The 288,358-nt window shown below is 43.7% G+C and overlaps 2 protein-coding genes and 1 long non-coding RNA gene across 4 annotated transcripts; 1 reads left to right on the top strand and 2 right to left on the bottom strand.

The window, feature by feature from the left end:
* Positions 1-1,984: 1,984 nt before the first annotated feature.
* On the bottom strand, positions 1,985-11,554 carry LOC125706619 (annexin A2-B-like). The gene is made up of 13 exons (XM_048973369.1): positions 11,452-11,554; positions 10,238-10,298; positions 9,371-9,464; positions 8,706-8,800; positions 8,289-8,402; positions 7,764-7,854; positions 7,578-7,657; positions 7,429-7,488; positions 7,198-7,291; positions 6,906-7,001; positions 4,800-4,858; positions 3,444-3,566; positions 1,985-2,426 (listed from the first exon to the last, which is right to left on the bottom strand). The coding sequence occupies exons 2-13, from the start codon at positions 10,286-10,288 to the stop codon at positions 2,367-2,369; spliced, it is 1,017 nt and encodes a 338-aa protein (XP_048829326.1). The 5' UTR covers positions 10,289-10,298; positions 11,452-11,554; the 3' UTR covers positions 1,985-2,366.
* An 11,318-nt stretch (positions 11,555-22,872) lies between these two features.
* Positions 22,873-227,468, bottom strand: LOC125706111 (nuclear receptor ROR-alpha A-like). 2 transcript variants are annotated; one of them, XM_048972650.1, is made up of 11 exons: positions 227,160-227,468; positions 96,689-96,718; positions 40,208-40,293; positions 35,879-36,020; positions 34,759-35,160; positions 33,797-33,918; positions 33,554-33,686; positions 32,267-32,374; positions 31,126-31,236; positions 30,791-30,903; positions 22,873-30,053 (listed from the first exon to the last, which is right to left on the bottom strand). In XM_048972650.1, exons 1-11 carry the CDS (start codon positions 227,311-227,313, stop codon positions 29,889-29,891), a joined length of 1,566 nt encoding a protein of 521 aa, XP_048828607.1. In that variant the 5' UTR covers positions 227,314-227,468; the 3' UTR covers positions 22,873-29,888. The 2 variants fall into 2 exon arrangements, with proteins under 2 accessions (XP_048828607.1, XP_048828608.1); XM_048972651.1 differs by lacking the exons at positions 96,689-96,718; positions 227,160-227,468 and adding an exon at positions 78,919-79,059.
* On the top strand, positions 79,740-85,830 carry LOC125706112 (uncharacterized). The gene is made up of 3 exons (XR_007381897.1): positions 79,740-80,111; positions 85,634-85,727; positions 85,817-85,830. It is a non-coding gene; the product is annotated as an uncharacterized LOC125706112 (long non-coding RNA).
* Positions 227,469-288,358: the final 60,890 nt, after the last annotated feature.

Consider the following 288,358-nt stretch of genomic DNA (forward strand, 5'->3'; position numbering starts at 1 on the left):
CTCAAATTCATATGGATGACATTCCTCAGGTAGTTTCATATCGAGCTTTTTACGTTATATTAATTCAAGTTTTCACTAGTCCGTTAAATAATTACTGTAATATAATGAACGGTCAAATGCCGTGGTTTTGTGGGATGCCATCAAGGTCTATTTTCAAATGTGACCTGATCCAATTTTAGAAATAATCATTTTTAAAATTCTTTGTATTGAAACATATGTTTTTTTTACGTCTGTTTGATCTGCTCACGACAGGATGCATCCTTAATTTGTAAATGTTAAACTTGTAGAAGGGAGTATACGACTTGCTGGTGCTCTACAGACCAAATGCTACAGTGGCACACGCTGTACCCCCCAATAAAACCAGGAAGGCGTGAGCTGCTCTCATCTTTATGGCCCAGATATTAAGCTGTTGCTGGATCCTGGATAAATCTCGGCTCTGCCTCGCAAAACAATTTTTTTATTCCGTTATGGTACATTTTACCTTAATAGGCAATAAGCGTATCACCAGCACAAGGCTAGAGGTGATGTTCTTATCAGGATTATCACTTATCAGATGATAAATCTACAGGAATTTGCCTGTGAAGCTGACAGAATTTCACCTGAACAGCAAAAACAAACTTTAATCCTTTACTTACATGTTTAAGGATTCCAAATGATTCATTGGCATCTTTTTGCATGCTTATTTGAAAATTTGAGAATAGCGATATTATATACAACGCTCCCGACGCCGTAATTGTTATTCCATTTATAAGGATAATGTCGCCACCTGCTGGTTATTCCGAGGTCCGTAACTTGTGTAGTGTGGCAAAATATTTTGCGTGGTGTAATACTGCTGTAGCATGGAGAGATTTCATATCCAGGGGCCTTTCATTTGCCGATGAAACAGCCTGAATCCACGCAGGTGAAGAATGAACTACAAACGTAATAGCATTTATTTCCTGACCACTATGCAAATTATATTAAGCATAGTGATAAGAAAAACGGCAACAGGATAAAATAAAAATTTAGGTCTGAGGGCGACTCCTGTGGTCCTTGGGGGCATCCTGGTGTCCGCGGGCACCATGTTGGTGACCCCTGCCTTAGAACATATGCAAATTTGCAGTAACACAATGAAAAATAAACAAGAATTTCTTCTGCTATCCAAAAAGTTACTGATATCTAGTTGGATGGCTAGATGAACACAGCTTCAGTTCCCAAACCTCTCTGCAGGGGCACCTCCGTATTTGTTAAATTTCACCATCAGCTCACTTAATTAATTAACTTAATTAGTTAAATAAAACTTGATGAGGTATTTATTATGCAAACGAGGTGGGGTAGTGGTCGAGTAATAAAATGCTTTGGTCTTTTGAATGGTTGTTGCAAATACTTGGGTGGTTTTAGCAGAGGAGAGGTTTTGAAATGTCTAAGCTGACACACTTTGATATAAAATCATTATAGTTTTACATCAACATGAAGATGATTTAAACATTTTTTGACTGCCTAAAACATTGGCACAGTACTGTACATCACCTGAACCTTATATTTACCCATTTATTAACTTTTGTGTTGTGTAGTGTCTTGGCAGTTTGTCGAGATAGTTGAATAAAAACATGTTATGTGTTTGAAATAAGAAGGTTTACAGAACTGAAGTCAGAGTGGCAGTCATAGAAGTTTCCATAGAAGTTAAGGCTAATTGGTATTTCTTAGTTTCCTGTAGAATGAGTGTGTGTGTGTCTGTCTGTGTCTGTCTATCTATGTGTGTGTCTGTCTATCTATGTGTGTGTCTGTCTGTGTGTGTCTGTGTGTGTGTGCTTGCATATGTGTGTCTCTGTCTGTGTCTGTGTGCTTGCATATGTGTGTGTGTGTGTCTGTGTGTGTGTGCCCATCTGTCCTGCTAAAGACTGGCATCTTGTCTTGTGTGCACTTGTGAGCTGTTTAGCATAAGTTTCAGGTCTGGTAGCATAATTACATATTATGCAGTAAGTGGTTATGAAAAATCATTAGATAAATGTGTATATTTTTTTATTTCTGACTTGTAAAAAGGATAATGCTTCACATATTAACTGTTTTTGTAGTGCATAAAAATAAACATGCCAGCTCTTCACCCTAATTTGGGTTGTATCACTGCCTCCTTGTGGACAATTAAGTCAATACATTTATGCTTTGTATTTTCATCATTATAGCAAAATTGTCTAATAAGTATTATATTACCAATAAAACTGGTTATATAAGGTGCATACTACTTTATCTTACAGATTATTTCATTTCCATGAAGCATAGTCCTGTAACTGTCCTTAGAGCAGTAACACTGCTGTGTCTGGAATGATTATAACTGTAGCCCTTTGTAAGGCTGTGGCCCGTGATGGATCTCTGACATGGTGAAGGACTCAGTCATCTCCTCCACACAGGCTCAGGAGGGCCTTCTGGTAATCGCCTTTGGTGTGGTCCTGGAAGGACAGGGAAACACAAGGCACAGGTCGAAGGTACAGTCACACTAGCGCTTCCCATTTACTTCCATTCGAGCTGCTTAACGCAGCAAGTAGAACATCCACTTCCGGTAGCTAAGCGAATTTGCACACCGTTTTCGCTCCATCTTCATTTCAGTAAACTTTGACCTGTAAATTAATACCGCTTAACCCATCCAGTTTCATAGCAGCAGAACGGAGAAGAACATCTTTGTGCTGTTATGACAAGAAATTACTCGTGCATTTTACCACTGATGGTTTGCATACCAATTAAGACAGAACTATTAATAACACATCACTAGCTAGCATGCTAGTGATGTGTTTTACCATAAAATCAACGTTTATGAAAAATCAACAATTTAAAAAATTCACTACATGAAAATACTGCAGTCCACCTTATTACCCAGTCACGCTCATTTTCATTCAATTCTACAAAGACACCTGATAATTTTTGCTCTAGGCTTGACCTTAAAATATGACCTTCTAATTTTGTTACCAACTCTATAAAGGGCATTCCCATTGATTTAAGATGTATACATTACAGCAACCTGTGGCCTTCCCATCCATCCATCCATTTTCCAAACCACTTATCCTACTGGGTCACGGGGGGTCCGGAGCCTATCCCGGAAGCAATGGGCATGAGGCAGGGAACAACCGAGGATGGGGGGCCAGCCCATCGCAGGGCACACTCACACACCATTCACTCACACACGCACACCTACGGGCAATTTAGCAAGTCCAATTAGCCTCAGCATGTTTTTGGACTGTGGGGGGGAAACCGGAGTACTCGGAGGAAACCCCACGACGACATGGGGAGAACATGCAAATTACGCACACATGTAACCCAGGCGGAGACTCGAACCCGGGTCCCAGAGGTGTGAGGCAACAGTGCTAACTACTGCACCACCATGCCCCTGTGGCCTTCCCATTGGGGAGAATTTAAGCCTAGCCATGCCAGTGTTACAGCTGGCATGACCTGCTCTGGAACATGACACTTACAGTGATGGTCTGGTACAGCGACTTGCTCTGCTGCTTCTTGAACTCTGTGCGAATCTTCATGAGGTCTACTTCACAACGTGACACCATGATGCGAGTCACCACCTTCTCCTTAGCTCCTTTGCTCTGTAGCAAGATAGACATCTGGTCTAGGATATTTGCAATGTGAAACCTGTGAGCTGAAGGCCATGAGTGGGACAGAGACTGCCAGCAATCAGCTAGTGCTTCCAAAGATATGAAATTGACCAGACCCCAGACCTAACACCAAACAACAAGAAAATAAACATACCACATACACTATATTGCCAAAAGTATTGGGACAGATCATTGAATTGTTATAATTACTTCCATGGATGCAGGTCTATAAAATCAAGCACCTAGGCATGTAGACTGCTTCTACAAACATTTGTGAAAGAATGGGTCGCTCTTAGGAGCTCAGTCAATTCAAGCATAGTGCTGTGATAGAATGTCACCTGTTTGTGAAATTTCCTCACTGTTAAATATTTCACAGTTAAGTGTTAGTGGAATTATAACAAAGTGGAAGCAATTGGGAACAACAGCAACTCAGTCATGAAGGGGTGACACAGAGTGGGGACAACGCATGCTGAGGCGCACAGTGTGCAGAAGTCAATAGCTACAGACCTCCAGCCGTCAAATGTGGCCTTCAGATTAGATCAAGAACAGTGCATAGAGAACTTCATAGAATGGGTTTCTATGACTGAGCAGCTGCATCCAAACCTTATGTCACCAAGTGCAATGCAAAGCGTCGGATGCAGTGGTGTAAACCATTCCACCACTGGACTGAATCACGCTTCTCTGTCTGGCAATGCGATTGACAAGTCTGGGTTTGGCAGTTGCCATGAGAACGGTTCTTGCCTGATTGCATTGTGCCAAGTGTAAAGTTTGGTGGGGGGGGGGGGGATTTTGGTGTGGGGTTATTGTTCAGGGGCTGGGATTGGCCCCTTAGTTCCAGTGAAAGGAACTCTTAATGCTGCAGCATTCAAAGCCATTTTTGACAATTTCATGCTCCCAACTTTATGAGAAGTTTGAGGACGGTCCCTTCCTGTTCCCACATCACTGCGCACCAGTGCATGTCTGTGTAAAGACAGATGTCCCAATATTTTTGGCAATACAGTGTATATTAAAAGTACCAATCAATTATTTAAATAGCCTTAAAACTCCTTAAAGATCCAAAAGTAATTTTTGCAGGAAATGTTTTTGGGATAAACAAGAACATAGAATTAAGTAAAGACCAGTTTCACCATTTCGTTTAGCTGAAAGTCTTCTGACACATACAGAAGAAGGTTGTCCATTAGCATTTTTTAAAAATGAATATTGAGCTATTAAGTTGACACTCACCTTCATGGCTTCAGCAAGTCTGTTGGCGAAGTACAACTGTTTGTTTTCGAAACAGGCAACTGTAATGAGATACAGAGGGAACCTTTAGTCCTTGGATACACTAATCGGTGTGGTTATTGTCCTAAGGCTATTTCTGTGTCTTTGTGCTCACAGAAGTACTTTGGGAGTCTTTGAAATTAAACATTTAATTTTTATTTCATATGCCACTACCCTTAACAGGAGATGGTGATGTATTAGTTACTACTAGCTACAGTGGAGCTTACAGCTTCATTCAACACTACTGAATGTGACTTTTGTTTGATAATAGTTTGCAGGGGTCGGCACAGCTAACTGAAAACTTAGCTTTGGTAACCACTATAATCTGCTAACGCCAATGTTTAGCTCGATAACGCTAAACCAATAAACAACTAAAATATATAGCGGAAGCTAATGATAACAGCCAACTTTTATTAAATGAATTTTTGCCTCTAAAATCCTTAAAAACACACCTAGAGAGCTATAATTTTATCGTGTTTAACACTGCAGTACTTCAGTCCCATCTGTTGGACTAGAGTTAACACCCAACTAGAGATTTCAGCCAACAGTGTGCTTAGTTGACTGTTGCAGATGCACTCACAACAGACTAGGAACAAGTCTGTATAGTTTTTGGGTTTTCAAACGTTTTTCATCATTAAACTTCACTCACTTTACCTGTGAAAAAATGTTAGTGGATTTACAGCTTAGAGGAGCTAATTGGTCTAATAATGGTTTTCAAATTTACACAAATCCATTAATGTAAAAGTTTGCTTCGCTAATTAGCAGAACCCTGTCCAGCTATTTTGGGATCCATCCCAGAGTAAAGGAAATTTAGGTTGAGAACTCAGTTCAATTTTTAAATTAAAACTACTACAACCAGAATGATTACTTTAGCACTATCAATGGACCCAAAATAGACCTTTTGAGGCTAAGGAAGGCTGACTTCAACTCTTTAAATGAAGTGATCATGCTTTACTGATGCCCTTGGGGAAATTCTCTTTTTGCGTATCCCATCCTGCTCCCCAGAGATGAGAGAAAGCTTGACAGCGAAGGGCAGCTGCCCGTAGCAGCCCCCAGGAGTTAAGGCCCTCGCGTATGAGCCCACACATGCCAAAGCCCGGCTTGAACCTGATCTCTCTCTTTGCTCTTCAGCACAGAGGCTTAACCAACTGATCCACAAAGAAGGGCAACCAACAAGCTATCTATGCTCTTTAAGCACCTCATAACACATTCACATGAGATAACTACAGGATGACCGCTTCTTATCCCGATTCCTTGATTTATTTCACGGTAAATTCTAAAGCTGTCTCTCATGTAACCGATTATCTGTTTTTAGTCTATTTATAATTTTTTTCTGTTGATTTTTCTTCTAACAATTTCACAGTTAGTAACTCAGTTAGTTCTCAAGTACAAGTCATGAACTGCAGGAAATACATGAACCCTGATTGATTAATGATGATTGATTAATGATGAACAAATATGGGATCAATATGTAACTAAGACTTAGTTAATGGTTAATTAATACATTAAGTAAGAGTTTACATGATTGGTGCCCCCCTCATGTAAATTGTTACTTAGATAGTTCACCTGGAAAGTGAAAACATGATTCCATAGAATCAAAATTTCATGTTGACATCCACAGGAAAATGGCACCTGTCCAGGGCAACCACCCATCTATTTTCTATACCCGCTTGTCCTATACAGGATTGTGGGGGTCTAGAGCCTATCCTGCAAGCTACGGGCACAAGGCAGGGAATAACCCAGGATGAGGTGCCAGGCCATCGCAGGGCACACCAACACATAACAATTAATCTCAGCATGTTTTTGGACTGTGAGGGGAAGCTGGACAACAAGGAGGAAATCCCATGACAATGTGTGGAGAACATGCAAACTCCACATAGACTGAGGCTGGAACCTCAGCCCCAGTGGTACGAGGTGACAGTGCTAACCACTGCACCGCCACAGTGCTCCCCAGTATAACCAAGACCAGGAATTCTTTGCGGCATTCACTGCATATAATTGTGGATTTTCCAGAGGAAGGGGTGTTAAAATCACCAGCTTTGCAAAATGTAAATGTAAAGATGGCCATACCCAGTGTCAGGAAAGACTTTTCCAGATCCCCTTTGACCTCCTTACAGATGCTTTCCTGCATGTCATAAGGGCTGTAGCTCTTGTACCTGTCAAACACTAGGTGGGGGAGAGAAATAGTTATATTTTAATCAGCCGGCCAATCACAGGAGCTTCCCCTCTGAAAACAGGGTATTTTTAGATGGTATATTACATGGTATGTGGCACTAGGTCAAAGGTCTTCATAAGACGGACGACAGCTACACTCTCTGCATAACAAGTGTTTCTTCACTGGGGAGTAAGCCATTTGAGATACCTTTGCAAAGGTGTGGGACACTTCTCTGAGACATGATGGTGATCCACGTAGCAACGTCGGTTCCCTTCCTCTTAACACCTGCCTCATACAGCGCCTGGTCACAATAGAGCCCAGTGAGATCAAAAATAACTAGATACTGAGATGTTAGTCCAAAGACACACTGTGATTTGCACTATTGTCTTCTACTATAAGGGCTCAAGCTGACATCATTCACTCAGGCCGCTAACTTACTCTGGCATCCTGGTCAATCTTCGCATAGTCCACAATATTGCTAGGCTCCTCCCTATTAGCCTGTTGGCACATGGAAGAAGCACAATGACAATACAATCAAGGGAGCCAGTTTATCTTATCTGCATTGATGTCGTCGTGTCTGAACTTACTTGCACTAAAGCCAGCAGCAGTTTAGAAAAGTCCCCTGAGGTATCTCCAGCAATGTCCTTCTCTAGATCTTTCTTGAACACTGTAGAGACAGGGGTCGTTCAGATAATTTCTCAGCTTTGCCTTGTTCCTTTGAACGCACAAGGGCACTGTCAGGCACAGAGTATAAAACGGGCTCCCTCACTTACTTTCTTTGTAGACACGTTTAATTTCCACCAGCTCCTTATTACTGCGGGAACACACCATCTCGATTAAGGTTTCTTCATCGGTTCCCAGTCCCTACCAAGGAATAAAACTTAATAAGCTATGTGGTTTGCACAAATGCACAGCATTTAATAACGAGTGCATAAAATAGCATGCACCGCCTCCATATTTCTGAGCAGGATAAAAGTATGCTGAGGAAATTCATAACAGGAAGCTGTAAATTTTTACACATTCATAAAAAAAAAGCTAACAGAGCTGGCTGATAAATCTTTGTGATGTCTTCATGGATGAGAGTGATTTTTTTTCCATCCTTTTTATGTCAGTTGATAAATGAGTTTATTGTATAACCAAGTTGGGTTGTTGCTTGTATCTGCCCTTCAGTCTGTTTGTCAGGATATTTTAAGCAAAGTCCGACACGAATCCCAGGACAGCTGCTGAGCCCAAGTCTATTGAGTGTGAGATTGTGCTGCCAATGTTTCAAGCAGAGACAGAAGAAATGCTCTACTGACCTTCATGGAGGCTTTGATTTCAGAGGCGTCGTACTGCGCCGTGCTTTTCATCAGACCCAGGATGAGGGTCTCCAGAGAGCCCTTCAGAGAGCCCTTCAGGGCTGTGATCATGTCCTGGGGAACAAGCCCATGTGTTTATGCACTGCCCATAGTGACCATGTGCATTTTCCACAGCATGTGTAATCAATCCAAGGCATTAAACAAGCCTTCGGATGGCTTCTGTTTCAATATTCCGTATTTTAACTTCTGTGGCATTTTATTTATTTCATTTTACGGTTCAGCGCTTTGTGACGTCCCAGTGAAAAGCGCTTTATAAATAAACTTTACCTACTTACTACTTGACAAATGCAATCAACTGAGTCTTGGCGCTAGCCCATAAAATTGCATATTTATTGATCTGGTTTGAAGTATCCTGACCTTCTTTGCCCTCCTTTCGTACGAGAAAGCAATGTCTCGCCTCTGGGAGTAACTGCGCTTGGTGAGGATATTAATGATGGTCTGCTCATCCACACCTGAGAACGATGCAGGAGGTCAGATTTCCAAAATGGGAATGCAGAATCACAAACTAACAAGTAAATACACACACCACAATAACAATACATACAAGTCTATTATACATTTCCTTTTTGGGAATAATGTGTAGTTTAGACACGCACAAATTTTCGTTCCTTGGCTATAGCCTGTGACTGGGTCTGTCATTAGGCATATATTGACACAATTTGTCTATTTTAATTTGTAAATTGTGGTGCTTTGTTCCCTAATTAATGCATAAAAACGCATTCCCTAATTTGGAGAACTTTAGATGGATTAAATGTGTTAGCCGCATGGTACTTTGGAAACACAGAGGTCAGTATTTCTAGGCAGAAATGACACAGATTAGCTCTGTCCTTATCATCATTACCGCCTGTGGAACAGCAGGCTTCTCATCACCCTATGATGATAATTCACAGAACTGAACAGTTTCCAGGTAGACAGTAGAGTAAGTTTTGTGTTTGGGTTTGATGGAAGCCTTTTTCTTGGCAAGCGGCACTCATGCTCAAGCAGTCGTGGATGCATTTACCGTCCTCACCCATTTTACTTACCCTTGGTTTGGATGGCAGTCTCTATCCTAGCAGCATCCTTCTCAGGATCGAAGTCAGGTACAGGTACCACCGTGGGGTGTTTGGGGTCGTTATCCTGCCGTTTTCAAGACAGGAGGGAAAAAAAGCACGTCAAGGTCACGTGACGCACACTTGATGTTTTCGTGGTTCTGCTGCTTTACAAAACGTTACTTTTGTCTGTTTACCTGAAGAAATTGTGAAATTTCCATGTTTGTAACTGCAGATTTGCATGTGCTTGTCTATTTCATTGCTTATTTATTTATTCATTTATTTACGATTGCTTTTATCCAAAGTAACATACAATTGAGAACATAGGGTCAACCAATCCATAGGCCAACAGGGGACCTCACTCAAGGGCTGAACCATAACATCAGTCTGCTTACCCTGGGATTTGAACCCACGATCTTCTGATTATGGGCACAGTATTACAGCATGCAAGCAGTATTTAAGTCCCATTTAGAATGAGGGATACAGTGTTTTGCTGGTCAGATAAAACGGTAATGAGTAGGTTTTTCTCCCGTAACCCCATAAGGAACTTCAAACTGCACAGGGCCTGCTGCTACTATCTCATGATTTTAAGCCTTAAAATGAGTGTTAAGCTCACAAATAATTGCTTAATGTATTACTATGAATTTACTTAAATATTACATATCACAAGAATATGTCATATTTGACACCTCAACGTACAATCAGTTTCACAATAAATTTATAGTAGCTACATGAAAATAAATCAAGTATATAATGCCCACACAAGTAGATAATGAATTAAACATTTAATATATGTCAAAAAATAACTGCAATAATCTTGTCTTTGCAGTCTATATGCTGTTAGATAAGTATGTGACTTACCCCGAACACATCAAGGGTCAACTGTCCCAAGAACTCAGCTACGAGTGCCATGTTGAATGTCCTGTTAAAGACACAAATATATATTTCTAGTCTAAGTCTCTTGAGATAAACCATAAGCTCTGCAGCGTCCTGTAAAAATATGACAATATGGGCGTTCACACCGTTTAAACATCAGCTGTCTTTACTAGTGTATGCAGGGAAGGCCCCTCAATTTCAAGTATTCCCTGGCAATGTGTAATTTTTATTACCTAGCAACTGCAAGATAAAGACAGACAGCCACAATACACAGAAAACTCTCCCCCGAGTGTTACTGTAGCTGCTTCACATACCATCAGTTACTTAATACTGGTCATGGCTTTTGCCACAGACTAACAAATTGTTTCTAACATCTTCCGACCTTGTCCGCCCTCTTCTTAAAATTGTTTCCAAGCCTTTCATTCCTTAGTAACGGTTGTGGTGATAAAGCCACTATTTCATTTGTTTAGGAATGACTCAATTTCCGTGGCATTTACCCAACTGGCACTAATGCTCAGCTAATTTGGTAATGAAACATGGAAAATTCCACAGACCGACAAAGCATTACGCAGTAAAAAGTTCTAGGGAAAGCTCTGCGTGAAAAAGAATTATGTTTTTGCAGAGTACAGAAGACTTCTTTTAACACTTAAAATTGTTGTTTCACTATTTCTTTTTAATTGATGTTTGATGATTGATCAGTTTGACATATTTTTTCATAAGCAGCTTATGATCAACAAAAGAACATATAACTTCTAAGAACATATAAGAACATATCACATGACTTTTCTGTGAAATGATGTAGCATGATCACAGGCGAAACATAAGGAAAGCTGGAACTAGTGGACAATAGTATTGTGCTACGAATAAAATCATAACTGAAGTGAACTGCAGTCTCTTAACAGAAACACTGTTTTAGACACATTCATGTTACTTATAAATGCCTGACTGCAAGTAAAAAGAATCTCTGCACATATAAGAATTAGCATATAACATGTTTATGAAATATTGCTGAACCCACATCCTCTATTAATTGCAATTAAAAATTGCATTAAAAATATTTTCAGATAAACACTTTAAAAAGTTGTTGTGATAAATAGCCATGATCCATATTGTATGTGATAACAGACTAAAGCTAATTCTGCTCTTACTTTATTGCCAAAGCACTGTGTGAGGGCTGAAATACACGGAGCAGAACTTACCTTAGTGATCTGGGCTGGTGAGGTTTCACACAGTGTCTGTAGCTATGTCGTGCCGCTGGGTGTGGTGTTTAAATACCGTATCACTCAGTGCGCTGAGCCTCAGGCCCTGCCCCCGACATCTGCCCACTCTCACCGCGCTCTCTGATCCCCGCCTAAGCAGAACCTCTTCTCCAACACTGGTCATTAGCGAAGTCATCAATCCTTATAAGAAATCCACATTGGTCAAAAAGAGCTGAGTGGAAGTCTCTGAAATCAAGGGGGACTATTTCTCCAGGCTTAATAGATTGACTGGATTTTTATTAACGTTTTTAGACTGAAAGGCAGCAAATACATGATGCGTGAGACCTCTGTATGTACGTAGTGCGAAAGTGCCTCTTAATGGTTGGGAATAACTGATTCTTTAGCTGGATTTGCTAGCATTTTCTCTGTAATATTATCATTTATTGTTTCATGGATGGTAAGGTCGCATTTCTTTCCTCATGCCTCTGTGATTTAGCTTCTTACCTAAAATTTTTATACAAAGATATTTACATTAGTTGTATACATAGATATTTTGCATAGCCATGCATCTTGTATCTGCTTATCCTGCTCAGGGTCTGGAGCCTATGCCAGACACAAGGGCACAAGGCTGGGGTATCCCCGGGGCACGATGCCAGTCTATCACAGAGAACATACACAAAGGCACAGTATTAGATCTCTAAGGGAGGCTTTTACAGAATCTGAGACTCAAGGTTTATGGGGTAAGATGAGGGACATAAAAACCTGCCAGTCTTTGAATTCCGAGTCCTGGCCTCCATATCCACTACCAGCTGCTTTATGGGATTATGCGGATGACACTTTTCACCTTGTGTGTTGTTCGTTGAAGAGGTGAGCCAAGAAGGTGTCGAAGAAACGTCTCCCTTTATTGCTGTGGCAGCACTGTTGAATAATCACTGACACTGTGAAAGTGTGCGAAAGGCAGTGTTGACGAAGGATTCAAGAGGAGTCGGTGTAAGCGACACTCGATTAAACGCAAGGATAACCTACAGACCTCCAATCATCTTCTACAGTGGGAGGCATTTCTCATTTCTTGCTGGATTTTAATGATTTTTGATGGTGCTTTCTCTGTTAATTATTGCATAATGCATGTGTACTTTGGGTATAATATTCTGAATGTGCTTTGAAGAGGAACAGCATGACCATCTTATTGGAGGGTAGCTGGTCTTTGTAGGAATTTATAGATTGAAACCCTGAGGTCAGATAGAAAGGTATAACAAAGAGAAGCATAACTATGTAATTTAACTCATTATACTATGTACAGATTGAAACTGTGGCCATTTTGTACTGAGTGTATAGTTTATATTATAATTAATCATAAACATATTTCCTGAAGAAAGAGACTTTGAAATAATAATGAGTTTTGAAATAAAGAGTTTTGTGTTTCATTTTAATCAATGAATTACTGTTAGCTGGCTAATTTAGGTGGATCACTTGAGCTTAAAAAGGCTCCACAACAGAACACGAGTCATCTAATTATTCACCTGCTTTCTCTTGAAAGACTGTAGTGCTGGTATCCTCTCCTACGTCTGTACTGCCAAGCCCTTTCCTGTACTTGAGAACAGGATATGGGAAAAACGATCACAAAGATCCCAAAGGCATCTTTAACACTCAAAACATAGGTTTAGGCCTATTGGTTTGAAGCAGTGAATTTGGCTGGTTGCCTACCCTACTTGAATAAAACAGCAAAAACATCAAACAAGATCAGCAGCAAGCCGCATAATATGATAAACACAGCAGGGGTGGCACAGGGTTCGAGTCTCTGCCATGGCTCCGTGTGTGGAGTTTGTATGGTATGTGAATGGTGTGTTTGCCCTGCAATAGGTTGGCGCCCCATCCTGGGTTATTCCCTGCCTTGTACCCTTAGGCTCCAGACTCCCTGTGACTCTGAATAGGACAAGTGGTTTTAAGAAAATGGAAGGATGGATGAAAGTAGTAGCACTTGGGACTGCTAATGGGAATGGAGTGGCTAGGGATCAGGAAGGAGGTCTTTGTAACCTTCCTGGAAGTGATGTGACATCATTATTCTACTTCATAATGCAGAGTGTCTGATATAATGTATAATACAGGGCAGTACAGAGTAGGCTATACAAACCAAAGAATGGGCTGCAGGCTGGTAAATCAGATAATTCTGAAAAATAATGGATTTTCTATATGATATACAAATATCTGATGGCAGCCAAGCAGTTGTATTACAATAATTTGGTTTCTCCAATGTATATCACATTTGCAGTCATGGTAACCCAGTTTGACTCAAACATTGCTCAATCCTGATTCCAGTTTTTCTCACAGTGACTCACAGGATGACTTTATCACGGTTAAGTGCTGTTTCACAAAGTCTGGCCCTACCCAAAGGTCAACTTTGACCTTTCTTTCATCACGGGAGCATACAATCACTCACTGGGCAACAATTAACATCCTTGGTTACTATGCTTAGAATCTGGTCTATCAGTCTTAGATAACCTGAAGTAAGTTTACCTCCATAGCTTACAAAACCGATCATATCATCATCTCCAAGTCCTGTTGCTAAAAACAATTTCACAATCACCTGAGCAGAAGACTTAAGCTCCTAGAGCCAGTGGCTCCATCTCGAATATTTTATGCTGTCCTGCTTTTGAGAAACTCATTCTTAATATCCATCCATCCATTTTCCAATCCACTTATCCTACTGGGTCATGGGGGGTCTGGAGCCTATCCTGGAAACAATGGGCACAAGGCAGGGAACAACCCAGGACGGGGGGCCAGCCCATCGCAGAGCACACTCACACACCATTCACTCACACATGCACACCTATGGGCAATTTAGTAACTCCAATTAGCTTCAGCATGTTTTTGGACTGTGGGGGGAAACCGGAGTACCCGGAGGAAACCCCACGACGACATGGGGAGAACATGCAAACTACACACACATGTGACCCAGGCAGAGACTCGAACCCGGGTCCCAGAGGTGTGAGGCAACAGTGCTAACCACTGCACCATCATGCCGCCCCACATTCCTAATATGACATGACCATAGGTATGACTTGAATAAAATGAAAAAAATATATATAATTTTTAATGTAATGTATAGGAATGATGGAATAACAATGCAAAGGAGGGCAATGAGAGCTAAAGGAGGCTGAACTGAAGATCTGGGACTTGTACACATCCAGGACAACTCAGGTCGTATTTATCTGGCGCTGCATGTGAAACGATAATGTAGGTCATCAAGATGAAACACTGAAACTGCCCAGATACACTTGCAAGGGAACGGTGGTATTTTCTTAGGAAATTAAATCCTCCTGAAAGTGTTGAAATAGCATAAATCCTTGCAGCACCTGAATGTCATAAATATAACTGCTGAGCCAGAGCTATTAGTTTGGTTCCTGGTGCAACAAACTACAAATAACTATGTTGAGGCAGCCAATAAATGGGCTGTAGCTAGTATTATTCATATCACGGCTACTTTTTTGGGAAATAAACGGGGCAGAAACAGACACTGTTCACCCTCTTCTCTGGGTTTTTGTTATTTTATTTTGATATTTGTAAAAATCTTATGATTAAATAAGTAACTGAAGCAACAGCTGAATAAAGTTCTGCACTCTAAAAGTTGGAAGCGTTTCCACAGTTTTCACCACTAGTGTTCTAAATTACTTTAAGATTTTAAAAGAGGAATACAAACTTAAAATAAATAAAATTTAGACAAAAAAAGCATCTTTTATTGCCACCCTACAAGCCTCCGCTGCTTTTATTCATTAACTTCTGCTCACTTGGTCTATAGCGGTTCCTACAGACCATGAAGCAACCATTGTAACACCAAGCCCATTGTTTTCTGAAAATAAATGATATAATCACTGATAAAGGCTCACATCATTCTACAACACGGGTGTCAAACTCCAGTCCTGGGGGGCCGGAACCCTGCACATTTTTGGGTTTACCCTCATTTAACACACCTGATTCAACTCCTTGATCCAATTATCACACAGCTCTTGAACTGAATCATTTGTGGTGGGACAGGGAAAGAACTAAGCTACACAGGGTTTCGGCCCCCCAGGACTACAGTTTGACGTCCCTGTTCTACAACTCATCCTGTCTGCCTTCCAGCTGGTCTTCTAAACAACACTTCGCAAAGTGCAGGTTTGTCTTTGTTAATGATCTCACCACATCTTCATTCCTGGTTGTGCCTCCCAAACTACAGTGTCGCCTCCCTGTGGCTCATTGCCCATTTTTCCTGCAGGCTTGACCTACAGTTACCCCATTTCACTATTTGCAATCTCCCATTAAGATAAAGGGAGATGGTCAGCCAGAGCTCACATGTGATACCAAACTATGCTATAGCGAACAGGAGTTGAAGGAGATCAATGGCGTCATTTGCCCATGAAGAAATAAATAAACGAGGGTGCGACCAATCACACACCATTCACCATGCAAACTCCACACATGTAGATATTGTGGCCATGTTATTAAAAAAGCCATGTTGAGGGGATTTGACCAGACCAAACCTCTTGAGAAATTGCTCTTTAGCAGTCCTTCAAATTTTGTACAAACAACGCTCAAGCCTGGAATATGTCAAAGGGCGGGCAGAACTACTTTGAAATCGTGCAGATCAGTGTTTCTCAAACTAGTCCTTGGGAGCCACCAAACAGTCCAGTTTTGCTCTCTCCCAATTCCCAGGGATTTGAGAGAGACTAAAAACGTGGGCCGGTGGTGCAGATAATGGACAAAGGTCACTCAGTAGAGGGGCTACAGCCATCCTGTCACTGAGTCTCCTTAAACGGGCCTTAATTTGTCTGACACAGAATTCAGTGGCAGGGTGAAAGGAGAGTTTTCCTTTAACTGTCTCAGTATTGGGGCTGGTACGATTAATACCCTCCCATACTGATGCAATCTGCAGGCTGAAGGCTTTGCATTCCTTTTGCATAGCTCTACTGCCGATCCTCCCTCTCTGTCCTTCTCATCACCTCTCGATTTTTTTACTGCCTTATACCATTGTCCAGGATCCCTGGCCTTAAGCTGCTCTACATCATTGAAATAGTATTGCTGTTTGGCACAGTTTACAGTTTTCTCAACCACCTTATGCAGTTTCTTGAATTCCACCGCAGCGTTGTTACAAAAAGGTAGTTTTTTTTCTATGCTATACTACAAGTAGTGACTCTACTTCTCTTATATAGATTTATTTTATCCATCATAGTCTGAAGAGTTGCACCATGGTCTCTAAAACTGAAATCCACAGCTGAAAACTCCTCCTGGACTCACTGCTGCAGTGCCATCTACTAATGTACTAATGTACTATGTACCACTGTTTCTCAGCCTGGTCTGCAGTGACCCCCGGATTGTTCACGTTCTTTCTGGGAGGCAGTAAAAACTGTATGGGGGGGGGGGGGGGGGTCCGTGAGGACTGGTTTGAGAAACATTGCTATACACACTTGTTAGGTGATTGAGCTGGTCAAAGAATTGACTAATGCTCAAAATCAACAATTGGAGGTAAAGCTGTAGAAGTGACTGGTTGAAGTGACAGAGCCAGTGTGATTGGTCTCTTTGTGCCCTGTGTCCCCACCCACTGAAGGCCAAACCAGGACTCACTTGTGGTACTCCTGCAACCTCTAGGCTTCCTTAAGACACCATGTGGTAAAAGTGGACCACTTCCTTTAGGTCAGTGTTTCCCAATCCGGTGCTCTGGGACCCACAGACAGTGCACGTTTTTGCTCCCTCCCAGCTCCCAGTGAATGTGGACTATCTGGCAGGGAGATGGGTGGAAGCAAAAACATGGACTGTGTGGGTCCCCAAAGACTGCGTTGGGAAACACTGCTTTACATGATTCCATATGTCTTGACAGACCGTAAGGATGTAATTAAATCCAGTAGCATCAAAAATGAAAGTGAACAAAAAAACGACAAAACACTGACAAACCACATGAACATAAATTAAAAGAAAGAAGACCAAAATGCAGCTGATAAAACGATAAAATTATAGCGATAAAGGCTACAAAGGAATAACAGTTATGAGCTTAGCTGTGCATATAATTGGTACAATCCCAGAAAGCAGTACTAATACATAAGGTGCCTTGATTCAGTGCTATATCCCATCACTATGTATTAGTATGTAGCTCATCTAAAAACACAGTCTATAATAAGAACTAGGAGTCAGCAAGACGGCTTCCTCCACTCAAGTACAGTTAAAATGTAGAATTTTGAAGCAATAAAACAGATGGATTGTTCAGGTCCAGAAATAATCCAGTCCAATATTTTTTGGACCCCGCTGTCTGAATTGTGTGTCGCTTGGATGAAAGCATCTGCTAAATAAATAAATGATAATGCAATGTAAGCCTTCATGAAGTCACCGCTGTCTGGAAATGCAGTTTATTATTATGTTTGCTCAGTGAGTCAGCTGTGAGGAGTCGCAGTATGACTTGTGAAATCACTCACTCATTGGCACGATGAAGGTCAGGTGCCAACATGAAAATAATTTGATGCAACTAAAGAACAAAAGAGTCACCGGGGGGGGGGGGGGGGGGGGGGGCATGATCTGTGCTCTCTGACGCAAAAGGCAGAACCAGAAATATTGTGCAAATACTCACACAGTCTATGTGCTAAAGTCTTCAGATTCATTGTCACAGTGAGGTCACATGGCCCCATCATGACTCCACCTTCCTTGCTCTCCCGGTGATTCTCACACCAAGATGCCAGTTCTGCTGTCCAGCTCCTTTAAAGGAACAGCTTTCATTAAGGAACAGTGATACGCAGTGCAAAATGGTCCTAGGGATACCATTTGATTGGATGCAATGTCTTAACAAGTCTCTTCCACAGTCTCAGTACCATGTCTCACTCAGTATCATGTTCCTGGGTGTGTGTGGTATGAAAACAGAGAATTGAATCACTATAAAACAGTAAATACTACCTTTTATCTGGGGAGGGTCCGTTTGACTAGAGATAAACACCCTTCCTCTGACACACCTATCTATATCTGAGCATTCAGCAGGTCTGAGCCTAATGCCTTATATTACATCACTTCCTTTGAAATACTCTGTCTCTCAGTCCAGAGTTCAGTAGACAGGATGCACCACTTTGTGACTAGTATCAGAGATACAAACATCTAAGACAATGTTTTTCCTTTTATATATCTTTAGGAATTCATGCTGACAATGATCTGTAGGAATTTATACTGACAACAAGGCAAACCACAAGTTTATGTTTCCATTGTTACCCTGTGGTGATCCGCAGTGTATCATTTCAGCTCCAGTTAAAAGCAGAATGATATCATAGGATCTTACAAGCATTTCAGAAAATGACCACAAGCATTACCAATGGAAAATATTACTGAATAAAATTTAGATTTTGGACAAACAGTGAAATTCTGGATGGAGAACGGGTAGGGCTGATTGAAGTCTGAATCAGGAAACTTTGATGAATAAACAAATTTTGCAGTGTCTAAAATGATGAACCGTAGCACATTGAAACAAATTATCACAGGTGAGAGCCAAAGGAGAGACACTCATAGCTGAGATTTTTGCATCCCCTTTTTATGAAGGAGAGATGTTCTTCTCTCTCGGAGTGGGTTTATCTGAGAAGACAGACTCACTCATCTCACTGGAGTCAATCTCCCACATGGTGGAACATCTGCAGCTTTTCCAGAACATTCCTTAGTCCTGAGCTGCACTATGTTAAGGGCGGGGGGGGGGGGGGGGGGGGACACTACCGCAGTTGAGGGGGGCACACTGCCGCAGTTGAGGTTGCATCAAGGGCCATTAGAGTTAAAGTTACAGTGATGTCAGTGCTGGTGAATTTCAGCATGACTGGTTTCCTAAGCATCACATGGTAGTTCGGACTGGAAGGATAAAGCACAAATTTTGTCAGTATGGACGAGTATAATTCACCTCACCAGCGAGGTTTTCCACTAAAATTTTGTGAAGTACAGTTTGCACTCCTGTTGGACAATTAACCCCCTTAAAACCAATAATATTTACCTCTTTGGCAACTGGAACATCTTCAGTCAGCAAACGGCTGATGGTGTTACGAACAATACAAATATCTTAGCAAAGCTTACTGATGCTTTTTAATTAAACATGCATGAACTACATACAGACTGAATGGGCATTATTTTGTGTGTCTTTGCTTTATATACGAAACACGCAGTTGGCCTCAACTGTGTAGGAAAAATAGATAAAGTTGTAGACAAAAACGATTGCACACAATAATATATACAATTTTCTGTATATATAACAATATACAGCTTTTTCAAAATTTGCATTCATATCCAGATTTAGATCTTATTCCGCTTCTTCCAGCGTATATTAAAAGACTGGTCTGACAGAAACGGTTACTGCCCTGTACACATTAGCTTAAGTAAACCTAGAAACTATACAATTTGTATTTTGTACATTTAGTATGTTTACTTAATGAATTTATATTGACAGGGCTTTAGAAGCCCTAGAGAAACGTATAAATGACTAAATTATGTTCAAACACGTTATGTTAGATGAATAAGGAAATTTGCATAAGAATAATTAAAATAAATAGGCCATGATTTCAGTGTGATTTAATTAATCAAGAATTTTATGAGAGTGTAGCAGGAAGAATTAATAAATAAGCCCTGTGTTAAATTAAATTAATTAAGAGCTTTCTTCACACTCAGATTTCCAGCTGCTGCTGGTTACCTACCTGCCATTTCTCACTGGGCCAGTAATTAAAGGTCATTAACCAAATTACACGTGTAAAAGGCACACAGAAGGCCTCTGCTGGGGGAGGGGCTGTGACTAGCCATTCTATAATGCAGGGCTGTTCAAATCACGGTCCTCAAAGTTGGAGCACTGCTGATTTTCCAACCTTCATTTACCTGTGAGCCATGTGTGAAGCCTCTGGCCAATCAGAACCAGTAATTATTAAACTAACTACCTGGGAGAACTGAAAACAAGGCCTGGATTTGGAATGATGGTCCAAATTTGAAAAGCCCTGCTATAGAGTCATGGATGCATATTATGCCCATTTACTGTATCAGGGAAGACTCTCTGAAATGGCAGTTTAACATTTGAGATTGATTAATGTCTCAGTATCCTAACATTCAGTATAATGTCTCACTCAGTGTCCTCACGCTCTCCTGGAGCCGACACCTAATCGTGGTGGAGGGGTTTGCGTGTTCCAATGATCCCAGGAGTTAAGTTGCCTGGGGCTTTATGCCCCTGGTAGGGTCACCCAAGGCAAAGAGGTCCTGGGTGAGGAACCAGACTAAGACCCCCTATGATGACAAACAACATGGATTCATGGTTTCCCTTGCCTGGATGCGGGTCACTGGGGTTCCTCCCTGGAGCCAGACCTGGGGCTGGGGCTCAATGGCGAGTGCCTGGTGGCCAGGCCTGCACCCATGGGGCCTGGTCGGGCACAGCCTGAAGAAGGCACATGAGTCCCCCCCTCCAATGGGCTCACTGCCTGTAGGAGGGGCCAAAGGGGTCGGGTGCAGTATGAGTTGGGCAGTGGCCGAAGGCGGGGACCTTGGCGGATCCTCGGTTGCAGAACCTAAGCTCTAGGGACATGGAATGTAACCTCTCTGGTGGGGAAGGAGCCTGAGCTAGATCTGGAACCAGTCTCCTCGAAGGGGGCTGGACTCTCTTCCACTCTGGAGTTGCTCGTGGGGAGAGGCCCAGAGAAGGTGTGGGCATACTTAGTGAGGGATGTTGTCAAGCTGAAGAAGGAGTCTTATCTGGCCTTTTTAGCCTGTGGGCCTCCGGAGGCAGCTGATGAGTACCGGCGGGCCAATCGGGATGCGGCTTCGGCAGTCACTGAGGGAAAAACTCAGGTGTGGGAGGAGTTTGGTGAGGCCATGAAGAACGACTTCCGGATGGCTTCGAGGAGATTCTGGTCCACCATCCGGCGGCTCAGAGCGGGAAAGTAGTGCAGCATCAACACTGTTTATGATGGAGATGGGGCACTGCTGACCTCGGCTCGGGACGTTGTGGGTCGGTGGAAGGAATACTTCGAAGACCTCCTCAATCCCACCGACACGCCTTCCACTCAGGAAGCGTCTGGGGACTGGGGGTGGAACTCCCCTATCTCTGGGGCGGAGTTTGCTGAGGTGGTTAAATGTTGCAGGGCTGTCCTGGTTGACACACATCTGCAGTATCGCGTGGACATTGAGAGCAGTGCCTCTGGATTGGCAGACCAAGGTGGTGGTCCCCCTCTTCAAGAAAGGGGACCGGAGGGTGTGTTCCAACTATAGGAACACACGGGATTGAGTGTGCCATCATAATCATTCCTGAGTAGCGTTACTCTGTCCTGTCCCTGTTGGACAGTTAAAAATTTTATGTTGCAGTACAGATCAGCATACCAATTGCTAGACCGGCTTTAGACGTCTGATCTTATTGAAGCTTATTAGCCCCTGTTGTCACCCAGCACAGTCGTGCTCATTAAGAACCCAGCGATTGATTGCCTGGGTGTCTCCAATAGTAGTTTCATGTGCTAGCACACTACTCTCCTTCATCTCACTGCTAAGTCCAGCCCTAGGCAAGAAGTAGAACCTGCTAGATTACTAGCTGGCATGCTGATAACACAGCAGAAAGACTCACAGAGATGCCTCAGCCCCTCTAGCTATTATATCTTTCTTATTGGCTGGTATTTATTTGGCACCATGATCTAATAGACGCACACAATAAGATGCTGTCAGATGTTCAACTCTAAATCCCACTGCTGTGTAGGAATAACTAGGAAAATATGCGATTGTATTAAATCAATGAGACCCCAATGACACGACGAGCACCAAGATCGTCTGTATCTCATTCTGTTAATTATCTTATATCATTGGAGCTGTCATTCATCTAGGATTCCTCCTGGACTCCATCCTAGGGGGGTGTTTTGGGCTTGTCCAACTGGGAGGAGGCCCTGGGGCAGATCCACCACATGCTGGAGGGATTATATCTCTCGGCTGGTCTGGGAATACCTTGGTAGGCACCACCAGAGGAGCTGGAGGAGGGAGATCTGGGCATCCCTGCTCAGACTGCTGCCCCCACGATCCGCCCCTGGATAAGTGGCAGAAAGTGGATGGATGTATACATGCATGCATTAGGCCTGACAGTTGAGATTCCAGGCTGAAGTCAAGGAGCTTCCTCTTCAGCTTACAGTATGAGAGGATTCAGCGCCTGTGATCAGAAGGTTGCTGGCTCAAATCCTGCGGCAGACACAGCAATAATGTCACTTAACCCCAATTACTCCAGGGACACAGACTGCTGTCTAATCCACAAAAATCCTCAATTTTGATGAAAACATCTGTGAAGTATCAAAAAAAAAGAAAAATACACAAATTTCCATGATAATACTTACACAGAAGTGCTGGTCAGTTTACATGTGAACAGATACTAGTGGATTCCATTATGTTTAAATGGGTGTAAGACAACAGTAACATGAAGAAATAAGTCAAGAACCAGGTTGCATTTTTTATTATGGGATTTTCAGCACATGAAACACATCTAAAATCGATGTGTTAGATGCACTTTTAATAAAGGTAATATTAAAGGTACAGTTTCTAAGTACAATATAACAACATTCATATTAGAATGAAAAGTATTTAAAAGACAACATTAAATTTCTTATTTTCTTTACAGCTTTATTTACAAAATGAATCAAAATACTTATTTTTTTGTTTGTTTTTTTAAGAATCTGACAAGAGGTGAACAAGCATTGTGTAGCGATCACTCAGAAGAGCCAGATTAAAAATGTCCACGTTCATTTGTCCCCATTTCAACATCAGTAGCAAAGGTGACATAAAAACGGAGTCTGGCCCCCATTTTCACAATTTGTGCTGCTCTAGTTTGAAATGCACCGACTTGATCGTACATTTAACAAAAAAAAAAGGTGTGTCTGGGAAAACGGCATGCACACACATTGGAATTGCAATGCATCCCATGATTTCCTGAATTAAAACAAAAAAACACATTTGACAACAGAAACAGAAAATGGATTGTCGATTGATTTCCAGGTGAAAATGGACAAGAACTTAATATACAATCTGTAATGCAATACGAAATATAATTGAGTTAAGATGTTTATATTCCTGGTCTGGTTAATAATGTGTTTTTGTATTTTATTAATGTTGGATTATCGTTAATGTCCAGTCACCTACACAGCACATTGTTTGAGAGAACAGTTTGTTTTCAATGGTCTTTTATGGTTATCTGCAGTTATACAAACATGGAAAACATATACGACAAATTGTGAAAAAATACATTTTTCTTAAAGATTTGACCAGTGTGCGCAAATGATTTAACAATTTTCCAGAGAAGCTGAAAAACAACTTAAATATAATTTATGAATCATACATCACAGAGTCAGGTACTCAGTGTTATGTACATTATTGCAAGCAAATTTTGTCTGAAATTGGCAAAAAAAAAAAAAAAAAAAGTTTTATATGTGTATATTACAATACTCAAGAATCAGTATGTCCTTTAAGAATCAGTGGTCGCAGGACGACCACTGACAGGGCCTTAAGAAGAGTGAACTTTTTAGCCACAAAAATCAATGCATATCTTTTTGCCTAAAACTGTAGACACACATAATTGTGATTCTGCCTTTTCATAGAATGATACTGCTTTTGCTAATAATCTTAAAGTAAGAAGAGAAAAAAGTGTATTGTCCCAAACCTAGTACTCTGATACAGGTACTTGCTGGGTATTATAGTAATTGTACTTTCATTACCATTAATCATGTTTATTATCATTATCATTATCATTATTTAGCCCTAATATAAACAACGCATCAATACTCAATAAAATAAATGGACGAATGGGTGGCCTAGTCTAGGACTTAAGGATTTGTTCACAAAAGTAACTCAGCTAGCACCACACATTAGATTAACACAAAGGAAAAGCCACCGTACCCTAACCCTATCAAACTCACTCTAAACAAGAGTAGTATATTAAAATGGATATTGTACAGCATGAAGTATTTAATAAACAGATAAACATTCATACTGAGTAGGGTTTTATAGCCATTTCTTCTCCTTACCTATACAGAAAGAAGTTATAAAGTTACCTCTATACACGTGATCAATAATAACATTAAATATTGTGAAATAAATTCAGAAAAGGGATATATAGAGAAAAAAAACAATGACATATACAGGCCTTCTGAAGTTCTTCGTTCTCAAAAAAGGAACAGAACTGGTCAAATATACAGATGATAAAGAACATAACCACAAAATAAGGGTGATAAATAACAGATTGTATTTACATGCTGATGTCTACAAACTGCACAAATTAATAGTAATAAAACATTTACATTATTGCTTGACATTCCGTTATGGCTAATTATTTTTTTTTCCTTGTCATTTTTCAAAAATTAAATTTATTTTTCTCGTGACTTGGCTTGCTGTACTTTGGAGGAAAAAAAAACAACAGAGATTGAAATGAGAAATGCTGTGGGACAGGCGGACATTTCTTTTTAAATGAAATAAAATGCAAAACTCGGCACACAACCCTGCCTTCCATCAATCATTAAAGCCTCGTCTGAGCCTGCCCTATGTTCGCCTTGTACGCACACACACACACACACACACACACACACACACACACACACACGCAGACGAACCAGTGACCCCAGAGAAGAGTCTTTACCAAAGGTAATTCTAGCGTGTGACTCTTATGGGGCTCAGCCCCCGTAGGGTTCTCACTTTCAATCTGAAGAAATATGGAACGGCAAGTTTTCAGGGGGGCAAAAAATGGGTTTGCTGAAGCCCAACGGAACCGGGTCTAGAATGGCCTGTGGTCCTTACGCTAAAAAAAAAAAAAAAGAGAATGTGAGGCGTGCCGGACTAGAGAGCGTCTGCGGCCTGTGATCAGTGTCTGCTCCATAAGCTGGAGTTTCTCTGTCACACGACACGAACCACACCAGCGGCGGCTCGCTCACCTGTCACTGCTGTCCAGTTAGTCATTCCTAATCATTCAATGATGACATTGTCCTGTGACATCAATATTCATCCATGGCAGTACAAAACACAGAAAGATATATTAATCCTACAATATTCTATTTTAAAAACCCTGACTGCCTATATTTTAATAGCTGAGCCTCTTCTACCACAGAAAAAGAGCCAAAGTGGAAGTAACATACACAGTTAGAAACGCAGGCGGAGGAGATGCTATGCCAGGAAGGGTCATGAACTGAAGCAAGGTCCTACATTTGGTCATACCAGGGGAAATTCCCACTTCCACTGTTATCATTAAAAGACCTCTTTAGGCTATTAAAAATAATATTGCTTATAATTCTGCCACAGTCATATCTCAAATGAACACGACAGGCGCCACCTACTGGGAATGGTAGGAAGCGACCGCATAAATATTGAGTTGGAGATTCTCTCCCTTATAATCAATTAACAAGGTACCACTGGTTGGCTGAGGCCATGTGATGGGCAGAGGTGTGTAAAGCAAGACTTCACTGCAGCAACTACATTACCCATCTTAAAACACTGCACTGGGCTAAACATGTCAGTTGATTAAGTGTAGCGAAAATATTTATTTGGCACAAAGTTTTAACTCACCAAGCGGATTGCTGTGGTTCATTTAGGAAACCAGGAAAAAGCTTTATTTCTCTGTAAGACACAAATTAAATTTAGCTTCAAGCCTTATCTGAAAATAATATTTACAACATTGCAAAACCCTCAGATAGAAGATCATCCTAATCACCTTCCTAAGTCGTGTGACACGACGCTCAGAATGCAGTCAGTAAAAAGGGATTATATAATTCAGTTTCAGAGTATTGTTGTACTTTTAAAGTTGTAACAATAATTATTAAAAATATTTCAAAATAATTATTAAAATTAATACTATACAGCAATTTGGCTTTAATTATATATCGAATCAGGACTTCACTGACTAACGACTGACAAATTGAGTTTAGAATTTGCATTAAATTATAGTGATGTACAATACTTTCAACGTATACTTTCAACAGCAGCAAATAACATAGTGCAGTGATGTCTGACATAAAACACTATTGTAACAATCGTGTTTTCTAGACGGAATGCATTCTTCACTACAGGTTAAAAAAAGATTGTACAATGGGGAAAAAAAAGTCAATTCTCGAATTTCCAGTTCTAATTCCCGAGATTCATCTGAACCTTATACAAGCAATATTAAAATGAGATTGGGCTGCATGTAGGAAATCATGCAATCAATGCGATAACTCACGCTGAAATCGCATATCGGGGCAGACGTTCATTATGCTCGACGTTACCTGTCTATGGGTCCTTCACTGGTTTCTCCCTGAGCTCTCACTTCACATCATCTCAGACTAAACAGCATGACTGGCTTCAGGCTCACATCTGCTTTAAGGATGAGTCTCCTCTCTAAATCCTGCAACTGGCTTTATTTAACATACATGCAACTCTACGTGTCTTGGGTTGTAGCCGGCAAATGAATTAAACAGAATTATTATAAAAACATATAGATTCTGAGCATAGTTTAGTATTGCTTCTTATCCCAGCCCAAGTAAACATTTTTATGTTCAACATATTTAAAAAAAAAATGATTTGGTTTTCTCGGCAAATATGTTGGAGTAAAATGTAGTGAATGTCTGGGTTTATATTTGTCACAGAGACGAATTGTATTGCAAAGTACAAGTAAAGTGATGGAAACTGTATGTTGACTTTATGTTCACTGTAGGTCTAGGCGTCTGTTGCCCATATAAGGAGATAGATAATCCACATCTTGCTCTTAATACAAGTGTGCTGAGAACTGCAATTTTCTTTCGCACCCTTCTGTTTGAGTTAAAAAAAAAATTACGTAAGTATGACTCTATGCCTCAGACTGTACTACATTTAGCAAATGAAGGCAAGATTTGAAAAGACTTCCTCTTGTTGGAAATCTGACTAGACTGTTAGCCGACATCCTTAAATGAAATAAGAACAAAACAAACGAAAAAAGAATTTCACACAAAAAAGGAAAGACTAAGCTAAACCATGCAGGCCCTGAGGGATACCGGTGCACAACAAACTGTGTCCTGCCACATACATATTGCACTGTTGCAGAGGAATAGAGAAGAGCAAAGCCTGCCTTTCTAATGCTCAAATAAAACCACGCCCTAATTCCTGCTCCGCAGAAACACCGCTGAAGAGGCCTGCCATATTTCTACAACTCCAGACTCCATAGACTTCTTGGAATGTCAAAACACCAGAATTTTCTAGACAGAGGAAAAAATGCAGAATAAAAAAAAGACAACGATGGTATGTGGAGGTACGAACAGCGACGCAGTTCTCAACACGGCCCGAGAGACTTCCAAATAAAACAAGAAATGGTAATTAGAAAGGTAGTTTTGTCTATCATTGTCTTGCAATATAATTGCATTGTTTCTTTTTTTCACAGATAACGCACAGGAATTATTGCAGGAATTTTCTAAGTGCCACTTGTTGTCTCTAACATGCAATTCGTTATGGGTTAGAAAAATAGAAGTTTCACTTCCAGATGAGGCGTCGAATATGTACGTTTTTTTTTTCTAATATCCTGTCCAAAATGAAATGTAATCAACAATTCAGAACTTACTGTACAGAAGCAGTTACATATACACAGCTGTACACACACACAGTGAATGGACAGGGGGGGAATACCTGTAAGGATCAGCTGACGGTCGGAAATAGTTAGGGACAGCTGGCTGTCACAAGGGTCACCACTGCAAATCCCCTCTTCCTTTGATCTTAGGGCTTAGCAGCCTGTGGAAAATGCGTTCAAGGAGACCTCCCATTCTTAGCCACTAGATGGCGATTTTGAGCTGCATATGACATTCACAGGCAGCGTTTAGCTGAAATAACCACTTCCTTCTATAGACCTCAGTTAATACCCTAGTATTGCAATAAATAATAAAAAAAAAAATTCTGCAAAAAAAAAATACAAAAATCACTCTTCTTTCTGGTAAGACAGATTCGCCATGACATCCTGGCGCGATCTCTGGTCTCTTGATTGCGTGATACAGATCTTACTAATGACCACGTATGAACGTATGTCCGTGTGCAGTGATTGTGGGATCGTTTTCTCATAATGATTCCCATGTTGGTTAAAGTGTGTATTTGTGTGTCCATTACCGGCTCTCCTCTATAAACAAGTGCTATATTTATGGATGGACAAAGCTTGTAAATGATAGACCGAGGTTTCCCTTCGATAAACCCTTAACCAGGCCTTGGTCGGTTGTGGGATTCCACCCTGATGAAGTGTCAATTCCCTACAGACGCTTCAACAGTCATCCTCAGAAAGAGGAATCAACGACAGGTGACTTCGAGAGTAAGAACAATGAGTGAGTGGTGAAATTCGTTTCTGGCAGTGCCAGTGGTAGCTATCCTTAGCCACCCCCCCCACACGCAGACCTCTGACAGCCCCTGTACCTCCAACAGCTGATGTCCATGGACGTGCTTAAGACTGTATCTCTTGTGCACATGCAACACACTACAAGGTTTTACACAAGTCTTAAATAAAATAAAGGTGCAAAAAGTGCCTTATCAATTCAACAATTAAGAATATTCTACCTACTAATATCTTATTTAAAATAGATTCTATAAATATTACCTTTTTGTATTTAAGTAAGTACTTAAGACCGTATACCCTGTAGTACATTATGAAAGAGGTGGAACTGCACTGTTACGTCAGTATGCTGAATTTCTGCAGGATGCTTCTTCATGGAGGAACTTACAGCCTATGAACTTACATGGGTTCACCGTGTCACAATGAAGGATGGACTCTTTGACATCTTAAAGTCTTTGCATTTGACCAGAACGGACAGAATTTCATGATTGTCCACGTAAAGGTGCCTTTCGCGTCTGTGCCGGTGAAAGATCCTTTTCCTGCATTTTGCCCCCTTTTCGTGTGACGATGAGTCAGCCTTCCAGACACTTACCAAATAAGAGTATCAGTGGCTAGGGGTTCCCCAGGATATACGTGGAGTTCAACAAACCCTCGAGTTCCCACTGGGTCCACAGTTTGGCTTTGAAGAACCCCCTCTGTCTTTTGGGAATGGTACAAACCGAAGGATTCACAATGGACTCGTCAATCCGCATAGCCGGGTTCGTTTTTGTAAGGGCTGTTGGAGAAAAGATGGGCCGGCTGGGATCGCAGTTGCTCCAGACGTTTCGGGGGATTCTTCTACGTTCTGAAGATGGTAAAATGGGTAAAAAAAAAGAAGAAAAAAAATTGCCCCAGAAGTATATGCATGGGAGGTTTGAGTTCACCCTGAACACGTTTTAAAAAGACACCTCCCAAAAGTGCGCAGGATAAGGACCCCACACCGGTTTATAACCGAAGAAGAAAAAAAAGAAAAATGACAATAAGACAAACCAAAAGAGAAGCCCCCCCCCACCCCCCCGAGTGTGCAGCGAGTGGACTGTCCCGAAATCCACGGCTACGGTGACGCGTCTCAGATTGCTCCGGCTCTGGCCCGCTCACATTCCTCGGCGCAGCAGGACGGCTACCCATCCACCGGTGCCGCCTGCTCGAAGTCCGAGCCAAACAGCTCCTTATACAGGGGAGGGAAGTGTGTGCGCACAATGTCTGGGTATATTGCTTTGAAAGCCATCAGCTTCTCTGTATGCCGGCTGCACAGCGCTCGCAGAGTGGACACTTTGCATATCAACTGTGAAGAGAAGCAGAAGAGAGTCAGTTCTGGACAGAATGGGGCTCACAGACTCACATTCATGACTCCAACACAGAGCCAGTTCCGGACTTCAGAATCTAGGCGTGATGCTTAGTCTGCATATGTTTGAACTGCCTCTCCGAAGAACTGTCGCTCCCATTCATTGCAGAAAAATGTATCTGGCCTCTGTAGCTGACCTGTATTCTGCCAAGTTCCTAGAGGCGTTACTAGTGCAGTCAATGTCACAGTATGTCACATCAAGTGTGATGATTTCATAACCTTCCCAACATTATCAACGGTGCTGTGACGTGACTGCATGAAGAGCTGAACTCCCTGTTGAATATCTGCATATCTGCATGTATGCACACATGCTGCATCTACGCTGCAATCCTTTAATATGCATGTGCACATGTATGTCAGAGGCTGTAATAATAGTGGAACATTTATCTCCTACTGGTTTTCTATCACTAATTATCAGTTTGAGTGGCTTACACAAACATGATCAGCAAAGAAAAGCCATCGGGATGTCATACCTGCTGAAGAGTTGTGATTGAATAGTTACTGTGGTATGTTAGCTTCAAAGTCACATATCCATCTAAAATCGCCGTAATGGACAGCTGTCTTTGAATATTGATCTTAGGATATAGATTATGAAACTAAACCACCATACACAGCTGACTTAAATCCAGTTGGACATTAACTTCTGAAGGATCAGGTTTCTGGCTGTAGGTTTCTACCTTTGTGAGAATGCCATCCTCTCGCTGGTTTTTCTGCAGGACGTGCTGAAGTGCCAGTTGGATCTTCTGCTGGAGTTTCTCCACCTTGACCTTCTCCTGAAGCCAGGATCGATCTATGGAAAGCCAGAGGGTCACACAGTGCAGCCCGCAAGACGGACAACAAAAGGAGGTAATCTCTGTACTTCCCAGCGCAGTCTGGTCTAAGCAACAGATCACAAAGACACGGATATACATTTGACAAAGACACGCAGGTTGGGTGAAGGTTCCTCAAAGGACTTTGAAGACCACAGATTAACCCAAAACTCCGGCCCACTGATGGAAGAGCACAGACGCACCTGCAGACATCAGCACAAATGCTGAGAACAAGGCGATCTCATCCTCGGACAGATGCACAGCGCACAAGTTCTTCCCGAACTCAAAGACACAGCCAATCAGGTCGTCGCAGCCTGGTGGGGGTGGATGCAGAGAAGCGAGGTCAGGCGGGATGCTGCATTTCTGCTCGATTTCACCCCAGAGCCCCAGCTGACGGCCTATGATGGTCTACTACCAAATTCTTCTAATCTAATCGGATTTAAGCTAATGCGGGAAGGTCCTGGCCTCGTTAGACCTAATGATGAGCTACTGGGAGAAAGGCGCAGGGTCCCCTTAGGAAACTGCTTTAGCTCAGTGAAGCTCTCACCAAAGAAACCTCCAGCTCAGGAAAGACAGCAAATGCATACATGCACGGTGCAACAGCAGATGCACAATGACACACATCTTGGTGTGGGCAACAGAAACCTACAGGGTTACCTAAATACGTTTTTCGTGCCTATGATTTTGACTTGAACACGAGGATTCTTTCTTAGCTAATTGAAATATTTCCATATGTATGTTTACACTGTATATATGGCATAAAATGAACGATATCTTATAATAAACCCCTTACGTGGTTGTGAAACTTCAAAATACCCAATTTTTGTTTATTCCTGCAATTCCAGTGTATTTAAGAGTCTTTTAATGTTTTATCTATCCCACATGCAGCGATGCAAGGGCAAATACGACAGCATCTGCATGCTGAAAACACATTTGGGGCTGTCTCTGTGCTCATCTGGAAATCTAATGATGCTGATTAGTCACGCTCCATACATAAACATAAACACACACACGCACACACGCACACGTCGCGTAAACATATCTTTATGGGGGCCGCTCATTCATTTCTATGAAAAATGCTAACGCTAACTATGACGACCTTAACCCTTGCCCATCCCTAATCATAACCATAAGTAACCAAGCAAAATACAAGAGTTTTTGCATTTTTAGTTTTTTTCATTGCAGTCACAGACTTTTATTAAATTGAGTTTTCCCCTTATGGGGACCACAAAACTGGTCCCCATAAGTTACACACACACACACCTGTACTCATAACTCTGTGAGGCCCATCCATTCATTTCCCGAGTTATAGGAAATTTTCCCCACCCCATCAATTTCACTCACCTAATGATTTAAAGACATCAGGTCCTGCGTACTTCCCGTCAAAGTAAACTGCGTTGTTCTGAGAGTCGAAGGCACGGCACATCCTGACGAACACAACCTCCAGAGATCCTGCCGGAAAAGGACAGGGCACCCTTCGTCAGGTCTCTCCCTGCTGCATACCCCCCTCCTCCCCCCCCCCGACCCGCTTGGACAGAACACAGTGCCTGCTGTGTCAGCTTCTCCAAACTGCCCCATCTCCCCACTCCACTCTGGATGGAAATCATTAACACTGATGTCACGGAACCAGCTATTACCCAATGCAACACATGTGACCCAATATTAACACAAGCTTTCATTTGTTAAATAAACACGGCTTCGGTATGTCCTGTCTTCATTTAAAAGTGTGTCTAATGCACATGATAAAACTGAGCTCAACTGCACGAACCCAGTTGCTATTGCTGTATGCGGTATCAGGATGTGCCTGGCTAGAACCAAAATGAAGTCCAGGAAGGAGCTCTTTGAGGGAGGTAGCTAGTCTGAGGTTCGTTAATCATTTCTGCCATGTGGATATGCATGAAAAGCACAGCTGAGATTTACTGTAGATATGTAATATTGACACAAAGAATATAATAACTTTGCCGGTCTTGCCAACATGGCGTAAGAGCAGTGTAGCGTATGGCAGTACTATGCATTACAGTAGTTATAGCAGTTAATTCCCCTTAATACTGGTGCTGGCAACACAAATGAAATGGAGGCAAACAGAGAGTTTGAATCCCACTGGGAGACGCGAGTCTGTTTGCCTGCCCGTGCCGCGGGGAGCAATTTGTCTGTTTGAAAAGACCCCAGCTGGTGTAGAAAATAGTGATGGAGACATGAAACTGTACAGGGAGCAGCTCTTGGCTCTCCTGTTCCCACTGTTGCTGATCTGGAATAATGCCGAGCTTGTAATTTCCAGCAACGGCAAAAGAAATCATAATGGAAACTTAATCAACGTTTCAAAGGACAGTACAGAGTGTCAATTCTATTTAATTCCACTGTACAGGTATAGAGGTTTAAACTAATCAGTCAGCCCCAAACTGACCAATTAGACAGATCTAACACTCTGATGGGAAACTAACTTGCTGAGGTGGAAGATCTAACCTTCTGATGGGGAAACCTGAAGCAGTGGTGAGGAATGTCTGAAAGTGTGATCTAATGCTTGGGATGACTTGAACCCTGATGTAATGATGAGAAACGCTGACCATCTGGTCAGGAAGGCCTGTTTTCACATTTCCCTGCACCTGAGGCTACAGAAAGAGACCAACATACCTGCTTTTAGAAGTACGATTTGATCATTCTGACACAACTCCATGAAGCCATCAATGCGCTTGGCGAACTCCACCACATACTGGATGGCCTCAGTTATTTTGATGGCACACAGCTGCCACATGACCTCCCGGGGCTGGTGAGGAACACAGAGGTCACCGTAAGAGTCCTGCCAACGAGTGAGCAGGTACAGGTGGTGTACAGGTATGCCTCGCTCTAACAGGATGATGACCGTGTGCCCCATACCTTGTTCTGGTAGCTCTCCACCTCTTCCTGGAGAAAGGCCTGCCAGCTCATCTGTTGGAGCTCCTCCCGCAGGTACTGGCACGTCTCCACGTGGGACTTGCCAATGTTCTGGGCCAGGTGCTCTGCAGTGACAGTGGTCGTAAAAGTCAGCGCTGCAAAGCGTGCGTGAGGAAGGCCGATCGCAGTCTGCCGGAATCTCTCTCCCTACTGGCAGTTTAACCAGAAGGTGGTCTCTGACATTCCCTTTAACCGCATCCGCAAAGCTCACGGCAGACGAGGCTGTCAGAATTGAAGGAAGTGATGACAAAGGGGAGGCGGAGGCAGAGAAGATGACAATGGTGCTGAAAGGATGAAAGGTCATTCAATGCCAACCCAGAAATACATGCAGATTTTATGACTGTCTGACTTAATTTTCATATTAAACTAACGTTCGAGTTTTTTATCCGAAAAAATATATATATTATGACTTTAATATTTGTGCATTTATACAGTATGCAGACTGCAACTATTTTTATTGCATAAGAATTTATAAGGAGGGTTGCACAGCGGCTCAGCTGGTAGCATGGTGGCCTCACACCTCCAGGATTGCTGTGAATCATATGGCTTTCCTCTGGCTACTCCAGTTTGCTCCCTCACTCCACAAATATGTGCTTTGTTGAATTTGTCTCTCTGGATCCATTCTGTGTGTGCATGTGACTGTTTGCTCTGCGATGGATCGGAGGAATCATGCTCTGGGAATCTACTGCTTCACATCCCATGCTTCCTGGGATACCTGTACTGGATAAGTAGGATTCATAGGTAGATTCGCATATATTTTTTCCTGATGTCTGCTGTATTCTGATTGGCCTGATTGGTAATTCTGAAAAAATGGAGCTGTAATGAGCCTCAGAGATGGGACCACACTCCCATCTCCTGCCCTTTAAAGCAAATCTTTCACTCCCAGGTTAGGTCCACCTCCTCACCGAGCTCTGCCATGGACACTGTGGGGGAGGAGTCCCCGTTGGTGAAGGAGCAGTACGGGAAGAATCCGGAACCCTGGGCGTAGTCGCAGATGGGTTCGGGCTTGATGCCGTTGATGTCCAGGCCAGACTGGTCCGGCGAGGGCTGGATGTCCAGGTAGAATGTGCCGACAGCAGAGTCCGGCTTGCCGCCATCGGACGTGTGACCGTCCATGTAGCCTCCGAGGTCGTCCTGCAGCTCGGTGAGACCGCTGGCGGACAGGCCGTAGGCGGGAGGCGGCGAGAGCGGCTCGGCCTCACCAGGCTGCTGCTGGTGGTCCCGCTGCTGTTGCTGCAGCCGGTGTTTCTGCACCTCCGCATACAGGCTGTCACGCTGCTTCTTGGACATGCGGCCAAATTTCACGGCTATGCAGGGGAGGCACACGGGTGAGGAGATTTATATCATCCAGGGACAAAAGTATTACCGCAAGCCAATGAAATGCTACAAAAAAAATGCAACAAATATTCTCTACAAGTTATTTGAAGGTCACAGGAGGCTTGGGCTATTTTCAGATACAGTTAGACATTAAAAACTGTGCTAATCTTGCCCTCATAAACTAAGTTCAATGGAAACTCATCCATCCATCCATCCATCCATCCATCCTCCAAACCGCTTATCCTACTGGGTCGCAGGGGGTCCGGAGCCTATCCTGGAATCAATGGGCACGAGGCAGGGAACAACCCAGGATGGGGGGCCAGCCCATCACAGGGCACCCTCACATACCATTCACTCACACATGCACTCCTATGGGCAATTTAGCAAGTCCAATTAGCATCAGCATGTTTTTGGACTGTGGGGGGAAACAGGAGTACCCGGAGGAAACCCCACGATGACATGGGGAGAACATGCAAACTCCACACACATGTGACCCAGGCGGAGACTCGAACCTGGGTCCCATAGGTGTGAGGCCACAGTGCTAACCACTGCAACACCATGCCGCCCCCTGGCGACTCATCATTACATTGAAACCTTTATAAATTGTAACTGAGGCTAAATACTCATTTCGTTTCGGGTACATTCAGATTCAAGTAACTCCAACCCCAACCCCTACCCGCCCACACTCACTAACACAGCCATACATACCATCCCGTGACATGCCCACTGCCAGGCACTTCTGCAAGCGGCAGTGCTGGCACCGGTTGCGGCTGGTTCGGTCAATCAGACAGTTCTTCTGCCGGGGGCAGGAATATGCAGCATTACTCTGCTGACTTCTCCTGAAGAAGCCCTACAGGGGTGAGGAGAGCAGATGACACATGTAAACATATGAAGAAACAGAGAGACCAACTGCCTCAGACACCAAGAAGACTGGGAACCTCAGCAACCACGTTTATAGGGAAAATGGGAAGCTCAAGAACCACATCCTCATACAGACCATGAACCTCATGCTGCGACCGAAAACCTCAAAAGACACATTCAAACAGACAGGGAACCTCAAAACCCACATTCACAGAGAAACAGTGAACCTCAAAAACCACATTCAAACTGGCTGGAACCTTCAGACACCACATTCACAAAGGGACTGGGGACCTCAAACATCATGTTCACACAGAGACTGAAACCCTCAAAACCCACATTCACATAGAGACTGGGAACCTCAAACATCACAAAGATGCAGAGAATGTAGGGCTGTCATGTTCCACATATTCGGTGTATAAAGTTCAGCACATCATTTTCGGTTCAGTACACAGAATGAAACAAATGAATACATTTCTTGGCATGAGCAGAACCGAAATTCACAAGTGGCTGTTCCACACGGAAAATATTATGCTAATTGTGGCTATGAGTTGGTTACAGCTAATGCTGGTTACAGTCAGTCATAGTTGTGAAGCCAAAGACGGTCTCACCAGGGGTGCCAACGTGTGGGGGGGGGGGGGGGGGGGGGGGGGGGGGGTGATAGGGCCCTAGAGTGACAGGGGCAATTACAATTCAAATTACAATTTTGAGAATACATCACTTACTATATACAAATAAAAATTAATATTTGAATTTGTTTAATTGTTTTTCGGGAAACAGAAGCCAACTGGACATCATCTGTACTTCTCTCTCTTTTAGCAGAAATTATTCAGCCCTGCCTTTGTCCTCATCATACATTAATTAGCTAATATCGGTACCAAAATTAAAATCTGGTTATCAGAAAAAAACATAATCAACATAAGTTTGAAAGAGAAAAGGGGAGGGCGACAATTACTCAGCTTTTCAGCAAAAGGTCCATTTATTTATGTTAGTGTTTATCCAAATTGTCTCCATGTGATGCAAATGAGTCAGTTATTTATAATTCTGTAGCTATTCTTATAATTCTTTAAGTAATGTAGCTAAGCTATGCTTTGTTATGGTTTGCAAAATTAGCTTGCGCGTCCAACAAATAACTGTATATTAAAATCTCCTTACTAACTTATCATCATCTCCTCATAAAAATAAATAAAATAAAATAGAAAATCTGCTGGTTTATTACAAATTTAACTTGAACTTGAGGAAGCTAACGTAATCCCTGGTCGCTATTTTAATCAGTTCTGCTCTCTCAGATTCGGCAAGTCTGACATGGGCTGCCATATTCAGGGGGGCCCTGAATACCAAAGATAATAATGTACATGTTCAGGAAACATTATGAATCGCCATTTCTACAGTAGGAATGCAGGTTTGGGGGACCCAAGGTGACATTTTGTCAGGGAGTCCAGAATTAGTAGCTGTGCCCCTGCCTTTCACATCACTTAAAACAGCAGTTTGGGAACATTTTGGTTTCCAAATAAATTACACCAGCACTGCAGAGAGAGTAGCTGATAAGGCCAAGACTGTCTGTCGGCTCCGTTAAACTGAACTCGGATATGTTGCTAGAAGCACATCCAACATGCTATCTCATTGGAGATGACATCTTGTGTACGACAGGAGCAAGGAGACACAGTCTCAGTGGTGACATTCAAGGTGCATTTGCCAGGAAATTCAGACCAGGCTAAAAAAGAAACCTGCGGCTCTAGGGTGCTTAAGGCTCCGGAAAATATCAACCTTGCATAGGACAAATGGGAAATAGTTGGTTGGATGGATGGATGGATGGGGAGTTTAGGGATGAGTGATACCGCTGATTGTCTTTTCGATCTGATACCAAGTGAAAAGTCAGGTGTGTAGTGAACCGTGAATTTTGTGTACTGTTACATCCCTAAGAGAATGGGCCCTTAAACCGAACTAAAATAACACATCTTTGAAAAAAATTTTTTTTTAGACGGGTAATAACTAATAGCATCCAATAAAATAACATAATGACTGCACACAGGTCTCCAAGATCCAGTATCTCAAGGGACACAGTTGGGTAAGCCTCCTACTTCTGGGGTGGGGGCAGAACGTGGGCCTCGTGTCAGCTGATCCGGTCACGGCAGTACTGATCATCTACAAAGTGACGTAGCGCCTCATCTTGACTTAGCAAATTAACTGCGGCACATCATTAGGAGACCCCATATCCAGTACTCAATATGCATGTGCCTTAATTAGTTGCCCATTGGCTGTTTAATTACACGAAAACAGTTGACAGCTGCCAAGTTGCTTTCTGATGAAAACCATTAGAAATCTGGGCTGCGGCAGCCAGTGACAAACACGATTCTCTCGTAGAGCCATGATTTATGGTTTTGTATATTTGTGCATATCATTACATAGTCTTATGCCTGAAGTAATTAGGAGCTATTCAGCATAAATTTTGCTGGTTAACTGAAAAGCTTCAGGTCGGTCCAATCCCGGGCCTGTGAGCCCAATGCCAGAAGCGCCGGTTTTCTCGCTGCCTCCACCCATCTCCTTCACGGGATCCCTGTCCGACGATTTTCCTGACGTCAGGAGAAAGTACAGGCGAAAGGTAGATCTCCATGAACGGCTACACGCTCGCTCAGTCTGCCATCGGCTGGTGTAGGAGAAGCGCTTGTTAAGGTTAGAGGTGAGTCACTCTCTGCTCACTTATCCCACGACATACACATTGAGCTCACATAAAAACACTATGTCATATATACTGTGGAAGAATGATTGCAGTAGGCCTGGGGAGAGGTGCAGAGTGTGGTTGTTGTTAATGTCTTAGGACTTGGGCAAGAATAATGTGTATATGTGTGTCTTGTGCATTGCCACCGATCCATTTTTTCACATCACTTTTCTGGATACATTCTTCTGCACTTGATACTTTTTACGTTTCATTTGCACATCCTCTTAAAAAACCTTCAACATGGGAAAAAAATTTAGGGCCGTGAAAAAAACAAATTCATTAAACCTAAAAAAATATATATTTATTAGATATATGCCTCACTGTGACAACCTCCTGGACAACTAGCTGCCCCACGAAGTTACACAAAATGGTTTAAATACACCAGCCAGCGCTGGGACTCATGGATGGGTGGAGTGTTCAAAGCGAGCTCTGAAGGGTGGGGGGTAGCTTTTAAGAAAAGCTCAGGGCTAAATGAAAATGTAGGCGCTAGAAAGGCGATCAAGTGGTGGTGAAAAATATGCATAATCATTTTGCAGCCCAAAAAATGAGCAGCGGAATAAAGAGAGAATTAGCGAGAGAAGCTCTGGATCAGCAGTAGGTCAACCAGTCTACAAATCTGGGCAAAAGGCGATAGGGAAAACATCCATCTTCCAAGTGCTAATCCTGGTCAGGGTCACGGGGGACCTAGAATCGATCCAAGGGAGCAGAAGGTGTAAGGCTGGGGTATTATGCCAGTGCATCGCAGGGCACATACAAGCACACACTTGGGCAATCAGGAGATGGCGATTAGCCTAACTGCATGTCTTTGGACTGCAAGCAGAACCCAGGTTGCTGGAAAAGAGAACATGCACACACACAGAGCAGACGCAGGGTTCAAACCCTAGCCCTGTGTTTCCCACTGAGCCACTGCAGCATTCAAAAGAGTAGCCACTTTAAAATAGATAATAATTGGGAGATTCCAGAAAGACTAAGCAAAATATTCTGCGGCAATAAGAGGTGAAACGAAAGAGACACTCAAGTGGCTCCAGGAAATATTCTGAAATGGCTCTTCAAAAAGGGGAATGCGTCACGACTGGAGTGTTACAGTACTAAACCAACTTGTCTGCCAAGAATAGTGGCTGAATACTGTACCCTCCAGATGTGCGAAGCTGAGGCTGTGAAAAGCCTCACAGCTGTCCAAGTGCCTTTGGCACGCTGAGCGTCATTGTAGGGCAGCGAGAGTTATCTAATTAGTCAGAAAACATTCCAGTATCTCTAAATGCGTAATTATCTGTGCTTTTTACACAAAAACATTGAGTTGATGATATGAATAACGAAATATAATGAATACAATTAAGTATTATGTTTAACAAAAGGTAAATACTTCATATAAGTGCTGCGGATGGACAGAAGGAGATGAAGTGAGTCGCAAGAGAAAAGATCAACAGCACTGGCATGAAGAGGGAAGCGTTGAGACCTACCTTGCAACCCTCGCACGTTATCACGCCATAATGGATTCCCGATGATTTATCGCCACAGATCTTGCAAGGAATTATTTCGATTTGAGCTGTGGAAAGAGAAGGGAAATCTCTCGTCACACCTCACACATGAAAGACCTCTAGCACAAAAAAAGTCAACACACGAAGAAGCGATGATTCCCGTCCTTACAGGGACACCTTGGATGATGTTGTCTTATCTACTAGTTAAACATCCAAAACTTGGCTTCCAGCGATAGACGATATCTCAAACATGTCGTAATGACGCACCCATCATACCGACTAACAGTATTTGTCTATACAAAAAGATTTTCTACTGTATATCATTAAAGTCTGTGACATTCTATGTAGAGGTTCCATCGAGAAATAATCTGTGATACAAATCTGAATCACAACGTGTAAGACGTAGAATGAGAGGTTTAATAATGACACGGTTCCCGGTTCAGGCATCACAGCAACTGAGCTGGGCTGGGATTCGGAGAATACAGAGGAAAACCGTGAAAAATGAAAGGGCTGTTTCAAAGAGAAGCGAGTACAGCGTGGACTCAGCATCTGGCCAAGTTTGCTGGAGGTGAGGAAGAAACAGAGCATGATGAATTTGTGCCCGGACAGGGGGACGGATGAAGGGAATTAAGAGAAATGACCCCAGTCATCTGACTTTCCCTTTTGAGATGGTGCCCCCCCATGACACTCAACATCAGATCGCCTGTTAATAAGGGCGACGAGGCTAATCTGCTACTGTGTGGCGGGGGCACAAAAGGGTGTAGCATGGCAAAAACATCCGGGGGGGGGGCTGAGGAGATGTTCCCTGGGAGCCTGTGGAGCAGAGCTTAAATCCAGCAGTGAGAGAGGGAGCCGGTGGCCAGCTTCAGCAGGCCAGGGCTCTGGGAGGCACATAGCGCCCAGCATTAGGCTCAGAGAGATAATCTTCTATCTAGAACCACAGCACTACTCAGACCGAGGCTCACCCAGACATAACAATACTACCGACACCCAATCAAATGAGAGCTTAATGGGAATTTAATCCTGCCCTATTGGCCAAGTAAGCTGCTCTTGATAAGAACAGCGGACAGTACGTAATAAAGCAAGTAATAAAGTATCACTATGCCTATCAGTAAGACGGGGCATGGACATCCTAGGCTGGGCCAAATTCAGATAACAAGTGTGCTCCTTCACCAGTGGCACATTATTTCCTGATAATAGGAAATGGACACACAAGAGGCTGTTTTGTCTTTCTGTACGTCTGCCTTGTCCGGACGCTGAAATGGCTGTCTGTTTCCTTAAGGCCGTCTCCAGTGCCCTCCCCAGATGAAGTGCCCATTCTGCCCCCACCCCTGTGTGACGTAGGCCTGTCCCAGCTGGAGCAGCTCTTATAATATCACTTCCAAACGTCAGACAAAGAAAACACAAGGAAGTCTGTGTATTTTTCTTTGTTTTCATACTTCAGACTCTAATAACTGCAATATTATGTTTGCAGGGCTTAATCAGATACTCTCTTCTTTAGAAACTCTGTTAATGAAATACAGAAACTTGGAGGCAGCATCAAAAGGACCTCCTGGGTTGTTCTGCTCGTGGTCAGGGAATCGCAGCTGGGAGCAGTGAGGAGTCACAGGGCACTGAGGTCGTCACGCATTGCGCAGACATGGGAGCGTCTGCATCACTCAAATTTCTTTCAGAGGGACTTTTAGTGAATTAAAACGCTAACGTCACAGGGGGGGATGTAAGGGTCAGCAGCACATGACAACTGGCTGGACCCTAAGTGTGGGTCTTACTGTATGTAAGTAGTGATTGGTATGACTTTGAAACCCAGGTTGGGCGGGAATATAAAGTGCTGTCAATCTAAAATGTAAGCTAAAATGTAAATGTAAGCTAAAATCTGTGATGGTTTCCATTGAAGCTTCATTTCCTCAGAGAAGTAGCGGCCATTTTTTTTTTATTGCCGCTTATACATTCGTATCCACGGTAGCAAAGGCTCCTCCCATATTTCACAGCTAGTCAGTTCTTTTTGGAAAAACTACTTTGCTTTCTGAAGGGTGGGGGGAAAAAAATATAGTTGAAGCCAAACACCATGATTTCCTGGGCTCACTTAAATCATCCTTCTGGTCTTGACTGAGGGGCTACAGCAGAAAGATTCCTGGGTCAATAGTCAAATATGAACATAAAATTATGCTTCATAAATTATTTTCCAGCCCAATCAGCTGGCAGCTTGGTACAGTGATGTCAGTATCGTCACCCCAGAAGTGCTTTTGTGGAACGGCTTTTCTCTCAGTACCTTAACAAGTGCTGTTATATTCCTATGGAACCACTGCCTATCGAACGAGGACCGAAGGTTTAAATGCAATGTAAAGCATGAGGGAATATTAGCTGGTATCTCATCACGAACAACAAGGGTGCCGCAGAATGGTCAGTAGGCAAAGTGTCAGAGATGGTGCCAAGACCGATACCAACTGTCTGCCAAATGTCAGCAAAAAGCAGAACGTATGCGTGTTCTGGGGCGTTTAATTTTTACAAACAGGAATATTACCTGGTACACTGCATTTCGACTCCTTCAGCATTTGCAGCCTCATCACTCACATAATTTCTTATGACGTGGACTAATTAAGGGTGGCACGGTGCAAGGGGAGTGCACACGCAGAGCCTGGCCAGTAGGTGGCAGTGTGAAGTCATGGACAGCTCCTACCGATACCACGCATGGATGGAGCTCTTGGCTCCAAAACATTTATGAAGAGTAGTGCACAAATACAATAAAATGCAACAAAAATGAATAATAAATTCTTTTTTATTTATCCCTTTCTGGTGGCACAGCTCTGAGATGCCTTAATTTCCCCTACAAAGCAAGACTGGCTGAACGTGTGCAGGAGCCTGACAATGACTGTGTCACATCAGGTGAAGGGTAGAGGAGTAGATGTGACGTGGGGGGCGATTCTCATGCAGCCCTGAGCAGTCTGCCAGGAGCGGGGTGGGGGGGGGGGGGGGGGGGAGTTAAACCCGCAAGCTAACGACAGTCGCACACATTAACTACGCGTTTATGTTAACAGCCTTTATTTTTGGCCTTGCTCCACTGCTAACGCTGACTTTGTTCTGCCACTTTGAATCAGCAGAAACGGCTAAGCTGAGCCGTGGTATTCGTAAAGTAAATTCATAAGGAGCCAACCTCGGCAAAATGAAACAAAAGCGCCTGTGTGACAGTAGAAAAATGCTCAGCCTTAAATCATTTCCTGTCAGTGAACTAAGATCTCGAGCCGAGCTCCCTGTAGGACCTCCTAGGACTTCTTGGGGCTCAAAAGTCGAATGCACTTTTGAAATGCTTTCTGAACTCAATGCAGCAATTAAAAATATGAAAACACAGTGCTGATAGGTACTTCAGGTCTGTAGTAACTCTGGCCCCATCCGTACCTGTCCGGTGACACCAACCTCAATGGCTTCTCATTAAACATCAAAGGCACACAAAAATTTGTTTCTTTACAGCTCCTCCCCTGCCTTCTGAAACCCCAGCATGACCCATAAGGAAGTTTTTCCCATGTCTTACATGGACATCAAGAGGCTGTCGTCTCCTCAGCAGATTGGGGTTGTAGGGTGAGCCTTCACCCTGTCAAAGGCTAGAGTGATGCGGCTTTTCACCCAGATATGAATGTAATATAATACAATATAATATAAACAGAGACCCGATCACGTTTCAGCACGGAGCTGAACATTGCAGAATTGCCCATGTCTGTATTTCAGCGAAGACATATCAGATGTTGGGCCTCGGCTCAGCTCATCACGCACAAGATCAGGTTGTCTTCTCACTGGTCTAACCTTGGATGGGAATACCCGGTCTCCACCCAATGCTGCCCAAGGCCTGGGCGCTTCCCTTAATGACAGAGAGAACAACCAAGGGTGGGAACCGGCCGATACTCCAGCCCGCATGGGGCCCGGGCTCCTGAGTCCCATCTGCTGGCCCCCTAGCCGACATCATCAGCTCCCCCAGGAAAGCACATCATCACTGAGCTTCTACATCCCAGAAATCCCTGATGAATAACTAATAATTATATATAAAAACAAATACCAACTGTCCCAGGTACTGTTTCGGCATCATTATACGGGTCATATCTGTTATTATCTCAATAAAAAAATAAAAATAATGTCATGCCAAGGAGTGGAGGGCTTCTTCAGATGCCCACAAACCCCCCATGATGTCACATTTAATCCAAAGCCTGCTTCCTTCAAACTTCACCTCTCATAGGATGCGAGAAGAAACAGCTACTCTTCACATATCAACAGACCAAGCAAGAATGTTCAATCACTTCCTTATACTTACCAGCTTTTTTCCTGCCATTTAAATCATGAGAACATATTTAAATTTAACCTTTACGAGGACATATCAACAGCGCTAACATGGCTATAGTGATGCAGGTTTGGATCCCTGCAAAACTGTGAGACACGAAAGCACCACGGCCTAAAACAAGCTCCACGCCTCTAACAGCCCATTTCTGATGTTACTCGAAATGTGGATAAAATGAAACTGGAAAAACCACGACATTAGCGGTTTGAAACCCACCCGCCCTGTGTGTGTGGGGTCTGCATGTTTTCCTTATGTTGTGTGTGTGTAAGTCTCTTCTGGGAACTTCGGTTTCCTCCCACAGTCCAAAGGCATTAAGTCAAGCGAACTGGCATTTCTGAATTGCCCAAAGTGTGCGATTGCATGTCCGCCATGTGCCCTATGCTGCCTGGAATAGGGTCCAGACACCTCCACAAGCCTTTATTGGATAAGTGATTTGAAGATGAATGGACTCTTAGGCCATTCTTTCTGTAAATAAAGCAAACCAATCACACTGCAATTACCCATAGTCCTGCTGTGTCTGTACTGAAATAATCATACTGTGCTCTGTTACCGTAGTTACTAGACCATCAGACGCTCCTTGTTTCTTTGTTATGTTCTGCACCATTTTGCAACACAGTATCGAATGGTTTATGTTACAGTGTTGCTGTAGCAGTTGAGTTTTTTTGCAGGTGATTTTCAAGATGAAACAATATACCGAAAAAAACAAGTTCCTAAATGCGGGGAAAGCTGATAATAGTTTCCTTACTGCTTGCGAGGTAGATGAGTGATTATGGTTCCTGCTTATACATCAACAAATGACAGATGATGCAGACTTTGAGATTCACACAATACAGGATTTTTAAACACATAGCTAGATAAATTACAATCTATAGGAGTTTAAGATTTGTAAATAAAATAGCACACCAGTCCACATTACGGAGAAATTCAAGAAACCAATTTATTGTTTCTTAACTACAGGAAGATCTTGGGGAGAACATGAAAACTCTGCTTGCTGCATTGCTGCTTGTTTAATCGAATTTTATATTAGTACTTTGATCAATTCATTACCCAAAATCACATGTCCTATTCAGGGTCGCAGGAGGTCCAGAGCCCATCCCAGAGGCTATGGGGTGCAGGAACAACCCAAGATGGGGCACCAACCCATCAGAGGACTCATACACCATTCATTCACCAACACATATGCACCTATGGGCAATTCGGTAACGCTAATGAACCTCAGCATGTTTCTGAACTATGGAGGGAAACTGGAGAACCCAGAGGAAACCCCACGACGAGAACATGCAAACTCCACACAAGAGGATCCATGGTGGAGACTCGAACCCTGGTCCCATAGGTGTGACACAACATTGCTAGCTACTGCATCACAATGCCATCCCCAGTAAGCCAAGCTAACAATAATAAAAAAGAAAAATAAGTCCGATGCGCATGAACTGCACCACTTCCTACAGTCCATGCCGCGAAACAGAAAAGCATGAATCTGTCCATATTGGTTTACATGATTGATATGATATATGCCTGGCCTCTGACCCGTCACCCTTCATCCATAAAAAAAAAATTCTAATTAAGAAAAAGCACAGACCTTAAATTCATAATAAAAAAGTGTGACCACGAAGATAACAAGCAAAATGCTTAGATATAAATAAACCTACTAAGGACTTGACTGCCCCGGATGAAGAAGGGCACCCTGGGAAAATACTTCTGAACAGAGAAATGAACAAACAAACTAATAAATCAGCAGTCAGCCAATGCTCTTGTTTTGCATGAAGAAAATTTCTTATACTTTCATAAACACGGTAACCTCACTACCCCGATTTGTGCCAATATGAAAATTGAATTCAAATAGCTTCTGGAATTGCTATTACTCCTGTTTGACGGTTAAACGACTTCACCTTGGCTCAGGCTAACGCTGTCCCGGGGCTGTTTTTGGGTTTATCTCGCGAGCGTGAGTGCACAGAACCATTAATATTTCATCAGCCGACAGATCTGTACGTGCCGTTAAAGTCAGCTGACATATAGGAGAACTTTTGTATTTCTTTACTGGACTCAGGGGTTAAGGGGGACGCAAAGGTTCCCGAACCAGTGTGAACGACTTCCCATTCGGGTGCCGTTGCCGGGGGAACGGTAATTGGGCTCATAATTTATGTGTTGTTGTGGCGCAAACTGACGAGCCTCCCGACTGCAGTACGACATGTTTACTCTCAAGGGACACAGCAGAGTGAGACGGGCGCCTTGACATCAAATGCCCTCCACCCCTCCCAACCCCGCCTCCGCTGTGCCCCTCCGGCAGCCCCCTCATCAGCCCCACCCTCACTGAGCAGTACTCGCTGTTGAGAACTGACATCGGGCACAGACGCAGGACATAGATATGAGATATACACACAGAGCACAGACATTTGGTACAGACACTAGTCTGAGACACAGACACTCGCCTCACACACACAGAGCACAGACACTAGCCTCACTGACTGGGTATAACCTCATACAGACAGCACAGACAGCCTCACATACACAGAGCACAGAGCATACCCTCACACACACACAGAGCAGACTGTACCCTCACACATACACACACACACAGAGTATAGACACTAGCATCACTGACAGGGTATAGCCTCACACACAGAGCACAGAGCATAGAGCATAGCCAGACACAGAGCACAGACACTAGCCTTACACACAGAGCACAGCTTCACACACAGAGCACAGACACAAGCCTTACACACAGAGCTTAGACTGACACACAGAGTACAGAGCACAGCTTCACACACAGAGTACAGCTTCACACACAGAGCACAGACACAAGTCTCACACACAGAGCTTAGACTGACACACAGAGTACAGAGCACAGCTTCACACAGAGAGCACAGACACTAGTCTCACACACAGACTATAGCCTCACACACAGAGCTTAGACTGACACACAGAGTACAGAGCACAGCTTCACACACAGAGCACAGACAATAGCCTCACACACAGACTATAGCCTCACACACAGAGCACAGACACTTGGTACAGGCCATTACCTGGCTCACAGACATAGGGCAGTGAAGTACAGTACAGAAACCATCCTAACACATAGAGCAGAGACACTAGGTACAGACAGAAGGCTGAAAGTTGAGACTCAGCACTGCACAGAAAGACAGGGCAGTCGCACAGGGCAGAGACACAAGGCTGTTCCAGACGGGGGGTGTTTTACATTCAGTCTGCGGTGCCTTATCAGAAGATGATCTGTGTCTCAGTCTACACTACGTGTAGCCCCCAAATCCATGAGGTCGCAGGTCAAAAGGACAGGCAGTGAAGCACGGGATGACTCTGTGGACCCCTTGGGCGTTTGTGATCAACTGGCCTTTTCTGTTTCGTCTTTATATTCACACAACGTTGTGTGCTTTAAAAACACCACACTTATTTATGCACGCATGTGTATGTATATATTATTTTTTTTTACCTTGAACTTGTATTTAAAAAATATTTGGAAGACAGGTGGATATTTTTTATTTATTTTTGAAACATCAAGCACGTAGATCATGAATATTGATTGGAAATTTGCAGGCATCATGTTTGCAAGCTCGTCATTTCAGGCAGACTCTACATGTGGCAAGTGCTCAGACTCTAATTAATCGTGTCATAATCAAATTGGACGGGGGTGGGGGGGGGGGAGAGAGAGATTCAGGAAGGATGTGATTTAACCTGAAGAACGTCAAGTCCTGTGAAAGTCACAGCAGGAGGGGAGGAGGGGAACTGATGTGAGATGTTATTAAGAGACGGACGCCTCCGTGACCTCGGCACGCTGGGGGTCAGCCAGATGGGGGGGGCGGGGGAGTTCTGTCTGTGCCATGCCGTCTATCACGCCAAGCGAAAAGGCAGAGGATACTTGACAGACGCCCCCTTTCCCAGTCACCCCATTAAATATGTGTCATGTGAGACAGCCGGTGTTTGGGTGTCCTGCCGGCGGCGAACCCGGGATTCAGGGATCGCGCCCAGTGTCAGACACACGCTGGGCTCCGCCTGCATGGCCTCCGCCTGCATGGCCTCCGCCTGCATGGCCTTCCTGTCCTCTGCTCCTCGATCCCACCACCCAGAAGCTTCTGCTCTGTTCGGTGAGGATGGACACTGCTTCCTACAGCGACGAGTGAGAATTACCACTGAGGGACAATAATCTAAAAAGCTGTTATTTTAGCAACAGCAGGACAGATGAAGGCAGCCAAGTCACTAGGCTGTGGGCTTTTGGATTGAAAAAATATTTGGAAGACAGGTGGAGTCTGTTACAAATCAAATCTCACCTAGAAGGTGAGACCCAAACCCCCTGACACCTCTAATCCCTAAACTTCCATATAACCCTAACACTAAACCCTAACTATAATGCTAAAACTAACTCTGTACCCTAACCTCCATATAACCCTTAACCCTAACTGCTAACCATAATGCTAACACTAACTCGGTACCCTAACCCTAACACCTAACGCTAACCCCTATATAACCCTAACACTAACCCTGTGCCCTAACTATAACCGCTATATAACCCTAACACTAACCCCATACCCTAACCAAAGCCTGAGGCCGAAAGGACACAGTTGCTAAGGAAAGAGTTCAAACTGAATCAGGAACCATTAGGACCACCCAGCAAAACAAAGAGACAAATAAATATAATCCAAACAGCCATGTGATTCTTCACACATGGAACTCTGGTAAGGTGTGCGGGTGTTACACACTCCAGTACTGCGTAAGAAAGCCACATGCTCTAGTTATAACTGGTACCATTCCAGCGCAGGGGAATAGTTTAATTAAAAGTGTAGGTTGCTGGCAGACAATCCCTTACTGTTTCTCCTTTTAAAAGAAAATCGAGGGAGGCTGACTTATGATTTAACCTTTGCCAGCTTCCTGATTTGCGTTTACTGACAGTGGTTAATCTCTGAATCCCACTGTCAGCTCCAGGCTGAGCATAAGATCCCTACAGGCCACCCCCCCTACATCCCCTCCCCCGCCGCAACCCAACCCGCCCCAGCTTTTGAGGATTTCGGCTGTCATACTCAAAAATGGGCCAAAAGTTTAATATAAAAACCCCCTCAAAGCTGGTACAGTGATAAAACGTGGAAGCCTTCACATGCCAACAATAGAGGGGGAGATTCTCCTAGAAGCAGCAAAGCTACAATGGCCTCCTGCGGGAATCCTGACCGTCGTAGCGAGACGGGGCTTTTGGGTCCGTGTGCCGGACCGAGGCAGCTAGGAGGCCTGCCGGAGTCTCACACAATCCGATTCTTTTCAGATTGACCTCCTTACCTAACGCCTCATTTGTGCAATGTAATGGTCAGGTGAAATTTTACAGGGGTAAGAGGGAGTAATGATGAATAGTCAATTGTCTGGGCTCCGGCGGGAGGGGAAGTGATATTGAGTTGTTACTTTCAGGGATGATAGCGTATTGTCCAGGCTCTGGTGGGATTGGCGCTAAAATGTTAAGACTCTGGTGGGATTTATGGTGAATTGGCCAGACTGGCGGGATTGATGCAGAATTAGTAAGGCTCCAGTGGGATTTGATTCCAGACTGCCCAGACTCTGATGGGGCTGATGCTGAATTGTCTCAGCCAGGGGTGGTGAGCCTGATCCATGGAGAGCCGCTGTGGGTGCAGGTTTTTGGGATGACTTCTCAATCAGCCAATGATAAAGCAGTGATTTTCAACTCCAGTCCTCAGGACCCATTTCTATTGGCTGCTTCAGAGGACATACCAAAAAAACTCACCCACTGTGGCTCTCCATTGATCAGGTTCACCACCGCTGGTCCGGGCCCTAGTGGGATTGGTGCTGAATTGTCCAAGCTCTGATGGTATTGATGCAGTATTGTCCGTGTTCTAGTGGGACTGATGCCGAATTGCCCATACAGGAATTTATCTCAACATATCTGAGATATTTATCTTTATTTATTAATAACAATAATAGCAATAACATAAAAGAAATGGCCTTTACATGAGACAAAAAAAGTTACTGGAACAATTTTGCATTAGCTGTAACTATTTTGTGCGCCTGCTAACTCACATACACACTCAGTGTGATGAGCAGCACAAGCGAGACGTGTGCAGTGAGCGGGAGGCGAGCCCAGAGCCGGCCTTTTAGCCCCCGGCTTCTCAGCACCGTCTGCCTCTCTCCGGGGGAAGAAATGACCTTGTCGTCTAGCTCACGCATTCCGGCTGTGTGCCTTAGTGGATCAGGGTAGAGCGTGTTTGGGTGCTTGTGTAGGGCTGGCTTCACACACACACACAAAACGGTTCAGCAGTGTGTGACAGAATGGATCATACAATGGAATTCTATGGTATTAAGGTATTAAGGCGTGATCATGATACATATTCCTAGATAAAGAGTAATATGACATTTTTTTATAGCTAATTTATAGCTAATTATCTGGGCACTGAAAAAAAGACTAATTTCAAATTACAATATAGACTCTCCTCACTAAACATCCGAGTTCCGTTCTTACAACTAGGTCGTTAAGCGAATTGGTCGGTAAGCGAGGAGCTGCCCCTTACCAATATTAGAAGGATACTGTTCTGGTAGTGGGTTTGTGTCAACCATCTTTAGATATTGTTTCAATGTCACTTTACACCATTTCTATCATTTTTAGCATATTTATAAATGTTTATTCAGTAGTGTACTGTATACTGTAATAAACATCGCAGTGTTACATGTTTATTCCATATGTGACAGGTGAAAATCTACGAGCGAAATTGTAACAAACAAAACAGAGAAAAGGCTTAGGAGGTGTCTTTTCTAGCATAGCAAAGTAACAACAAGCTGATAAGTGCTAACGGTAATTGTCAGCAGAATTACCAATAAATGATACACTACCATATATCGGAATGTACTGCAAATTAACATCATTGGATTCCAATGAATCAACTGTCCTTTTGCACATTACTGAACTAAAACAGCACATAAACAATGTCACTTGTACATATTAATTAAGATATGAAACAAATAAACTTGCAGCCCTTGCTTTCAAAGAAATAATACTCAGAAAAACTTCAACCTTGCGCACGTCCACGAGGTTCCCTATTCCACAATACAAAGCATATACATCACACTTAATCCAGTGGTTTGTGGGTTCAGTGTAAACTGATGTGGCATATGAAAATAAAGGTAAATTACTATTAACAATACACAACCTTCCTTTGTCCACCCAAATAAATCATTGACCAGAAGGACTGTACCGGTGCTTGAACCACCAAAGTTCTACAGCATACAATACTGACTGGTTATAAGTCAAGGCAGGTAGGACGTTAAGTGAGGAGTGTCTGTATATGTAAGTGAACAGTAACAAAATTTAAAAAAAAGAAAAGAGAATTTCTTCAGTTCACCATAATGTTACTAATATTGTGTTAAATTTTACCAATTCACTTAAATTAATCAGTTAACTTGATGAAGTATTGATTAGTAAATACAGTATGCTAGTGGTCAACAGATTGATGATTATGCTGGATGGCTGTAAGGTGTTTTACAGAAAGTTTCTTCACCTTGAATAAGTGACTGACCTCTCGTGATATTCCGTGAGGTTCTAACACAACACCATGTATTTTGCACTTCGGAGGACTGAAACTGTGGACTTTCCATAGTTCGCCTAATTCCGTGGCAACAAAACGAATGATGCAACCCGAACCACTTTACCTGAAAGACTTACACTCAAAACATCAGTACTGAGAAGGCAGATAAGGACAGGGAAGACGGATGCCTTCGATGGGGAGGTGATAGGTGTGGAGAGCTGTGTAACTGAGAGGTTGAGATAAATAGGCTGGCCCAATCTCACGTCTCACTAATCAAAGAGATGGACCTAAAATCCAAAGCCTTTCAACCTTCAGAAGTCTTTCTGTAGATTGAAGGGTTATTGGTAAAGAAGCACTATTAAACAAAGAGCTAGAGAGCTGTGCCGCTCTGTAGGTTAGAAGGTCGTTGGTTCAAATCCCATGGTCAGCAAAGTGATCTCACTGGTGGGCACTCAAGTAAGACCCCGGGTGCTCGGGTGACTGTCTGACCCAGCTTTACCACATGTACATAAATTTGGAAAAAGTGTCTGCTAAATATCTAGCCATTAATTTTTATTTCCATCCCAAGTTTCTTAAGTGGTCAGTAGCTGTCTAGTATGCAAAACACATAAATAGTGGAGAAAACCATCTCCTTTGACAGGGAGCAACAAACACACAATTTTCTAATGTAATAGCTGTGACATTAGTTGCTCAATCATCACTGTTATTTAATAATTAGGTATAATAAATAAGACATTACAAGCAACACTTCAATAAACAGGATCCAGCTGCAGCCTCCCTGAATTAGCATACGCCACAAAGAATGAAGGTTCGAAATTTCCCAATGCAAGTGAACCACTTCTACTAAAAAAGCTGCTTTCTGCATAAACATATAAATAAGATAAAGGGCATTTAAAGTGTGTTCACTGATTCAATCATTTAAATATTCATGCTTATTTTTGCACGAGGTATTTTTATGTTTATGGAAAAAGCCATTTGTTAAGTCTTTCAATTGCTTTGCTCCTGAAATAAACAAATGAACAAATAAATGAATCCATAAATTTATTCGGGCAAAATCCTAATCCCACCAATGGCAACCTTAACCCCTACCCAGCCTTTACCTTAACCGTACACAACCAAACAAAATACAAGTGTTTTGGCATTTGTAGTTTTTGTAATTGCAGCCACAGATTTTTCTAAAATTGAATTTCCCCTCATGGGGACCATCAAAATAACAGGATTTTAACATATCGTGGGGACCAAATATCCGCACAATATAATGTATACTGGGACCACACACACACACACACACACACACACACACACACTCACACTCGTGGGGTATGTGGTGTGCATAAGACATCATAAATGAATATATGAGATGACTTCACATTACCCATAATGCATAGGTGTGTGCTCCATAATGGGTTGGCTTCCCATCTAGGGTGTGCCATGTGTGTCCCGAAACAGGCTCTGCATCCATTATAACCCTGTACTAGATACATGGTAGAGATGGTGGATGGATTACATATTAAAAGTATACTTATTTGAAAGCAGTGAGTGACATGTAAAGCAAACAGGACCTTATGAATTAATATCTATATGCTCTAAGCTAGGGGTCTGCAACCCTCGGCCCCTGGACCAGTGCCAGTCCACGGCCAGCATTTAACCAAGCCCTGGAATGCTGAAGGTGGAGTTGTCAACCGTCTTGTATATTATGGGATTGTCCCATATCGAAGAATGTTGCAATCCATGAAAATATCATGATACATGAAAAAGAGAATCTCATCCATTCATTTCCCATAGCTGTTCATCCAATACAGGATCAGACTGAGCCTGGAGTGTATCCCAGAAAGCACAGGGCACAAGGCAGGATACGCCTGGAACAGGATGCCAGTCGATCCAGAACCCCGTGAAAACACATGGAGAACATACAATCCCTATAAAAACAGCTGGGTCAAGATTCAAATCCACAACCCTGGAGATGTGTTACCCACAAATAGCTGCTAAAAGCAAACCCCTTATTTGCTTGTGGGCCAGGGACCAGATTTAATTTACTGACTGGAAATTGCCAATTTGCATAAAACTCCAGGTTTTTTTTTTTTTTTTAAAGGAATAGGCCTACTGAGTACTTTTTTAAAGGGAAAGGCTCACTGAGTACTTTTTTAAAGGGATAGGCTCACTGAGTACTTTTTTAAAGGGATAGGCTCACTGAGTACTTTTTTTTAAAGGGATACACAAACTTGCTTTAACACACCATACCTAGTATTACCACTATTGTAAGGAGAGACTATGCCAAACGGGTTTCAGGAGAGAATCTGCTGTTATATTCTTCACTTATCCAAAATTGGACCAATAAAATACACACATACCGAAAAAGAACAACCCTGGCAAAGGCGCTAACTGTAAACCTTTTGCCAATGCGATCTTTCTGCAGGTATCTGTGAATGAATCCCAACAGCTCCTCATTGACTTGCAAATACAAATGGCTACATACTCTCAGCATCTCTGCAGCAGGATATGGAAGCGTACAACATGTCACGGCTCACAGAAAGGTGCCACGGTTTATTAATTTAGCAAGCGGCGGTTCACAGTCCGTGAGGGAACAGAGAATAAGATGTTCAGTTGTAATGCCATTGCTGGATTCCTGGTTAAAAAACACAGAATAATCAAGCCAGTTTAGCAACCGCATTCTCGCATTGCACAACCGTTTGTTTCACTGAATTTGGGCCGGAACCTTTTCGTTACAGGCAGAGAGAAAAATGACCGTCAGGGAGATGGGAACCAGCATGCTGTCAGTGCAGCACAACACTGTCTCGTGGAAACAGTTATGGAAGTCCCCATATTAGCAATTACATAAACATATCCAGGCACAGAACAGTGATCAGCTGGTCGCATGAAAATCCTGGACACTTCTTTGGAACCAGTCCGCATCCACATTTGCAGATTCATTAACCTGACATTGCCAGACATCAATAGTTTCCATTGGTGATGTGGGAATGCATGCTCGACACAAAGGGGCACATCCTCACCTCTCAGATCCAAAGTCCACCCAGTTCCTGAACATGACCGTTAAACAAACTCCCAGAGGTGGATGTTTCAGGTCCAGAAATTAAAAATCCAAAGCAAGATTTTGTTTTAACCAATCAGTTGTATATAAAAAAGAGTCAAAGTCACTGAGTACTCAACCGGTTGGCTGAAACAACTTCTACTTTCTGCGCCTGAAATGTCCACCTCTGCGTAAAAGAAAGCGAGGACATTCTCTATCATGACCTGTACACCCAAAATAAATCACCTCTCCATCCACTTCCTACCAGGATCACAGTACACTCTCGAGAAAGACCCCAATAGAATGCCATAAAAAGAACCTTTCAACTACTCTCTAATAAGACCCTGGGGCAGGGTGAAAGTCAGGTGACTAGGACTGGGTTGCTAATTAATTCCACCAGTCCCTCCTTTCTTTTGATGAGTATATTTTTTCCCCTAGTAACTTGGGAGAAGTTTAAACTCTGGACATCCAATCCTCACCCCCTGACAAGCCTTTGCTCATCCCATCCTCAACCTGTCCATTTGGCGTTCACTTCAGTCCACTGAAAGGGCATTTTTCCTTTTGGTATTTCCCCGGTGTGTGATGTCAGCCATGTTGCTCTCCCACTCTGATTCCCCTGAAAAGGATACTGTTTTCCGTAAATAACAGCCCTGTTTCCTGGCCGATCACATGGCACGTGATCCTGTCTGCGTTTTCAACCAGACACAATTTTACAGACCCCTACACGTCCCTAATACTATGGCGACAGGAAGTGTGGGCTGCAGAAATTAGCTTCCTACAGCTTTCCTTATGAATGACGTAAGAAGAATCTTTGCTAAACACTCCAAGTATATTTGTCAGTATCAATATATATTGAATATTCCTGGGTATTACACTTCATGTCTGTGCAGGGCAGTAAATCTCCTTCATCAGTTAAACAGAACTATTAGCCACTTATGAAAGTGCCTTGTAACCGTCACGACGTGCATCTTATTAGAAAGGCATCCCTCCAGAAGACCAGGGCAAAAGGCTGTGGGGCTGTGTGTGGGTGTGGGTGCACAGGGACTGCCACTGCCAGGTCGAAGCTCCGCAGAGGACAAGGGAAACTCATCTCTCACAATGAGGAATGAAGGACTTGAACCTTCTGAGGCACCTACAGCGGGTTCATTAGAAGATGATATGGAGATTCCCAAGATTACTACATGCCAGGCTCATTCTAGGAATGTCCCATTTCACCCCTATGGTGGGGGGAGACAAGCAACAATGAGAAGAAACCATGGGGACAGTTGGCACTATGTGTAGATCTAAGGTAGGTTGGTGCACTTTACTAAAAGGCAAACAGAAGAACAAACATTTTTCAGGTCTAGCTACCAATAACTAAATAATAAGTAGGGTAATCCATATATATATATGTCAGGGTGTTTAATTATTCTCTATAAATAATAAAGACATATTATTCCAAAACAATCTTCATATACACATCAGATCCAATAGACCATCAGAAATTTGACACATTTCCTATTTGGTATAAACAATAAATATGTAAAACACATAATATAGCTTCACAGATCATCCATCCGTGTTCCAGCTGTTTACTGAGTATAGCGTAATTGGGGCCCACTCCTTTTCCAGGCAGCATAAGGCACACAGCAGGGGAACACTATGGACAGCATGGCAGTCCTTCACAGAGCGCCCATACACATTATGCACACTATGGACAGGATGGCAGTCCTTCACAGAGCGCCCATACACGCCGCACACACTATGGACAGGATGGCAGTCCTTCACAGAGCGCCCATACACATTATGCACACTATGGACAGGATGGCAGTCCTTCACAGAGCGCCCATACACATTATGCACACTATGGACAGGATGGCAGTCCTTCACAGAGCGCCCATACACGCCGCACACACTATGGACAGGATGGCAGTCCTTCACAGAGCGCCCATACACGCCACACACAATATGGACAGGATGGCAGTCCTTCACAGAGCGCCCATACACGCCACACACAATATGGACAGGATGGCAGTCCTTCACAGAGCGCCCATACACGCCACACACACTATGGACAGGATGGCAGTCCTTCACAGAGCGCCCATACACGCCGCACACACTATGGACAGGATGGCAGTCCTTCACAGAGCGCCCATACACGCCACACACAATATGGACAGGATGGCAGTCCTTCACAGAGCGCCCATACACGCCACACACAATATGGACAGGATGGCAGTCCTTCACAGAGCGCCCATACACGCCACACACACTATGGACAGGATGGCAGTCCTTCACAGAGCGCCCATACACGCCACACACACTATGGACAGGATGGCAGTCCTTCACAGAGCGCCCATACACGCTGCACACACTAAGGACAGGATGGCAGTCCTTCACAGAGCGCCCATACACGCCGCACACAATATGGACATGATGGCAGTCCTTCACAGAGCGCCCATACACGCCGCACACACTAAGGACAGGATGGCAGTCCTTCACAGAGTGCCCATACACGCCGCACACAATATGGACAGGATAGCAGTCCTTCACAGAGCGCCCATACACGTTATGCACACTATGGACGGGATGGCAGGCCTTCACAGAGAGCCCATACACGCCACACACAATATGGACAGGATAGCAGTCCTTCACAGAGAGCCCATACACATTATGCACACTATGAACAATTTAGAGACGCCAGGTAGCCTGGCTGCATGTCTTTGGACTATGGAAGGAAACCATAGTGAGAGCATGCAGCCCCTCCCCCCCTCAACCACAAACACTCACACATACACCATGCAGGTGTGAGGCCCCCCACTGCCACTGCTGCACGATTTACATTTACAAACAACTGAGTTTACACAGTTTTGCACATTATTCAAGAGATGCAAGGATGTTCTCTCATATTTTTAAAATAATCACATACATTAAAGTAAAATATGTGCCTTGCGATGGGTTGGCATCACGCCCTGGGTTATTCCCTGTCTTGCACCTATTTTCTCCAGCATTGGATCTAAACCCCACAAACCCTGTGCAGGACAAGTGGTATAGAAGATAAATGAAAGAATGAATTAAAGAGGATTTTAAAATAATAACTATTATATATATAAAATTCTAAGATACCCTTATCTAATATGTGCTTCCTGCTGTTGTTTAAACGCGCCTGTCTGTGGCAACCTGCTGCTACCTCACGTCAGATCAGTCAGAGCTTCACATCTCAGCAACTCACCCTCTGTTCTGATGAATTCACAATGAATTAAGACCTCCTCTCCAGGATAGATGTATAACCATTGCTGTGTAAACAGGGACTCCTGCCTTCGGAGCGGTATTCCCACCTGAGACATAGATTTGTACATCAAAGTGCACATTTCAGATGAGCTCCCAATCACTTGTCTTGCAGGGCTGCACACTGCCTGCTCTTTTCTGCCTGCCAGTATCCCACAGGGGCCTCTGTGAGAAAATCGCTAATCCCATCTAGTTAGACCTGGCCGTACAGATAACAGTAGCTTCCAGAGAAGTAAAGTCCTGTTTGTCTGTGGGAAATGTGGCAGATCGCTGGGGCAGTACATGAGCAGAAGAGGAGGAAAACGATTCAGAATACTTGACTACACACATGACCCCACACCCAGGACCACAAACACCCACACCACATTCACACAAACACATGAATTTATATTTATTAATATTTTATTCGCCAGCTGCTATAATCCAACGAGAAGTACAAATGAGGCAGCAGGGTCAGACTGTCTCTAGAGAAATCGGGGTTATGGGTCTTGCTCAAGGGCCCGATGATGACATCACGGGGCCAGCCGCAGGATTTGAATCGGCAACCTTCTGATCACTAACACGGTATCCCAACCCACCGAACCACACGACACCCAGAATATTACACAGACACCGCAAGACAAAAATGACCCACATTGCCTTCCTTGTGGATGCCGATGAAAACGCTGAAAGGAGACCGCGTCATTTAACGAAGATGTCAAACATCTCCGGGGGGCTGCGTGAGTAGAACAGAGGGGCAGATACTGAACTCTCTCAATGTCACACGATGTCCCACAGCACCCTTTCATGTCCTAACACGTGTGTCCTAACGTTCTCATTGATGACTTTGCACTGGTATCTTTTTATACTATACAACCTTCCATTTTATCAGTTTAATTTTTAACACACAGTGGGTAGCAATGTGGTCCCACGCACCTTGACTGTAATGCAGATGTAGATCCTGTACCTGAATGGGATTTCTGATCCTGCCTTATTAACTGTGATGGATAGATCAGTATACCATGCTGCCTTGTGCCACGTGATGGACCAGAATCCCATATTGCCTTTTGTCATGTGATGGATGGACCAGTATCCCATCCTGCCTTCTACCCTCTGCTTCCTGGGACAGGCTCCAGGCCCAGCAAGGTCCTGCCTGGGAAGAGCAGATCTGGGACACTGAATGGACAGAGTACCCCTTAACAGCTGTTTTACCCACACAGCAACTAACTGAGAAGAGTAGCTTCATCTGAGCAACACTGAGCAGAGTGTACTCTTTACTATATATAGTAAATATATACTGAATTCACCTAATGACAATGAAACAAAACAACAGCTGTGATCTATAGCCTGTTACAGCATGACAAGAGAATTGAAGCCAAAGATTTTCTCACCTCGGAAGCCAAATGATTCATTTAATTTGGATCCAATACAGTTATTTTTAACTTCTACAGCTGTCGGATAACAGAAACTAGCTGTCAGTACTGATATTCATGTCAGGAGGCTGTAAATCATTTAAATTTACTTTTCTGTTTGAACAAATTAGAGCAACGCATGGCGCTGTTGACTGACATTTATTTTACCTTACTGGCCCGTACGAAGAGAGAGCTGCGTGAATGGGAACGGTCTTCTTTAAAGCCGTCTAAACTGCGTTTCAATATTCATTCCCGAAAATTTCAAAGCTCTGAAAATGAATAAGAAGTTCTCTAAAATAGCCCGAAGCAGCAGAACATTTGCAGGGTTATTAAGTGAGCAGGGTGCTGTCTGCTCCATACGCCGTGATACAGGGAGAAGCTGGGAGCCGGTGAGGCAGCCCCACGGGACCCCCACTTCTCCTGTTTTAGTACCGCTGTTAATCCTGTTAATACCTGCTGCACCCAGACAGCCCCAAAGTTGGCAAAACAGCTGTCTGAAGCATGACAGAATCAGACCGCAGCCTACAAAGAATTAGACCACCAAGGTCAGCTAGCAGCATAAAGGCAGTCAGTCTGGGGGCCTGATCAGAAGGTGGACAGATTCAGGTTCCTAAAATAGTATATTGTGCACGATCGTATTGACTGTATAATTTTGGTCCGACTGTTGGTCTTGGCATTTATTTTCTATTATTTAAAATGCGAAACAGGTATTTCAGTGTTACAATTAAAAAGAAAAATCACAATTCATCTGTATAATTCGAGCAACTGAGACATTGAACACTGTGACAATATTTTTAAAAAATTAAATAAAAAAACTAACCAGAATTAGTACATTGCACAGAAAGTCTTTCAAAATAATTTTCCTGGATAAGCTGTTCATGAATACATCCTGCACTATATACTAAACTCATATTACCGATGGTGTGAACCCTCAAACTAACTTTTTAAATTCTAATTTACATCACATAGAAATGAAAAAAAAAATTATTGATACTATGAGTGATTGGTTGACATTACGGAACTGCAGCTGTGGCCTGAAGCTGACTCCAGGTGGCGCTGTCTCCAGCACTGCCCGTGTCAGTCAGTTGGAATTGTGAGACCTGTTCATGGACCATGCGGTCCTACTCATCACCACTAGACTGGCACATACAAACAAGTGAGAAGACTTCCCAAAATACTCCAAGATCCATAATAACAATGTGGTTTTTGACTACGGGCTTAGGATAGACAGGTTCTCACATACCATCAAAATAATTACTGCCGGGCAAGACCTGAGGTAAACATCGCGGAGATTAACCAGGATAATGCAGCTCAAAAGCCTACACCACAGAGGGGTGTAAAGTAAAATGCTAGAGTGGAATAAATCAATCCCCAGGTCACATGGTCCTGTTCATTGTCCCACCAAGATCAAGTCTTAATTAAATAGGGGGGGGGTACTGTAGTTTACCATGGCGACAGCTGTCCCATAATGCACTGGCAACACCTTCATTAATAAAACATCCAGAAAAATGTTAAGGCTTATTTACTATACTTCTTATTCACATTTGTTTTAGATAATTATATTGAAACATAAAATAGTCTTAAGAAATTAATAATATGCACAGACATATGGCAAGCTTCTGCAGAACAGAAATAAACACACCTATATACAGTACATATATGACAGGCCATGGCGAGACACAACAGCATCCTTTGAGACACACAAAAGCCCTGAAACACGTTTAGGAGTCAAACTATAACCGGCGAACAGACTCAGGAAAACAGAATTTCCCCCGAGAAAGTGCATTTTTCAGCTTAGTGGCATGAAGCAACGTCTGTCACTACCTTCATGGGGAAAATCCAAATCGCGGAGTTTTAAATGAGCGCTTTTTGAAGTGATTTAAATGGCAGACAAGGCGGCTTCCTTCGCGCGGCTGCCCGCCGAACACTCGTCGGCACTGGGGTTACTGCGCGGCGGTAGCTGCGGGCGGCACCTTCAGAAACTGCGTGCTCTAGTCGCTGCTACCGGCGCCAACAAGGCAACACGGCTGACAGGCAGCTTGCTGATAACACGGCTCCCGCTCCGGCTCCGCGCCGCGTACCAAAGGCTGATACTGTCACCGACTCGCATCCGTCGCCACAAAGATGGGTTATGAAATGTGGAGCCTCATCCTACCCTCGTCAGCTGCCTCCGCAAGACGAGGCGTACTTCATTTTTTCCTCTTACTAACTTATCCAGCAAAAATCTGCGCTTCTGATTCAAAATGGACTGATTATTCCTTATCTGCACGTGATTTTTGACGCATAATCAAAAACGGACACGACACCAATTTTTCGATAATTGCTACAAATAATCAAACATCCGGCTTAGGTGAACTAATTAATCAGTCACCTCGGGCATCTAATTATGTAACTCTAAGCTCCTGATATATCTTTATACACACCGAGATATAAATAAACAGAGACATTTTGGTTTGAAATTAATTTTCAACTTTTAATGTGCACTGCTTAACTAAGGAATTGATGCAAAAAATCCCCCCCCCCCCCCCAAAAAAAAGGGGGGGTGCTACTGGTCTTTGCCCCTTAGTCTTGGCCCAGAGAATCAAGCCTTAGCCTCAGACTGAGAGCACAGTTCTTAAAATATCTGAGCTAAACATATCATTCGGGGCTCATTCGGATTCATTTGGGGCTTTAGCCTGTCTGCTGTTGCACAGCTATTGTGGGTCAACCTGCTATAGCAAACATTTTGATCGATGCCCAGGTCACTGCTCACTCCCACCCTCAGCTAAATGATTTTATTAGAAGACTCTAGGGGTATTTACTCAAATCTGATCCTCTCCTCAGTCACAAAAATTATTGCACACTTTCCACTCAAGCCACATAACAGTATATATTAATGTCATATTTATCTAGGCATACTGACAGCAATACAAAAAAAACGAACTACGTCAAACGATATATCCTGACATCATCTTCACTATAGACTTATAATTATGTTCAAGGTGATTTTAAAGAATCAGATCCAGGCTCTAACATGACCTGAGACACTATTTTTCCAACTAATGACCTTTCAGTAGGTGAATGGTGAAGGTGTTACTGCCTCCTACAGGTGGACAACTTTTAGTCAAATTACATCTTCATGAGAAGTTTTATTTTACCTCCGATTCCTAACTGACACTGAAATCCTTTATATATTTGTTACTTTTATATACTTTAATTTTTTTTTGTTTTACACACGTTACACTAAAGAAAAGAAAAAGAAGTCCTTTAAATACACGTATACCATTCTGCTCACTAAATAGCCTGACAGCACGTTAACAGATAATGCTGTGGATCAGCATCTCGTTGACCGTTTCTGGGCTGGCCTACTAGCACGCTAGGCCAGCACTTCTGCAGACCGTTTTCGACTTTCTTTTGTTAGGAGAACTTCCTGTTGACTCGGTAACGATTTCTAACTCTGAAATAAAAGCAACATGCTCTGACAGATCTTACGCATCCAAAGATAACCCTCTTTTAAACCACTGTCGAAGGAGAGTTGTTAGTGCTTTTTTTTTTACCGTGGGAGAGCGAGTGCCTGTCATTTTTCTCCACAGATAAGGTAAAGGCAGAAGATACTGGCCAGATAACTGGCTCGGTAAGGTGCAGTGATTCTGCGAAGGGAGGCGATGCGTTACAGTTCGTCTGCAGACTGACTGCACTGACGCATGCGTTGCAATTTTAATGTCTTGATGAGCTGGAGCCTTATCTGTTCCCCAGTCGCCATAATCAGTATGTCCCGCGTTATGACAGAATATCTCACATAACTGGGTTCTGTCCAGCCACCTCCAGCTTCATACCTGGACAGTTTTTTTTTTGATGGTCTATTTTATTTTTTAGCCCCTGTTACCCTGTGTTAGATGGTGATGGGATGGTTAGAATAGGATTTTTTTTGCAAGGAACTGAAAATTGTAATTACATCAACCAAATACAATTGTAATAGGGCAGGGTCAATGTAATGCACTTCGAGACAATGCAATACAGTCGAACCTCGTTACTACGTACAAGACGGGATATCAAAAACATGTATGTTATAAGCATAGAATGTTGTAACCACTTAGTGCGAGATGGATGAAAGAACTCACGAAATATCCATGTAAATGATAAAACTTTAATAAAACAGACCCTTAAATTGACTACAAAACAAACGAACACATTATTACTTGTTAAATAATTCGACAAAGCTCATTTGGATCCTTGAAATTTTCCTTAAATTACTCACGATTACTTAGTGCCGGCCGGCGATAAACGGCAACGAAAATACACAACGGCTGGTCAAAATGGATTTTTAAAATAAACATTCGCATCCAAATTGGCATTTGGCCTGAAAATATTAATGAAATATTGGTCAAATTCAATCAAGACAAACGTGCATTGTCGGGCGAAGATCAGGTAGATGTAGCGACATAAGTTGTGGTGGGCGGGGAGAGCGCTGTACGTTGTAACGATGGTTAGTTTTCGTATTTTCTCTAGAAATTTGGATGTTGTATCGAAGTTTACGCTGTAAGGATGTACGCTGTAAACAATGGCTGCTATTGGAATAATACATAGGCTAAAAACGGGAATTAGAAACCTGTACGTTGAAAAGGTGAAAACGTTGTATCCGGGGTACGTAGTAACGAGGTTCGACTGTATTGTGAAAAAGTGCTATATAAAAATAAATTGAATTGAACTGAATTGGATTGTATTAATTACAACAGGCTCGAAAAAATGCTAAAATCTGCCGTCCCTGCTACCAGTTGTCAACTGGACGAACTAAGCAGGAAGTAAAGTCTTCACCAGAGACAGAAGTGAAAACCTCTTGATGACTTCTGTTCATATACCAGGAGAAACACATCATCGAAAATCACAGGGCACTGGGTACAAAGCCCGTTTCTTCAAAGCTAAAGAAGCACACAAACTGTTGCAGTTGGAGTGAGAAACAAAACAAGACTGAAAGAAGCCGGGCCGAGCTCTCCAGGGGCTTTGGCATGGTTACTAGCCTGATCAGGAGTACAGTTAGTATTTCCTACCTACTCAGTCTTATTTTGTGAAGTGACTCCAATCAAGAGTCAATGTTGAACCATAGGATTAAGAAGCAAATATGCAAAACGTACATTCTGGCCAGAATAACAGCGAAAACAGCTGTTTTTTTGTGACATTTTACTGTAAAAACTAAAAATATGGCTGGCAATGTTCATACTGTTTTTAAGATAAGAAAAGATTTTGTTGCAATAATGAACCCGAATGTTGAATTGCTGAATTGTCTTTGCTTAAAAAAGGTGAAAATGTGTCTTCACACCAATAACAAAGATCCTATTACAAAAAAATGGTGCTCACTGGAGAGCTAAAAGAGGTTCTAGTCAGATTTATTTTGAGCGGATAATGTGGTGTTTGGCCAGATTTGGCTCAGACTACAAGCCCGAGTTCAAAAAACATTTATGTCCACTGTGGCCCGGTGGAGCAGAACCTGTTCGTCATACAAATGCTCCCATTCGTGAGCTGCTTTCTGCTGTCGGAAAGGGTTCCTTCCTGCGGTCTCACCTGGCCGGTGAGACGTTCCCTTTTTCCCATGTGTTTTGTCTCACTTTCGAAACAGAAGTAGCGAGGAAGAGGCCTGGCAGATAGTGGCACATCAGCAGGACTGGGGCGGCCACTTCACCTTAAGCTGCTTTCACGTGAAGGAATGGTAAACAGTCGGATTATAGCCGCATGAGCGGCCAGCCCACAAAACAAACCAGACTGGGCGTGAGGAAATGAGGGAACACAAACCCAGGAAATCTCTTCCTTTTACACCAAAAAATGTGCCACTTTGCTCACACAATGGAACATCATCTTAATACAGAAATGTAAAAGAAATCAACCATTTCCCCTGTGATGAACTATCCTGTCCAGAGTGTCCCCTGCACACTGTGCTGTTAACAGGTCGTAGAAGATAGATTAGCTCATTGACAACCCAGATTGGGTTGATGTTATTGTGTGATTGATTCTGGGGGGACCTGAATGTGGTTGGAAAAAGACGGTTCTCAGCACTGTAGAAGGCAATGTGGGTGGAAACTTTGCTACAATGGTTCTCAACACTAAGGACACATCAAAGAATGTTCTAAAACTATTAATATTAAACTGATGTTGACCCACAGAACATTTTAGGTGTTAGCTGAAACACATGGAGTATGATGTTCATGGTAGGGTAGCAGCAGAATTTAGCTACAAGATGACACCATCACCCCACAAATTTCTGTTACTGTTACAGCGTTCTCTGTAATATGTAGATGTGTGACATAACAATGAAAATTAATATACAAAGCATTTAATTATTTTTCTTCCTTTATTTTTCAGAACTACCTCCACACATATACCTGAACACAGGTGTAAATACAAGACCAGTTTGGGAGATCAGCTGATCATCAGTAGTATTAATTCTAAGTAGATGATCTACAGTATTCAACACTGAACCCTCAAATACAACTAATAACAATGTGTAAATCTTCCTAATATGCTGATACGGCTGAAACACATAACCTCCCGACACAGTCAATCTTCATGTAGGAACCACATGTTTATCGTGTCACATGTTTATTGGTGAGTGGCTCAGAAGCTTAGTCTCCGCGACGGTGATCAGAAGATTGATGGTTTGATGCTCCGGCCTCGGCAGAACAGTCACACGAATGTGACTCCTTGAGCAAGGACCTTAACCCCCAGCTCCACGTTGGCTGACCCTGTCCTGTAACCCCAAGCCATGGAGAGCAAGCTGGGGTACGTGAAGAGAAACATTTCAATGTATCTGTACTTGCGTAAATGGCAAATAAAGGACTTATCTATTATTATCATCAAGTTTAAGAAGCTGAACCCTCCAAACCAAGTTTTGCTTGGTCTATGTTCAGAAGACCAGCGCAGGAAATGAGGCTCTCTTAATCTGCAGCCAGATCAGATATGGCCACATTGTTGATTTCTTCGAATTTTATTTCCATCTTCATTCTTTCTTAGATCGAGGGGGGGGGGGGGTGTGGCCTCGCCTGATGGATGATAGATTGTGTGTTTGGTCCTGAAGAGTGGCACTGGTCAAAAGGAGGTGTCAGAAACAGCTCATAGAGCTATTAGCTTTCTATGCTAAATACAGGAGCTCTGCCCAAGCATGGTGCATGGTGCATGGTGCAACTGCGTCCAGAAGGTTAGAGGTTAAATTTCACCATGAGAGGGGATAGCCAATGTGGTCAGCATGATTACATAGGACCTTTTCAACACGCCATCTTGAATTGTTCTGTACTGGAGGTCTCTCGTTTTGCTTTGCTTGCACATGATGAGATGATGAGATCCGTTGCGATCTTGCAGGAATTGCATCTACAGGGCGCTGCGTCATATTTAAAGCAGAAGATGGCGCCTCCCCGCAAGATGAAAGTGAATATATGCATTGTGATGTCAAGTCACTTATATGTCAATGAGATCTTCCATCTAATAGACGGTATTTTTTTCGTGAAGGGATGCATCTTGTTCACACTGGAGAAAGGTTATCCAGTGTATCCAGTGTATGACCGGAGCCCCTGACAATCCGCTCACTGACGCTCTCACCCTAGTGCCCCTATAAACTACTCATGCTGTTGAACAGCGGTGAGCAAATTAGCAAACGTGAGAGTCACATCGTCAACAGTATTGGGGTATGGTAGCTAAATTAGCTAAACTGTCCTGCATTTCTGCTGATATGCTGACCCGTTTTGACCTTGACGTGTAGCGAATGTCAGCACTAAGCCGTTTCCCGCAGCTTCCTGATCCAGTGTTCCTCGTCAATGAGTTGTTCCCCAGCATGGCAGACTGGAAACAACAAGCTCCTTCTCCTCCTCATACAGACACTAAACTAATTGCTGGCATTCATAATTGCGCTGCCTAATCCGATGTGCTCGCAGATATATGAACTATGAAACAGTCTCACCACTCTGACAGGGGTCCTTCAGACTAATCTCTCCATGCGACACGTTCATTAGAAAACCGTACCTCACCGATGTCAACTCCTGCCCTTCGGTCTGACATGCTGTATTTGCCAAACAGACCTCACACAATCAACGAGGAGACAGTTAAGGGGATTAGGCCACCTTGGGAGGAACAGCCAGGTGACCAGGATCGCCATTGCTGATTCATTTTCCCTGTCCCTCTTTTCTTGGGTTGGTCCAAATCACCTGGATGAAGCTTCAGCACTCAAACTCCTACAACCTTACTCTGTTTCCAACTTGAACTGTCCCGTGTCCCAGTTGATTTCATTCACTTGTGATCTCCTTTATGTGTCACATATGCCTCTGAGCTGCCCTAACCACATACTGTTTTACTAAGACAAGGAGGAAAATAATAATCATAACTTTGGTTGTGACAAATATCGCTTTAAACTCTACTGTAGTACAGATCTGAGCATATGTACGTACATTGACATTGTCTTTATAATTTTTTTTTATCACACTATGGACTAACGTAAATGAACAGCATAGAGCATTAACGGAACTATTTGATGCCTGATTACTGAGACCTTGGAGGACCTGCTGGCAGACAGGCTGCAGGATGGAGAGGCTTGCTCTAGCGCCTCCTGCAGGATATGTTTGGTCATTGCACGTCATTTGCAGACCGCAACTCAGCCTTGCAGGGATGTGCAGACGTGGCAGGACACGCAGTCGCCCGTGTGACAGCCTGCTGTTACAACGCCCCCCCCCCCCCCCTCCGCAGATGGCACCAGAATCTCCCACAGTCTAACCCACCGATAGAGGTGCTGCCACCGACTTGCGCTCGACTGTGTGGAAAAGACTCCCACCTACCAGGGAGACCTGACTGTCACAGAGTGGTTATAGTGGTGCTGGCGGGAGGGGGGGGGGGGTCAGCACACACTGCCCAGTCTCCATTCACATGGTGTTACTCAAGAGGGGATGGGGAGGAAGTCACCCTTAAGGTATCACTCCCCCAAGACAACAGACCACACCCCTCCCCCTGCACCACAGCCTGGGGGGGCCACACGGCCTGCCTGCCCACCCGCGCATGCGTGCATGCAGCAGATTACCCCATGCATAATGAAGTGCTTTGATGATTTCTCTAGTAGCACCTTTTCACAGTCCGCCAGTGGGCTTTTGGGAGCGTGATAATTGTCTCCCCGCTGAAGTGCTATTCGGCTGACAAAGCGCACAGGGCGGGGAACAGGAAACCACAAGGCAGGTCTCATGATTCATCCCCCCACCCACCCCACTCTCTGCACCGCTTCAACCCCTCCAAACTGACAGCAACGACAATGCGCAGAATAAGGTCCAGGCCGGGCTGGGACAGGCCACCTCTGGGGGGTGGGAGACTCTACCTCCCCACCTCACAGCTTAACCTCCTGCAGGGTGTCTACTCTGACCCATGACCACAGCAGAGTTTTCTCATCTAAAAGGCAGTGATTCTCCGGCAGCCTGCAGTCTCGCATGCAGCCCTTCACCGCCGCGACTCCAGGCCCCTATTTGTACCAAAAACATGGGACAGACTGAGCCATCGTTATGGTACTTTACGGTCTAATCCAATCCGAGATGCTGCAGAAGAATATCCCATATGTGCAGTGAATGCTTCCCTATATCGCAAGGAAAAGGCTGAGAAAATCAATCAAATTGCACAGAACTATAACAATATTCTCTGGAAACTTCCAGATTTCCTGATCGGTTCTCCGCCATGCGTGTTGTCCTGAGCATTCTATGTGAGCTTTCTCAAAATGTCTATACAATCAATGTCAATATAGATATAAATATTGCATTTTGTTTTACAACATTTCCTGGGAAACCTAATGCCCAAATTTCAGGGTGCCTGAACACCCTTTTCAGAACAACGAGAGTCTTCAAAATGATAGGGTTTAAAACTGACGGTGACATTAGCACTAGCCTTGAAAAGCCAAACATGGGTCCAAAAGGGATAAGGTGGTATGACCTTCTGATTAGAAATCACATTTATACTGACATAATCTGAAATCAGATGTAAGGGCAATGTGGATTCCATCTACAAATCAGACCAGACTCACCATGGGGGTAAAAAGTGCTGCAGCACTCCTAGAAGCTGGAGGAAATACACACTTGTGTTTGCTTGGCCCCACAATCGAGAATTGAGTCTCCTCTGTGAGTTGAACGTAGTACATTCATAGTGCTCTGTATCCTCTAAAGTGATTTCATTAAGAGTCGCACTTCGCATCCAGCTCTGCGAGATTAAAGTGCATTTCTGCCAACCTTGCAGGTGTATGTGTGTGAGCTGAAGAAACCACCCGTGCAAACCTCAGCCTTGGAAACACAGAGAGAAAAGCAAACTCCACTTTACACGCTGTGGAATCAAGTAAACAAGCCGCCCCTTTAACCCTAAACCTTTCAAAGACGAACGAGTGAGCGAGCAAGCGAGCGAAGCTCACATGCGTGTCGCCTCGCCTCGCCTCGCCTCGCCTCGCCCATGCACTGCCTCGCACGCGCTTGCAGAGAACTGGAAGCCTCCCGTATTATCAGTAGTGGGCCTTCCACTCGCGAGTCTGAAATGCGACGGCACCATCCTGACAGAGGAACGCACTTCATCGCAGCGCAGTCTGTGGCTTCGCGTTCGTACAGTTATGAGTCAACAAAAAGAAAAAAAAACAAAGCCTGTTTGTTTAGCTGGTACAGCCTGCATCTCACATGCCGACAAAGCAGTGGGAGTGGATACTCACTTGTATCGTCACTGTACACCATGAATCTACACCGAGTAGCATCGGAGGAGCTTGGATACCCTGCTTGATTTAGGGGGCCTAGTACTTAATGGGGGATGCAGAAGTTAACACTGGGGGCCCCAGTGAAAATGACCAAGCGAAATCTACCAAAATGTACCTCCACAAGATAAAGACATAAAATGTGCTGGTCATTGTTTTTTTAAATAAATTCTTTGTAAGAAATTGGCTTTCCAGAAATATGCTATTTGGGTGTCCATAAATACAAGTACTTTTGAAATTCAAAAACCAAAACTTGCTCTAATGAATATTCCCTCAAAATGTTTTGCTCTGTGTCCAGAGGGAGGTCACTATGGTTGCACGCTACCGTATGAGCCAAAGCTGGTATCTGAAACCAGAAGTGATCACTTATCTCCAGTCATCTTTTTACAAGAGTACCATCCACACCGAGATCCAAGTCTGACGTCAACTTTCCTAAGACTCCGTTGAATGTGGATTTCCAACGGAGGTCTGAGATCATTCCAGAATCACCATAGCCCCATGATAGCTGTGGCTACAGAGTCCATGAGTCACATGGGAGGAAGCATTTCCTAGCACTGTCTGATCAGCTCCGAAGCGCTACCATAACCCACGGTGAATGTGAGCTGGCGTGAGGAGGTGTGGAGTTGACGTTCGGCTGCGGTACGGCACCGGAGAACTCCAAGGATCCTCCGCTCAATAATGCGGCCTGTCCCTGACTGCAGGAAATAATGACTGTCCGCCCCACAGATTACAGCGCGCCGCAGGGATTTACCTCTGGCTTTGAAACAGTCTCGGGGGGCAGCTCTAAATTAGCACAGAGGGCAAGAGAATGCGGCAGCAAAGCCATCTTACAAAAAGCAATCACACGTCCAGTTCCTCTGAAGAATGAGCATGTTCTTACCAAAGTGCGGACTCTCTTGGATATCTCTATTTTATTTATTTAACAGGTGAATTTATGCAAAGTGACGTTTATTTATTTATTTTTTCTTTTGAGACAGTCCCTGGAGAAATTAGGGGTTAAGAACCTTACTCAACAACCCAATGTTGAAATCACTCTGCTGACCATAAGATTTGAACTGGCGTCCTTCGGATAAGGGGCGGAGCCAAACGGTGCCTCCCTCCGACAGTCACCCTTGGCGGTGAGGAACGCTGCACTGCCCGACTCAGCCCAGAGGTCATTTCCCTTCATTCGTTGATATCACTGTCAGCGACTCAACATTTATTCCGCACTTTATTATGTTGGGTGATAACAACGGACAGAGCTAATAACTGCGGTTTCAAATAAATGTGTTATTAAAACACTGAGACTGGGGATACTGTTTCATACTGTAAATATAGATCCAGTTTACGTTAATTGATGTGTGACGCATGGCTAGGCAATATTAAGGACACGCTTTCATTATGATTTTTTTAATGAGCAGATTTATGAGATATCAGTGTTCAACAAAAGAACATTGTCCTTGAGCTAGACAGATAAAGTTACAGAAGATATATCACAAAGGACCTAATACTGGCCATATTTGCACTACAAGCACTGAAAGACCACTAGCTAAATTAAGACCAAGACTATTTATTAATATTAATTTTGACATATAATTATTTAAAAATGAGGAAGTATCCAGTTCTACTCAGTTCCCAGTCAGTCACTGTTTCTGTCGCTAAGCTGGTTTTTTCCCTGCTGTCAGTGAGGATTTCGTTAGCTTTCCTCCTTGAAGGTATTCGCTACTTCTTTACTAAAATTCCTCGTCGCTCACCGATTTAACTGCCTTCAACCACAATATCATCTTTGCAGCAAAGATCTACGGGTGTGGTGAGTCACACTTGGGACATCCAGTGAGGTGACGGAGCGTGTTTGGTGTCCACTGCAGTGCGCATTGACACTGGCAATCCTAAGCAAAAACCCGTAGCAAAAACATGGACTGTCTGTGAGCCCCCAAGGACCAAATTCAGAAACACTGATTTAGAGACATTTATTCTTATTAAGCAGAGACTGAAACACCTGAATTACCAGTTTATGTAAACTCAGTATTGCATTAATCAACTCAAATAAAAAAAATCAATTAAAATTCACTGCATGCATATTAATATGTGGCTGACATTTCAAAAATCAACAAAACGACAGTTTCTGTAGCTTATCTTCAAAATATTAACAACACATTTAAAAAAATCACTGAGACCTGTGTATACATTTTAGAATGAAATTATATGCAGCTATTATTGAATCTACATGTTGCCAATTAGGCAATTGAATGTTTGCATACCATTTACTTTGTCGTACAGAATGCAGCTCTGGGAAGATCAGGACAGTTTAACATCCATTCAATTCGCAGCCATGGTCCGACTGTCAAGATGAAATGGAAAGTGTCCTGCTGTACAAACAGCTGGGACCATTCAAAGTCCCACGCAGTACTACAGTGTCCCTGACACCATTAAATAAAGCTCGATCCCACAGAAAGCGAAAGCAGGTCTTTGGCGTGTCTCTTAGCCTCTCATTTCTGGCCAGCAGGGCTACGCACAGTGGCACTACACAACCAAGCGGTCTATTGAGTACCTGAACTTTCAGCACCATCTGTTACATGTTGCATGTTACTGACTGGATGACGGCAGTAAGAATTCCTATATGCTGATGTGTGAAATGCAAAGAAAGACTCTTGAATGTTGAATCTCTGTCTTTTCTCAGATTACTTCAGCCATCTCCTAGCGTGGAAGATGTCTCAACAAGACATACGTGCTACATCAACTGCACTAATGCTTTGCACAGAAAAATGGCTCGGCCTGGAACCCTGGCGTACAGGACGCCCTGCGAACAGGCCCACCTGCACCGAGGAACTCGGACGGGACCTTTTCTTCCCACTTCTGGTCACTGTGATTCTGGAAGTGTTTTCTGAAGACTGAGGCTCAGACCTAACTGTCGCTGCGTCACGGAGGAAACACCTGAGGCCTAGTGAAGGCCTCTCTCCATTTTATTCCTTGGCAAAACTTCAAAAAGCCCACCAGCAGCCTCCCCAGAGGACTCTGCTTTAGGAAGATGTCAGCCCTTATGGCTTATATCGCCCCCCCGGGGCTTATGGTGCAAAGCTGCCTTAAATAAGTTCCACGGCAACAAAGAGGCGGCCGGTCCTCGCTCGTCGGTGGCACCACTTAGCCCGACGGCCCCGGTCTTGTGAGAGTGAAAGCCTTTAGGAGGGCGGTCGATGAGAGGTGGTCTCTCGTGCAGAATGGTAAATAAGTTCTCCAGCATTCAGCTGGGCTGCTGCACTGCATTTTGTGGTCGGGGAGTGCAGGGGTATCCCTGTTCACTGCTATCAGATAATGTTGAAAACCGCTAAAGCCACAGGCAACAAAGGAACATGCATGAAAAGTACAGTTATTTAACATAAATGTTTATCTGGGGCCAGACATCGCCCAATAATAGTAATAGTGCTACTACTACTACCAGAGGTGGCAATTTCAGATCCAGAAAATAAAATTCCAAACCATGATTTACTTTCAACACACCAGATAAGTATTCTATAACTGTGACTCATGGTCTGAATTTTTACTATCTGGACCTAAAATTGCCACTTCTGACTACTACTAATAATAACGAGAATAATAATAATTATTATTATAAATGAAATCTCTATATTATATTTATGTATTTCAGTACTTATATACTATTTATTTACATTTTTCCTAATTTGTCCTACAGCCAACCAGAATGACATCTCAGCCCAGTGTATGACATCACACATCATATAAAACAAAAATCATGCGATTTTTTTTTGTCTTCTGAATAATAACATCAGGCCGCAATGTGACTGCGCCACAGGCTGCACCCACCAGCCTCGACAAAAGCAGCGGGAATAAGAGAGGAAAACAAGGCTGAACAACAGTTATTTATGCAAAGACCAACCAAGCCCAATGACCCGTGACGGCGACAGGCTCCCAGCACAGACAGGAGGTGCCGTAACGCTGCAGGAAGACCGAGATGAAGACCTCATTTAGAAGGCCAACAGAAAGACCTGTATGATGAACTGGAACAACACGAAACCTTTCATTCAAACACCACACGCCTCTAGTTTCCTCTGTTTCTCATCATTTCTATAATATCAGTCTTTAAAATGCTCGACTACAAGTTCTTCTTATCCTATCAATGTTTTTTTTTCAACAAAGGAGGGAAATTTTGCAATGTGCCTGAGCCTCTTCAATAAAAACACTATGGCAGTTACTTCTATTTTTACTGTTATTATTATTATTAATAATAATAATAATAATAATAATAATATTATATACTGTATTACTATTGTTCTGACTTACCTACAAATTCAACAGAAAGACAGACTTAGGGAACGGCTCTTGTTCATAACCTGGGCACTGCCTGTAATTCTAAATGGTTTTAAAAGGTGTAAATGACTTATATGTTACTAACTAGGCAACTGAAAATAATTACAGCAAGTAATAAGCTCAGGCTATCGTGACAATTGAATGAGGGATTTTTTAATCTGTTATTCTCGTAGAATCACTGCATTCACACTAATCTGCAAAGATTTGTCTTTATGCTTGACGTTTCAGAAAGAGGATGATACGAAATCTCGTTAACCTCAGCTGTGGTGTCCGTGAACTACACGGTTAGGCACAGAAAACGCAGCTAGCACAGTGCTAATGAGCGGCAACAGAAGGACAACACCGGTCAGAGTCAGGTCACTCGGTAACACTCTACAGTGTTATCTTTTCAGGTGCCCAGCACCTCCGAAATAGGCCGTCCAATAGCAAAGCCACAAAGAAAGAGTGTTCAGCATCATGGCGTGTAGTAGCCGCATCACTTTTACAGATTTGAAGATGTTTTTAGGTGTTTTGGATAGCTTGCTCTTGTAACATCCTCCCAAAGTCCATGATCTTGGGTATATAGCATCTCTTATTATGTCAAATATCTTTTTTTTACGAGATGATCAGATGGAAATTAAGAATATCCATCTTAATCGTGCCGAGCAGGCCGGCTAATTTGCATGCCGTAATGAGTGGGATGTTTCCATTAAAGGTAATTAGGTGCTCGAGAGAGTCTGGAGGCTGCCCTTTGTGACGAGAACCCCTCCGCAGAGATGCATGAAGCCTGCAGCTGGAAGAACAGGCAGAGACAGAGGAACGGACCACTGTGGAGCAACCCCCTTTCACAGCCCAGAGAGGGCGCTGCCTGTGGTCTGAAATCAGGGAAAAAGACTGACAGACCCATCCTAGGGAGAATGTTTGATAAAATGATAAAAATAATAATAAAAAAAACATTCACACACAAGGGTAAGAGAGACTTTGGATAAGGATGCTAGCTATAAGAATAATATCTTTAGAGGAAATCAAAGATGGAGACAAGGGTTTTGATGAACAGTGCATTTAATGGTGACAGCACTGCTTACACAGCAGGTACACTGACTGTGTGTGAACCTCACAAAGGGTTAGAAACATCAGATTATACCATCAGATGAAATGATAGCAAGGAAACAATTAAAATATGCAACCACGTTTCCCAAAAAGTTGGGATGCTGTGCAAAATGTAAATAAAAACAGAATGCAATCGTTTGAAACTCATAAAAATCCATATTTAACTAAAAACAAAGAACAAGTGGTGAAGCTGAAACATTTATGTTGTTTTATGAGAAATATACACTCAGTTTATGCCAGTAACATGTTTAAAACAAAATTCGGAGAGGGGCAAAAATGACTGGAAAAGTTGTGCAATACTAAAACGAAACACCTAGTTGAAAATCTTACTAATTGGGTTAATTGACAGCAGGTCAGTAAGATGATTGGGTAAAAAAAGAGCCTCCCAGAGAGGCAGAGTCTCTATGCAGTGAAGATGGGGAGAGGGTCCCCACTCTGTGCAGTGAAGATGGGGAGAGCTTCACCACTCTGTGCAGTGAATATGGGGAGAGGTTCACCACTCTGTGAAAGACTGTGTGGGCAAATAGTGCAACTATTTAAGAATAATGTTCCTCAACATACTACTGCAAGGAGTCTGGGAGTTTTATAATCTACGGTACATAATATATTTAAAAGATGCAGAGAATCCATATAGGTGTCAGTACGATAGGGACATGGACAAAAACCAGTGTTGGATAGCCATGATCTTTGGGTCCTCAGGCAGCACTGCATTAAAAACAGACACGATTCTACAGAGGAAACCACTGCATGGGCTCAGGAACACTTCAGAAAACCACTGTCAGTGAACAGAGAGTGTCTGCATCCACAAATGCAGGATGAAACTCTACCATGCAAAGAAACCATCTCTAAAGAAACGCCACCATCTTCTCTGGGTCCAAGCTCATTTAAGATGGACTTTGGCAAAATGGACAGCTGTCCTGCGGTCTGACAAATCAAATTTCAAACTCTTTTTGAAGATCATGGATACCATGTCCTCCAGGCTAAAGAGGAGAAGGAGCATCCATCCACTGTTATCAGTGGATAGCATCCGCGATATTATGGGGGCGCATTAGTGCCCATGGCTCAGGTAGCCTGCACATCTGGGAAGGCAACATTAATGCTGAACAATATATACAGGTTTTGGAGCAACACATGCTGCCACCCAGATGTCTTTTTCAAAGATGGTCTCGTATATTTTAGCAATGCCAAACCGCATTCTGCGGGTATTACAATATCATGGCTGCGTAGTAGAAGAGTCCAGGTGTTAGACTGACCTACCTGCGGTGCAGACCTGTCACCTATGGAAAACATTTGGTGCTTCATGAAATGAACAATATGACAAAGGAGACTCCGAACTGCTAAGCAGCTGATATCCAAGAATGGGACATGAACCAGTGACTGGTCTCCTCAGTTCCCAAACATTGTTACCAAAAGTGTTGGTGAAAGAAGAGGTGATGCAGCACAGGGGTAAACATGCGCCTGTACCAACGTTTTTGAAACGTGTTGCTGGCATCAAATTGAAATTGAGCGTATATCTGTCATGGAGCAATAAAAATTCTCAGTTTCAACATCTTATTTGTTTTCTTCATTCTATTTTCAAGGAAATATGGTTTTATGTGTTTTGCAAATCATTGCATCCTCTTTTTATTCACATTTTACAGTGTCCCGGCTTGGACACGGGGTTGTATATATTTGGAAGATTAGTGATACAGCTGTTCCCTCAGGCCTCGTCCTGCTGTTAGAGGGCCAAGCGTAAGGTCAGAGGTCGTCTCCCACACCCCATCCAGCTCCCTCTCCCTCTTATCCTTGAAGAAAGTTCTCAATAAAAATGCCACCGCAGGAATTTCATTTTCACATTGGACTCGTAGGACGAGAAAGGGGTTTCACCGCACAAGCAATGCATAATCATCACGTAAAAGAACACATCGTGAAACATGTACTCGTTTCTTTTTTGAGCTCTAACTCCTCGTAAAACAATGGTTTCCTCTTGAAGCGGATGCAAAAACGCGGCTTTTGTTTTCGTTCGACAGCATCTCGCAAGTAACCTATTCATCACCTGTGCAGACCGGCCAAATAAACTGACGGAATGAAAAGAAACAAAACTAATATGTCTGTTGCCAGGTCATTATTTTAACAATTTAATTTAGCTATTCAATAATTTCATGCCTAAAGATATCTGGAGATATGGCAAGAACAAGAAGAGAAGAGAAGCTTCAGGTGTGACACCATGAGCATCTCTAGTGTTTTAGGAAATAAGTGTTTGTGAAGTAAAAGAAAAAATATGTTGAATAATTTTCATTGTTTCAGTGAAATAACCTCACACTACACTACGCACAGGGTGAAGGGTGTGGGGCGAATGCAGGGGCACGGAGGAGGACTGGAAGGTCCCGGTTGGCACAGACAGGGGCTCAGGCTGTTGGGTATAAATGCCTGCCCCTGAAAAGAGGTCAGTGGCACACAAAATGTGGGCAGGGGGCCAAATGATTCTGATGCCAACCCCCCCTTTCCCCTTTGAGACCCACTTTGGGGGCCGGGGGGGGAAGGGGCAAAGGCACTTAAGCTCCCGCATACACTCCCCCCAGAGAAGAGGAACCCACTGACACGGAACAACAGGATTATGCGAGGGAGGGGGGGGGTCGTATTAAAATAATCTCCCACATGCAGATCTCCCCTCATGCACAAACAAGGTACCAACAACCCCCCCCCACCAAGGCATGTCAAAGTACCGTCACGACCATCTGAGCAGCTCCACACTCACAGGCCAGGCGTCACCAAGCCCGATAATCAGCGCAGGGATCGAGATTAATATTCCCCAACAGACACATTAACATTCCGGGGAACTACAGCAGCCGGGCGCGGGGCTGCGTTAGCAGAACATTCTGGGAAGGAGAAGCAGGCAAGTTGTGCATAGAAGTGGCAGTCACTGTGTCTTAATCCCCCATAAGGAGAGTCCAGCAAACCCCCCCCCGCCCCGTGACAGAGGAGCACTGGCAGGCGATGAATGCTGGAGACGCTCCCCCGCTGCTGACTTCCTGTAGCCCCCCCCCCCCACAGGCCTCTCCGCAGCTCTTACCTTTCATAGCTGAAATCACAAAGTACATCATGGGGCTGTGCCTCCATGCGAGAGCCGTGCAGCAGCAGCGCAGAGCAGAGCAGAGCAGCGGCGGCGTCTCCCAGCTGCCGCCGGCGCAACCCTGTCTGCCTGAGCGCCGGCCACGCCACAGCCCACGTGACAGCCGCGTCAGCCGCCACAGCCCGCCCCTGGCCCCGCCCCTGGCCCCGCCCCCAGTCCTCTCTCGCCGTCCTTAAGCGGCACGGCGGGGGGTGGGGGGTGGGGAGGCTGGCGACGAGCCTGGAGCTCTTCCTGCCTGGCTGGGTGCAGGGCCGCCGGGCCGGGCGCTGCCTGACGACACCACGAGTGCAGGAGAGCGCAGCTGCTCCCCCCGCCCCCCCCCCCCCCCCCCCCGCCCACTCCTTCGGAAGGATAAATTTCCCCAAAGCAAAGAAATATGAAGCTGGGAGCCTCTTTTTCATTCCCCGTGGATCTCAGCCGCTGATCTTCCCTTCCTCTCCTGCCCAGTGAATGTATCGGACGGGACCCGGATCCACAAACTCTCCAGATGTTGGAGCTGCAGGGCTGCGCTGTGACAGCTCTCCCACTCCCCCCCCCAGCCCCCCACCCCCCGAGCCACGTGCTCTGATTGGTCAAGGCTGACCATTAGAGAGTAACAAGGTCAACCTCCTGCAGGTCTGTCCCTCTGACCCTGTGTTTGTGAATGCAGGCATGCATGCTCATAAACACACACACACACACACACACACACACACGCACACACACACACACACACACACACAGACCCTTTCTCTCCATAAGCTTCTCATCCCTACAGCTGCCTCCCTGTGATACAGCATTCTGGACTTAACGCAAGCCGGCTCTGGCAAAAACAAGGCTCCATTTTGAGTGCCTCTGAATAAGCCGGTGATCCACCCGTGACAGCCAGCAGGGCGCCGCTTCCGTGGGGCTTTTGCCGAGGGCTAAATCCCCCGCTGCCTCAGGAGGCGGCGCTGTGTCCCCTCTCTCCTCTTTCACGTGTAAGTCAGGCTTATTTTTCCCGCGTCTCTGGCCTCCGAGCTGCTGGCCTGAGCTGCGGATCCGGCATCATATTTATCATTTAATTGGCGGGAGGCAGAAGGACGCAGAAGAGCACAGAAGAGTGCGGCATCTCACGCGTGGTGAGCCAGCGGGACTGAGAAGGGACGACTGAGGTGCGGCGGGAGGAGGGGGACAAACATGAGGGGAGGAGAGGGAGCCGGATGGCCGTGGGGCGGCATGGGACCTCAGTTAGATGTGTTTAAGATTGAAAATAGGAAAGAACAACAAAGTATGTTACAGGGACAGTGCAGTCACCGCATGAATGTGGACAAGGCAGTATATTTGTGATGGACCAGTATGCGTGTGCAGTCGCCATGTGTGCTGTTATATTCATATTCGTTTAATTTAACAAACACATGGACTATGTTAGTACACAATACTAGACTATGTTAGGCCACAGTGCTGGACTATGTTAGTACACAGTATTACACAATGTTAAGACACAGAGTGGACTATGTTAGTACGTAATACTGGACTCTTGGGACACAAACTCATCTTAGTTATTTGCTTACCCTTGCTTGACAGTTCATTTGTCACTTATTTTATTCTTCTGATTGAATTTGCGGCATTGGGTTCGTTTGATTAATGCAAATCATTTTCACCGCATGTACACAGCTGTATTACGTCAGTGGGTTTTGCGGGTCTCTATTAAAAACATGTGGTGAGAGGGAGCTTTCTTTGCTCATCTTGGTTAGATTTTGCAGGTATGGACAATGGCACACACTGTAAATATATTGTTTTCAAAGCCAGCTACATTGGCTGCATGCACACAGACTGTATCACACTTAGATTTTTTTTTTTTCTCACTTGCAGGAGTTAGATAGGATCACAAACGTTAGTGAAACCAAGACCACCTTGTGCAAAACAGCTCTCCGGTGTGGTTTTGGTAGCGTGTTTCAGAAAAAAAAAAAACATTTCCCAGCAAAGAAAGCAAACCAGACTTGGCAGAGAGACAGGCTGTCAAACTCATCCAAAATGTCCCCTACGATTCAACTGAGGTGTAAAAGCTGCTGTAAGTGACACTTCGTGACACAGCCTCTGTGCTGGTGCCCATAAATTACAGATCACTGATTTACGCTGCGCAGAAGATCTGTAACATCACAGCAGCACATAATCGGATACCGTCGCTAAGGTTTCCGACACGTTTAATGTTGAGGTTTAAGACGGGTTTTAGCACTGAGTGCAGATAATGAACAGCACACCGCTTATAAATGCCTATAGGGGGGGTCACCATTATCTCTCACAAAATGGCAAGTTGCTGTTATGAAACAGTTGCAGGGCACAGAGCGATTTTCTCGGGATGATTACTTAGGGAAGAGAGGACATTGAAAAACAAACGCCGCTTTGTGTAAACCGAGGACGAGAAGTCATTCATGGGTCAGCGTGGACCCCGAGCGCCATTGCTGTTAGCACAAAAGGGACTGAGAGGAAAACTGCTTCAATGAACTCTCTGAAAAGCACACATTACTGCTTGAAAGTGAATGACATTATTATTATTATTATTATTATTATTATTATTATTATTCAGACCTGCCCCAAAGATGGAAAGACAAAGAAATGGTCCAGCAAGACTGTTCCATCTGTGAAAAGCAGCAGATGGCAGGGGGATGGTAGGATCAAGAGGGGGCGCCGGTGAGCATGTGTGGCGTGTCCATCGCATCGAGGCCTCGGCACTTCCTTTAATTAACTAGACGTAATGGATTTGTGGTGAATGGCCCTTTGAGACGATTTTCAGATCAAAGCGGTCTGTCCCAACGCATCCATTGTTGTCAGGGATATGAGGACAGAGCAGGCGGTAAAGGCCTCTTCACAAGTCTGTCCACACTCCTCCCAAGAACCTGGGCAGGGGAAGTCCGGTCTGCCCACAGAGGTCCAGAACCTACAGCTCTCATTCTTATCCTGCTGCTCATGTTGAGGTTTTTACACCCTATTTAGAGGGGGGGGGCATCAACCACCCTATTTTTGTCTCAACTCCCCCCCCCCCCAGAAAAATAACTAGCATGAATTCCATCCTGTGATGTTTCCCATATTTTCAAGCACATTTCATACAGATTTTATAGTTGGGGTCCCCCCCACTTGGCAAATTTTTATCACTGGGGGTCCGGGGAGGGGGGAGGTGGTTGCGGCATGCTGTATTTCTGGGAATTAAGCCCCCTTAAGGGTCAAATCCTAGAATCCCCTCTGCCACTGATCTTAGCATAGCTAAGTGAGCCAGTTGGTCTCATGCATACATGCATGTTCAATGAGAAAGCTACAGACAGCCGGTGACTAGCAGCCCCCCATTCCACATGAAAGGAGAGGTTGGGGAAGTAGACAGAGATGGAAGAAGCCCCCATCAACAGGAACCATCACACGATGCAGACGGCGGCTGCTGCCTTTACATAATTAATAAATCACCTGATTAGGTCCAGATGATTAATAAAATAAAACTGCATAAAATGTTTGCGATAAGACAAAACGATACATCTCTTCTATAATACGATGTTATACAGAGAAAGAGCTGATGGACAGAGCAACAGATTGATTTTATATAAACGCCAGCGGTGGTTGGCATAACATCAAATCAAAGGAACTCAAAGCGATACAAGACAATCATAAACCACTTTGCAGCCACTTTGCACGATTTCCTGAGCATTCAGTTCTCACAAGCTTTCAATAAATCAAGTGGCTCACACTAGGAATATCTATCTCTGGATAGGGAAGAAAGAGGAAGGAGAGCGAGAGCGATCACACCTTTATCACTCAGGTTGAATAAACGTCTTTTTAGAAGTTCCGAAAAATTCCTTGGCAATGTTCAAATGGATGACAGAACAAGCTGGTAGACTGTGGAATATGACAGCAGCTGTACCAACTGATGCAAAAGTGACAAGAAGAAAGATCTGGATATATTCATAAATAATCATTTAGTTAAACACAACCATTCGTAACAGCACAGCCCTTGTTTTGATGGCCCTTTAAGGGAACTGCTGGATTCATCTGAGTATAAATGAAGACTCACAAAGAGGTCATTACAGGACTTGGGCTGACTGTGCCAATCATTTTTCCTATTAAAAACAGACAAGGCAAACAAAACATTCGGTAAAATGCAACACAGAAGTCATTTAACGAACCCAAGTCTTGTCAGTTTATATAAATTTTTGTTTAATTTAACAAACACTATTTACTGTATGGCCACACACTGATATTCAGTAAAACATAGAGGCATTACTAACACGGTCTGCATTTAACAAGCAAACCAGTTTCCCCATAAGAACCACAAGGAAAAATAAAACTGGCCAAATGTGATTCACGTTAATTTATACAACAGATGTATTCCGATGGTGTTGAAAGATGATTTGGATTGAGAAATCACTGAAAATACGCAAGAACTCCAAGAGATCCTAATTAAGTCCTACAAAAACTCATACGCAGACATGTGCACAGTTCCAATCATCAAATTGTATTGGACAAGAAATAGAAGCTTCCAGATGCAGATTCTGCAGAACACTGCATAATCTGAGGTATGATACCTCCAGGGCAGTTTAACAACTTTTTCCAGTTGTGCTGCTTGAAACCAAACCGTGCTAAGGGACGTACGAACAGTGGGCTGAATACAGAGCCACAAAACCTGCTAAGACCAACCAGGCCCCGGCTAGACCAGATCTGCACATTCGATGGCATTCAGGATGTTCACTGGGCCCAGTTTAAGCAGTTAGAATGACAGCTGTCCCTGCCTGCATTTAATCTGGCTCTTTTTGGGTCCATGGCGAAGACGTTTGGCAGTGTGGCCGCCCTCTATCATCGAGAACAGAAAGCAGTGGCCACCATCTGGCCTGCATGTTTGTCACTATCAACATTGTCACTGCTCCGCTGGTTTGGGTACAGCTGGAATGTCACTCGGCTGTTTGTATCGGGGCATATGGTCTTTTAACGAACAGACGAATATGAGTAGCTCATCGAAAGAAACAAAGATCGGCACATTGACGTGACCGCGGACAGCTGAAATAGGGAGACGGTAACTTTACTTATGACGTAAATCTGGACCAAGGAAGCTTCTCAGCAAAAAGATCTTGGTTATGAAAGCACAGAACTACTCCCAGGCCCTGAGTTCCTTTGGTATCTTCTAAGAGGCCATTCCATAAATATATGTGTGGGAGACCCTGACGCAGGTGCTAAACCTGAAAACCTCCAGCTGTACAAACACATAGTGCATAAAGTGGAAGCCTGTGTAAGACACCCCTGGAAGAGCTTCGGGATCAGTAATACTGTATGATTATACTGTAGATGGAGTATAAACCTGTAACTGCTTTCACATTTTAGGAATCATTTCGTGCCAAATTAACCCGAGCTTTGGGTACAGCTTTGGGGTTATTCACGTCCACCTGTTCGCGCAGATGAAAAACATTTGAGAAGATGGGAGAAGCCAGGACAAGGCAGAGGGACTACTTCTCCCAGTTAGGTTAGGAGTATCTCAGGATCTCCCAGAACCAGCCAGGAACCTCTAGTACTTCTATGGTGATGGAAGAGAGGCATGGTCTGACCTTCTTTGCAGGCTGCTAGGGTGACCCTGACCAAGAAAATGAAGGGGGGCGGGACAATCACAATTGCAGTTAGCAAGCACAGTGCCTCTTTCACAGTGGCAAAGCTGGCAGGCCGCTTTGCATGATGGGATATAATGGATGGACGATAATGATAATTCATAGTCATAATCAGCAACACGGGGTCAATGACATTGCTGCCATTCGAGCTCACTGGACTGTTCATGTGGGAGAATAAAGGACACGGACTAACAGCTCTAAAGCACGACAGTGGCGGCAGCAGGATCCTCCATCTTCCAACTGCATCTCAAAGCACCTCCCTTTCCCTGTAATGGTCAGCAGGAGAGCCTGGAGACGCCATGATTCTGCAGGACACATCTGTGGCATAAAGAACTTCAGCCGTAGCGTGAGAAGCTTCTGGGGAAGCTGCATAGCCCCCGTAAGCTTTCCCCTGCGTGAGGTCACAGCCACCACACACACGCGCTGTCTCTGTCACGGAATGATCCAGCAGGTAGACAGAAGCGATGTCAGACAGTCGAGATTTCACTTCCATCCTGGAGCAGAATGTCTGCCAGACAGCCCAGTGTAAAGTCTGTACCTGCATAATCTCCACTGAGTTTTAGGTGGCCTGCTGGGCTTGAAAATGCCTCTTTGGAATTTCACACTAAAGTCCTACTTGAAAGAGCCCCTGAAAACAACAAAAAGCAGCAATAATAATGGAATAAAAAGATAAAACCTAGAGTTATTCAATACTGGAATCGATAACTGAAGGATATTCCTGGTCAAGCATTGTGTTGGACAAGAGCAAAAGATTACATTTTTATGCTTTTGTTTTTCATATATTATTATACTTTCAACATTTATTTATAAAACTGATATTATGCACAGGATACCTTAAGGTAGCAAAACATTTTATACGCGTAAGTTACTCCTTTCACACTCGGTTGCTATTCCAAGTGAAATGTCAGGTGATCAAAACTTCTGACAACACAGAGGCAAAATAAATACCACAGTAGGTCCAAATCATTTCATTTTTAAAAGATGTGTGATGCCATGTGCCAGTAAAATATTCCCGAAAGCAGATTATTTGCTCAGCCTTAACAAGATTGTTCCTGAAGGGGGATCCTTCTTGCCAGAGAGGTGAGGTGACCGTTGGGGGGCCGTCACGCGCATTAGCGAGCGCTCTGGCTCCGCCGCCGCTGTCTCTGCAAGGTGAGCACCGCTGAATCGCTCTGCTGGGGAGGCCTGCACGGCTACCACGCCGCAACAGCCAAAGGAAAATGTGCCGCTTGTTCCTACAGGAGGATGTTTGGCCTCTGGACCTGCAACGCTGCACTGACAGATCCCAGGTCTCTCGTGGATGTACTGTCCCAGAATTCCGGTACTCCTCCCATATCTCTTCCTTCTGTTCCATTCAGTGTCTTTTATAGTTTTTCCATCCCATGTCTGACCCATCCCTCATCACCTCCAGTCTATCTCTTTTCCATCTCTGATCTGTTCTATCCATTCCTGTTCCACCTTATGCCTGTTTTGAAGTGCCATTTATGCCTTACATAGCCTTTCCATCTCATCTATGTTCCATCGCTGATGTTCCGGAGCCTAATCTGCTGTTACATTCCTGTAGGTCCCTTCCCACGCCTGTTCAGGCTCATCTTTGTCACGTCCAATGTCTGCTCCATGCCGGCTTTCCCCATTCCAACGTCATTCATCTACACGCACGCTGGCACCAGAAGCTCCGGGGCTCCCTCTCCGTGGTCTCTGGAAACCACGATTAAGGAACCGAGCCAAAGAGTTTCAGCAGAACAAACAGTAGCTTATAATGGTTTTTAAAGAACAGGCTCAAGGAGCGAGTTCACTGGGTTATTCGTTGCAGAATGTGAAGTGAGCTTTCAGCCTGCTTTAATAAAGAGAGACAACGTCACAGTCATAACACTGTCTGCATTCCGCTGTCATGGCGTTTGTCATTAGCTGCCGGTCACTGAAAGTCATTTTCTACACTGAAATGTTCCCAGCGATCTTCAGGGCGCAGGCCAAAACAAAACGGCTGATGGAAGAAAGTGAATGAAACACATAAAACTGAGAACACCGGGGTCTCTCTTTTCCGCCAAATGGCCGTAGGTCTACTTTTCCATGTGTTGGAGGAGAGCGGGTGTCTCTACTCATTTCTTCAAAGAACACCCAAATTTACCTTAACCCAAGCTTTCCAGGAAGTTCGCCTGGTCTACACGTGAAATGGGATTACAGAAAATATCAGAGGTAGCAGATAACAGATGACTGAAAACGACTTAATTCTCCATTTCAGTCACGGCATGCAGCTCGGATCGTGTCACTGGAAAACTTGAAAACAACAACAGCAGCAATAATAGGGCTATTGAGATATTCCCGGCATGAAGCACGATGCAGTAGACACAGCTCGTGCAGTAGACACAGCTCACTGCAGCGCAGTTCAGTAGCACCGTGTATGTGGTGACCTCACTGTGTCATGTCAAATGGACCATCCATCCATCCATCCATCCATCCATCCATCCATCCATCCATCCATCAGGAGTATCCATCCAAGAGCTTTAGCCACTTGGAAGGAAATTCACTTATCATAAATAAGCCGCCATTTAGACAGGCCCTACACCATTAGATCCGATACAAATGCACCAGATGCCGATTTCACACAAGGTTAATGACACTGGGTGAGCACACAGGGAGAGAGCCACACGAGGGCCATGGATGTAGAGGCGTCCCGAGGCATAGAGCCTCTGCGTTCTGGCTGTCCCGCGAACCGTCTCGATGGGGCGTGTACCCGAGCGTACATCACAGACTGAGACGGGGGCGAATCTCGGCACAGAAAGCTGGACTGCTGTCAGACCCATCTGCCCCCTCCCTTACCGGGGGCTCCGAAACCATTTTCCTGCAGCGTGTTTGGAGCACAGGAAAGATGCAGGAAGCAGAATGAGACAGGGGCAACTTTGGTGACTAATTAAGTACGAGGTGTCACTGTCCCCGCGCTCTTACACAAATGAGTCACAGATTGTGTGCATAAGCATTGACTTCCCTGTTTTGCCTTTGGTTCCATAACGGATTTAATAAAGTCAGTAATGAATCTTATAGCACCAAAACACTGGTATTCCCAATTCCACCTGGTTTTCTGTTCAGGGTCTGACTTTTATGTCCCTCTGTGCTGAGCACAGTAGTGCAGCTTTATTATGTAATTTCTGAAAAAACACGTGGATGTTGATAGTCCTGCTAAGCAAAAATATGAAGACGCACATCCCACTTTGGGCATATTGATTTCAGGAAGGAGGATGAGGGATCACTGCGGAGGGGGGAGGAAATTACGGTAATACTGTAGATTTGTTGACTGCGGGGTTTTTGTGGTAAAATTTTCCAACTGCCAACCGGGTGGGTGGGGTTGCAGCAGTAAAACTTCTTGCCGATTTATTTTACCGGCACTGAATAACGGAACAGCAGATTTCCAGGACGTGCATCATTTCCTGGTGTCAGATAATTGCTGACAATTTGCGGGAAACTCTCTGAACTTCCAGGACAGGTGAGATACATCTGATTAGCCTGAGCGAACCTTACAGCATTTACAGTACATAGTTTTGCTAACAAATGCAGTTATCCAGTGCTGCCACTGGCTAAAAGTAGCTACTAGCTAATAAATGTAAAGGACAGCTTACGTTAAGTTCCTCTAAATCACACTGAAATGGAGACCATATGGTTCGCGTGGCTGGGCCGGTCTCCACGTTAAGAGGAACTTCGTAAAAAAAATTAAATGTAATGCATGCAATAATTACACATCTGAAAATTTCAAATTTCAAAAAGTCAACAACACCCCGAAAGCCATGGGGGACGAAGCTATGTCACGTCGAACGATGACATCTGGGAGGTTCCTGCCGGTCCAAAGTCCACCTCCCAGGGACTAGGGGCCTCGCTACTGGCTGTCTGGCTTTAAACACAGGCAACACCGATTAGACTGCATGCTAATAAAAATGAATTATTAACAACAACAATAATGTGCTCGGCATACGATAAAAGGGGTCGAGTGTTCAGCGCCGGGCGGTGATTTGCAATGTAACAGCTGGCCTCCAGCCCTCAGCAGTGCCCCCTCCCTCCCTCTGCAGAGCATCGCTGCACAGCCCATAAACTCCCACACTCTGGCAGTGAGGGGCTTTTAACTTTCTGAACTCCTTTACGAGCCCAAGCTAACTACATACCTTAATACGCTTCTCGCAAGGGCAAAACGGCTCCATTGTATCGAATAAAGGGAAAATTATGATTAAGCACTTTCAGAAAAAAGCAGTGAACATGAACCTATGTTGACAAGACATTTATTGCTCTGAGCTAAACTCGTGGGCAGGTTGCCAAGTACAATTAAATAGCAACAGGGAGACATTATTCTTACAGACTGGCAGTGTATATATAATGCTTAATGTTTATGAATTATTGCACACTTAGATTACCAGAAACATATTGCAGGTCTATTATCTTGTAATCGTCGACTTCAGTGACAAATGAGAAATGGGGAAGAGACGCTTTAAAAACCAAGGAGCGGCCGAGACACCAGCTGTAGAATTTACCGCAGCATATCCGCGGGCCATGCGCAAACTGACAGCTTAATTCATGGGCTTTAGGAGGTCAGAGATATATGGCACACTTCTTCTTAAAGCACATTCACAGTAGATTCTCAATAGACACTTATCCAGGTAGCACAGAGGGGAGGGAAATAGCCCTGAAGGTTGCAAATTCAAACAGGGTGGCATGTCTCAGAACACTATGGCAGTGATCAGAAGGCTGCTGGTTCAAATCCCAGTGTCAGCATAAAGATTTCCCCATTACATCTTAATGCTTAATGATGCTTAACCCTCAATTCTCTCTGTGGTTGCCTGCTTTCTCAAAATAAATAAAAAAAATGTACATATAAAGAAGTTTACAAAACAGTAGCAATTACCTGGCTATATATCACTATGTATATATTCATTTTCACAGACAAAGGTGTGAAGATAAAGATTTTTATAGTTTTTTTTTTGCAATGTTGAAATTGCAAACAGGGCCTAGGTCAAATGTTTACGCAGACATAAATGTTCTGGGCGCCTCAGAACAAGCCACAAATGATTACCACAGCCATCTCTCTTCTGAGAGGAAGACGGCCACAGTTGAGGGGTTTGCTGTGGGCCCGCCTTCTGGTTTGTCATCATGAAAAGATACAAGAAAACAGCAAAGACGTCGCTTCCACTGCAGCTTCCCGTCCATAGCGAGAAAAAAAAAAAAAAACGAGATGCAGCACGTTAGAGAAGAAAATTGCAGCCTGGATGTGATGGCGACCGGAATGAACTTAAGAGTAACACCTTTACTATGAAAAGCGACTTGTGCCAAATCCTGTGAATGTTTGTTTGCATGTGAAAATGTCTCGTTTTCATTTGTGTCCTTGTGTTTACTGCTAATGGCAACACCGTTTATGATGGCCAATATTAGAAGACTTTGGGTAACACTTTACATTCACCTTCATAATGCCCTTATAATACATTCATAGAACATTCACTGCACATTCATAATGAATTCACAGAACGTTCATAAGCAGCATGTAACCTCAACAGCTGTAATATATATTAATAACAAACATCATGTGACTATAATGTTCATCAATGTATATTACAGCTGTCATATCTTGTTCATTGAAAGTGTTATGTATGCAGCACTATAAGACATGTTAAGGTAAATGTCTACGCTGTTTATGAATGTTCTATGAATGCATTATGAAGGTGCAGTTAATGAAAAGCGTTTGCGTAAACGATTCATGTCCCATCATGAAATACCAGACAACTTGTTTTTTTATGAAAAACATTTTTGCTCCGGAGTTCTGGCTCACTAGCAGGGCTACAGTTATACCCGACGAGCGTCTTGGTCACTGCCAGAAATGGAATGGAGATGACAGGGACAGTTCTGGCAGAAGGTGCAGGAACTTCATGATTTTTTTTTTCCACACTGTTCTGGTTTCCATCTGTAAAGCTGTCCCATTATGCAGTTCTAGGGGCCGGACTGGGAACACTGTCACGTTAGTTGGCACCCATCAGAACAAGGACCTTCCCATATCTTTGAAGGTTACCAGACCCAGGTACAAACTGAGCCCATGGGAGCCGGCGGTCATTCCTCGGTACCTTCTCATTCATCTCCTTCCCCTGAGCTCATAGCCACACATCGCTCACCAGCATCCCTTTGCAGCAACAGTCACTGACAAAGAGGACGGATTCAGGCAAGCATGCGGTGAGGATGGATTTTTAAGTGTGTGGTGACTGGAAACAAAACAGAAGCTAGTGTGCAACAGATGTCAAGAAAATAAGGCTGTAGCAGCTGCTTAATGAGTATGAGAATTAGCCTGTTAGCAGGAAGTGTTTTACATGTGGCAACTGTCTCCCTGTCTGGATTCCCAGCACCAGGCCGAAAGGATCCAAAGATCTGTGGGCATTCTGACAATCATCATCCCTCATCTTTAGCATTCAGTTATGAGGATTAATATCTAATACGGAGCCCAGGGTTTGGCTTAACAAGACGGGCATGTCGTTTTTGTAAACTTCCTAAGCTGAAGTTGAACAAAAGTTCGAGGAATGCATAGAGCCATCAAGTGTAAAAGTACTGACACCAACTGCTGAAAGAGCTGCTTTTCTGGGCTTTTACGCTCTGTTTCAGGCTCCCTATCTTCCTGGGGCTGCACCTGTGTTTAGCCTATTACTCAACAGGCATGCTTGTAAACAAGTGCACAGGTGCGCTCACTAACCCGAAGGTATAATCAGCAACAGCAAGAAATAAAATAAAATTAGCCATTTGTGCAAATGTCATCGGTAGAATTTGTATGAAATACATTTGAGTTCATTTGAATAATTTTTTAGAGCTTTGGGTGCAATAAAATAATTAAGTGGTTCCACACACCTCGTGTGTCAAGTTTGCACCATATGTCACATGAGTTTTGTTGTGTAACCCAAAGACAAGATGCAGTTAAATGGCATCTCTAAATTGCCCATAATGTGTGTGTCTGTGGGCATATATATATCAAATTGGGGGACAAAATGTTTCATGTCACGTTCATGTCATTTTTTCAGTCCACACAAGGAAAACTCAATTTTATAGAAATGCAATGCAATCAAAAAATGAAAAATGCCAAAACACTTGTATTTGTTTGGTTGCTTGAGGTTAGGGCTGCTTATACGGGTTAATGTTGTCATTGTTAGGGTTTTTCCCACAGAAATGAATGGATGGTGCCCACAAAGATATGAATACCTAACCTATCTGTTTGTGTGTGTGTGTGTGTGTGTGTGTGTGTGTGTGTGTGTGTGTGTGTGCTCGCGCTCTGTGATGGACTGGCTTCCCATCCAGGGTCTACCCATGCCTTGTGCGCTGTTCTGTCTGGGACAAACTCCAGCCCCCCCATCAACCCTGGCCAGGATAACTGGTTGGAAGGTAGATGAGTTCCTCAGTATCACCAGCTTCACAGAGATAAGCCCATGGTTGTGAAGCCATTCAGTTATAATTATACGCCGGAAAACTGAGACTTAAACTTCCACGTGAAGTTTGTGAATTTATACTATTGATCGGCTAAAGAAGCGATGAGGCATCATTTGTGGTGATGTGTGCTAACCTAGTGTTACCTAAATATGTGTCAATCAGTGGCTAATACCACATTGTGACTTTCATAGCCACATGAGATAGTGGTAATTGGAGGAATGCTCTACAGCACAACAAGTCAAAGAAACCCAGACACCCTTAAGCCCTCATGGTCAGAAGCAGACACAGACTGAAGCCACCATAACTTCAACAGGCGCTGTAATGCTTTCAAAAACAGTACAAGTGAGTCCTTCCCCAATGCTCTGAACTCATTTTGACAGCAAATCGGCTTATTTAAAGCAACCGGGATGCATTCAGTAATGGTGAAAAAGGGCCCAGAGAGAATCATACTTCATTGGAGGACGGTTAACAGGAAATCCCCGGCGCATGTGCAGCAATGATGTATAGCAGCAGGTGTTTACATGCTAATACACACACTAGTAATCGCAATAAACGTGACAGTAGGTAATGCAGCAGTCATGTGACATAAAGCTTGTTTATTCAAGTCCCAAGAGGGGCCTCACTGTTACCTTTCAGCCAAGCTGCTATTCTGAGTTTCTTCAGTAAAATATCCAGCTGTATAAATGGACAAACATTTTAAGGTAGATGGGAGTATCGGATACGCAGCTAAATGCTGAATAAACAGATATATTACTGGGTGTAATAAATGTAAGCAGCGGTAATGAACTGGGCGATCTGAGAGTGTGGCGGCAGCGGGATTATTGTAAACAAGGGGAATGCTGGAGAGCTTAACGCGGCAGATTACGTTAGTAACGGTGGCGACCGAAGCTCTGCGCTGATCTGACAGATGCGCTACACCAAGATGCTATCGGCAGCCAGTTTTATGTGCAGGCACATCCGCTGAAGATCAAATAACCAAAACACCCTGGGCAAAAAATAACCCTTGACCACAACTGCGTGCAACTAACGCAAAAGCCCCTGTTGACATTTAACGGATTGCACTCATGACTTGCAGCAGCAGCATCATTGTCTGCAGCTGGTTTTTCTTTAGAGACACAACCGCGGCCACACCAACCCACCCCCCTCCTCCTCCCCCCCCCCTCCTCCTCCCCCCCCCCCCCTCCTCCCCCCCCCCCCCCCCCCCCCCCCCGCCCTGCCCAACGTGAAACAGCCGTTTGATCTGCTGTTCGTTTTCCTGGTTTGTGATATATAGAATTTTTTTGTGAATGTACCTCTGGTACATTCTACAAAAACAAACATCGCTGGGAGGCCGGTGGTTTCTTCAAATGTGATATAGTGAAATTCCCGACGACAAAATAACCGTGGGAACCGCAGATAGTGTCAACTTTATTTTTGTCAGATATGAGTTAGCAGAGGATCCCTATCACACTATGGCATTACGACACGTGAATTACGCAGAAGGGAGAAAATCCGTAAGATATCGTACATGGGACAGTTCAGTAAGACACATACTGTACAGTACTGTGCAAAAGAATCAGGCAGTCAAAGAAAATGTTTAACGTTATGCTCAGAAAAATAAAACGGTACCGGAATATATGTAAATGTAAAGTTACACAATAAAAAAGTTACACAAAGTTACACAATAAAAAAATGACAAGATTTTATGTTCTGCTGTTACTGGACACCTGGTTGGATGGCTAGATGACCCCCGCTTCAGTTTCCAATCCTCACCTCGGGGGCACCTCAGCCATTCGACGTATTTTTCAAATTTCACCACCAGCTCAAAAAAAATTATTACCTCAACTGGCAAAAAAAGCTCAGTGAGGCACTGTTTAGCCAAACATGGTGTTTGTCAAGTCAAAAATAAAAAGGTGTATTGGATGGTTGCTGCAAGGACAGGGGTGACTTTAGGAGAGGTTTTCACACGGCTATGCTGACACACCTTGACAGACATGATAACCATCAACAATGCCAATTTCTCTGACTGCCCTGGACTTTTGCACAGTGTAATATATGTGTACAGTAAGAGTGACAGAGTAACACCAAGAACAGTGGCCTGCATTAGAACAGGAAAACCCGCATTTCCAGGAAAAACACAGGAGAGAAATGCAGTGAAGAAAATAGCCTCCAGGCTACAGAAATTAAACTGCCTTCATTGACCAGTAAAGTGACCACACCCTCTTCTTGTGTTACATCTGCTTCTTCTAACCAGTTCAGCAAGTATTCAATAGTGAGAACTGCCTTGACACAGACTCAAGTTATCTCTCTTTGGACCGCTGCCTGCCACCCATGGGGAGATTTTGCCATTGTGAAGTCACAGCAAGTAATACCAAGCTGTTCCACAAAGGTTTGTGTTTCCATTGATGTCTAATACATGACTGCGAGTATTACTAAGTTCCAATACAGTGATTTTGGTAACATGCTGTGTCATTGCAGAATTGAAGGGATTTTTTATAATGTCTTGCAAAAGTACAATTTACTTTTACAGAATAGCTGTTCAATAAATGTTGCAAAAGTGAAATGGGATTATTAAGTAATATTTATGTCTGTTTGGGCACAGATTTCCCCAGGAGGCTTCTAGAAGCATCAGTCCAAAATGAAAACTGTTTCATGTTTTTGGTCTTGATATTCTGTTTTGCTTTATAATTTGCAGTTTAAAAACCTACTGCTTTTTTGGCTGAGGTAAGCCAACGGAACATGCTGCTAATTTAGCCAATATCTAGCGAATGGTTGTGTATTTATTATGTGTATTTACGAGTATTTATTGCTGTTATTAAGTGATGGAGTTTGTATAGGGTGCTGTGAAATTAGCACAAGCACTCCTCACTTGACGACCTACCTGCTTAAATACTGAGAAGACTTACAACCAACACTCCGACCAGTAGGTATTGCATGCTGTAAAGTATGCAAACCCCTGTAATGTATAATAGAGCTGATTTTCCATATTCTGTTTAGTACAGTATACAGTAAATTACTATATAAACATTTAGAAATATACTAAAAGGTGACATTAAACAATATCTAAAGATGGCTGACATAAACCCACTACCAGTACAGTATGATCCTCACTTATCCACCAATTCGCTTAATGGAACTCGGTCAAGTGAGGAGTAGCTGTACTACAATCACTAACCATTTTAACTAGTCTAACTCTAGCCACTTTGTCTCAGCACATCACCGCTTTACAATTAACTATCCAGTCTGGGGTACTGGTAATGATACCAGTGAAAAGCCCAGTTCATCTGATTCCCACCAGTATGGTCCTTGGAATCAGGGAGAGGTGAGAATAAGTCTACTTGCATCAAATCAGACCATAGATGGTCTGGAAAGTTGCAGAGATTTAGTAAATACCCCAGCTCTGTTCCTGACGTATTACATGCATTTATTTAGCAGATGCACAAAGACGAAAGCAGGCTTGCCCATTTCCCGGGGCAATTAGGGCTAAGGGCCTTACTCACGAACCCACCGGTGATGTCACTCTGCCAAGCATGAAATCTGATATGGTGACTCTGGCACAGAGTCCCAATGCATACAGCCATACATCACCCAAGAAAAGAATTATCTTGGCCCGGCCCCTGGCTTGAAACCGGGACATTCAACACACCAGCACCAACCTCCAATCAGCTGAATCACTCAGCTCGTCAGAAAATATAAACATATGTAATAAATGACACTGATATTACAACTAATAATGAACAAGACCCTGATTTCATCAGAAGGTTATCCCTACTAACAGGTGTCCACGATTGCCATTATTCTCTTTCTCAGCCTGGAGACGGCTTACAGAAAAGCATGACTTGAAAATGGACATTGAAATGTTTTCTGTTATCATCCCTTTGATAAGTTACCCAGCTTCTCCTTCGATTTAATAGTCCCGCATAGTAACCAAAGAACCGGTACCCGCGATACATGTCAGACTAAGAAGCGTATCGACTGTTTCTCAGCAAAGATCTGAGCTTTGGAGCGTCGTACACCTGGGCCAGCTTTATGTGCTCCACCAAGGCCCAGGGGCTTTCAAGGAAACAGCGATGAATTCTTTAGGAGCGTGTTATAGTACCATGGAATATCTATGGGCAGAGTGGTGGAAATAAAAGGAACAGTTGATTCTCTTTGAATGTAGACGGAGAAAACCCAGTGTTAACAGAATAATGGAATGTCTCACACCAGCCTTTATGTGCAAAAATATATCTGTGGATTGTGATCTTCTATGTGCGCAGTTTAAAAAAAAAAAACACATCCTTGTTGTGAGCTCTGCGGACTACAAAGAGCGGCTTCAACCAGCTGTCTTCCAGGCGAGAACATGACCCCTAAACAGTCACATGAAAGAACTGCAGATAATTCCAGATTTTATACAAGAAACAAATGCAGCTTCTGCAAAATACAGAGAACGTTCGTTGTCAACAGTTTTGAGGCCTTGCAGCTCATCTTTATACATCCTGCAGCATTTTGGGAAAATACTGCATTTCTAGGACTTTATTTTCAGTCACATTTGCTTGCAGTGTGAGTTGTAATTATGTGGATACAGTTAGTCCCATTTGCTGTTACTCTTCCTTAACCCATAGATTTCCCATCAAATCAGCTAGTGTACAATTAATTGGTACAGCCAGTCACCTGTTACAACAACCTAAAAGATGTATGAATAGAATATTTATACTTACAAGTGTGTGTCTTCTTTGTTACAGAAATACCTGTAAAAAAAAAGGAAAAATTAGTCCTGTGTTACCAAATATAAAACATTTGTTTAACCTGGTTGCTTAAGGGAAGAGTTAGTGTGTCTATGTTTCTAGAGCGGAACTGAAACTGTAAAATATGATTTTTAATCACAGGTTCACAGCCCCTTGCCAGACTCCCGAATATGTGTCAGCAGCGCACAGTGTGGCGCTTCCTACATGCCTGGGCAAGGTCAGGGGTCAAGGGAACCGCAGAGGTGCCCCTTTCCATGTCTGGGCTAGGTCAGAGGTCATAGGTCAGTGAGAGAGCATTCGGACCATATGCGGCCATCTGGCTGAACGCATCCCAGCAGTGAGGAAGGCTCCAATCGAGTTGATTATGAAAATTTATGCAGGAAGATATTCCTGAATTGTAAATGAGGCGCTTGTGCCTCGGTAGCCTACAAACCGGGTCTCTGGGCCCCACCTTTTGGCTACATCCACGCTGCATGCACGACCTCGGACACGTTTATGGAAGGTAAACCCTGTATCAGTGGTTAATCTCAATCATCTTGGGACGAGGCAGGACCCATGAGCACGCAAGCCTTCCTTCGGCAGCGTGTGCACACATATCCCTCACTCCCCTCCTCCATGCCGGCATTTCCAGAGGCTCTTGATCCCACAGAGAGCGAGAACCGAGGATGTTTCTGCAACAGCACGCAGATCCACGGCAAAGTACCTCTGGGGACTTCACCGGCAGCCATTGCTTATTATTCAACAACATGCGCCTTAATCTGCCAGCAGGACAAAACCAGGCTCCCGATCTGCTCATGGTGGTTGAGGCTACTAAAGATTCTCAGCGTCACCCTGACGTCCGATTACATAAAACCAGGCAGTAACTGACAACAAGCAATCGCTAATTTACCTCCTGGACAACCAATGATAACAATAACGGTGCAATAATTACACGTGTCCTCTTATTAGATATACTCACTTATTCACACAAACATCCTTCAAACTGTGAGTTAAGTAGCTGCGACTCATTACGAACAACATGGACACAGGGTCAAGAGGGTCATTGACTCTTTGAATAAAGCATTAGATCATCTAAGACAAGTGGTTGAAGTGACTTTGAATGTGATATGATTGTTGATGCCGGACATGGTGGTTCTAGCTCAGAAACAGCCACCATTCTGGGAATTTCACCTGCTACAGATTCTAGAGTTTTCAGAGAATAGTGTAATAAACAAACAAACAAAGAAAAAAAAAAACACCCAGTCAGCAGCAGCTCTGTTGCTGAAAACACCTTGTTAATGAGAGAAGGTGGAAAACAATGGCCAGCGAGACCACAAGTACAAAAATAACAGCTCAGTACAACAGTGGCGTGCATGAACTTTTCTCTGAATGCACAGATCATCTACCCTCGTAGGGTTTCTGGAGGGAAACGTGAGCCCTGCTCAGTACTAGCTAGGCCTACTGACTAACCTGGGTACCGATTGCTCTTAGAAGAAGAAATATGTAGGGTGGCTTCTTATTGGATAAATGATTCTCATGCAATTCTTTGTCAGCAGTTCAACTAAGAGGGACTCTAGGTGTGAGGCGGGGACACTAATCCTGGAGTGCTGGCCCAGGCTCATGCAGCTGGTTATCCAGTGTGGATCAGATCCAGTGTGGATCAGACCCAGTGTGGATCAGACCCAGTGTGGATCAGAGGAAGAAATCAGGACAAGGCTAAAGCCAAGCCCAAGGCAGGCTACCCTCAGGACATGAGAAGGTTCTCACTAAGAGATGCCACACAGAACCATCAGAAGAAAATATTAGTAGACAACGTGCAAACTGTAATAAAAGTTCAGGTTTACTGTTATGTAATTGGATCATGCGTCCTGTTCCGAGGAGCTTTTTCATAAGCGATACCACTGCGAACATGATCCAGATACAACAAACTTTTATGGCGTTTGGCCGAGAAACAAACCAGCCACTTCGCTAGTTTCGCTGGCAACATATGACATGAAGAAATACTGCAGCTGCCTGGTGACAGGGTCAGCTCCTAACCCAGTACAATAATAGCTGTGGAGTACAACACCGTCTGTTCCCATTAAAACGTTTAGCCATTCATCACATGCTCCTGCCGCTTATTGGAACGTAACTAGTGTCCCTTCCCTCTTTTCCATGGCTCCTTTTACAAAGGTGAATTCTTCCTTTTCTTTTTTTCTTATTGGGTATATCATGGGCCGTACTGCACAGCAGTACTGCTTCATTATAGCAAAAATCATACTTGTTGGTCAATACTGAGATTACGATTATTTAACAAGATAACTCTTATCTTATATCTTATAATTTCAATCGATTTAGCAGATGTGGATAGTTTCAGTTGAGTGTTAGTCAGAGAGAACTCAATTGGTTGGTTGAAACAAACTCTTGGACTGGATTTTTACTTTCTGCACCTGAACTCTCCACCTTTGCTTTACTATTTAGTATGCACAGTGGCAACTGAGATAGTCTGATATTCAGGTAAACCAATCAGAATAAAGATGATTTCGAAAAAACCTATTACCATACTGGTCTGAGATCGATTTTTTGTTACACAAAATAAGGTAGAAAGGTTATGTCAAAAGAAGCATAATGAGATAATTTCCCAGATTACATCCAGTATATTGCATCCAGTATAAATAACTAAAAAAAATTACCGCTTCATTTCCTGGACTTTAGGTGTTTAACTATTAGTTATTGCGTTTAGCAGCTTCTTGCAACAGAAAGAGGAGAGAAGATATCATAATTATGAATAAGTCTACAAGACACGTTTGAATTCAGGATTTTAAACAAATAAAATTCCTCTTGTCCTGTGTTACATTAGTGGTTGTGTTCTGTCCTAAAGTATGACACATTTCCAGGTTAGTTTGATGATTATGTCAGTATAGCCAATACTTGGTATTGTACTGAAATTTATTTATCATATGTCTATCTAGGTAATGCTCCTCCTACAGTTGATAAAGATGTGGTTAGGTGCTCTGCTTCCTCTAAATTTCCCCTGGTGTGTGACTGTGCATGCGAGTGTTTGCCTCACTGCAGCCTGGCATTCCGAGCAGGGTGTTCCCCTGCCTCATGGCCCGTGTTCCCCGGCATAGACTCCAGGCTCACTGCATCCCTGTACGTAGTGAGCGGTTTGGAAGATGGAAGGGCGGATAAAACCCAGAAGGTTGCCGTCTGGCGAAACTCGCTGAGGTCTGATGGAGATGTTCCAGACACACATGGAAGAGTGTGGTGGCACATCAGTCAGGGGGGCGCCGCTGAGCTGCCAGGGTGGAAATGGAGCTACGTGACAAGCTGTGAATCTCTGGAGGGTAATTATGAATGGGGCCGATTCCCTGGCACATGCCTGAAGCTGCATCTTCCGCACTGTGACGCTCAGAACGACAGAAGCGCTGCAGAACGCAGCAAGCCTGCGATTCTGCTGATGACGCTGAAGTCCTGCCTGCTGATCTTATGGCAATCATACTGCTGCTGTTATGACCCAACCTGTATCTGCACAGGGTTCAGTTTGAGGGTCCAGAGGCTTACAAGCAACAGCACCTAACATCTCCCTAGCATTAAAGTGGGTAGATTTTAATGCTAGCGACAGTAGTAAAACAACAATCTTTTTTTTCTTACGGATCTGACTCACTTACATAAAAACCTTATTCTTCTAATAGTTCAGTTGTTCTTGGAATGCATACTAGATATCCCCTAATCCCATCATTATCGATGATGTCAAAATGAAAGGGTGGAATGTAGGAGAAAAGGACATTTGCAACTATTCTGGGCAGAACAGGGCTTCGGTGATTGGGATGAAGTTTACCATGCTGAAGTCACTCCATCCATCCATCCATCCATCCATCCATCCATCCATCCATCCATCCATCCATCCATCCATCCATCCATCCATCCATCCATCAGCTTCACATGTTCTTGTGAGGACTGTGCTGCTTTACTGAAGTTCTACAATCTATTGACTGAACCTCAAATAAAAGGAGTGATACACAAACTTGTTCATGTCCTCCTTCCCTGTCTTCCAGCCTTAGTAACAGACAGGGACTTCTGTACCAGTAAACATAAGTGAGATAGAAGACAGTACAGAATCAATTATTTAAGTTAATTAAACAGCAAACCTAAAGTAAATCTTATGAAGCTTCAATCACAAATAGTGCTTTGAAAACTGGGAGGCTTCCATCTGGCGTAATTATTCCTTAATACTTCTCTGATTCATTCCAGCTTGATATATTCTCGACTGCATTCTCTAATGGCTCTTTAATAGGACCCCTGAGAACCCAGGAAAAATAAATGGAAGCTCTTTGTCTGGGATTAATATGGCACCTCCGTAAGGTACCTTTAATCGCTGCCGCGAGCTATCGACAACCACGAGGCACTGGAGAAAGTGCCGTAAGGCTGCCGTTCCCACGACACACAAAGCGACACGCAGGCTCATCGGTGCTGCTGTCAGCCAGACCGCTTTATAAACCAGAAATACAAAAACGTAATGATTACAAAAAATATCCTCTCTGAAATAAACCTCTTCAAAATCCTTTGAGAAGCCATCTGTCCAGGGATGTTCAGGAGATTTGATAACCTCCAGGCAAGGTTATTTCTGGCCATTTTTAATTGGTTTTTACTTGTATATCGTTCCTCAGGTACGCCCTGGTGTTTTTTTGTCACTGACATATAGACAAAGCTTTAAATTAACACATCTAAAGAAAAGGTCCATTTGACAGACGTAAATACTTTACAAAATTATTTGCACAGAATTATTTTTTTTAATGTGGTAGTAACAAATTCTTGTTATTTTCTGTTAACTTTATGGCCCCTAAATTAATGTTACCCATAGGAACAAAAACCAATTTAACAGATGGTCAAGGACCCAGAGAATTTTAATTAATTTAAATCATAAAGAATTCATTGATGAGAGCATTACCATTACTAACTGGTCCAAGGAGGGCTGGTACAGTTTTGTAGTTTAACAAATGTTTAGTGTTTCAGCTGGCCCTTACAACATAAATTCATGTACACCGATTTGTCTTAAAAATTAAGAGTGACAACTGCAAATTAACTGTGGTTATGTGTGTTAAACATTGGGTTTATATAACAGAGTAGTTTCATGGACAATAAAAAGGTGAAAATGAACAAGCAGTCATACAACTTGTGGCGTTTCAGTGCCGGCCCGAGTGTGCAACAGGAAGCTGATGCCGTCTACAGGAAGTGTAAGATTGCCATTCTGTGGTTTAAGATCAGAAAGTAATTTGTACGCCTTTCTGTCTGCAGCCATCCCCATATTCATAAAAAATAAAACGGTGCATACTGCTGGCTGCATACAGTCTGCAGAGACAGCATAGTACTGTACGAAGGAGGGGTAGACCCAGGGACGGCATATGGCCCTTCATACCTCTCAGAAGAACGGTACTTTGTAGACCCAGGAAGTTGCTTTTCACACAAATACTCTGTTGTCCAATTAAAACTTGGAGGAACCCTATGTAGCATCACGTATTGAACGTTTCCCTTTGAAAAGGACATAATTTATAAATTTGCTGATGAAACGTAATATCACATTAGCCGAGAGGCACAAATGTAGACAGGGACAGAATGACCGATTCGATTCTGACTGGTTTATGCCTTGATGCTTCGGAAGACCTTGGGTCGGACTCTTCGGTCAACATTCCATATGACTCGAGGGCTGTGACATTTCAGAACACGTAGACGTCAAGCAGGGAAATGAGGCAACAAACAGATGTATTAGACTAGACAGTCCTTTGGAAAAACTCAGCCTAGAGGACAGAGATTCGCTGGCTCACATCCCATTCATGTTTCCCAGAGGGAGACTTCACCCAGCCCGTGCCTCGCCTACGCAACCCCTGCGTAGTTTGTGGGTCTGGCGACGTTCAAACCCACAGCACCAGATACCTGGGTGCTATGACACACCTGGAGCAATGAGGGAGCTTGCCAAGGCTGTGCTGAACATCTGCCAAGGATAAATCGCCCTCAACAGGTTCTCAGGTGCACAGCAAATCTTTTATCGTTCACCCCGTGATTACGATCTGAAGGCCACACAACAGAAATGTTAAAGAAACTTCTTTCATCTGTAGGGCACTTCAATGCCCGCCTGGTGATACAGTCACCCTGAATTTTTGTGCTAATCATATGTGGCTATCTGACAATTTCGGCTGCCACGTTCGGATCACAAATGAGTTAGAAGACTCAGAAACAGCTCGCAATCCTTCACTTCATGATGTATTAATCAAGAAGGTGTGTTACACACATGCCCGGTAAACCAATAGCCAGCAGAGCGATGAATGATTGATGACGTAGACTTAAGGTATTCTTGTCACATTAAGCCATATTAAGGTTGGTTGTACAAATCTTGAGGACAGCAAGCACATTGTAGAGAGTTTGAAGACATGGGAAATTAATCCTGTTTGAAGTTGATGTCATTTAGCTCATTGGACAGGGTACATTTATTCACCTGTCATTCTGACTCCCCAGTAACACAAACCCAAGGCAAACCCACTTAATAGTCCGTGAGATCTGCCTTTCATCACGTTCGCAGAGTTGAATACCGCTCCTCTGTTCACTGTAACATTATGCCCGTAGGCAGGCTGCTGTTGTATAACTACTCTGAGATTCAGGCTGAATCAAAACCAGTTCCGGAATCGATATGCAAAACAAAGACCAGTGAAATCATCGGTAATATTATTATAATTAACATGTGATTACTTATTACTTTAATATTGTTGGGTGCCAGATAGATTCATTGCATGGCTCCACTTTGTGCCTTATTCATGCTGGGATAGATTCTAGGCTCATCATAATCCCATACTGGATAAGGATGGAATGAAGGATGGATGTGTACTTAATGTTGGTATTTCTTGTATTCTGCTCTTATTCCGTCATGAGAGCTGTTTACTCTTTCCTACTGACGCTGGATTCACCATAAAACAAGAACACTTTCTGTCTCACTCCCTTTGCAGGGAGTGCACCCAAACGGACGAGAATTACAAACTGCTTCATTCATCGAGCTGTACAGGTATTTCGAGAGGCAACCCTGCTGAAGGCTGTGGAGGTTACCCAGGGTTCGCCATTGTACGGTAAAACAACCACATGGGGCAACGGGAAGGGCTGCTCTTTTATTTAGTTGAATAATAATCTTAATATACGCTGAATAGCTTCCTCTGCAGGCTAAGAAAACAGCGGTAGCAGGAAAAGGCATCGTGGCGACACAAACCAAGCAGGGGGGTGGTACAGGTCAATAAGGAGACATGCTCAGCTCATTAATCCTACTGCAGGCTAGCTAAGGGGAGATGGCACAACTAATGCTATGCTTCCTAGCATTAAGGTCCTGTCAGTCAGCAGTATCTGAACTCCCGAGGTGTTGGACATTTGTGCATTCGTCTCTCAGAAACACAGATGTGAGTCTGGTTAAATTCAGTTAGCATAAGATGGTACAGTAGCAGTTTTCATCTATTCCTTTTGTGCATCGTTAGCGCAACTGAGTGCGCGGTACATGTCTAGTGTTTACAATAGACCACTAAGGTCTTGCAGCATTCATTAATCATGTTCATTAAGTGGCAAATACCTAAACCAAGCATCGGAATTTAAGTGTAGCTAACCGTCAGCTTAGTAGAGAATCCTGCAGCTGACCGCCATTACAGATGAGGTGTCTCGGGACTGGTTATCTGCTTGAGAAATTCTAAAATGAGAGGCAGGAGAAAATGGGGTGAACGGGCCAATCGGAGGGTAACACGAACTCCCTCGGACGCACGCACACAGAGGGGTTCGAGCAGGGCTAAATCCTTAAACTCTGCGCTAAGCAGTCACAACAAAACGGTGTGAAGTAGTAATAATTCATGGCAAAGTCTATAAACATTCCCTTAGCTGCAAGCAGCTGCCATAAACATCTTAATTAATTTAAAAAGCCGGAGACTAGAAAATTACAATGCGGTAAGGAACGGCCTCGTCTGCTGCTCCATAGCACTAGAACAGATTGGGAGCTTAAATTTTTAAACACGCCTTTCATGTTCTCTAGAGCAAGAAAAAGCCTTTGAACAGCCAGGTCGCTAGGAAGTGCACCTACAGTACCAGTCCCTCACCGCCAGGTCATTTCACCCATCTTTTTATCTTATGATGGATGCTTTTGTTTCATATTAGCGTCTAAACTGCGACGAGGAGAGGGCTCCGACGACCCTCGCTATTTCCTTCAGGGATATCAGATACTCTTTCATATCCTACTCATGGCCTTAATCTCCCCCATTTTCTTGCCTGACTCTCCCTGCGGTCTTGAGCCAAGGAACGCAGCTTCATTCAGAGACGTGAAAAACACCTCTAGCTATTTCGAGCTCATGCAGGCCCAGATGCGTCTCGAAGTTAGGTGGGATCGGTACTATAAGTAATAAGGTGTGGTTTGGGAGTTAAGAACAACATAAATAAAACGAGAAACAATGTAATAGTAATCATTAGCATGATTGTCGAAATTCTATACCACTTATCCAGTACAAGGGTTCCCATCTCAGGAAGCACAGGACACCCTGCATAAGGTACCAAGGGGTCGGGTGTAGCTCAGCTAGTCAGGACACTGGGCCCATCCTCAGAAGGTCGCTGGTTAAAATCCTGTGGTCAACAGAGTGATTTTACCATTGGGCCCTTGGCTGCCATAACTCCAACTGACTGACCCTGCTTCCTACAATGCATGTTGCCTTGCTTTATTTGCCATCTGTCAAATATATAAATGTATGGGAGACATAAATACACCAATCGTCTCCTAACTGCCTCTCCTGCAATTCAGAGACACAAATACACCTAAGTGCATGTTTTTGGATGGACGGCAGAAAGCAGAGTATCAGAGGAACGTGCAAACTCCACACATTGAAAACCTGGGGCAGGATCCACAGCACCAGTGCTGAAAACATGAGGTTATAGCGCAACTTACTGAGCTACTCAATTATTATTATGCTGGCAGGCTGGGTTAAACTCACCTATACATAGAAAGAAGTAGCTCCTTTAAACATCAGTGCATTTATGGACAATATTAAAGCCTGTGTGGCCTGTAGCCAGGAGGTGATTCTGTGTAGTAAAGAGGAAAGAGTTCACCAGCTGTTCAACATTCTCCTAATGCCGCTGCTTTCTATGACAACGGGACCGGAGCGAAGGACGCGGCAGAGCTGTCGGCGAGCTTATCAGTACGTCGCTGGGGGACACCTGCTTCAGTGCTGCCAAGCTGGTCAGGCTGACTTTTGAGGGCCTGGAGGACAGTGAAACTCGCATGGCAGCACCAGGGACATCTGGGTGAAACGCTGACATCCACCACAGCAGACGGTAGCGGATCATCACCCCAAAAACTGAGCGGCGACTCAACATCCAGAACAGAGAACGGTATCCAGAGTGAGTCCATTAATTATGGATTTTGTTTACAAAGCGTAAGATGAATGTCACACTAGTGAGATAAGTGTGTCTAAACTGCATCTAGCATTCGCAGTTTTTTGCAGCTGTTTCCTGATGACAAAGATGGCAGGGGGCAGAGAGTGTTACTGAACGGCAGTCAGGATGGGTGGGAATGCTGAGCCCCTCTCAAACGGGGATCCAAAGCAGCATTCATGGCCTGATTTCAAAGCAGCACGTCTTAAACAGTAGAGATCCTCTGTCTCAAATGGACGACAAGCGCATGCTGACGGGAAAAATGTACCTCAAGAACACACAGACACAAAAATCAGACATAGTTATGGTGACTGGGGATCCAAGTGGGGCGGAGAGACACCAGAGAGGAGTGGAGACTCAGCCGAAGGAACAGGACGTGATGAAGCAGGGAAGAAGCGCAGAGGAAGCAGAATTAACAGGCGTGGTGTCGGGTTCTGGCAGAGTGCCGGGGTAAAACAAACAGAAGTGAAGCTTATCACCTCCCACAGCTCTCGCCTTACGCTGAGGAGGGCGAAGTGGGGGGGCTCTGCTTGTCGCGGCCCCTACTGTAGACAAATAATGTGGTTAATCTGTGAACTGACTTCAGAGTGATCTGCCCACGGATTTCACACCATCTACGCTGCTGCGGTTACAGGACTGACGTGGGTCTGCCTGCTTCTACTGAACTTTGCAAAGGACAGTTGCAGCTTGAGATCTGACCTCAAAAATTCCAGTGATATCATAGGGGAAATGTCCTGAACCACAGAGCAAAGAATTGCATTTAGAATGGGTATTTAGGCAAATGAACAGCTCCTGCGTTAATTGTTCGAGTAATTCAGCCTATAATAAAACGTAGCCCTATTAAAAATCAATTATTTATGTGTGTTCATTTATACATACATGCTGTCCTGGGATGAACTAGCATCCTGTCCAGGGTGACCACTATTCCTCTTGTCCTCTGCACTTTCTGGTACAGCCTCCAAGTTCAGTGCACTGCATAACCAGTGCGGAAAACACGTGTATGAATGGAAGATCACGTTGTCTTACAAAGGACCCTGCACAGAGAAATGAGGCTGACAGAGGAAACACACATCTGTCCTTCCCTCTGATAAACAGGGGTGGCTGTGATGCCCTGACAGTGCTGGGGGAGAGATAGGAATGGGCAGGGATGCAGGCACCCAGCGTCCACTGGGATTCTGCTATGGGGGGGGGGTTATTCAATAGCCAGCCCCTTTGATGAAAATCGTCGGGTAGGACCGGAGAGGAGACCGCAGCAGAAGCCCCCCAAGAGGGACGGCAGAATCGCTCCCATTGACTCCGCCGAGCTGGACGCAGAATCGCTGCAGAAACATTATAGCAGCAGCAGCCTGGGGCCCTCAGATCCTTAGTTATTCATAAGCTAATTTAGCCTGTCATCAAATGTAATATGACTCCATCCCACCCACGAGCTGCCTCACATCCAGCAAACTGAACATATATAACAGAGATTGGTGGCTTGTTTAATGTTTAGGGGTCTGAACGACTAACAGATTCCGGGTCCGATCTCTTCCAATGACAATACAGAGAAGGAGTGAAGATCACGTTATAATTCAGTTAAAGAGAAGTGCGTCGCAGCGCAATCGATTCAAATCACGGCTCAGTGGAAAAGCAACAGAAAGGAAGAAGAAAAGATAGCAGCGTTTATGGCAGGACTTACAATTCTGAGAAATACCAGGGACTGGCGTTGATCACGCAAAAAATGTAGATGTGAATACAGCCGGCGGAGGTTTGTTAGTGCGACGCAACTCCTGCTTGGAGCAGGTACTCCTCGAGTGACTCGGTGATTTCCGAAGGTGAAAACTGACTTTTTATGGGTTCAAATTATTTGAATATTTCTGAAACACCACGAAAGACATTTATAAGTCAATTAATAATACAAAAAAAAAAAACAAACTGAATAGATTAGCAGGGTTCTCAGACATAACAACTGGCATCACAAAGTCGCGATTATTCTGGATTCTTTTTAAAAATTTATCATCGTCAGATATGAATTTAAAAACTGAGCATTGGTAGGAAGTTCGAAGCGCTCAGAAAAATCACCTCACACATCTTTTCTGCAATCTGAATAATGAAAGGGAAAAGGGGAAACTCCCCTGGGTATTCGATCTATAAAAGCACAGAACAGAATAATGCTTTAAATGTGTCAAAAAACAGTATGAATTGCAGAACAGAATTTCCCTAGAAGAAAAGCTAATGTGCAGAATATGAAGAGGAAAAAAAATCAAATTATATGTTTTCCTCCAGGTACTTTAGTTCAGTGTCTCCCAGGCGGGTCCTCATGGACCCCAGGACAGTTCATGCATTTGCTCCCTCCCAGCTCAGAGTAGGGAGCCACAAGGGAGCAAAAACATGGACCATCTGGGGGGTCCCTGTAAACTGGATTAGGAAACATCGCTCCACAGTTCTTAGACATGACTGTGGGGGAAAGAGTTACACATGGCCCCACCTCTGTGTGTTTGTGTCGTGCAGTGGTGGGTAGGAAGAGCACTGCGGGCTAAATCCTCAGCATTTTGTTCTAGCCTCTGGCCTAGAGCAGTCTACAGAGGGCCCATGGTGGCTGAACATGAAAACGCGACGATCGCAGCATCATGCAGAATTTCTGAGAGACTGAGAGAACAGTTCTGAGAATATGGTCCAAATGCCCCTTGTGACCTCATACAATAAACATTCCGGGCGACACTCAATCAGACGTGGGCAACCTGATCTAATGTGAATGTGCCTAATTACGGCACTGTATCCGTGTCATCACATCACTGCGTTCAGCTGCATGCATTTTAAAACACACAGCCAGTTTATTTCATTCTTGGAACTTTCATACAAAGCAGAGCGCTTCGATTCCTGATGTTAATAGGGGAAAACAATGTATGATGTCCCTGTGCTTAGTGATTCACAAAGCCGATGGTGTTGTGAGTAAGGAATTTACCATTTTGCTTCCATACATGTAGATTCCAGCATAAAAACCCGGGATGATTTCCACAATATTGTAAGAGCAATTTGGTGTTGAGGGGGAAGAGGGTCTGCTTTGCTGGGCTCGCGGATGGAGCGCGGGGGTGAGATGAGGCGACGGAGGAGATAAAAGGGGAGAGTTGGGGCGGGAGAGGGGAGAGAAAGCAGCGGGAAATGCGTAGCGCTGAGCAGAGCTTATATGTTTATGTTGCTTATATCAGGGGAGTAAATATATATGCATCCCTATACAGTCTCCTGCCTCATTCCTAAGTAAACCCCGAAGCCTAACGAACCCCAGTCAAGAAAGGAGCGTCACAATATGTATAAAATCATATTTCCTCCACAGTGCCAACGGTTTATATGGTCAACTGAGGATTTTAAAGTCAGAAAGCACTGAAAGTCACGTGATGTGGATTCTCTGACAATAAGAAACATGTGGAAAACAAAAGCATGGTGGAGTACCCAGGTTTCACAGAGACCTACAGTAACTACAATGGAAGACTGAACGTAAAGCCTGACGCCGAACAAAACTGACTCTGACTAGAGCTTCATTAAAACCCAAACGAAAAAGAAAAAAAAAAAACGTTCTCCTACCATTGCAGTCATATTTTATAGTGTGAAGACTCCTGAGAATCCAGGATTATCTGCAAAGATGTACAGACAAAGATCCTTAAACTGTAAAAGCTGCGCTGATGGTGGCAGTGTTATCCACCCGCCACTGCTAATTTGCAAGTATTATGGATATTTATTTCCAAAATTAAACTCTCACTTATATATATATATATATATATATATATATATATATATATAGCAATCGTACAATGATGAAGGCATCATGATTGTCCAATGGGAATGCCCCTTGCCTACCTTAAGTTCACCCAGCTAACTTTTAACTGTTTAGACCTGTGGCCTTGACCTCTCAATTTGATGAAGACCTTGGAGAGGCTCATCCTGCACCACCTTCGCCCACTGGTGAGCTCAGCAATTGACCCCCTGCAGTTCGCATACCGGTCTGGAATCGGGGTGGGTGATGCTGTCATCTACATGTTGCACCGAACCCTCTCTCTCCTAGAGCAGGCAGGGAGCACTGTGAGAGTCATGTTTTTTGACTTCTCCAGTGCTTTCAACACTATCCAGCCTGCACTACTGAGGGGGAAGCTGGAGGGAGCCGGTGTAGGCAAGCAGCTGACTGCATGGACCATCGACTACCTAACCAACAGACCGCAGTATGTGAGGCTCCACAACTGTGTGTCCGAGACGGTAATAATTGATACTTTATTGATCCCTCCGTGGGGAAATTGTCTTTACGCCTCCCTCAGCTTGCTCCATGTAGCGTAAGCTGTCCGCGAAGGGCTGCCACCTGCAATGGCGCCCAGGGAGCTGGGGGTTACGGGCCTTGCTCAAGGACCCACAGACATGCTGTGGCTGGGTTTGAACCTGTGACCTGCTGATTACAGGCACACAGGCTTAGCCCACTGCACCACACGCTGCCCTCTGTATCTGTAGCACGGGCGCGCCGCAGGGCACGGTTCTCTCACCCTTCCTGTTCAACCTGTACACTTCTGACTTCCGTTATAATTCGGACCAGTGCCACCTACAAAAGTTCTCGGATGATACGGCCATCATCGGATGCGTATCAGACAGGAACGATCAGGTATACAGGGGGGTCATCAGTGACTTTGTCGGCTGGTGTGAGAGTAATGCTCTCCAAATCAACGCCAGCAAGACGAAGTCATAGATTTTAGGAGGAAGGCACCTCCTCTAACACCGGTGAGCATCCAGGGAAAAGTCATTGAGGTAGTGGACTCTTACAAGTACCTGGGTGTTCACCTCAACAATAAACTGGACTGGACTACAAATACGGACGTCCTGTATAAGAAGGGCCACAGTCGACTCTACCTGTTGAGGAGACTGAGGTCCTTTGGCGTATGCAGGACCCTGTTAAGGACATTCTATGATTCTGTGGTGGCATCCACCCTTTTCTATGCAGTGGCCTGCTGGGGGAGCGGATGCACGGAAAGGGACAGAAGCACAATTGACAAACTGGTGCGGAGGTCAAGCTCTGTGCTGGGATGCCCTCTGGAGACTGTGGAGGTGGTGGATGAGAGGAGGATGTTAGCGAAGCTGACATCCATCATGAACAACCCACATCACCCCCTGCACGAGACTGTGAGTGCGCTGAGCAGCTCCTTCAGTCAGAGACTGATACACCCTCCCTGCAGGAAGGAGCGCTTTCGCAGATCGTTCATCCCGACAGCAGTTAGACTCTATAACACATCATGATGTCATGAGTCACCCAGACGCTACCTCTAAGGTCACCATGACTTACCACTTCATACATAACGCACCTTGTAGAGGTATGGGCATGTGCATGTATATGTGTATGTTTATGGTTCTGCATCTACAGTTTACGTATATGTAGAGGCATATCTGTATATAATGTATGGATGTATGTATGTATGTGCATTGCACGGGTGTATATATGCACAAGCCAATACCCAGCACTACCTGAATAGTAAATTGTAGCTATAGTAGTTAAATAGTTGATATTTATTATTACTTGCACTTTTCCACAACCCACTATCCATATTTCATACTGTGTATGGGTGTACATAGGCACTACTATTGTATTAGTGTTTTATCTTATTTTATATTAATTTTATTTTTGTATTCTTATTCTTGTATTTTTTATATTCTCTACTCTTGTGACTCTTTCTTGCTATCTGTCTGGAGCTGTGATAACACACAAATTTCCCCACTGTGGGATCAATAAAGTCCTATAAACTGAGAAATCCTGCTTTGAGCAAGACCCAGAGGTGGGGATTCGAGTCACTGACTCGTGACTCGACTCGGACTCAAGTCACAAATTTGATGACTTGTGACTCGATTTGGCAAAATTGATGGAAAGATTTGAACTCGACTTGGACTTGGCAGATGACTCAAGACTTAGACTCGAACTGAACCGTATAATTTCAAAAGGCTAAAGGTTATAGTCTCCCTACTGGATGCCATAATATTAATTTAATAATTTCTGTGTATATTAATCTTCCGTAGGACTGAGTATCATTAAAACATTCTACATATTAGTACCAGAATGACACCTTGATTTCAGCTTTAAACTTTATGGCACCAATCTTTTATTTTAGGAAGTCATTCTGTTAGTTATTGGTCAGTTACTGGGCGAATGGTCTCAGCCATAACGGGACACAGCTTTTTATTTATATTTTACCGGGACTCTCAAGTTTCATCAAAAGTTAAGATTACATACTTCAGGGCGCAGCATGTGTCTCACAGTCAATGCGTGACACTTGAGAGCCCTGCGTACCGCATTCATCAGATCTTTCTCTGCCACTTCCACCTTGTATGTGTGTGTGCATCCATGTAATGTAACATGCTTTCAAATGCTATTTTTTGATTGGCTGGTAGGTGGCTATTGGCTGTCTAACTCAATCGGGACAGTTATGAATTTGGCGAAAAACTCCACTCTGTAAACTTACGCCTCTTCCATTAATTCTATATAAAGGGACACCTTGGTGGGCGTCCTCTTACTTCTCAGTGTGAGAAACACAAGGTGTGGCGTGTGAGCGTGTGAACTGGTTGAAATGTGTCTGTGTCTCACGGTGAATGTGTGAGTCCTGATTTTACTATTATGGCCCATGACATGTTTATAATTCACAAATAAATCTGGCGAGCAGATCGATCTTTCATTTTCCGCAGAATAAAAAACGATGTAACGTTATCCCGCTGATGCGCACTGGTCTAATTGAGGTATATAAATAACTCCATCTACTGTATTTTTCCTGCACTTCCTTATAACTTCCATGCTAGCACCAGTCGAGCAATAAGCAGGATTATCACTGTAAGCCCCTCCTCCGTAGTGCCGCTGAGGAACTCAATAGGACCGAGTTCACGCGACCTCATTCACACACACATGCATACGCATAAACATCAATTATCATTCTCGCCGGGTATTTCGCTGACACACGACGATGTGGTCAGCCACTAAATGGGAGGCATATTGGACCAAAAATGGTTGCAAAATTTGACTAAATGGTTGCAGTTTGGAAACCTGTGGAGCAATATTTTAGATTTCTTAGATTTTTTTTTACACTACACGGCAAACAGAAACAACAGCACACACACACGAACCCGTACGCAAGTTTGTCTCTGGGCATATGTTTCTCCTCTGCCATCCATGACGTGTTCGTGAACCGTTACATTAGATAGCCAATCACCAGCAACTTTAGATCTTTACACAAGTATGCTACATAGTTATTAGCTCAATGAGATTTACTGTTTGGGTATCAGAATTTGGCACCGAAAGATAATTAATTGTTCCATCCTCGATAGGACTGGAGCATTTCGATCGGTACCATAAAAGTACCAAAGTTCAGTACCAGCCCTTATTCTCTGCTGTCTGCATTTTCAATTGGCTTGAAATTTGCTGTTTGTTGGAAGGACAAATGAAAGCGGGCACTCTCATTTCAACGTATCTCTACCTATAAAGAACACATCCTACGATATACTGTGGTGGGTTTTTGCTGCATAAAGTTATAATCACTAAAGGTAAAAATCACTGACATTGGTAGTTAAATGACACACAAGTTAAATGACTCACAATTGGACTTGGACTTAAGTCACAAATTTGATGACTTGTGATTTGACAGCAAAAATGATGTAAAGACTAGGACTCGACTTCCACTTGAGGGCAAAGGACTCGAGACTTGACTTGGACTGCAGTGTTTTGACTCAAGACTTGCCTCAGACTTTTCAAAGAATGACTTGTTCCCATTCCTGGGAAAACCCCCCCTGGGATTCAGGCAAACATGTCATGGGACCGTCAGCCTTGAGAGAAAATGCCTCTTGCATCCAGAGCAGAAACATCACATAGCCAGATTAACCCCACAGGTCTTCAGCCCCACACCAGCACCTGTTTCCTTTCGAATTACCCATGTTCCTCAGATGATGAACATCAATGTTGTCTCATCAGCTTTCTATATTTATTAATTCTTCTTGATTTTTCTGGATACTTTTAAAGCAGGTGTTTCGGTATAGGCATATACAGCTCTAGAAAAAATTAAGTGGCCGCAGTATTTTATTTTAAATCTGAAATTTTAAATGCTGGTCTAACCCTGGTTCTTCTGGCAGAAGGCTACATGACAGGCAGCTTCCAGGCTCAAAATTACTACGACTGCAGTACAGAAGAACAATGTGAAACAGGAGACACTGGGAAGGACCAAAAACTAGTCAGGTACTGGGCACAAGCGACTTTCTAATGCCAAAGATGACAAGTAATGCAGCTGTGTCTCGTGAACTGGAGGATGACATCAAAGGAAGCGAAAATATTATGTGGTGTAAAGTGCATGGCTAGGAGAGTTAGAATCAGGCTCCTAGAAGCATGACTGAAGTCCCGTAAAGCAAGGGAGAAGCTCTTAATTGATGAGAAATAGGGAGGAGCCAGGCTGCAGTTTGCAAAAAAAAATGTACATTTTACCCAGGAGCATAACTATGAAATGAGAAATTTTGCTCTGGTCTCTTGATGTTTTCCAAGGCTGAATGTATGTATGTGTGTGTGGATTATGTTTGTATTACATTATGAGGAACAACTCCTATTTTGAAGTTGTGGGGACCAGAAATATAAAGTACAGATATTTTATGGGTTCCGCTGAAATAAAGGTAGCTGATTATGAGAAAGACCTCAGTGTGTATGTTGATGCTTCCATGTCCCACTCTCGCCAGTGTGGGGAAGCAATTAAAAAGGCCAATAGGATGTTGGGTTACATCTCTAGATGTGTGGAGTTTAAGTCAAGGGAGGTGATGCTACTATTATATAATTCCTTGGTAAGACCCCACCTAGAATACTGTGTGCAGGTTTGGTCACCATACCTTAAGAAGGAGTGGAAAGGGTGCAATGTACTATAGGGCTACGAGAATGATTCCTGGTCTTAGAGGAATGTCTTGTGAGGAGAGGTTAGCTGAGCTGAATTTGTTTAGCCTCGAGCAAAGGAGACTAAGAGGGGATATGATCCAGGTACAGTATATAAGATTCTAACAGGTCTGGATGCTGTTCAGCCAAATGGCTATTTCAATATTAGTTTAAATACTAGAACTCGTGGAAATAACATTTTTAAATGAATTTCAGAAAGCACTACTTTACACAGCATGTAGTTAGAGTATGGGATAATCTTCCTGTTAGTGAACCTGTCAGGAACCCTGGGTTCCTACAAATCAGAGCCACGAGGTAGATAACATTTTAACAACTCTGCGCAATTAGTTAAGTTCTCCCCAAGCGAGCTTGATGAACGGCTCAAAAATGTGTGTGGTAGCTGGTGACAGAAGCAGGCTGCCTGCCCTGTTTGCAGCGAGGGCGTCTCCTGCTCACACTCTGCTGCTGTGTGGAGGACGGAGTGCATCCTCCACAGGGAACAGGTCATCCACAGCCAATTTTGGGAAGTAAAAAAGGGAGTGGTGAATGAAAGCAGGGGGGGGGCACAATGTGGCTCTCAGGGCAGCAGAGTCACGGTGGGTGGGGGGGGGGGGATACAGCATGAGTGTACGGGAGTTATATAACTGCCTGGCTGATTGAGAGGAGCAGCAGAAGTGGCTTCCTTATGAGCTCATTATCCACTGGCGAGAAGGTGATGAAAGCAGCAGGGACAATGGAATCACTGGTGAGGATGCAAGCAAGCCGGCCGGGAAATGCTGCGCTCTCTGTTAGCACATAAACACTCATAAGCGTACATTATTAATGAGGGAGTGTGCAGCAGCGGGGCAGTAGCTAGGAGACTGAACCAGCAGCTAATTGTTTAAGTCCCAGGAGGACACTTCTGTGGGCTCCATTAACAAGGCACCACTCCCAGTAAAATAGCCAGGCGCAGAACTGGGAACAATGGGTATAATCCCTATATATGGTACATCCAACGAAGACAATAGCAAGCTTTAAGGTACGATTACTTATTGGTATAAATCAAGTTATGATGACTTCGATTCTACAGTTTATATTGATCGTTGGTTGGTGACAATAATTTACAAACGTAATGCTTCATGTTCTGGATTCGTTTTGCACAAACTGTTATATAATCCTGGGTCTCAATCCACAATCCTGTCTTCAGGAACACCTATACTTTCCATATTATACATGCACAACTTGTCCAGTCTTTGAAAAATAGCTGCAACACAGTTAGAATGAAATGCATAAAATATAGATGCTTAAATAATTGTAGAGAATAACTGCAAATTTACTGTATATATATATATAAAAGGTAGCAAGGCGATTCTGCAAGGTGTCTAGCACAGCGGCCTCACATCAGCGTGCTGTGGGTTTCACTCCCAGGGTTTGCATGCACTCTCTGTCTACACCAAGTTTCCTGTCACAGCCCAAACACATGCACTTATGTGAACTGGTGTCTCAAAATTGCCTAAATGACGTGAATGAGTGGCCTCCAATTCACTGGCATCCCATCCCATTTACCATTTTTGTGCCACCTGATCACTGTGACTCAGGTCTTATTTATCACATCAGGGCAAAAGTCCGCCCCCCCTTGACAAAAAGTCACATGGTCACATACATAAACATGCACTGTACATTTGTTTAGTGAAATTCTCTCTGCTAAAGAACAACGTGGTTATACAAAACATTTTCATATTTCATATACAAAATATCCCTTTCATTACTGCTGTATTACCATTTTAATTTCAGTATTCCACTCCTTAGAGACCTACAGTTGGTCCACATTTTTACCCCCTCCTTCAGCACCCGACCAGACAGTCCACATTTTTGCTCCCTCCCAGCGCCCGACCAGACAGTCCATGTTTTTGCTCCCTCCCAGCGCCCGACCAGACAGTCCATGTTTTTGCTCCCTCCCAGCTCCCTGCCAGACAGTCCACATTTTTGCTCCCTCCCAGCGCCTGACCAGACAGTTCACGTTTTTGCTCCCTCCCAGCGCCTGACCAGACAGTTCACGTTTTTGCTCCCTCCCAGCGCCCTACCAGACAGTCCACATTTTTGCTCCCTCCCAGCGCCCTGCCAGACAGTCCACATTTTTGCTCCCTTCCAGCTCCGTGGACTGTTTGTGGGTCCCCGAGTTCCGGAGTGGGTAACACTGCACCAGTTAATTCACTCAGCTTTCAGCTTTCTCTGTGTGGGCTGCCTATCACCAGAGACATATTTAAGCACGCTAGGAGGCTTGGCTCGGCTCTTCATTAGCCGCGGAGATGTTAGCAGAAATGGGCTGGTCGCTGCTCATCAGCAGGGGCTACGTCAAGCCGGAGCAATGAGCGGCACAGCATGAGCGCCTCTCGCCAAGCGAAACAAAATCAAGTCGTGGCTCCTGACTGATTCCTGTTTATCTTTCCGTCTCAGTTCATTCGTCGTGTCGGGTCGGGATCTTCTGGTTTAGATTAAACATACCGCTGATTAACTCAGTATTTTTTGCCCTGTTTGACTGTTATTACTTACGGCCATTTAAGTGTTTAAGCAGCCTCAGAGATGCCTTGGTTTCCGTTTCATCGTCCATCTAGATTGTTCTCATCGTTAAAGGACCGAAGCATTGAGCTTCATAGATGTAGCCCCTAATGCTTTTTAAAAAAATCTTTTTATTTCTGTGTTCATACTCTTCTTAAATTCATTGTAGGTTTCCCGAAAAAACAATGACGTGCCTTTTTGGGTCTTTATTTTGTCAGCGAGAGGGATGTTCCGCAGCGTGGGGCAGGGTTGCACCAGTAGCGTCTTTAAAGCGGACTCTCAATCGCGGCTGACAAGGTTATAGGCTTCCTGCTTCTGAGAAATCTGCCTTAAAGTAAACGTGATTAAAAAGCAAATCTGATTACATTAAACAAAAATACACAGAGGAGGGTCGGGCTTTCACGAGTTGAAAGCAGATACGTGGATAACATCAGAGAACATTCCAGAAGACACTGTAAGGGTACTTCAGACACAATTAAATTAGTAGAGGGATACCTCCACTCGCTATTTAACCCCAGAATTGTTGGCAGAGAGCTGACATCTTGTCAACATAATTGGTGACTCATCTGTCAGGCCCAGAGGAGCCTGGGGGGGGGGGGGGGGGGAGTTCACTTAAAAAGTACGTAAGGAAACCAGCACCCCCAAAGTCTGAAAACGAGAATGTGACTGAATAAATTCAGGTGTTGTTTTATTCATTTTTTCCCTTCTTCTTCCGGCATTTTATTTTTCATGTTCAAGATTTCATTTGAGGTTTCTCTGCAAAACTCTGATGATTTAATTAACAGCAGTAAATCTGCATCATGAGATATGAAAAATAACCCCAGTAAATACACACACACACATATATATATATAGTCCAACCTAGAGGCAACTCAGTTACCTCCTGGAAACCAATGACTTCCCCGTAAGCACAGAAGTCCCTGTCCATTGAATAGGAAGCTGGCACCTGAACCACCCTCCCTGACTCATGGCCTCTCACTCAGCCAGGGCGTCACCTCAGCCTCCCCTGATCACGCCTAGGAACAGACGTCCCCAAACAGCCAGGAGGACCATCACTATCTGAGCGTCATTTATCAGACGAAAACTGCACAAGTGAAATCACAATAACTTCAATAAAAACACAAACACTTTATCACATTTGTTCTCGATAGGTGGTATATAAATAAAGTACTTACTTACTAAAACCTATTTACATGGCACACCTGCTCCCAAACTGTGACAGTGGATCAAAACTACATGTTCCGATTAATTGTGATGCAGTAAATACCTAAGAAGCAAACAGCACTGAACTGCAAACCACTGGAAAAATGATGATAGAGTACAGATGGATCTATGCCATTTCCTTTACTCACATAATCCAGGGGGTAACATTTGCTTTTGAAATTGCTCCTCGCCTTTTTAGAGAGTAAGTGCTTTAGAATGGACTCAGTGCAGAAAGACACACAAGATGGTCTTTATTCATAGGGCCGTTTTCTAACACGCCAGACGACGGTGGGGATTTTCAGCCCTATGCGGTTTGCGAGGGGTCCTCTGAGGCCTCCCTGGGCCGGTCCAGCCAAACGGCCCTGTTTGTTTTTCCAGCCTTCCTCTTCCCTCGAGCGAAGCTCCCTCTATTTCTGGCAGCTCACAAAGCTGATGATGTGATTAGAGGGGATGATGATCATGGTTACATAACAGCATCAAATTAATTTGCCGCCCGGCACAGCGGCAGAGGCAGGAAATCACTCGGGCTCTCGAATTTCCCTTCCACGCTCTCTCTCCTCTATGTGCCACCCCTCCCCCCCCCCCCCGCCTTCTCCTAGCAACGTGGCCCTCGCCTCACATACACAGACACACCCCTGCACCCCTCCCTCTAGCTTTTAGTCTATTAACGTCACATCAGGGGATTCAGGCGAACTGGGTCAGTAGAGCACTCCCGCGGAATGAATATGAATATGAATACAAATATGAATATATATATATATATATATATATATATATATATATATATATATATACACACACACACACATATACATTTATGTGTGTGTGTATGTATTTATTATTATGTGTACTTATAAAATACATATAAAATGAAAGCTGTTGGATTGGAGAAGAAACAGGACCAGGGGGAGCATCAGTCAGCTAGGATTTTTCTGCCCCCCCCCCCCCCCCCCCCCCCCCACCCCGACTTAAGAGATGCCCATTTGGGTGCGTAAGGCACTGGGACACCTGTTACGCATGCAGGAACCTCGGTATGGGATCAGGATAATGGATAACTGAAGCCAAACTTATGCCAGTTTGAACTTCGAGTAGGACACTGATAAAGAATGAGATGGACAACGAGGGCTGGGGAGTTAAAATCTGGGGATTTAGAAAGATACGCCACCCATCTGTCCTGTGTAATATGGAGAACAAAGACTTTTGGAGGATTTGAATTCTGCGATTCTCACAGTTACCGCACAGGCCTCAGATTCATTTTTAATGAGGCCATAAGGAAGCAAAGCAGACCAAAAAAAAAGAAAAAAAGCTGGAAGATGAAGACGGAAAGCAGCTTCTTCTGTATTGTGGCTTTATGAGGCCGTATAATTAAACAAGTGAACATTACACAAGTCCCCAGACACAGATATCCAGCTTAAAGAGCTCAATCTGTGTCACTTGTAATCCTGCACTCTTCCCTTGAACGTGTGCTCTGCTGGATCTGAAAAGCTGTCAAAAAGCATATCGTGTGACATAAATAACAGCCCCCGGGGGCTTCTCGTCAGCTGGGGTCCAGGTTCGCTTTTACTCCAGGGCAGCTGAAGGCCGATACAGGGGCCGGGATCAGGCTGTGTAAGAAACGCTCAGACGCGTCCAGTGCCCTTGAACACCATCGTTAATTTACACACGTTCAACACACTATATCAAATCCCCAGTGCAGAATATTTCCAGCACTTTCCTGTAGATACATTTTTAAAACACATTTTGTTGATATCATTTATATGCTTCACATTTTTAATATCCTTAATATCATCCTACAAATTATTTAATCGTTCAACAGTCCTGTCTCAGACATCAAATGCATGAAAACAGATGAAGCTTGATAAATAATACTGACTGAATAATTTGTTTCAAACACCATTAGCTAGTTCATTCTCCACCATACAAAGCCAACTATACTTTTTCTTTTTTTTATGATTTATGAAAATCATCTGCACTGTGAAGACCCCACTTTAATCGTTAGTTTTTTTTTGCCACAATCCATAGCATTAGTGTCTTATGACAAATCCCGTCTTCTCAAGATTTCACACTGCCTATCTCTGCTCTCTGTAACACCCACAGAAGGGAAATGTCAATATAAGTAACTTTGTTATGTTGCGTACATAAGTTAATTACTTTATAGTAAAAAATATATGAACCAAAAACTCATTTTAACTCATTTAGCTTTGGTCCAAAACGACTCAGTCTTGGGACATTTGCTTATTTCTGAATGTTTTAGCTAAAACTACTCGTGTTTCTAATGTTAAATATATTTGTAAACAAATAAATAAAGTAATGATTTTTCTTATAATACCAATACATTTGCAATACTTTTTACCGAATTTAACAAGCATCCCAAGACATTCTGCGAGCACTGTACAAGTGAGGTAGGAATGGTCGCCAACATCCCTGGGACAGGTCAGGTTTAGAGCCTGCGATGTGATTAATCTATTGACTGCGGGATTTGAAGCCATGCCATTCCGGATATGAGCATAGATCTCTAAAACATTGCGCTACACAGCACTCTATTGATATACAAATCAAAACAGTTGAATAGAAAAATATTGCATCAATTACCCATAGTGAACCAGGCCTGAATGCAGTGCTTTCAGGGATACAAGCATAAAAAAGACAAAAATCACCCTTAAGACCCCAACCGAAAAAGACCCTAAACTCAATCTGGGACACTGAAGTGCTGAAAGTGTAACTTAGTGGTACATTTGCCTCTCGAAAATGTCCCACGTTTGACGAGGGTGTCTGACGTATGGCTGATATGGGGAGGAAATAAAGAGATACAGAAATAGCAAAACAACTACGTGAAACTGACCAAGCACATTAGCCGCACTTGGAGCCTCATGAAAAGGAACTTGATCTGCTTTAAACCCGGGGTTATCTAATATCATTAGCCTCAGCTGAACCACAGCAGCCACTTGTTTTGACTGTCAGGCAACTGGGATCAATGGTGCTGAACAAATCAGCTAGGTCACATGGCGTACAGACTTTGAGGTTAATAAACGCAGAGATGGAATCAAACAGCTCAGGCTATTGTGGCTGTTCCTGCTGTCAGTGTCAGCCGCAGAGTGTGGGGGTCATTAGAAATGGCTGATCACGACTAGAATAATATGCCTGAGGTTTGCCATTCGGTGTAAGAGCTTCAGATTTAGTAAGAGGGAAATTAAAGGACCCTGTTCCGAATTTCTAACGCGTGAGCAATACTGGCATACAGTGAAAAATGGGAACGTCGGTTTTCTTGCTCTTTGAAGGGTTACGTAAAGCTTATCTATTTTTAAAAAGCCCAAAATGCAATTTCAGGACAGGGGGGTTGTTTGTTATTGCTGCAGAGCATTTCACAAAACATGGCTGAAATAATAGATGCTTTCTATGTAGGTCTGGGAGGTTCTTACACTACTCCTTAGCAAGCACTGAAATATGGGCAGATCTTAGTTATCGTAAAAGCACAAAAGGTCTTCCAGTCTGACGTCAGCCAGTATAGTATCCTTGCAGCAGGGGTAGAGGTGGCTTAATGGTTAGGGAAGCACACTCGTAAATGAAAAAGTGCAGGTTCGAATCCCCGACCATCAAGGCACTACTGAGGTACCCTAAGCAAGGTACTGCTCCCTGGGTGCTGAGTTAACTGCCCCCTGTTACTGTATATCACATAGGAGTTAAATGCAGAGAACACATTTTGTTGGTGTGTCAACAATGACAACTAATCATTAAATTCTAAAGTCACATCTCCACATCCATCCCGAATCTCTTGTGCTCTGATTCGGAATTCTCTTTCCTGCTTTAGAAAATTCATAAACTAACCTGATAGACTTTGTAAAGTTCATCATTCTCCGTGGGCGCCAGTCCAGCTGTTGTCTCTAAAACAAACGTTTGTGCCTCAGCAGGTCACTTGAAAAACTGACACTGAACCCAAAACTACTACACAGAAACTTCCAGAATAAATTCTAAAAAGTACAACTGATGGTCTAGTCGCTGCTGACCTTTTATGTAAAGGTCAACACCAGCGAGTAATGGTCCGTGTTTATAAAACAGCAAAGGAGTGAGAGAAGTGAAGGATCAAGTCTTCCTCCCCAGCCGAGGTTACTTCGCTAATCTTCGCATTGTGAGATGGGTGAGTCACATTCACATCACAAACTGTTTGGGCTTTTTTACTTTTTCCTCTTCAGAAGATTCTTCCTGCTTCCCCCTTTTAAACTTTGCCTCCAGGAAATAAATTGGTTTGCAGTTTGGTTCTTTATTTGAATGTTGTGGGTGGCTGGTTGAGAATTTTAATCACTACAGTAAATATTTGCATCCAACTGAGCTGACCCTCAGAGTGGTCTATTATTTCTGCATGTTAACCCCCCCCCCCCCCCCCCCCCCCCTTCCTCACTGACTTTGGTGATGCTAATAGCAGAATGCTGTTTCCTGTACCATCTCTCTGTGGTTTTGGGGTGGGGGGAATCACATTTGCACACTTCTGGAGCCAGCAGACCTTTAATGGGGGGGGGGGGGGGGGTGTGAGAGCGGAAAGCAGAGCTGCTCTGGGAAAAAGGACCCTAGTTCCGGCGAGTCTCATCAGAGGAAGCACCCCAGCATCTGTGATTGTTTCAAGGGGCGGAGCCTCATCACAATTACTGAGTATTATGGCAACTTCCAAGCTCAATTAGGTCCTCTCATTAGGGAACCAGAATCCACTCAATACACAGCCTACTTCTGCCGCCCCAGGCAAAATAAAACATATTTTTAAGATTAATAAGACAGGAGATTAAAGAACCTTCAAAGGACATTAAAGGGGGTTTTTAATGCACCTTGAATGCCTTTCAGAGTGTCAAACTGTTGCGGAGATAGAGGACGTGCAGGTCATGAAGAAGAGCGGCGCTCTGCTGATGACGGAGAAACATCCACGATCTGCTCCAGCTACCAGGGATAAATAAGCTTTTACACACAAACTCCAGGAAGAAAAGAAAGTCAGAGCGTGTGGCTGCCTGACAGGCCGAGGTCCAGCATCACAGAGCACCGTTGCACTGGTGCCTGTCCCGCCTCCTTCCTGATAGCCTTTCACTGCTCCTCATAAGCTGGCCTAGAAGCACATCTGGTGCAATAAAGCCAGAATGACGCATTGACTCCTGACCCAAATGACATGCCCCTGGGGTATGTGAAGCCACATGTTCTTCAACCGTGAGGCATATTAGGTGGGGGAGTGGGGGGGGGGGGGTGTCTTGTTAACATTAACATCCATAAGGTCAAAGCTGTCCTTGCCACTTGGATGCTATCAAGACAGGCAGAGGAGCCCTGATTAGTGAGGGAAAAGTGACACATTATTGGGTGGAATTACACTATTCAGGGTCTCAGAAGCTATGGGTGCAAGACAGGGAACAACCCAGGATGGGGTGCCAACCCATCACAGGGCACAGTCACACACCAGTCACAGTAACTCCAAATAGGCTCAACATGTTTTTGGACTGTGGGGGGAGACCAGAGGAAACCCCACGACGACACGGAGAGAACATGCAAACTCCACACGCATTGAGCCATGGCGGAAACTCAAACCCTGCTTCCAGAGGTGCGAGGCACAAGTTTTTACAAGACCCAATAAACATCTCCCCAGTTTCATCCTGATGATATCATTTGATGTCAGGTGCTATAAAAGTAGGTAGCTTTCGCAATCAATTTAAGTATAACTTTTATCTTTCTATGTAACGTTTGTACAATAAAAAAAAACTGACGCGTTTGACACTGAAATGCTTAATGCTAAGTGACAAGGAGGCTGGTTAATAAGCTGGAAAATAAAAACAAGAGCAAGAACAAAAAGAAGCAAAGCACATTTCTTCAAGCGCCATGTAACTGCTGGATCTGAACCTTGATCCATCCGCCAGGAACTGAAACTCCTCATGCCCACAGCGGAATCGCCCTCACCTCGCTTCCCCAAAGTGCTTTGTGTTTCCGCTCGTTACTTTACTCCCTCACTGTGTGCCGACAGGAGATGCCGTAACAGCGCGCGGCTGCCCTATCGGTGTTCTCTCTCATTTCCATGGCGATTTACCGCCAGGCTCGTGTCCATAGACAGTTCTCTTAATAACACCCAGCTGAGCCCAGTGGCGGTTCTACTATAGCTTGCATGGCGCCTGGGCAAAACCCTGTTTCCCCACCCACATCCCAAAAAAAAAAAGCACCACTCAGCAATGTGTGCATGTATGAGTAAGCGATATAAATAAATAATGATAAACTGAAATTAAAGTATTTTCTCAGTAATTGCATTAATAGTGCACGAAGGCAGTGGTGCACTGTGTGACAGATTCTCCCGGTCGCCCTACCTCGGGCTTCTAGAGGGGCAACCTAAGGTCAAGCCCCCCCCCAATCTCCTTCTTCTCAGTGGTAGCCTGCCTATCTCACAAACTGTAATCAGGGCCCCCACTCCGACACGGTTAAGTAACCCTCACGGTGACATGACCCCATTGACAAAATGAGTGATAAAAAATGATGGTGCAAATGTCACCGTTCCGAACGTTTTTTGTGCGGATGCCCTGTGCTGCCTCCTGGCAAGATACCATCCTGGGCGGCTGCCCATGCCGCCCATACCTAAGTCTGCCAGCGACTGGGCTTCATCGGAGTGCTCAGCTTATCTGAGGGTCACAGTATACCTAGTTTTGATCTTTTCCTTAATAAAGAGCTTTGCTTGGTTGAACTTTACTGTCTGAGATTTCCTTCCTGTACATTTGGCAGACAGTCGTCATGATTTGCCCTTACGTGTGACCAATAAGGCCACATATTCATTACAAAACATGGCTTGTGCAAATGCTGGTTTGTAAAATGGACTTTGATGCCGCAAAGGAAAGCGGACTTTGTAGCAAATTGGACTGGGTGGTTACATAAGGTTAACCTAATCCTACAAAGGGCAGCCTTTCAGTTCTGTCTGAAAACAGTCTTTTTTAATTCCTCTCTAGGGGAAAAACAGCCTCACAGCTATAGGGAACTTGTCACACAAGACATTTTCTGGTCAATCCGGATCGAATTTCTTGCTAGCAAAGTAAAATACAGCGATCCGAGAAGCAGTGAAGATTAGAATAGTTTGAAGGCCAGTTTACAAGAACACTCTCGCACCTGCACGATGCAACCTGCAAGAGTTTACAACATTATACCCCAAAGGACAAGTGTGTCAAGGTCTATTACCTTTGCCAGTGGTTTGGGAAATTAACATAAAAAGACATGGGGACCGTAGACACAGGTGGCCAACTAAAATCATAAACATTCATGATGGTCAAACAAATTATTTGTATCAACAAATATTGTTTTCAGCAGGGTTTCTTAGGCAATTGAAAAATGTGTTTTTTTTGTAAGGATTAAATAAAACATGTAATAACAGAGATGAGAAGGTGAGCCCCAATCAAAGTGCATTTGTATACCTTAATCCCTCAGCACGGAATCGTCTGTAGCTTGATCATGGTGGGGGGGGGGGGGGGGGGGGGGGGGGCATGACCAGGGAATTTTTTTGGGGTTGGGGGGTTAATTTTACCAATGAGTTCTCAGAAATACCAGAATTAAAGATCTATTTCCTCTGTTGTGAAGGCCTCGGTCATGGTAGAAGGACGGTTACTTGTTTCACATAGGGTCGAACATCCAGAGAACCTAACTACAGTGATTCACTGATCACCTAGTATTTCATTGTTCCTATATGTAGAAGGGGAGCTGTCCATCACCTGAGGTTTGGGAGGGACGACAAAAGAAGTCGCCTTTGCAATGACGCTCCTTCATGTAAATTCAGGTAACTGGCTCAGAGAAGGTGAGCCATTTTTTCAATTTCATTACTAGTCCCCATGTCACACAGCACAATGCAGACTCTCATTAAGGCTTTAGAAGCCTGTCCCGGTCCCATTATAATTCATACATTTAAAACCATTAGGTCCAGCATTGTCACGGCACTCCTTAGATAGTGGATTCCCTGAGCAGCCCATATTAAGTCCAGCAGCCCTCTGAAAATGAACCCCAAATGCACATTTTCATATGTATTATTTTTAAGCAGTTTATTAGTGTAAAGCTAAAGAAGCAGCATTTATATTTGCTGTAGACTGAATCAGATGGCCAAACTGGTAGTCCCGCGCCCCCCCCCCCCACCCTCCCGGGGAGACTGATCACAATCCAGCCTCACCTCTGTGCGTCCATATTGCATATGTTACTCTCATGTTAGTGTCTTATTGGTTACTCCAACATGGTGCGAATGCGTGACTCCAAATTGCTGTTAGTGCGCTAACCAGTGTGCATGCGTCACCGGTGCCCTGCGTTTGTACTGTCATCCCATCTAGGGTGTATGGGGGGAAACTTGTGAGTGAGTACTAATATTGTTTACAAATATTTAATATGAAATGGGGCTGATTGTGAACCAGCCAGGTGATTATAAACTGTCAGCGAAATCGAACTTCATTACTGAACACGTTTCAGACGCATCTGTAGATCAAAGATGAGCATCTGAGCACACACCGGACTTTCGTCTTCCTTTATACTTTAACATCCTATTGACTATAAAATTCAAACTGTTATTATTATTATTTATTATTTTCACTTCGAAACTCAATAATAGACATAATAATAATAAACATAATTTATGATTCAGATATTTTTAATTTAACCTGAGTTACTCCTTCGCTTCCCGACGAAGGAGAACAGCATGATGTAATTACAAAACCGGAGGCATTCTCATTAACAGACAGCTCCTGTAGCCATGCCAAACGGCAGCCAGATGGAGGCTGTGTGCTGCGTCTACACCTGGGTCCTCCGCCGCCTGAGCTGATGCCCATTACCTCCGGAGTGGGCTCCCGAAGTCTAGCTGTTCCCCTGCACTGTAATTGCTTCCATTACTGTATCTGCAGTCAAATGAAATGCTAATTTCACAGCACATTAATTTCCGAGCCGGGGTGGCAGCAAGGCTGCAGAACGGGTCGGGTCCGAATCCTTCTGCAAGGCAGGGACGCAGCGCAACCTGGCCGCCGGAGCCCGTGAAGTAAATCGATATCGATTCTGTATTTAGAAGAAAGCCGCGGAGCAGCTGCGCGATTAATCAGCCGCGGACGCCCCTAGCCTGCGGTGCATCGTGGCGAGTCCTCCCTCACGCATGTGGAACTCCACTGCGCCTCGCTTATCGTCATACTTATCATTTTCGTTTTTTTTCTATTTTTCATGCAGACACTTTTATCCCACGCAGCGCATAACTCTGTCCGTTGCCCATTTAGGCAGTTGGGTATTTTACCGAGGCAATTTAAGTCGAGTACCTTGCTTAAGGATATCTACAATAGTGCTAGACCTCTCCCGGGATTTGAACGAGCAATCAAGTCCTTATGCTACTCGCCATGCAACATCGATTCACGGAATCTGTTGCTCATTTAAAATGTTCTTCCGCGCCGCGGAGGAGTCTTTGGAATGCGACTAGATGTCACGTGTGATCAAAATGTGATCAAAGTGGAAAAACTTTCTGTCTGTTTTCCCCCAAAACTGCACATGGATTAGTGTCTGCTGCTTCCATCAGCGATCAAAACATTCAGTTTTTTTTTTTTATGTACAATGTGCAATCCATTCATCTGAATGCCTGTTAATGAGCAGTTATCAAATTCTACTTAATTTTTGTCCAGAAGTGTTTGTTCATTAGAGCAATCAGAACATTGCAGGCTGTGTTTCACCCCATACAACTCCAAAGATTACAATCCAGAATTCAGGATAGACTTTAATCGTAATGAAGAACCTGAACTTCTCTTATAAGGCTCCAAGTCTGTCCGTCTTCTATACCAGTGAACATCTCCCCAGTTTAATCATATTTCAGATGTGCTGCTGCATTTCCGCTGCCATGTCTATACAGAAGCACATTCAACACAGGCAAATGCGCTTGGCGCTGCTGGTAAGGACCTGGAAGAATACAGCACATGTTGCCCTCAGGACCAGCGCGTCTCTCAGAAGCACCTGCGAGTCGCCTCCGGGGTGAAGCACTCCGCGTGCCACAGAGCTGCGTGAACAGGGCAGAGAGCATGGCGGAGGACGTCCAGTCGGGACACAGGGAACACAATCAAACCAGACAGGGAGCCCAAAAGAACAGGCTGGGAACCAAATCACTCAGTTGTTGAAAGCCTTAGGCCCTTTGAATTCAGACTGGGAAAACAGGTTGGTGCTCTCTGCCAAAAAGTCCCCTGTTAACAGCCTCTGCACTCTGGCTCCCCTGAAGATCTGGCCATGAAGTTCTGGTGGTTTCTCTGGGTCCCTCAGAGACCAACCAGCGTGGCACAGAGTCCGGGAAGCAACTTGTTCTATCCGTGCCGCGTGAGAGCATGTTCTTCGTACGGCAGCAAGGCCGAGAAGCACTGGCAGCATGGAACTTAACTGGTCTACTGCAATTACAGTATTACTGCCAGATACAGCGCATGAGTGGGTCACATGCCTCTGCATCGCATCACGGTGATGAGGGAAGAGCCCGGGTGTGAGAGGAAGCAACGTCGCCCCCAGCCGCAGAAAAGTCTGGGATGACTTCAAAGCGTGGATCACAAGATCAGCTCCACGAAATTTGCTGCCCCCCCCCCCCCCCGCATCAGAACACTTTTCCAGATGCAGGTGAAAGTGGAGCCACTCGCTGGCCGACTTCAGCGCACAGTCAACCAGCAACAAACCTGCTCCTTGCAGAACTGGAGCACGAGGGTCATCACATAAAGTGTGACTGGTATAAGGAGATTTGACATATAGAGAAAGCAAAGAAATGGTAGGCAAATGCACATTTTTTTGTGTGTCATTGCATGAAAAAGGTACGCAATTTTTTTAGAGGGACATGACGCGCACACAAAGTCATGAATGTCTAGGAATGTGCGTTTTCTCAGACAGACCTAAAACAGGCTCCTTTGATAAAATGCTTTGAAAATGACAAGACAAATTCACGTCCTGCAAGCGCTTCCTGCAGAAGTGTCACCCAAGGCACCCGGGGAGGGTTAAGCAGTGCCGACACCTGAAATAGCGCGTCAAGTGAGAGAGTGATGTCAAGCGGAAGATTCCTCCCACATTCCAGTGAATTACAGCTCGAAGCTTCAAATCCAGTGAGGCTGGCTGGCCGCTCAGAAACTCCAGGGGCCATCGCTGCCAACTGTCTGCTAAGCAGTGGGATGTGAAGTGTAGCTCTCGGCTCTGTGCTTTCACCAAAAAACAGCCTCTCACAGCTGCTCCTCTATCCCCGCAGCCTTCGAAAATTCCCATAAATCAGTGCGGCCACTTAACACAGACAAGAAATTGACCAATTAAAGTGGCCCAGGGTGCATCCGATCTGTCAGATGACTTCACAAATTGCACTCTATTTATACACGTGCTCACAAGCTCAGCTGGAAAACTCACCTCGCTTTGCACATTAAGTTTTTCTTTTTTTTATTTATCTGTACATTACACTAATTATTTTTTGGTCAGGCACGAGAGGGGCATTCCTTAACTGGACTGAGTTGATCCCATTTTAACCAGTTTGGCAGACCATTCTGTGGGTTCACAGAGGGGTCATTCTTAGGGAAACAGCTCCCTTGTGACCCTCTAATCAAAGTGGTTGTTATAGTGATAAAGAACTATGGGGGCTCCTGTTTGCCAGTACAGTACAGTTCACTGTAATATATCCACTATGGGACGTCCCACCCCATTACAAATTTACGTGTTGGAGAAAGAACGTTCTTCTTCAACGTTACAATTAAAATTAACATCCATCCATCTCCTACATCTGCTTTTCCAGTAGAGGGTCACACTGAGCTTGGGGCTTATGCTGGGAGAGTTCCCTTGATGGGATGCTAGTCCATCGAAGGACATTTCAATATAATGATATTTGTTAATAACATCAGCATTATATAAAAAACGCTAGCATTCACTTTAGTTGTACGCGATTGCCAGTGATCGTGAAAAAGGGAATGAGATATGAATTTGTCTCCTGGAATAAGGTGGAGGCCCAATGGAACCATCTTGAGCATCGTGATACAGTAACTCTCACAGGTGTGATGGCTCCTGTTTTTTTACACATGCTTTCACCAGCTTAGCGGAGCCTCGAGGCTGGTAGAGTGCAGCACATTCGCCGTCCTGGTCACGTGATCAGCAGCCGCGCAGTGATGTCACTGCGAGCTACAACAAGTCCCATCTGCCTTGACACTGTGTATGAGCAACGGTTCTCGAAAGGTGTTCTGGATGCCAGAAATGGCCATCTTTGTATATAAAACACAGATACGTTCCTTGGAACTATTCAATGACTCAAATATGGTCGAATCTGGATGGTCAGATATTCAGTATTGGCATGAGACAATTATACTAAATTCATAAATCCCCATGAAGCCTGATGGTAATTAAGGTGTAAATCTGGGGTAGATCCCATCACACGAAACAATATTCAGACTGTTGAGTGATGGAATAGGCTTAGAGTAGCAGATTACGTCTGCTTGGTAACCTGCTTCTGGGATGAGCGGATGAGGTGACTGCAGTCAAACAGCAGTGTGTCATGAAAGTCCATCTCCCTATCGATCCACACAGCTGCGGTGGCAGCACTCGCCAGCCATCTGTGGGGAAATCTGCAGAATTTGGCTGCAGTGGGACATTTTCCCGCCTCCACTGAGCACGGCGTGGCAGTCAGCTGCGGCGTGCTTGGTATTATCAGACTGGAGCGTCACTCTGCTGCCTGCGGCCAGACTGGGCCCCTGCACACATCCTGTGCTTTGCAGAGGAGATGCGAGAATGTCTGATTGGCTGAAATCACGGAGGGAGGGACAACAACTCGAACTGAGAGAATCTTCTTTCCTTTCTGCTAATTTGTGTCAGTATATATTGAGCTGCAAGCTCTGACTGGGGCTCAGTCCTGTTCCTCAAGAAGTACAAGACTTTCGTCTCTCGTATGGTTGGTCTCATGTTGATTGTGTTTCATTTCCATTTTGTGTTCGGTTTGTTTGGTTGTTGTCTTTTAGTATCCTGGTTTTGGGCCACCATTCATCCACAGTTTAGTTCTTTTCCAGTGCACTCCATTCTGGAACCTTCCATCCAATCTGCGGACCTGCAATATCCTGCACATAAGAATCAGGGAGCACCTGGTCGAAGACCTGGAAAAATGCCTGTGTTGGTGTGATTTGAGGATCTTTCTGTCTCGGTTTGTCTGCCATGTTGGTTCCTTGGTGCCTGAACACGATCCCTTAGTGTCATCTGGAAGCCACTGATTCACATTACATTTAGCTGCTAAGCTGACATGTTTATTCAAAATGATTTTCGCTCAATGCCCATTAATAACAGCTGGACATAGTAGTACAAGCTGCAGGAGATCACAACAGATAACCCTTAGGTTATTTGTCCTTGTCTGCAACTGTTATTCTCCCCGCTACTCTATAAATGTTCCAGGGTCCATTTATTACAAGATCTGTACTAAATTATCAGATTGACTTCTAGTCTCTTCTTGACATAAAAGTTTATTTCCACCCATGTTAGTTAGTTGTTGTACCCTGTGATAAAAGAGATAGAGAGTGATTACTCCACCAATATATAGTCTTTCCAGAAGAGCTCAAATTGCTGTAAATGCAGTTTACAACTTCCAGTTTTAGTTCACAGATATTTGTTATGCTCCAGTCAATCCCTTGGTCTATCTGATGTCTGTCACCAGGCAATGTCTAATCATTTCGCTGTCTGTCACCAGCCAACCTCCAGTCACATCTCTGTCTTTCTTCAGCCAATCTCCAGTCACTTCTCTGCCTCCCTCCAGCCAATCTCCAGTCACTTCTCTGCCTCCCTCTAGCCAATCTCCAGCCACTTCTCTGCCTCCCTCCAGCCAATCTCCAGCCACTTCTCTGCCTTTCTCCAGCCAATCTTCAATCACTTCTCTGTCTCCAGCCAATCTCCAGTTATCTCTCTGTCTGTCTGCGCTCACATTCCAGATGGATTTTAGTCACATTACTAGTCTCCAGGCAGTCTGGTGATAGTTGCACCATTACACCACATCAGTCTTCATTCTCTCATCCCTGGTCTACACTGTCTCACTTTTCATTGATGATTTATTCCAGCATATCCCTCATTCAGTCAGCCTACCAGACTATAGTCTCACATATGCTTCAGAGGTCATGTGACTTATGGGTGTGGCTGAATCACCCTACGAAATACAGGTTAAATTGAGTGTGCAATGTACAGGACCATTAACAAACAAGCAGTATTCATCAGGGACCATTCATATAAGCTCAAGGAGTATGTGCTAGTGGTGCTCCTTGTGCTGAAATAGGACAAAAAAACAAAGCATCACGTCTAATGGATTGCACTAATTCTTCAATCAGATGGCTCAAGCTGAAAAAAGGTCTCATTAAAGGAGCTAATCAAATTAAACTGGAGAACAAGTGAATGAAATATGTGGAATTGGTGGGCCTGGATGGTTTGCCGCTTTAAAGAAAAGCCCCATTGCACAGAACATAGTAATGCCCAGACCTTGGCCACTCAGCTGAACAGCCAGCATATGGATGGCTAGATACAGGGAGAGCATTTTGGGCAGAATAATCCTTCACTGCGTGCACCGCAAATAATCTACCACTGCAAAAATATAACTGATATACCACATGGTACGGCCTGATTATTTTTAGTTTTCCCTCCATCTTCTAACAACATCGCAGGACACAGAGCTGGGGTACACCCTGGACGGGATGCCAGTCCGTCACAGGACACAGGGCTGGGTACACCCTGGACGGGATGCCAGTCCGTCACAGGGCACGAGGCTGGGTACACCCTGGACGGGATGCCAGTCCGTTGCAGGGCACATTAGGCATACCCTACTTTTAGACTTTTTACAATTAATTCACAAGCACTGCAAGTTGTACGCCTGTTGTGGTTTTGTCTGTGGAGTCCTGAGCCCATGAGCCTAATACATGCCTCTAGTATGTAAGGTATTCTTTTACTTGAGGTTAATTAATTAGGGTTACAGGATTCACGATATTATTTATGGTCTGAGTGTAGCTTACCGTGAAACATGAAATCTTAGTCTCATGTCATTGTACCGATTTGCTTTACAGCTCATAAAGCTGCAGCCCTTCCACGTGAAATGTGAGCTTGCCATCCATGTACAGCATTGTCGCCTAACCTGGTCCTCAGGGACTGCAGATGGTCCACATTTTTGCTCCCTCCTGCTGTGGAGTGTCTGCAGGCCCCCTTGGACCGGACATTGAATCACTGATGTAAAGAGAATGAGTACATCTGTGCTTATCAGTAAATTTCATGTGATATAAAGTACTACTGGCCACAAGGATTACTTCCAAAGGCACAGCTTTTCAATCCAGGCTGTCAAAGGTCCTCCATCATTCCATCATTGTACGGGTTTTCTTTGATTTAATTCTGTTCGTTAAGCAGTGCATTTTCTCATATCTTCGTCTCATGTGTCTGATTAACCTGTGCATTTAAGCATGTCTTTTCAAAAACCCGATGAATAAGTAATTAAATTTAATCAGCCTTTCAGAAATTCATAACAAGCCAGAAATATGTGGTGTGGTGGGGTGGGCTGGGGAGGGGTGGGCTGGGGAGGGTGGGGGGGTCTCTTTTAATGTAAATACCAGGAAATTTTCATTCTTTTAACGTTCTCTAAAAAGTTGCTTGTAGAAGACAATCAGGAAAACTATGGAAAGTGTTGACATTAAGATCAGAAAAATGCTGATGATGTTGAGAGCGTTGTGCTTACATCGTACTCTTTTATACGTCTTAGTACTTTTTATAACAAAAATGATGCAACCTTGTAGATAAAATACATGCAGTGAATTTCCTTTGAAAAATCTGTAGAACATGTAAGTATTAGGCCTGACAGATGTGGATTTACAAATGTCATTAACTTTAATAATGTTTATTGCTTCTAGCTAAATAGCATAAGGGATGAATGAACTTATGAAAGACTAAATAACTCCAAAATCACACTTGCAAGCATCTGCACACACACACACACACAGACACACACATAGACTTCTTTGTTTGCTCTCCTGTGTCAGCAATTCTTGGCAACTGACAACCCCAACTACATCTTCATCCCCCCACTGTTTCCATGGAAACAGGTAAAATTGCACTCCTTAAACATACCCCGCACTCACCACTAAAGACGAACGATCACAAAAGTGATTGTGTGCGATCGCTCTTTCAGGCACTGGGTTTGGACCATGGCCTGCCTCAGTTCCCTGAGCGCTGGACCGATGGTCCAGGAGGCAGAAGAGCAGAGCGGATCTCTGACAGTGCTGTTACCTCACGATACTGGGATGTGCACAGCTACCAACGTTTGTATGGGGCCCCCATGTGATCCCCATGCAGAGGAGGGGTGTGGCTTCAGGAACGAATCACAGGGCAGCAAACCAGCACTGTGTAACATGGAATGAATGCAAACAAACAGAACTTTGTCGAAAGGATGTAGCCTTTCCGATATGTAATAAACACAGTTCAGCGTAATCTGAATAAGACGCTTTGGCAATTGAAGCTCTTTTGCCCTCCAGATTGGTCTATGAGAGATAGAGACCTTCTGCAGGATAATGGATACGGCCCCATTCTGCTCCAGAGACCTCCTGCTGGAGAGTTTTGTACAGGCTGTGACCCTTTTGTGTTTCTTTGAGGTGCTCATCACATGCAATCGATCATGGTGGAAGGTATACTGCAGTGGGAAAAGCAAACGGTCAGTGAGGCAGAACTGCGAAGAACCCAAGAAAGTCTCCAAAAGTCACGTTTAGGAGGCAGACCAAGCGCTTAACGTTTCTCCATTTCAAAAAGATGAGATTATCACCTTTTAAAAACAATGGATCCTTGGTAAATTCTCAAATCATGTATTTTTTCTCTTGTACTGCAAGAGATGCAGGAACTTAGCAGTTAAAGAGAGAGGAAAGACCAGCCTCCACATTTCATTTTGGATGCATCAATCTGCTGAAGTTCATAGTCGTCAATCTCTAGTTCTGCTTTGATATCGTCATCTGTGGATTTAACTTCCAGTTAACCATTGTGAAGGTGGAGCCGCTAACCATCATGACTTAACCTTAAATTGGTCATTTGCACAGCAATACGAACAAAACTTAATTCAATCATTTTTACCAATCAACCAGTTTACCACCTTTGAACCAAGACGCTAAGTTGTTAATGTCACATTTTGGCACAGGTAAAAGCATTCATGAACGTGAAATGGGTCAAATGACGGTGAAAGTCAAAAATTACACCTAATTATTCAGGAGTTAATCCACATGGGTAGTCCATCTAAATTTGACAACCCCTAGGCTAATGTGATCTACTCAATAGGTATTAATAACCATGTGATCCAAGTCGTCCTGTTCAAGATATGCGGCGTCGCAATACTGCACTTCTGTAAATACCATTCCACTCATTCATCGCATGTAGACTGTCAACCTATATGGACGTGGGAGTCTGTCCTCATACGGCCAAATGACAGTTAAATTAGGCCAGATTTCTCATCATCCTAGCTTTATGTCTACTATGTGAGGCTCGGCATGAATCTCTAATAGGATATTTAAAATAAGATTAATGTTTTTAATAATCCCATTTCAATTGCATACATGGTTAGCGCTGTGGTACTCCAAAACCTATAGTGGGAAAATATGAAATCCAGCAGGGTACAGGGTGACTGGGATGCACTCACAAACCACTTCCCGAAGAGTCCTTTGCATTACCTGTGTTAAAAGTCAAGGGGGTACAGAGAGAGACCAATGTTTTCTAATCTTCAACCCAGTGGGGGGAAGCAGCCAAGCTGATCACCAGGCCAGCATGACTGTCTGAGAAGAATGGACTAGACATTTGGCATACCAAGCAATTTCTAGGTGGCAATTTCTAGGCAGGCAAAATTTCAGACTCCCCCTGTTTATTGTCCAGAGTCAATTTTTAATCCCAGTCCATCCCTGATAAAGGTCACTGTGAGCCTGGAGCCCATCCCACAAGGGTGGGCGGGGCACCCCCTGGGTGGGATGCACTCACACATGATGGAAAATTCAAAGACACCAATTCAGCTGAACTCACCCCACCCAGGGAGCACTGAAACCAAAATCCATGTTCCTGAAGGTATAAGACCAAAGTGCTTCCCACCAAACAATTATGCTACCATGAATAATAACGACCCATTCAAATTTCCAGGAAAAATGTAAGCAAGGGAACCAATAATTTAATGTAAATACAGCATTCGAACAAATGTGTCCTTTTGTCTAGTAATAATTTTATGTGGCCTCAGTTAGATGTTGGTTACAACCCCGCAACTATGATGTCTGCTTTGCACAAAGTATTTTATTTAGCTTAATTTTATTTTTGTATATATATATACTTTACTACTTGTATCTATCTTGCTTATATCTCACTTGTCCTTGTTAGTGCACTATGAGTAGTAACGCAATTTCAATCCTCCCTGCGTCCTGCACACATGGCATAATTGACGATAAACACTTTTGACTTTGACTTGCTACTTTATTAAGTACACTTCAGAGTGCTCTGTGATTTAAAATATGAAGTGTTTTAATTTTAAGATGTACTGATATTGGCATGAAGGCAAACTGATGGTGTTGGTTGAATGTTTCATGAAAATGGTGCAATGAGTTGTCGTTTTCGAAACTGAGATGCCAGTTGGCAGTGGATGGGACCATTACATGTGCAAGTCGCACCCAGGGGCTGTTCAGATATCGAAAGATGAAACCATGCAAGTCAAATCACCAGAATTGGCAGGAAGAGACTCTGCAATCAGCGAAATTAGGATTAGCAACTAGAAATGCATAAAATAATAAAATGATTAGGGCATACATTTGTAAAGGTTCTCTCTTTTTATTTTTAGATCACCATGTAAAATTTTCCACATTAGACATAGCAAAATGCTTTTAAAGATGCATGAATTTAAGAGGATTTCTTGTTCAAGAGAATTATGTTACTTTTCCAATAATCATAATGCTAAAGCAAATATGCAAAGGTATTTGCAAACTTTACCAAGAATCTGTCAGCCGTCCATATGAAAACCAGCAAGTTAACTTAAAAAATATCATCATGCTTTTGAATATCCTTTTGTATAAGTGGTTACAAGAAATTATACAGCAAACCTCGTAGCTGCAGGCTTGCAGGTTCGTATCCCTTTGCACAGTCTAGGGCTAAAACTAGCTGTGGTTCCCATTTGTGATGTTCTGCCTCATCGCTCTCAGCTTGAATATCACCATAAATACAGCATAGGCATTTGTAGCAGACTGTGGCTGCTGGCTAAGTTATGATACAATTATGAAGAATGTCCCCAAATGCTGGAAAATGAAAAAAAGACTGTAATAAGTATCAGTTTATTGTTTGATACTGCTATCATGTTCTAATGAGAAAATGATGATGCGTTTTAGCGCATGATAGCGTAAATACGGGAGAAATTGCTCAAGATAGCTCATAACGTAGGGGCCTACAGGATGTGGTATGTGAAAACACAGCCATGAAAAGCTAATGTACAGCTTCCATGCTCTGTACACACATCTCCATATTACACTCGCAATCTGCTTTAATCGATTTCATTTCGCTTCTCGGGGAGATTAAAAGAGGGAGAGGGCTTGTTATAGCAACTAATTAATTTAGATTAAATTGAAATTAATTGAGTAAGGAAAATGAATTTGTGTCAAGCATGTCTATAATTTTGATAGTCAAAAATAAACCTGTAAATCTTCCACAGTATCAGATAGAGAAATGTGCTTTTGGGAAATGCTCATTTTAAAGTTTCCTAGGACTGTTGCGTGCACCCTGAGCGACAGGCCACGGAGGTCTGCGTGCCACCTTCACTTCAGTGTGTCCATGCTAATGGATAATTTTTCGCTCTGGTCCGAAGGCAGAATCCGCTGCCATCCCAATACACCGCAGACCTACAGTACACCTCTGCTCCTGGGCCCATTTCTGCCTCAGCAAACCACCCAAACTTCCTGGTTATGTAACACTGACACCTGCTGGGAGTGCAGGTGATTCTGTGCCCCCCCACCCCCACCCCGCAAGCAATCTGCCAGCATCCATGGCTCTCTACAGTGCGGCTGCTTTGCGGGTGGTGCTGTGGGCTGCCTCGGCGGCACCCCGGCGGGAGCCCAGGGGTTTCTAAGAGTCCCGGTACACATGCGCAAACCCACAGGAGAGACACCTAATCAGAGGACTTCAGGCACCCCTGTCCACTCTACAAGTAACATTTCAGATTTGGTGCATAAGTTCTACACCAGTGTTACGCATTCCAGTCCTCGGGGACCCACAGACAGTCCATGTTACCTGGGAGAGAGTTGGGGGGGGAGCAAAAATGTGCTGGGAGGGAGCAAAAATGTGCACTGTCTGGCAGGGAGCTTAGAGGGAGCAAAAACATAGACAGACTGTGGGTCCCCGAAGACCACATTGGGAAACACTGCTCTACTCCATCAGCAGCAATATCAACAGACTCTTAATTCCCCGAGAGGAGTCAGCCAGCCCATAAAATAATCAAAATTCTCTGAAACAGAAAAAGGCCATTATATGAGACTGGATATTTCATAATTTAAAAGAGGTAGGAGGCATTTCTAAAGTCTTCTGTACCTGCTGTCATAAAGAGTCTAGAATGAGATGACTGTGGATGATTCCTCACGAGAACTAACTCAACACGTGGACAGCCTAAGCTTCACAAAACATCACTGCTGAACTTCAAATCTGCTTTTGGTAGCAGCGAAGGAGAAGAGGAAGGTCCATGAAAAAGGCTAATATGAACATCCAAGTTGCATATATTTCAGTCCTAAGCAAACTTTTCTAGCAAAAAACCAGCCATATCAGCCTCAGATAAATGCCCACAGACGATGGGAAAAGATGGCAGAAAACCCCAGTGAAGCCAGAAAGTACTGAAACTTCAAGCCATGAAGTCAGCAAATGTTTGGTCCAGATCTGTAGAAAAGCTGGACAAGAACCATCACTGAATCCCTACTGAGAAGATACCAAGAGTTAACAGACTGCTGCCTCTCATAACTTCACCACTCAAGACTTCAAAGACGCTGTAAAAAAAAACCTTCAGAGATGTGCTTCCCAGCAAAGAATTTCATGGAGAAAATCAAGCAGCATATCAAACACAACGGCAACTATAAGCAGGGGTCATAGGTCATGCAGCAGAGTATGTAATTATCACTGTCTTATGCCTAGTTTAATTATCTCTCCTTCCATGTACACCTTCCAGCTTGCTTTTGGTCTTTTGAAAATACTGCCAAAATAATCACCCATCCATTCATCCATCCATCCATAACTGCTTATCCACCGTAGGGTTACTGTACACTAGAGAATGCATTTTTGAAGTACTTTAATCTTGAAATTCAGGCTTTTGATAGAATATTACCCCGTTATTTATTCAATTCTTTGCTCATCATGGAAATATATGCAAATCTCAAACTAATTCTACAGCGATGACAGCAGAGTCGAATGCGGTCTGTACTCTCCAACCATAGGACGTAGAGCAGAAACACCAGCAGATGACTCAGCCAAAGCTCACCGTTCATTAAAACTTCATTTCCTCTTCCCTCTTCGCCTGCTTCCAGTCAGAAGCCTGCCTGCTGGCTTCAGAGCTTCACTTAAGCCTTGGGTTTTACTCAAAATGTCTGCATTCATTTTGCATTTTCACAAGAAAAGCATCACTGGAGCACCGGCTTCAGAAGGCAGGTTTGGTGAGTTTTATGTGCACTAACAAGATGATCCAAGGAGTCGAGGGGAGACGTATTAAAGATATAAACTGCTTGTAAACTGTACATCAGATGTGCACTTTTCTAAGTCTAATACCTCAAATGTTAGGGACAGAAACTGAGAAATACCACATTATTCACGTCGAGAAATGCAATAAACATAAGTGCAAAACACATATCTGAATTAAAATCAAAGAATTTTCACAGATAGATACATAGAGGAGGTTGATATCAATACTGCCAAAAGCTCAGAGCACTTGGGAAGACTTTGTAAAAAAAATAAAAAATGAGCCCTTAAAACAAATGTCTGTTTGCATCGCCGGTACCACATGTACTCCGAGAGGACTGAATTATGCAAAGATAAACTCACGGTCCATTTCTAATACGTAATGAGGGATTATAAACACATGTTGAAACAAGCATTGCAAATTCGTTTGACTTATTTATTTATCTATTTGTTTATTTGCTTTATTTGTTTATTTTTGGGTGTCTGGCAAACTCTAGTGTTGTTAACTAGCGTTGACTCAGTTAATCCTTTTATCTAGATCCTCGCTGCAGGGCACCAAATATCGCGTCCGATTAAGAAGGAGAAGAACAGAACCACGGGCCCCTAAAATGATAAGGGCTCGTTTTCATGTTGCTATGGTACTGCATCTGAAATGACTTATGACTGAGTGGCTCTTTGATTAATTTATTCACAGTTTATGAGGGACATGCCAAAAGTATAATTGCAACCGCACATATTTTGGGCTGACTATGCATCCTCGTAAATTTGTTTTGATTGTTGTTTCATCTCCCCCATCCTCTCCTTCTTTGCTAGCACACACACGGGGGGGTCCAAAGACCCGAAAACAAAGGACCCAATCTGATCCCTATTTGCAGGAAATCAGAAACCAGAACCACATGCAAGAGGTCGTACACAGTGTAGTATACCAGAACGACATGGAAACACTAGAATAATCATAATGTGGGTGATTTGGCAAACAAGCACGAAGACATGGCTAAAATTCAAGAAAAGAGGAAGACTTGGACTCCTTCCAGTTTCTCTTACTGCCTGTCCTATTCAAGGTCATGGGGGGTCTGGTTCTAATCCCTGGAGGCTGCAGCTGGAAGGCAGAGAACAACCCAGGATGGGGTACCAACCCATCGCAGGACACACTCACACGTACAGTTTATAAGCACGAATTAACCTCCACGTGTTTCAAGATTGTCGGGGGGAAAGCAGAATATTTGGAAGAAACCTCTGAATGACACAAGGAGAACATGCACACACACACGGATCCCTGCCAGAGACCTGAACCTATGTCCCACTGCTACCCACTCACTACTCCTCACTCTCAGCCAAACTGCTTGCTGTCTTCACACACAACAGGCAATAAGGAGTCGTGAAGGAGCAGCAGAAATGGCAGCGGGCAGTACGTGGCCCGTCTGTCACCACTGGGTGCGGACACCCACAGATCCAGAGAAACCACTCCTGCATCCCAGTTAGCCCAGCCCCCCACATCAGGGATAAAAAGATCTTTAAATTCCCCCAGCTGTAGATCTCCTGTCACAGACTTTCCTTTTGACAGTTTATTTTATTTGATAACAGTGCGGCAGTCTGGATAATTTCCTGTCAATATCCCTGACTCTATTTTCAATGGTCTAGGTGCCTATTGATGGAAGGGTGAATAATTAGTTTATTCCATTGGCAATTTAAGTAAGAATAAGATGGTAGCGTGCCCCTATCAACTCCCCGAAAAAAACGACCAGCAAAATATAATTTTTTAGAGCGATAATGGTCTTTTAATATGTCCTCCACAAGAAATGGGTCCTGGGTTGCATTTCCTCCCATCTCAACACAAACAATCTTTCAAAGGATATAATAACATTTACACAAATGAGCTTCATTAATTCCCAGCTAATGGACCGATGCGGGCGTCGCATACCCCAGCAAGCTGACAGTGAAAGTGAACCCTAATAATACTGTTTATCCGTCGTTATTTTTCTACACCAACTGTGCTCACATTTTAACGCAAAATCCGGTGCTATAGGGACTATCAAAAGTCAGCATTCGCAGGGAAACTTGTAAACCAAAAGCCAAATGAACAAAAAAAAAATAAAAAAAAAAATAGACAGAAGGCAGTACATTGCCCAGAGCCCACAACAGGTGTTTCAACAGATAGCATGAGATCCGAATTGCTTTGGATTAATAATCGCTTTCGGCTGGCAGGCTTTCACCTCGTCTCCTCTCCGTGCAGCAGTACACGCGTCACGTGCCGAGGACACCCCCCGCCATTCAGAACTCGCAGCCCTAAAGGGGGTAATTCTCCAATCCCCAGCACAACAGAATACCCACATTCAGCATCCCGAATCGGCTCATCTGTGCGAAGAGCGTTTCATTTGCATTGGTTTCCAGGCTCGATTCTCTCCAGACAACCCAGTGGCTGGAACGAGGATTTTCCCATGAACATCTGACCATTTTGTTCGCACTAACAAAGAAGGAGGGAATTTAAGCAAAGGGGTGAGTGAGAGATCAGGAGGATGAAGAGCGGCATAACTCCACAGAGTTAGCTCCGCCTTCTTTCTGGGCCATAGTTATGCCGCAGCTCAATCTGACTGGAGGGATGCTGTTCCCACTGTCGCCAATCATGGAAGTAATTTCCCCCTCAAACAGGAAGTACATGTGTTTATGACATCTCATAATATTACTTAGAATAACTCCATCGAATGAAAATGAAAAATTCCACAAATTCTGATAAAATGTGTTGTGTTTTTCTGCAGGTTTCTGAGGGCAAGATATCAAAACGCTTATTTGGACGGATTCAGAATCACCGTTTATTCTGCATGGTTTACAGCTTTAAAGCCACAACTATGGCAATAGCGTCTGAAGTGTATTTTCTCCACTGCCAGTATTGAGTAGAATAAGTTATACCTGGAAAGAAAACTTTACTGGTTTGCATTTATTTTATTTAAATACACTGGCAACTCTGTTACGCTATCCCGCTTAATGCACAAAGTTTGAATACAAATACCAGTATTTTTAATTAAAACATTAGCAAATTAACAAGAAAAGCAGAATCCATTTATGCTTGCAAAGAATTCTTCAAAACGAGGACAGGCTCCCCTGACAAACCGCATGAAGTTTAACAGATATAATATTTTCTGTGTTATAATGAAGTGCATCCAGACGACGCAATACAACTGAAAAATGAAGGTTTATTTAAGCATTTGGAAATGATCCATTTGTAGATGGACAGAGGGAAACATATTTTTCGCATACGAACCCAAATGCAATGCGTTCCGCTAACAAACAACATAGTTACCGAGTGAAAAATGGGCAAATTGAACTGGCTTCATAAATTCCAGCAGCGTGCTGTCAGCTGGCGTATGATGAACAGTGAGCCAGGAGCAGGCTCTCAGTGTCTCTCTCAGCATCGCGCTTGCGTTTTATCTTTCCCCTTCTGCTAGATTACACCTAGAGGGCTCAGGTGGGAATCTATCATTGCTATTATTACCTGAAGCGCTGGGCTGCATCTATCACCACTAAGGTTACCATAACCTCAATATTAACGCGGGAAACCTTCTAATAAACATCAGAACGAATGGCCTCCGCAGCAGAATTTCATCTTCCTTTCACTTTTAATAAGGCTCCCAGAGGAGTAAAGATTATAGGCCATATTTAGCATGCTGAACAAATCGTTCGCTTCCTCCCCTCTGCTCCTCGGCCCCGTGAGTCATTAGGAGCCTCCAGTTGCAGGCAGGTTGGCTTTACCGGTGTGGTAGTTGCACGCCTGAAGCCCTATTCCCCAGCTCTGACATTACACTCAGCTGGTGTCAGACTCCTTGGGCAGTAAGTTTCAAAGCGCACTCGTGTGTTTTCTCTCCTCGGTCTCTCTGCTGGTTCCATGGGGCTGAAAGTGCTGCACGCTCTCCATGTGAGTGCAGGCCCAGTGCCATCCTGGGATCTGAGGCCTGGGTGCAACAGAGCACTCGGGTGCTGACTGTAACATAATCCCCCATTACACAATGCAGGCCCATTCAGACAAGAGGCTGAAATGGAAATACATGTAGCTAAAACAGGTAAGCTTCTTTACGGATTATCGGAATTTGGTCCAATAGGGCTGCTTCATTTCAGAAGAGCATTATGGTGTGCCACCGCCAGTCATGTGGTGTGGTCACATGATGCGGTCTCTCGGCAACATTCATAATTGGACAAAAGTCACTTTGCATTCAGCTCACCCAGTATTAAAAGAAGCACAATCTGCCTATAAATACATGGAGAATAGAACATGAATACCAGTATAACTTAAATCAATTTACTATTTAAGATATTCACATATTCTCAAATATTTACCTTTTTATTAGCTTAAGCACCTTCATGTTAAAATATCAGCAATACGTGTATTAAAAATATTGGGGAAAAAAACCAAAGAAATTAACGCGCCATAGATAATAAAAAATGAGTCACAGAGTAATTTATATTTTGCAGGGAAGGCATAAGTGGACAACATAATCATAAATATTTCTACTGTGACGTTTGTCATGGAAGCCACGAGACGATTTAGGCGAACTGACAATGATGTGACCCCATTTATTTGTGCTTTTGTTGCACTTTGAAGGAAACGCGCCCTAATGAACAGAACAACTACTGCAAAGGAGAGCCCAGTCAAAAGGGCAACCCGCCACAACCAGCAAGCAAAGATTGTCTTTTTTTAGCCATTCTACACTGGTATCGAATGCTAGGACTGTGTGCCAGGCACCGAACACCAGAATGACCCTTTGTAACATGTGGTCGGCAGCATCTGCATTTCATTTAGACTTGCAAAGAATCTCTGTGATTTTAACTAAGGATGAGATGCATGATAATACAATGAAATTCCCCAAGGCCTCTTCTGTCACACACCAGTGGAGGTGCAGCCCATATCGAGGCTCCCAGTCCAAACTCCCGTTATGCGTGTTAGTCACCAGGAAGCCTAGAGGATGCTAAACTGGCCTATGTTCTGCTTGGCGGGCTGGAGGCCTGACTTCCTGAGCTCCCAGCACCGTCGTCCCAGCACGATAAATCACCCAACGATATCCGCAGCCGGGGGAGAGTACACAAGCAGGTAGCTGACAGCTGGCACGGCTGATCAGTTGGCATGGCAGTTGTCCTTTGAGGGATGCACCAATGAGAAATGGGATAATTGGCTATCCCACATTGGGAGAAAATGGGAAAGAATGAGAGTCAGAGAAAACCACTAATAGGGCAACTTTTCCTTGCATACCCCTCTGAAGAGGTGTTTCGAAACACATTTTAAAGAGGACTCCCAGAGTGTCCCCATAATCCCCTACAAACCCTCTGATTAGACACAAGCCCTTTTAGTGGTCCCTTGCACCCCCACCCGGGGAGCAGTAATTCCAGCCCCAGTGCCTGGTTCTCTGCTTTCCTGTGCTCCGAGGGCTCCGACACGTACCAGAGCCAAGAGCCCAGGCTACCACTGGCTGCATGCACGCAAAGCTTTGGTGATGCGCCCGATTAGCCTTTTGTGTTCCCTGGCTAAAATTAAAGACGGAATTCTACAGACACCATTGTGTTCCTATCTCGAGGACGTTCTACACCGTGAGCCATTTTTAGCAGCGACGCGAAGATGGGCGAGCTGTGGCAGATAGAGTGCTCTCTGGGGAAATTCACCGCCTCAGCACCATGGGAACTGTCCTCTTCTTGAATTTGTCTTCCCCAAATGTTAGCCATTTCTTTTTCTCATGTGCTTACTCCCCCCTCCCCTCCCCCCCATGACATATTCTCAGACTGCACTTGAATTTCACATCTTAGACATCGACCTTTTGATCTCCAGAAAGACCTTGATGCTGACTGGATGAGAGAGTGGGGTTTATTTTATTATTGCGTTCAAAATTTTAAGGGACATAAAAACATGATCTGATGTTAGTTTTTTTTTTTCCAAGGGGACAATGGTTGGTATGAAGCTGTCGGCTTAGCTCGTGGTGCGGATATAATGACAAATTAGAAGAAGGAGCAGCAAGCTGGTGCTTCACCGGTATCACTGTAGGCTTATCTGCATTTACGGTCACCAAAAACATCCATTCATAGCAATGGGAGCCCATTCTAGAATAGACTAATCATATGCAGAGCCAATATGGGGCAAATTCATGTAGAGCAAATGCATTGCTTTACCGACCTAGAATGCATAAGTATCACAGCCCTAATCAATGAACTCATTCTTTTCTATTTTTTTTCTTTAGAAATCCTTCTACTTAGACCTTGAACACATGTACAAAAACCCATTATAAAAACTAGCACTCATTTCATCTCAATACCTATGTGATTTCTGTTGCAAAATATTCTGCATTATCTAAGCTCAGTTTTATTTCACAGAGAGGAAGAAATGACTCACTGGAAGTATTAATATCAAATCCCATACTGCACAAAACATAGCTATGTTTTCCTAAATATCATTGGTCTCCTACCACATCAGTTAAATACCCATTACACTCGAATGAACTCAAATGTCAGGAGGGAATAATGAGATGAACAGTTACTGCTTGACACTAAATACGGGGATGTGTGTTTGTACTGTAGCACTGCAGTTAGTGACAAGCAGAACTGAAGAGTTCAAAGACAGGCGTGAGGCCACTGAGATGTGCCATGGGAAGGCATTGAAAACAGTCTCTGAGGAACAACAAGAGAACTTCAGAACTTATGAATAAGAACCTATAAATAGGGAAAACTGAGAAACGTGATGGTTTATCTAACCATCTGTTGAGCTGTTTGGGAGGCCAGCTTCCCTGCCTTTAGAGAACATGTAGAACCTGCTCACCTATACTAAGGAGCCTCTTTATGGGTGACAATGAGATCACACTGCTGGGTAATATGTGCAACCTGACCACCTGGGCTGAGGAACCACATTATGGGTGACAATGAGATCACAGTGGTTGGTAATATGTGGAACCTGATCACCTGTGCTGAGGAACCATTTTATAGGTGACAATGAGATCACACTGCTGGGTAATATGGGGAACCAGATCACCTGTACTAAGGAACCACTTCCTTGGAGAACCTACAGTCCTCCCTGCAAGACTCGTACATTTGACTACAGGGAAATAGTGAGAAAAGGCAGCAACAGGAAAAGGCCTTCAAGCATCAAGGCGTGCTAGAACATCATGTGACTACATATTAAGGCGATATGAAACAGCAGAGAACCGGCCCATTTGTGTGTATAAGGAGTCCATTGTGTTTGCGTGGAATACAAGATCTTACAAGCCAACAACTGAAACTGCATGGCAGGAAAAGTAAGAGTGAGAAACGTCACTTCATGTCATTATCGTCGTTATCATGCCATATTGACTACATGCATGGCAACATGCACAAGTTCATGTGGAAATAACAACAAAAAACTGCTTACCTTTGTTGTGAAGATTACAAAGCAGCAGAGAGCAGCACCCAAAAAAGAAAGAGATGGATGTCAGTGATAGAGAACAGCACAAAAGTCCCATTAATACGGCTGGATCAGCACTTTGGTCAACATGACGGATCCAGTAGACGAACACAGCTGAAAGTCCGTATTCCACCCATTTTGACCCTCTGAAATGCCAGTTTAATCTTGCCATTGATGTCCAGCTTGTTGCACACCACCCATGCCAGAGCAAGAAGGGTGAAAGCCCAGCCAACAACACATGCAGACCCAGGCTGCCAACACAGTCCAGCAACTCATCTGTACATCACTGGGGAGACCCCTAATCAGGCATTGTTACAGTATTATTATACAACAGTTAGTTCAGACTAAAAAAAATCTGATTGGACAAGAGGCGTTCTATGAGTGTGGATGTGAGAGTATGAGCACTGGGACATTTCACATCAGCTGTATCACTCCGCTTTACAGGTGTATCTAAAAACCGTCACATACTGTATGCCTGATTCCCACCAACATGGGGTCGGGGCTGGGCTGGTTCTCACTCGGTGCATTTCTGGAACCTGCCTACGTTTCCACTGGTTTCAAAAATGAATGTAAGCAGAAATGAGAGAAAAGCAAAGGTTCTTACGTATTTCGTTTTGTTGGATTTACTTTGATCTGTTACGGATTTTAAGTTTTTATAAGCTACTGAACCGAAAAAACAGTTTTCCATATGACTCATTGCGCTTCTCTCTATTGCCGGTATCCACTTTAGTCTCCTGAAAGGCTCCCCATCTGTGTGTATAAGTGAGTTTTTTCTCTTTTCACTTGTTTTACTGCTGTCTTTTTAAGGGTCGTGCAATAAAAGAGTCTGACAATAACTGAACTTTGCTGTCCGCCTCGTGATCTCTTCTCCACTCAAGCGTCACAATATTTTATTTACTTGCAGCACGATTTTAATTTACAATGCGAAGTTATTCCGCTAATAAGCTGGATAGTTGTTTCAATGCTGGTACCAGCGATAGTAGACAAAACTATATCGGTAATACACTGAATTTTCAGGGTATGCAAATGGTTTCAACACAATAGCCCAGGAAGCAATGGCCATGAGACAGGGAACAGCCCATCGCTGGGCACACTCACACATCAGTCACTCACACATGCACACCTACGGGCAATTTAGTAACTCCAATTAGCCTCAGCATGTTTTTGGACTGTGGGGGGAAACCGGAGTACCTGGAGGAAACCCCATGACGACATGGGGAGAACATGCAAACTCCACATACATGTGACCCAGGCGGAAACTCGAACCCGGGTCCCAGAGGTGTGAGGCAACAGTGCTAACCACTGCGCCACCATGCCGGCCCTAGTTCAAATTATCACAAAATAAAAAAAAAAAAGTTTGACGGCATACTACAGGTGCACTATAGCGCCTTGCACAAGTGCTTGAAGAGAAAACGCACAAGTGATATTCTGGACAGCCAGAATAAGCAAAATCATCTGAAGTATTGTCCATTCATGTCTATTAAATTACCATTAGTGCGGAGAGCTTTTTAACATCTTTTGTTCTTGTAGCTGCTACTGTAAGTGCACTCATTGTTAAAGCCATGACGCTGTCTGCCTGCTACCTTAGAATCTCCATTGAATAAGTGTCGAGAAAACGGCAGCCTAAAATCTGGGCTTCTTCTGCGTGGATTGATGTCAATGTGTGTTTGTACGCATTGGGCTTGTTGGAACCAGTGTTATTACCGTAAACTAAAACCTAAATGAAAACGGACACTAAATAAAATAAAATAATTGAACTGAAATAAAAATGAAACTATATTCCGAAATAAAACTTAATTTAATAAGCATAAGGATACAACAAATTTATACAGATTACTAACGTTTGGGCATTATAATATATGTTAATATTTTGGGCAAACTGCTAAATTGCTTATCAAATTGTGGGCAAAAATACTGTCCGCCTACTGCCAAAAAGCTAGCATCCTTTATCTAAAGGCCTGCGATAACATATAGCTTGTTGTCGCCAAAATAAAATTAAAGGGTCTATTTGATTTTCTGGAGAAAAAATAATCATTAGATTAATCGACCAATCCGTAAAATAGTCAATAGATTAATCCATAGAAAAATAGTCATTAGTGGCAGCCCTACTATAGACCAAGCAAAGAATCATGGTTTCCAATTCGATTGTATTCTGACAATATGGTTAAAGTTCATGGAAAGTTACAGGTTCCCAGATTACAGGTGAGCCAGAATGGAAACCCAATTACAGGATGGACCAGGCACTGGGCGACAGGTGCTGCCCTCCACTGGCCGACTGGAACAACAGCTGGGTTCTGCTGGCTCCGTCCTTTGGGGTATTGGCGATGTACGCCTCAATGTGGAGGAGTCAGAGGCGGCCTGAATTTGTCACACAGAACCAGCCAAACTGGGGCAGCGAGTACCAGCGACTTGCTTTATTTTAAACTACAAAGGTGGAGCCCCCTGATGGCAGAAAACAGCAGTGCGTCTCTTCTCTTAAATATCCGACTGTGATAATAAGTTCACCTCCAATAGCACCAGATTCAATAAAGAAAACAGTTTCTTAAAAGAACGGAGCTCTGTTTATAGATGTCAGTTAGAGGACACAAAACTCCATAAGCAGACAGACTTATTCTAATAAGTTCAATATTGTACTAATAATGTGTCCTAATCTCCTGGGCAAATCATTAATGGAGGTCCATCTAATACAGGGAAGTGTGTCATAATATTAGTCTGGAGTGAAGCAAGTTTAGTATTATCAGCAAGGAAAAGGTCTGTATCCCATCATGAAGCTTAAAGCACACATAGAATTTTTTTCTTTTCCATGATACTGGCTCCCGGTCTTTTCCCATCCTACTGTATTTGATGCGCTACGTGACAAAAATGAAGATTATTTCCTGTGCTGTGTATTACTGCTATTAAAAACGTTACTCCCAAACATTATATTTCACTGCTTTCTGGTTACATTTTGGAGACATAGCTTTAGAATTCATCTTAGATATTTAAATAACTGTTATCAAAAGCTGTTGCTATCTAAAAAGCCATTTATTAGTTCATTCATGTGGACATTTAATTGAATGAAAAGGCATTAGTGTTTTACCACTGAAATTGCATCATGATAATAGCTAATTGCAAACCAGCCCCGCGCTTCTGAATAGCAAAGGCCGCAGACACTTAAAACACTAATAAGCTAGTAAAAACAGCACTGGATTAGCAGAAATCCATTCGCGCATTTTTGTTTAGACAGTGGTTTAAATGGGAGGTTAAATGACTGAAGTCAATTAAATATCAAAATGATGAATAAACACAGGTGTGTAGTCGATCAGAAGCCAATGCAGATACAGAGAACCATCTCCTGTGAAGGAACATCTCCTGTGAAGGAACATCTGCTGTGAAGGACCATCTCCTGTGAAGGACCATCTCCTGTGAAGGAACACTGTCTACAGCAAGCCTCTCCCTTTTCACACATGTACACCAACCTCACACATTTAAACAGCATTTTGTTGCTTGACCTCCACAACCTATTCAGCAACTTTAGAGGCAAAAGGCAAACTTTTTACTATGCAGTAGAAGTTAATGAAGCACAAGAAAAAAAGATTATAATCACAAAATATATTGATGTTCCTTAGACGTGTATGTTTTGTATGTTTATAAAGTCAGTATCTGGAAGGTCAATGTCTGAAGGATTCCTGGAGGTTGATGGCATAGACTTTTTGTTAATTTTACACAAGAGATTGTTTTTTTTTTCGGTTTCTTTGTTGTCACACCATGAGCTGAGCTCGGGGATCGGCATGGGACTCTTTTAAAGCTGTCATCATTTTCTTGGTATCTTCTCTCCCCAACAGTCTTACCCAGCTTGTCTTTGGGAGGACAGCCTGCCGTAAATAGACTGTGGATGATGCTGGGTTCTCTCTACCTCTTACTCACGTCACTGTGCTCCGAGGCATCTTTTATATAGATTGTTACACCTGATCTGCACTTTGATATCACCGCCTTACCGAATTATGAGGCCTATTTCATTTTTAAGTCAAACAAAACTACAGAACACAGAAAAGCAATGCTTAAGTTCTAATAAAATATCAAAAAGTGACAATCAACATTAACTGAGAATCCGTCAACACTGCAGAATTAGGCAGAGAAATGTTTCCATAAGGAGCCTCTTGAAGCCACTGTTACGTCTCATTAACTTTTTAGTGGCAGAATGCTATTAAATACCACTGGTTATACATCCAGGAGTTAATGATACTTTGCAAACTCCTAAATATAGCAGAATATAGCTAAGATTAGCTAAATGCAACATATCTGTCTACCAAGAAGAAGAGCTTTGGGCTGAAAAAACGCCCTAATGCTTAAAAGGTAATAATTCTAACACCGTGTTTAACAGGACCATCTTGTGTACCACCACGAGATGGAGCGGCAGGCTTAAAGAGGTCGGTTGTCCACAGTGTGGAGGAGCTGACATCCTTCTTCGCTGAATGATACAAGGGATGATGGGAAAAATAAGGCACCGATGGGACTAATAGCAGCCTTGACCATGAGGGAGTAAGGACACTGAGCCATGTGGTACTATGGTTGAATTATTAGCTGGAACACAGAACGGAAATGTCAAAGTTTCACTGGACTAGAGGTAGACAGTTCAGGCCGAGAAACTAAAAATCCAGACCAGGATTTCGGTTTAACCAATCATTTGAGTATAAAGAGTCGCGGTCATAGGGTACTCAACTGGGTAGCTGAAACGAAAACTTGGTTAGGATTTTCACTTTCTGGGCCTCTGCACTGCACCAATAATGGCTTCGCCCCCTCCTGGTGAGGTGTGATAAAAAACAACAGCGTACAGATGGCGGCATAGCCCACACCAGGCTGCTGCCAGAATGACTGAGGTTGTTCATGCGAGGGATGCAAGGGCTCTGAAGGCAGGATCAGGATAAGAGAGAATGAGCAAAGAGAGTGAAGTCGAGGTGCATGGAGCCACTGGGTGCCGCCCGAGTTTCCCCCGAACCCCTCATTACTGTACCTTGTACTTCGGCTCTTTGAAGTGCTATGAGGTACCTCATTGCATGAAACAGGCATCATTAATCCACATCTTAATTAACGCCGTTTGTGTGCTACTGTCAGAAAGTTCTACTTTCTCACTGAAAGACCGGAATCCTTCAGAGATTTCGGAGATTTCAAAGGGGCCGCGGGATTCTCATCATGGCATTAAAGGTCTAATCTATACTTTGAAGGGTTCTTTATGTATGCATATAGGCAATGCTAAGAGATATTGTTAGGCTTGTTTTTCAACAGATGGTTTTATGGAATTTATTAGAGTGTGATGATTAAAGACCACCAAGCCCTTGTTTTTGTTTTTATTTGATTTTATTTAATGGGGGGGGGGGCTGTATCCAGGGTGTCCTAACTGTGATTAAAGCAAGGCTTCCCCCTTGGACCACATGAATGCACATCGTGGGATTTAGAAACCTCTTCAGGTTTTGAAGGAGTTTCAATTAAAACTGAGAGCTATGAAAAAGAGCAGAGAGGAAGGGAAAGTCCTCATGGTTGTCATCCTACTTTTCCCCCTGCCGTCTGATTGAACTATCCCCCCGTGCCAAGACGCTGGCGCTTCCCACAAACAGGAAGCAGTCCCGAGGATGAAGTCTGCTGCTCCTGCTGGCCCCCGAGCTCTTACCAGGCAACGCGATAGACGCCTCGCAAACGTCTCCCCGCTGTGCCAACAAGTCTCCCTTTCAGTTCAATTAATGATCCATAAATAACCCAATGAAGGTGTCAACAAAGAGCGCAATTTATCATTGCTTTCGCGAACGAGCCACATGTGAGAGGAATGCTCATTCGGAGGCCGCCGCTCTTGCAGATGGAGGGTGTGGGTGGGGGGGGGGGGGGTTATTCCTGGCTGGCCACTCCAACCTGAAATTCATCATGAATAGGAACCCTCACAGGTGCAACGGCGTGACAAATAAGCTGGGAATAGTGGGCTCACATCTTTGTTAGTGAGGCAGAGATAGAGAGGCAATAAATTTGGTTAAGAGCAAGAGACAGCCCACCCCCCCACCCCCCAGCTCCCCAGGGGGGCCCCAAGAAACCTGAGGCTGTGCCGCTTTTTCACTCGCAGTCAGGCAGCACTCGCCAGGTTGCTCATCATACAGGCAGGTCTCTCTTTCTCAGTTCTCGCTCGAAACAAGGGCTGTGAAACAATGGAGCAGACCGCTAGAGCAGGACAGCGTGGTTCTGATGCTTAGAAAGCCTCCCCCTAGCCATTGTCAACTGAAAACGGACCCTTGATAAAAAAAAAAAAGACCTTCCACCACTCTCACTTACAAAAGGGGCTACTTTCTTCATAAGAGCAAGTACCAGAGATACTGTACGTTGTGTAATTCTTCGGCAGAAGAGCAGAAACTATTTAATAATATATGATGGGTTCGGCTCGAATCGTACATTAAAAGTGATGACGTAAGTACAAACGCCGCGCGGCTTCGATTTCACCCTTCAAATCAAACGCTCAGACTTGAAAGCTATGCTAATCAGCCAGCAGTATTTTCACTGTGACATCACTTTCTGAGACGATACAAGCAGCAGCATACCAAAAAGAATTTTTCGAAGCCAAGCTCGCGGGGGCCATGAATTTAGTTAATCCAATTAATGGCTCGAATTAACCTGCTCCTTTTGGGGAGGAATGTCTTGGTAAATAATTCACAAGCAAGTCTGAAGAGAAGAAGAGCTTCACATACTGCAGGCTCAAACAAACACCGGTGCACCAGGTCGATGTCATACTCATGGGCCCCTTCACCCTAGCGCCTGTCCTGTTTTTAACCAAACAGTGACTTTCATCATCGACAGGGTTCTGTGAAGACAAGCTAACACCATCGCCCTCCAGGGCACCATCAATTTAGCTGCGGGCTGTTAGATACCAGAGCCAAGGGCTCTCCAGCTGAAAGACATCAACAACTTCTGCTAAACAGCTGTAACATATGTGTCAGGAGGTGCAACGTCTAGGCCATGGACCGAGGAATATGCATCGGGCTTGTGGATATTAGGAATTCATGCTAAACAGCTGAGGAACATGTACCAGGTATCAGAAGTGTAGGCATGGGACATATGGTCATCAAACTGTTAAACAACAGTGTTAGAACATCAACTAGCTGAGCAATACCAAGCCAGTCTATTACTGTTGCCAAACACCAGGTTCTTCAGTTCAGTGATCACACACCTGGTGAACTATAAGGCACCCAGGCATGTTGTGTTGAAAAGTTTAAGTGGTAGTATCTCAGGCCACTTACCACTACCTTACAGGCACTTACCATTGCCTAAATCTAGCCAGATGAACCTAGTCCTTAGAAGACAAAAGTCACGAAAACTATCAGCACTTCATTACAATTCATTACAGCTGGATCATTAGAATCAAGGGATCCAGTAAGACGTTTCCATAGCTGAAACGTAAACATGAGTCTTCCAGTATCACAGGAGCATCGCTGAACGGTCAACCTGAAACCAGGCCCAACAAGACCTTCATAGTTATTAACGTCAGCTAATGTTAGAGATAAAAGAGGTAAGCTATACATTTGGCTATGTAGTTTTTGTAAGTATGAAATAAATCTTGTAGGTGCAGTATTAAAACTGAACTTCATCTGGACTCAAGTGGGCTATGCTAAGTAGAAAAAAAAATCACTGATAAACTTCAGCATCTAAATTCAGCAGTTGGCCAGGGCATGTAGACAGCCTCCTTTCTCCTCGCAGAAAAAAACAAAAAAAAAAAACGGTCAGCCAGTAGCTGCAGCCTGCTGTGAGATTCGGCGCCAAGCAGAGAATGACAAATTCATGGAACATAACGTTAGTCTCTGTACACTCTGGGAAAGATCTGGGAGAGCATTAAGATATGGTGGAGTTCTTAATGAGGTCTTTGGCTGCTTCCGATCCCCTGTTCAGAGGAACACGCTGGGGGGGCCAGGCCTCCACGCGGAAATGTGTCGAAGAGCAGGACTCCCCCCTCTGCGAGATGAAATGGAGAGCAAACACAATCCTCTGTCATTTATCTGTCTGAGAGAGGTCCCCCCCCCCCAACACAAGGGATACCAAACCTCAGTTATTTTTCAACCAATGCACAAAGTGGAAAATGAGTTTAATGCTTTATATAGACTGTGCAGGCAGGAGTCACTCCTTAAATCACAGGTGTGTTTTATGTCAGGCTGACAATGTGGAAAACCGTCTGATCATTTTTAAACTCCAGCCTGAAATCTGACAAACAGGTAAGTATCTGAAACTAGCGGCAGGAATTAGGGGAAAGCAAATGAAAAGGGCTTCATCTCATACAATGAGGATTAATGTTTCTGCTGTGCTATTTAATGCAGTAGTTTCAGCATCATAGTTTTAAACTAAAATAAATGTAAATGAACCGTTTAAAGGTTAATATAAACATGTGATTAGTGAAGCAATTAGGAATCAGTGTCCTCTAGAAATATTACTATACATGCCGCATAAATATGTGTAATGAGAACTGCTTGTAATTACAATTACTATTTTAATGGCGTATACAGTAAAACATCTTCACGTCTCTATGTATTTTTAACCTTTCGTTTCAGTCAGCATTAACAACACTATATTTCATTTGCAGTTTTGCTAAGAAGTGATGGACGACTTAACAAGATATGAATTACATAACAGCAGGTAAAACCCAAAACACTCATTAGTTTTTGATGTTTTTTATACCTCCCTGAGCATGGCTAATTGATGCTTTCCTTCATGCCTCTGTCATCAGGAACTGAAAAGGAGGTGGCAGCTTCAGTACAGCTTCCAGACAGCACAGAGCCATGAAGAACGCCTACATCACAGAGCCATGAAGAATATCTGCATCAAAGACTAACGGAGAACACCTACATCATAGAGCCATGAAGAACACCTACATCATAGAGCCATGAAGAACACCTACATCACAGAGCCATGAAGAACACCTACATCACAGAGCCATAAAGAACACCTACATCACAGAGCCATGAAGAATATCTGCATCAAAGACTAACGGAGAACACCTACATCACAGAGCCATGAAGAACACCTACATCACAGAGCCATGAAGAACAGCTACATCACAGAGCCATGAAGAACAGCTACATCACAGAGCCATGAAGAACAGCTATATCACAGAGCCATGAAGAACAGCTACATCACAGAGCCATGAAGAACAGCTACATCACAGAGCCATGAAGAACACCTACATCACAGAGCCATGAAGAACATCTACATCACAGAGCCATGAAGAACACCTACATCACAGAGCCATGAAGAACAGCTACATCACAGAACCATGAAGAACACCTACATCACAGAGTCATGAAGAATATTTGCATCAAAGACTAACGGAGAACACCTACATCATAGAGCCATGAAGAACATCTACATCACAGAGCCATGAAGAATATCTGCATCAAAGACTAACGGAGAACACCTACATCACAGAGCCATGAAGAATATCTGCATCAAAGACTAACAGAGAACACCTACATCACAGAGCCATGAGGAACACCTACATCACAGAGCTATGAAGAATATCTATGTCAAAGAGGGACAGAGAACACCTACATCACAGAGCCATGGAGAACACCTACATCACAGAGCCATAAATAATATCTGCATCTAAGACTAACGGAGAACACCTGCATCACAAAGCCATGAAGAACACCTACATCACAGAGCCATGAAGAACCCCTACATCACAGAGCTATGAAGAACACCTACATCACAGAGCCATGAAGAACACCTACATCACAGAGCCATGAAGAACACCTACATCACAGAGCCATGAAGAACACCTACATCACAGACCTACAAAGAATATCTACACCAAAGAGTGATGGAGAACACCTACTTCACAGACCCATGAAGAATATTTACACTGTGGAATACCTAAAACACAAGGGTATAAGGATCACCTTCCGAATCTACAGCACAGAACCTAGGAAAACATTAACATCACAGAATCACAAACAATCTACACTACACAACTATAAATACAATGTATAATCACAGGACTGTGAGCTAAGGACTAAGGCAGACCAATTAGCAGTGAATAGTGTCTGATACAGTATTGAATGTTACTCCCTCATACTGCTACACTAAAGTCACCAACTAGGCTTGACAGCAAAAGACAGACTAACAAAGGTTACTTTTAATATGATATTTCACAATGAAAGAAAAACCTCACGCTTGATGGTCGCTAACACAGAAACTCAGAAGTGAACATATATAATAAAATACAGAAGAAAATATCAAAGCTACACAAATAAACCATAAAACTTCTCATGTCATTTAAGTAAATGTTACTAATGACAATCTACAAGGAACATTATTACAAAATAACAAGTATAATACCATATTAAACAATATTATCATTTTAAATGAGCAATTCTGTAAAAGCAACACTGCAGAAGCAAACTAAAGAATTAAACAATAATTCAGAATACCTTATACCATATTCTGTTCAGTAAAAGTATCAAATTAACTGCACAATATGAATATTATAACACCATAAGACCAGTTTCCACCCCATCCCAATGCAAATTCCCCTCACTGTGTGTGTCTCAAACATGCAAGGCTCCCTTACTTCAGAATCAGAGGGGACATTTCAGGTCCAGAAAGTAAAAATTCAGACCAAGATCTTGTTTCAAGCAAACAGTTGAGTATAAATAGTCACAATCACATAGTACTCAACTTGATGGTTGAAACAAAATCCTGGTCTGGATTTGTACTTTCTGGATCGTAAACGTCCCCCTCTGTTCATAATGCAATCATCATCTCCAGGTGGGCAGTAGGCCAGTGCTGTGAGCTGCATATTCCATAGGGTGCTACCTTTCCTCTGTACAACGTACCTTCCAAAGGACTCACTCACCGTACACCAGCGGTTTTCCACACAATCAATTTGCCCCTTTGCTGTCTGAGGCTTCATTTTTATTACGGTGTTTCCACCATCAAGATGGTTTGTCATTTGTTTGCCTTTGATTAACGAACGAAACAATTTCTGCACATTGCTGATATATTTTGCACAAATTCAGGCAACAATCAAACTAAATACTGCGTAGATCGTGAAAGTGACAAGGAGAAATCTATTGTGAGCCCCTCTAAAGGGCAAGTTCCATAAATCAAACTCCAATGAGGTTTTATTTCTGACTTACAGCTGACTTACATTTAAATTTTCTGTCGACTTCATAGCTGAGTGATATTTTTACATCTGATAAGTACGGCTCCACGCTCCACAAAACCCGAGCATCGAATCAGGTGCAGCAGCTCATGTGTGTATGAAGAAATGAAAGACTCTTTGTCTCATGCTGCACATCATTTTCAATAGACCCCTACCCCAAATCTCTGTAGTGGAGGTTACCCCCCTATAGCAATAGCAAGACCAAAAGACTTTGGAACATTACTTCCATCTAGAACTTAGAACTGGAGTTTTCATCCTGGGATTTGTGTCCTCTGGGGATCTATAGAGCAGGTGCAGGAAGTCCGTAGATACCTTCTGTAAACTGACGAAATACTAGTATTATCGTCTTATTCACACAATGCAGAGTTAAAAATATTCAAGAGGAAAGAAAAGTATTAACACCACCCCACTCCTCCCCAGTTCTAGTTTCTTAGCTGCTGTAGCCCAGCTACAGTGTGGGGTTTAGCTTAGCTCCGGTAGGGGGGCCCTGGTTCAAAACAGGTCAAAAACCCCTAGCTTAGGGCAGCCCCAAAGGAATATCATCATACCATTCTCATAGCTGAGTGTGATATTGAACTGGCAGTCTAGAGTGAGTTGACCATAAACCATTCCATATAAAATGGATCTTAACCTGTACGCACATTGTCTGTGTTTATACAAGAAACAACACAAAAATTACGTAAAAAACAGAACAATAATCAAAGAAATCTATTAACTAACAGGCACTTTCACACCACAGGAACTAATTTCTGGAACCAGAACATTTTTCCAGAACCAGGAACTTTTGCTGTAACAAAACAAACATTCTGAATTATTTCTGTACCTCAATTACATTTTGTACATCAATCAATATTATTTTGTTTCCGTCTCGATATTTCCATATAGGAAAATTCAATCAATAAGCAATGTCTAATATCGCTGGTGCTTTCAGTGAAACTTAGCGGGATAACGTTACATCATTTTTTTATTCTGCAGAAAATGAAATATCGATCTGCTGGGCAGATTTAATAAGAATCATAAACATGTTGTGGGTCATATAAGTAAAGTATAAATGAAAAGTTGTGTCCCGTTTTGATCACGACCAGATCCTACCAGTAGCCGAATGACTTATTTATCCTCCATAATTTTGCCGTGCTGGTGAACTTCTGTATGAAATCATGTGTAAGTTTAACCAACAGGCTTTTTGTGTCCCCCATGCTTATTTAGCATAAAGATACCAGTTTCTACGTTACGGTGTGAATGTGACACATACAAGTGGACAGTAGCTACAAAAGTCCTAGGTCAAGATGGTCCAGGAACTTATAAACTGGGACCAAGTTCCGGAACTTTGGTGTACCTTGGTGTACTTTGTATAACTAAGACGGCACAGTTAAATGAACCTAACTGACAGAAAAGGTCCAGAGTTCTGGAATCCATGCATTTTCCCTTGTTCCTCCAGCTCTGCTGGTACACACATGGGTTTCATAAAGGTCTTCCATCTTTATCACAATTCAAAGACATGCTGTTCAGATGAACCAATGACTCCAAGTCTCCCCTGAGCGTTTGAGTCTGATGAATAGTCGCCCTGCCGTTTGGCCCTACGGTTTTTGGAACGCGCTTCAGAGCGGCCAGGTCGGGTCGTTCGGTCGCTGAACATGGGTGAGTAGAAATTGTTTTTAGCATCTGTGAATGCAGGCTTTCACAAAGAATGTCGTCTGAAGAGAAAATATAATTACAGCAGAAACACAGACCTCTCCATCTGAACCCACTCCTCGCGAGTTTGCCCTGGTGCTTTGAACTCCTGTACGACGCATCATTTATTCTGAGCCATAACACACGGCGCGTAACAACTGCCAGTGCTGTATTTTTAATGTAAAACATCTCAACTGATGTCAAGACAAAAGTACCAACCTTGTACTTTGCCCTTCATTTAGAACAATTTCCCAGGTGATTTCACACAGTTTCTTTAGTCTCTCCCCTCGCATCTATTAGGCCCGTGTTACAGAGATGAGGCGAGTCGCTCCCCGGATATTACGGACCGCCCCTACAGTGAGGCGAACCCTGGTGATGACATTCATTCTCCCGCAAAGACATCTGGCGAACTGTCCACTCTGAGAATCAATATTTCATCTGGGGAAATAAATAGCTGTTGTTTCTCTTTCATCTTCAGGGAAGCATATAAGAATTGTGACACTAAGGATGCATTAATCAAAGCTGCCTGGCGGAAGAAGAAGAATAAGAAAGAAAAAAAAAAAACTACTGCCGCCCTTCTGATATTCAGTGTGACCCATCCCACCTAGTGTCATAAATGAAAGCGACGAATTGGATATCTAAGAAAAGATTTAGATCCCAAGCGTGCATCGCGAATAACATGGTCTTACATGCACGGGTGTCATATGCTTGTTCTTTTGACCTTCCCACATCTGACAGTAAAGAACTATTTTCCCATTTATTCTCAGCCCTTGTCTTTGCAATTACCGCGTTCCAATCTCCCCCGTCCCTGAAGTCAGCCACAATACCCAAAAGGTTTGGCGCACTCTCTTCTGGCGCTGCAATTATCATACCTTCTTTTTTTAAAAAAAAAAAACCCAAAGTTTGGTTTGGGAGGATATTAGGAAATGTCAAACTCAAGGTATATTTCACTGGACCAAAGGTGAATCTGTGCTGCATGGAAACAATCTTTGTTCCAGCTGTTGCATAATTCATGAACGGTCCAATCCCCTGGTGGCCTGTAACTGTACGGTGTGGAAAACAGAGCGCGGGCATTCATTGGTCAAAAGCAGACAATAATATCGTATTCAAACTGACAGCCATATGTTTGTTATTATGGAAATTGTTGTGCTGTAAATGTTCAAACCGCAATTATTATTCAGGAACAAATAATAAACTAGCTTGTTTATTTGTTTATGTGACACTGAATAAATGCAATTACATTTTTTTTTCTAAATTGTTGTAGCAAATCATTGAGCACCATTAAACTGATATTTTGTGTGATTTCATGCCTTTAAATGCACACCAGCAAAATTCAATGTTCAGGATACTCAATAATCAACAATTGAACCAACATGTCTACTGGGAAAATTAAACAAAAACTCACATACCCAGGCTTTCTATAGTTTTAAAGTAAATTTTCAGTGAAAAACATTCTTTAAAATGGAAACCTGCACCCTCAGTATACAGTACTAACCTGTATACTAACCTGCACCCTCCGTATACTAACATGTATACTAACCTGCACCCTCCGTATACTAACCTGTATACTAACCTGCACCCTCCGTATACTAACATGTATACTAACCTGTATACTAACCTGCACCCTCCGTATACTAACATGTATACTAACCTGCACCCTCCGTATACTAACCTGTATACTAACCTGCACCCTCCATATACTAACATGTATACTAACCTGCACCGTCCGTATACTAACCTGTATACTAACCTGCATCCTCCGTATACTAACATGTATACTAACCTGCATCCTCAGTATACTAACATGTATACTAACCTGCACCCTCCGTATACTAACCTGCATCCTCAGTATACTAACCTGTATACTAACCTACATCCTCAGTATACTAACATGTATACTAACCTGTACCCTCCGTATACTAACCTGTATACTAACCTGCATCCTCAGTATACTAACCTGTATACTAACCTGCATCCTCAGTATACTGTATTCCTTCTGACGACATGCCTGCTTAGAGTGGAAATATAAATTATGCAGCGATGTCCTGCCAGAGATATGTCAGCCTGATTTGTAGTTAATAAATGTATATGTTGACTAAAGCAGGGTCCCACCCATACCCCAGCTGGCCCTGTCGATCCTGACCTAACCCCTGAAACCCTTCAGGTTAAGTCTGTGACACTGGACTGCATAAATGCATAAGAACCAGCAGCCTTCACAGGAAACAAGTTCAACATTTTAACACATAGAGAAGTCTAATGAAGTAATGGGCTTCCAGTTAAGGAATCCCTTAACCACATTTCCTGCCTCTCTCTCCGTCCATCCCTGAATGTCACCCCTCCCCCTCTCTGTAGCTGCATGTCTAGTCACAAAAGTCTTCTATTAAACTTATACTTGCTATAATTAGCTATTTTCCAAGGCCAACACAACTGTGGAATGTCTCATTTTGAACGTAAGTCAGTGTTAGTGATGTCATTTTCTTCAAACCAAACCAGCCAGTTTTGGGAAGTACACTTATGAAAGGAAATATTCAGGGGGAAAAATATGAAGGAAACACACATGAATGTCTAACATCTGCTTTAAACTTGCTTAACTACTTGCTGTTTATGCAGGACTTGGGGTGACGCAAACAAACCTTTACGGTCCCCATAGAAACAAAACACTGTCGACGCCAGTCTGTGGTCTTCTGGGATAAGTAGATACCTGCTGTCTTTTAAGCGGCATCTTTTAGGCTCTTCTAATCTCCCTAAGTCCTATATCCTGTTTCTCACCATAACCTTTAATGAAAATGACCAGAAGGAGGACAGATGTGATGTGACAGACATTTTAGCAGCTGGATACACATCCAAAATGACAACTTAACTGAAGATGCTGGATCCAAAAAAAAGAAAAGAAAACCGAATCCTTTAAAAGGTTGTTTTGTTTCAAAGTCAGTGTGAACAGATGGCAGGATGTAATGTCAGCGTCTTTGTTTCCTGGGTGAAACAACGCTACTTCCTTCTCTCTGAGGTATCGTTAAGCTCCCCGCTGACCCCTGCTCCGCCCCCCATATCACCCAGCTCAGTCGGAAACACCTGAAGCCCTTAGAAAATAAAATAAAAACCTTTGAGTAAAGCAAACGATTTGGCGTTACAGCCTATTCACATGGACGCCACGTCATAAATCAGTCGTACCTCAACTCCCAAACCAAACCTGCTTTATAAATTGATTTTGCTTTAGCCCCACGGCTCTTAAACGGAAGAATTACCATACTGCAGGTAAACCTAGGGACTATGGAACGCATTTCTAACTAAACCTTCTGGGATGTAATTAGCAAAAATTTAGTTTCTGCCTGACTTTCAATAGTACGATGTTTAAAGGACACCTCAACTTGGTCATTTCCAGGATACGGTCAACGTTTCTCACAGTGTTGCCAGGCAGAACTGAATGTAAAACTATAAAATACCCATAAAACATGTAAAATATAATTAAATTCCAGCAGACAGAATTAGTGAATTTGCGCCGAGCTATGACAAGAACCTTAGAGTGTAGTGCAAACTGGTGTGAAATTAAGCCCGCCTGTGACACCTGAGAATATGATTCACACAATACAGTACATGCAATACATCAGTGCATAACATTTAGAAATGCAGTACTCCTCACTGCATGCACTGGCAGAATTAGGCTGTGAATGATGATATTAACTTGGAGGTATTGGATTCATCTCTATGGGACCGATTTCATGCATGGGATAGCTCCGAAGCTGCAGTGGAGGTCAATAAATCCAGATGGCGGGGGGAGGCTGCAGAGAATACAGGACAGCAGAAATAGTAGGTAGTCAGGGTTAACCCTGACCAGCTGTAACCTTGTAGAAGGAATTTAACCACCTCTGTCATGGGCTCCCATGTAGAGGATTATTACAAAAAAAATAAAAAAATTGCTTTGGAAAATACATGGTTGTAACTGGGCTGTTCTGATTCATCGACTGAAGCTGTGGTGAAACTGGAATATTGAGACCTACAACCATCCATCCATCTTCCAACTGTTTATCCCAGTCAGGGTTGCAGGAAAGAGGGCGCTGGAGCTAATTCCAGGCAGTGTAAGACACAAGGTTGGGATACACCCTGCATGGGATGCCAGTCCACCACAGGGCGCACACACACAGACAATTTGGACACTTTGAAACACCAATTCACCTAGTTTTGGACTTTAGGAGGAAGTGAAACAGAGGAAGCAAACGCAACACAAGGGATAAGCCAGGATACTGCTCAGGCACGCCATACATACATATGGCTGCCATTGCTGATCGTGGGTCCTGAGAGAAAAGGCCAATATAGAGAGTGACCAAAATCTCCTTCTCCTAAGTCAATATTTGTGAGACGGGGTAATGAGTTGTCTTGACCCTGGATTGCTGCTCAATGACATAGTGCGCCTGCCAAAAACAGCAGGGGAGTAACGGGAACGGTTTCAAAACAGCCTGCCCTCTAAATCTGACACGCAATTATGATAACTGGCTGACCGGTTAAACAGGGGATTGCTGAGGTTCACGGAGGATCACAGGGCTTCTCAGAGAAGCGCAGCAGATCACAGAGGATTGCAGAGGGTCCCAGATGATCGCAGAGCCTCCCAGAGGAGCAAAGCAGATCACAGAGGATTGCAGAGGTTCACAGGAGAGCAAACAGGATCACAGAAGTTCAGATGGACCAACTGAAGAAACTACAGCACTTCTGAAGATTCTGAACAATCCTCATCACACCTCTAAATCGGGCACGCAATTATGATAACTAGCTGACTGGTTAAACGGGATCGTTCACAGAGGATCACAGGGCTTCTCAGAGCACAATGGATCAATCCATCGATCAGTAAATCCATCCATCCATCTTAAGTCTTCACATATAACAATGGAGGGTCACAGTGACCTCTTCATGGAATGGTATGGAAAATGGCCCATCACCAATATAAGAATTATAATAATGTGGCTAAAATGAGGCAGTACCATGCCTGACTCAGGAGTGAGGAACAACTAAATGATTGATCCTGTTAAGAGGTTTTCCACGTCCCCCTCCTCGCTTCATTGTCTATGTAATTTCGATGCGCTTTTCTTTAAGCATTGTGATTGTCCCACCAACCACAGAAAATCGGACAGTCGCCAACAAACCACTAATTAACTTCAAAAATCACGTAACACAAAAACACAAACATTTATTTCCTCCTTATTCACTTATACTTGAAGGTGCATAGAGAACTACAGGACACGTTAAAGAGCTTAATCACAAAATCACAAATTGGCTTCTGATTTGCATAAGATCTAAAATACAGACGCGCAGACAGTACGACAGGACACATCAACAAACTGTAAGAATTTATGGATTGATATTGCATAGGAATTTCATCATTAAAACAATCTGAAACTCGGACTTGGGATATAAATGAAAACCAGAATGTGAGCTCAGAAATATGCGAGCGACTGCCAGAAATGCATGCACACATGACTCCGTTAATAGAAGCAGACAACGGCACACAGGCACACATTAACGAGAAAAGCCTCGTGAAAATATGTCCGCCCTCCCCATGCACGTTGAAATATTTTGGGCAAAATGTCTTAAAGGGGCAATGAAGATGTCACAGCTGAATATACCGTAGTGACAACAGAAAATGTAACATAACCGAACATGTCAGTCAAGACGAGTGAGGAAAGGCACCCCGTGTACGTACACACGTGTGTCACACACGGGGCACAGAAGTGGCATGGAACCACAATGAAGACCACAGAACTGAGTGTGAGGAGACCTTTGTAATACCAACCATGTGTTTCTGGGAAAGCCTGTGGGACCGAGCGTGTTTATACTGGGGTGGAAATAGGAACAGTCTGCAGGGAGGACCTATATAGTACTTAAAAACCTATTTCCTCACTTGACTTAACAAGTTGTGGTTGAATGAAAAGGTTTAGACTTCTTAAAGACAGCTGTTAAGGTTCAGTGCAAGTGTTTTATAATGCTATTTCATGTATTTATATTATATATAATTATCTTATAACAGTGACTCAGTGGGTAGCACTTTGGCCTCACACCTCCTGGCCCAAGGGTTGATCTTCTCCATGCCTTTGTGTGGGTTCTGCCTGTGTCACCCCTGCCCCCCCCCACCTTATTCCTTTGATTACAGACTTCCTCACCCAAGGTGCAGACTCAGGTAATGTATGTAATATGGGGTCTCTCTGTAGCCCAAAGTGTGTGAGTGTGTGCCCTGTGGTGGAGTGGGATTCCATCTAGGGTGTCCAGTTCCCTGTGCTCCACGCAATGGGCTCCAGGTTCACTGAAGATCTATGCTGATAAAAGGCTCGATAAAAGATATGGATGTTGACAGAAATATATGAAGAGGAAAAACTGGAAATGTGTACAAGGCCTTGCTGGGACATCATAGTAACAGCACAGAAGCAATAAAATCATCACAATGAAAATAGAGATGAGATTAACATGGCAGAAAAGTATAACGAATCCACAAGGTTAAGTTTCTAATAGTCTTGTGTCAGTTATATAATTGCTAACCTTGTTATGCAGTTTTAATGAATGTAAACCATTCCTTTCTGTAAATCCTCTATCATGCTATTTAAGTGGTGGCGTTATCTGTTTGCGCTGAACGTGCTAATAAAGCGAGGGACACAGGAGCACATACGTTCAGCCAAAAGCCCTCGAACATGACCAGATTACACGTCTTGCTTGCAGACTCCTGCCCGAGCAGGAGAAAAAAGAATATGTTGGAAAAAAGTTATAACATCTTTGCCAGACGGTAAAAAGAACGAGTTTCTTGTGAAACAACACTAGCGCACTGTCGTACTGCAGCTGGGTATGGAGATTACAGCATGTAAGATGTGCGTTGAAACATCCAAAATGGCCATTGTTCCAGGCGGCCATGTCATCGGCCGCAGGGCCAGTCTTTCAACCCCCAGAACAAGCAGTCACGGGGATTTCGGCTTTAAATAGCCGTCTGCAACCAGAAGTCATGATTTAGTTTACTGACTTGGCAAAATAAATATATAGTTATGTGGGAAAGAAACAAACAGAGGCCAGAAAAGTCATGTACAATGTCTGCACCACAGAAAAAGAGATTGAAATGAAAGACAGACTTTGTCATCCGCCATGATTGCTTCACACAGGCCCAGCCTGCAGCAGCAACAGGAAGGGGGAGATAGGAGCTGGCAGAGGGGGCAGTCACCGACTGACGATGAGGGAGATGGGAGACAGGGCAGGCGACAGTCACCGACTGACGATGAGGGAGATGAGAGACAGGGCAGGCGACAGTCACCGACTGACGATGAGGGAGATGGGAGACAGGGCAGGCGACAGTCACCGACTGACGATGAGGGAGACGGGAGACAGGGCAGTCGACAGTCACCGACTGACGATGAGGGAGATGAGAGACAGGGCAGGCGACAGTCACCGACTGACGATGAGGGAGATGGGAGACAGGGCAGGCGACAGTCACCGACTGATGATGAGGGAGACGGGAGACAGGGCAGACGACAGTCACCAACTTACAATAAGGGAGACGGGTGACAGGGAAGGTGGAAAGTCATTGACTGACGATGAGGGAGACGGGAGACAGGGCAGGCGACAGTCACTGACTGACGATGAGGGAGACGGGAGACAGGGCAGGCGACAGTCACCGACTGACGATGAGGGAGATGGGAGACAGGGCAGGCGACAGTCACCGACTGATGATGAGGGAGACGGGAGACAGGGCAGACGACAGTCACCAACTTACAATAAGGGAGACGGGTGACAGGGAAGGTGGAAAGTCATTGACTGACGATGAGGGAGACGGGAGACAGGGCAGGCGACAGTCACTGACTGACGATGAGGGAGACGGGAGACAGGGCAGGCGACAGTCACTGACTGACGATGAGGGAGACGGGAGACAGGGCAGACGACAGTCACCAACTTACAATAAGGGAGACGGGTGACAGGGAAGGTGGAAAGTCATTGACTGACGATGAGGGAGACGGGAGACAGGGCAGGCGACAGTCATTGACTGACGATGAGGGAGACGGGAGACAGGGCAGGCGACAGTCACTGACTGATGATGAGGGAGACGGGAGACAGGCCACTTACTGATGATGGGGGAGAAGAGATCTGGTGCGGGTATAGCAAAGAGGCTCTAACATTAATTCTGGGTCACACCATACCTGCCATTCAACGGACGTAGCTGCAGTTCCCACTGAGACTGCCGAAGACCCTCGTTTCTCTCTGTGGGTTTTTGTGAGTGCACAGGCTGAAGTCAGACTCATCCTCTAACTGTGGCATTGTCCTTGCCAAAGGTGCAAACAGTTCTGTGTGTGCGCGTGTGACCTCTCGAGAGGGCTTCGGATACTAGCGGGCTGAGATTCAGTCCAGCGCCAGCCCAAGCCACAGGGACTGCAGTCTGTGTCACTGTCATTCAAGGAAATGGCTTTATTCACTAATGGCAGACTGAAGGCACGTTCCATCTCACCATTTTACAGTAGGAACACGACACATCTCCAAGAAAATGTCAAAAACACAGCTGGGTTCAAGCTGCAGGCTTGCAGACATCTTATTATGTATCAGAACACTGTTTCATAAAGCATTTGGATAATCACAATTCCGAAATTCCGGTTTCCCCCTGACCTTGCGGGACCTCGGCTGAGCTTTCTAACATGAGCAACAACGTGAACGTTAACATCTCCATAATGAGTAGCTTTGTCCTCCTGTAGCCTCTTCTCCGTGGTCCCTGCTTCATCGTGGCCCCCCGTACGGGTCCAGACACATCATTCAACAGCGCCAGTGTACCTTCCCTATGGAACCAGCAGCATGCTCCTGTTCTGCGGCACAATTACCAGGATTTGACAAACCTCAATGGTCGATGAAGCTCCTCTGTCCATCCTGTCACTTAATGTGGCATTTTTTAAATGCAAAATTTTCCATGAAAGATTTGACAGATGCAGATACGACTGCTGGACATAGGGGAAAAACTCCCTGTATTGGAGTTCAGCAGTGTCAAAAATGCCCATTCTCATTTAGATAAGCACAAATAACATTTATGCACCTAGCCACATATTCTACCTTGTCTTCAGCATGAACACCAAAGGAGGCACTTTGCATACTATTAGTAGCACTGTGGCATCACATACGTCTAAAATACTATCAAAAGGCAGGGCCAGTATTTATCAGGAAATCTTCTGCAGCTTCTGTGCTTCTGTGTTGGAAAACTCTCTCGCTTTTCAAAGACATGAGCAGAAGAAATAAACCTCTTAACAGTAGCTGATGTAAAAATGAGAATAGGCAAAGTGAGTAACTTGAGACTGACAGACCTGGACAAAAAATTAGGAGGCACGTGGTACGTGGTTTCCCACAGGTCGTTAATCTGCAACAGTCATCATCATACTGATTTCAGTAAAAATTGGGATGTTCTGATACTGTGAACTGTCCGATTATGAATGCTGTGTCCGCCTGGCGTCACCATCGACTAAACAAAGAGAATTACCTTCATTCATTTTAGGACATGTGGCCACGAGCAGCCATCACACACTTGGATGTGATTGATGTTCAGTTATGCTCTAGTGATAATTTCAATTGAACCGCAGTCAGACTTCGGACCCAAAGACGTCGCAATACATAAGCTACATAAGCTCAGATATCAGCAACACGAATACCTGTCATAACATCCACGTTTATCTGTGTATCTGACACTTATATTTCCAGTTGTCAGGTTTCCCTCCCGAAAACAAGGTGGAATGGAGATTACTGGTATGTGCAAGAACCAAAATGCCTGACCTTCAGGAAGGGGGGAAACGCACGATCCATCCAGCTTAGCTGACGGTTAGCGACACTGGGGTGTGCGGAAAGCATGCTAAGGCTCGCCGCGGAGGGGGGGACAAGGCTGTTGCTGTAAGGCTGCCTCTCGGGTCCCCATGCCTGTGCCCTGCCAGCCTGGTAAAGGGAGATAGTGTGGACTGCACACTCGCCAAGATTAAGCCAAAAGGTTATAGCAGGGTTGCCGTTGCTTTTATTCTTCTCAGTGAGACCTTCTGACCCTGTCCACAGAAGTGTGATGAAGCCCTTCATTCTCCAACATGCTCTTGCCGATTCGCTGCTTCACTGCACAAAAACTGGAGGTGCTGCTTGAGAAATGACACTGCAAATCCATGCAGTCTACAGTCTCGCCTGTTCCTGACAGAGGGCTGCTTGGTCAAGATCAGCATTCGACTTGAATCTGTGCTGTGGACACTTAGGGAGTCAATAACTGTCACTGAGTCTCAAACCTAATAATATTAAGAAATAGGAATATTCTGTTCATCCATTTTGTTACCCATCACATGAGCCAGCTGCCTGCCCCAGGAAACAAGGCAGGACAGAGTCGGGAGGAGGTGCCAGTCCATCACAGGAGATGTAAGACTCCATGCTTACCTACTGAACAACTGTGCCAGCCTTGTATATATATATATATTTTCCAAAATATTCATATACACAGTTAGTATCCAGTAGCTATTTAGGATTCTACAGAAACTGCTTCATGTTTCATTTGCATCTGCGACACAGTGGATTCAATTAGATTATAAAAGGGGAATTGAGTTTTTCGAGGAGCAGTGAACAACCTGGTCTTTTCCAGAAGATTCTGTAAGACTCTGTAAGCCGATAAAAAGAGGCCTTATGAATACCTCTGTGGGGGAGGGGGGGGGGGGGCATCAGGCTTCGCATCAGGCAGAAAACAGTCAACATCAGCACTTCGTGTTCACATATTCTTTGCAAAACCGGCTGCTTTGTGCTTGTGTTACAGCAATAGCCTGTGTCTCCTGTTCTGCTTCAGGGCCACGGTCCTCGTTTGAGCGGTGCCCGGGCGGCTTTTCTGGGGGCCGGGGGGTGCAATGGACATCGCACAGTGGCAGAGACACACAGCTGCCAGAGAGAGACAGGGCAGCTGGGAGATAAGGCCGACGAGGGGCCCTGGGAGCGTGCGGTCAGCTCTGGCTGCCTGGCTCACATCGCCTATCAGGCCCTGATACGCCTCCCCAGCACCCAGCGAAAGCACCTGCGAAACAGCCGAGCGATGGCAACGTTGGAGGGCCAGAAAGCCGTCACCGTAGCCTGGGAGTGAGGTCTAACACGTCGGAGTCACACGTTTGGGCATACAGGGTTGCTATAGCGACCCCAGAATGCTCCCTAACACCTGATAGGATCCTACATACACTATAACACATTAAATAGCTCAGATTGTTTTCTGCAACTTACTGTCCTACAGTTCTGATATTTTCTGAATGTTACTCAGGCTGGGTGATTGATACCCAAATGTAACATCAAGGATATTGATAACTGCTTAATACTGTATGCAAACCACATGTCTTTTTATTTTGCCAAGACTCAACATTTTGTACAGATGTTCCCTGGGTAGCTACCGTAATTCATCTTTACGATGGGTATTCCTATTCCATTCTGTTTTTCACTTTCAGTACATTATTTAATCAATTACATGAGATATTCAACCTTTTTTTATATATAAAATAGGCTTTGTGTTAATGCTGTAATGCCATTTTTTTTATCTACTGTGCTTGTCCGTTAATGTGTCAATGCCTGTTCTGACCATCCATGTCCTTTGGCTGTCCACATGTCTGGATGGTGCCTGGGGTGGGCACCATCTGACCGGGAGTCCTGGTCCAGTCCCATGGAGGGGTGACATCGCAGATAACATTGTGGGTGAAGTCTTCAATTTGCCACCCTACACAGAACGGCGTGGAGATCCGACTCATTGATGGACTTTGGCTTGACCTTAATCACAGCTTACGCCTTACTTTTAATAATGTTAGCATGCCGATTGACCCCCTGAAGTCTTATTTTCCTCCTTCCTTTTCTCTACTTTATTCCTTTCTCTTTCCTTTCCCCTGTTTTGTATTACTCTCTCTTAATGACGCCGTAACCACAACACACACATGTAAAGCGCCTTGGGACGAAAGGCGCTATATAAAAATAAACTGAATTGAAATGAATGAATGATTCTGCCCAACTGTAGGCTAATGTAAGCGTTCTAAGCATGGTTAAGGTAGGCTAGGCTACGACATCTGTTAGGTTAGATGTACTGTATTAATATGCATTTTCGCATTACGATATTTTTGCCTTACGATAGGTTTATCGGAACGTACCCCCATCGCGACCCGTGGAGCATCTGTAAACTCAGGACTCAGAAGATCATTTAAGAATGTTCTCTGTAACTGGAATTGATGTACTGTAAGGTCTCGTGCCGCCAACGATTCAGAATCCAAGGACAGTGAATTGGGATGAAGACACCATTTAGCATGGGATCACTGTCGCTACAGCGGTAAGAACACACTCCACGCACAATCAAACCACATGTACGGAGAACAAAAAACAGGCTGATCTTCTACAGTCAGATACATAATGCGAGACAGAAGGTTATTTTGTAATATAATTCAGTACAGCACTCTTCAGTACTGAGTGCGTGCAATATTTACAACAAAATCTGAAGTGTCTCACATCAAGGCAGTGTTACATTTCAGCGACGAGAAATGAGAGCGGAGCATCAAGCAGCTGTAATATCCATGAAAAGAGTACTTCGTTTGCCACTGAGCCAAAACACTAATTGCAAAACCCACACATGAGCAAACTGCACAGAGACAGTCTGTTACACAACGTTCGTAAGATCCGCTTATTAAAAAAATAATCACTTTACTGCTAATAAGACTTCTAAAGTAATCTGTCCTTATTTTCCCAGCGAAGGCACTGGTCCCAGTCCAGATTCAACAGTATTTTTCTGATGTTGGGAGAATAACCAAAAAAATAAAAGCTTTGCATAAAAAAGAAATATACATATTCTTTGGAGTTATGTTAGTAACTACAGAAACAACAGCAAGTAAATAATAACAACTATAGTCAAACAATTAGTTTTGTTTTGCGTATGTCAGGCCATGCATGCTGAGTGTTCTCCACTCATCTGACAATGTTTTTGTGAATGAATAAAACAATTTGTCACCAAAGTAAAGTGGACTGGCTGCCTGTCTTCATACTGGTCTGATTACTACTGAAGTTTACCACATGAAGAAGAGGATGATGGGAATTGTACAACAGGCTGCCTCAGTCCGCAGTTAGAACTTAGTCTCTGCCTAAACCTCACATCTTTAATGGATTTTATCTTTGCACATTCATTTAGTTTTGTTCGACCTCTATAGTCAAATTAAACAGAAGACTCTTCTGTGATTTACCGCCGCGCAGAGTTTAATTACTTTCCCCGCAAGGCAGCAGGAGAGCACGGCAGTCCATGTGGGCACCACACCGAAAGACGGGCTTCCTGCGGTTCCGTTCACGGCCTTCTGGGAGGCTGTCACCTGGACGACGCGTTTGTCTCTATTTCAGGTGTCTGCTTTCGAGTGATCACATGACATAGTGGTGATGATAACCTGTTATATGCCGCTCCGAGGAAGATCCCCAGAGAAAATTAGGAGATTATGTGGAGGACGTGCTCGAGTACTCTGATGTTTTGAATAGCAGAGGCAGAAGAACCACAGATAAGAAAGCCTGGCCTGTGGAGAGGTTCCTCAGTACCAAATAATACCATTTAGTAAAGGAAAAGCACCTCTGAATGCTGTAAGCAATGATGAACATCTCCTCTGTTAACCACCCATTGATATGTTATGCATCCCGTCCAATCAGACAATGTCTATCCACCACAGAAGAACCTCATGGCCAGAGTACAGGAATCAAGCTCCAACTCAACCCAGGGCAAATCCACCTTTTGTACAGGAGCAAATGCTATTCAGGTTTTACCCACAAGCACACAGTTTGACTGGGCATCTCTCCGAATGATTAGAAACATTCTACGAAATATGACTTTAGGAGAGTATTTGGCTTAATTTCCAGTACTCACCAAGTGGAAATCAAAAATAAATACACAATTATTTGATATTACATCAAATGAGCATGTGTTTTTAAGGCTGGACCTGAGAGGACAAACACATCGACCCACATAATAATAAGCGACATTAAGCTTATTTAGACGTCTATATTCTCACACCTGTGGGGATAGACACAGGGTCACAGACAGGCACCGGGCCTTTGCTTTAAAAGTGCGTCAACACAAGACCAAAACAGTCTGAGCTGATAGGGAGCCAAAGCGAGTCGCCACGGTTACAGACCGCGCCACTTAAAGGTGAACCGATCTGCCTGCAAGTGCTTCAGCCATGAAACTGGCTGTTAAATGTTTTCCGAAACCATAAGAAGAGCCATTAGCTTTACTTAAACCATTTCAGCCAATTGATTTCTCCGGTGTTGGCCGCACTGTTTTGATGTTGGCACACAGTCTCCAGCTGTAGAAATTGCTAGACTGAGCCCCACAGCGCCTGTGTGCCGAGCCGGTTTCTTGCTCCCCTGCCCACGGAACCGGTGCGGTAATTGTGTTTTGGCTGCCACAGCCCGGCCCGTTTGAGGCTCCACCTGGAGGCCCATCAGCATGCACACGCCGGCACGCGCAGAGACAGACAGCACTGCGTCTGCCAGTTATGATGCGCGGAAGCGACACCGGCTGCGCCGGGAGGAGGGGGGGGGGGCTCTCTGCAGGCGGAATGCGAGATCGGCGAGCTTATGGCTCCACTAATTGACTCATTCTCACGTGGGCTGTCGGGCTTCCCAGCTGAATTTATGAAACCCTGCTCCCCCACTGATGCTGGGACTGGGGGAAGGGGCCAGCGGTTGACGAGGGGTCACGGCTCCCCTGGGAGCTGGCGTAGCGCTGACACGCACAATTGAACATGTGATTGTCTCCCCTCTGAACAGAGGAGGGGGTGTAAAAAAAAAAAAGAGAGGGATCATCGCATGTGGCGGAGGACTTGAACGCCCGAACGCCATCTCTGAGTGGCTGATTATCCTGAGCACGGTGGTCTGAACACGGCCTGCTTTACACCATTATCCACAGCTCGCATTAAACACTGCGCTCATTAGTATAAATCTGCATGTGAATTATGCAGCAGGAGTGTTTACTGGCCTAGCAGGAGAGCCATCTTTAATTCATTAGAAAAAATACAGTTTATGGTAAGATTTGCAGCAGAAGGTTCAAATTAACTAGGCGTGCTTAACGCTTCTCGGGTCGGCAGCCGGAGCGGGACGCGGAAGCGGACATCACTTTCCACGAGACGCGTCCGTCGCGACGAGCTGTTAATTAGCGCAGACGGAGACGAGCGCCGTGCTCAAGACCGAGAGATCCTTCATTAATCTTCCACAGGGTTCAAACACATCATTATTCCCCTGAAACTGCTATTTGCTGTTGTGTATAAAGCTTTTGATTTTGGCCCATCATATTAACACCGTACAGACATGTGCAGAAGGTTACTGTTATTCAACGAGCCACCGCCTGCATAGAAAAGTGTGCAGGTGAGTTTGATGTATCTATTTGAATTCAATGATAACCGCTATTTCAAAGAAAGTTGCAGTTACCCTGAGCTGGCACCAGGGGGGATGGGGCTCTGAGCGGGTACATTCCGGATGGGATGCCAGTACACCTCAGCCAGTCGGTCTCTGAGGGAAATTTAGAGTCACTTAAAGCCTCAGGAACATGAGGAAAATGTTAAGGCAACCAAAAACCGCGTAACGGGGACAACGGGAACATGCCTCGCCAGGCAAAATTTTGTTTGTCCAAAGGGCAAGCCCTTTGTTTTAGAAAGAAAACACTCTCTGACATCACCAGAGAACTAACCCCTTATCCAGAAAGAAACACACTGCTCTTTGACTTCACCAGAACACATTTCTCTTCCAGTTTTTGTGGAAATTTGTTACAAATCTTCAGAATCACCTTCAACATGTAACATTATCATTTGAATAAAACTGCTATATTAAAAGCTGTAAATAGTAAATGTGTTATTTAAAATTAATGTATGCTTTAATTAATTTATGTTTGTCTTGAGAATCTATGGTGAGATCAGCCATTTACCAAAAGACCAGGTGTTTATATCCTCAAACACCCTGGTCCCCCCCCGTTAATATGAAGATATCCGGACCCACGTTGAGTTGTGTCTGATGTGTCTTAACGTCTAATTTGGCCTGGACCTTGAGCACAACTCACCGTACCTTAGAACAGATAAAAGAGGGAAACATTTTTAATGCATAAACTGGCCGGTACCCATGTGTTTTGACAACCCCAGATAGATCTGTGTTCAACCAAAGCCCGACTGTACGCAGAGCACCTATCAGGTTTCTCTGTGATATCGCTGGACGGGCCAGCAAGGACCAGAAGACACTGCTAACTCTTCCTTTGTTAGGTCGTCTTCACATTGTATCTTCAACAGATCAAACTATGAATACGAAATGGGGGGGGGGGGGGGGGTGTACAGGCTAGATTTAGTTCTTTTCAGTGATTTTCAGTTAGGGACAGCTCCCTGTAAGTGAACTAACCAAGTCCAAAGGACATCTTCCCTCTACACCTCCTATTTCCCCGAAGGAGCATCTCATCCGGTATTCAGTGCCACAAACTTCACGGGGTTCTAAAAATAATGCTCACACTGTCAGGGGGGGATTCTGAGTGACTAGCGGCCCCAGGGGAGCAGACCATGTAATCCAATGCAAAAAAATAAAACCATCTTTTCATAAACATTACTGGCCCTTGTTAGGATCTTGCTGATTTACCCTTCGAACACGTGCAGTCTCTCTCTCGGTCTCGAGTGAATGGTTTTCAAAACGTGAGAACTCAAAGTAGTTTGACATTTCCGTGAACAGGCCCATTGATTTTCAGAAAAAAAATAGTAATTTAATTAAAAAAAAACATACTCTGACACCTCCAGTGAATTAGCCCCTTTATTTCAGAATAAGATACTCTGACATCAGCAGAGGATGCTGCTATGGTAAACTTGCCTAATTTGGCCAGGTATGCCATAAACAATACTGCCCAACATTAGGCACCTGAAGCACTACATCAGTGCAGTAGCATACAGCCAAAAAAAAAAGTTTTAATTGCAAACATATTTCAACCAGTTAACTCTGGCCAGGAGCTTGTTTTGGAGTTAAAGAGGTTTAACTTCAGAATTACTGATACGTATTCAAACAGGGGCGCTCTTAGACCAAACTCTAGACAGTCATCCTGAATTTCTTAAGTAAATACTCATCTAAATAAATAACTAAAATAATAATCAAATAAACAATAGCTAGATGTCATATAGGAGGCAGAGGAAGTTTGGATAAAGGTGCAGTGGGCACACTGGCTGCCACCCTGGCATTCCCATACCTTCTACATGCCAGTCCGCATAAAAATCCAGCTGCTTTTAATCTCCCATCTTTCATGCTCCTTTTAACCCCGGAAAACTCGACTGACGACTCTGCGACAGTCACTGGGAGCAACTGACATTCCTGTTTCAGCCAGAAAATTCAACCCAGCATTTATTTTTCCGTCTCAAAAATCCACTGTGTGCCTGGCTGCCCCCCGGCAGCACCGAGCACAAACGACTCTGTGAGGCTCCAGCACGGCCACACCTCCAAACAAAAGTCTATGAAAACAATCAATGGGGGGGGGAGAGAATCAAGCATTCTGCAAACAGAACTGACTTCATGAGACACCAATGGCCTGTAATTCCACTGCGTCCGCCCTGCATTGTTAAACACACACTAATTAACAATAATGAAAATCAGTCTCGAAGAACTTCCCAAGTGGGATTACGCTAACGAGTCAAACAAGAGTTAGAAATCAGCCTACGAATAACATGCCATTTTAAGGCTAGAAACAATAAACTGTGAGCTGACGGCCTAATGGGAATAGACAAGGCAATTATTTATGATGTAATAAACAGCATTAATCCTTGTTAGACGTCCCCCGGTCTCACCCCTTCACATTGCGGCCTTCCTGGCTGCCTTGCATGGGCAAGATGTGGTTCCTTTCCATGCATGCAGCAGAGCAATCGGTGTCAGCGACAGATGAAAAACTGGACAGCATTAGTATACGCAATACAGCACCGGCGGCTCATGGAAACCGGTCGGCGTCTCAAATGAACACGAGAGAATCTGCAAAAGCCGCTGTGACACGATTGCTTTTTATCGTGTTGGCCTGGGCTTCAGCGGAAAGCAGGCAAACATGACGAGCACCTAATGAACACAGACACACTTTTTAACGTACCCCTTTATTTAAGGAGAGGGCCATAATTACTGTTTAATCCTGCTGGGTTTTTTTTCAGCGGCGTAATGAATCCGATTGGCTGTACCTCTAGTGCCGAATTAAAACATTAGCTTTATTTCCTTTGTTAATTTACGGCATCATACGCGGTGCTAGACAGCCGGTAACGGCATCGGAAGAGCTTCCAATATCCGCTCTGACCCAGCCACTCAGAAAGCACCGGGGGATCCAGGTACGGTAAAGCTACAGTTTCTGATTCTGCTAGATGAGAGGGCTCTCGGCGGATTTCACGGCATCTGGGACTGTGACCCCACGATCTTGGGTTATAAACCCCACCCACCCCCCTTCCGTCATACCCATGTATGCAATGCACACAGCGGCGGTACACACTGACACAAAATGATAATTGGAAAAGATATCAGAGGGAGCTGGCAATGCAAAGGCTTATAAAGTATTATATAATTATAATTACTCATGTCTCCCAGTACACTTTAACGTTTAACTTTACCAACACAATACTTTAATTACCTCTTAGCAAATTGGAAACATCACAGAAGCAGCGTGACAATTTTAATGTCAAACTTGTCTGTTCTGTGGGGGTAGAAATGTGAGGTTAAATATACCAAAAGCATAAGGCAGTTATATGACAATCAGTGATTTATGCTTCATGCAGTATGTCTAGTACTTGGTCAGTACTTGATTCTAAATAAGACCCTCTTTTAGGAAGTGGCTTACGCTGTACAGTGTCGCGTGCGAATAGCATCACTGTTACTTTAGAGATGTAATTTGATTTGCTCCTTTTAAAATAAACATTAAACGCGAGTAACATGATACAAACAGATTATAGGACGATTAAAAAAAATTTTCCTCCCAGCTTGCATTCATCACTAACTTAAAATTACAATAATATTTAATATTTCTAATTAAGTTTTACCTTCACAACACATTTAAAAGGAGAAAAATGCAATAATTCACTGCAAATTACCAAACCCATTTACTGCTGAACACCTAAAATAGCTGAAAACATTACTTAGAATCTGCAAGATGACTCCCACAATTAGTTCTGTGCACGTGCCCTGATGGCGGCTCCCGAATGAGCCAGGGAATTTAAAGCAGCTTCTAAAAAAACAGAAAGAGGAGAAGAAAAAAAATACATAAGGACCATTAGTCAGGTTGATCATTAAGCAACAGAAAGCATATCACACCTCCAGCATGGTGTCTAAAGCAGCTAATGCAAATAAAGCGGCGGTAGATACTGTAAGAAAGGAGGGAGCTTGTTAGCAAAGCTGCAGAGGAGCGCTGGAGCGAACACTCTATCTCTTTCCATCCATCCATCCATCCATCCATTTATCCATCTATCCATCTATACCTGCTTGTCCTTTGCAGGGTCATGGGAGTCCGCAGCCTGTTACCCCAGGATGGAGCACCAACCCATCACACCATGCATCATTTATGACCAAATTAATCTATAGATCTTACAATCACACAGCAATTCGTCATGGCCAAATGACAAGAATATGATATACATTATGATTTTTTATTTTTTTTTTTGCTCATACGGGATGAAAACTGAAAGCGTTACGTCTGCTGTGAACCCGAAGACATCACAACATGGCACACCAGCCGGCCAACACCTCCCCACTGTCAAACACAACGGCAGAAGCATGAAATTACAGCGCCACTTCTCATCAGCAGGGACCAGGAAGCTCGTCAAGGACCGAGGGGGAAATCAAATGAGGAAAGCACGGGCGAATCCTACAGGGAGAAGCTGTTTCAGTCTGTTAAACATCTAAAACTGGGATGAAAATTCACCTTTCAGCAGAAAAGTGATCCAAAGCACAAGGACAGAGCTGCACCGGAAGGGCTCCGAGTGAAGAAACTGAAAGTCCTTGAGTGACCCAGTAAAAATGCTGCATAAATTTGACAGCTGAAAATCTACTGCAGACTTCAAGACCGAACTCCGTCAACAAGTGCCAAACAGCTTCGCAGAGCGTGAGCAACCCTGTGAAAAAGGGTTAATATTCCTGTAATCAACATACTTTGGTTTATGAGAAAAGATTTTATAAACCAATGAAACAACATGTGGACATAATTCACAATTAAGGAAACCGGACATTGTGGCTGGATGGGGGTGACTTCTGTCAGATGTGTTTATGGAGACCCACAGCTGGCTTAGTGTACACACCCTTCTCTAGCATCCATTAACCATCCATTACGAGCAGCTGCTGTAGCAGGGAGGACTGCCGGCTTCTGGGAGACCCTGCAGAGGTCTTTGCGTGTGTGCATGGTCACGTATGTATTACATTAGAGGTGTTCAAAATCTGTTTCAGTCTCCACAAGGGGAAACTCAATTTTATAAAAATTCATCAATGCAATAAAAAAACCAAGTGCCAAAAGACATATATTTTACAGCGTAGGGTTTAAGGTTAATTGTCATAATTAGGATTAGAGTTATGTCCATATCAATTCATAGGGAATTCTCACAGAGATGTAGGTGCCTAATCTATGTGTGCGGATTAGGTTCATATTACATTGTAATTTGCCACAATGTGATTAAAAACCTGTTATTTTGATGTCATGGGGACCATTTTTCAGAATCAAAAAGCTAAAAATGCCAAAAGTCTTGTATTTTGTGGGGACGAATTTTGAGTGAATGTCCCCACAAAGACAACTCAAAAACAGACTTTTTGGGAATGTCTGACAAGACAAGCGGCTTTTCTCCCAAAAGAAAAAACTCGGTGACCAAAAAACACTTTCTTTGGAATGGAGTTTAAAATTATTTGCATAAAAATGGAGGTTGGTGCCGTCTTTGTCTGTGTACGCCTGCCTCTCTTGGGGTGTGGGGTTACAGAATTACCCCTTACCTGTCGGGATCATCTGCCGAAGGATGTTTATTCCCTAAGCTGGCGCTAAACACTCCGTCAGGGCAATCGCTGCAACTGGGACTGGTGTCTGAGAGCTTCCTGCTTTCATATTTTCCAGCAGTGACCATAAAACCCAGACATGTTCACTCCAAGCGTCCGCCCCATGACAGCAGACATTAATCACTTTCAGACGCATCAGCTAAATTAAGCGCACCGCAAAATATAATACTCCGCTCCCCAAGCACGCTTACACTTCCAGCAAAACTTTCCTTTCCGTATATTTATATAAAGAAAGTACGAACGACTAACACAGCGCTCAGGAAAAAATGAAATTGACCGCATTTCAGCCGAGGTCCATTCTCGCGTCGGCCAGTCTCGCGAGGCACTTTCCAGGGGGAAAGCCTCCAATTTCCTGCACACGACGTACAGCCAGCCAGCCCAGCAAAGGGAACAACAAGGTAATATGTGAGGAGGCACAATGCATTTTGCATAACGATTCTACTTAAGCGCCTGGACTGTTAAAGCTGCTGATGTATACAGGACAGGACTGAAAATCGGTGGGGTTTTCCTAGCTACACTCTACTATGTTTATTTCTTCTGCTGTAATATCTGGACATTCAGGTTTTAGATCTTATTTCTTTAAGAAATCTGCATTTGGCCACTGGGGGACGGAACACAATGTATTTGAGGCAAAGCGTTCCTTGTCCATGTATTCGGTGGCTACCTGTGTCTGTGCTGAAAGAGTGCCGGTTCGAGCCCCGCCCTCAGCAGAACAGTTACATGTCCGTGGGCCCTTGAGTAAGGCCCTTAACACACAGCTCCAGGGGCCCTGCACGTTGGCTGACGCTGCGCTGTGACCCCCAGAGCTATGGAGAGTAAGATGGGTCAGGCGAAGAAGATTTCCATTGTACCTGTACTTGTGCAAATGGCAAATAAAGGATTTATCATTTATCGAAAAGGGCCTTTGTCTCACGGTGGCCTGTGTGGACCCGGTGAGGAGGATGTAAGTGGAAAGCGCAGTACCACACCCAGTAGGATGGCTGAAAGGGGGCGCTGAAGGACAGAAATGTGCCCACAGTATAACGAAACTAACAAAAAGACTTTTCAAAGGAAAGCAGTGCTTATTGATCCGATCAGCTTGTTTGTTTTTTGCAGTTATACTTAACAGTAAGCTGACAGTGACGATAAAGGTCTGCATTTTTCGCATGCCATGATTTCATACATATAATCATTCGCTTGTATTGTTTTAATTTGGGAAGGGGGGGGGGGGTTGATCTGCCCATGGACCTGCTTCAACCAGTAAAGGACCAGTTCAAGCCTGAGCGGGTCAACCTCTTTCGCCCAGGTGGCACTCCACCAATCAGATTGCATGAGGCAAAGTTCAAAGTTCAAAAGAGCAGAAACCTTCCTGAATGTGCTCCTGCTACAAGTCTGGGAGTGACTAAAGTGCAGCTCATGGAGGACAACGTCATCCAGAAGAGTGCTTACGTTTACGAAACGCGCCGCAGTGCTTTATGAGCTCTCTGGCAGGCTGAGGCTGAACTTGATATGACCCAGCAGGGCGTTTTGCTGGCTGGGTGACATGTTTCCGCAGGAAAGCCGGGGAGAGCGGCCATGACAGCGGGAAGGGAAACCGAAGCCATCATCGCGTGCGGACGTCACTCCGAAAGCAGACCGGCCTGATCTCCGTGAATCGGTGTGTGGTCAGTGAGTTTGTTCCAAAACCAACTGTCCCTTCAGACACACAGAAAGTACGACAATAGGGGAAAAAAAACAGAAATAAATTATAAAATTATAAAAAATGAATAAACTAAAATTGAAATGAATGTATTGTCCCTGCTTTAGGAAGATCCCACACAGATACTGTTATACCCAATGTTGCGTTTAATAAAACATTCATGAATTTGTTGTAAGGATCATGATTTATGGTACAAATGCTTCTAAAGGCCCAAGACTGGCAACGATCACTTGCAAGAAGTATCTACAGAACGGCATTGTGGGTATGTGTGCTGGCACACAGCACACATCCGGTTCCCTCCCCAATAACAAAGACAGCTCTCAGGTGTCATAAGGTGCGCAACCTATAAAAACAAACCCTCCCCTCTGAAAGATGCCATTCAGGGCATCGTGTTGTCCATACCCAGCCGCTGAATAATTTAACCGGCAGGAGTGAGTGTCAACCGCCTGATTTATGAGGGGAGGAGACGCTGTGCCCGGTGAATGTCTGTGTGCACAGCCGTACTTGCCGCGGTGAGACCCACGCCATCAAGCTGGGCAGGGCTGTGTGCACAGCATGCTGGGAATTCTCCAAACAAACTGAACAGACACAGGTGTGCTACGCAGTAAACACTATATTTGCATTCAGGGTGTTACAAGTGTGCTGCTTGCAAGAGATCTTGGCAATAAAAAACGGACGATTAACGTTTTTTGCAAAGAAAGTATGATATGGCACTACTGAAATGGACCAGCAGAGCAATAACATCAAAAGGCAATCGGTACTGTGTTCAGTGAAGGATCTAACATCACTGAAACAAAAGATCTGATGAGTGAAAAGCAGTTTCAAGAAAAATGAAGGAATAATCCCATGAGCAAATCCTCTTTGCAAACATTAGCTACATAAGTTATCTGTACCTTCCTTACACTATGTTTTGCACTAAATATATGTTCTTCTGTGCTCTATGTACCGTGCTGCTGTATGCACAAGAATTAACGCCTTGGATCAATACAATTTATGTAATCTAATCTAATCTAATCTAATCTAATCTAATCTAATCTGTACCCACACAGGTCACAGACACAGGCCGTCTCAAAGCTAAATGGGGCAGCACAGGGTAACACATACAGGCTGAGGCACAGACAAGGCCACACGAACACGTTGGTTGCACAGACGCAGGGCAGCACAGACGCAGGGCAGGGTTGCCAGCTTTCAGGCATCTGGAGCGACACTCGCACTTTCAGACTATATCACGCAAAAATCTTTTACGTCAGATCTATAGTTTTCCATTACGAACCTAAAATTATCTTGCAAACCCCACAGACTATTTACAAGGTAATAAAACTATCACATACATGTAAATGTATGAGCATGTGTGTGCAGACTCGTCTCAGACTGAAAATCTCACTCCAGCCAGCTGACACCTGACGTGGGGCACAGACACAGTTCAGAAGAACACGCCCCGAGAAAACACTGATGCTTTTATATGTGCTGCTACAACCCAGAATTTACTTTGAAATTATCTGAATGGAGTGAGTTATAACTGAACTGGACTGAAGGTGGCACAGTGGGTAACAGTGTTGGCTCTAGGCCCCACTCTGTGTGTATGTGTTTGTTTACACCTGCAGAGCAAAGACAAGCTGTTGGGCTACCTGGTATCTCTGAATTGCCTATTCTGTGCATGTGTGCATGTACCCTGAGGTGAACTACCATTCCGTCCAGGGTGGGGCCCCGCCTTGTGCCCTGAGCTGCCTGGGACAGGCTGCAGCCCCCCGCATGACCCGTATTAGAGTGAACAGCTTGAAGATGTAGATAACTTGAACTTCTGTTATTTTAGCTCAAGCCTGGAACTGAAAACAACCATAAACATATTCAGCAATACTGCCCACTTCTAAAACTATATTCAAAATCTGGATATTTTAATAAACTGATAATATTTGGATGAAAATGCCTGTGAGGTAGAGTTTTTGGTAACGACTGCTTGACGACTATCAAATACTTACGACGGAGGCTCATCTTTTATTTCGTATGATTCAAACAGCCTCAGAACTGAAGACATGACCTGCTCTGCGGTGCACAGGGACAGCTGAAAAGCCACTTTCCACAGTTAGCTTCGATTAGGCACGAGAAAACACAACTCTATCAAGAGTTGAAAAGGAGATTTATCACTTTAACAACCGAGGGCATGAACTTCATTTCTTGTGTGTTGCGATTCAATTTTGAGACCTCCTAACTGTTTTAGCTGAAGCTGCTGTAGACCGCATCCACGGCGTGAACCTCGATCGGTGTCTCCCAGGAGAAGGTCCGAGAGAAGCCGCTGAGCTCAGCAGAAACTTGGCACTGAGCACCTTTTCCTCAGGCACTTCCCTCTGCCTCCCAGCCATCTCTACATCTACAATCATGTTGTACTTGTGTCTCTTGAGCGAAAAAAAAAAAAAATGGTCTTCAGCTTCTGTCTCTCCCCTGGTGGCATCATTGTCAACAGTGATCACTTGGTCCAAGAAAGCACAGCACGCATCTCCCCAAACAACTCCACTCCGACTGACTCACTTGAGAGAGTCTGCTACTCGACGGGGAAGGAAAATGGGTCACGCATCTCCACAAGTAAAGTGGGTGTGTTCCTACTTCAATAGCAACTCATGTTCTCCTGGCAACCATTCACAAATAAAACAATCCGAGCGCTGAATCACCGACAGAAGGACGCTGCGTGTTATTTTATTTATTTTATTTTTTTTTGTGAATTGTGTTTTATTTGTTTCCGTGACTGTAGGGTAATCCCGTCGTTAAGGTGTCTGCCATGTGCACTGGGGGGGGCCGGAGGGGGTGGGCTTTCAGCCTGGTGGGACCCCCCAGAGCCCTGTCCCCTCTAATGACTACCGACCTACAGATCCCCTGGGTCCGATGCATGCCTTATGCCCCGGGGGACGGTGCTCTGCCACACACACAGCTGCTCTTTTTCTGCAAAAACAGCTTATTTGTTTCCCCTCTGACAAACATCATCCCAGACCACCTTCATCCGCATCCCACTGTAGTAGCTCTTCTGTGACGGCTACAGAACTGGGGGCGGAATGCGTGCCACATGACAATCACTTCATATGCCCCCAACATGAAATGAGACTGAGAAAGAGAAGATGCTCATCGCCCGAAACAGGCCCCTCCCTCACAGAGTAGATGACATCATTGACCACACCCACCTTGACCTCACATGCTAATACCCAAAGGCCTCCATGGGGTGTAAATCTTTAAGACAGCCTTCTTCTTTGAGGTAATAAGGCAGTCAGACACGTCAGCTGGCAGCCACTTGATTTCACTTGCTCACGGTCTCTTTTTCTTCTGGTGAACATTCATTTTGCAAGAAGTAGAGTCAAACAGTCGAACCCAAGTATTAGCACATGCCAGCATGACTCCTGGCTACGCCCCCATTCCACATTCTTGGCCCCCCTACCTGGCTATGCTGCACCACTCCTTGTTTTTCTCTCACGATTTAGCTTTTTAAATGAAACTCCGATTCCAGGTGCCACCCCAGACTTCAGCCCCATTGGCTGCCGCACCTTGTTTTCCAAACAGAAAATGCAAAAAATGGTCTTGACGCGTCAAAGTGTCATCTACTGCGCATCAGGTTTCAGGAGCCCGTAGCTAGACAGCGGAAATGTCAGGAGAACCCAAGCGACCCGCAGGAACAAGCCTGGCGACGCCAAGCCGGCAGTCATTTCAGGGCAGAGCAGCTTTCTTTAATGTCCCGGTGATTCTATGAGGTCGACACATGAACCAAAGAGGAGACCATCTTTAACCGAGCCGGAAGGCAGCAACGGTGAGACAGGAAGAGGCTGGAGCAGGGTGATGACGGCTTCTGTGCTGTGGGGATTGGTCCTTCGCTGCCCCTCGATGCTGTGGACCGGCCTCGTTCTCTTTTAAGGCGACAGTGTCAGTACAAAAACGGTGACCTGCTTTACACCTGCATACCATGAAAAGGCTTGACAATTATCACAGATTTATGACACCTATTAATTTATTTATTAAACTATTTACTACTCTTTTTTTAGTATAAAACATGACAAAATGTAAATCGTAAAATGTAAATTACAGTAAAGAATGAAGAAATAAAAGTAGATGGATGGGTTCCTTGTTTTAAGGGTCTTTTTTTCTGTCGTTTTTACATATCAACACATCAAGCTGTATTTATCAGTAATGCAGTTCTTGGCTGGTTCTCGAAACGACTAAAGTTAAACAAAAAATCCTGCAAAGCAGAGTCTTGGACTGCATAAATCCTTTGGCATTTCACCTTCCCGTTCTCCAATCTCTCTGTATGACTGTGAGATGTTCATTAACTGTGAAGAATTAAACTGTCAGATTCCTACACCGTGGAGGGCGGAATCGGGACAAGTAGGGGGGACCCCACACACATAAAGCTGAATCCTCACGAGTTTGTTTCTCCACGGCAAGCAGCCTCAAAGTGGCACAGCGAGTGGCGCACTGCAATTCCCTCTCCAGAGACGGAGACGTTCCCAAGCCCACCTCCATCCAGGTCCCAGGAAACGCTGCCAACACCAAGCCAGCCCCTACGTTTCACACAACCTCCTTTTCTACATGTGGCTGCAACTTTTTTCTTCCTTAATTGATATGCCTGCATTCTTGCTGAGACAGCCAGCATAAATCTCGGTATTTATAAATAAAGCGAGTTAATTTGGGCCCGTTTAAGCATTTAAGCGGGAGCCACCTTTGGAGCTGAGCGGCACAAGGAGAACAGTTCCGCGTGTGGAAGGACGCCATCGTTCTCCGGGCAATCTGGGTCCGCTAAAGATACCGAGAATTGGCCTGGTTCTTTTTATAAAGACGGGCCAGGGGCAGCTCCTCTACAAATGGTTTGCCGGCTGGGGTCTCCAACCTCGATGGCATCAGGCAATTACGTAGGCAGCAAAAATAACGATAAAACTCGGATGAGAGCCTACAGTTTGCTTCCTTTTCAGGGCGCCGACTGCAGGTGCAGTGGTTGCAGGTGATTTTCGCAGTGCCCCATGCTACAGTATCCGCAAGGCTAGGCTGTGCGACACTGAAGCAGGTGGCTCCAGTGCATTTCCTTCCGAAGGGTGATGACAGTAAGAAGAACATTACATCACATTACAACATTACATAGTACATTCAGGCACTGGTAGGGTCCCGTTATTCTATTTGCTATGTAATGGGGGGGGGTTGTGCCACCTGACAGTGTCCCACTGAAATCCTGCAGAAATTGATATTTAAATGATATAAATGCGGGGTCTGATGTATAATCTTTGCATGTTAATACCTAATTAGCTAATTATAAAGTAAACACATCTGTGGCACTACAACAAATCCAATTATTTCAATATTGCCTCATCTTTTTATCACAGCACACATTTGCTCGGAAATTAAAATGCATTTTTGCGTGCCAAATGGTTCATAAATGTGTAATTATTAAGTTACGAGGACGGAGGGAAAAACAGCGAGCCAGCGATTTGATTTGCTCGTACGGTAATCCCCGTGCCGGAGCCTCTGCGAGCCCCGCGTGGGGCGCCGGCCCAGACTCGCTGTAAAACCACACTGCTCAGCTCCGTCTTGCCAATTAAACAGACAATTATGCAAATGCAGCATTTGCTGAGTTAGTGAATGGGCAGTGACCTAGGCTTTCAGCGGGGTATCTGCACAGCCGAGATGCCTGCCTCTCTCTCTCTCTCTCTCTCTCTCACTGTGGCTGATTACTGGAATCAGGCCCTCATATACACAGGAGGGCCAGCAGGCAGCCTCTTCCAAATACATGCCTATAGTGACAAACACAGCCAGGAGTCCAGTGCACACGTGTGTCCACATGTGGCAGGGAGACCCATGTGAGCCGCGTGGACTAAGATGAGATGTACAGCACTTAACGGTAAGGATCTGTCCCCATTTTATTACAGCTTTCGGGCACCGACATTATCATCTTATATCAGGTTTGACTCCTATAACCTAGAACAATGATTAGAACCACCTGGATTATTATGTAATTAAAAGCCCACTAATTGCATTCTTGTACCCAAATGCACAATTTATCAGCTAACACATCAGTATTGACCGTTACTATTCCACTGATATTTGTTCAAATTGACCAGTGATACTCATTAAAAATCATGACGTTGGCATCGGAATGATGTGTCAATCTTGGCCCGTATTGCTGGCCGATATTCAGACTTTCACAATATTCACAGTTAGCAGCACCAGAGCTATAGACATAACTACAAAAAATAATGGAGATGATTGCACTGGACGATAAGCCATTTTCTGCAGTGGATTTCGCCTGCACTTTCACCACATATAAGACGTCTCAAAGCACCAACCCACGCCACGTTTATAATTCATTATTGAATCTGGCCCGTGGATCAATCTCTTGTTTTCCACTGAATAAAACACATTGTAATGTCATTCCCCTAATCTGCACCGGCAAGCTTGACCGAATTCACCTCCGACAACCCTGTCTTCAACCCCCTTTAGCAAGTGGCTCAGATCAGCCGGCTATCGCTATCGGCGATATTAGACAAAAATGTCAATTTCAACATCAGCGCTGCAGTAATATCACAGAACCCCATACGGTGTGTTCCCCAGGCAACCTCCCTAAACCCTTGCCAGGATGGGTGGATGGACCTTCTCACAGCACTTCAGCACACAAAGAACCACAGTTCTGGTGTCACCGCCATCAGGCTCTCTGGAGCTAGGCCCAAGCTCCAGGCTTTCCTGTCATGGTCAAGGTGGATCCAGAACCTTCCAGCAAGAAGTGCAGCTGATACAAGAAGGTCGCCAACACAGCAGGCAGGTTCCGGCAGCACCCACATCGCTGGAAAAGCATTCCGAGCGACAGCTCAGCCCTTACAGATGAAGCAGCCACGCTCTTCAGCAGTAACATCTAAATCTGTGATTCACTCGTCACTCACAGGTTTGCGACCTTTGCGACGATCCGCAACGTTGACGCAGCACAAACGACTCCCCCACGAAAGGCTATCAAAATGATGGGACTCTCCAAGACTGTGTGCTAAAATCTTAGATTTGTTTCACTCCAATTAACAAAATTTACCTGAAAAGCGGGGAGGACAAAAACATGTCAGAAAGCCTGTCGTCTTTAAATGACTCATCCAGCAACTGCTGGTATCACTGACACATCGAGCAGATTTTCAAATCTCAACAGCCCGACTTCCACCGTAGCTTCTACTAGATTATCATCGCTCTCTTCAGGCATCAGTCAAAACCACGTTCCCGCACTAAATCAAAGTGTGTGTTCTGTCATCTCCTTGGGAGCAGCTCCGCCTGTGACTAAACGGGCTGAAATAAGGCTGTTGTCAGGCCCCGTCTGCAGTCGGGCCACCTGAACGAATTTAGCGCCAAAGACAAGCGTCGGTTTGAGGCTTATTAAATCATCAGTGTAATGAGAGACGTGCTCGAGCCAACAGGGGATGTGAGTGTGGTTTTCCTCGTGACAGAGGCCCGTGTCTGAGCGCCTGCGTGTGTAGGTGACAGGCTTGATTGTGTGTGTCTGTATCCAATTTTTATGTTGCCTGGGGGGGTGGGTGGTGATATGGTGACAGAGTCTGTGAGACTAAGTTGGGATAGGATCATTTTCAGCCAGGTCCTGTTCAAAGAATCACTGCCCATGCTGTACTAGATTTTAATGAGTGCATTAATGTCTGTGTTCTAGCTTGTCCTTTAATGTTCCACTGAGGGTATTACTGCCCATGTTCTACCACATCTTATCATGTTTCACTAAGGCTATTCCTGCCTGTGTTCCGTCACATCCTATAATATTCCCCTGTTTGTATTACTGCCTGTTTTGTACCGCATCCTATGATGTTACTCTGTGTCATGTAACTGCCTGTGTTCTATCACACTCCATCACATTCCTCTCAGTGTGTCACTGCCTGTGTTCTATCACACTCCATCACATTCCAGTGAGTGTGTTACTGCCTGTGTTCTATCACACTCCATCACATTCCAGTGAGTGTGTTACTGCCTGTGTTCTATCACACTCCATCACATTCCAGTGAGTGTGTTACTGCCTGTGTTGTATCACACTCCATCACATTCCACTGTGTGTTACTGCCTGTGTTCTATCACACTCCATCACATCCCAGTGAGTGTGTTACTGCCTGTGTTCTATCACACTCCATCACATTCCACTGAGTGTGTTACTGCTTGTGTTCTATCACACTCCATCACATTCCAGTGAGTGTGTACAGTAACTGCCTGTGTTCTTTCCCATTCTACCAGATTCTCCTGAGTGTGTCTTACTGCTTCTGCTCACATTCTATCGAGTGCAGCACTATGTTACATTGAAGACACCAGTATCTCTGTTCTGCCAAATTCTGTTAAATGTATCAGTGTCTCTGAAATAGAGAATTCCGCCCGATACATCAGCGCTTTGGCTCTGCTACATTCTGTAAGATGTATCGTCTTCTCCGCCATGTCCCGTTAAATGAATCAGTGAATCTGCTCTGCTGGATTCAGCAGCTCTGCCCACGGCACATCCCTCAATGTGGGAAAAGCGCCAGCCAAGGGAAGGTGGAATTAAACTGAAACATTAAACTGACTTTGAACTCCTGCTCCTTATCCTTGACGACCACATCGCCACACAAATGAATGTGAGTCTGGGACTACTGGAGGCAGTGCGTGACACCAATTAGGCAGTGTTTCGCAGTCCATAACTGAAGGCCTTCAGTGCATACAGGTCTGAGTGGTGCTTCAGCATGCTTGCTGTTTGATACAAAGTCTTAGAAGGTTCGATGGCAAGATGATAAAGGAGCTGAAAGCGCAGGCAGTGGATTCAGGAAATTTCCGCTGAATCTCTGGCGCCTGTGGGAATCTGTGGCTAATCTTCAGTGGTAACTGATTACGGTGCCGTAGACCATATTAAAGAGGCAGCGGGTTTCAAGTGAGCAAACGCTCGGCTGTTTGTTTATGGCCCGATGCCGACTGCCAATCACACACGAGGAAAAATGGATACCCTGACAGGGTGCCATGGAATACAGTTTGCAGTGCGGCAGAAATGAATGTTAAGCGGCAAGCTTTGGTACGCAGACACAATCTGTGAGAGTGCGTTCGCTTTTGGACAGCCGTGTGTTTATAAGTATGTGATGAACATCACGTTTCTTTCTTTTTCTATGCAATCCATTTGCATTCTTGCATACTACTCAAATTATTTTAGTGCTTCTCCCCCCCCCCAATTAATTGCCAGTACACCATTTACCTACAACAAAAGGACAGTTTAACGGCACAGTGAGAGCGAATGTGAATTCCGCAGCACATCCAGTCTGACAGTAATCTAGGGCTGCATCCAAAAAGAGCGGGATCACCCAGAGATTTCCACTGCTCAAAATAAAAAAAAAAAATAAAACAAGCCATCAGACTCTCATTAGGCACCCGGCCCAAGAACATGAATTATGCAACATCGAGAACACTGGCCAGAGCGTGCATTAAAAAAAAAAAAAAAAGGTTTTTGATCTCATCAAATTTACTGCGCATTTTTGTGGCATTCTGCTAAGTTCCCTGAATGCACACACACTTGGGCCTGCATGGCAGTCGCTGCTGTTTGATGGTTATAAATACGGGGGCTTTTGATGATGTACCCACAAGGCTGAGAACACTGATGAATCTTGCAACCAGCGGATCTCTTAATGAGAACCCTGCCCTGGTCTTTGGCACCATAAACATTTTACTCCAAATGCTCCACATGCTGGTGGCATCAAATCGCTCTGAGATCCCAGTCCTCACTCTTCTTCATCTCATTACCAGGGTGTAAAAAATAGAAGTTCTTGTTTATTTATTTACCTACTAGCGCAGCCATCCATGTACAGTACACAACAAAGGCACCGCGGATGGCCCTCAAACACCAGCATAACAGGGTCTCCGGGGTTTTAACAGAGGGGTTACAAACTCCATAGAGTCAACACAAGGCCGAGTCTATCCTGCTTTTTGTTTGCCCCTCATTAATAACTTAATAGGCGCAATCAATTAAATATTTCACATGTACTTTGTCAATAATGTGTTTTACTACAGCGATTTTGGAGAAATACTGTAGATAAGAATAAGATGTTTAACTAATAACTGAGCTAATTGGGGCTTGAGACAGGGCTGTTTCTGCACCGAGGCTGAAACCGAAGGCACTGAAAAAAACCACTAAGATTCAGTTATATTGATTTGTTATATTCGAGTTATATTGGAGTCACATCCACCGCAAGCTGTGGTTCATCTGGCATCCTGCATGATTCTGGGGACATTTGACAACCATTAAAGATGCTCCGCCCCCTGTATTAACTGGTGCAATTAAGAGATGAGAATAAATATGCTCTTTTACGTAATCATGTGCTTTTTTCCAGTTTACTGGAAATAAAACTCTACAAAGGACCACCAATAAAATAACATTTAATCTCATCTTTTTTGAGTTAACTCATAATTGTGTAATATCCTACATGAGTACAAATATACAGAATCATGGCATTATTTTTCCCACCGATAAGCGTGGAAAAAACATCTTCATCCATGTTGTTTCTAAGTTGACATTATTGACAACTTAAGTAAAATTCTCATTATGTTGATACAAATCCACGTAGCTGCAATTCAGATTCAAAGCCTTCTTCATACCCTGCAGAAATTATTTGCATTTGAAAATGCATCGGCATTCAAAATTGTATGACTATGGTCCGCATACAAACACAAGCTTCCTAACCTGAAACACTGCAGGTCTGACCAACTTAACTGGCTTGGTGTTCCTCGAGTAGGACTAGAAACGCATTATAAACAATGAAAGCTCTTCGACAGAGCCTGGTTATCTCCAGCACGGCCCTTCAGGAGGGGAAGCCCTGTTTCTGGAGTAAGGCCATCATTTAGCCACTGGAGAGGGTCAGATAAAACCAGAGAGGTTTGCATTCATGAGAGGAGAGACAAGGCTATGAACCTTGAATCGATCGGCATCTTCGTGCGCTCGGGGAGCCGGGGAATTCATGCGGAGGGAGTCACTCACAGCCGAGGAAGTATTAAAACGGGCTTTGAAGGTGAAGGTGAGCTTGGGGGGACAAACACTGGGGTTTCCCAACTTCGTCAGCTCGACAGACAGGCTAGGGTGTCACCCATAGCCAATTCCCAAAGACACAGAGCGCGTCCCCCTGCTAATGCAGCACGGCCCCAATCATTTGTACCGAGATCAAGGCTGAAAAGAAAAGAGAATGAAACCTTAGAGGGATCTCTATTTTGGCTTTACTGGAGGCCAATATACCTTAATTGTGATGTGGCCAGTCTTCCCCTGAAGCCACAGAGCTTCAATCTGACATCCGGTATAATGAGGAATGGTCCCAGTAAGACAGTCTCACGCTGACCACAGCTAAAAATACTGAAGGGAGGATGTTGGGAGACTGGAGGCCTGTCCTCTCAAGTCATTACCTGAAATTCCAATTATGTGAAATTCCATTCGAGTAAAACCACAGGGGCACGTGAGAAATGGAAGGTTCATCCTCAGCTTCAAAGTCATTGTGAAGAGTGCTGGGACCCTGCCAGCCATCATCTTGGGCTGCATGGGGGGCTGGGGGAGTCCGCCACATAGCCCAGGTCCTGCAAAGCTGTCAGTAGGTCAAGGGTGTCGGAGGGGAAAGCACTGGAGCTGCTCCTCTAGCCCAAAACGGCCATTCTGCATTACATATAAATAAATAGCCGGATTTGTTCCATCTGTCCATCGTTTTCCTTATGCAATAGCAAATCCCAGTGAGGTAGGAGCCCTTCCCACCACATAAGGCAGGGGGACACCATGGATTGGATGCAAGCCCATTACAGGGCATGCAGTCACGTGCACGATCACACACTATGGGAAATTTTAAAATTCTAATTTGCTTATACAGATATATCTTTAGGTTTCGAAAGGATTAAAATAAGTGACAAATCATATGTAACATAACAAATACACACATACAAAATATTTTTGTTTTCCCTTTGTATGACTGCTATATACAAACTATGTAAAAAAAAATAACAGCTGGGTAAGTATTCAGTGAGTCACCTTCAGGGCCTCCAGTCCTGAGTGTAAATTCCCAAAAAAGACAACGCTGGCGTTATCGGCACTCAGCAGACTGAAAACGGCCATGACGGCACCGTGCGGAAACTCCCATCTCCCCTATGCCCAAGCTTTTCCCCCCACTCACTCGAAAGCGTCCACCGAACAGTGGCCGTCAGACTGAATTAATGGCAGATTGTTAAGCATAATAAATATCCGCAGAGCCAAGCTCATGCCTGAGAGCTCACTTCGCAGCATGGACAGCGGGTACCCCGCTTGCTCCAGAGGATAACTGAATATAAAAAAAATAAAATAAAAAATCACAGTACCACGGTTATTTCTGGCGAAGGAGTGAAATAAGCAGTAAAGATGATATGTGATGGCAGCAGTGTCCAAAAGTCAGAGTCTGAGAATCTGCTCTTAAAAGGTGAATAGAGCCACGCAACTTCTCTTGTTTGGCCATTGATATCGCACGACTTTGCCATCGTCTGGTCCGGACTCTGCAGTCAGAAGATACTGTTTGGGCTCAGGCTACCTCTGCGGGCACCCTAAGGTCTTCTGAATGTCTTTAACTAAATGGTAAAAACATGACCTGTCAATATGTCCATAACTAAACTCCATTACCTTGCAGTGCCACCACAAAACCCAGCCCGGGGGGCGACATCCGCGAGACGGGGCCTCTTTTATCACTCCTGTGTGGACGTTCTAAGAAAGTAACGACATTACATTTAGCAAATCCTTTCAGGCAAAGAGATCGTTGTAATCTGATGGAAGAAACGCTGAGTCTCCGCTTGAGTTTAGCAGAAAAGTTGCATGACCCGAAAATACTCCATCTCAACAGCATTATCACAAATTCAGTCTGTTTAATTCAATCATTTCATGTTAATCTACATTTATATTTATCATAATATATTTAGCATATTTATATCTCCTTATTCTCTGGAATGCTGCCTATAGATATTAAATGTCTGACGTTCCTTCGGTTTTAAACGCTATTGCTTCTGTTGACTTTGATCCATTTCCACCAGGTTTCATCAGCTAAGGGACAGCGGCCCCTTGACCTGACTCTGAGACTCTGCGTTGGGCGAATAGGCCTCTCCACTGGACTCGCTCCACGGTAGCGGTGGTCCGCTTCTCCGCTACTCCGGATTTCCATAAGAATCCTTTCTTTGACCCCATACCGATCAAATCACTTGAGAAGCAAAGTTTGTTTAAGTTGTGCTCACTGGGTAGTAAAAGTTGTTTTGTTGTTTGGCTTTTGATGACAATAAAACCAAAATGACATTTAAATTTACTCTGATGCAGAAGCAATGAATTTATTCATGTAAGTTGACAATCTTTATCTCCACCTGTGAATATCTGTACTGTATCAGTCTGTTTGTAATGCAGCATTCACAACTGCGTTTTACCGCTCAGTGAAGTGCACCAGGCAGACCTGGACCCCCACACTGTCTCCATACCTGGGCCACCGAAGCTACAAAGATACTGTGTTCATGTCCGTCCGCTCTCTCCTCCAGTTTGCTGCAGAATATGCATCCTGCCACAGCGTTGCCAAGGAATCCTGCATACTGAGAACGTGCTACACACATTCACCGTAAACCAGTCACCATCGTTTCAGAAAATGCATGCAATGACATTATTCATAAGTTTGTTACGAGTTTCTCAAATGACCAAAACAACATATATTTTCCTTATAGTGTTACATCAATGATAATTTTGAGACCCTAACCTGGATAAGTGGTTAGAAGATGAACATCATCAAAGAACTATTTGAAATTCTACTGAAAAACAATAAGTTCTGAACAGAGACTATGCGTTGACTAATTTATGTTTCACCAAAAAAGCAAACCGGAGCCCTGCACAAACAGCTTTGGAAATGACCACTAGCTAAGCAGTTCAATAATAACTTTTTGTACCAACTTTGTTGGGTCTTAGGCACCTGGGCTTTGCAAACGGTGCCACTGCCTAACCTGACCTGCTTCCCGTTATGCAACACGATGGAGCAGCTGTGTTTCCGGCCTGGGTGCAGTGCGCCGGTTCCGGTAGGCACCCCTTCGCAAACCCTCTTCTGCCACTGCTCCCGCCTGGGTGGCTCCTTATTATAGCTGCCTGCCCCCGCCAGCTCCGTCACCCCCCCCCCACACACCACCTTGGCCACTGCAGCTGGTCTCTCCCTCGTCGCCTGGCGAAGGACGTCCGGTTGGCCTGGCGGATAAGAAGAACTCATCTCTTGCCATTTTCAGCACATTTCTAGAAGATCAGGCCAGGCATTTCGCAGCACTGTAATGCATGATGTATTCATTCACCTCAAAGGCCAAAATAACCTTCTTCTCCAACTAGGTCTTTGACGCCAGAAGAGTTAATGCATGGTAAGCCACAAGCGGGTGGTTTATTTCGAGGTGAAACATCAACACAGCCAGACAGAGCGAAAACAAGCAAGTCATCAAATCAAGGGAATGGATTATACCTAAACACAGATGCCTCACTGACAAATAGCACAAATCGAGGGACGGTTTCTACATAAAGCACGAGAAGATTGAGGATATTTTATTTTGGGGATTAAAAGCAGGGCACCACAGTGGATCGGAAAACTCTGTGAACTCACACCTGTCTGGTGTGAGGATCAAATCCCATCACTATCTATCCTCTGGGTATGAGTTTAGTTCATGTGTTCTACCCGGGTCATGATCCTCCTGTGGTCTAAGGACATAAAATGAGTTGGAATTGCATTTCCAACATGGCATCCTACTCAGGGTACACTTCTGTCTTACGGCCCTGGATGCCAGAGTTAAGGACCAAGACTCCCCATGATCCTGATTGGACTAGAAGTGTTTGTCTTCATCCAGTGATTTTGGATGATATTGGATTTTTGTGACTCTCCTCGGCAGACTAAGATAATGTGCAGTCAGTTAGTATTTTTTAAAAAAATCACAACGAATTACCAACTACAGGATGCCTAAATATATAAGACTGAGTTTTCTGCACCTTGGGGTCATGCAACTGAAGCACTGAAGAGCTACAGTGAAAACTAAACAGAAGAATAACAGCCCAGTTTATGTTGGTGTTAACAGACGGTCCTCTGCCACCGAACGTGCAATAGGCTCCCCTCTAATAAATGGTGATATCTAATTAGAGACATTCCCACAGACCCGCGGATGCTTGCAAGCCACATGTATGCATTGTCAATCGGAAACGTTCCATCATAATTGACTGTCAGTGTACAATGGGAAAGATATGGTTTGCAGCTGTTGCAAATTACTCACAATCTTTCGCAAAAATGCAGTAAAACAAAACTTCAGCCGAAAGGTCAGCTGATAGCGATCTGCCTGCTAGGTGTTTGCTTCGCGGATTATTCTTTGACTTGCTTGTGATTTGATTGGATAACCATCCTTTTCATCACCAATACCTAAGGATATACTGTTAAATGCTGCCAATTAACTAACTATCCTTAAACATTCTGTAGTCTAAGCTCAGATTCTTTTACAACGTTTTTATCTCAAAGATCATTCCTCTGTACAGTCCATTGGACGGTCAGAAATTAGAAATTCGACACGCGACTGTTCATTTTGATTCAGTATCTCTTTCTACGTTAACAAACGTGCATACCAAGGGATAATGGTAGCATGCTGTACGCTGACTAAATTCCTCAGCTTGTTATTGGATCATCGTGTACATGTTACACATGTAGAATATGATGTCTTGCATCATGCATCCCATTTTCCGCAGTTCCTTCTAGACATTCCGACACCCAGCAACTGCTCCACAGTGCAGAGGAACTCAGACAATGGTTTTTAGTTCTAGAAACAGAGGCAGACGCTCACATGAAGACAGGTTCAAACCCCAACTGAAGTCACAGTCAGCTAAATAAATGCTCCATAAAGATATCACACTACGAAAAAGACTCAACAGCTATCCATCCACCCATCCATCCATCCATCCATGGTGCCTGGGGCTTAGTCTCAATGACATTCGGGGCACAAGGCAGGGGAAAACCTGGACCGTATGCCAGTCAATTGTAGGACACTCACACTATGGGAAATTTATGAACCAAATTCCACACAGAGACAGGGAGCAGTAGAGGGCTTCTAAGCCCTTTAGGGGGGGATAGCTACCCACTACAACCCCAGTGCCAGGACTTGATGGTCCTGCCGGACTTAAATATTTCAGTTAATCTTCCTACATTTAAACAAACGCATATCAAAATGATTAAAGGACAATGAAAAGACTCGGGAAAGAGCAGGGGCACGGCGAAAAAGAAGGAGATAATTTAGCAAAATTAATCAGCATTTTATGCTGAATTGTGTTTTAATAACACTAAAAAAGAGAAGTTTTGTAAGAGGATAAAAATAAAGCCCTCATTTGGATAACGAACCTCCGTGTACCAAACACCGATTTGCCCCCCCTCCCCCGCCCCCCGCCCATCGCACTTCCCACAGAGCGTCTCGTGTCCAATTCCCTCGGCCGCATCTCCGCGTATGGCGGTAATGTGGCTCCCACCCGCTTCAGAAGTGTGATGTTTCCCCGATTGCTTCCTGCGTGATTATTCCCCGTTGGGTGGCTGTAACCTCAAACGCTTCCCTTCAATTTGAAAGAGTGCAGATTAATAAATCATAACCCCCAGGCCGCTGCAGCAAACCGCGGCTCCTGCGTCACCTTTCCTGTCAAACGCCACACCCCCCAGTCTCTGGGGGGCGGGACGCAGGGACGCTGTTTCAGACCTTGGCACCCCCAAAGTAAAAACAAATACACGATGCAAAGCCCAAGGGAGGAGACGGTTTGTGGCTCTGTGGGCAGGTTTTGGGTGGCCCCGGTCTTGCCTAGTGGTGCCGAACACCCCCCCCCACACACACACACATCTCCCCATTCCCTGCTCCGGAGACTTCGACTCCAGCTGCTCATTAACTTGCATGAGGCCTCCTTGTAGTCTGCATGCGACTGAATACACCACCCATGAACTGATGTCGACGCGATACAGTTCCTGTTTATCTGCGTCACTGTCACACCGATGCTGCCACTGGGTTACATTAACATTCAGGAACAGCGGAATGCATTGGAGAGACAGACTCTTTTTTTAATCAACATGCAAAATGTCTGCTGTGAATACATTATTGATTCACACTACATCTCCAAAATATTTACACTGTAAGGAAAGAAATGAAAAATAATAACACACGAGCCGATTAACTGAGCAAGGTAAATTTGAAAATAAAAAGCATTAATATCAACTTTAATATTAATATTAAAAAGCAGATGAAAATTCAAACATCTTTAATTATTTTGACACAAGTAGAACAATGCTTTTATTATACATGTGTCCTACCATATATTATATTAGTTATGAAATATTACATCATTTCATAATGATGTAAAGCTGTGTGTATATTTAAAATATGCAGTTCCATTCTATGGCATGAGGATAATCCACGAAGAGTATGAATTTCACACCAAATGAGAATGCAGAATGGGATAATCCACAATCACATGGACGATGCGGTCAAACTAAGACTCTGACTTTTTCAAGGGCATCAGGAAGAATGGGGGGGGGGGGGGGGGCACTGATATCCCCGATAGCACACCCTTCCATTTCTTCATTTCTCACCAGACAACTGTCAAACTGCTGCGTTTCTGCGAAAGGCGAAAGCTAATTTGGCTCGGAAAATTGCTCTGGACAAGGTCAGAAATAATGCCACAACAACAGCGGAAATGGGACATTTTTAAAAATAACTAAATAGGAGACTATACAATTTTGGGCCAGTTATATACCAGTGATGAAAGAAATAAGGGAGAATAAGACCTCGAAACAGTGGATGGGAATATCATGGGCAGCCAATCACCAACTTTTTAACCTACTTCCCAGTAACTATTTTATTGGTTCCCACTGGGTCAACAGGCTAAAGACTGACAAGACCCAGTAATCCCTGTCATTCCTCCCATCACCATTTCAAAGAAGTGCCACATGTTCCGGGATCTCTTTGACACATTTGATCTTGATATACTGCTAACGTAAATGTCATTTTAAATCATCCACAGGAAATGTGCTCACCTGTTTTCCTATTAGTTCTCATGACACCAACCAAACACGACCGTTGTTAAAGACATGCTGGATGGAAGTTTCCCAGCTTCAGATTCAGGATGAGGAAATATGAAGGAGAAGATCTCGCAGCGGGAGCAAGTCTGGCAGGGGAGTCTGCTCTTCCTGTCCCCCCCGCAAGCCCCTACCCTCAGAGGCACAAGGCCCCGGTGGCTGAATATAATTAATCCTGGTTGCGCTTGAGTGCAGGTAACAGCGGAAGGGCAGAGCCTGGAATCAACAGCTGAAGGGGGAGACAGATTCCCGATGCCTGAGGTCCAGCTCCGACGCTGTCCCTGGCCGACTCCTGCCGAAGACTTCACAGAATCCTAGGAATTAGCCCTGTTCTCCCTCGTCCCTACGATTCATAACTGACCGGCCATTTCCCTCTCCTCTGCTGTAGGGACAAATCATACGCAAGAAGATAGACATTAGCCTGCCCCTCAAATGTTCAACATTTGATACATCATACTCTTATGTTTAAACAAAATCCATTAGTCTCTGTTTTAGTGTAACCAGGTGCTTGGCATGGCCAAGCGAACCTCACGCTGCCAAAGGGTGCTGGCTCCAGTACAAGATGGCAACCACAGTGCATCGAGCGATTCTCACAACAGCTAATTGATCCTCCGTCTTTCAGGATGAGTCGATGGAAACGGAGAAACTCCGCAAAGCCGGCATCAGAGTGGAGATCAAGGGTCATAAAATTAAATACCCCAAGGGGGAATTCCATTCAATAATTTAATGTTTGATTCCACTGTTTATCACAGCATAAATCAAGGCTGCAGTAAATTTAATCTTCCAGTATTATCCCCCCATGTCATTATGATTCCTAACTCGTGGATCACATACTGTATGAAGTATAGATTTCCATGACTTAGACTTTTAAATAATAATTTAAAAATTGTATGTCGAATGCATGTAATGGATGACTAATGCTCTTGCTTCTATTCATGTAAAACACTTATGTATAATTTTACAGGGAAGCCATAGTACCTAATTTTCATGCATTCTTGTGGAATATTGCATTACATGTTCATTTTAACATTGATCCATTTCTCATTGCCTGCTCGTCTGGTTCAGGACAATGGGACATCCCAGACCCCAGGCCAGCCCATCACTGGGCAATCACTGAATCCCACGCCAGAGGTCATCTAGAGACACCAGATCGTTTAAACAGCACGTTTTGTGGGTGGAAGCCCACATGGAGCAGGGATGAAATCCACAGCTTTATTGGAGCACATCAACGAACCTCAGTTATTTTTTTTAATTAAGCTTCTACCTTCATCCTAGGCACCGCACGACTTAAGGAAGTTGACAAAGTGCACAAGCGACCACATGATGGCTGAGGGCAGCATGACGACAGCTTAAGTACAAAGAAACCCCAAAATGTTTCACCATAGACATAATTCACTAACTCAACCATAAAACTAGATGTTGGCTGAATCACAGTACTGCTGTCTTCTTGTAAAGAGAGAAACGATGCTTTGAAAGTCAAGATAGATGGGATTATAGCGTGCTGTCAATCACCGCCGATTTTAATCCTGAGGGAACCAATACCCTTCTCATTTTTAACGCCTTGGGTTAAACCAGTCAGCTACTGACAGCCTACGATGTCCCACCCACTGTGAATTACTGGTGTCCCGAATCTCTAGATGTCAGCATGAGTTTGAATCGATCAACAAATATAACGGTGATCACTACTGACTACATAGCTGACTGCGTGGGTCCATCTTGAGGTTGCACCTGAAGATCATCAACGTGTACAGTTGTGATTTTCTTTGGTCGCTCCTTCCACAAACTGGGAGTGAGAGATTAAACATGGGGGGGAGGGGGGGGGGGCTTGGCCAGGCAATGGGGGCACAGAGACGATTAGTAAAGGCAGGACACAAAGGGAGCAGATATTGATAGTGGGCAGAGGCAGACAGTTCAGGAGCCCTTCACCTCGAGTTGGTCTGCGATGGGGAGCATGAGGAGAAGTGTGTGACGAAACAGAGTGAGAAGCCGAGATACATGCCCAGACAGCACAGGGTACAAGGCTGTACAGACCTGATAGGAGAGCAGTCCATCACGGCATGGGCGCACACACACACACACACACAAGCGTGCACGATGGGCAATCTGAAAACACCACTTTACCTAAGAGAATGTCTTTGGACCTCTGCAGAATCGGTTTATCTAAAAGAAACCCACGCAAGACAGGGAGAACAAATACGAATTACATGAAATAAAATTTGGAGCAGTTTTCATTCTTTAATAAAGAAAAGGGCATGAATGGCACAGGTGTTTGGCTCAGCTTTTTGCATGTACTTGTGCCTTTTTCCTCTAGAAGAATCTCACTCGGGTCATCCACTACGTTTGCCAAGTTCAACTAAAAATGGCCTGGCTGTTTGCCATACCGCCACACAGACCTAAGATTTATACCAAATTTACTAAATAAAGGTCAGTATCAGCTGGTTTATGCTATTTTCTGACGACGGAGGACAGAGAACAGCGCTCTGGCTAACATTAACACACTCCAGGCTTGTTCAATCATGAGCAGATATCAACACTCTGGTCTTTAAATAAAGGACAGCAGATACTCTACATCTGGTCATCACATTCAGGTGAAATATTCACCCGGGTTTGTCCTTCGTCTCTGTTGTTGCTTCTGCTGATTCCTGGGCCTCGTTTCATGTAACAAGAAGCAGAAGACTATGGACCTGTAACCTCAGAAGATGGCAGTTCACTTAACGTGAAGAGTCGTCAACCATTCACCGTCCAACTTCGTTTCTGGATGAGGTCACAGGAGAGCATGGTGTCAATCCCAGTCAGCATAGAGAAGAAGGTTGGGAAAGACCCTAGATGGGATGCCAGTCCCTCATAGGACACGTAGATGCACTCAAACACCAATATAGAGGCAATACATTTAACTGTGCTGCAGGAGGAAACTGGAGTATTCATAACAACACATGATGGGGGTGGGATTCAGACCCTGCCCCCCCCCCAAGTTTCAAGACAAGACCCACCATGCCAGCCAATTTCAAAAGCTGATTCCATTGAATCTACTTCACCAAAAAGGCCCACTGCTGCTGTCTAGATCAGATCAGCACTTAGGTGATGCTACACCAAATTAGTTTAGTCTCGGAACCAACATTATTCCTCTGTCAAGTTTTTTGTGACGGTAAGATTCACAGCTGAGCTCCGCCGTCCACAAAACTGTATACGGGTGAGCTGCGAATGAACAGCAACCGCTTCAAAGCCTCCAAATCTAATGTGAATTAATGACTTTGTAATCAGTGGTGACCTTTCTCTCTCATGACTGTTAAATGTCTTGATAAGATGCCATTCAAAGGCTTGGCAGCAGCCTAAACCCAATGAGACAGAGGGACCAGACGCGCTTTTTGACTGGAGGAGCACGTGACGCAGCCCGGAGAGCAGGTCCAGGGAAGCTTGGCTTCCTGGGTGTGACATCCCTCTCACACTTGGTGCTTACGGCCTGGGCTCCCTCCTTAAGCTGTTCTGACCCAGCTTTTTCACGTTGTTGATGCAAAGGCACTCTACCTTTGAAGTCCACTCTTGAGCTCCAACGGCTCCCCTTGAGGAGACCTCTCCGTCGCGTTCACCGCCCCCCCCCCCCCCTCGCCCGAACGGGCCAGTGTCTCTTCTTTTAAATACCAGCCGGTCCCGTCATCAAATACCCTCCTGTCCCTGTTGTCAGCTTAGCCGAATGGTCCAGCAGAGTGAAGGCAAACAGAAAATTAACTAAAGCCACTTAGGTGATGTCAACCAAAATTAGCACAGTAGCCTGTGGCTTCCATCAGCTTCCATAGCACAGAAGACGTGACAAGCGCTGGGGAAATTCCCCTCCTCACGTGATACGTGGAAAAAAAAATCATACAGAACACAATGGCCACTTAGGAAAGACCAAAGCCAAGAAGAGACCAGATTCTTTTTCATATAATAGCACAAAACACCCCCAACGGCACCTCCCGCCCCCCCTTGAAAGTCAAGTTAATTTTATTTAATTTTATTTTCTATATAGCGCCAGATCACAACAGAAGTCATTTAAGGTTACCTTTCCTATAGAACAGGTCTATACATTGTCCTTTAATTAAACAAACTAAATAGCCTTATGTTATTTATCTTATTTACACAACAGCTTGTCATTTTTGTCTCTACGCGGTCGCGCATTTACAATTCTCCTCAGCTCTCTGTATCGCGCGTGCAGGAGTTCCGCCCCAATGCTCGAGCACAGACACGTGCACGCACACACAGACACGTGCACGCACACACAGACACGTGCGCGTGCACACAGGTGAGCACTCCTATCCGCGGGCAGAGAGCGCACGTCGGAAAATGTGTCGCGTCAACCACCCGAAAAGCAGACAAAAAATATCTGCGTTTTTTTAAACGCACCCAGAGTGGTGAATTGTCATAAAAAGAAATGTTCTGATGTTTAGTTCAGTTGTTACATTGACTGCTGTCATTAAAAGAAACACAAGAACACCATGAATCCTGTCGGTTTCCGTCAGGGGAAACACTGTATAGGATGTCCATATTATGGAATACAGCAGCTATTATTCAACCTGTGCAAATTTCCTTTTGACGCTACCTTGGTGTCCTTTAGCCGGGAGGGTGTTCTGTAGACCACACCCTTTGCTTTTCGAGTGCTTCATGCCATGCTTTGATTGCTAAATAACACATTATAAGCCGCTACTAATGTCATCGAGAAATATGAATGACTCGGTCCCCTTGGCAACTGGACATGTTCTGCAAATGAGCTGCTCCTCACCAAACAGGTGGTCAGGCTGCTTTCAAAGGCGGCCTGTCTCATTTACAGCCCCACGCCGTCGCCGGTAAGCACACTTAGGCGAGGTGTAGAGAAACTCGGTGAGTGTACAGAAGCGGCTTCCGGAGCCAAAAACATAATTAACCAAGGCTGAGCTCACCGAACACCAGGATAAAGTTGCTCATTTATTTCTGGAAGGTTCTCCAGTAGAAACACGCTGGCAGAATTTTCGACTTAGGAGCCTCTCTTGCATATCTTACACGCAGATCCCCGCAACATAAATATAGAAACATGTGACCTGACAAGCATATATGTGTAACAGTAACCCCCCCCCACACCCCCCACAGTAAAGTCAGGTTGTAGCGGTGAACCACATGAAGCCAACCGCAGCGTACAGCCGTACAGCCCACAGGTAACAGCCTTAAAGGAAAGTCTACGCGTTACGCCACATCAGCTGGCTACGAAGGTGTCGCCCGGCCAAACACTTCTCTCTGGAAACTAATTTGTCAACTTAATGATTAGAGTTATTAAAATATTTTGCTTCTAGTTTCATTCCAGATGATAAGTTTTAGAATATATATATATATTACTGTAGATTATTAAACAGAAAAGAGATATTTTCCTTCAGAAAGGGAGTCGCATAAAAGTGTAAACAGTACCTCATGACCCTGTAGTGAATAAGCAGAAAGATGGATGGCAAACAAACCATAATGTAAATTCAATTACATATTTATACATTTTACTCAGACTGAGGTGAATGAATTTAGTTTTACATTTATGCCCATATAGAAAATAAAAACAAAAAACACAGTATATGTGAAAATACTGAAAAGATATTGGAAAAGCGGTCATTAAAGTCTCACGTGGATAGAAAAAGGAGGATCCATTAGATTTGATTCCGATTCATGCATTACGTTTAAAGTACAGCGGAAAAAAAACCGAAAAGGTATAGATGTGTATAACAAGATCACATTTGCTGTTTTCAGTTTTGAAAACTGGAGAAAATATCTTTCTCATCAAAGTCTTATTACCTGCCACCCCATGCCCCCCCCCACCCCCCAAAGAGGGTCAGCAGGCCAAGGCATGGGTCCAACACGCAGGCTGAACACTACCGCTCGGATAATTTGCCGATCATAACCGGGAGGCCACAGAAGGAGTAACAAAACTGGAACCGGTCCACTGAAAGGAGGAGGTTTGAAGCAGCCAGAGATTCCTGGCTTGTCGCATGTTTGTATGTGTGTTGTTTCATGTGTGTGTATATATATGTGTATATATATATATATATATATATATATGTGTGTGTGTGTGTGTGTGTGTGTGTGTGTGTGTGTGTGTGTGTGTGTGTGTGCATGTGTGTGTGGGTATACCTATCCTTATGGGGACATAATGTCCCCATAACATGATAAATATCCATTTTATTTTATAAAAATCAGTGACTGCTATGAAAAAACTAAAAATGCAAAAAACTCTTGTATTTTGCTTGGTTACTTATGGTTATGGTTAGGGCTGGGTGGGGGTTAAGGTTGTCATAGTTAGCGTTAGCATTTTTCCCATAGAAGTGAATGAGCGGGCCCCATAAGGATAGGTATACCCTACGTGTGTGTGTGTGCTTTGTTTGGTTTCTGATGGTTAAAGTTAGGGCTGGGTAGCGGTTAAGGTCGTCATGGATTAGGGGTTATGTTCATAGACATTAATGGAGATTCCCCACAAAGGCATGAATACAGGACACCTTCAGTCCCAGGTTACTCACCACTTACCTGTGAAACACATGGGAGCATTAATCAAATGGCAAAAACCTCAAACACCAGCCTTATCATTTATAACACTCCGGTTGGCCCCATTAAGTGGACTAAATAAATAAAACTGCATTAAATAAAAGAAGGGCCAGCTGAGCCGAAGGACAATCTGGGGGAACTTTCCAACTATGTCGAACTCATTTATTTGTGTGTGCAGAGCATTTCCATATTAGGCACCTTCCAGCTACTGTTGCATTACTTTTATGTTGGTATTTCTTAAAAGGCCCATGGGACAGTTTATAGTTAGAAGTAACACAAATAAATCCTTCTCTTTATTGCACCCAGTCCCAAGCTTGTATCAATTCTGTTTACCTACAATCTGCCACAAGCATTTTCCAGGCAAAATTCTGCATTAACAGAAGCAATAATAATTACCCCTCTAACACTATCATTTCTCCCGATACAAAACAGGTGACTTACTTGCTTTAATCAGGCTTATATTAGTTGCAGGTAATTTAATATTTTGACACCTGCAAGCCTTTAATAGCTAAATAATTTACTTTGATGTTATTTTACCCACACAGACCATCTCTTTATGCTTAATTAGCCGAGGCCAGGAATAAGCAGAACTTTTAACAAGTAAAATACTAACATGCTCCAAAAATTTATGCATTTTAACCAGAACTGCTGGCATGACATACAGCAGGCAGACATGACACGTCCCAGGCAACAGCTAGCTGAAGCACCATCTGCAGTTGGGGGATTGTTGACAGATGATCTACGAGCTGATCTGTTATTTTGGACTCATTTTAGCCAGTTAAGAATGTGCGTTTCCAGTCATAAAAAAAAAAATAAAAAATCAAGGACCTAGGCTATGGGTGGAATGTCGTTTATGGATCTGTGAATAATTCTACAGAATCATGGTCTGTATCACTAGTTCACCTGCTAGCAAAGTTCAACTGCCTCCGCCATCACAGCTGCACAGTGTCACGTGATTGAAATGGTGGATGCTGATTGGATCATCTTGCATAACTCCGTTATTAAGGTTCTAGTACATGACTGCATTCCCCTGGTGCATGACAGCGAATCGAGCAATGGGATTGTTCTTTTACTACTCGGAGTCCATCTGCTGCTGCTCAGCGTTGCGCAAAACGTCTGCCGTTCCTTAGAGTCTTCGCCAGCTAAGGAACATCACATGATTCACAAATCTTTACTTGTGAGTGATTTGGGGGAAAAAAGACATGCGTGACCTAGACGGCCACGCGTGTTTGCAGCCACAGAAGTCGAAACTCGTGACCGCAGAATGTTCATAGATATGTCCTCAACCGGGGACCCTGACGAATCATAAGATGGTTCAAACACCAAGGATGACAGTGGCACTTCCAACATAAGACCAGCATTTTAGTGGACATTACAGCCACATTGTTAAAGCATTCAGCTTACATCTGTGTTCCATATACTGCTGTAATTTATGTGCTATAACAGTAAAAAGACAATAAAAAATACATTTTTTAAATACGAGTACTAAAACGCTACATTGACTCCAAAACCTGGTTCCGCTATACTGCTAATCAGTAAAATGTGACTAAAGAAAAACAACACAGAATCACAACAAAAATTACAAACCTTTATTGACAGGGTTAACAAGTCTACAGTCACTGCATTTATTTCTGATTTTTCGCTCATTTAATCGTTTAACTCTCCATGGAGGTCTTACGTAAGGAACGCCCGAAAAAACCACGGAAATCGAGACAAAGAGTCATCGAGAATAACAGCGTATTTAAAAAGAGCGTTTTATCAAGCAGCTTCTTAATTATTTTTTTAGTTCCCGGTTTTTATCTTCTTTTTACAGTGCATTTTTAGCAGTGATGACAGGACTCTATCACATATTCGTTTGCACAAAGCCCATCAGACGAACTCACACACACACTCACGCGTGGACAAAAGCTGCCAGAAGTAAAAGACATGGGAGGTGTTTTGACGTAAAGCTGGCATTTATTCCAGCATGCCAATTTACTGAGGCAACTCCGTACAATCAATCATACCTCATACAAGCCATTCCTATTTGTTATTCAAGTCTGATCCCATTTTTCATCACTGCCATAATTTGCGAAAGAAAGTACATGAGTTCTAGTAATCACATTCTCTTTTTCCTTTTTTAACGTCTGCACAGTCAACATATTTTTTGTCATTTATACCCAAATAGCAGCTCGTTTAAATCGATGACAGATGTTTGGTTGCCTCGCAGGACAGAACGCAGGCAGGACAGGAAAGCTGGAAGAGCAGACCAGCGCCGCAGCCAAGCCCGGCTGCGGAGGCCTGAAAGTCGCTGGCCTTCGAACAGAAAGAGAGTCCATTTCAAAGGAACCACCACAGGCTCCTGAGTGCGCCCAGCTTCTCCCAGCCAGCTGGACTCGGGGGTCAGCTAACCTGGTTCTCCAAAAGCCAGTGGAGAACGCGGAGAAGCTGAAGACTACCACAGCTTCTGGCCAGGCACTTATTAAGATCACTAGGTGTGGCTGGCTTAGGTCGCGCTTCTTCATACGACTGGAATAAAGGGAGAAGCCTTTTGCCAAGGGACCTGCCTGCTTGCCCCTCCCCCCTCCCCCCTCCCCCCCAAAAAAAAAAAGATTCTATGAAGAATCCATATAATTAAATGTATTCATTTAGCAGACACTTTTAACCAAAGCCATGTACAACTCAGAACAACTGTAGTTCAAGGCCCAATGGTGAAATCACTTTGCTGACATACGCAACAATGACCTTCCAATCACAGACACGATGTCCTGAGCCACATGTCACTCCCACAGTTACACTATCATGCCTAAATGGTACCCACTTCGTTAAAATCACATTCAAAACTTCCTCTGCTGGTCCCCTGGGTGAAACGTGTCTCAGGAACAAACCAGGCTGAAAGATGTGAATATGTTTTATAATGCTTGATAAGGTAAAACACACTAACGAAAGTTACCAAACATACACAACAGGTAAGTTACACGTCTCTCACATCATTTTGAAATGCAATGAGACGTCAACAATGAAAACAATAGCTACCGCAGCCAACAAAGAACATTCCGACCAATGTTATGCAATGGTCTTCACAAAGTTAGCACAGGACATTCTTACTGTAACGTTAATGGAATGTTTTTTCCACATTTTACAATTTAACAAAGATTCTATCAGTGTCAGCACAATACCATTGTTACCTGAATATCCTTTTAACACAACTAATGTTGAAAAATATAGTTTCTAATAAAATTTATTTAGTATGAGTGCAACATGTGTATATGAGCAACACATCATCCGGCCTTGAACCCATAACCTGTGTAACGCAACAGTAATACCCACTGCCTAACCATGCAATTCCTTTATTGTCACATTACTAGTCTTACTTGTAGTAGCAGCTGTAGTGGGTTAACATTCTGGGAACATCCGGAAAACTGGACATTTTGAACATTTCCATAACTTATTCATAACATTCGGCAAATGTTCGTAGAACGAAAATTTGTTAGCAGGGTGTACCAACAAAATTTCTAATGGCTATGGTCGCTTTTCCACCTACATTTAATAATTTCGCCGTATCCCAAATGCTTTTCCATTTATAGCTTTACACAGTAAAATTAAGCACTAACTTCACTGAAAGATATCACTGTAATATCTCTCAATATATTCAGCAGATGCAAACTAAACAGCTAAAATGCCATCGACATCACGTTGCAAACCCAGGATACCAAAGTTAAATTTGTCAGCTAATCAGAAATTTCTAAGTGGAGCCTTTCTGAGTTTCGATGACTTGTCTGTGTCTGCAAAATTCACTTGTAATTCTTGGCTGTGTCTAAGGTGTCATTTTATCTACAGTAGCACTTCTTGCAAGAACAGTGTGATACCTCAACTCCACTGGAAACGCTACAGCAAAGTGTTTCTTCATGACAAAATACTTGATATAAGAAGCCCTGGATCTCAGATATCTTTATTAGACTTTTTCTGCTTCGGAGACGCTGTTGGTTGCAGTGAGTAATGTCGCATACGGTCTTTGAGCTCGCCGATTAATACAGCTGGTCATTTACTGAAGCAATTTAGCACGAGTGCCTTCAGAAGTGCATAACTGAGCAACAATTACTTCATGACAAATGACCTGTTATTGTCTCACAAAATATGTGCCAAAGGGGCTTCAAAATCAATTTCAAGGCAGCAACTCATCCAGACAGGGAGCAGGCAGCATTTTGTGGAAAAACTTGCTCCCCAATTCCAAGCCCAGTGACAATGACGCCCAAGGAGAAGCCAGCACTGGCTGGTCCACGGGCCGCGGGTGGGTGAACTGATAGCAGGTGACCTTCCCCTTCGATTACGTAAGGCCCAGTCAGGGAGAACGGCTGGAGGGTCTTAGAGGTTGAATGAAAAATGCGAACACTGAAGATGACCCCCCCCCCCCCACTCAAACGAATGACATACAGGGTCACAGACAGTAGTCATACCCACATTACTCTGCAAGAGGTATGAAGACAAAAACAGCATCTCTCCTCACTGTCTAGTCAATTATCTAACATAATGTTTTCATTGTCGGCTGTCTAATATTAAAGTAGCAGGTTTAGTTAATGGAGCTAAGAACCTTTCATACCGGTGTCTGTTACAGGTATCTGTTTAAATATTTTCACTATATAATTACATTATAAATATATGGAAAGGTTTTCATTATTTTTTTTACGTTTTGCCCCTGGCTTACAATGTACCCATGTAGACAAGACAAACCATTTTTTGGCAGTGAATGTTTGATCAAACCTCAATGACAGGCATAGTAACAGTTTTTGGTAAATTAAAAGATAAAATGCAGACGTTCTGCTTTGTTCTTTAAAAACACTAGAGTTGCTTGTGTGAAGCAGACCAGGAGATACAACTGCCAACCTTGTTAAATGAATTAACGCTGTTTTTTTGAGGAGAAAATTAGGCCTAAAATCTACGTTTGCAGACTTTAAAGCTGTAAAAACAGCAAGATTGTTTGTATTTACGCTCATGTTGTCGTGCAAGTTTTGTTTACCAAAGCCAAATCGGGTCGGGTCGGGTCACGGACAAAAATACTTTTGGTTACGGGCCGCAGGTCCGATTACATTGGGTTCACGAGACTCTCATGCTTGTGCGTAAAACATCCCTAAATTTATGAGTGTCTGTGTGAGGTCTTTAAAAGCGTTTCTAACTATTCAAAGGGGGTGTGTGGTCTTGCCCTATTTAAAAGTGGAGAGCCCAGGTCTGTTGCCGAATCCTGATCACCTCGATATTGGCACATTCCCTGCTCATGTACCTGCCAAACATTTCCCTCAGATGGGGGAGACATTGCCCCCCCCCCCCCCCGAATAAACGCTTCATACATCATCTTTGGCACCGGAACACCTGTGTAACACAACAGTGGGTCTTTGGGAGAGGGGGAGGGGGTGACAGCCACTGTCAGAAACTGAAACGAAGGTGATCCCCCGTGAAGGTGATCCCCCGTGAAGGTGATCCCCCGTGAAGGTGATCCCCCGTGAAGGTGATCCCCCGTGAAGGTGATCCCCGTGACTGCGTGCGTTTGTCCACATGTGGAAGGAAAGCCAGGACTCACACTTCACAAATCTTACTGCTTATTTGTAATGAGTTTGTGAGAGTTTTTTATTTGCAACGGGTGTTTCGGTAACAAATATATTATCTCCCTCCTTATCGGAAATCTCCCATGCGTGTCAAACAAACAGGCCGTGAGATGTGAAAAAGCAACGGGCGATACGGCCATGCAGAGGTAATCCTTGCATCTCACAGGAAGGGTGTTCACCTGTAACGGAGCCCCCATTTGGGGAGACAAAGGGGCAGCATGACAGGCTTTTTCCCTTGGGGACCGCAGCGTCAATCTGCCCATTCCACAGGCCGAAAAAGAATCAAACCACGAACAATGAATTGCAACATTGTCTTAATTTACTCTAAAAATAACACGTCACAGTTATGTCACGCACATGTTACATTTCTATTCATTCCCTGCTAAGGTAAACAAATGTATTAACTTGAAAAATTGCTTCAGTTTAACAGTGAATGAATTCAATAAGTCTTCTGTCACTCTGCACAGATTTTTAGAAGCAGCATCAGCAGGTTTGCAATCATTTTCTTTATAAAAAAGAACAGCAAAAGCTGAATATTTGGTCCTTTTTTGTTAATTCGTACATTTTTCCTCATTCAAATATGTGTTCTTAAGGGATTGTAGGACATGACTTATTCTGAGTTTACATCACACCGTCACCTTTTAACATGTGCATGCATATTGGCAGAGCGATAGTGTTAGGGAATCATATCACTATAGCATCTAGCTGATAATTGACCTGTATTTTAACATTCATTATGTCCAAGGGACCCATTTTCCAACTGAGTTAAGGAGTAACTAAGCGCGAGCACTGAATGCTTACCATTTCAGGGACGCCCGCTATTGCATGCATGGCCTGAAGGGGGTGATCTTTCCTTCTTACTGCTGTTTGCAGGGGCCGGTCAGAATCCGCAGGGCCACATCTGCACGCGGTTAATCAGCTTTCTGTGCGACGGCCCGTACACATGAAAGGCACTTTGTGCAATTAGCAATGTATAGAAAACTTCCGCCTGGCCCCAACAGAGATGGAAGGGACCGAGTGCTCCCATCCGGCTCGGCCTGGTGCACAGCCATCACAGTAAGCCCAATGCAGCATGTCATGTCAGCTGACTGGAAGAAGTCAACCGGATAGGTTTCATCACTTGCCAATCAGTGCCATGAGTCACCGTCATTGGCTAATACTCTCTGCCTCTCTGACGCAATGCCCTCCAATTCACTGTTTGAAATGCAAGCACGGCAGGCACAAGGGCGCAGGTGACAGAGGCGAAAATTGGGCTAAAACTAGAATGAATGTAAAAAAAAAAAAAAACTTAAGTAGCTTTTCAAGAGAAGCACCAGACCCTGAAGTGGAAGGGAGTCTATACATTGCTTTCCAGTGTTAGAGGATATTAATGAGACTCGTACCAAGCCACTCGTGGGGGATTACAAAATATATACATTCTTTCACAGGCTAAAGCCCAGATTTGTCTTGCCTTTTCACCCAGATTTAACGCGTGTTCTTCCACAGTATGTTCATTTGCACAGACTATCCTCTTACGCTTCCTCATTCATGCCCGTAAAACACATCCACCAATAGGCAAACAGGCCCACTGGAAGCACAGAAAGACACACAGGAGAACGTCTGGCCTCATGCCGCGAGTTTCAATGGCCGCTGCTCTAACTGTCACTCTTTACTGCAGCCAAACCAAATCTGCCTCTGAACGTTGAGCGGAGCAGAACATCGTGGATCAAATCTATTCCGAAGCAGAAACGTTTTGCGTTACACCCAAATGGGCTACGGTTACAGGAACCGAACACCATCTAAGTGTCCAGCCTTCAGCAGTATCTGTGGCTCCCGCTACAGAGATGGCAGTGTATGTCGTAAACATGAGATATTATGACACACGCATGCTAATCTGCAAGCTAAGTGTGTTTCGCTCCTAAACCAACTATAGCCAGGTGATAAAACTGTCATTGTATGTGGTAATGTACATCTGTAAGACACATTAAGCAGTCATAAATCTTATGATACCATTAAACCTGGATATCACTTCATCTAGATCAGTGAAATTCAATGCTAAGGTAACTTAGTAAGTGTAATTCAGGAGACACATCCGGAAACAGCACGTGGCATTCAGAGACGCTGTGCAGAATGTCCCCTGCCCAATTTAACTGCAATTAATGATTAGCAATTTGACACAATTCACAAGATCTGATTGAGTTCATTAAGCATTTCAAAGTAGCATTTTGGACCACGGACAAGACTTAATGAAACTGTAAATGTATTTGATTTTTAAAAATAAAATACTTTATTAGCGGGTTAAAATCATGCTGGATGTATTTAGTTTATTCTCAGGAAAGAACACTAAAGATTAGTCAATACAGACATTTTAATAAACATATTTTTCATATATATTTTGGTATGCAAAACTTTTAGTACATCCTATATAGCCTTAAGAAAATTATGTCAACTTTTATTGTTAATACTTTATCATTAAATTAACAACGTCCGAGTACAAAATGAATTCAAGCATTTTATCTTACTTATTTTAATTTCCATTTAACTCCCTTGCAAAGTTAAACACAGTGAACACCCTACAGCGATTGTGTAATACAGCATGTCCGTGCTTCCTGCAGATAATAGAAATCCGTCATCTTCACTTGTAAAGGATTAAAACAGCATACCTTTTAATTCGAGAACTGCTGCATATACAATGAGTCACACATGGTTGTCAGGAGTAATAACCAATACTAACCCTAATATTACTAACTGTCCTGCCCTACCCTTTCCCTCTCTCCCGCTCCCTCCACCGGATCATCGAATTCTAATAAATGTATCCAGGACAACCACTACAGGTCTATTAGTCATCTTAAAGTAACTGACTCTCTTAAAGAGTTCAGAATCATCGCTTACTCTTGCGACTGTCCTCTTCATTCGGCAATGAATTGTACTACTTTCTACTTATATGTCTGCCAAGATATCAAGCAGTTTTCTACTGTTAAAATCATAGTGGATATCAGTACAATGGCGTAGTTACACTCATAGCTCAGAGGTTTAGTCAAACCTAACAACTGAAAAAAGAATCGTTGAAGCTTTCTCTGGTGCTGACAAGCAGGAGTGTGTGTATGTGAGTGGGGGGCGGAGGTGGTCGCCCCCCAACCTCATAGTTCCTCTCCATATATTAAGCCTGTAGTCTGTACTGTACTGGGTGAGAGGACATCCTGATTTTTGGCTTCCAAGCAGGTGTGTAGAGTGACGCAGTACTAGACACAACTAGATCAGAGAAAAAATACAGTTGGGGTGGGGGGGGTATGGGGGGGGGGGGGGGTTAAGCAAGTTAAGCAATTCAAGTGAGTATTTTTAAATTGGTAATTAACAATGTGCTGTTAGGAAATCGTAATGTTCCCTAAACATCACAGCAAATTGATTAACATCTAATACAGTTGTGGTTGAATGCTGATGTCTTTCAACAGTGCTGGAAAGGACTCGCTGAAGCTGTCTGATAGGTATAAAAAAATGTTAAAGCCAAATGAAGAGCGAAAAGGGGGGGTGGGCAGTGAGGAGAGCGGCTTGGGAGGCAAACGAAAATCTTTAAGTCCTTCAGAGTCATTTGTATGTAACATCTGAAAGAAAATAAAAAGAAAAAATCTGTCCATCGCCAACATAAATCCCAGAGCATGGCCGCCCTCGTCATGGATATGGTATGGTCTGTATGCGAGGCAACATAACATTTATACCACAATCCATTCATTGAAGAAGTTCATCACATTATTATTAATTACGATGGTCTCGGGAAATGGGTCATTGAGGACATGAGTACTTCACACATTCCACAACCACATGACTTTGTGATTTTAACTGAAGAACGCATTTCAAACGAACTCCCTGAAGGAATGGAGAAAGACACATCGCAAGGAACGCAAAAATACCATCAAAGGAAAAGTATCGATTTGATAATATTCAGAATACTTAATGAAGATCGACTGTCTCAGTTGTTTAACATGTTTTGTTAGGATGAATCTAGATTATTTTGTTAATAGGATTTTCTCTTATTTCCATGACAAGCTAAAGTAAATGAACTAATGTTGGATTATATAAAATAAAACCCTTCAGATCCGTTTACAAGAATCATTGCTTTATAAAGAAATCAGAAAACTACTTAAGAATGTCTACTAAGGGTTTTAAACAAAATATAATTTTCCAACAGCCAACTATAACATCCATCCATCCATCCATCCATTTTCCAAACCGCTTATCCTACTGGGTCGTGGGGGGTCCGGAGCCTATCCCAGAAGCAATGGGCATGAGGCAGGGAACAACCCAGGATGGGGGGCCAGCCCATCGCAGGGCACACTCACACACCATTCACACACACATGCACTCCTACGGGCAATTTAGCAACTCCAATTAGTCTCAGCATGTTTTTGGACTGTGGGGGGAAACCGGAGTACCCGGAGGAAACCCCACGACGACATGGGGAGAACATGCAAACTCCACACACATGTGACCCAGGCGGAGACTCGAACCTGGGTCCCAGAGGTGTAAGGCAACAGTGCTAACCACTGCACCACCATGCCGCCCTTTACAGTGCTAACCACTGCACCACCATGCCGCCCTTTACAGTGCTAACCACTGCACCACCATGCCGCCCCCAACTATAACAGTCAAACGTAAAAAAATGCCATTTGTCTGCTCAAAAGAGATACAAGGAAAACGTACTCATCAGTTTAACCACACACACGTTACATTTTGCCATAGTGAACAACCAAGGACTATTCCTTAAGATTATTCATTTCATTTAAAACAATTCTTTCAGCTATCACTTCATACACCAGTATGCAATGCCAACCATGAAATTCCATGAGAAAAAAAGTTATTTATTATTAATATTGCGAATCCAAAAAAAGTTATTAATAGTTATATATATGAAGCCCGAGCTCTCTGTACTGTAACAGAGTATCTCGAATCGTGACATTCGCCGTGTTCCTGTATAACTTTTGTTCCATTTAGTTCCATTCACCCGATCTGTCCCACATATGCTTTTTAATTACAGCGTGTCTGGAAAAGCCGATATCGCAGCCACAGCATCTGCGGCGCCCTCCGCGAGGGGTATACTCCATACCGTCGCTGCACCGCAGCCCGAGTCCATCAATCGCGGCTGACAACGACTTCATAAGGCGCTGGGACTTCGCTTTAAAGCGAGACTTCACCAAAGCAACCCCCCTCCCACCCCCCACTAAGCATCTAGAGTATTTGGCTTCATTACTATTTAAGCTATGTGAGACACTAACTTCTGTAAATGGGACACACATCTGAGCAGACGTGTGCTACTTCAGACGGGGCCCCCATCGCCAGCAGGGTTCTCCCTCTCTCCTTCCCTCTCTCCCTCCCTCTCTTTCTGCCAGCCCCAGTTGAGAAGCCTGCAAACGGAGATCCAAAAGGAGCCGTCCCGCAAGAATAAAACTTCGAGCCCCGTCTAGGAGAAACAGGTCATTGGTCAGCGGTCTAAATATCCGTGCTTTACTCCTGACTTCCAGAGGAGTATCTCTGCTTTCTCTCTCTCTCCGTCTCTCTCTCTCTCTCTCTCGCTCAGTCGCTTGCTCACTCTCTCTCTCTGCCCTCACTTCGGTCAACTGGTATTAAGCTTGTCCACAAATTCCCCTCAATTCTTTGTTCCCTCAGTATTTCTGTTTATCTTCGGGCCGGTCATGATGCGCAAGATGCAGAACGCAACCAAAAATGTTTCGGACCAAAATTCGTTTTCATGAGTGCTGTAAATTTGACCTCAACCTAGACAACAGACAACTTCACAACAGAGGCAGGATTATTACACAGAATGCTCGCCTATTTTCCACAACACCAATCTTCCAAACAAGCCTCATCCACAGGAGGACAATGAATTATGCAAATTTTGTGAAAAGTTATGCCGCATGATCAGAAGAACAGAGAGAATAAGGAGGATGCAGGAAAATACTAATTCAACTCCAGTAAATTATTGAGGTAACTCCAGAACAGGGTGATACAGTACAGTGGCTAACTGCGTAGCACTGTTGTCTGACATCCACCGCGCTGGGGGTCTGAAGCCAGCTATTGCTGTGCCTGCAGGGTTGGCACGTTCTTCCCACGTTGTGTTGCTTTACTTCAAGTTCCCTGGTTCTTCTTCACGCACTCCACAGACATGCAGCTAGACCAGGTGTCTCCAACTCCGGTCCTGGAGAGCTACTATCCAGTAGGTTTTCTGGCCAACTTGGCTTCCGATGACCCACACTTGTTCCTGGCATTTACCTGAGCAATGGTGTGGCTCATCAGAAGCCAGGTGGGGTAGAAAACCTACTGGACAGTAGCTGTCCAGGACCGGAGTTGGAGACCCCTGAGACAGACTAACTGGTATCTCTAAATTGTCCATACTGTACGAACATGTATATGGACTGGCATCCCATCTAGGGTGTACCTCTGCTTTGTGTCCTGCGTTGCCTGGGGTAGACTCGACCCCCCACCAGTGACACTGACCAAGAGAAGCAGTTAGGAGATGGATGGATTATTTCTACAATTTAACTGCTCTGGGTAGCTTACTAGTTATTTTACAGATCCGTAAACACCTAACAAAGAAAGAATGAAACAGAAGTGTTAAAGAAAGTGAGGAAGATCAGTGAGGTGAGATCAGTGAGGTGAGATCAGTGACATTTGGCGGTAGGTTATGCTGGAATTTACTATGCGGTTTCACTGTTCCACCACATCCAGCAAAATTAGCCAGTGCTACTATGCAGGGGTTAAATCCAGGATCAGGGAGGAGGGGGTGCTATGTCAGGTACTAAGCATGGGGGGGGATCCTGAATAACCCGCTCTGTATACTAGTTAATTAAATATCTTTTGCAGTTATGATTACAATCTTACAGATGTAATATGTTCATCTATCTGTATGTTACCTCTTTATAACATTTCCAAATAAACTGAAAAATGTGATCAAAAATAAATTTTTATTTGATATGAGTATTGCACATATCACATAGTTAAAAAGTACTGTCACTACAAGGAATGTTCTTGCTAATTCATTTGTAACATCCCCCTAGAAATAAATTAAAATATCTAGCTATACACAGACTGCTTCTTACACACATCTTACCTCCAGCAGAGTCTGGCTACTAAGAGAAGTTTTGGCAGCAGTTCGGTAAGTGAAACGAATCAAAATACAAAAACGTGGGTCAGAAATCCAGGCGTCATGTAGGAATCTCATCCGCTCGAAAAATGAATGTCTGATCAAAGCTACTAATGAAAATCAACATTAACTGATGGAAAAAAACATTTTAAAAAATTCTATGTTGAGGGAGGCGGAGCTATAGTGCAATTTGGATACAAAGCGGCAGGCTGGGTTCCATCCATATCTAAACTATGTTGAGCACAGCAATAGTAGTTTAGATGTTTCTGATTTTGCTGTCCAAGTAGGGGGTTCTGCAATCCTCCTGATCACCTCTGAACTGGGTTTTTAAAAAATTGTGTTAAAAAATGAGTCTCAATTTGACACAAATAGGCAAATCCTTTGTGAATGAAGTGAATGAATACTACTAGCCCCTGTCAATCCACCCCTCCATCCATTATAGGGTCATTATAGAGAGTTTTTCTCGTAACAATATACATTCAGTGGCCACCTGCCTAGCTGTGGGTTGGACCCCCACTTTCCGAGAAACAGCTAGAACTCTTTGAGGCAGGAACTGAATGAGGTTTTATGGAATTTGGCCCATCAAATTTTTCCACTTGAAGCCTCCCTGTTAGCTTTAACAAGTTTGTCCTCAGATCTGCCACAGAAATATATATGTATTGTTGTTGTTGAGTTATTTATTGCAGCATCTTCTGTAAACTCTAGATACCATACCACAAGAAAGTTCGGGGACAGAGGACCACAGTGGCAGTTCGAGAGATCTGCCGAGCGCTAACACGTGCTAAATCACGTTCATCACACAGATGCACAGTCCTAAACCTCAGTCGAACAGTGACTGAACCTCAAGACCTTCTCTGAGTTGCAGCTGCGTGATTCACAGCCTCAGGCGACTGACGTAAACAAAGTGCCTATTAAAGTGGACACTGAGTGTGTTTAATGTTATAAAAAGAAAGATAACAGTAATACCAACCCTAAACTGACAGCAGCCAAAAAATGTTTAAACTGAACTGAAGACAATACTCCCCAAAACTATGACTAGGAGAAGTAATTAGAAGATGGATGGATGGATGGATGGATGGATGGATGGATGGATGGATGGATGGATGGATGGATGGATGGAAATATTGTGCTGCAAGCTCCCAAAGAGTATGCAACCTCAACAGTAATGCCAAGATCAGTGCTAAACCAGCTTTTGATTACACAACCCAGGCCATGAGCAAAATCCTTCTTAAGAACTTGTAATAAACAACATGCAAAACATATTTATTTTTACTTATGCAAATCTGAACTGTTAAAACATATTTCTGTACATATTTATCTTCATAATTGTTTAGGTGGGAAAAAGGCACCAAACTGAGGATTTGTTTAACAGAAAACACAGGATTATGTTAATAAACGATGTGTCATTTCTGAATTTGGAACAACAACAGGGCTTCGCTTAATGCCGTAAACCTCTCGAGTCCGCAAGCACGGGACACCCGATCCGAGGCCCGGTTCCTGTACGGCACCAGCAGGGTGGCTTGTGACACATCGCACTTGAGCGGATTAGAGGTGGTGGCGGTAGGGGGGGGTGTTATGTCATGGGAACGCTGCCAGATCGAGAGGGATGCTGTTTCCGCTTGGGTCTCCCTGCCATGGCCTGTCTGTCAGGGACCTGTCCAGGCTACCTGGGGCGAATCACAGGCCCCATGTATGAGGACCACCATCACACACCTCTCGATCGCCCCCCACCGCTACCCTACCCCATCCATCTTCTGTCGGTGTTGGGTAAACACACACGACCCTCTCCAACCCGTGGGGCTGAACCGTGACGCCCGAAATGGCAATGTGGAAGGGGCCCCTCAAGTGCCCACAAGAGGCAGGAGGCGCGGAGATTATCTTCTGTGAGTCAGGCCATGGAAGCCAGCAAGGATATCTCAGGATGGGATGTTTACCTTCTTATACTTAATCCATCTGGGAGAGCGTGAATTTGGCAGGTGGCTGCACATAACTCACTCGGGCACAAACATAGACATCTAATTGGCGAAAAGGAAACTGTAATCTTATCATGCAGCAGTACACCGTAGACTGCAAGTATATACTGGCAGAGATTCTTTAACTTCAATACATGCCCCCCAGCAAAGGGATCCTAATTACCTGTTCAGGTATGCTCAATAATTTTGGTTTTGTTTTTCATAAAACAACAAATTTTTAAGCAAGCACACTGCCATATACCGTAGCCAACACGAAGACAGATCAATCTATCTATCTATCTATCTATCTGTCTGACCGTCCGCATTTGTTTATTTGTGCTGAATTTACATTTTTTTCCAAAGCTGCTTCACACCACATCTCCCGCTATCTTATCATATCGTTTCTCATTTTGGAAGATGTAAGAAGCAGTGATTCCTTATGGCATATATGACTCAAAGTGCAACATCCCAGGCAGGCAGGCAGACGGGCAGGCAGGCATCCGCATTTCTGATGCTGAGCAGCGCTCCGGTGGCTCCCTAAGACCCCAGACAGATCACAGAGCACCCACTGGAATCCCGGGGCTTACTTCCCTTGTTTCTCATGTCACATCACAGCCACTGTAGCGTGTGACCAAGCATGCATATGAGTGCTACAAATGATTCGTCAACCTGAACTCCTCCGTGCAATTCAGACTGATGATACTGAACATTCTCAAGATTTTCAAGTGTTTGCGAATGGACAATTTCTGTTATTGATGGAAATAGTAAACTTCACAGCTGGTAGGACAAAGAAGCCCCAGAAATATCTGGAACAGGTTCAGTCATACAGCTGCAATTTCCCTACAATGCAATATTGGCCAGTGCAATATGCTCAGTCTGCTAAGGTGATGCATTAAACCATTAAGAAATGATGCATTAACCGTTGCATTGCAATGTACTGTTGCAAGCGTTGCATTTACATAAGGTACAATGTTTTCCAGTGCAATTACAGTGAAGGCTGTCATGCCACGGCGATTAATTGTCCCACCTTAACATTTTTTTGGACAGAGTGGTAGCTCTGATGCTAGGGCTCTCAAATCCCGCGAATGCCCCCCCCCACCCCGAGTGATTCTACTCCGTTGGGCCCTTGAGCAAAGGCCCTTAACCTGCAGTTGCCTCATCCTGGGTATGATGTTAATCTACATGCAGCCCTATAAGGAGGTCCTCCAACTCACAGGGAATAACTTGGGGGTTGAATCTTTTTTTACAAATCTAACAAAAGCACAGGTGCATAACCGTTTGATACTGGAGTTCAGTAATAACTCTAATACAATGAATTTGATAGACACACGTCACCAAGATTGTTTCCCAAAACGTCACCAAAAGACTAAGATTCTAAAAGAAAAAAGCAGTAAATTTGAGCCCAATAACCACAGGATAGCATAAGGTTGTGAGGGGGGTCCCTATGGGGGGTCACAGGGGACCCCAGAGCAGGTGGGCCAGGGTGGCAGTGGAGAGGGGGGGGCGGGGGCTGGAGCAACAAGCAGAGGGGTTTCCCCAGGTGAGCACGGCCGAGCTGAAGGCCTCACCTGGGCTCTTCTGAGCCTGTCTGCCTCTCACATGGTACCGGAGCTAGAGACGCGCAGCTTAAGGGATGCGGCGAAAACAGAGAACTATCCATTCGCACTGCTGCTAATGAGCTGGCCCATCATACAGAGCTAACCTCAGAACACCCGGGTCCTTCAGAGAAGGAGCCTCCATAAGAAGTCAGAACGCTCCGCCAACAGCGTGGGACGCGCCTCTGTTTGACACTCCCCTTAATACGATGTTTGCTGGGCCTCATTGCCTCCCTTCTCTGCCCTTTTCACTTCCTCCCCGGTTAAAGTGACCCAGACCAAAAAACAATTTGAAACTGGGCCGATAATAAAAACATTAAAAATGTCAATTTTACGTCGGGTGTCGAAGCGTTTCGGATGTCAGGGCTGTGGGGTACGTTTTCCAAGGAGGATCAAAGGAAAGTGACAAAAAGAAGACAAAACGCATAACTAGCAATAATAGCTGGAAACAAAATTAAATACCACAGCTATCAGCAGAGCTATACAAACGGCTAATTTAACAAAACCCTCTGCCCTCTGAAAATTCTACAGAAGCTGTTGAATGATTTCTTAAGGTGAGAAGACCATTCATACCTTTCAAACACAGCTCTCTATTGTACCACCTCACCTGCGAAGAATTGTTTTGTATTTGTAAACATTGCAGCTTTGCATAGATCTTTAGTGCACAGCTAGTGAACCAAGTTCGCAAATAAATGATATAAATCCTCAGTGCCATAAAGACAACGTTAAGAACTGCTTTAATACATACTTTTAATACTGCTCTTCTCTGGCAGATGGCAATAGAAACTCCTAAGTATTTGTTTTGTTTGTTTATTTCAAGTATGTAGAAAATATATTGCACAGAGATGCTGGCTTTGTGTTGATAACTTCCAGCCCCACCAGAAAGTCAGTATGACATCGCGGGGAGTCACCTGGCATTATTCAGAATTTAAGAATAGAATAATTTTACCACACTTCAAAAGTACTCACATGGATGCAGCATTGAGAAAATATTGACACTCAAACAAGACTATTAAAACTCTTTTTTTCTACATGAGAGTAAACTATTCTCACAATAAGCAGCCCTGCTAGTGACTTACACTTAATACCAGTGGTTGGCTATGTCTGGCCTCTGTTGTGGATACTAAGAATTAAATTGGAATAAAACTGAAAATATGAAAAAAAAACTACATTTTAAGATCTCTCAGCAATGATTATCACATAATTTAAGACTAAGGGTATTACCAAATACTCACTGTACATGATTTTAGCTGAAAAGGGAACAACAAAATATTTTCCCTACGAAAAAATACAAATATAAAAAGCATAGGTGTCGAAAACTGTGGTCATATTTATGTGGAGGGTGAAGATTTATTGTATTTAGACATTTTCGCAAAACTCTCTGATTGAATCAACTGGAGGCCGATTCTCCTCTCATTTTTTTTCCACCGAATGAGTTACATAACACATGGGAAGGCGTTTCTCTGACTGTCTGTCTGCCTTCCCGGGGTACTTTAATCCAGATCGCAAACGGGGCGAATATGGGTCAGCGGGTTAGGAGTGTCTGCGAGTCAGATGCCTTTCATGCAAACGCCAGATCACATGCGCCCCCCCCCCCCCCAAAAAAAAAAAAAAAATCTATATCAAATAAAATAAAGTGTTCAAGGAAGCAAGCGCATTCCTACCTGCCCCTGGTTATTACATAACCAGGACCTGGCAGGGAACCACCAAGTTAAAGTGAAACAATGTCCCTCATCTCTCTAACAGCAGATCATCACCACATATCACAGGCTCTAAAAACCCGCTACTGAAACCACGTCAAACGGCCGGGGGAGGGAAGTGATTTTTTCCGTCATCTTGAAAAAAAAACTGGAAAGATCTTTAATGGATATTCCCTCGCTCCTGCCTCCGGTTTATGGCTAAACCTGTTACATAACCGGCTTACATTCCTCATTCAACGTATCAGACTCTAAATATACCCCATCCGCTGAGGAAATGTGCACAAAGAGACGCGTCCGTGTCTGAAACTGCTCCGCTTGTCTGAGCCATTTCGTCCACGAACCTTATTAAAAATCAATGTAGATATTAGTGCATGAATATCTTTCTGCTCTAACTTGCGTTAGATGCGTAAATGGAGGCTGTCTACAGGGGGTGTGGCTAGCCGGAGATATTGTCTGTTGCCTAAACAGACATCAAATAATCAGCCATATTTTGCAATAATATTTTAAAGAATATTCAAAGCATACTGGACGGATTTTAAAACGATCGGGGGAAATGATCGCACGCGGTCTGTCCGTCCGTGATGAAACGGCTGGCAACCCGTCAGGTTAGGAGCTGGAATATGTCAAGGCAGCCTGTTTAGCTGGAGCAGAGGTATGTATGAGCAAGTAAAAGACACGCTGGTTTATTACAAAAAGGCGTCCATATATGCGCATCCAGGGCAGAAACCCCGCTGACAGCATCCCGCTGCTGTCAAATCGCAAACGGGAGAGAAAAGTTTAACTGCGTTACTTCCAAGTGGCAGTCGTACTTCTCCCAAAAAAGTTCCACTTTCACAAGCATCTAAGCAGAAATCAGGAGATCAGATTATAAAAGGGCATCAAATAAAATCATTTCCATGCGAACACGCGCTGCCAGCAATCCTGCAATAATATTGCCGATCATTTGCATTATTGTTATATATATACATATATTGGTATTTTGTTTCAGATGTCGTATCCTGTTGCTACTTTTTAACCCTCAGGACGGCCGGTGAATCTGCCCAAATGGCGCACCGAAGCGGCGACTGCGAATTTAAGCGGCGACTCGGCGACTGTCACGTTAGACGCCGGAGTGGAAGTTTAATTTCTGGACGGTGCAGAGATCGATTCCCCGAAGCTCCCGAAACTGCGGTCATTTACCATGTTTCATATCGGGAGCCGGCAGTTCTTTTGAAGTTCGCCGCTTTTTCTTTTTTTCCCCATCAGATGTCATTACTGTTATATGTCTAAAAGATATGTTTTGGGATCTTACCTCTGTTGGTGCTCGAACAGCTCTGCCTTCGAACCGGGGCTTGCTGGTCAGTTTTTCCGAGAGTCTCCAGGTTAACCGGGGTGTCCCTGACCGGGGTAGCCGGCTCCGCAGCGCCGCTGCCCGTGTCATTTGCCGGATCTGGAGGGGACTCCATGTTTTAAACTCGGATGTATATCTTAACTGCCGGAGCGAACGCTTTCACGCCGGGTTTCTATAAATTGCGAGCTCCGACGCTCGGGTCTCGCCGCCTATTTTAGAGTATAACTAAGAAGTGCGAGTGTGAGATCGCGGCAGCGGTGGGTGTGTGGGTCTGCTCGTCCACTGGCAGCGCTAGTGAGAGCTCCAGTCCTACAACTGGAAAGGGAAAGGTTGTCAATAGCCGAGATAATAGATGGAAAAAAACCAGTGCCGTCTTGTTTTCTGACATGGGGATGACATGCAGTCTGCTAAGGAACACTTTTAAGTCGGCTGATCAATCAATCAATAACTGTTACAGGATCAGAGGTGGGGGAAAGCTTTTTATAAAGATCACAGCGGTGCACTTTAAACAAAACGTCTCATAAAAACAACAATGTCTGATTTTAGCAAACCTACACGTTCAGCATAAATTATTAAAGAAATTATAAATTGTCAAACAACCCATAGCATCAACTGTCATTATTCTTACCTGAAATAGCCATAATTTCTATACTAATTTTACTGCCACTACAATTAATCGTAATTGAAATATTAACCTGGGTCAAATAATACACCATGCAGTTCTTAAAAAAATTAAATGACGAGATTTCCTTTGGTCCCAAAAATTAACTGCAAGACGACTGTTGTATAAATGCGTTCAACAAGCTGTTTATGAAAAACCTGCGTAATTTCTGGATGTGTAGGCTAAAGTATGTGATAGAAATTAAGTGTCATATTTGTCGGTTCGTGAGACGGAAAATTAACTATATATATATATATATATATATATATATATATATATATATATATATATATATATATATATATATATAGCGAATGTCAGTGAAATGTTATCACATCAACAATTTCCGCTGATCGGGCAGGTAAGACGCGTTTCTCAATTCTGACAGCTAAAAATTGCCGATTGCTTTTCTCTGTTGCTATACTTCTTACACAAATTCTGGAACTAAAGGGAATTATACGAGGTAATAAGCAATAGCAGGATTACGTAACTCTCCATGCACATTAAACTTTAAGTCTTTGTAAAGTATTTTGTAATTTTTGTTCAGTATTGTTGTGAAGTTTCACAACTCCCAGTTCTTTTTCCAAAGGAGTAAAACTCTCAGTAGATTAAGTTGGTCTGAAAGCTGATTAAATCTGGTCGATCAGAGCTGCCAGGCCCTCAGAGAAAATATCAACGTACAAACTTTATTCAGGGAAAAACTACAGCGTGATAACCAGCAATTGTGGTTCACGCGGACGCCAGTATTCTCCATATATGTCTTTCGTCACCGATCGGTGGTGTCTGTCTCACAGCGCCGCTGTCACACGCCCCGCAGACACCATGCCTCTGGCATGTGACCAGCCTGACCCACAGGGCGTGTAACTTCAAGCATGTCTCTAGGCCCCGCCTCCCCACCGCCGCACGTGGACTTTAGCATGGTCCTAATATTCTATTACCTCACTTGCACTAAGATGGCCTTTGATGGCGTATGATGTCCTTTTGTTTAGCCTTTCGTAACATTTAGCGTTACTTTTCCTGTTATTTCTTTCTTATTCTTTTTTTTTGTTTTAAATCGTGATGGTATTTTGAGATACATTCAAACATTAACGTGTATGATTCTATGATCTCGTTTTTTCCCCAAAAACTGAAAAACAGAAAACATTACAATTACATTGCAAATGAAATGAATCAATTACTCCGGCATTGCTAGGAAGAACCAAAGTGAAATCAAATGTTCAGATGTGAGTGTTGTTTTGGCTCTCACCAAAAAGTCTAGAAAGTATAATTTATCTGCTTTAAAGATCAAAAAGTGTCTGCTGAATAAAGCAAGTGTAAATGTCTATTTTTGTACTTCTGTAAAATTAAAATGATTTAAAGGTTGTTTTCATGATTTTATTTTAAAATCTCTATATGGAATTGTAATACATGTAAAGGAACTACAAGGTTCTTACATGTAATCCGGTAAAATGACACAAAATATCATGGAAATGGAGTTATTGCACAGAGGATGCATTTTTTTGTGTTCTAGGGAAAGAGTGTGTGTTAGAAAGTTACTGTTCAGAGCTAGTATATGATTAATTAACATTTGAAAAGTGATAATTTATTCTAATGTCAGAACTGTTCCCAAATGCCAAAACAATTTCCAGTGTTACCATGGATACTTGGCATTATTGATGGGAGAATAGTTTAAAACCATGTTCAAAGTAAACTTTTACAAAACACGTGGTTGTATAGCTATAAACTGTTTTATGAGAGTATAGAGAAAAGTAGAGAATATTTATTTATATATGCGTGTGTGTGTGTAGGGAGGAATACTATATATATATATATATTATTCCTTCCTACTTCACTAATATGTTAAATTTCATCACAGATTCTATATGGGAATGTATGTTGAATAAGTATATGACCAAGGTATACCTTTAACGGATTATTCTTCTAAATACATTTAAAAATCATATATGCAAACAGTTTTTCCTGGAGTGAAGTGAATTTAAACTTCACAGTGAAAGTGAATTGAAAGCTACTCACTGGGCCCCCCGTTACATTTTATTGAAAATAAATACATTACCAAATACATTTCAGAACGTTATCAACATATGAATATGCTTCGCAATGTGTAAAGAGTGAATTTCCTTTATAATGGAAAACTGCACCATCCTTATTGTTGCAATTGTAGAGAAAGAGAAAGGTGTCAGATGAGGTGAAGCTTCCTCAGACATGACTGTACAAATGAAAGGATTTAGTGTGTTTTACTCAGCTTACCACACACACTCCTCTCTCTCATATTTCATTGTGATGCAAAGGTAAATACAAGCTGGTCTTTTGGCTAAATTCTTCTCTTCTGAGCTCTTTGTGGATTTAAAAAAAAAAACGTATTTTTTTATTTTTTGTTTGTTTGTTGTTTCCTGAATTCTTTCAGCAGTCATTCTACAGGTAATAGCACCATGTGACACCGTAGGACACAAAGCTACGCCTTATGCTAATATCGCTAATATGTATATAGGTGAGATAAATGAAGCCATGGGTCTGTTGTTTTATGAAGATGGATATGAGTCGTAAATGGAAATGGCTCTCTCTCTCTGCCGGCCTTGTCACAAGCTGCATTGGAGCTCCACTTTCCGCTGATTTTGGGAGATGGGCCCCCGTGTGGGAGACAGGGGCCCCCGTGTGGGAGACAGGGGCCCAGCGAGACTCCGGCTTTTCGCGTTTTTCATGGGTTCCTCTCCTTTCATGGTTACTTGAAGTAGGGAAACAAATTAAATGAGTTTCTGTGGTCTTCCCTTAGTACAATATAACACTAATAATAAAAGTAATACAAATAATAGACTTACATTTTCATTACAAGCCTTTTAATTGGATTGGGGGGTTTTTTGGATTTTTTTTATGTGTTACCTTGTTTACATTTACGGTTTGGGGAAATTTCAGGTTAGTATTGATATAGAGCAGCTATATATTTTTATCCAAATGACCAACATGGACACATTTTATGCACCTAATTAAAACAGTGCTACTAATTGTTCTTTGATCCTAATGAGGTTTATTGTGCTTAATTTTCAGAATTCTTCTTCATTTTGGATCAAGCTGGGAATTTAAAATGCCATTTGCTACCTCTGCCCCTTAATTTATAATTTTGCAGACATTTCTTTATCATAATAGGCAAGAATACATTTCTAAATGTAAATAATATAATGCATAAATATCGAAAAGCATACAAAATTGATTTATTTTTATGTTGTTATACTTGTCAGTAGTTTGTAGCTGATGAACAGGCATGTCTTTTTGTCTTCTAGTTATGTAAATGCAACTGTTCCTTAATACTTTATTAAGGTTACTTGTGTGTTTTTTTTATCATCTTCCTATTATTTTAATTGCAGCGTAAACAGAAAATTATTCCTGTTGTTAATGAGGCCAGTGGCTGTTTGTAGTTTCTACAGCAGTTTGCATCTCATCTGATGTTGAAAAATTATTTAATGCGGTTTTCAAATATAGTACTTATCATCTTTATGGTATTCATTAATGAAATGTCATTATAACATTTATAATCATTTTTGAGAAGTGTTATAGATAAAACTGATAGAGGCAATTAGTAATCTGTATTATTGGTAATTAGTAATGTAACTGGTATCATATTTTAATTTCAGAACGAAAACATTGATGTATCTATACAATAATAATGATGAAGATAATAATAATAATAATAACTATTATTATTATTATTATTATTATTACTACATTTATGGCCATTATAACAGTTTAACATAAATGGTCTGATTTTCAATATTAGTCACAAATCAGCATTGGTTTTGTCTAAAGAGATATTGGTGGAATTTTGGACAAAGGAACATACTTGAACTTAAAGAAATAGAAGAAGAATGTTTTTTATCGTCATTATAAAGGTAGCAAGTACTATGAAATTTCAGTACTCAGATATCCCAGCTGAGCTCTCCTATGACGCACACGCTGAAACATTGAGTATGTAGGTGAGAGTAAATCTTGGGGTCAGAGCGCAGGGTCAGTCATTTATCCTGCACCCCTGGGGCACTTTTTTGGGTTAGGGGCCTTGCTCAGGGACCCAGTGGTGATATCCTTAGTTCACCAGCTTCATGATTTGAACTGGTGAACTGCTGGAGACAGGCATGTACTCCTACCCCTCCGAGTCACTCACCAATGAGGAACTAGTCATCAGTCTGGTCTAGTCACCTGGAAGACAATGCCATAGCTTCTAACATGCATAATATATCATCTTAAATTTGTATTTGTGTATATATATGTGTATTGTATTTGTGTATATTTGTCTATACTTTGATTTGATACAGTATTTAATAGTTTTATTTTATTAAAAGGAATTATTTTTTAATAAACAGTATTTTATTGAACTTAAATCGAAAAACAAAGTAGTGACAGGTAGTATGAGACCTTCCAGTTAGAATCTCAATATGAATTTCACCAATCAGGTTTATGTAAACCTAATCTGAAGACAACCTTTCGGCAGAATGGCGATAACGCTGTTTTAAATATGTTGCCTTGGTCAGTGGCCCATAATGCCTGCTCTTCTTAGGCACTTCCTTACTCTCTCCAGTCTGGACTGGTGTCACCATGGCTACTTTGAAATACGCTTGTATAAAATTACTAAGGGTGCTACCCAAAGCTTAACAGCTTTGAAAATGAACTGAATGGCTGATCCCTTGAATTATTGTATAATTAAACACGGAAATATTTATTTAAATTGAGGCTAAAGCCAACAGTGTGCTATACTGAATAAAAAGTGCTGAAGATACGCAGTGACCCTCTTCTTGAGGTGAATCGATTCCTCCAGTGCTCTTTTGAGCTTCCCGTTATTCTGGCAAAGCCTGTAAGCTCTGCCACGCTAAACCTTGCTTTTCCTTTCACCCAGTGACAAGTGGCGATATAACCATTCACATGTAGCATTAGGCACATACAGTTCATGTTTTGATATCATAGAAATCAGCTTCATTACCTGTAACCAAAGACAGATCCTCGACAAAGGATGTCCTTCCCTTTCACAAAACACATTCCTCTAACTAAATAAATGTTAGTATTACTAAGTCAATAAAGAAGTAAATTCAAAATATATAAAATGATTCACTCCTTTAGCATACATAGATCATAGACATTATTAGGATTATTTTAATACTAAAATTGAGAAAGACTACTGATGAGTGAAATTAAACATTCCTAAATCAATAAATGATCCAGTATAACATCATCACTTGGATTTATGAATATTGACATATCTCAAAGAATCTTTCCGATACTTAAACTAGGTTTAACTGGAAATGGTATGAGGCTTAGAAGTATGGCTTAGTAGACTGTGTCCTTGTCCAGAAGGTTACCGTTCTGAAGACTGTGGCCAGCAAGGCAATCATAGCACTGTTGGGCCCTTGAGCATGACCTTTAACCCCGTAAACTGCTCCAGGGATGCTGGATAAATGGCTGACCCTGCGCTCTGACCCCAAGCTTTGCTCTTGCCTGTATGCATGTGTCTCACGAGGAGCAAGATATGTGAAAAGCAAAGGATTCCTATGCAGCTGGGCAATACAAGCATTGCTTCTTATATTTGATTTACCTGTCAGTTTGGATAGTGTTTCACAGCCCAACATGCTAATCAAAATATTCTGTCCGGACTGTTCAAGTATTGTGTAAATACCGATTTTATTTGTGTAGATTTCTGTAATAGATTCATGAAAATAGATTCATAAAAATCAAAAGCAATGCAAACTATGGTTTTATTACTCCTGGAGGGGATACATATGCTTCCTGACATTCCAGCTAATTGTGGGGTTCATCTTATTGATTAAAAACATCGGCTCAAGCCTTTGCCCTTCCTTCATAACCAGATATGTACCTGGATTGTAGTGAAGTTTGGCCTCAATGTTAGAAAAACGTTTTTGACTTTAAGTTTATATCAAAGCCAACTATATAATCAATCTGGAGGGGAGATGAGGAGAGAGGAGATTTTCCCATGAATATCAATACATACTGAGCCCCTTCTGTGACCAGCCCTTAAGATTCAGTTTATTTATGCTTATTTTTCCATATTTTTTTTAATATTAAGAGCAGCAAGGCCATGAATGTTGATTGCCTTGCAGAGTTTGCTTTTGTGTAAATATGGTTTGAGATGCTCACACCGTAGAACGGCAGTGGGTACGAGCCCTGTGAAATAGAGCTCTCCGGGTGCACGACTGAGCTCCCTGGGTGCACTGCTGAGCTCCCTGGGTGCAATGCTGAGCTCTCCGGGTTCACGGCTGAGCTCTCCAGGTGCACGACTGAGCTCCCTGGGTGCACTGCTGAGCTCTCCGGGTGCACGGCTGAGCTCTCCGGGTGCACGGCTGAGCTCCCTGGGTGCACTGCTGAGCTCTCCGGGTACGTGGCTCTCTGGGTGCACTGCTGAGCTCCCTGGGTGCACTGCTAAGCTCTCTGGGTGCACGGCTGAGCTCTCCAGGTGCACTGCTGAGCTCCCTGGGTGCACTGCTGAGCTCTCTGGGTGCACGGCTGAGCTCTCCAGGTGCACTGCTGAGCTCCCTGGGTGCACTGCTGAGCTCTCTGGGTGCACGGCTGAACTTGGTGACCTGCTATACCTGGAGCAGAGAGACAAGTGCATGAAAATGGAAACAATCAGCCAGTCAGGCTGAAGTGAGACTGGCGTTAAGCGCTGGCCTGCGTACGTGATAATGACATCGGTGTTGGCGATGCGTGCACCATGCGGGTGGATGGGCATGCGGCGGCGGGCTAATGCAAGTGGATTTCTGCCGGGTTGCATCATGACAGACGCTCTAAGTGGGACTTCGTTAGCCCCCCCCCCCCCCCCCCCACACACTGACAGCTTGCTGGCGCGGGGAGGCTGACATCGTATTTTACGCCTCGAATGGGTAGCATTTGTATGCCGTTGTGGCCCGAGGGCCGGTTCATGCATCTGGCCTCAGGGGTGGCCGCCTTGTTGTTAGCACCGACCCCGAACCATGCGGAGGACGGCAGGCCCAGGGAGTTTCATCACAACCACTTACCCCTAACCCCTTATCCGCGGAAATCAAAGCCTTGTTCCTACCTGGAGAAACCTCAGGTATACGTCTTCAGTAGCTTGTCACGCCCCCACACCGAGCTTTTGGTTGCTAGGTCATATGGTCCTCAACATGAATGTAGGCCTTTTAGGGTTTAGTGTCCGTTTGAGAACAAACCTTTAAAGCTCTGCTACAGACCTGGCCTGGAGTTTAGGTAAAAATCTTGTTCTCAGTCTTAGACTTTTTTAAGACTGTGTCCTATTGGGAATATCTTTTCTAACCGTAATTTATACAACTTGAAACTGAATAATAATGACGTGTTGCATGATTTAACTCAAATAAGGTGTTCTGTATATTCTGGTGAAACAACTAAGCTGTTAAACAGAATACAAAAGTTTGGCAGTCCTCTTAATCTTGACTGACGGTGCTGGGGACACTGTTGTCAGGTTTGTTTATGCTGAATTTACGCACAAGTGTGGCTTCACTTGCAGAACAGATCACCTCCGCGAACGTAAAAACACAACTGATGAATCTGGGTTGTTTGTACCTGTAGCGATTGTAAGGCTTTTGTTTACACACAATGCGTCTCCCATATGATTCATTTTGGATGAATTGGGATCAATAACGTCATTCCCGCCCGCTCTCCCATCTCTCTCTCCCCCGAGAGGGGGCACTGCCGCAGAGACATCCGGTGCTTTTTCAGTTCCAATTAGACGAGGGGAAAATTAAAATAATAAAGGAGCAAATTAACTGAGACCATGCATAATTGTGGCAGTAATTACAGCCAGAGCTGTTACAGCAAATTGATCATATTGACTTGCTGCCTATTTTGCAGGAAAACAAACAGAACAGAAGAACATGGGCGACACCAGGATAAGCGAGACCCCGGAAACACAAAGGCAGCCTCCATGTCCTCGTACACATTTACCTGAAGATGATAAGTCCCAGCCCTGACATTTTGAAATAAAAAGCAGAGTCTGGACAGAACAATAGAGGGAACACAGTCAACTAGTTGCACATATCGTGTTAAATGTCAGGCTGTGATAAACAGCGACGGATGCCGGCTTCCTGCTATCACGTTTTTAGCATCGGCTAACGTGCCCTGACTTTAATGCGAAAAAGCGAGGGACGAGCAAAAACATGGTCAGATCGGGTTTCTCTGGCAGCTCGGTCGGCTCGCTGCTCTCCGCGCATGGTGACTGGGTGCCCGCTTAGGTGGAAGAATGGCTGGCATGCTTCAAAAGACATGTAGGCTCTCCAAGGAGTTCCAGAGAAGTAATAGGTGAAGGCTTGAGCTGAGGGTATGCTGCGAATAGATATGTAGAGACATCATATTGTCTTCAGTTTCAGTGCTCATGCTACAATCTGGCCCAGAACCATTATCTCACAGTTGTTGAATAGAGGCAGCTACGGCTGACTGTGATTTGCCAGCAGGGTATGTCTGGGGGTATGTCCGTGGAGATGCCCGTACGAGACAGCAGAACGAATCGGGGCCCTGGGCTGAAGAGAGTCCAAATCCCTGAGTATCAGCTCCATCTCTCACTCCGCCAGGCTCTCCCGAAAAGGGCAGCCCTCTGCAATTCATCTCTCCGGCGCCGGCTCTAAACTTAGCTACTTTTTTCGAACGCCGTGGCGCACAGAAACGAGGACAAGCGGAGCACGCGGGTTTATTCTGAGCCCGGGTGGAACTTTCCTGCGCCGATTAGGAGAGATCTCGGCGCCCCTGCCGTTCCTCCTGGCGCAACCTGGGATGGGGCAAGGACGGGCTTGATGGTGCCAGTTTTGTTCTGAAGCTATGATGAATTGCAGCTGCCACGTCGGGCCGGAGCATGAAAGGGATACGTCGGAGCGGAGCAGGCCGAGGCTCCCCGTTCCTGCCTGGGTTTAAGAATGATTGATTAAGCTGACACAAGCTCAGGAGTGCACCACTGTCTCATTTATCTTCCTCATTACATAAGACAATATTTCAAATCAATAGGGTACAACAGAAGACACTAGAAGTACCAGGGCATCCTTCAAATAAAGTTACGGCACGAACAACGATGGAGACATCAGCCGTCTTCTATTCATTTTTAATCATGTCCCAAATGTGTCAATAAGAGCTCGCAAATATTGACTTATTTATTCCAAATCATACCCGACGCTGTCAAAATTACAATGTCATAATTACAGTCGATGTCATAAACTGTGAAATTCCCATTCATTAGCATCACAAACATCTTTTATTTCTGTCTGCCCCCCCCACAAGAATCGCTGTTTGAAGATGAATCCCAAATTAATCTCAATGCAAGTATTTCTGTCAAAAACATTTTTAGCAACTCTGTAGGACATGCACATGGATTATTTGCAGCAAATAACGCGAAGTCAAGAGACTGATACTCAGGAACTCAGATGCCATCAGAGCAGAAGTTCTCTAGTCCTGTCGTACAGTACCTCATGATTTATACCTAGGTAAGCAGGATGATCACACATGTTATGAGCCGAAGTCCAATCTCCCAGAAAAAAAGTGCCTCCTGTCCCTTTAAGAAAGGTGCGCCTCTGCAAATATGCAGTTTTTTTTACCTCTTTTTCCAAAAATAAAAACAATTATATACTTTATTGCGTACCGATCTTTCTTCCAGATGCTTAATTTACAGATTGTACCGTCTATTTTCTCTGCTTATTCATCTGCAGGTTGCATCATGCGCTTCCTGATATTAATGGGACTGGTTTATCTCTGATTCTCCTTACTGGAAACATATCGCCCAGCCTGTTAACTCCAGTAAACACCGTGCTGAGATCACGGAGGATGCCGGAGGTGTAGCTGCTTGCATGGGCTCTGCGCTGGGCGGTCCAAAGTTAACTGTGTAGGCAGTGTGACGCAGGCTCGGATGGGTGGGGGTGTCAGAACAATAAAAAAGATTTTAACAGCTGCTGAAACTTGTCTTGCGACTAAAAAAAAGAAACAGAGTGACTCCACAGAGACACAGGATGCAGAACAATCTTAAAAAGGATGCCGATCAGGCAGTAATGCGCATTATTAGAGAACTGAGCCTAAAATCTGTTGCAATACAAAGACATCGTACTTGTTTTATTTTGATTGGTCAAGCCCTGAGTGGTTCCATTAAGTGCGATATTTCTGTACCTCCAAGTTCTTCAGTGGATAACGATGGATAAGTTACTTACATGCCGTGGGGCATCTGTTTAACAAAAGCGAGATGCCTTTAAGCATGAATCTTTCTGCTTTGTTCCTCTCCAGGCTCCTGTAAGGGACGTTTAAGGTCCTTCAGTGCAGCCTGTGGGAGAAAAGGCTAATCATTTCTGTTTGAAGGCCTTCCGCTTGGTAAGAGCACCTTATAAGGTGTACTTGCCCAATTTACCACGGATGCTGTGAATAGGTGCTAATTTGGTTGCGAATCAAGCGTGACATCACGGCACATCGTGGCAGCCCCCGGTCACGCCTCACCGATGCAAATGGCCGAAATCTCGCAGCACTGTCAAGATACGTCGGAGCAACATTGCTAATGAGACACATTGCGCAACGCATTCATTTTAAATCCTGCGATACGCCCAGACAGTGTTCGGTAACCGTTGTCATAACACTGTGCGACGATGTCACAATGTACGCTTGTTGTTTACAGAAATGTGGGCTTTCTGGACTTTCTCATTTCTGACAGAATGGTAAAATTGTCAGAAATAATTAGAAAGTGTGGACTTGCCACGCTACGGCTGACGTGACAGCATCATCTGCATGCGTCGTTTGTTGTCTTGCAAGAGCCTTTTCTCTGAGAACCTGCGACAATAATTCAGAATATCTGCGGATAGCGTGAGAATTTTCATTAATGCGTTCATTATGGTTTATGCTGAAATGGTGGGCAGTGGAGCTGAGGCCCAGTGTGCGGCGTGGTGGAGTGGGTGGCGTGCAGGAGCCTGTGAAGGTGCTACTCCCCTTAACACGCACATCACCTTCATCACCTCCATCTCCTTCATCTCCCTACTAGCACTTCGCCTCAGAACGCGTCCTGCTGACAGCTGATTCGCTTTTCATCGTTATTAGATAACACGCTATGGCGAGAGCTAAAATCCCAGAAAACAATCAGTTATGGGTTTTGTGTCAGGGAAGCGCAGTTATTGTGTTTTGGTTTATCTGTAAAAAGAAAGGACGAGGAGATGATGATACCAGTTATTTTTTTAATAGTTCCAAAAGAAAGTATGCTTACATACATCCATCTTGTTTCTTGTTACTTGTTTCTGATCCAAGGCAGCCCAGTGCACAACTTTGATTTACAGAATCTTATTATTTGAAAACAAATTCAGTTTCGCAGTAATGGGAACAGTATGCCTCTTCCTTTTTACCCATTGTACAAAATGATAAAATCCAGCAAAATGAAAGTGTGAGGCGTTTAATGTAATAAGTAGAAAGCAATACTGAGGAGGTCCAATATTTACATGTGTTAATGCGGAATCTCAGACTTATTTCTTATTGCTGTCGGTTATGGATACTTTTTGGGTTATATATATATATATATATATATATATATATATATATATATATATATATATATATATATATATATATATATGTCATTGGTAATTAAAGAATTTTTCATCCAACATCCTGCTTAATGAAATTCAGAGCAGGTTTTTGTTTCCCTCGTCTTAACTTTATCTTCCTCTTTTAGACGTTTCCCATCATGTGGTATATAGACACCTTTTGTTTTCCGACCTGAAATGGTCCTTCGGATACAGCCTGTTGGTTGTTTGAACTTAATAGGATTGCTGGGTGGGAAGTGATCGGATATTTTGTGAATTTCACCCGTGTATTCGATTCTGAAGATCTTCCATCAGTGCCAACATGGCTGTCCGGCCCATTGCTTAGGAATGCAGTCAGGACACGGTATAGCCCGCTATATAAGTGTGGTAATGGGAAAAGAATTTCAAAGTATTGAGAAGTTTGGAGAGAATCATCCAGAAAATGAATAGTGTAACACAGTAACATTGCGTGCAGTATGAAAGCACACTGTGTAAAATTTTAATCTGACAAAAGTTATAAAAAATAAAAAGAGTGTGTCACATCCGAGGCGACTGACAACAATGAATTATGGTTGATATAGAATGGCATCTCCTGGCCCACAGAGAAACAGACCAGACAAGTGGGATTCTGCTGGCTTATGGGTGGAGCCAGGACTGCTCTTACTGTGGGTGTTAGTTAAACAGACTAAAATATCAACATGCTGAATACACTCTGCACATCTCTCTCTGTAAAACTTAAAAGGTTGGATCAAAACGCTCTTGGTGACCCAGATATGGCAGGTTTTTCTTGGCCTGATAAGAGATGGCTAACGGAACAGCACCATCTAGCAGCAATCAGCCTGAGCTCCACTCAACATTAACCGCCTTCTCAATACAAGTACGTTACATGACGTGACAAGGGTGATATATTTACGTTTTTTTCGCCCGTTTTTTTTTCCACAAACTCAACGAGATGTTTGTCTAAAGGATTTTACAAACTACCCATTATCCCATTCTTATAACAGGTGTATTCATGTTATTCACAACACCATGAAAGGAAAAAATATGACATCGAAAATAAAACATTAAAAAAAAAAGAGATTTGAAAATTTTGACTGAAAGCAGTCTAAGGACCCCAATTCAAAGGTTAACTTGTAAGCTGTTTGGGTCCCTTGAGCTCACCAGCTACCAGAGCTTCCTCCCTCGTTCTTCATTCCCAGTGTTTGCGGGTATCGTATCTCCAGTGGACTCCACACAGCACTTCTACAATGACACACTCTATTCTTGATGCTAAGCACTTCTCTCAGTTGCTATTTGTGGCTTAAGTAATATCTAATGAAACAATAATGTCACAGTAACAATGCTGAAAAATGCAAGTGTTTTGTCATACTTATATATAGCTTAGCAGGAGTGTGAAAGGAGCTGAGAGGTGCGGAACAGTGAGCATTTGAAACAGATGACTGACTGTTTTTGTGGAAGAATTTCAGCACAACTGTCACTCTCTAAAACAGTGTTTCCCAATCCAGTCCTCTGAGACCCACAGCCAGTCCACATTTTTGCTTCCTTCCAGCTCCTGGTAGAGCAAAAACATGGAGTGTCTATGGGTACCTGAGGATTGGATTAGTGCTCTCAGTAGCACACTCCCCATTGGGTACTTTATTGAATGTCATCAAGATTAACCAAGAAGTGAGCGACAATGGTAATGCCCCCCCCCCCCCCCCCCCCCCGCAATTTTTCAATGCCTGGTTCCATTATCATTAGTCAATTCACGAGTGTGTGTGTGCTTGTGTGCGCTTCAGTCTTAGAATTGTACATGGAGCCATGTAATTCAGATTTGAATTAAAAATATTTTATATATTGTCCATGTCATGCCCGGCTCGTCCGCTCCTCGTGTGTGCCACGCCCCCTGCTTACCCATGTGTGCTTCCCTGATCGTACCCAGCTGTGTCCGTTTACTTTCAATCAGTCCTGTCTATTTGAGTCCTTGTCTTATCAGAGTTCGATGTCTGTCATTGATGTTTGTCAATGCCTGTGTTCCGTCCCGCTCCACCCGCTCCGTTTTCCCCGATTAAAGACCCGTTTTCCCCGTATCCCGCTTGCCTGCCTGCTCCTTGCTCGTTCGCCTGCCCGACAATCACCCACTTTGTCCGCGATCGTGACAGTCCAATTATCTAATAAAAAGTTTTCATTGACATTTTGTGTCCATAGACATGCACAATAAATTATTTTGTCATTTTTTTAAATTTTTGTTTAAACTATAGCACTTATAGTGCTGGCACAGGTGTTGATAGATTACTTGTCTGTCAAATTATTTTTTTGTATGTTTAATTTCTGTAAGTTTAGACAAATGAGTGTGATGTCATTTACCTTTTCCCTGGTTCAATCAAATTAAATTTACTGAGCTCACAGTGCAGAAAAATAACCAAATGATGACTTTTCATGATCCAGCCACATGGGTCTCATTTCCTACTTCAATCAAGGGTTGAAACAAAATCTGGCATTAGGATGAAAAACATATACATTTCTGTGTCAATTAAGGCAGATAACAGCATTTATTATTGAAATTCATTAACTTTAATTTTTCAACAAAGATCCAAGGATAACATTTTAAAAAACATGTTACAATCAGGGACAGATTACGGACCGGGCCAGCGGGGCCGCTGCCCAGGGGCCCTTTGGGTGCAGGGGGCCCATGGGGCCCCTAGCCCAAAACAATTTGTAATGCTTATCAACAATGTATTTTCGTTTGTCTATTTTAGAGGGCCTACATTCTTTGATCCTCTGCCTACAAGGGCCCCTGACCCTATAGGGAGGGCGTTTGGCTGCCAAGGGCCCTTGAATTGTGGTGGTTGTGGTGCTGGTGCTGGTGGTGGGGGGCCTCACGAACGTTTTGCCCAGGGGCCCACACAACCCATAATCCGTCCCTGGTTACAATGTATATATTAATAATGCAAATCTAGTGAATAATCCAACTGAGAAAAAGATATTAAATTTAGTTTAAGTTTCCCTTTATTTAATAAATGCATTAAATCGATCCTCTAAAACACCAGGGTCTGGAAGATCTCAGATGACTGTATGCTGTATGTTAACTTGAGCTGATTGCAGAGATGGAAAATAAAAGCAGAATTAATCAGACGCGCAGCTGAAAAACAGTGAAACGACTCTGCTGAGTAATTAAACTTGATACTAGTGTGTCAGGTTGCGGAAAGAAGGTTCTCACACAGGGCTGGAGAAAGACCAAGACTGGAGGATGTGGTAGTGAAAATGCCTCTGTTAAGCTCAGAATGAAAAAATGAGAGAGTCTTTCAGGACAACCACATCATTAAGGTGAAGTCAAGTGAGTGAATGGTTGTATGAATTAAAAAGCACCGCTTATCACAGATAAGAAAACAAGGCTTCACGCTCTGGCTTTTCCCCCCAGTTTCACTGTTCCATTCATTCAACTCATTCAGCTCAACTTAGCTGGCTAAACCTATTATCCATCACCTCTTGCAAACAAATTGGGCACCATTGACCAGGAAAAGGCCCATGCGATTGTGGATTGAGTCTTGTACCTCCTGCAGCCAGCTCAGGTCATGCGAATGACAAGCAGAGGAGCAGTTTTGCTAAATTGCTGCTTGACATAAATAAGAATCCATCGAATGCTGTGGTTTGAACAGACACACACACACACACACACCTAATCCCAACATGGCCCCCCACCCAGCCCTAACGTTACACATAAGTAAGCAAACAAAATACACAACTTTTGGCTGTTTTAGTTTTGTTGATTGCATTTACAGATATTTGTCGGCACCTGAAATGCCCAAACCCAAAACAGGGCTTTAATACATTGTGGGGAACATTTCGTCCCCACACACACACACACACACACACACACACACACACACACACACACACACACACACACACACACACACACACACACACACACACACACACACACACACACTGGAAGCAGCCCATATGTTGCACAGATTACAGCAGGCTTGTCAGCACCTATAAACCAAAAAGAACACTTAGATATTGGCAGAGTCAGGCTTCAAGTACTTCTGCAGTCTCAGAGGTTGGACCATTGCTGCTTTGGCCCTTAGTTTTCATGGTTATTCAAGTTATGGCACTGAAAAAGACTGGGTATGAAAATGTATTTATTCACCTCTCCGTATGCAAAGAGTAGAGGAGCACAGAGAGGAAGGCCTTTTGCCTTTCTTTTTAAATGCTATCCTGGCCTTTGTAATGGCTGGGGGGGGCATCAGGAGGAAGCACTGATGGCAGTAGGTAGGGCAGATCAACAGTAGCGCTTCTTAGCACAACGTGGTGAAATGAGCTATTGGCTAAAATTGCTCCAATTGATCGCCCCCTGGAGGGGATAGGCAGCATTTGTCATGATGCTCTGCATGTTTCCCATCATCCCCTTCTCCGGAACTGCCTCCAGTGGGTCTGTCAGTCCTCAGATGGAGCTGGATTTTTGGGATGAATTTCTACGGACACTTGCATCAGCAAGACCACAGTAGGGAGAAGTGTTTTGGCTACTATGGACTGGTCAGACATCTCCAGTGGCTTGACGCACGCATAAAAACACACGCAGAATCACTCAACAGACACAGAATGCCGATGTTTAAGGAGAGAGCCTTACATTAACTGCTTCGGTTCCCTGCAGTCTCTGTTGTTTACCTTTCTCCAAAGTTGCGTGACTCATAATTAAAACACCTCCATCCGCAGCAGCTGCTGTTTTTCTGCGTTTTAAAAGATGCGGTCAGTGTTGGAGCAACTCTCATTTAGACAAACTTTAACGCTGCTCCAATGGCATTTCCCGCAGGACCGTGCAGCAAACAGCTTGCGTTAACGAGGAGCCTTGTGTGAAAAACCAAGGAGCAGGCAGGGCGTGCTTTGAGAAAATCAACAACTGTTCGCAAGACAGATCTCATTTGCTCACTATTGTTAGGGCAAATGTTCTTCATTTGACTGCTCTCTGTTCCACTTTCTCCTGGGATTTTCCACCTAGTTTTATTTATTTATTTAGCTGCCAATCAGTGAGTGGCCTTACATCGAAAGCCACGTCTAAAAATTCAGAATAACAAAGACCTCCAGATAATTGGGGGCAGGTGCTCTGTATCCCAGCCTGATAGCTGGCTTAATGCAATGCATCTGCGATTTTATGGATACATGTGAAAACCCATTTGGGATATTAGGATCGAATTGAGCTTCTGTTCTGCTGTTATGGGTGCTTGCAATTTATAAATACAAACAAATTTTGAGAATTTTATGAATCAAACAATCGTTTAAAATTCATTATAATTCAAAATTCCAGATTAAATCTGATGGAATAGCAAATCTAGCTCCATAGGATGGTTGGGTCTACCTAGCTTATGTAAAAATCACCTGTTCTCTCTTTTCCTTCTCCTGACTAATGCTTGACTATGCAATATACCATACATGACATTTTTTTTCAGTCACGGACTGTTCTTCAAAATGGTAGCCAGTCTATTTTCAAAATAATCCATTAAGTAGAAACCATCATGCAACCTACCATAGATGCTCTTCTGCTTTTGACAGGTAGACCTCCCTGTCATTCTTTTCTGATTTTCTTGATCAGTTGTCATCACCCCTAAATGACATATACAGATACTGCTCTATCATGACTTAAAATCCTTAACTTTGACCAACCGTAGCAAGTGGAGTTCAGCTCTTCTTCATTACCCTCTTATTGTCTCCCGCGAGAGGTGCCTCAAGGTTTAGGATTTGGACCACCCCCTTTCTTCACTATATCCAGAATGTTCCCAAGAATTCCATGCCATCGTCTTATAATCACGCTTCCCATGACTAAATTCACCTACATTCTTGTCAGAGGCTTCCATGGCTCAGTATTTTCCACTGGCACTAGTGATACACCCAGTCCAACCTGGGACATTGATAGCATCTTGGCTCATCTTTTTCTATAAAGGAAAAAAGTGCTATCAGCACATTCAGATTCTTCCTTTCAGATATTTGAAGAATACACCCACTCCTCACAGTTCTTTGTTCTGGGCCCTGGTCCCTTCTTCTCTGACTGCTCCACCTCTCTTCTGCTTCTGCTGACCTTTACACAACACGGTACTGTAATCCCCCCCCCCCCCCCCCCACAGACACAAACCACAGCTGCCTGTCAATGTTTCGACCTTTTAAGATAAACGCATGTCACCTTTTCCCAAACTCTCACCATCGTTTCCCAGTTGTGGCCGGGGTCAAGTTAATTGGAAAGGCTTCCGGCCTACTATGCGACAAAAGACTTGGGACCTCATTATCTGCAGAACATCATCAACCCCTACAGCCCTTGCACTCCAGTCCACTCATTAATGGCCGGGCTTTTAATAGTTTGTACTGCACAGCATTGCCTTTGCAGAGCTCACTCATTTCCTACCATCATCCCCCACTGGTGGAAAGAGCCCCCAACATCTGTCAGATCTGCCAAATCACTTCCCTCACCTCAGACTCACCTCTTCAAACTTTGCCTCGTTCCCCAAAATTTTTGCATTTTTGAGCAGCTTCACCAGTAATATATGCCAGTTTACAGTATCCGCTAACTATATATGAATGACATAAAAATGAATTTGATTTGCTTTAATATCGAATATGACAAAAACAGTTTTCCTTTGTTTGCTAAATGAAACATCAGATATATTGGATTTACTCACCATTGTTTATTCTGAACAATATGTTTTCCTAGAGAATATAATGTAAATGTAAAAATTTAAATCGTGACATCTGGTTGTATGACTTTATCCTTGTCCTAAAAGGAATTCCTAGTAAATAACCCTGCGTCCTGTATGCTCAGTGGTACAACTGCTCAATGGTGCTTCTCTAAGGTCTTTGAAATGTAACCCACCAGATGGAAATCTAGTCATATATTTGCATTTATTCATTTCACAATTTACGAGTCACTGGACAGAATGATATGTGCATTAAACCACAGATAGAGTATTAACACATACACATAGTCAGTATCTACTCTTGTGTAGTATTAAAATAAATATTTTTCATAACGCTTTATGTTTTACAGCACCTATTATCCAGCTATATCAATACATCCATCCATCCATTTTCCAAACCGCTTATCCTACTGGGTCACGGGGGGTCCGGAGCCTATCCCAGAAGCAATGGGCACGAGGCAGGGAACAACCCAGGATGGGGGGCCAGCCCATCGCAGGGCACACTCACACACCATTCACCCACGCATGCACACCTACGGGCAATTTAGCAAGTCCAATTAGCCTCAGCATGTTTTTGGACTGTGGGGGGAAACCGGAGTACCAAGAGGAAACCCCACGACGACATGGGGAGAACATGCAAACTCCACACACATGTGACCCAGGCGGATACTGGAGCCAAAATGGGTGATAAGAAAATCTAAATGATCAATTGGTAGAAGTAGGAGGTCACTTTGATGCATTTATTTAATCTGATCCAAGAATGTCTCAAATGCATTGATTAATCATGAAATATACATGAAGAGTGGCTTCAGAGAGAAGGACAATGAGTCTACTGAGCCACCAAGCAAGTCTACTGTCATCAAATATCTCCGACTACCTATTTGCATTAACCTCCTGTTTCACCACTTATGATGCCCGCAATCGTTCTCCAGCATCTGCTGCCCTCACAGCAGGGAAGGGTAAGAATTCATCAACTCCGATGGGATTTGCATAATCGTCTCGCAGAGGTGCAGTGCGTCTGCAGATATCTGTTGCTGTGTCTGGGAATGGCGCCGCGCCCTGAGTTTCATCCCAACTGCTGCCTGCCCTGCGTTCCACCAGCTCCTTCGCATAGCTGATGTCAATACTACTGGCCCCCTGCAACTTCCCAGCCGGAAAGGCCTTATAGTGTATTTCTCATTTATTTCATTCTTTCATTGTTATTGGTCAATATTCTAGGTCATTGCACTCAGATGAGAGAGAGAGAGTAGCTGCATGATGGATGCCCTATCAATGTTTACGTTGATGAAAATTAAACAAATTGGGGTTGCATTATTTCAACCCTACCTGAAGAAGTTCTATTTACATGATTTTGCACAAGACTGTAAACTATGACTTCAAAGTTCCTATCGATAACATAGTAACCCTAGAACTTGAACTGGAATTGAATTCCTCCTGGCTCATTTTTTTAAAATTTTTCTGCCCTGTTTTTGCCTCAAAGGACTTACAAAAAAATACTTGGTAAAAGGGGGGTCAGCAAGCAGTGTGCGAACGCATTTTAGGAGGTAGGGGAGGTCACCAAAGGAAGCACGCTGAGCTACACTGCCTATGGCAACCGCTGTCAAAGGCACAAAGGGAAGGTCGTACATCAGACACATATATGGCACAGCTGGTTAGCTGCTCCCTGTCAAACACCGGAAACCTCCACTCTGAGCTGTAAGCTGTTCAACTGATCTCAACAGGAGAGCCAGATCCCCACGCATCCAGCCCGCTTTGGCTCCCGCTCCAAGCCTGCTTTTTTTTTTGACAAGCCCCCTTTTCCAGCTTAGAGGGGACTTCCAGTGAAGTCCACAGAAGACAAGTGAGCCTTCAGGGACCAATAAATCAATACCCCGCCGCCTCTCATCCGCGACAGAATTCTCAGGCTCACATCTATATTCATGACATACAATCGGCTGTTAACAAGAGATGTGGAAAGTGATTATTATGTCTGCTGTTTCTCATGCACACACACACAGACAGGCACTTGCAGACACACACAGAAGCCAAGGGCAGATTATTTCAGGGATAAAGGGGTTACTCGACAGACAAGGCTATGTTCAACATTACAGAAGAGCACGAAACCGTCATGCCAAATACATAAATCCATATATAAATATAGATATAAATATCTTCATACCGTGATTTAGAACATATATCTGAATGTGTTTATACACAAAATTGTCCTATATATCGTATGTTTAAAGTATAACACAAAGCACTTGTAGATATACTTATTATATGACATCCATCCACCCATACACCAATCCTTCCTTCTTTCCAGTTACAGGGAATCGTGGGAAACCTGCGGCATATCCTGGGAAGCACAAACAGGAGCCACCCTGGATAAGACGGCATTTCATTGCAAGATACACACTCACATATGTAAGCCACCAATGCACCTAAATGTGTGCCTGGTCCAACACTGTATGGGGGAGATGCAGCAGCTACTTGAGGGCAGGGACGGATTATGGGTTGTGTGGGCCCCTGGGCAAAACGTTTGCGAGGGCCCCCCAACACCACCAGCACCACCCCCACAACCACCACAATTCAAGGGCCCTTGGCAGCTAAACGCCCTCCCTATAGGGTCAGGGGCCCTTGTAGGCAGAGGATCAAAGAATGTAGGCCCTCTAAAACAGACAAACGAAAATACATTGTTGATAAGCGTTGCAAATTGTATTGGGCTAGGGGCCCCACAGGCCCCCTGCACCCCAAGGGCCCCTGGGCAGCGGCCCCGCTGGCCCGGTCCGTAATCCGTCCCTGCTTGAGGGTGATACCACATGCAGCCGTTCAGTCCGCCAGCTCTCTATACTGTAGCTCACCAGCTCTCCGCAACTCCACGCTCTGGCTGAAGGTGAAAGAAGCAGAGGAAGTGGGCTGTGCCTGTGGCTACTAACTTGGCCAGACCCAGTGCCTCCAGAGACCTGCCCAGGAGGGACCTCTGCTCTGTGCAAACTTCAAGAGTCCAGGCCACAGGTGCCCACTACTCCCAATCTTCCAGAGTTCAGCTTAGAAGGGGCTGCCCGCACTTCTCCCTAGCCTCTAGAGTCTGGCCCGCGAGGGACCACACCCATTTCTCTCGAGCCTAGAGGATCTCAGCCTGGGAGGGACGTTGCAGTGCGAGACCCAGGTCGCTGACCCAGAGGGGGCCTCAGTCCACGTGCTCCTGGCACCTGGCTCAGATAGGCCCTCTAAGCTCACGGTTCAGGCTCCAGGCTCCAGTCCCCAGGCGGGCTGCTCTGGCTAAGTCCCAGGGTCCTGGAGTCACATTGCCTGAACCTGGTCCAACAGCTGCTGTGCTACCCTGATCTGACCCAGGAGATGCCGTACTGCCTACGTTCAGCCCATGTGAAACTACTCCCCCAGTCGGAAGACAGTTTTGGGCTACTCAGCCTGCTTTGCTTTGTCTGCCATCCCAAAGAGAACAGCAGCTGTAGTCGGCCTTGTCTCCCTTCATCTCGTGGGTGGCCTCCTCCCTGCCAACTCTACGGGCGCCACCAACTTAATGCCCAGCTCCATGGATATCACCAGTCTGACGCCTAGCTCTGCAGCCACTGCCAGTCCAGATGGAACTGATCTGAAAGATGCCCCCCACGAGGACTTATACTGGGACCCTTTGGACCCACACTAACCCTAAGCCTAACCTGGTGCAGATCGGTCAGTGGTGTTAGCTAGACCCCTGAAGAGGGGTTGGGTGAGTCTCCGTCTTCCGGTGGGGGAACTGAGGGCACAGTATTCATGCCAGCCACCCAGACTCTCGTCTGCCTGATGATACTCACTCAGGCACCTCTCTGGCTGTGACCATCAGGAGAGGAACTGCAGTGTCCTCATGCTCCAGCCCGGCGGTTCCCTTGATGCCCTCCTGCTCCTGCCCTTCAGTCCCCTCGACTCCCTCCGGCTCAGCTGTCCCCTTAGTGCCCACCTGCTCCTGCCCTGCTGATCCCTCAGCCCCACTGATGCTGCAGGGCCCTTAGGCCCTCTGATTTGGATGGGTCCCTTCTCATTGGGGAACAGGTCCAAGAGAGGTCCAGTTTCGCCGCCCAGCTTCCCAAGGTCCAGAAGACCTCTCAGATGTTCCCTATTCTCTCCAGTCCCACCTTGGTCCCTGGGGGGTACGGTTACATCCATTACATCTAGCCCACTTGATCCTCCCTTACTGGTCCTGATGAGCCACACCTGATGCTTGTTGTCCCTCATTAGTTTTTGTATATTATATATTCTTATTTGTCTCATCACAGCCAGTCTGATCATTAGCATCAGTCATCCAGTTGTCGGTGTTCTTCCCAGTGCAAGGCTTCCCATTTTGATCCCCTGCGGTCCCGTTTGTTTCCCCGCTCTTGTTGGTTTTCGTTGAATAAAACCCCTTTAGTTTTCCACATGCCTGCCCTCCATCCTTCATTTTTTGTGTCTTGACATATATCATATTTCCCTGCTGAAAATTTTACACTGACATTTAATTATATTTGTGCATAGTTGTTTCAATATCCATAGTACATAGGATCATATGATATAGGTCTTAAAAAGACAAATTTAATTTACAAAGTTTATTCACTGGATGTTATACTGGGGAAAATTTACAAATATCTACATATAATTGCTGTAATACCTGCAGTCCATGTTCACTGTTATGGTCTTTGACAGAAAAAAGCAATAATCACCATTATTAACAAGAGAAATGAAAAAAAAAATCTTTCTGGATCTTAGGAGTTAACAGTCGGGCTATAATTTGTATCTTCTGCTTTTATTGAAGCCTCATCATATAGCCATTATTTCTATAATAGGAAAATCTGCCATGGAAAATGAATCAAGAATGAAGTCCTGAGAAGCTCAGAGGATTCTTAAGCCTTCTCACAGTTTCGGAAATGGCCTGGCTTTATTCCTCTAGGGTCGTCTTTCCCCCCCCCCCAAATCCGTAGAACCAATTCTAGGATCTTAGAAGAAGTATATTACCTGTCCTGCTTCCCCAACAAACCTCAGAGCTTTGTCATGAAGTGGAATTTGTCAAATATCTATATATATCATATGCACAAAGAGCACCTTTCAGTAAAATCTACAAAGAAATCATGTGACTGCAATTGACTGTAGCACGTAACATGGGAACTGCGAAGACTTCAATATATTGTATAACCAACATGGCCGTTGCTAAAGTGGTGATTTTATGTAGGTCAAAGACCCAACAGAAGATCTGTACATTTAATTGTTTCATATTTAGCGTGCTTTTGATATTTTAGTCTCAGATATTTGTATATTTATTCTCTTTTATTCTTTGGATATTTTATTCTCAGAAGGAAATTTGTATCATCCCCTAATCATCCCTAATTCTGTATGATGTTTTTCCTGCTAACCCTCTTTTTTTCTTAGCAAACTAGCAGATTATTCTGCCCACGTCTGCCTGTTACTGTACATAAAACCAATAATTATATGCATGTGTTTACCTGTTGTGGACTAGCTATTTTCTCATTCGCCTCACTTGGACAAAAGTGGCTGCTAAAGAAATGTACATAAATGTGATTCCTTCATTGGTTGTTCTTTCACAGTGGCTTGCGGATGATTCCTGTCCCTTTTGTCATGTCGTGTTTAAGGTGACTTAGTATAGCAGCATTGAATGTCGAAAGGTACTCAATGCTTTCTCATTTTAACTGCTTATAGAAAATGGAGAGTCATATTATGGAATTGGTAGTTGTGAAAACATGCATAATTATTTAGCATTTAAACAAAGGTCATACCATAATTACTAAAATTATATGGTAATCGCTAATGTCATGTGGTACATCATACATTAAAGTAATACGATGGGTAAAAAAAAGTGTTACAATCCAATGTTCCAATCCAATCCAATGTTACAATCCACTATACTCAGTACATGCTCCTTACCTCCCTACAATCCAATTGGTAAGTACTCTTGTATTTAAAATATTTTGTGTTGAAGTTAGAATTCAATAGAATCGAATAGTATTCAAGTTTTAAACATCATAGCCAGTTTTTATGAATAACAACCCAAGTGGGACCTTAGCTAGACTTTACTAACAATTTTGTGAGCAAGCATAAGAGATCAATCAGATTGCTTTACTAATCACCGGGGCCACACTTTCTCCCACACACCCAGGTGTCATTAAGCCTGGCCTGAGGATCCGGAAGTTTCCGTGTCCTTTGGCTTGGAAAGACACAGTCCCGGCGTAGCGTGACCCTTGGACCTCACCATCTGCTCCCAGGCCAGGCCTGCGAGGGACAAACCTGCCAGCTACGCGAGGGCAGCCCGCTGTGGGACAGGGTCTCTCTTCATCATGCCTGGACCCTCAGCCAATCGCACACTTTCCTCCGGTGTTGAGTAAGTGTAAAGATTCCCATGCACTTCTCAGCAAAATACAGGGGGACAGAAACTGAAAAGGGGTTGCTGTGATAGTAAATTTTGACCTTATTTATTGGCACAATAATTTCCCAGTATCCTGGTTACCAATAAATTCTTACATACTAGGCACTCTGGTGTTCGATAACATTTTTGGTGGACTTAATTACGACTGAAGATTAGATTGACGGAAAAGTACAGAATTCAGCTTAATGTCAAATGGATATACTATAGCACTTAGGACTAACTGTAGATTATTACATTGGTACCCACAAGGTAAAAACGTCACCAGTGCAACTGAATACTATGCATACAATTCACAGGATTTGCGGAAACGCATCACCTTCTACAGATCAACAGAGTTGGGTATTGAGGTTGGATGTTTGAGCCACAAGTCAAACGTTCTTCAACAAATTTCTGCTATATTTAAACAACAGAAGAAGCGAAGAAAGTCTTCTGAGCCTTGCATAGTGAGTCATAAAGCCGGCTGTCGCCCTGCTCTGCGTCTATCCTTTGGCATAAACCTCTGATACAGCATTGATCTGTCGAGTGCAACTGTTGATCTCTGCTTAAAAATTTCTCAGAAACATTATTCCCCATCTACATTTTGTTATGTTTCGTACCAGTCATTATAATAATCATAAATCATTTTCAATTAAAATTCATTGATCGAAACTTCTGCTTCAGCAAAAACAATCTTTTAGAGAAAGTATAGTGTTATATTGATTGTTTCTTCGTATAAATTACTCTTTTTTTTACACTCTTCTTAAACCCTTTTTTAATGAGTCAAGACTGTGAAAGTAAAAAGAACCATACAAATGTTAAATCATAAATCTGATGACGTGCAGAGAACAGGTGGTCCGCGGATCACACATGATAGTGGCTGAAAGTTGGTGAATATGCACAGGGGTCTCATTCCTGAAGCCACATTTCCTGCAGCTAATGGATGCAGGGAATGTATATGTTTGTATTGGGCTGCGTGTTCAGGCTTGTGGTGCCATGAGTGATGATCCATGTGGGCCAAGTCATGGTACATTATCAAAAGAATCCTGATGCACATGGGAAAGCAGAGATATCCAGCACCAGATTTTGGCCAAGGACAGGTATAGTAATATAAGTTGTCACACAGTGTTATGGTGGCAAGCCTGATTACCAGCTTACCAGACTGCTTTGGGCTTGGGGTCCAGCCACTGCTCAGCACTTTGAGCTATAGGAGGCTGCTATAGGGGCTAGATTGAGCACAGGCCGAGCCTTAGCGAATAAATCATTCTGCTCAGGTGACAGACGGGTCCACCACTGAGCCCCTCACCGGTGCTACAGCCTGTCCAAGTGGGCGGGACTTCCTCCTGCGCCCAGGTGTCACACTCAGCCTTACAAGGCTGCTGATGTCCACGGAGATATAATTCAGTAACTTCTTCCCTGTTACTCGGGCGATTTTTCACTCTCTGAGCATAAGAAGTTTTCATTTGCCTAGAATGCTTAATGACAGGAGAGACAAGCTGGATGCTACTGAAATGAAGAAGTATAAGAACTGGCATACAACTACAGAGTGAATGTAGGACTGTTAGAAAACTTTACAGCTAACTTCTCTGTGGAGTGCAAAGCAGAGCTGTGAGCTCACTGGAGTGCAGTTTGTGGTTAATGCGTAAATAGACTGTTATTATCTCTATGTAGGTTTTATGTCAGTGGAGGTTTGTCTGGTTCTTGTGTCAACAGAGTTTCAAGTGTGTGTTTGGTGTCATTGGGGGTTTATTTGTGAAAGTGATGTTTTTATCCCGTGTCTTTGGGAGATTATGTATGAGTCGGGTGTCACTTGTATGCTCTCTCTTTAGGTAGACGCACATGTCCCCTCCAGTAACCCAGGAGGATCAAAGGGCCTCAACCAGCCAGTGACTGCATGATTTGCTAACAGATCACCCTCAGTATCTAGATTTACAGCTGCTCACTTTGAGATTGTACTAAATGTACATGATATAGAGTAAAACAGACATTATTTCTCATCCAATATATCAGTAGAAAACCATCAAAATGATATAAATGTTCAGTGTAGCCCCGGCACATAATAATATTGAATGAAAGCAGAGGAAAAGAACACTTTGTTATGTACTGAAATGGTGCATAATATCATTTTTTACAATGTCCCTCTAAGGGGCTAAGGTACGCTGTGTCTCTTCTCATGCTTCTGGTTTAAGGATTTGGATATGAGGCACACCCAGCATTTTACCCCTGCCACTGTAACGTTTAAGACAGCCAGCCAGTTGCCTTACAATTTAAAATTAATTCAAATGAATTGCTGTTGTTACTGCCTCCAGTGAAAATTTGATACATTAATTCTGGAAGTTAACTTTGACCGAAAGGAAATTGAAATTAATTCCTGTTCCACGGTGTAAGATGGCAAATGTTAGCACGCCCTGCTGCATCAGACTCCGTTGTAACACTGTGGTTATGAAAAATAGTTTGCTATTTTGGAACCCCTGGCAGCCATAGTGAATCACCAAGGACTCTGGGATCATCCATCTTTTGTCAGGGATGAAGCCAAACGAAGCGCCGTCTCCCCGTGCCGCTAAAGAATGAGGAGGCGCATGAGGAGGTAAAAATAAACCGGCGGCTCAGGTAACCACACAGATAAGTCACTTTGCAGTGGAGCTCCACATCTCCACTGTCACGATGTGCAGGACGAAGGACTAGAAGGCAGGCGTTTGGTGAACAGAAGAGGGGTTTTATTGGAAGTAAAACTGAGTAGAACTAAGCAGGGGCTGGAAAACAAATGGGACTGCAAGGGGTAAAAATGAGAAGGCTGGTAAGGGGACAGAACAGGAAGAGCGACATTAATGACCAGACTGGGTACGATGAGACAAACAGATACTTAAATACTGAGACTAGCGAAGGGCAACATGCGACAGGCGTGGCTCGTCGAGGTGACACTGGGGAGGAGACAGAACGCTTAGGTGGGCAGGGTAGGCAGAACACAACAGTACAAACCGCCACCCCCTCGAATTGTCTAGGCACGCAACACTAACAGGGACAGAGACCAAAGGGACAGAACAACAGGGTGGACACACAAGGCTGGCACTAGACGGGACAGAACTAAACAGGGGCTGTGAAACAAACAGGGCCGCAAGGGGTCAAAATGGAGGTGAGTGCAGGGAAGGACACAGGCAGACAGAAGGAGCAATGTTAATGATCAGACAGGGGATGATCACACAAACAGATACTTAAATACCAAGACTAATGAGGGGCAACAAGCCACAGGTGTGGCTCATCGGGGTCACGCTAGAGAGGAGACAGAAGAGTCAGATGGACATGGCTGGCAGGATGTAGCATGTGCTAGGATTCCTGATTTTCTGGCCACAGAAAATGCAAAATGTTGCAATCTAATTAATAACCTGATTATAAATCATTCCGAAACACTTTCTAAAGGAAGCAAAGAGGTACCAAACTCTGTTACTGCTTGTAAACAATGGAGACCATGGAAACTCCTGACTGACTCCTGTCAACTTTGGCTGTGAAGTGCACACTTTATATGAGAGGAGCATCACTGTCATGAGTTCAACATGAACAGGCAATAACCGTTATGCTGTCCACTGCCTAAGCACTTCCTACTAACCTGTGTGGGTGGGATCAGTGCTGTGTACAAAGAGAGTGATTCTGTGAAGGAGGACATGGCGCTGTGCACAGAGTTTATGACCCGTACTGTGTACAGCGTGAGTGATGGTGTATAGTCTGTGAGTGTGACCTGTAATGTATGTTTCTCAGTGGGAGTGTGTACGTGTGACCTATATTAAATACTGAGGGAGTAAGGAGCTAAAAGGTAAAATCGCACTCTGTACAGTATGGCTGTGAGTGACCTGTAGTATGTACAGTACAATGGGAGTGATAGTATAAAAGAGAAAATCAAATTCTGTAAATTGTGAGCGCATGCAACCTGTAGTATCTCTGCCTTATAGTAAACCCAGAATAATAGGGTAAAAGAGATAATTAAGTTCTGTACATCGTGTGTGTCTGACATGTAGTTTGTCTTTGTGTGCATGACCTGTGGTGTATACAGAGATTAACGGCTTATTAGATGATTGTACCCTGCAGACAGGAAGCAAGGCAGAGAGATGGTCACACCTTGTTGTCAAAACATCCAGATGGATGGGTGACATGAGCCGAGAGCAAAGCCTTCAACTTTGTTGTTAAAGATGCAGCAGCAATTCGATCTACGTCTTGCAGCCAAGCTAAAACAGAAAGTTTACTTCATTTATGCAAAGTTTATGCAAAACAAATTCTGTGGTTAATGCAACAGAAAGTCTATCATATTTATGGAGCCAAGCTTTAAATATAGGGAATGCTTTTCCAGTGGGAAATAAAATATTTAGTTAAGTGTGTCTCTTTATGAGATAGCAGTGAAAGTAAATAAGCATGCTGAGTGATTTAAACATCATTGGAATTGGAAGAGAACTGACAGTAGATTGCATTAAATAATTCCAGTTCCATGCAGTATTGATGACACCAGATGCATTATCAGTGATTCATATTAATAAACAACAGGAGAAAATACTATGGCAGGTCACAGGAACAGTGAGGCACATTGGCAAGTGCGGGTAGAGAATATTGCCCCAGAAATTAAAGACAGTTTTTTTTATTAGGGATAGCAAATGGAGAAAAACAGAGATGGAGGGAAAAAGGTGGAAGAATCCCTCTCACCCCCTGCATAAGACAGTAGGAGCGTTATATAGCTCCTTCAGCAACAGACCGCAACATCCATCATGTAAGAAGGAATGCTTCCACAGGTCCTTCATTCCATCTGCCATTAGACTCCATAACACCACAGTCAACTAAAGTCCATTGATTTCTTCATCTGAATGTCCATCACATATGGACGTCCCTTACATTCTGCAATATCCACTGCATATATTCATATAAACTGGGGGCAATATATATATTTGCGTCCATAGTCTGTTGTAAGAAGTCATTTCCCCTGGTCAGCGATCAATAAAGTCCTGCCCTGTCCTGTCAAGTGTTGAGGGGTTGCATAGTCCAGTGGGTTGGGCTGGTCGTTGGCACCAGTCAGGGTGTGGTTTCACACACACACCAGCACAGGCGTTACAGCACTATGACTGGGCTTGAGATAGTAGCAAGGTGCTTGTCAAAAGTTTCTGAAGGAACCTTTCTTTTAGCCCCTGAGCTTTTCCCAGACTTCTGAGAGACAGGGCTGTACTGGAACTAAAAACCAGCCCTGGGCTCTGGTCTTACCCACGGCACCACAAAAAATTTTGCCAACCAGGGGAGGAGGGGCAGGGGATCACCCACTATGCATTTTGCCGACCAGGGGGGCAAGGTTAACTATAATAACTGTTGCCAAGTGATACCCATTGGCCCACCAGGAAAATGCCCAGTATGACAGATGGCCAGTCCAACCATGCCGGGTGGATGACTGTATCATGTCTGAAGGCAGCAGCAAATGACCAGTGTGGCCACAGGACCTCATTCATGACCCGTTGGAACATGGCTAGGGTCCTACTGTATGTAGCCCAAAAAACTGGGTACTGCCAGTGGCCACTAGAGGTTTTGAAAGCAGTATTCTCCCAAACTGCTGAGATCAGGGGTACCAAGGTCCAAGGTGGAAATGGCCCATCCTAACCTCTCCATCATCTTGTCTACTCTTGGCATGGGGTAGCTGTCCAACAGAGATACCTCATCCTGCTGACCTAAAGTCATTACAAAACCAGTAGGTTTCATCCTGATTGGGCACCATGACAGTGGGACTAGACCAGGGGCTGCAGCTCTCCTTGATTACTCCCAGCTGCAACATCCTCTGGTCCTCTACCTCTATCACACATTTTATAGATTTGCAACTACTCAACTACCTCTTGAGGGGGGGGTCCGGATGTGAGGCTAGGTGATGTGTGTCTGGCCAGTGGTAAAGGAGAACACATCCTAGTACTGGGCATGGAATTGTCTTACCTCTTGGCATTTCAGAACATTCAGTTAGCTCCCTATGTCTACTATGTCCTGAGTGGTAGGTTCCTGCTCCAAGATGCCTCAAAGGTACAGGCTCAATTCACTTTTCACGGTGGTTCTGGTGACATACTTGCCCAGTCCTCCAGTATCATGACTGGCTGACTTGGTAGTTCAAACACTGCTGGGCTTGTTGGGTATCTTCTAGATGTTCCTACATCTCAGGCATTACCCATATAATGTGTTATTTCTGGACATGCTCAATGATGAAGCTGGTTAGGATTTTCAGGCCACGCATCAAATGTCCAGGAGTGCCTGGGGTGAAGAAGTATGAAGAAGTTACTCCATTCTTCTGAGATCAACCCTGCTGGCCAGCGATTGCTTCAATGGGGTGGAGGTATGCCGTCACATCATCTGGTATCAACTTTGTTACAAAATTGCAAGCCTTCTGGTTTGGGTGTCATGTAGACCACCAATTCCTGTTTCCAGGAGACCTTTTTCATCTGTCCCATACATTGCACCAGGCCAGTTGTCTGCTCAGCCAGATACATAGCCCAGTCCTCCATTCTGTAATGGCCCTCGGTAGGAGAGAAAAACAAAAAAACAAAAGGTGAAACACTAGTGGGAAAAGAGATAATGGAAAAGTTCATAGAACGGGCAGAATCTGTCTAGCTGTCTATATCTGCATTTTCCATCAGTATGGCAGGTCACTGGAAGAGAGGCACATAGGGCAGATATGTATTAGGGATGGGAAGAACAGGGACCCCGGGGAAATTTAGAAGTTTTGAGGGGTTCTGGGATCAGGTGGGTCCAGGATGGTTGTTGGCCCCGTTCAGAAGGTTGGCACATTGGCACAGGCTATGCAGCGCTATGGCTGGGGCAGAGGCTGTAGTGGAGTGCTTGTCAAAAGGATTCTGAGGAAGCCTTCCCTAATGTGAGTCAGTTGGGGTCATTATTGGAAGCCTGACCCAAAACAAAGGTGCTGAAGTTTTGGCAGGTGGCTGCTGTCTATGGGGCCTTTGGAACCACTTCAAGGTTCAACAAGTTGTGTGGTCAGGGATCTCAACAGCTATTTTTGAACTTTTGGTATTCCTGTTAGCTTTAACCCTCTGAGGTCTAAGGGTAGGGAACACACTTTCACTGACTGGGGCATGATCACACATTTCATTCAACATATAAACGTAATTCATGGCAAATAAATCATTTCTTATATCTTTGATTTGGCAGTAAACTCATCTTAATCTTAGTGCACTTTGTAAATATGAGAAGTTTGCAATTTGACATCAAAGTATAGACCTTGCAAAATGCAGTTTGGAACACTTACAGAAACATTATAAAAGTACATAGTATAGTAATCAATGGTGGAAGTTTGTTTTGAACCCAGATATTTGATCACCAAAATCTACATGAAGGTGACTAAATGGTGTAGTTGCAACATTCAGTTGGATAAATATATAAGAAAAACTCATGTCACTATTTCTGTGCTCCTTTCATTGAATATGTAGCAACTCTCATGTGTATGCATGAAAAGAAGACAGATTACGGATTTAGTCAGTGTTTTTTTCATTTTTCTACAATACGATTACAGTGAGTTAAGAACTGACTTACACGAGAAAGATATGCGGCATCGGCGATGATGCCGTCGACCCCAGAGGGTTAATGACACTGTCCAGCCATTCTCCTCCTCTTTTCATTAACCAGCTGTTTTCACTTACAAAACTGTCTTTGACTTGATGTTCTTTGTTTATTACAAACTGTAGACAGTGCAGTGTTCGAAAATCCATGGCTGGAAGTTGCAGGAACATATCATGGCTGCTTAGATCACGGTTCCTACCCATTCCATTTCATGGAGTGGCTCCGAGACAATTGAGGGTTTATTGAAATAAATGAACACACCAGGGGAAAACCACTAAAACAAAAGGACCACAAGGGGTCAAAAACAAATGGGAATTAAACTAAAGATCAAGAAACAATCATAACTAAAGAACTAAGCAAACACATGGAAAACAACTAGAAAATAAACGAAGCAAAAACACACAGTGAATCTCCAAGCATGCAGTGAACATAGACAATGATAGACTAAAGAACATAGTGGGGAAAGCACTTAAATACACACAGACAACTGAGCTAACAGGGGGGCAGGTGTGGAACATGCGCAAAACCTGTCAACAGAGGCAAAGAGCAACAAGCAACAGGTGGAGTAACAACAAACTAGGGATCCTTAACAAACACTAAAACTAGGAAACATTAGCCATGTAACACTAGAAACTAGGCAACATAACATAGAAGGCTGACTACACTAGGAAAGACCAGGAACAAATACAGGCAAAATAAAAATGAAACAGGACACCAGCAGGACAAACCAAAACAGGGGAGCAAAGCCAAATAACAAGCAAATAACAAATAGCAGAGAAAGCAGAAAACCTATGAACAAACAAAACTGCTAAGCCTGGGTTCTGGTCAGCCTTGAACCCACAGCCAGAGAGTTTTAGCCTTTAGGCCACAAGCAGGAAAAACACACTAGGGCTGAAGGGCTATGATACAGAAAGGGGAAAAACAGGATGACCAGCAACACCTACTGGCCAAATGGGGAAGAGACACAAAAGGCAGGGGTCAGATGGGAACCAACCCGGACAATTCCAACACTTAATCAAACAGTGTCTGAATATCTTGACACTATCTGGATACTTTATATTTTGAGTTATATTCACGGGTAATTTGCAATAATAAGTAGACGTGTCCACTTGATCTCTGTGCATGTGGGTATTTTTTTGTGCTACCACATTTTTATTCCTGTGTTTGTGTTATTGGCAGTGTTTGCATCCTGTCTATTTGGGAGGGAGGATGATATGTTGTGAGTGGTAGAGGGACTGGTTGGTTCTATAGTGTAGCAGGCCAGGACTGTTTGGGACATGACTGAGTAAAGGGGCTGGAGTGGACCCATAATGGAGGAATCCATTAAAATGCTTTGTATATTTTATATATGTCCCATCCTGAATGGAGAGTGCTGAATGGGCTAAAAATGAAAAGAGGAAGCTGTTAGAAGGTGGTTTACCCTGGACCCCCCATCCCGTCTCCTGCAGGAAGGGGCTTCATTCATAGCAATATGAAGCTACTGAAAGAGATCTGAAGGTGAGAAGACCCTGGTTTTCTGCCACCCACCTAATCTCATAAAACAAGCAACACAAACTATCCATCACATAAGGGCCAAGCTCCTTTCCTATGACTAGGTTGTAAAGTGAATTGGTAGATAATCGAGGAGCTGCCCCATACTGGTAGTGGGTTTGTGTCAAGCATCTTTAGATATTGTTTTAATGTCACTATTTACATGATTTTGTATTTTTATAAATGTTTATACAGTACTGTACTATATACTGTAATAGACAGAATAGAGGAAATCAGTTCAAATATACATTACTTAGGTTTGAATACTATAATTACAGGTAATTGTTTTTATTTATTCTGAATAATGAAAAGGTCTAAAGGAAACTCAAACTTAATAACTTCAATTTGCAGAAGTCTTACATATTACAGAACATGAAGTACAATCAGCAAAAATAATAAAAATTATGTACCAAGAAAATTTAAATTATAAAAAAAAGTGAGCACTAGTGAATTGTGACTGACTACGGGAAGGAGGCTAAGAAAGGGTGATGTGAGATGAGAGGCAGCACACTGCTTGTTCCGCAACTGAAATTCTCCTACGTCGCACAATACCGACTGGTTCAAGAGCTGGTCGTAAGTCAGGCAGTCGTTAAACAGGTAGGTTTTTAACTTTTTCATTGCAGTCACATATTTTTTTTTTAATAAAATTGAGTTTCCCTTTATGGGGACCGAAAAGGTGGTCCCAACAACATCAAAATAACAGGATTTTATCACATTATGGGGACATTTGGTCCCCATAAAGTAATATATACATGACCCACACATGCTCACACACATAAATACACTGTCCCTATTGGTGTATGTTCCATCAGCCTGAGAGTATAGCACATCAAAAAATATTTTCTACCTTCCACAACACTGTATCGTCAGATCAGTTTCAGGTAAATTAATCCTACGTATGTGTCCAATCCATGGTACTGCCCCCGCCTAGAAGTTCAGCTATGGTGATTATCACTATCACTATGGTGAAAGTGATGCGGTAACCGTCTAGTAAAGTCTCTTATTGCCTTTTTGCTGAGTCTGTGTGGTCACTCACCAGCGCATTGTGTATAATCCAAAACACGCTGGTCGGAGGAAGATAAGCAGTATCAGTAGAATCAAAGGTTTCTCTACCAGGTGCAGTTATTGGTTCCAGTATGTGCCTCTCTGTGAATCCTTGGTGTCTTAGGTGAGCAATTCCATCTCAGTCCCGTACTTACTATGGCACTGCGACTCCCCAATCCGGTCCATAGGGACCCTCAAACAGTCCGTGTTTTTGCTCTCTCTGGGACTTGGGAGGGAGCAAAAACGTGGACCCTCTTGGGGGGCCCTGAGCGATTGGGAAACACTGCTCTAGGGGAACGGCGAGAGATGGGCCAGACTACCCCCCCCCCCGACCAGATTCTGGATGGCCTCATACCGTGGCAGTAGGATAAGCAGTGTAAAATGTCACATTCCGACTACACCTCTTTGCCGAACGTGTTGCAGGACAGATGTCCCTTTGGCAGAAATCAGTCCCAGGCCAATCGTTCAGTCCAATCGCATAAAAAAGAGGAGCCCACAGATTAAGCCCCTAGAAAGTGGACATGACAGCGATAACGGTGCTCTTTTCAGGGTCTCCTCAGGTGTTCATTTAGCTTTATCCCCCTGTATGGTTCTTAGTGGATGTGGCCAATCTTTTCTCAGGTCGGCCTCCTTTTTCTCTGTGATTATGGTAAGGAAACATCAGGAAGCAGCTCAGCATGGATTAGGATTCGCTGAACATCTTCCCATCCTGCAATGCTACCTGGAAAAGAAACAGTATCAGCTACTCAAAATAGCTTCTCCTTATCTGTATAATGTGTTTATTTGTCTCAACCCCAATTTGCATTTGATCTTTAATAATGTGGACACATTACTGTAGCTTGCATGATGTGACTTTTTTACCTCATGGTTTTTAATACAGATATATATGTCTTATATTTTCAATAGTGAGCATGTTACACAGTCACCACATTGCAACATTTAAACAGTTAATATACTACATGCGCGGGCGGCATGGTGGTGCAGTGGTTAGCACTGTTGCCTCACACCTCTGGGAGCCGGGTTCGAGTCTCCGCCTGGGTCACATATGTGTGGAGTTTGCATGTTCTCCCCATGTCATCTTGGGGTTTCTTCCGGGTACTCCGGTTTCCCCCACAGTCCAAAAACATGCTGAGGCTAATTGGAGTTGCTAAATTGTCCGTAGGAATGCGTGTGAGAGTGAATGGTGTGTGAGTGTGCCCTGCGATGGGCTGGCCCCCCATCCTGGGTTGTTCCCTCCCTCATGCCCATTGCTTCCGGGATAGGCTCCAGACCCTCCGCGACCCAGTAGGATAAGCAGTTTGGAAAATGGATGGATATACTACATGCATTTAATGTGAAATTACATTTATTTTTAACATTCCTTTTTACTCATGTATAATGCATTATAGATGCCTTCATAATGTATTATAATGCATTCATAAAGGATTATAACAATGGCTATAACTACATATAAAACAGCATAACACAGTATAGCCATGTTCATTATGCATCTTGAATGGTCTATTAAGCTGTAATCTATAATGCACTATACATACCTTCATAATGCATTATAATGGCTTATACTGAACTTATAATGCAGTATGAAGATATCTACTATATAGTGCATTATGGAGGAGAGCTGCACAGAGCATTCGTAATGCTTCATAAAGAAATCTATAATGCATTATGATGTCTTGTTTACCATTTTTTTGGAGACAATTCTTTCCAAGCTTTTTTTTGGCAAAAGACAAATAGCACATTAAAGACATAAACGCTGTCAAGTAGTGAACTAGGCTTAAGTGCAGCTAGGCTGAGCTTCCAATGAATGTATTGGCAGTATTCAAGAAAGAGCTATACAACAATTTTGTAGCAAAGCAAGAACTTAACAATACTATTCATTGAAATGAAACAGCAAGATCATTCAGGGAACAGAGAGGCATCGGGCTAGTAAAAGAACTCGTGGAATTTTCCACCTGTAACTGCAAAAAGTAATAACGAATTATGTTATTTTCAAAGAGCAATAATGTGTGTGGTTGAACCAAAGTGGAGACGGTTGTGAGGATAACTTGATGTGAGTTACAATGAGCAACTATGCACTCTGTGAAAATATATTTTCTACCCACAAGTGGTGTTTAATATAATGGTCTCCCCTCTCTTCTTATTTTTTTGAGCTGTATGGCTACTGTGACCTGTTAAGGGCACATTAATGAAACCAGAATCACCCGTTTGTACTCAGCTGCTCTGGAGCCCTGGTCTGAAGGCCAGCTGTCTGCTCACCAAAGAAAAGCCAGTTGGAGTTCATTTTCACAGGCCTTTGGTTTGCTTCTGGACTGGGCGCTGGACACAGAATTTCAAATGAGATTTGGACAAATCAAACAAAAACAGCTTAGTTTGTTGGTCGCACTGGGACTTGCAGAAGTAAGCCTGCCTTTAGAGGGAAGAAATCTCTAGTGTGTTTTTGCATTTTTTCCCTTCCGTTCAGAATAATGTTTTGACTTGGTTATTCCCTATGTGGGAAAACAGGGTTTTCTTCAACTTTATTAAACAATTATGCATAAGATTTATGCATTATGTAGTTGTCATCTTTAATTCTGCTTATCCTGCTTTACATCTTATAATATATATCACTTAAAAATCCAAAGCTTACATATTTTTCTCATGTTTGCTGTGGTTTCCTGCAGCTACCCCCGAACAGTTTAATAACGTGCAAATTGGTGTTTCTGAATTGAATTTGGTATGTGGTTTTGTGTGTGTGTGCGGCTGTGTCTTTGCCGGTTTGGATGTGCCCTCCAAAGGTCTAGCATCCTGTCGTGGGGTCTTCCCTGACTTCCCTGGAAATATCTCAGTTCTGGTGCACGACAAAGATTACAAGCTAATATTTATCAAGCACTTACACAGGTGCAAAAGGGCAAAAAGAAAATTGAAAATATAACACTTCAAGTAAGCAAATACTTTAAAAATATCTGGTAGGTGATGCAAATATGCAGTAAATGTCTGATGAAAAATACTTAAACATGTATATTTATTAATTTTAATAATAATTATATAACACCCCTGTTGAACTGATATACTGTAAAGGTACACAGTCATTTGAAATGTATAATTAAACAGGAACAGGTATATGAGGATGATGATGTCTAACGAATCTGCTAATCAAAGTGATTTTTTTTTTATGAAAATGAGTGTGAATATTCAGTGACTATTATGAATACATTACTGGCACATGGCCACATACTGCCGTAAACCAGCAGTGGCTGGGTGGCCGTGATGTCGGCGCCTGGCCCATTATCCTCCCTACACAACATATGGAGAGTATGCAGAAAGGCAGAGATTTCATAAAGATGGCTACCTTATAGCCAAACTGCCCCCCCGCCCCAAAACCTGTGGCTTCCGGCGATATTTCGCACGGTGTTATCAGTGCTAGTCAGATGGCAATGAGTGTGAATCTTGGGCTTTATTCCTAAGACTGTGCTGCTGGGAGTCACTCCCACATGCTGGAGGAGTAACGGCGGTAAGGTGGGAGCGGACCAGCAGACGACAGATATCTGTGCTGGCACCCCCACGAACCCAGATAGGGGATTCACAAGCCAAGAATCCTCCAGATATTCCGGAAACGTTGCAAAAAATCCCTAGTTTTTTATTAACAATCAGCCGCAGCACATGCTTACATTTATAAAATATGTTTTGTATTAGATCGGCATTTTAGACTTTAAAATATAAAAAAGAACGTCAGTAGCACTGAGATCCCATCCATAGTGCCCCCTACATCGCACCCTATGATTCCTGGGACAGGTTCCGGGCTAAAACCACAACCCTGCACTTGATAAGAAGTTATGGATGGATGGATGGATGGATGGATGGATGGATGGATGGATGCATGGATGCATGGATGCATGGATGGATGGCTGGATAGAGACCAAGTGATTTATTTGTCTATTACAGCTCTTAGTCAGTTTATGATATAATATAATATACTGTAATATTAATGTAAGCTACATCCATAAAGCTACATGCCTCTGACACTTGAAATAACTTTTGTTAAAATGATAATATTTTGTAGCTACATATAGAGAATATTAAATACTGGCTTGCAGGGCTTTGGAGAGCACACAAAGGCATGCAGTCCTCAATTAGTGGTACTTAAGCAGAAGAATGGCGGGTTATCAGGCCATTAGAAAATATGCAACCATTTGGTAGCTGAACAGCCCTTCTGAGAATGACTCCCAAAAGCCAGCACCTCTAGCAGAGAAGCTGCGAGTGGTTCAGTGGGGCATATAATTAAAAGTTGTGCGGAGGCAAAACACTGTAACCATATAATTGCTCAAATTATGCAATCACAAGAAACACACGGCAAGCGGGAAGAATTGCTGGTGGAAAAACGTGGAAGACGGGCCAGCAGTGAGTTACTGAAATAAACTATTCCCACTAAATATGGCAGCTTCAAAGCAGATCCGAGTCGAGGTCACTGCAGTTAGAAGAACCAAAAAGTGAAATTTAAGGTGCCTGTTTGGTGCATCCAGTTCAGGAGAGCGACCGAGAGCCCAGACAGAGAGGAAGTGCTGTCGAGACGCAATTCAACTGTGGAAGCGCAGAGACCGAGGAAACGCAGAGTTCGACCATCATTGGATTTGACTTTGAATGAACGGCCGCAGACCGAGACTCTCTCAGTGCTGCCAGAGGTATTTCAGATGATGTTTGCAATATTAATATGTCAGCTGGGTTCATATTTCAATAATGGTTTTCTAAATTGCTGCCTTTGTGATACAGCGCTACACTGGTGCAGCACCAGCCATGGAGCAGCAGTGTGATACACGTTGAAGTTCTCAGAGCTTTCAGGTAAAACACAGTCGGCACCAGTCAATACTAAGTGTGGAAGGATTAGAAGCCATTTTAAGGGTAAATAGAAAAATATTAAAGCACACCACAGCTCACGATACTGACCAAAGCCACTGGATTATATAGGGCTTTTTCATAGGTGTGTGTGTGTGTGTGTAAATACATCCTTTTCTGGTAATACTATACATTAAGTGCACCTTCATAATGCATTCATAGAGCATTCATAAGGAGCATGCAAGTAACTTAACATCCTAACAGCCCTTAACAGCTTTAATATACATTAATAACAAACATTACATGATTATACAATTATAATGTTTGTTATAATTATATAATGTTTGTTATTAATGTATATTACAGCTGTAAAGGGATGTTAGAATGTTAAGGTATTCATACATGATGTTTATGAATGTTTTATGAATACTTAATGAATACATTATGATGGTGTACTGAACGTTTTATGAATGCGATATAAAAGCGTTATGAAGGTGCAGTTAAGGTAAAGCGTTACCCCTTTTTTTGTTACACAGAATTAGGGTATGACTTAAGCTTCTATAGCAGTGGACAGTGGAGCACAATATCTCCAGGTTTTTAATACAAATTAGTATAAAGTCTATCTTAACACAGCAAAGCAGGCCAAGGCAGGACAACACACTATTAATTATATAGTCTTTTCCAAGGTCACAGAGGAATGTGGGATTTAGGCTTGGGCGATTAAAAATGAAAACCGTACCTTAAACAAAATGCTGTTATACAGGTGTTTGCCCCCTGGATTAGGGGGAAGTTATGATGGATAAGGCTGCACCTAGTAAATGTAGAACATAGCGGCCCCCAGACCCCAGACCCTGAGCCTCTCATCAGCGCCCCCCAGCAGCCGTGGCATGTAGGGGCAGATTTAGGCCAAAGGACGAGAGTGATGCAAAGTCACGGAGGTAAGGACTAGGTAACCACCACATCACTCAAACTTCAGAATGCCATCCATTAGTGTCTGATCTGTGGTGACCTAGATAAAGTATTGCTGTACCATTAATTGCCGTGGTATCATGACTGTGGATCTGCTCATTGCTCCTCTGTAACGAGCATTTCCACAAAATTTATTCTCCTTAATTACAAACCAATTTAAACATGCTCCATTCACTTACTTCTCTAGACACTTAAATATATTATTATATATTTTTGCAATTAACTGAATGTATCATACAGATCAGTTAAATTAAGAAAATGATATACTATAAAAATAAACAACAGCAACAATAATAATAATTATTATTATGCAGTTATTGCTGTGTACAGTTAATCCATTCATCCATCCACCCATCCATCCATCAATCTTGCAACCTTTTTTGGGGGGGTAGGGGCAACTGGACACAACAATGGCAGTGGTGGCATAATGGTTAGGGAAGTGCACTTGTAATTGAACGACTGCAGGTTCGTATCCTGACCAGCAGAGCACCACAGTCCTGAGCAAAGTACTGCTCCCTAGGTGTTGAATTAGCTGCCCCTTGTTATGCGACAGCACCTGATATTTTCATCTGAAAATGACTTAGATGATCAAGGTGCAAAGTTACAAACATTGGTTCATTCAGTGTCAATGAGAATAATTTGTTTACTATTTGATCGATTTGGGGTTTTAACAGAATTCCTTTGTGTGTCATGGACATGCAGTCTGTAGAAGTGCTTTTTCCGTCTCTGCTACAGTTGTGTCTGCGTATCCCAGCTTAGCAAACGACCGCCCCACTGTACGAAGCACAGACATCCCGAGCATGTAAGAGAGCGTGTGACGGAATAGAAATGACGACTGTAAATTATAAATGAGTTATAATAGGGTCTATGTTGATCGCTGTCCTCACTAAGGACCTCTGGGCATATAGCAGGCAAAGTGAGATTTCCTCCAGGAAGGTCAGGTGTCTGTCACAGTTTGAGTCACCCAAAGATCATGCGCGTGAACGCTGTAGAAATAGTGTGGAAAATGTCAAAGACCAGAAGTTAATTTTATACAGTTTCGTCAAATTGAATTCAATTCAGCACCTTTCACACCACATTAGCGCCAAATCACTGCGCAATATATGCAGTAATACTTGTATTCATAGAAGTGCCCAAATGCATTTCAACACTTTTATGATCATTTATATTCTTGATAACAGGAGGCAATATGGTTGGACCACAAACACAGTATAGTGGGTATATAAGGTACACATTCCAGTATAAACCTGCCCATTCCAACTGCTTCTCTATGTGGAACAATAGATTTGAAATGAAACAATCAGCTTTACAGTGCCTTACAATATCTTCTAACAATGTCTCATGGGATCTAGTCACCTTCCATAAAAATAAAAACTATGGAAATCAACTTTTAAGCCTTGTCACGCATGCAAACCTCCAGCTCTCCAGAGCTTGTACTTATTTCTTGCTACTTTGTGAGGTAGAAGAGTGACTTAAATTCATATTCAGATGATACTTAATAGTAGAGGCTGTTTTTACTCAGGACCCTATATAATGTATCCTATAATGTTCTTCGAAACCATTAATGTAGATTAATAAGAATGTAATTAGCTACCAGTATGGCAAAAAATGCTAATAAAAAGACACAGCCCTAACTCCCCCTAATGGATGAAATCTGTGATGCAGCCCTCTGAAGGAACATGCTTCTTAATTAATATTGATCACTATGCTGGGGTGGTGAATAATTGAACTGAACTTTCAGGCATTTCACTGTCATGACATCACACATGGCAGGAGAATCTTTTGGAATCCGATGCCTCACAGACCAGAAAGGAGACACCCCCCTTTGTTGTGTCCCTCCACCCCGTACATATTGATCAATTATTTAACAAGACCCTTACCTCGTAACCTGCACTCTGGGACTGGCTTTTCAGCATTTCACTGACGGGGCATTAAAATTAATCCCCTCGGTGCACTGAATGTAATAATACATTTCACACCTTTGTTCGTGCTGTTAAAAAATGTACGTCTCCCCTTCCTGTGTACACGGGCCAAAGGCTGGGTGCGATTCGAAAACTTAGCAAAATGCCTCCAATCACCGTTCGCAAGTATGTTTCGTGATACACGAGCAGAGCAGCTGGAAGCCATGTAATTGAATCTCACTGCACGGCTACTTACAGTAAATCACTGGATTGGCCCCAGTGATTGGCTTTTATCTCTATGTGTTACAAGAGTGTGCGAGCACTCGATTAAGACAAAACAGAACGCGGAGCACCAGCAATATTTTGGGAATTCTCTCAGTGATAAGAGGGTTTGCGACTATTCTGTCGAAGAAAGGGGAAGATGACGGCACACATTGTGTATGAGGAGGGTAGAACATGGATTCTCCGTCGATCGCAGTCTTCATTCACCTGGGTCCAGTTTACAGTAATACAAAGCTCACCAGTCTGCACCATCCGCCTTTATGTCTCAGTTTGTTGGTCTTGTAATCATCCTCCTTCTTACGGCTGTTGCCTATTTGTCAAAAGGAAGGAACATCCCTTTCATTCCTTTTCCCCAGTTACAGTATGCTACAGTAAACCTGCAATAAAGTCCCCATTCAGTCTTATCACCCCTTATTCATGGAACTTCCTGAACACAGTCGGCCGTACCTACTGTTTTCCTGATACTAAAAATGTCCAGCTGATCCTAAAAGAGGCATGGGCTACTTCAGCAATGGCAGAGCTTGGTTACACTCTGGACAGCCTGTCTGAGCTGATGAGAACACGGGGAACGGCATCGTTTGCTGTGGGGAACCTTCATGTCTGTCCCTGTGGCTTCTGCCTCTGCTGCTTAGATTATGGAAGCTGCAAGACCTGCTTCGGCTTTGCAAAAATAGGGTTCCAGCTTCAGGGAAGCACTTTTAAACGAGCCGCAAAAGTCTCAAATCAAGTAATTGGCATGGAGGCCTGTTTTACAACATTACATGAAGAGGGTTTGGGAAAAGGTCAAGCAACAAAATGGCGTTCCGTACCTAAATGAACGGCGTTTAAAGGAACCAAACCCAGAAATCGTCTGCTATGAGAATTTCACCGAGATCATTTTTCTTTTCCCTGAGTTTATCCCCACGTTACTAAATATTCACGGGGTCGATCCGGTGCGTACGTTTCTCACAGGTGTGAGCGAGGAGATGGCAAACTTAATTTGTGACTAGGCTCTATTCTAAGTGCACACTTTCTCAGAGGAATTCATTATATCCAGATGCTCCTTCATCCCTTCTTCTCCGAGGCCGTTTCTTCATCTCAGTGATTTAGCTTAATCCTCTTGGTAATAAAGAACTCAGAGGCATGACAGCAAATACACTGATTTTTTCCACCTCCTTTTTTCCAACTTGAGAAGGTTATTCTATCATGTAAATGATTCAGTGCACTCAGCACATGTATTTTCTTGCTCATTAAACATAGTTAAATTGCCTCCCACTGAAAGCCACTTATACAAATGTATGTTTCAAGAGTGGCACAGCCATTTTTTGTGTGGTTTTCCGTCCTGAGATTTCTTTTCTAGCCACTTTTATTACATATACACTAAACCAGAGCAACTCAGTATATCATAATTGGCAAAGACAATGTAATTACTAATACCTACATACAGGAAACAATATTTTACTTAATCTGTGTTTTAGGCAAAGAATTCTGAATATTGGACTGCATAATTTGAGACTGAAATAGGAATTTGTGGTGTGTGTGTGTGTGTTACATTATCATCATTAGTAAAGTAAACTTTTTCACAGCTAACAATTGTCTCTACCAGGAAGTCAATGTACAAAAGGGTGAACAAAAGCCTGTTCACATTTAGTACAATTGACATAAACCTCCAGGGCTGGAAAACGGAACAATATTACCACAATAGATGTGCCACTTCCATATAGAGGCAAACGACTCCAGGAATGTCATTTTAAATGCATTCATCCTATGTTGCTTTTACCCGTCTATAGTTAAATTTAGGAGATACAATTTGGGCCACGATTTACAGTGATTCATGAAAGTCTCACTAAGTGTTTAAAAAAGGCCATATTAAAAAGCTGGTTCTAACTTAAGTACATTTGCTGTAGGGAAATATACCCAAACAGCTGATGTCTATGGTACCATATGAAGGTGTATCCGGATAGCCATCCATTTGCAGAGGGCTTTTTCACTGCAGCGTGGCATCTGGACAAGCGAGAGGAGACAACTGCTACAGGCCAAATTATGCGGCTCCATCACCAGAAGCTTCTGTGGAGTTTTCCGGTCTCACCATAACGCTCCTGTCATCTGCCGTCAACACCTCACATCTCTTGATATAAACGTTAGCTCACCTGGGTCAAGCTCCAGGTGCGAATTATTTATGGCTCAACTTGGCACCTTTTTGTCAGGTGGGTATAGCAAGCTGGGGGGTGGGGCTACGGCCAGCATGGATGGAACTATGGCTAGAGGGGCAGGGCAACAAGGTGGGGGGGGGGGAGGGGGGCTGCAGGGCGGGGCTATGGATTGAGAGGCATGTTTCAATGTTCGTTTAGCCTAAGAGTGTGAGCCCCACCTGGGGACCGGGATGCCTTTTCAGCATCAGTTGTGCTATTGAAGGAGTTTCACAGCTCATTTTCGCTGCCGCAGATCAGGACCAGGCTCTGAAGCAATGTGGCAGTAAATACGAAAGACGGCAACATCTTCCACTGGACTGACCTTGGAAGTCTATTCAACAGTGACGCTACAGCAGTTCACACCATGGGCTGGTGTCGTGCAGTTGCTAAATCTTCTAAAACGCGACATCTTTATAGACCAGGAAACATCACCAAGCTTGAGAAGTGAGTCGGTGAGCGGTGGCTCCGTCCAGCCGGGTGACCGTCCGTGACTTTTCCAGAAGTAAAGGCCATTTCCCTGGGCCTGATGCCACATTACACTATATCCTTATTAAAATGACCTCAGCTATTCATTTTGTGCCATTTCCTCTGTGTCACTTGTTGCACATGGTAAATCAAAACTTAAAAGGAATAATGATTTATGCTCAGTATGACTGAGTTTATTTTTAAGGGAGCGGAACATGTGCTTTTAACGAGTGACCCAGAAACACTGGACTACGGAAAACGGGGAAGCTTCTCGGTTTAATTGTAAAACTGCCCCTGTAGAAACAGAGCGCTCGTTTCATAGCTTCCATCTGTACTTATTTGCAGCGGAGAGCAGAGGTGATGACAGTGAAAGTGTTTTTAAGGGTTGTCCTGGTTCCAGCCCATTAAGCGAGAGCTCCATCTGGGAATCCGCAGGCGCTGACGTCGTGGAGCTGGGGTACTCAGATGGTAGAAGCCCCGATGCACGGCAACCCCTAGCACTGCCTCACTAGAGCTTGCTGGTTACTTTGGGCCCTGCCCACACCTATAGGAGAAGCTCAGGTGTACTGAGGGAATTCCCTGACCACTGCAGATCTCTGCACTTCCTCATTTCCCTTAATGGGCCTTCAGTGGAGTCACTTTCAAGTGATTGACAGGGGATTCCATTACACCAGTACCGCGCTAACAGTCTATGCCACATTCCTGTTCGATTCCTCGCGTGCTCGGCAGCACATTTCACTACACGTGCGACAGATATTTCCTTTAATAGAATCTCTCGTCTCATTTCCACAGGCGGGCATTAAAATACACATTGCACACTTTCTTAATTGGCTCTCCTGGAATTGAGGGATTTTGAGAGCAAATAATGGGGATTTTACAGTGGCCTACCACAGCGTGAGCAAACATTAGGTGATGTTCTTCTGACCTGCATATGGAAGGCAGCCCCCGAGAGCTGCAACACCACAGTCAGCAGCCATCATGGAAAAGAAAAAACACAGAGCAGCTATGGAGCACCTTCATCTCCATAAATCATGGCGCGGGCAGGAAAAAGGCCATGCCCCAGGAAAGCCGTAATGACTGTGACACGCGGTGCCCTATGCAAGGGACGCTGGGAGCTTTTGGCAGGTTACATGTTAACGTCACGCGGCCTCTCTCCAGAACTGAAAGCGCCCTGGGACTCGCGGGCAGCCTGGGCACACTGCGAGGGACCCGCTGGGACAGCCGAGCTGTGCCGCTGGCGCCGCCCAGGGGCCCGTTCACACTCGCTGTGTTTGAGGCAACGCTCCGTGAAAGCGTCGGGAGGTGGGAATAAGCAGCGCACACAAATGTCATGTTTTTAAACTCTCACCTGGTGACATGGAAACTTGACTTAGAGACAAGGAGTATAAATTATGAGCAGAATATGAATGATTTGGATCTGCGGTTTTCTCCTTTCCAGTGTCTACGTGTGATTTTGTGAATGGTGGAACAGTCTCTGTCTGGGGAATTGGCATAAATATGAAGCCGTTTGGGGAAATGCTGCTGCACAGGTCAAAAGGAAAGGGAAGGGACAGGAAGGGGAAAGGAAAGGGGGAAAGGGAAGGGACAGGAAGGGGAAAGGAAAGGGGGAAAGGGACAGGAAGGGGAAAGGAAATGGGGAAGGGACAGGAAGGGGAAAGGAAAGGGGGAAAGGGAAGGGACAGGAAGGGGAAAGGAAAGGGGGAAGGGACAGGAAGGGGAAAGGAAAGGGGGAAAGGGAAGGGACAGGAAGGGGAAAGGAAATGGGGAAGGGACAGGAAGGGGAAAGGAAAAGGGGAAAGGGAAGGGACAGGAAGGGGAAAGGAAAGGGGGAAGGGACAGGAAGGGGAAAGGAAAGGGGGAAAGGGAAGGGACAGGAAGGGGAAAGGAAAGGGGGAAAGGGACAGGAAGGGGAAAGGAAAGGGGGAAAGGGAAGGGACAGGAAGGGGAAAGGAAAGGGGGAAGGGACAGGAAGGGGAAAGGAAAGGGGGAAAGGGAAGGGACAGGAAGGGGAAAGAAAAGGGGGAAGGGACAGGAAGGGGAAAGGAAAGGGGGAAGGGACAGGAAGGGGAAAGGAAATGGGGAAAGGGAAGGGACAGGAAGGGGAAAGAAAAGGGGGAAGGGACAGGAAGGGGAAAGGAAAGGGGGAAAGGGAAGGGACAGGAAAGGGAAAGGAAATGGGGAAAGGGAAGGGACAGGAAAGGGAAAGAAAAGGGGGAAAGGGACAAGAAGGGTAAAGGAAATGGGGAAAGGGAAGGGACAGGAAAGGGAAAGGAAATGGGGAAAGGGAAGGGACAGGAAGGGGAAAGGAAAGGGGGAAGGGACAGGAAGGGTAAAGGAAATGGGGAAAGGGAAGGGACAGGAAAGGGAAAGGAAATGGGGAAAGGGAAGGGACAGGAAAGGGAAAGGAAAGGGGGAAGGGACAGGAAGGGGAAAGGAAAGGGGGAAAGGGAAGGGACAGGAAGGGGAAAGAAAAGGGGGAAGGGACAAGAAGGGTAAAGGAAATGGGGAAAGGGAAGGGACAGGAAAGGGAAAGGAAATGGGGAAAGGGAAGGGACAGGAAGGGGAAAGGAAAGGGGGAAGGGACAGGAAGGGTAAAGGAAATGGGGAAAGGGAAGGGACAGGAAAGGGAAAGGAAATGGGGAAAGGGAAGGGACAGGAAAGGGAAAGGAAAGGGGGAAGGGACAGGAAGGGTAAAGGAAATGGGGAAAGGGGAGGGACAGGAAGGGGAAAGGAAAGGGGGAAAGGGAAGGGACAGGAAAGGGAAAGGAAATGGGGAAAGGGAAGGGACAGGAAGGGGAAAGAAAAAGGGGAAGGGACAGGAAGGGGAAAGGAAAGGGGGAAAGGGGAGGGACAGGAAGGGGAAAGGAAAGGGGGAAAGGGAAGGGACAGGAAGGGTAAAGGAAATGGGGAAAGGGACAGGAAGGGTAAAGGAAAGGGGGAAGGGAAGGGACAGGAAGGGGAAAGGAAAGGGGGAAGGGACAGGAAGGGGAAAGAAAAGGGGGAAGGGACAGGAAGGGGAAAGGAAAGGGGGAAAGGGAAGGGACAGGAAGGGGAAAGAAAAAGGGGAAGGGACAGGAAGGGGAAAGGAAAGGGGGAAAGGGACAGGAAGGGGAAAGGAAAGGGGGAAAGGGAAGGGACAGGAAGGGGAAAGGAAAGGGGGAAAGGGAAGGGACAGGAAGGGGAAAGAAAAAGGGGAAGGGACAGGAAGGGGAAAGGAAAGGGGGGAGGGACAGGAAAGGGAAAGGAAATGGGGAAAGGGAAGGGACAGGAAGGGGAAAGAAAAGGGGGAAGGGACAGGAAGGGTAAAGGAAAGGGGGAAGGGAAGGGATGTGCCAGGATGGGGGTAAGAGAAGGGAAAGGATAGGATGGGAAAGTACAGGATAGGAAGGAAAGGGAAGGGGTATGTCAACAGGGGGAAGGGAAAGGATAGGATAGGATAGGATAGGATAGGAAGGAAAAGAGTAAGGAAAGGGGTATGGGAAGGGACGAGATAGGAAAGAGGAAGGAAGAGAAAGGATAGGATAAGAACGGAAATGAGAAAAGTAAGGGATGTGACTGGAAAGGGGTTAGGGATAGGAGAAAGGGATGGGAGGTGACAGGAAGGGGAAAGGAAAGGGACAGAATATGAAGGGAAAGGGAAGGGGGGAATGGAAGGGATGTGTCAGGAAGGAGCAAGGGGAAGGGAAAGGACAGGATATGAAACAATACGGAAAGGGGAAAGGGGATAGATATGATGGGAAGGAGGAAAGGGAAGAAAAAGGATGGGGTAGGAAAGGGAACGGTAGGGGAAGAGGAAAGGGTAGGGAAGAAAAATGAGGGGATAGGAACAGAAGGGAGAAAAGAACGGGATGTGACAAGAAGGGGGAATGGAAGGAAAGGGGTGGGAAGGGGCATGACAGGTAAGGGAGAAGTGAAAGGATCGGACTGTAAGGAAAAGGACAAGAAAAGAAGGGGAAGATACAGGAAGGGAAGGAAGAGGGGAAAGGAAGGGAAAGGAAAGATAAAGTGACAATATGAGGAAACAAAATTTATTATTATTATGCAGTGTTTCTCATGAAGAAGTATATAATTACAAAATAATTGTGCTTACCACATAACTGGGGAGTAACACTATGCTACATCGCATCTTTAATACAAAGCATCGAGATCTAAGTTAACAGCACAGTAATCATATTGATACATAACCACTTAACTACTACGGGGTAACAGTGAGCCGGTACTTGTCCCAAGAGGCACAGCGAGGGGATGCCAGTCCCCTTGAACGTACACACAAAAATCACGGCCCTTGGGAAAATTAAACGCAGTTATCCATGTAACCTTTATATATTTAGTGAAAAACAAATAAATGTACAATGTACTGTAAACTCAAATGGATGCAGAGGGAACAGACATAGACCTTGGAATTTTAAACCATAATAGTTTAAATTCGTGTATTGACATAGTTATATATAGATTACCAATTACAGACCAGTTATAGACAGCTGATTTCTAATTACGCAATAGCCAGACCCATAAACAATACAAATAATAAAACACATTCCCTCTCTGCTGGTCCATCCACTGTATCTCACCAGTAAAGAGGACAGTCCAGCCGCCATGACGACGATGTTCATGCTGGAAAGCATAAAAGAGGAAGAGAATCGGTGCAAACACCTGCACTTATGTAATCAGTCTGAACTTCCGCGGCCCTGTTACTGCGTAGCATCCATTATCTCTAAATGTGTTTTTTTTCTTTAGGCCGTACAGCCTGCGGATGGGAATCTTGCTGTAATGATTTATTGATGGGGAGTTTCAGCCCCAATGTAGAAATAACCATGGGTGAGACTGAAAGGTGCCCCTTATCTTATTTTCCACAAAGAAATACATATTTTGGCTTCTGTCTGGGTTTCTCCTCAACTTACTAACAAATAGTCTAGGTTCCTTATACTCTGATAGATCTACACTGTCACACTTGACATTTTACAAATGCAAACGTGGTTTTCCTAACCACTTTCTTTACAGATATTTTGTTTGGAAACCATCATATTGGGCCATCTATCCAACCATTTCCAGTCAGCCTGGAGGCTACCTGAAGACCAACAGGGCACAAGGCAGGACACACATTCACACTGCGGGCAATTTAGGGAAAGCAGTGCAGCCAAATTACAAGTCTTTGGACTGCAGGAGAAAACTGGAGTACATGGAGCAAACTCTCTCTCTCTCACACACACACACACACACACACACACACGGTTGTATTCATATCTTTGTCCATTCATTTCTATAGGAAAAGCCATAATCCCAACACTGACGCCCTAACCCCTACGCAGCCCTCACCTTAACCATAGATAACCAAATAAAATACAAGACTTTTGGCATTTTTAGTTTTTTGATTGCATTCACACAGTTTTATTAAACTGAGTTTCCCCATATGGGGGATAAAAAAATATGGTCCCCACAATGTCAGAATAACTGGCTTCTATCACATTGTGTGGACATTTGGTCCCCACAGTGTAGTACTGTACATACATGACCTAGACGCTCACAGGGAGAACATGCAAACTCCCCAGACTGCATTAACGTTAAGAGCCCCCAATGCTACCCACTCAGGCACTGGGCATAATAGGCCATATGCATCAAATGAAATATGTTCTGCTTCTACTCATACTGCTATTGTTTTGAATGCTTTTGTTTCATTTTAAGCAAATGCCACAGATGGATCTTTCATCATGTCTCCATTGTTATGCGAAATAGTCATATATGACAATTTGCTCTTCTGTAACATAAATGCTATGTAACTATAAAGTGAGATTATGTCCCATACATAGAATAATATCTCCCTAAGCAGAGCTCTCTTAACCTCAAGCCTGAGATTCTCAGACAGGATTAAATATTAAATAAGCACCATGCAGCCTCAGAAAGCACTGACAAGATCTCTCTTGAAGGCTACGTTTTCAAGAAAATGTCACACACACACACACACACACACACACACACAAAGATGTAGAAAAAAAGAGCTACTCCATGTTTTAGAATCGTTAAAAATGTCACCATGTCGTTTCCGAGAAAAAGTTCGGCCAAGACTCCCGGATCTATTTGGCGACAGGGGGCAGGAGTAGAAGAGGGAATGAGGCAGGGTCCCAGATGAGAGATTACGCCTGAGGTGAGACTCGGGCTGCTGGCCGTGGCAAAGATATATATTACGTATGGGGCAGAGAACAGGAGAACAATGGATGTTCCTGCAGATCCGCGTTAGAGCAGGCTGAACAGCTGCGGCGTGTGCGGTGCGTACGGCCAGGTACGGCAGCGAGTGATCATAACAGAGCCATCTGCTGACCTGGGGCTGTGGACCCCCCCCCCCTTCCCCATGGCCCAGCCCCATCTGGGGAGCTCATTTAGCTCCGTGAGGCCGGGCCGGGTCATGGATTCTGGAGCGCGTTCCTGTTCCAAGGGTGCCCCATCTGCGGACCTAGCAGCACGCTGCTGACGCTGGGTTGGTACAACACTGGGAGCCAGAGGAGCTCCATGATTGGACGCCAGGGTCCAGATTTAAGGCTCGATAGAGTCTAATGAATGAACGCTGTGGAAATCATTAAACTCTCATATCATCTTATTCTGTTTACGTTTTCATTAGTTTCTTTGCTCTTAGCAAGCAGAGGCACTGAATTATTAGGTTGTATCTAATAATATTACACATGCATGAACTATTTGGATAAAATAATGGAATATCTCGCAGTTTACACATGGGGTCGCCTACTGGACACATTAGTTTGACGGTAGCAGTTTGCTGAGAGGTTAGCAATGGCCCAAGATGGACTTATAATGGGATGAGCTATTAAAATGATTTTATCATTCCAGACTACATTCCCACACTGTATAATGACTAGCTACTGACTAGTGAATCAATATTATGCTATAATTGACCAACAGCATAGGCAAAGGGCAAAAGAAATCATTTTTAACTCATATATTTTTGGAGAAAGTCATCTCTGGTATGGTGGACTGAGGGCTTCTGAAACACGGATTCATTAAGCACGGAAAACTGACGACTCGTTAAAAACGGACGGAGCTGAATTGGGAGAGTCTATTGATGGGGTCATTAATGCAACCTCATTTACCCTGTGCATCCCCTTCATTTCATAGCTTTCTTTGAATCTCCCTTAACAAACCACATCAGAGGTCTTGGGGATGCCACCATGGACCAGAGCAATAATTACAGACACCACATGTCTGCTCACTTGAAATTCGTCTTCCTAATGGATCAAATTGGGTTCTGGAAGGTTCTACAAACAGAGGGCATGTATTTGAAATTGACCCCATACATTTTCTACTTGATACATTGTAATAAGCAGCTTACACCATGCTAAATGCAAACCTGAGGTGGGGACAGGTGTCTGAAGTCGACCCCCCTACCCCCCCCACCCCCATCCCCCTAGTTCTACAACCACAGGCAGGGAAAGCAGGGAAAAAAAGATAAGTCTGGGATGATGTACATGTTTACTGGGCCACAGACAGTGCCCCCAGCTATGGAGAGTGTCCAGGGACTGCTGTGTGGCTGCTATACACCAAGGAGACCATGCTCACCATTTCGCTGCCGACCTTGACTCAACCTTGGAACTTCGCACTCACTTTGCTGCTGATGTCTGAAACGATGACTAATTAACGTCTGATGCATGCGACTTAAAAACCCCTAAAGCATGCAGACTGATGACACAGGCTGGCGTTTATGAATGACCGGCCTGTACACCTATCGATTTAAACGTGAGGCACTACATGCTCTCTCATAGCAGTTCCTCTACGTTTATCTACTACAATGGAGAATATCCCCAAGGCCCACAAATACAATTTCAGAACTGCTAAAATACGCACATGCATTTTCTGTACTGCTTATCTGGCACGGGGTCACTGTGAGCCTGGAGCCAGTCGCAGGAAACACAGGACAGGGGATACTCTGGACAGGATGTCGATCCAGCAGTGGGCAGGGGACACCCTGGACAGGATGCCAGTCCATCACAGTGCAGGGGACACACTGGACAGGATGCCGGTCCATCACAGTGCAGGGGACACCCTGGACAGGATGCCAGTCCCTCACAGTGCAGGGGACACCCTGGACAGGATGCCAGTCCATCACAGTGCAGGGGACACACTGGACAGGATGCCAGTCCATCATAGTGCAGGGGACACCCTGGACAGGATGCCAGTCCATCACAGTGTACACACACCCACAATATAAATACACCAGTTCATTTAACCAGTTGTCTTTGGACTGTGGTAGGAAACTGGAATACCTGGAGGATAAACTGTCAATCATCACCCGTATAATACCAATGAAAACCAAAATTAATCAGCTAATTGCAAAACAAAAAAGACCTTAAATAGCAAAAGACAGTGTGAGTGTGTGTGGATTATGTTTATATTACATTGTGGAGACCAAATGTTCTGATGTTATTCTGACATTGTGAGGACCATTTTTCAGGTCCCCACAAAGATCTGTAAATTACTGGTTACTTATAATTAAGGTGAGGGCTGGGTAGGGGTTAAGGTCGTCATGTTGGGATTACAGTTTTCCCCATAGAAATGAATGAACGGTCCCCACAAAGGTATGAATACAAATGTATGTGTATGTGTGCGTGTGTGTGTGTGTGTGTGTACAGACAAAGTACCATATTGCTCATGTATTTTATAACAGCTTTAGTTAGGGACTAATACGAGTCAAATAAATAACTATATCTACTACACATTGTTCTTGACATCTTGAGATGATTTGTTTTTATGCCAAGCATGTCTTTAAGTTGGCAAGCAGCCTGTCAGGGCGTATAATGTGGCTGCAAATGGGGAAATTGAGAAAAATAGACAGGAAAAGCTGATGCTGGAATCCAAACAGAAGCCTCTCAAAGCGAATGGTGCCGCGGATCGATTCAGCTGCACAGGTGTATATCTGCAGCCTGAAGTGAACGCGTCAGTACTGAAGGGTGCTGGTGACTAATGAACAGCTCTGCTCCGTCTGCCAACGTGCGAACGAAACTTGCAAAGCACAATACCGCAGACATCCAGTGCAGAAACACAGCGATATCACCTAAAAATAATAAACGTCACAGATAGACCAGACAGAAAAGACAGGAGGAAATGATGCCAGTACTTTTGTAACTTTTTATTTTGTCAGGTGAGATCTGCTGACCTGTTATAGGAGGTGTTTGACAAATAAAATATGAAATATGCTTGCTGAAACAGCTCTTGATTTTTATTATGTCCTGGTTCTCAGATAATCTAAGAGAGAGTGTTTTGTTGTGTGGTCGGGGAGAGAAGAAATGAGAGCATAAAAAAAGCTAGAGAGAAGAGCAGAACATTTTAAACTGTTTCTTTGGTCACACCGGCTGCTCTCTTTCTCTTCAGCCTTTGTGTGAACAGTTGTTGAGTCACACTAACATAAAAGTTTATTCAAAAAAACGATTTATTATACCTGCCTGCAGTTTGTTTGGCTACTGCCTTAGTGTTTGAAGCAGAACAGTGAACCAAGCAGGTCAAAAGGAACGGCACGGACAATCGGGGACAGTGGTGGACCATTGAGGTGTGGGATTTATTACAAAAATCTAGAGGTTAAAAATCTACAGGGACATGGTTTTTCAGGACCTGTTACTCCATGACTGGTGCTTCCAGTACTAGTGAAAATCATGTCAGGTGTAAGATTCATAGGGTTGAAATGATGGTGCTTATTTGCATACCTCTTTTCCAACAGCTAATAGTCATATTTTAAGTAAAGTGAGCTAAATTGAGTTAGCTTTATAATTAAATTATAGATCGTGATCACCAAGGCTTTCCATATTCACACAATAGATACCAAAGTCCATTCTGCACTAGACTGGCATGCCATGCAGGATGATCCTTTAACGCAAGACGCAGGCCTCCAGTTCCCGTCATGTCTGTACAAGTAAAGGATAAACAGATAGAGAGATGGAGGGATGGGTAGTCGTATTGATGCATGGGTGTATGAATGGATAAATGGATGGGATGGAAACTGTAGTCTATGAACAATGCATTACCACTACAGCAAGTACACACATACCTTCAGATATAATTGGATTTCATATAATAAACCGATTGTCATTAGAGCTTATAGAATTCCCTGACTGACAGCAACCTTTTCATTGCATAACTCGAGCAATTTATAAAACGCTAAATGATAACATAGATGATGCAAGGTCATGTGACTGCTGGAGTCCTGACATCTTTAAATAGACCCTCCCCTGTTATTTAATGACATTTCCCTGAAAGACTATCCCAGCGTCTTAAGACCCTCCCAGATTTCTTGTACATAAATAACTTCTAAAAGCGTGCATCACTTCATCCAAACCCACTGACAACAAAGGTTAGCCTATTTACTATGTACAAATGGCTGCCATTCTCTCTCGTTCGTATCAAACAGTTTGAAACCATCCGCCCGCTCCAGCACTGCCTTGGGGCATGAATTAGTCCCCACTTGTGTATACTGCATGTGTTACACTGTTTCAAGCTGTGTTCTCAGCGTAAGAGCCATAGACGGCTGCCTGCAGGCCCTGTGTCGCCCGCCATTTGTTTGCCGGTTGGTTTTGGGGAGGAATATGATTACATCAGTCTGGCAGTTCTGACCTGAGGCACATTGTCCTGAATACTGCTGGGTTTGTTTATTTTCAACCAACTTTTGTTATCTTTTTTTTTTTTTTTTAGTTACTGTGATGCTGGAATTTCTGCAGATGACAGTGATGCTGTACACCATGTTTTTAAATATTTTCAAGCAAAGATTGATCTTTTTTGTCTGTTGCCGTTGGAATTTGGAAGTTTAAAAATAAGAAGAAGAAAAAAAAGACGATAATTCCCTGCTTCTACCGATTTAATGGATCAAAAATGAGGTTTTTTATATACACAAAGGGCCTCCAACTGATTCTGAGAGCCAGGAATAATCTTCCCCTCCCGAAGATGGTTAAATGATGGGAAACATTCACAGACATGCACAAAACTCCTCTGACTCTTTTCACCTAGTTTAAAGTGGCTTTTACTCACACTGGCGCCCTGATCTGAGTCAGATATTTCACTATGGGAACACAGAAATAACAAAACACAGATGAAAGTATAATGGAATGCATGTTTACTTCCCTGTATGTTTCTGTCCCTTTTGCAATTTTACCAGTGTTTACCATCTAGAACGTTCCCCATCCCAGTTAGCCTTCCAGAGTCTCCTATCTGGCTCCCCGACCATGTAAAGGTCTGTGTGAAGGTGGAATCTAAAATGCACAATACAGACATCTATACAGGAAGTACAAAGCAACAAACCTTCTTGAACATCAGAGAAGGGCAGCCTTATTAGTTGATGCGTGTAATATAACCTCTCCTAATTCCGACTTTTAAGTCATTTTGCAGAGGTTAGAAGAAGGATGTATGTGAATATTCCTATTCATTCCTAAGTACTCCTCCCAAAGCCCTTATTTCAAGGATTAGTTAATTAATTACTACTTTATTGACAGTTTTTAATAAGCAATCCTTAATAGAAAAAGTAAATAATGTGTAATGGGAAAATAAATGTTTCTTGGTTAATACAAATACAATGTTCAATATCGGAACACGTCATAAATAGAAATTGCAACAAACTTTCAGCAGAAAAATGGCTGATGATTAGAGAAGGAAAAAGGAAAATAAAAAGATTGTCACAGACATTTTTTTTTAGCTTAGACTGCTATCGCCCCAGTGGATTTCAGAGGGGTTTAGCTTTCAGCTTTAGAGACTGTCTGTAGCGATGCGCAGTCGACATTGATTCCTGCGATCTGAAACGTTGTTTGGTGGAAGTTGGAGGAAAAAGCTCCGATCTTGCCCTGGAGATTGCCACCGCGCTGCCTGAGCCGCGGCCCCTCTTAACTCAGCCTCCGGCTGGGGACGGTCGGTGTACGCGCCGGCAGAGAGCCCCGGCGGCGCTCCGAGCAGCCGAGACCGGCTCCAGAGACACAGCGCGCCATCAAAGAGCGGAAAGATGCGCGGCATCAGTCAGGCGCCGGTCAAAGGAGGCGCCGTGCCTCTGATCGCTCGGGATAATTGACGGGATGCGAGCAATACGCTCCGTGTCAGGCACGAAAACGGGAGAAAACTGTGTGATTAAGTAAAGGGGAAGCTCTTCACAGTCATGTTGCAAACGCTGTGCCAGATATCAATTCATTTTGAAGGAGCAGACTAGAATTTAAATAAGGAATTACACATTTCCGATTTAAAGGTCCTGTTGTTTTTATTGTACTCGGATGCACAGTAAATACAAAGACTCATTAGCCAGGTATACAGATGATGAAGCTGGGATGTACTTAATCGAGAGCTGCAATGTGGGACTGGTTGTGGTGGATGAGGTTCTGAACTGGTCAGTGGGTACACTGCCAGTGTACCGTAAGACTGCACCTAATGTTTCCCCCAGTCAGGGGACTCATTTAGATTCACTTTGCTAACAAATAAAGAAAAAAGATTGTATTATGAAAAGCATTTACTAATCTAAACTAGCCTATACGTCTTTTTGTTTCTCCAGAGTAATGTAGGGTATTTAGTTGTTCATGTGGTAAAGTTTAAGTAATTCTTCTAAATATTGTTACTGGGTTCATTAAGGACATTTATATTAAATAAAAGGGTAGGATATTGGTGAGATGCCTGTATTAATGAGAGAATGACATTCCCAGTTGAGATGTAACTGAACTTTCAGTGACATTTTTGAACATGACTGATAACATAGAAGATTCTAGAAATATGCACTTCAGTACGTCTTACATTTCAGAGCTATTCGGATCTCACTGTTATCAAGCTAAAGCAAAAAAAAAAATAGATTTTACTGCTGCTTATAAAAGATACATGTTTATTTAGATTCACCTAAGAAGTAAACTTAGATACAAATGGAAACCGCACACAGCCTAACCAAAGGGGTATAGTGATAAATTTGGCCTCCATACGCCATACTTCTGAGTGGAGAATTTGTGTGTGCATTTAGTTGGGACTGTGTGTGTGTGTGTGTGTGTGTGTGTGGGGGGGGGGGGGGGGGGATAGCACATTCATTAGTCAAAGGGCACATTAGAGTTATGCAGCCGCTAGGTTCAAGGGCAGGTGTGCGGAGAGCTGGGAGGCATAGTGCCAGATCACGGGCAAGGTCACCGTAGCAGGACGTCCACCTGCAGCGGACAGCACCGCGAAAGGAGCGCATCCGGCGCCGCTGACGGCAAGCCAGGCCGCGGCCACGCCTTTTGCGGCGCCACGGCGATCCGCATCCCGGGTCCTCACAGCTCTGGCACAGCCGCCGCGGTGTGTGCTGGTCCCGGTGACTGATCGTGCCCCGCGGTCGGCCATAATTGCGTAAAAAGCTCAAGGCGGGCTATTACTGCCTTTTTTTTTTTTTTACTAAAAAAAAAAGCCCCCTTCCTTGCTCAGATGGTCATTGCTCGGGGGCAATAAGTCACACTACATGGGCGTGAAACCGAGCCAAACGGAAAAAAACCTGCGCCTATCGGGAACGTGAGAGGAGCAGGTGCGCCGGGCGACGCTGCCTCCCCGCCGCTTCCCTCTGAGGATCGCCGCCACGCACATTGCTCAATCTGCCGATGATGACTTGGAGCGTCGCTCCGCTAACCGCTAGCCACATGGACCAACGCGCCCGCTCTCCGCCCGCCCGCCCGCCCGCCACCGAGGACGCCCGTCAGGCTTGCTCCCCTCTACAACTCGGTGTCCTTGAAAATGCCCAGTGGACAGAGCGGACAGGCAAAGGATATCGCAGGAGGCGAGGCAGTCCCAGCAGTGCCACTATTTGTTAAAAACACGGACGCCTTTCTTTGAACCCCTTTTCTCCCAATTACGTCACTGTTAATATTCAGCTTTAAGGGATGAGCTCAGTGTTAATCTCTGAAGTTTAAAGAATGAATCCTGCCTTTATGTATTCATTTGCTTTCACTCATTCGTCATCCCAGTTCAGAATTTCCTCGTCTTTCTTTCTTTGGCTGTATGTTTACTGAAATCAAAAACACGGCAGGAATTTGTATCGCTGTCTTTTCCCCTGTGCTCATTAAAACCGTGTTTCATTTTCAAATTTAAATTGCAAAATAAAGCTATTTTTGCAGAGAATATATCTGAAGAGTGTTGTATATCCTCCATATAAATTTTTGCTAACATAAATAAAGTACAGTAAATCTGGAGCCCATTTTCAAAGTCCTTTTATTTCCATTTGCTGCTGTCTTCATATCTATGACCATAAGATACCTGTGCGAAAACGTTTTAAGTGATTTGTCACTACAAGTAGAGATAAGTATATTATGTTATGGTGTGAAAGACTGCGGTATTTTAGAAGTTAGAAACAAACACTCATTACTGCATTAGGGACTTGTATGTGTGTCTGTGTGCTTGTTTCTGTAAAGGATTACGTTATTATGTTTGCCTAAGAATAAAAGCTCTACTTAAATATATAAAAAAGAAAACGCGTGTAAATTTATGAGACCTGGATCTGCAAGGTTTTCAGGGATGAGGTTTTGGGGTTACTGTTGAAGACTGTTTAAAACTCTCAGCCACAGAGCTGTAAGCATCAGCCACTGATGCAAAGTCGCAAATAATACTGAAGAATATCTACTGAACAAGAAGTCCAGTAAAATATGTATATAAACTGGTTATCCCACTTAAAGAAGTGATGCTCGGCCTTCAGCAAGAAGAACATTTAAATGATCCTTATAAATTTAAACATTAAGTTGGGAAGAAATCAGTCAAGTAAAAGTGATTTGTTTTAATTACGTAGGAGGAAGCCATGCATTTGGTTTAATTAATCAACAGGTTATTCAAGTAATTATTTCTTTTTAAAATTAGCTACTTATATAAGGCACTAAAATCCATACTTGTACTAAATATGCATAAATGTTATGGTTAGAAATAGTTTGAATAATCTTGTAAGGATTGAGCATTTTTGTTGTTTTGTATCCAACCTGATAATTGAGAGTTCGCTGTCATCAAAAAGCAAATTATTAAAACAAATCAGCAGATAAATGATAAAAGAGTTTTATTCCTGATTTTGAAACAAAAAGGAAATTGAAACCAGATTAATTTCAAGTTTTCTTCTAATTATTAAAGTAAATTAATTTCTATTGAAGCTTAAAAGCAACTGGAGTCTCTACACACAAGTGGCCCTGTGGATAGAAAATAATACACTGAAATGCTATATAAAAATACTTTTAGCCCCCTATTCAGTACTTAC

Source organism: Brienomyrus brachyistius, chromosome 13, assembly GCF_023856365.1.
Source record: "Brienomyrus brachyistius isolate T26 chromosome 13, BBRACH_0.4, whole genome shotgun sequence".
NCBI classification, from domain to species: domain Eukaryota; kingdom Metazoa; phylum Chordata; class Actinopteri; order Osteoglossiformes; family Mormyridae; genus Brienomyrus; species Brienomyrus brachyistius.

Excerpts from the sequence above, each read along its gene's own strand:
- LOC125706619 (XM_048973369.1), bottom strand. The coding sequence starts at position 10,288 with ATGGCACTCGTAGCTGAGTTCTTGGGACAGTTGACCCTTGATGTGTTC. Across the intron at positions 8,801-9,370 it reads GACTGCCATCCAAACCAAGG|GTGTGGATGAGCAGACCATC; the intron begins GTAAGTAAAATG and ends CATCGTTCTCAG. Across the intron at positions 7,855-8,288 it reads AAATCAAAGCCTCCATGAAG|GGACTGGGAACCGATGAAGA; the intron begins GTCAGTAGAGCA and ends ATTCCTTGGTAG.
- LOC125706111 (XM_048972650.1), bottom strand. The coding sequence starts at position 227,313 with ATGGAGTCCCCTCCAGATCCGGCAAATGACACGGGCAGCGGCGCTGCG. Across the intron at positions 40,294-96,688 it reads AACAAAGAAGACACACACTT|CTCAAATCGAAATAATTCCT; the intron begins GTAAGTATAAAT and ends CTCTTTCCACAG. Across the intron at positions 30,054-30,790 it reads AGGATGGCATTCTCACAAAG|TTGATATGCAAAGTGTCCAC; the intron begins GTAGAAACCTAC and ends TTCTCTTCACAG.